The sequence below is a fragment of the Anas acuta genome, chromosome 2 (assembly GCF_963932015.1).
Source record: "Anas acuta chromosome 2, bAnaAcu1.1, whole genome shotgun sequence".
Lineage (NCBI taxonomy): Eukaryota > Metazoa > Chordata > Aves > Anseriformes > Anatidae > Anas > Anas acuta.
The window spans coordinates 136,492,112-136,743,774 of NC_088980.1; the positions used below are offsets into that span (position 1 = coordinate 136,492,112).

The following is a 251,663-nucleotide window of genomic DNA, read 5'->3' on the forward strand; positions in this document are numbered from 1 at the left end:
TGTGAATTATAACTCTCTGAAATCCTGGGAAAGCTCCAAATCAGGCCATTAGAGGTAGGCTTGAACTGTGAGTACAGATCCAGATCTAAAATTTTTGTTGAAACCTGTCTTTCCCTACATTTTTACAGCAACTACTGAATGTATTAAAACCAACGTTCCATAAGCTTAAAAAATCATAAAAAAATTAACCCCATCTTAGCTGTGATTCGCAGTGACTGACTAAATGCATTTCTATAAAAAAGCAGAGACAAAGAAAAAACATCGTTTGAATGTAATGGGACAGTTTAAACGGGTCAAATTCAAGCTGGATTGCTGCAACTACATTGGCATTGGCAGATACATGGTGATAAGATTTAACATTAGAAACATAAATTACATAAGGTTTGCCTTTTCTGAGTTTGGAACAGAACTTTGAAGTGCCTGGTTCATTTTCAATTGTTTTTACACATGCACACAGGCTAACACACACTAATTAATATATATTTTTTTAAATAAGCTCAAGTCAGTAGTTTTGACAAGTGTTGGGCAGGATTGAGGCTGCCATTTCACAAACGTACAAGTGGCAGAAGATAGAAAATTTCCCCAGGTCTGCAATACTGCATGAGGCTAAAGGCACAGACGGAGCAATGACGGGACACCTGTCATTTTTCAGTGCTCTGGAAATGTTCAGCAGGAAACCGAGGGTCCCACGTATATAAAATTACCTGATTCATAGATGCTTCATCTGTAGTCTTCACTAATGCATGCTGCTTTTTGTTTGCTTGTTCATTTGAGGTCAAACATGTTTGCAAAGTGATTCACAGTGATCCTTCTCATGTAAAGGATGTAGAAACTGTGGCAGAAACAACCTGCCCTGGGCTACCCTGTGCTATTTAATAAGAGAAACAACAGTAGAAGCTGGGACTGGCAAATCTGGTTTGCTGCTGCCTGCAAAGCATCTCTCTTCAGTGCTTATCTCAGTGCCTGATGATTAAGTCTCGATTTCCACACCTTGAAAGCAATAAATAAATCTACAGCTCACTGTCTGAGACCATTCCCATTATTAGTCATTAAAAAAATAAAATAAAAATCAGTCACTAAAAAAAAAAAAAGATTTGAAGGAGTACAGAGGGAATGGCACAGCAGCACTGTGCAGACACAACTAAGAAAACATTTTACTCCTTTTTAACTGGACTGGTGACCACCGCTACCACCGCACTTGTAAGTTATGTTAAGAATGTGTGTTAAGAACAAAATCCAGCACTACATAACTTCAGGAATTCATCCCAGTCTGATGCTTTGTGTCGTGCAGTAGCGGGAAGAAGTCAAAGCAAACTGCACTGAGGCTTGTAAGCGAGTAGTCACAGCTTGTGTTGCTATCAGGAGTATCTGAGTGATCGATTTCGGGACTGCGTCCTTTAAGCTAGGCTGCGTCTGGCATGCAAAGGTCATAAAATATTTTAATAAAAATGCCATGTCTGATGAGAGAAAAGTGAAACGCACAGTAATAGCATCTAAGTCTAAATATTTATGAATCCAAATGATGGTTTAAAAAATTTCAAAATAGTTCCAATATGTTGTATTACTTGGTAGTAAACAACAAAAGTCTGATTAGACTCTGTATTTTATTAGATTCTATATTTTGAGCTCCACCAAAGCACGGATCCATCCAGAAAAAAAAATCTACATTTCCAGGTTTCTAAGAATAGAGCTTTTTTATTGTCTGTTCCTCACGGAACTGTAGTTCTACTACCGTGCTATAGAATTCTGAAACTCCCAAAGTATACATAGTTAAGCTAAAAAAGGAATAATATTTTATTTATCTAAAGGGAGAGGAGCTAGAGGTCTTGACTGAAACTTTTCTAGTCCTTTCAAACTGCTGGGCTCACTTTGGTGGTGGCTCAGCAACCTGAGAAAATGTATCTCAAGAACAAGACAAAAAGGCAGTAGTACTGTAAGTTTCTGAAGTGACACAGTGATCATTTAGCCCAGAGAAATGTCCTATAAATGCACACACACACAACATATATGTATATTTCATGTATTAACATGGAGACAGAACTGCAGACTGGGCTGAGGGCTATCATTTGTTTGCAGAACTTCGAGTGAATAGACCCAGTTTGCAGAATTATACCCACTCATGGAAGTACATGAAGTATATCGTGTGGTTTTTGTTTTTGTTTGTCTTTAAGTGATAGATGTGTACGGTGTTAATCACAGTAAGTGTCCGGGGCAGCAGTTTCAGCAGGAGGAGGGCTGGTAAATTTTCGCAAACACTTTTGTAAGGCTGAAACATGCAAGGAAATACATCATCGGTGACAAATAGCTGGACAATCTTTTTTCATTTTATAAGTAATCCAAGTATGATTCAAGTAAAAGCTACCAGCAGAAGATAAGCATTGTCTGCATGTTATGTATCTGTCTCAAAATGCCACGAAGGCAAGAGTACGACAAAACAGAAACCGAGTGCTGTGCTGCAGCGTTTGGTTGCATGCAGTGTAGTGATCGTGGCAGTATGATGTGGCCTTTTGTATGTTTTTCAGACTGACACACAGCGCTGCATTTGTGGCGTTTCATGATGATTCTTTGCCTTTCACATTAATGAGTGGTAGGCCACACGGCACCACATGTGCTCTGCTCACTGCAAGATGCTGTGTTCCTCCCTCCTCAGATGTACTGAGCATTACAGTTCAGTGCATCTGTGAAATTTGGGATAACACGAAAAAAAGGAACAGGAACTTTGTTTTACTCCCTTGTTGTGGCGTCTACTCAAGATGTCCTTCTTGGGTAATACCTTGAGATTAAACAAGCCAGACACAGAAGGAACAGAGATAAGCATGAAGCAAACTCTGTATCTGAACTGTAGGGAAAGTAGGAACCAAAACAGTGATCTCCCATGTTCTTTCTGTGAGGTTATATGGCAGAAGAGCTATAGCCATAAACGTGCATGTGTTCCTTCCCTGCCAGGTTCTCTAAAGGAACTTCTGGTGGAAATCCCATACAATTCTGGGTCGTTGTGTTTGTGTCAGTTGTCTTCAGCTGTCACTCCACACTGAAGAGGAAAACACTCACGAATTGTCCTTGGCCAGGTGATCTAGGAGCTCCACGTGAAGGTCCTTGACTTCTGAGAACTCACAGAGGGCTGCGTAGCTCCTTCTTGTCTAGGAAGTTGGGAGGGGGAGCAGAAGACAATCCCACCCCTAGCTCAGGAATAAGTCATCAGGAACTCAGCAAGCTGGAGCTCCCTGATCTGCTTCTCTCTTACATGCGTTACACACATGTAGAGGAGAATGGAGCCAACAATGCTGTGGCTGGGGACTGGTGTTTAAAGTGGTCTGGAAAATGTGGAGAGGTCTATCATCATCCTGTCCCCTGCCCAGCAGCTAATTCTGCCCCTGCCCTTCCTTCATTCCCCACTATCAACTCTGTTCCAGCTCTTTTTACAACTTAGTTTTAAGACTCAAGTTTTAAAAGGAAGTAAGAAAGAAGGGAGAGCTACCCAAGAGCTATGAATTCCTGCAGCCTTCCAGTGAATTACACCTCAGGAAGAATGACATTTTGCAAAAGTTATCAATCAGATCGGTGTCCTGATATATGTTGAGTCTTTCATGTGGATCAAAACTGAGAAATGAGGCAGAAGGTGTACTTTGGACCAGGAATCAGACTGGACTGGGAACAAATCACAATAGGGTTTGTTTTTAGAATAGTTCAGACACTTCATGGGTTATTCTTGATGACCAGAAGCTGTGTGAATTGCAGTACTGAGACCATAGCATGCTGAGACACTCTGCTTCAGAGCTATCAGTTAACGCAGTGTTTTACTTTTTCATCAGATTAGGTGCTGAAGAACTAGGCTTGGTTATAAGATCATTAGGACCAAGATTACGTCATTGTTTGCATTGTGCATACTTCAGTGGAATCTTGCTCTAAGCTGAGCCTCCAAGGCGTACTGTTAAACTAATAAATGACACAAGAGGCAGTTTCACAATCATGTTGATAGGGAATATATTGGAAGATGTTTCTTTTCTACCCTTGACTAATGCCTCATGGTTCTTAATAATGTTCAAAGTCGTTGTCTTTGCTCTGGAAATTGAGTACAAACCTTGCACGCACATTAGTTCTGTGTCTCCTGCCCACCTGTGGTGAATGTCTCTGCATTTCCTTCCTCAGGGAGATTTTAATCTGCCTGCAAAAGGTATCAGAATGTCATTGCTGTGTGGCAGCCAGTTGAAATAGTCAGAACAAGTCTTCAAAAAGTGCATCAAAAAGTGTAAGAGAACACCTGAGAAACAAGGTGTGATGGGTTCGTCCTGCCTAGCACATCTCCCACCCACAGCTGCTCACTCTGTCCCCAGCAGGATGAGGGGAGAAAACGGGAAGAGCATGAGAGAGAAAGCTTGTGTATGAGAATTATGATAGGGAGATTGGTTATCAATTACTGTTGCAGGCAAAACAGACTGGAAGTGGGAAAATTAACTTAATTTGCTGCCATTTAGAATAAATAATTACTGATTTTGATAGTGGGAAACAAAAACAAACAAAAAGGGAGAAAGAAATGTGGATGCACTTAGGGAAAACACTTTTCCTCCTCCTTTTTCAGGCTCAGGTTCACTCCAAGCACCTCTCCTCCCCTACTTGTTATCACCGTGGGTCACACACAGCCTCTTTGGTGAGGCAATGGGCAGTGCAAGGGGGGAGGCTGCAGTCTGTACGCAACAGTTTCTCTCTGCCACTTCATCCTTCTCACTCTTTCCCTCTGCTCCAGTGTGATTCTACTTGGGCTGCAGGGAGTATCTGCTCTGCCATGGAACACCTCCTCTTTCTCTTCTTCTCCTCCTCCTCCAACCTCGGTGGAATCAGCAGAGCCCCTGCTCTCTCCTCAGAGGCCACCCCTGCAGCCCACCACTACCAAAACTTTGCCATTTATACCCAAGGCACAAGGCCTGACTTTCTCTGTAACAAAGAGAAGAGACGCTGTCCCATCAAAAGCAGCAGTGGTCTTTCAGAGGTGTTTTGCCCCACCAGCAGAGTGAGCAGATCACTATGTGGGTGAGGAGAGCCACCAGAGAGTCATGAGGGAAAAAGAGGAAACCACCCAGAGACAGCAGGAACACGAGCTATTGGGAAGAGGCAGAAATGCAAACTTCCAGTGGGCTTGGAGAATGGGTTGTAGCTGAAACTAGTGGGAGAGACCTATCAAACCTCTGAAGACCTCTCATTTCTCATTTTGTTAGCCTATTCCACAGCCTGGTGCCTGTCAGGAATGCCTTTTTCAGGTTTAGAAAATCAAGGTGGGCCAGGAACTGCTGGTCTGGTCTGCAGAAAAGACTGCAGTGACCTTGTAGGGCCCCTTTGAGCACTGGGCCCAGCTGGAGGTTTCTCAGCTACAGAGAAGAACCAAAGACCCAGCACAAGAACTCCCCATGCTGACATAATTGCACGTGAAGCAGAACTGCAGTGCAAAAAGGCATAAATGCATGAAGTATTGTAATATCTGCAGAAAGCCATAAGGTCCAACACAACAGAATGAATTTCACCTGCAGCTAGAGGTGATGAGAGGGCAGAAAGAGAACATGAGGAAAGAACAGAATGAGGAATGCTGTGGTTTTCTCCCTGAAGCCACATTCAAAAAAACGCTGCCACAGAAAGAGTGTATTCAGGCATTGGCAAGTTTAGGAGGATGAGGGAGGGCTGGACACCTATTTGCCTAAAATAGAAGTGCTGAAGTACAGAAATAGAAGATGAAGGAGAAAAAGAGAAGAAAGGGGAGCAATAATCCAAGTTCTATTATTTTTTAAGTCTATCTAATTTCAGCAAAGGCTTAAAAAACTCTCCAGGGGATTCTTTCATCTAAAAATCCAAGCTTTGAAGCAAAATCTGTTTTTCTGTTTTTAACAGATCTCTTTGCTGTCCTATTTCTTTCTCCCATTCTAATGTTTAATCTGCTTCGGCAGGGATGATCTATTGCTAGATCTGTGTCAGGTCTTTGCCAGACTCCATGGGGTCTGAGTTTACTCCAGTCATCTCATGCTCTTATTTAAAATATTTTAACTGGAAAGCCCAGATAACCACATTTCAGAGACTGCCATTTTGCAACAAAATTCCATCTGGCCAACATTAGGTCCACTTACCGTGGTTGGAGTAAAAAATAATCTTGCCTTCATGTTGAGGCTGTACAGCTTCAGTTAAACGTGATTTGGAATGGGACAGCTCACTCCTAATGAGCATCAGCACTGACAGCAGGAAAACTAGCTTTTAAGAATCCAAATTTCAAAGCACACTTGTTGGCAGTCTGGTACTCACTTTCTGTTTCTTTGGGAGGATCTGAGCCTTTCTCCAAAGTCACGCTCCTCTTTGGAGAAATGGTGGGTTTTTCAGAGTTTCTAGCCTTCATGAAGGATGTAGATGAGGTACCTGTATTTAAAAAGAACATTTAAATGATGTGAAGCTGAATGGTTTAGTATCACATAGTGCTGTTGCTAGCCCTACCGGTAAGTGGAGCTATTTTAGGAACAAAGAGGTCATAATATCTTTGAGGAAGATGGTAAGAGGACATTCACAGAAGCACGAGGTAATGCCTCGTACAAGTCCTGAAAGCATGCTGCATACTGACAAACTGGTGAAAATAAAAATGTTTAATCTCTTGGGTTGTATATAAGTTGCTGAAGCATAAGAAGCCATGAAAGTGTGTGACTCAAACAGTATTGCTGTGTCACTGTGCAGAATGAATGGCCAATATTCACCTCTGCCACAGGGCCTGTACAGTAAAGGCAATGTAGTACCTTGCAACTTTCACTTTCCCTTTTGTAGAAAACTTATCATACATCAGTGTGGTGCAGAAAGCAACCCTCCTGCAGACTGCATAAGAGAGGCAGATGTGTATGTATGCAACTCCAAAGAAGAGCGAACGAAGTCCTTATGCTGAGAGAATTTTAGCTAAGCTTGTCCTCATAAACTACAGAACTCGGATAACAACCTGTAAAGAATGATGATGAATTTTTCTCCACATCTTCTTGCGTTTTAAGGAGTACTCTCTCCTCCTCCAAGGCTTCTATGTACTTGGAATAGGACCAGGAAGTCTGCAAGAATCATTAAAAAAATCAGCCTCCTGACCACACCACTGGTTGTCCATGGTCCGTTTTGACCATGAGATAAAGAATTTGTTTATGTTATGTCCCAGTTATTGAATAATCACCGTTATTGAAAAGAGAACTTTTGTCATGACAATACTAGAATCACGTGAAAAATAATATATTGCTACAAATGAGCAAATCGCAAAACACCATGAGATGTAATGTAAGCAACTCTGACAGATATAATGTTTATCTTCATTTATTCTCTATCCCTAGTTCTGAGTCCTATTCTCTCATTTCTTCTACAAAAACTAAACACAACAGACCTTTCCCCTTCTAAAGCTGCAACATTTAGTCCTTTTGAGGGCTTCATTTTATCTCCCTGACACAGCCTTTCATGTGCCATATCTCAAATCATAGAAAATCTCATTAGCCTCACAATTCTTTCTGCTGGCCCACTCCAGCAGAATGCTGCTACCAGTAGAAGCAGGACATCCAGAGATGGTAATTCTTTCCTTTTCTAAGGAACAAATGCTGCCTTTTTACATTGCAAGAACCACAGTTCAGTTTCCTTGTAAACTTCAGGTCACTCTCTCAAATCAGAATGGAAATGGGAACTGTATGGTTATTTGGCTTTTCTTTTTTTTTTTTTCTTACAACATCAGAAGTTTGAGACCCATCTGTCATTTTGTGTACTTGTTAAGAACTTCAAGCATCTTCCCATAGAAGAAAGGGGCTTGAAGGAACCAAAAGAAAAATAAAAAAAGAAGAACGAAAAAAAAAAAAAAGTTATTGAGCCTTCTGCAATTACCTGTCCTCTTCTTGAGGGCTTAGGAATATAATATTGATATCCTGGCTCACCCATCTCAGGTTATGCTTTTTTGTTTGTTTGATTGTTTGTTTTGGTTGGTTGATCCGTTTTATTTTTGTTTGGAACAGGTATGAGTGAAGGTTAAAAGGCTTATTTAAGGGCTAAGACTGTGAGCTTCATACAGCTTGTAGTGTGGCTTCAGATTTTGAGAGTATTTCAGACTGCTTATTTCTATATTCTGTTCTCGCTAATGTAATGCCACAGGAAGAGCTCTGTGGAATTTAAGCAGTGGCCAGACTACAATTTACTCCTCTATCACATGACATAGCTGTGATTATGTGGTTGCACAGATTTCCCATTATATTATGTCAGTGTCAGGACAGCTATGAGCAATCACTTCATATGCCCAAGGTGGTGTGTCTATTATTCCATTTTCTCCAGTAAAATAACTGCTACCTTTTCACTACAGATTTGGTGCATCATGTGAGTTGTTTTCAAGAAGTGCTAGATGGCTATTATCTGTCTGAATTTCTGTCCAAGTGACTAGATTTCCAAAATGAGTTCAGCTTCGGTTTTTGATGAATGAGCAGAACAGGACTCAAGCCTAAACCAGTTTTTTTTCCAAGATATGAATTTCCCAAGTAGTGAATTATTTCTTATTCTAGATTTGAACTTCCTTTCCTTCAACTTATATTTAAATACAGATAATTTCTACATCTCCAAACCTAAAGATCGTAATGTGTTTTTAGGCATTAATACTACTCAGAACCTAAATCTAGAAGCAAGGAAGGATGGGAGAAAGGCAGGAAGGAATGAAAAGTTAATGTTGTAACAGCAAAGCTATGGTACAGGAATGAACGGTTACTGAAGAACCACATGTAAGTAGTATTCAAGACCAAACCCCACCTTCCCATTCTGCCAAGATCATCTTATCTCTCTTGAATGATGATATCTGCAGAAAAATGTTTATTATTCACCTGCCAGTCATATCCATCTGAAAATGATGTTGGTCTTCTCCCCATGCCAGTATCTCGTCCCAGAGCACTACTTGGCAGATTGATGAGGTTTGCATCCACTTCTTTACCCTGAAAATAATAAGAACTCATAATTAGCTCTAAACAGGAGCTGCTGAGCTAATGTAAAAAGCAAATCGGAGGAAGCAAAAATTGTCATTGGAAACACGACAGTGTTGTAAGCAGTGTCATTTTATATGATGGACATATTGTGGACAGAGTTTTGTAATGCCCAGTTGTATAATTCATCACTTTGGGCATACTAAAAGATGTCAGGAGGTACTGCTTTTTTAATGCTTTTCTCTGTCTTAATCAAAATTTCCTGACCCCTACACTCCTACTGACTATCTTCATTTCAGATTTAATAACTGCTTCAAGAGTGAGCTATCACTAAGTGAGAGGGAACACCTGCAAGAGAACTTATTTTAAGGACAGAGAGGCCATTGTGGTACCCTAATTGAGCCTTGGGTATAAATGTAGAACATAGGACTTCCCATGATTAATTCCAGCCTGGTCCAGAAGCTGTGAATGAACTACAGCATAACTACAGCATACATGCTAGGAAAATGGGCAATCTTGTTTAAAACATTTACAATGAAGGACAAGACATTGTAACCCTTGGTAAACTGCTCTGTTTGTCATTTTCCTGTTGTTTTAGTGTTTTATTAAGGCTGCACCTTTGCACATTCTGCCTGATGATCCCAAAACTCTTTATGTACATTAATCAATGTTCATATTTAACCTCACATAATTAACCCACAAAATCCCCATGAGGCAAGTAATATAACTCTCCTGCATGCAAATGAGAAAGTGAGGAAAAAAAAAAAAAAAAAAAAAAAAAAGGTCAAACGTTTCCCAAAGTTGCTCAGAAACTCCCTGAAAGATCTGGAAAAGGACCAGAATATCCTACTTCATTGCTCCCATGGAGCCTTTCCCTTCCCTACCATTCCCACTGACCAATGGACCCGTCCTCTGTAATGGTGATTTTGGGGCATAGAACTGCCTGGGCAGCGTGGTGTTTATATTCTCTCCACAAGCAGACTCACTACCGTCTGTGGGATGCAATTGTTGGAACAAGGAGGCCAAAGCCAATACAGAAATAGGGTGTATAGGATAGTATATTAGTACTATCATTTATGTTTGCTGTGTTTCTAAATGAGAATGGTGAATTGAGTTCTTTAATGATGTCTTCTCATAATAAATTAGCCAGGTTATGGCAATGTCATATCTCCTGATGTTACACCACTTACCAACAAATAAGCTTACTGCTTAGAAGATTAAAAAGAGATGGTGGGAAACATGGAAAAGTAAAATTAATATATATGTTTTTAACCTTTCTCTGTTAAAGGGTATGGAAAGAGCAAGAACAGATTTACAGTGGAAGTATTATTTTGTACACTTGAAATCTAACATTTCAAAATCTGTTTTGGGGATAAAGGGCAATTGCGTAGGCAATAAATTACAAATAATAGCATCAAGGCAGCCTGCAAAAAGTGACTAATGATATTTTTAAAAGTATGTGGCACGTGCAGTTACCAGAGGAACAAATCCACAGAAGGGCAAAGAAGAGCCCATAGAGCTGTGCTACACTAAGGACAAATGCGTGAAAAGGGACAAGCAAAGCGTGCTCTCCCAAGGCAATATCTTTTAAAACAATGATTTCAGCTATATACAGGAGCAATCACATGGTGTTGAATACTCCATTTTACTTCACACCATACCTATTTATTCCTGCCTTTCAGACACAAAGCTTGGAAGAGGTCTCTTGCACAGTACATGCATGGCTTCCCTCACTGTCAGCCACTCACCCCGTGCACTGAGACCATGGCAAGGAAGCCTTCAACAGCATTTGCCCCATAAATAACCAAAAGGCACCCACAAAAAATAATGAGATAGTCAGATGATACCAAGTCACGCATCACTGTCCAGTAAAAACTACCTTGTCTGCCTTGTCTGCCTGTTTTTCCTCTATGCTGCATCAAGGCCTGGCTGCCTTATCTAGTCGGTTCTGACAGTGAGGCAAACCCACACGGATCAGCCACCCTAGGGACAAATCTGGGAGAAGGGAGAAAGCAAAATTCCTCCCACAGGAGGATGGTTGTTCCATTTGACATAAAGCAAAAATGATATGGGGTGGGGGGGAAACAGCTATAAGAAAAAATATCAGTTGTAATGCTTGCCAGATTATTCCTCTCCCTCAGCACGGAGGGGCAGGGGAACAGGAACAGAACTTTGCAGGAGGTGGGAAAGGCTTTGATCCTGAACCAGGCTGATTGGCTTTAGGAGCTTCCTACACTGCTCTGTCAGTGATACTGGATCAATTGTCTGAATGGTTATGTTGTCTCTGAGGGGACAGAAGTCTCAGGTAAGAGAAAAAACAATGGCAAACTCTTAAAAATAATTGAAGAGGAAAGGGTTTCAAAGACCTATCTGTTCCACCTATTCCTTCAAGAGGAAATAACTGGTTTACTGATAATATATATATATTTTTTGTGAATAGTCTGTAAACTGTTTACTGAACTGCATTCCCTGCCTGTCACTTTCTAAAATTTCTTACCCTTTTTCCCAACTCAGATGGGTAATTCACCTTTCCCATTTGTTCCCCATAAAAGCTAGGCTTTTGCCCTCCTGGCCAAGATTTTCTCTTTACTTCCTTGATCTTAATCAGAAATCTTATAGACAGGCAACAAACAGATGGAAAAAATAAGTCTGCAAAAACACAAAAGTGCATTACTTTGAAATATTGCATTCTTGCACTGTAAGTGTTGCCAATGGCCTTGCCAGACATATCTGTATGGAGGCAATGTGCTTTGGAGAAAGCAGCATGGGTTTTTGAATTTTAGACTTCACTTGACATTGCTGTGTGGCCTTGAGTAACACTTCACTGGTCCTGAGCTTTCACATGTCTAAAAGGAGGATAGCGATGTACAGGCATATGTCTTTATCTGTTCGGATACTCATGTGGTTCTCATCATAAGCAATGTCTCAACACATGTGTACATGGCATTTAAAATATGTAAAGGTCTTTTAACGCTACTTATGATAGTTTGCAAGCCCAATCATTTTTCTGCCCTTAAAGGAATGTTCTCTCCTCAAAGCTTGCTGAACAATTACATTTCATAAAAAATAATATTTTGCAAAGCCTATAATCAATAGCAAAATATATATATTTTTTTTATTAATAAAATTCCAAGAAAAACAATTTTACAAGTGAGCATTCCACTGCAGAGGTCACAGTTGTGCTAATGCACCGACATTGTCTGGGAACTTATTGTGAACAGTCTAATAATTTCACTGTCAAAGCTGAGAAATACTCAAGTAAAGACAAAGACTATACAAAGCATTTAGCTCAGAAGTATTTTAAACAATAATGTGCAGCCTTTTCAAATGCTCCTTCTGAAAAAGAAACATGAAATCTTGTTGGTTGTTTGTTTTTTGTCAATTGTGACCCAGCAGGACTGTAAATTCTTTAAAAAGGACAGTACACATGGGAAGTGTAAACAGGTTTGCAGTTACCCATTTTACACATGAAGTATACATGAAGTTTAAAAAAAATCAGACCTCTTTTCCGCTATTCTCTTGGCACAAAAGATCGCTAAAATACATTTTCCTCTCTGCTTAATGAAAGGAGTATTCCACTGACTCATCTGCTTCAAGTTAAACATATGTATATGCATTGGCAGGATTGGGAACTAATCGCCCTAGGACTACATTGTATGTAAAGCTTGAATTCTAACAAAAAGATTTCGGTAGCTTTGGATCAGGCTGAGAAAAGGATATTTGGATTCCTATCCGTTTGCTCATGAAACAGTTTTTATTCAGTCCATCAGCTCTCACCTGAAGCTTTGCGAGCCTTTCCTCTAATGTTTTGCCTTCCTTCTTTTGCATCTTTTTTCCTTTTTTTCTCTCCAAGGCAAGCAAAATTTCATCACTATCCAAACGGCTTTGAAACTTACAAAATTTTGGCCAAAATTTAAACAGAAGAGCAAAAATAGTCATCTGTGCAGAAAGAAAAGAAAGTCAGTCTTGACTGTACTAGAAAGACGGAGTTTGCTGTAAAATAAAGTATAGTTTACCGTGAGAATGCAATAACTATTTCTTTTTGAATACACAGCCTTGTTCCTCCTACGTACTGTGTCCTGACATTTCAACCCAGCTTTGCTCGGCACATGCTTTTTTCATCAGTGTGTTTATTACTGGTGAGAAATCTTCCTAAAACATAGTTAAAAGGCACTTTCTTTTTTATATATTTCCCTAAACAATTGTTTGCATTAATGAAAACATCCATCATTTTTTACAAGTATTCTTGATAAAATATACACCAGTAGAATTGCTTTTGCACCACTGTTCTGTTCAAGTATTTCAACTATTCAGTTCATTAGGGAGAGAGGGGTTTTTTCCTCCTTAAGAGAAAGGAAATACTTTTTTGCCTCTGGAAAGCCTCTTAAACCACATTACAGATCTATGAGCAAATCTTGGATAATTTTTAAATGATATAATCTCTCACAGGGTCTTTTTTGAACTAGAATAAGAAAAACAATTTTTAAAAAGCAAACAGAAGGGCTCAGTGAATTCTGTTGCTGCATGTACTAAGGCTCACATTTTTCAGTTTATTTAGATGTTTAATTCTCATTGAGAAATTTGGCTTCTAAGTAGTCAAGTATGCTCAGCACCTGACTGCTTCTGGTTTAAAGTACTTGAAAGTGACACTTGAATCATTGTCATATTTGAGTCACAACTTTTTGGCCAAGTTCTTTCCTTGGTTTTGTGCCACATTTCTGGAGTTCACTGTCTTTTACATAGGCTGAAATGAGACTTATTTCTCTTAGGATCCATACGTACCCTTTTGTCTGACAAACCACCCATCTTTTGCAATCCAAATATTTTGCGCAGTCGCATTTGATTTTTAAAGGTATTGATGGAAATTTGATAGGAAAATAAAACAAATTAGCTTTCTTGGGTTTAGAAGATAAGTCATAGATGATAGTAATGAGGAATAAGAAAATAATAAGTCTGTAGTAAAGGTTTATAGATTACTGTTTGGTCTGATTAGTAAAAAGATCAGAGAGAGAAAATTGCCTGCAGACTTTCTGTAATGAAAAGGGAAAGATTCAGTAAGTTGAGCTTTGTGCTTCACTCACATCTGCTTTTTTTTTTATATATAAATATTTTTTTAATATTTATATGAATGAATCCTGTAACTGTAAATTGCTTCTCTGGCATTAATCAAATTATAAACAAGCAATTCAAAAAATAAACAAAGTTCATTTCAACTGACAGCACTCCTAACACAGACCTGGATACCACCTTTCCCATATCAGCTGGCTGACACAAATTGTCAGTTTATTTGGCAGCAAATATCTGAAACTTCTCTGTCATCTCCACCATACAATCTTAATTGAAATGGATGACTCTAGTGTTCTACTTCATGGTTAGGTTTATGTATGGAGTCAAAATTGCCACGTAAGCAATAAAGGATGTCCTTAAAATCAGCCACACAAACTCTCCAAATCTGTTACAGAGATTCTCCCAGCTTCTTACCTGCGCCTCTCTAAAAATGTAAGGTCCTAGTTCTTTCCTGTGCTCCAAAATCTTCTGTGCTTGTTCAGTTGGGATGTCAATCTGCAAAGCTGGGGGTACGGTGGAATTAATAAAGCGGTCGATGATAGCTGTGATCTTATTCTGGACTGTGGCATCATCACAATGAGAATGGCACAAGTCCTGAAAGATGAAAAATAGCACTTTCAGTCAGTGTAAAGAGAGATGCAAGACCCTTTCCAGGGGCCCAGTGATCAAAGAGTAACAGTCATACAAAAATAATTATACAAAGAGATTCCTTCAGTATGTAGGATGAAATTCTTATAGCAAATGTGCACGGTCACAGCAATAGTTAAAACATGAGTGGGACTTCTGGTTTGCAAATGCAGATACACAGCAGTCATTGATTTTAGGTGATAGTCTCTGCCTGCACATTCTGATGGAACAGTTTTTGTCCTGCACTCAAACTGAGTAGGTTATTGGTAAATAGAAGGCACTTCTGAAAAGACAAACACACTTGCAGGTGTGAGATGCACCAATTTTCACAATGAGCTTGCTATGACTAGTAAAGTAACTTAAAAAAAAAAAAAAAAAAGACAAAGAAATGCTTTACAAACTCCACCAAGAACAGAGGGGAATATTTGAATATTTTGAGTGGTATAAGGTATTACAACCAAGAATGTTGGCACAAGAGGAGACAATTTTAGCTACAAGTACAGTCTTCCATTCATTTCTAGTTACTCCAGTCATTAAGATTTTGTAGTTTCCCAAAACCTCAATGTCTGAAATAATTCATGCAGGATAGACAGAATACAAAACAAACCTGAACTTACAAGGGTAAGATCTCAAAGGAGCACTGAGGTTTTCTGCTCTTGGTAATGTGACCCTATCATTCTGTTAAAACCTATTATCACCGTGTTTTCACACTCTGGTGATGCTACTATTGGGCTTTGACAGGAGAGAAAAATCATTCAAAGAGCTTCCTTGAAATCCTTTGAAACGTGTACTTTCCAGCTATCTATAAATATCAAGACATTTCTATAACAAAAGGAGATTACTGCATGTATCTTCCATAGGCACAATGAGCACTCCAGAGAATTTTCAGGAAGTGTGCTCTCTAAATGAAGAATATGCATTTAGTTTTGGTAGAGGAGGCTGGATATTTACTTTGCAAAGAAATTAAAAACAGGGCTTTTAACCAGAAATGTGGTATGTGGAAGAACAGTTTTGTTTTATTATGAATACTTTTTTAGTTTTGTGAAGGAAAAAAAGAATGATAACAGCTACAATGAAGAAAGTAAGGCAATACAAAAACATATTCAATATATCCTAAGAATATATTATGGTTTTCTTTGCTCATCTAGCACAGAAGAAAATGCAGAGAGCTGTAGTAAGAAGGAAGAAAAACAAGCCATAAGATATGAAGAGGAATGAGACGTGAACATACAGAAACAGATGGAAATGATCCACAGAGTTATATTTCTTCATATTTGTTTTCAAAAAATTTTTTTGTATTTTTTGTTTGTCCCAATGTGTGCCGCCAGCCCAAATGGGTTACGAGGAGCAATGCAGACACTGACTCCCAAAGGGAGTTCTGTCTAAACTGATGGCGTGATAGGGCTCAGACAACACAAGCATGCACTATGCAAAGTACTGCCCACATCTTTGGCAATATTCCTCCAGTTCAGCCTGACCCACAACACTCCTACTGCTCCAGCCCTTTGCTTCTATAAAGAGCATCAACTGCCAACCATGACAAATCGCATGCATGTAGAAATATGGTCAGATTGTGCTTTTTCTTGATAAGAAGACAAATAAAATTAACATAAATGAAGGAGAGGGGGTGGGACATAAAACAATGAGGCCTTTCTTCAGAAAGCAGACACACAAAGAAAACAGTCTAAACTACACTCCACATTTGTAGAAAGTTTCCATGTCCTCCAAAATGTAGCAATGAAGAGTCACAAATCTGAAAAAAAAAATGTCGGATATTGTGAGAAGCATTTATATCCTGTAACTTCAGATGCCCTAATGTGATGTTTGTACTATAAGATGGTCACTCTGTAACCAAGAGAGACAGCAGCACCTCCAGAGAGGATATCGGCCTACAACTTTGGGGTCAAAGCCACTGTGGCGACAGGAGGATTGCCCTCTGGAAGCAGAGAAGCTTCAGCTTCTAAAGTAGACCCCAAATTCAAATGCCAGAACTATCCAGTGAAAGTGCACCCACATGCCTGCAGCAGGATCTCCAAGTGCTACCGCAGCATCACCTGTGTTCAGCTCCTAATTTCTGAGCATGTTAGCTAACCTCACACTACCTGCCCTCCATGTGCTATGTTCAGGAGCCCAGGAGAGTCTTTGTTTGCTCCAGCAAAATCCCAGAGGCAACGGGAATAAGGAAGAAGTGAAACATCTGCCTTTAGTCCAGGGTGTTACTAGGAGGCTGCTGTGTGATTTAAAGTCTCACTCCAGAGGTTTCTGATTGTGCTTTGCCTCACACTACAGCAGCTGCTGGAAGCGGAATGCATGTGGAAGACAGAAAACCCCTGCTGACCTTGGCCACCTCCTCAGTGGCAGTCAGATGCAACTGTGCAGGGTGTAAGGGAGATGATGTCTGCATTTTACGTGCAAGCTTTTTGGGTAGAGACCATATTTACATTTGTACATTTGATTGAATTTCAAAGTTCTTTCTGATTTTTGAAAAACTACCCAACTCAGCAATAATCCCTCTGTTTAACAGTGTTTAGCTATAAAGACAGAATGAACATTTACTGCTTGCATATTTTCTACTGCTCAACACATGTATACCAAAATCTGGGCATTTGTTAGTAAGTAGTATCCCTTCAGAGATTGAAAAGAATGGTAGAGTTTGAAGAAGCACACAAAAAACATTCAAGTCATTAAAAAACAGCTACTCTTAAGAAATCAGGACTTTCATCAAAGAAAAAGACAAATAAATGGTGAAGGAGGTTTTACTATGAACAAGAAAATGCTTAGAGATATTCTTGTTAAAATTCTCCTAATTTGCAGTAATGGATGCATTTGCTTACAAGTTGAATGATGCTCCCCTTGTGCCGTTTTACCACCGTACCTTATACTTCTGTACCTCTTGCCAGAAGAGCACTCCGTTCTCCAGGAGGTCTCCTTTCAGGGACACAAAGCGTTGAAACTGATTTGCTGTCACTGGATTCAACAGCGCTTTGCGGAAAGCAATTATTTCACTAGATGAAGAAACCCACTTATTGTCCACATGCTGTCAAGAGAAGAAATAAATGCACCAAATAAACTTTGTTTCAAAAAGCAATAACAAAGGCATTAGTTAGCGTAAACTGTCTGATTCTTATCTTTGCACTGACCCTAACTTTCAGTAGTTTATGGGTTTATGACATGGATACAATAGAATTTGGCAAGGTTTCATTTCTTTCTTTCCTTTCTTTTATTTTCTTTCTTTTTTCTTTTTTTTCCAGTTTGGTTTGGGCAACATTTTTTGGAAAACGTGATGGGAGAGGAAATGACTGACAATGATTTAGACCATATGAGTACATACTATAAAGTATGGAAACAGCTATTGTTATTGATTATGGCAACAGGCTACTTTTCTAGAGAACAGTTTGAGTTTTGTGCAAACAAACAACAAAGAAAAAGGAACAGACAAACCACATAGCTAAAAGTTGTAAAATGCTTCTGACAGGGATCTCACTAACAAAATGAGCTTTGAAATGTGTTGCCATGATCACCAACAGAAGCTGGAGAATTTGCTCTCGGTGGAATAAAACTACCAATAGTAAAATAGAATTTAAAGTCATCGAGACATTTTGGAAATCCTCCCGCTGCAATGCAGGGAGCAGTAGGCAGCCAGGAAAGGGTGGAGAAAGAAAGATGGCTTATGCAGGGACAGTTTGTTTGAAATGAAGTTCAGGCTGGCCTGCCTTCCTGAACAAACAGTTCTTGTGCTGTCACTGAGCAGCAAGCCAAACAATCCCCCTTTGTTATCAGATGGATGAATGAAAACTGTCTTGTAACAGTGGTAGAAAACTCCTGAAGTCCTGGAGAGATGGAGTGCTGTTCAATGGTCTGCATGGGACAGAAGCATTTGTAGTTGTTGCAGACAGTCCTGGCAATATAACCTGATGCTAAGCTGAAAGACTTTCTGCAGCTTTGCTTAAAGACAGGGGATACAGTTCAGATTCTGCTGTGGAGCTTGCCAGGGTTGGGCGCCTACCCTTGCAGGAGGGTGCATGGTGGTTGTCCAAAGAGTCCTCTGGTTAAAATGAAGTCAGTGCAACTTAGACAGTAAGTAAGGTGGTATCTTCTCAGCCCTCCTCCAAATTTCCAAACATGTTCCCTCCGCTGTGACCAGGGTTTAAGAAGCTATTGGGAAAAATTCTTTCTGGGGCATATTCATAAAAGGAGGAACACAACGCTGCTCCCACCCCTATCCTGATGTACGAATACTGTTTAGCTTATGGTTTAATAACCTTAAAGCAGAATATGGAAAATAATCATCTTCCTGACAAACAGACAAAAGAAAACTCAGTTAACAGAACCCACATGCACTTTGGATCCCTTCCGAGCTAATGGTTTGCATGGATAATTGGTGACCGGGTCTCCAGTTTGATTTCAACAGACAATAAAAGTTCAACTGAATAAATGTACACAACTTGTATGTTGGCAATCACCAAGAGTTCACTGCTCTTCAAGAGAAAAAACTGGCAAACATCTGATGAAATGTATTATTACAAAGGTTTAAGATGTTTAAAATTGATATTATCTCAGTGCTGTAAGATTAAAATACAATTCTAAATGAAACAGATACTGTGAGATATGATTAAACCTGCCCACTCCACTGCATACTTCACATTCCCTTTTGTGTCTGCACGTAATCCACTCGCAATAATAAATAAACTACCAGATGCTGGAATGAACAGCTTGTCCCAATAAGTCCACAGCATGCAAAATACAGATAAATGTGCATTAAAGGTACAATACCAGTTTAAGGAGGGTTAACAGTGCTCTACAGAGAAGGACGAGACATGTTTTTTTCAAGTATGACCTCTTTAGCCAGGAAGGGAGAGAAATTTACCGTGAACATCCAGCAGGGAGCTAGATTCACCAGTGATGTGAGTAATTGTCCCACTGTAGCCAATACAATCATGCCTGCTTTTGACAGCACTGCATTTGGGCTTCACGCTGTCAGCAGGGAAATGGTGAAGGATGTGCGAGGTCTGAACAGAAAAGACATCAAAACTGTAGACACATGAGACATAATAAACTTCACTTGCCTTCCACATCCTAGTTGTCTTCTCCTGCTTTTGGCTTAGGAGATCTTCGGTTTTGTCCTTTACCTACAGTTGAACAAAAGATTATCATTGTATTTTTTTTAATATATTTGTTTAATGTTCAGCTCTCTAACTATTGAGACCACAGTGGGAGAATAATTGATGCTTCAACCATCTTCATTTGGCTCTTGGTACATGAAACTTGTGGACCCACATTGAACACCATCCACGGTTAAGCTATAAATGAGCCCTTGCTCATTAACACTGAGGAGTTAAGTCAAGAGGCAATGGCAGTGAAACGGTGCTCTTCCCCTGGTTTATCCTACCCATAATGCTGATGTACCACTTACATTGGGAATAGATTTTGAGTCTAATGATGTTCTTTTTTTTTAATATGAATAGGTTTTGTTCCTTTGGACAGCTGTATCAGAAATACAGACTTGATCCTTCAGCTTCTTTGTAGCAAAAAATACACCTCAAATCAAGGGCAGATTTTCGGAATAAGGACTACATAGCATGCCCACAGTGTTTGGTCACTGTGAAATATGAAGCCAAGTGGAGAATGTCATCTGGTTTCGTTTCTTCTAAAATACATTCTTCAAAGGACCTTTTCATCCTCTGAATTTGCAGTAAGAAAGAGAAAAGAGCAGTGAGACAAAAATGAAGGGAAAGACTAGGGAAAGACTAAAAGCTGATTAAAACTACTTATTTCCTGTAAACTGTTTATTAGAGCTTAATACAGCATTTTCGAAACTGCAGGGGCTACTCTCCCTGCCAGTAGTGCAGCAGGTGCAAGAAGAGGCATGCAAAAGCTGGCTTCCAGAACTGGAAGCAGCTTAGCCTCATCCCATGGTCTTGTGCCAGGGCTCATAAGTGAAGCAGAGTGCAGCTACAAATGGCAGAGGACTAGGAAATTTTGCTTCAATTTTATCATTATTAAGATTACAGGTTTTTTTTACCAGAATCTACTGATTCCTTAATGCTCTGAATCAATTAAAAGGATCCAGTTTGTGTGCATTTCTGACACTTCTGATAACCCTTTTGATGTTAAAAAAAAATCATAGAAAGTAAGTTTTATGAATCACTGCGGTGTGCATGTCTGTCCGCATGGTGGAACCATCAAGTTTCCTTCTGCTGTGACATTCACATTTCCTAGATCTTGTGGAAGTGAAGAGAACAAGTTGTTCTGCAACTGTCATGAGCAGGATGATCTCCCTGCATAGATCCCAGCCACAGAGTTGCTCCTGTAAAAGGCAGATGTTGGCTCTGCCCTTTCCCCAGTCTTTCTAATAGCCAGCAGAGTGAAAGGCTCCTCATTCTAAGTTTTTTGGCAACTTTTTAGAGTAACCATTCGGAAGCAAGACTTGTAGCAGTTAACATCCCCACCAAGCAGAATTTCAGAAGTCCAGCAGTCATTTCTACAGGCACTGTAGCTCCAGAAGGGAAAATATGGACACTGTATGAGAGAGTGAATACAGCATGGGAAGCCCACTTGCTTGTGTTCTTGTCCCCTTGGGCAAATCCTTTACAAAGCAGCATTTCTTCTGTGTTCAGGCAGAATGGCACATGGAGATTGCAACATTATGGCAAAGATTAACTTTCTCCCTTGGCAGCAGAGCCAACACCAACTTCTTCAGATTTAGGATCTAACAATAACACTGTCAGCCAGACTCTGCCTTCAGAGGAACTGCCTTCACAATTATCAAGCTAAATGCTTCAACCTGTATGTGCTAGAGTGTCTTTTTCAATGTAAACTGAATGTGAGTTATAGGCTGTTTTCCCCCGAACCTTTTTCTCCCAATGAGCCAAACAAAAAACAATGCCCATATGTGTTGCTGTTGTTAAAAAATTACCTTTGCTTGTCCCTCCGCCCCACGTTGTTCATCTGCCAGGAACAATGGTAGCCATTGTTCTTCTAATCTCTTCTGGATGCACTGCTGAATTTCTAGCAAAACCGCTGGAGGAAGCCGATCATGAAGGATTTGTCCCCATCCTCCACCTGAATGCATTAGCTAAGCAATCCAAACACAATAACACATGAAATAAACTTTTGTGTATACCAGAAGTCCTTTATCTCTCTACATCCTTGATTTAGCAAAGCATGAGCTTAACTGTAAGCAAAGCATTTAATGCATGCTTACCCAAGGCTCACATGTACTTTTCATAAAAGGGAACAGATTACATTTGTCCTTACCTATAATAAAATACAGACTCTGGCAAATAATACCCCAACTTGACCAAGTATATTTCGTAAGTATCAAGATGTATTTGAGTACCACAGCTCAGACTTGCCGTCTGTGACTTTACTGACATACCAAAAATAGAAAGCTGAAACAAGCCACTCTGCCTGAAAAACATTTTTACACTTTTTCTGAGCTGTGCTCTGCATGCCCTGGCTGTGGCCTCAGATCAGGATTTAAGAGAAATGTTCTGTGAGGACCTGGAAGGGTGACCCTGAACAGGAAGTAAGAGACCCCGACAACCAAAGCAGAACCAGACTGGTTCTGTTCCAGAAGTACTGGCCAAAAAATGTAGATTACAGTTGCAGAGATAGCTTGGGGAAAAGTAAGAGTAAAGCTGATGACAGACTCATCTCAGTCACAGCAACTAGTTTCTTAATGAATGCTTTTGTAACCGGTACCTGTTCTTGTTGCTGTCTGGTAGCTGGGCTGTTGGGTCCAAAGAAGTATTTTTTGTTCAGGTACTTGTTTTTAATGTCCTTGGACTTTTCCTCCCTTCCTTCTTTATCCTTGTGGAGCATCCTCCTGAACTGTTCAATATCTACCCAGCACATGAGATCCATCCTACAAACAAATTTAAACAGAATGTTTTCTTCAATATTGAGTTAATTTCATAACATTCTAGAGAGTTATTAATTTAACCACAAACCACCAAAGTGTTAAGTCCTAAATACCAGGTCAGATTGGACTGAAATTTTATGTCTGTTTTTCTTTGCTTGTACCATCTGGTGAGACTGTGGCACATGCTGAACAGACAGATCAAAAAGCATCTGGGGCGGCTCATTCAGGGTTCCTTATGGAGGACCCTGAATGGAGCAACCTCCTTAGCTTGCTGCTGCTAAATCTAGCAGGGACTGCAAACTAGAGACACAGAGAAGAGCTCACAGGGTGAATGCAAAAAGAAACAGATGAGTATGAACTGGTACTATGAGAATTTGAATTGATACTACAGGCTGTGGGCCACTGGGAAATAAGTCAACATTGCCGTTCTGCCTCCTGGTCCTGCCTTCTGACAGAGGAACAGGGATGAGAGGTTGACAGCTAGGAGCAGCAGCCCCAGGAATCAACCCCCTTCCTACCCCATGTGAGGTGCTAGAGCTTTTGCATTAGTCCACAAGTCAAGCAGACAAAAAGAATTTATGGTAAATCTTACCTCTATGGCTTTTCATGCACTGCCTTTTCATAAATGACTGATTCTACTACTTATTTCATTATTTATACTAAATGACAAATAGTATCTATAGGCAATACATGGCCATTCAATACTTATTGTTCATAATGGAGTGTATACTATCTATTTGAGTTTGTTTGAATGGAACATATATTGGTTTTATTCTTTAAACCAGAGGACATAGTAGTTGACATACCCACAATTTCAGTAATAATTCACATAACTGTTTTCTGATAGTATCTTACTATCTGGACTTTTGTGAGCATTTTAATGAGGACATTCATTGTATTTGCAGCAGGAAACATGAAGCATTAAATTCAGACAAATCTGTTTCACTTTTTCATTTGTTTAATAACGGGCTTTTTTGAAGGATTAATCTTTGAGTAAAACTTTCAAAAGCATCCAACTGATTTAAGAACAGATGTCTTACTTTCAAAAGCCTTTTGAGACCCATACAGGCCTAAGTTCTATTGAGACTGAAATTCTTTCATTTGCTAGTTTGTCAAAAGGGAAATAAGTTCACCCACAGGAAAGCGATCCAAGTTACTGTGGTTTATGGAGTTATTCCTTGTCATCTACCCATGCCAACTGACCAAATATGTCCATCTTACTTAAAAAGCCAAATATATCATCTTAAAGTGTATTAGCTTAAACTGTCTACAGCAATGGCTTATCCAAGCATGCTCTACTTTTTACTTCCAACATATCAGGAGCATGTGCAGGGTCAGTTGCTCTGGCAAAATGAACAAATTAGTTATAAATAACCCATTAAACCTAAGTAACACAAATTGTCCTGCAACTGTGTGATTGTATCCTGTATATTTAACAGGGTATAAATTAATGGAAATTGATTTTGTTTCTTACCAGAATTTGTGTGCAGGTGCTTAGCAACCTGACTTCATGAAACTTGAATCGCTTACAATTGGGCCACAACAGACTTGGGTTACTAGGTCTGGACCTATCTCTAAAACAGTTTTCTGAGACTTTTTCAAATGTTTTTCTTTAGGAATTTTTACAAAAGGCAAATTGTTCATAGATTAAGCATTTCTCCGGCCGGCTCTATCACTTAACACAGGACTTGTCTGTGATTAACAGAGAGACAGGAACTCACAGAGGTGACTTAGCATACTCCATCCTAGCCAGTCCACTGGTGATTGCTACCATTACCCCAGTTAGAGAGGAAGTCTAGACTGGTGGTCTTCTAAGTGGAGTGTGAGCATGCAAGGGTTCATGAAACAACCCACTGGGAGGAAGGAAGAAAATATTAGAGCTTCAGTAGTACATGCTTCTAATTTATTAAAAAAATAAATACGTATATATTGAGTATGCATGCTCAAAAAACTTTTACTGACAGGTGTGCACAATCAAAAGAGTTTGGAGACCACTGATCTAGATAACTAACTTAGAAGAAATGTGGCATCATGCTTGCTTGAACGTGAACACCTACACCATGAAATTTTCAGTCTAAGCTTGTTACCTACACTCTTTTTGTAGTCAATGAAGAAAAATAGCCGTATTTAGAAATGATTCATCCAACTGTTTCTAGATGTTCCTTTCAGAATTACAAGAATTGAGTCCAGAAGTATTTATCTCTCTGACTACAAAGGGAACCTATGATGATAAGCAGAAGTGGTGATATTTGGTCTTGGCCAGAGGAATCCTGTGCTAGATGACCATCCTTAGGCACTTCAGAAGAAAGTGACGAACATCCAATTTAAAACCACAGCAGTGTTTAGCTATAAGCATCAGCTCATGGGAACCCAGGTTCAAGGAAGTGACAATTAAGGGATTTGCTAGCAGTTACTTAAAAAGTACAATTGCCTTTTCCTAAAACAGAATAGAGATAAGTGAGGGGCTTGGGAAGAAAAAAAGAAGGAAAAAATGAAAGTGGCAAACTCACATTTACTTCTGCTAGAACTATTGTTTAAATCTTCATTTTTAAACAAGTGGGTTGTTTTTCAAGAACCTTGCATAAACTGTATCTGTTAGGGGTGCGTAGTTAATTCTGTTCAGATCAGTACAAACAAAACTACAGTTGCTTTCACACAATAAGCATAACATGGCTGTGTTCTATTTGTACGTTTTTGTAATGTCCTACCCTAATTCTTAAAATGTACTCAATTTAAACTGTACTAAAAAAGATATTTTTTTACTCATTGCTTCACTCAGGAATTTGCCACTAATAAAAGTATAAACTGAAAGTAAAACTGGACTACAAACACGCTATGAAGAAGAATTTTTACCCTCAAAAATAGTTAAGACAATTCAGCTGTCTGGACAATGTGCATGCCTACTTCATAAATATGCAAACACACACAAAAAAAAGATTAAAATCCATGAACATTTACATAGCCAAGATTCTCAGCAGAGATTTCTTCTGAACTTTAAAATGGATAAAATAATAATAAATGAGAAACATACCCAGCAGAGTGCTCATTAAGAAAAACCCAGAACTTTTCTAACTTCTGTTTGTCGTGGATCAGATCATACAGATTAGAACCTCCCGATTCTTTGGGAACTGGACACAAGTTCTGAGCTTCTTTGAGAACATCAGGGCAGGATGGAAGACCAGTGTCAGCAACAGTACTCTGAGGGAAGAAATGATTTCACTTGCATAACTACTTTGCTCGTCTCTGTATTTGCCCAGTCTAATAATCCTGCATTAAACAACTTCTGTTTCCATAGAACAGCTTTATGATCACTAAGAAAATAGATCGAGTTAAGGCCCTAACTCTTATACAGCTTAATTTTTATGTTTGCTTTAAGCATACCATCTGCAGGTTCTTTAATCAAATATATCAATACATACCTGTAATTTACTTGAATTTGGGATATTTGTTCAAATAGTGGAAACTGTCTTGTTACGTCCAATCATATAAAGGTGTATTATTGATGTAACTGACAGAAAACTGAATTTGTAATTAACACAATAGCTATCAATCATTACACAAAACCTGCATGGTAGAAATCAGATTATTTTCTTCTCCAAACTGGCATTTAGTCAGTCTTTCATTGCTGATACTCAAAGCGTTAACCCTCTCTGATAGAAAAAGAGTTTGTTTTTGTTAGTAGGTACTTGTCTTACCTCATCCTTCTTGGAAACACTCTCTTGATGCAAAGCCTGGAGCTTTCTAAAGTACACGGAGTCCAGCTGTCGAGTTTCTTCCACCAACTCCACCTAATAAAAATAATATCTTATGTCATCCCTACAGTACACATTATAGAAAGATGGAGAACTGGACAGGCAACTTGCCAGTGACAGTGGATAGAAAAGAATACGTTTGCCAATAATGAGACAGATGTTTAGGAGACACTAGAAGTCACATCCTTGTGACAAACAATTCAATTAAAAGCTCTGGTGGAACAAAATTTTCAGGTCTATGTGGTTTCACATGTAGATTTCTACAAAACACTGCTAAATAACCTCTTTAAGGGAAGAACACCGTATTTAAAAAATTGTTGAATTATAATGTGTAAAGCACGCCAGACTTACCTGATAGCCTCCACCAGCAAATTGCATTCCAAAGTGTCACTGAGAAGCAGAAAGCCAGGTCTTAAAACTATCACTCTCAGTGGGAAATAATAAAAAGATAAAGTGACACGTTTCCAGAAAAGGAAATTCGAGACAAGGATGACATCTTACTATAATATCTAAACAATTAAGTTGAAAGCTTTCAGACTCTCAGTCCTGTTCCTTTCTTCAGTCTGATAACAGTTAGTGCCTTAAAACCGTAAATTGTACATGATTGGAACTCATTAATTGTTGGTATTTTTTAACTTAACTAGAAGCATTACATGTACATGTATAGTTAGAGTAATGCTCCATGTTATGTGCAAACAACCCGTAACTGAGTAAAGAATAGTTTGGTGTCCCTCTCGGCTGACTAAACCATTCAAATGTAGGTTTAGGATATTTAGCAAAACTGACTCAATTAATTAATTAAAGTGATTAGCACTCCTATTACAAATATTAGAAAGCTGTGGTCTAATTAAACAAGAATTTGCATGCAAGAAAAAGAAGAGTTTTTAGATTAATATTCATTACACTTTTATGTAAACATGAATACCACACTAATCACCATTTTATCTGAATGTCCTTAGGCTCAGTGTAACTCTATTCCACTGTTATAAAGTGCTTTGGGGTATTCTTTTCTTTAAAAGAAAATGTAGTTTAAAAGCAAATAAGAAAATAATTCAGAACATTTTTCACAAACTTCAAACAGAGAACAGATAGAGGCAGGATGAGAGTCAATAATAAAAAGGAACTCTCCTGTTTTCATGTTTTGCTTAAAGATAAAAATGTAGATATATACTGACTGTGTCCCAAATAAACAAATTTGAACTCACCTAATTCTTGATAAAATATCTTGTTTCATTATGGGCCAAATACATCCTGATGTATGGGAGAACAAAGGGGGAGAGTAGAGCCAGGGACTGAAGAAAATACAAAGCAGACCTTTTCTTTGTGCTCAGAAGGAGTGTGGCTAATGCAACAGCCTGCACCCAGTACAAAGAGACTCGAGTGCCTCCCAGAACAGGTTGTTTTATGTCTGTTTATAATAACTCTTCACAAACACATATATTGTGCATTCAAAAGGACTTAGTTCTATTTTTTTTTTCAATCTCTGATTAGGATGCTTGCATTATTAGGGCACTTACTTAAAAGTCTGCCTGTAACTGAACACTTGCAAAGCAAAGCATCATCTAAACCAAAAGAGGAATAGATTAATCCTCAGTTAATTCAAGGAAATATTACCTGACACGTGCATTTAATTAACATAAAGTAAGGGTTTGGTTTTGATTCTTACTTTGGACGAGTTCTTGTATCACTAGAAGCAGTGAAAATGCTGTATTCAGAATCCTCAAAAGCAGAGCCCTTTTTATACGCAAGTGGTGTATCCTAATACTCTGCTTAGCCGATCATGTGCTTCTGCAAGGCATTAGCACTAGATACTAGACATTATCATACACATGTAAAATATGCATTTGCAAATTATATTCAAATTACTTTAATATTAGTCTGATAGAAAGTAAATAAAATTTCAGATTAATGAAAGCACCAATCAATTACACGTCATTCTGCAGGTCACAAACAATTTTAGATGAATAGCTTGGAAAAAATAACACAGAAAAGCTTGACAATTAAATAGAATATTTTGCAGATGTGTTTGGATTCCCATATTTCATTTTAGAAAGTTTCAACAATGTTCAAACTTTCAAAGTTTCTTAAGGAAATTAAGTTATCACAGGATGAGATAGAAGGTCCCCTTGTGAATTAATTAGAAGGTAGAAAATCAAAAATAAAGAAGTACAGAGTTTTCATAATGGGGTGTGGTTCCTATTGGAGTCTCCTAGGGATCTGTGCTGAAGTTGTTTTTTCAAATATATTCAGAAATTATCTGGAAAAGGAGGTGAGTGAGGAGACAACAAAGTTTGCAAAACGATTCCACAAAGCAAAAAAATAAATTGACCATGAAGAGCTGCAGGATTTCAGGATACTTAATGTCTGCGTGATACAAGAACAGCTGAATTCAACAACAATAAATGTTAGGTCATTCAAATGAGCTCCAAATTAGGACTTTACATTAGCTGCTATTACTTAATAAAGAGATCTTGGAATCATTGCAGATGGCTATTAGCTTACATTTTGCACATCCACTCAAAGTTCACCAGAAATCAAAAGGCGGTTAGAATAATAGGAACAATTAGGAAAGGAAAAAAAGAACAAAACAGAAAATACCATTCTGCCACTACATAATCCTTAGCGCATACAAATCTTAAGTATTGCTTGCCTCTCGTGAAAAGAACATAAAATAGCAAAAACAGATGGGATTGACAAATTTAAGAAAGGTATGAATTGACTTCTGTAAAAGGGGAAGTTAAATAGTCACGGATTTGTGAGTTTCAAAGAGATGTAATTGAAGTGGGTTATGACAGAGACATGTAAAAGCATTAACACTAAGGATATGACAAGATAACAATTGTTCACTGTTCCTCATGCTTATAGAATTAGGGCATCCAGTGAAATTACCAGGGAGGGATTTGAAAATGAACCAAAAGAAGTATTTATATTTTATATGCATATGAAGGTTCTTGTGATTTTCTTTGATGACATAGCAAAATAAGTATTTGGGTTCGTTTTCATAACCATGGATCGTAACTGCTACAGTGAGGCTGAAGATATACAGTGACCCAAGACACGTTTACATAAAGTCATGGGGAAAAAAGGTCATCAAAGACTATTAAACACAAAAATGTGAACAAGACATCTGCTTTATGAACCTCCTCAATTGCAAAGTGCTGAAGCTGGCAATGCTTCTGTACATTTTTTCTCTGTCCTTATACTCTATTCTTAAACATGTAGTACTACCCACCACCTAGAAATGGCCTTTTAGGACTTCCTAATAGGCCTAGAAGACCATTCTCAAATTTGAATTTAGGTGTAAGTTCTGCTACTTGTCCATACGTACATGCAGGAAAGTAGTAAAAAAAAAAAAAAAAAAAAAAAAAAAAAAACACTGTACTACAAAATCACTTTATAGCATCACAGCACAAAGAGAAATTTTGCTGTAGCAAGAGGCATTCCTTCCCATTCCACCAAGTGTGGGGTCTGTTAAGCCTGCAGCACCCTTTTAAAGGGGAAGTCTGCTCTTCACAAGAAGCTCAGCCTACTCCTTGCATCTTTGTAGAAGGGAGTGTGTGAGTGAGATATCCCATAATACTTCTCCCTTCCTGGCTGTAAATGAAGCAGAATTAAGTGCAGGAGTGGGGAAAGGCTGTATATGAAGGTTCTTGTGATTTTCTTTGACGACAGAAATTTTTCACAGTGTCATCCAAGCCCATTACCTTTCCGTAAGTGTTCTTGTCTGCTTCCACCATTTTCATCCATGGTTCTAGCAGAAGAATGAGGATATATTCTTCTGCTAAGTCAAAAAGATCCTCAAAAGCTGGGTCAATTTTCTGATAAATCATGTTTTTCTTCCTCTGATGAAGTCCAATGTCCATACTGGCAGATGGGGCAATGTAAGTTGCATAAAGGAACTGCAATAAAACAGAAGAAAGCCTTACCAAAGCAAGGTTTATAATACGCTTTTTTTTATGAAACACACAGAATTTGCCATTCAACATGTAAAAATAGAGAAACACAGAGCCTGGAGAATGTTTTCTTTTCACTAGCATCACATTGTTGAAGCACAGCCTTTTTTTGTCTTTTTTTTTTTTTTTTTCCTCCCAAAAGACTTCTTTTTTTTCAAACAGACACCTAGATCAAATTCTTCTTTCATTTTAAATGTTTCACAAATTGCTGTGAAAGACAATACTGAAGAGTCGGAGAAAAGCACTTTCTTCCAGGAATATCTTGAAAGCATATATTCAAGAATATCTCTCTGATACATCACAATGCTGACTGCAGCTAAGACATCAAGTGAAAAGAGAGATTGCCATAATAAAACTCATATAAATGCTTTCTCTTATTCACATTGTCAAAGTCCAACTATTTTTAAACATATGGTTGGGGATCAGATTAGTAGAAAAAAAACAGAACTTCTCTGTAGGACGGCACTGAAGAGTCCATCTTCGGTTTTTATTTTCACACAGTTTTGACAATGAAGAATGCAGGTTTCTGATAAATCTCATTTTTCTTTATGCTGATAAAATCCAGCTGTAACTAGTAGGTGAGCAAAGCAGTAGAAGGAGGAAAATAGTACATCTACTCTGTTTTCAAGCAGTAATAGAACACTGTTGTGATTAGATTTCTAGCACAGTGAGAGTATGTTTGAGTACATTAAATAATTATATTTCTGTTTGACTTAGATCAAATTCTGACTTATTAGACTCTTTCTTTCAAACAGCAATAGTACAAGACTACATCTCTATTCTTTTGGACGTTTTAAACACACCCTTTAGATTCTCACAGTATCAGGTCATTGAGGAATACAGAGCTACAAGAGCTGACATCCTCCAATTAGAACTTGTAATTAGTATATTTGCTGTTTCTGCAGGATTCCACTCCCTTTCTGTGCAGATGTAATCACTGAAAACAAAGACTGTAGCTATTTTAGACCACCTTATCACCACCTTTTTGGGCAACCTTTTTGGTAGCTATTATGGACCACGTTATCAGTGCAGCCCACAGGTGGAAGGGTATGGCTGAGGAAATAGGAAATTCACATGTAGAGTCCTAGCCAAAGAACAAGACCACATTTATCCTAACTTATAGCCTTCTCAGCAAATCCCTGAATAAATTGAAATTTAACAGGGAGAGCATTAATTAGGTTCACAGTGATTTCAAGTCTTAGAAGTTACTTTGAAGAACCCTAAAACTACCAGAGCTTCAGTTGTTCTAGCCTGATCCAATCCATGTAACATGTAAGATAGACAAATTAGAAAGGAACAACCCAATGATAAAAAGATGTGATATCTTTAGAAATAGATTATTTAAAGAGAGGTTAACCGGTTAACCATTTTATTCATCATTAGGGATATATTGGTCCACCTGTCATGATTCATAAAACCCCACAAGCAACCTGCAAATAGGTGAAAGGGGCTAAAATAGGTCCTCAATATTTTCACACACATTTAGCCTCATTCCTTAAATGGCTGGTCATTTTCAGTAAAGTTTTAAGAATAAAATAAAAAAATGAAAAAACACAACTTACTAGGTGGTGTTCCTCTTTCCCTCATGATTTTGTACGCAATGGATTAACTTAAATATTTTTACCATTGTTCTTTCGAGATGACAAAAAATATCTACCTACAGGGTCAGAAATTGCCTAGATTTCTGAAATTTTAAATAGTCCAAAACCTATTGGCAATCTGCTCACACAAACACTGTTGTAATGTTTTGCTGTATTAGGGACTGCCTTTGAAGGCTACTCAACCTGCAAAACTTCTCTCTAACCCTGTTTAATTTCATGTGAAAAATTAGTGCATAATAAAGAAATACTTTCTTTTTTGTTTGTTTGTTTTTCCATAGACAATTGTTAGGGCTGGTAATACATGTGAAACAGAAATTTAGAGGTGGTTAGACCTCTAAACCTAGATGTGCACTTTTCCAAACATGAAGAATCAGACACTCAGAGCTGTAATCAGTACAGCCTCTTCACCTTTGAAGGATGCAGATTCACACTGTCTGACAATTTGGTGTGATGCCATCTTTTTGCTTTAATCCTTGTAAGAATCCATTGCTATGGAATTTGACCCACCAAGTAAAAACATAACATCACAAAGCAATAAATTGACTGCATGCACTTGCAAATGGGGTGTCCCCTGCTGAGGATGCAGGCACATCTGTAGGTCTGTGCTGATTTCAATGCAAGGACTGTGGGAAGACCAACTGCTAAGAGTTCTAGGCATGTCAGAAAAGAGGAAAAAACACAGCCTTCAACACTGGGCAATGAAATTAGCAAGAGGAAAAAGAAAAAAAGGAGAAAAAAAAAAAGCATTGTGTCCTTTTAAATAGAATGGTCATAGCCTTTTTAGATTCCTATGTCATGGAAACTTTATGGTTTTCTCAGTCTCAGTGGAACAGTGAAACTGTGGTATTGGCCAGTGTCCTAAAGGATCAACAGAAAAAAAAAATGACATTATATGAATTTGAAGTTTATAGAACTCTTACAAAAATCTTAGGCATGTGATATCAAGTGCACATCATGCTTCATTTACTCGATGTTTTGTTTCTTTTGTAAAATACAGAGAACTTTCCTACCTGCCAGCTATACATTTTCCTGTAAGTGCATTAGAAGTGATGGATCCAGCCCAAAACCCTGATCTGGAATTTTGATCAGAGTTTGCATCTTGACATTAATTATGATGGCACAAATCTGAAAATATGAAATGTTCAGGAAATTCAGATTAAGAGTTTGGTCTCTTCTACTAATTTTCAAATCAGGGATTGTTCAGGCCTTGGGTTTTTTTGTGAATTCACCTTATATGAGAAGACTTTGGTAAGTAATCTCAGAATGACTAGAGTAAAGCAAAAAACACACCAACAATTTAAGTCCAATGCTTCACGTTGCTGCTCTTTGGTGTGGATATTGCGCTGATCTAAATGAGGGGCTTGTGCAGCTGCTTGACAGAATTACATGATTGGAAGAATACAATGCACTGCCTGGCCTTAAATGGAAAGGCTGCACTGCCTTAACCTCCATCATCACTTTCCATTAACATAAATCTTGCATCTGACCCTAGAACTTCACAGTAATGAAAACTTCCTTTATCTAAGCTGATTCTAGTGTTAAAATATTGTACTTCCCATAGCTATATTAAACTTTCCAACTCTAAGTAACATTTTTTTTTTCAAAGGATGCATCTGTTTCTTCATTGTTTTTCTTTCCCAATTTATTTTACACTCCCGCGTGTATGGTTATAGTGAATAATGACATACGTTCCTGGGTGATTACCAGTACCCATCACTTTTCTTATGTATCAGATTTCATCCTCACTCTATGTTGGTGTTGTTTTTTTTTGTTTGTTTGTTTGTTTGTTTGTTTTTGTTTTGTTTTATTTTTTGTTTTTCTCTGAATGAATGAATATACATCCCCCTGAATGAATGTGCTTCTCTATCATAAAGCTATATAAAAATACCTAACAAATGAAACAATGAGTAGCAGACACAGCAATCCAGGTTTGCTCTTGTTCCTAACAGGAAGCAGGCAGAACACATACAGAATACTCTGGATGTCTTTTTCTGTAATAAATAATAAAATACATAGGATGATGTGTTGGTAGAATCTGATCCACATTCTCTTAGGAGTATTTGGTATGACTATCTTATTGTGCCAAAGGTGAGCACAGAATCTGGGAGAGCATCTTTTCCATAAGCAGACCCTGTAGATTGGATGCAGCTTGACTCTTAACAGTGTTCCAATGAAAACAAGAATAATTTTTGTGCAGCCTTAAAAGGCAAGCTTGAGAATGATACCAAATGTTGCAGCACATGTGTTGATTTGTTATGTTACATTTCAGCTGTTAGTTATGCTAATGGAACAGTTTCACATATTTCGTTTTGATGTATTTACTTTAATGGCTATGTGTACATAGCTCTTTGCAATTGCTTAGTAACACCGATTGTGCGATGTTCTGCTGTCACCACCAGGCCAGCACTGGAAATTTTGATAAGAAAAATAAAAAAGACCTGAGCCGTAATTTTCAACCATGCAACCATATCAAAAAGAGAGGAAGATGGTGTGCAATTAATCTGAATTAAAAACTGAATTGTAGCTCTTAACCTGAGATCATCATAGACCATAACCTAAGACTGGTCTACGAAAAATATACAGGAAGATCAAGACACAGTCTAGATACAGTAGGTTAAATAATTATTTTTTTTACTTAAAAAAAAAAAAAGAATTTTTTCATGTTTTTGACTTTACACAGACTGCCACTGCCACACTCCTAACTCTCTGATTAAACAAGCCAACTGTGCCCACAAATGGCACAGTAAATTTGGGCCAGTATATCTTTGCCTAATGGAAAGAGGGATTTATCCAACCTGTTTGTGAATCTCCAACATCTTGACTTTTCCGAGTAACAGTCCCTATCAAGTTTCCCCAAAGATTATCTAGTTAAGTATACCACAAGTTCAGAGACTCAACTACAAAGTTAAAAGGATAGGTACAAAACGTCCACACAGTCCAACTTGCTTGTGCAGCTTCTTTGATAGATGAGAGTTCTGAAGAAGGACACCAGGAGAGGCAGCCAGCTTACATGTCTGTTGTGAACTAGGTCCCTAGCCACAAACCCATGCAGCTATGGGAGATGGTCAGCCTTAGGAATGCCATCGGTAGAGTTAAAGGGGAAAAAAAAATAAACAAGGTAGTACTTCAGGTTACCCAGTATGCAAGAGGGAGAGGGAGTCCAAGTTTCAGCCTCTGCTTAGAGTTTCCATACAATTAACACCAATTCTAGTGAAAAAAATGGACAAATATGCAACATTGTGTCATTTGCCCCAGTAAAACTCCCAAGTTAGAAGAGAAGACGAATTCAAGATGCTCAATAGTGTAAGCCATACAATGAGATTATTCTCCACTGCTCCCTAGAGATATTTGCTCCAACAACCTCTGAAGTAGTTTTGCTCTATTACAGCGTATATTCAAGTATGCAGATAGAATATACTCCCACACGAGGTTTACAGAGGGAAAACAGACTGAAGTTTCACAAAATGATGTTAAAAGTTGCTTGGAATCCTTCTCACAATATCACACTGCTGTAGCATCCTTTCCTGGCAGTATCAGACTATTTTGCAGTCAGTAAGAGCTATCAGTACCCATGGCCTGGGGTGAACCAGCTTAGATTTGTTTTATTCCCTGACTTAAAGTGCATATTCTATTAAAAATACTTGTTTATAGGAAACATCCATTATGCTTGACAGTAAATAAGGGTCTAAAGATCAAATCTGGGGGTGGAGGAGATGCTTATGTAAAGAGTATGAATGCCCTGACAACCAGAAAAGGAAAATCAAGACTGACAACTGAAAGATCCATTTTCATGACTTAAGGTCAATATCTGAGGCCTGGACTACAAGACCTGCAATTTTAACCCACGTAGGAGATGGAAAGAAAGGTAAAACATGATTAGATGGTTTATAAAAAAATGTTATCACAGATGTTAACACTAAACAGGAGGTTTCCAAATACGACGTAGAGTAGCAAAGGGGAGATTAGGTAAACTGAGTATAATAGATAAAACTGGGAACAGACAACAGAGCCTAGAAATGAAACTATGCATGTTTAACATTTAAATCAAGACATTCTGTGGAAGTAAGCCAAAGAGCTTCTTTTATTGTCCAAAACCAGATATACTTTGGTGTGAGTTGTCAAGATTTGGAAACTTTTCTATCTTCTTTTCAGTCTTTACACTGAACAAAAGCATTTGTGAAGGGAATGAACAAATTTATTTGTGAAGAAAAAATACATTATTTACAACTTACTTGAGCTTGCTTGCATATTTTGAAGGGATGAAGAGTTTCTTGGTAGAAAAGCTGATGATAAGCCTGTAGGTCAGCCCAAAAGTACGCACTGTTCTTCCACAACTAGAGATGAAAAAAAATGTAAGTTATTACTACCCGAATATCAGGCATTTATAGAAGGTTGAGTTTCCAATGCAAGTAATTATTTAGCTCCTTGGGGTCATCATAAATCAAGCTCAATTTAAAATGGATTTAATCTTCTGTTGCATACTGGCAGAAGGACAACATATTTAATGGCATCGTCACTGTGATACTATATCTTTTATTGTATCCTTTATGCATAATTGGCCATTAAAATTGTTAACATTGTAGTTAACATTTGAAGAGTAACCACATTTCAGTGGCATAAAGCCAGCACTTAAGAAGAAATGCTGATAATGGACATGCAGAATTTGTGCCACGGTGAAACAGCATTTTGCAGCAATAACCAAAACAATTAAATATTGTATACTTGATATATGTTACTGTGACTATCGTTGCATTTTTGTTACATGAATTTCTGAGGCATAGTGTCTTGGAACCAGTTCATAAATTCAAACAAATGCCAAATTATCTTTTAGAAAAAGGAGTCTAAATCTTTCCCCAAATCCTCTGTTTTAATTATGGTGTTTGGATCTGAAAAATACCCTGAAACCACCATCATTGGACAATAATGAATGTGTTTCAAAAAGATAGGGGCAGGAAACTTTTTTCCACAAACTTTAGCCTATGAAACCTGGCATATAAATGAAGTAGGTTCCACAGTTTTAGACAAGCCCTTAAGGAAATAATTTTCAAAGGAGTTTGGCACCTGCACTAGAGGATATGTGGGTTGGTGCCTATCTCCCATGAAAAATGAGTTACTTTTACTTAGATTCTATCTGTACACATTTAACATTTTTAGTTGAAGGTATTCAGCTTTGAAAATGTTGACTTTTTCCTTCTGGTAGCCAAAGGCATTTCTAGCTACTGCTGCTCAATTCTGGGTTGTGTTAGCAGTGAAACAGATGTCCGTCTTGATCGTATTCAAGTCTCCCCTAAAGACTCAATGTTCCTCAAAAGCCACTAAACACTGACTCAGATCAATAAATTGTTCCAACCAATCTTCAATTTACACCCAGCAATGAATGATGACTTTACTGACTGCAGGGAAGAAACAGTGTTACGTTTCTCAGAAATTCAAAAAGCTTCATGGAAGTAGAAGAACGTTTTTAAAACATTGGAGAGTTTGGACATTGCTAACCCAACAAGCAAGAATGAGACAGATTATCATGAGTAATAGCATAGCGGATTTTCCATCTTTATAAAAAATGTTTTTGTGGGTTAAGACCTCATTTTTTCTGCCAAGTTAAAGGCCAGTTTTTAAAAACGATTAGTCTTTTTTTTTTATTCCTGATGGTACATTCAGATTTCCAATAGGTTTGAGACAGTTAGGATCTGACAGCTTGGTTAAGACCTGTCATTAGTTTGAATATACATATGAACAGTTTATTGTTGTTGAGGGATTGTAGTCTCACAAGTAATAATTCATCCAGTCATCAATCTTTCTTTCTCCAATTTTTCTTTTTTTTTTTCAGTCTGGCTGCCCTCTATAACTTGGCATTCAGTCAATTATGGACTAAATTATCACAGGGTAGGAAAATGCTCATACCTTATTCCCTGACTTCTCACAGAAGTGTGTGAAGTAGTAGCCTGCTCTGCTCTCCAAATAAAGAGACTGCAGCATGCTTTCCATTATTGATCTCCCTAAGACAGCACTGCCAGCAGCACTTTTCCCCTGGACAAAAAAAAATATATAGTTATACAACAAGCAATAACAGGCTTTCATTATTTTTAAATGTCAGTACATTGCAATGGAGGGCCATGCAGTGTGTTCAATTAGTACCTTCATCCCAAGAAACCAGACTCCATTTTCTATTACATGTGCAATTGATCATAGCTCTCCTTACCTTTTTCCTATTAAATATTCATGTTTTATGGAGTAAATCTGATGACTTAAGGTGCGTAGAGCAGCAAAATGACCATAGTATCCCATAGGTGGTTCCTTGAAATAGGAAAAGAAACTTGGCCTTAATTCTGTCATTGACTCTTTAGCACTGAATCCAGGGAATTGTAGTGATACTAAACTATATCACGTAGCTGTCAAAAGCTGTCTCAGCTCAGGCTACTGCGTTTTGTACTAACAGAAGTTACCAAGTGATATTTTTGGTCAAACCTCATAGTGGTTAATCTCCATGGAATAAAATATGTCTCTTGGAGGTATGCCACCAACATCAGTAACAAAATCATGAATATTGTAAGGGAGGAAATCCATACCCTTTACAGCAGCTAGCTCCCAGGGCATTTGAGGAGGAATACATCCATTTTGCCAATGCTCACAGAGAAGCCAGAGGAAGTTACAGTCTAGTACATTAGCTTCTGATGATCATGAAAAAGAAACTTTGGCTGGCCTGCAACCTCTGATAGAAAAGGTGAAAGTAGATGAATCTTGTGGCTGATCACCAGTTTCTTTCCAAGCAGTAACAGGGACGGAAAAGGCTTCTGAATCAGAGTAGGAAGATCCCACTCCCCGGTATGAAGTTAAATTGTGGATCCCTGCATTCCCCTTTACATTGTATTTATGATAGCGAACTGGGGGGTCCTGACTGTAGGTTCCAGCCTAGCCTTCCAAGTGTAAACAGATAGAATTTTCCTTCCTTCGGCCAGAGAGAAACCCTGCATGATGAAGGTGCATAAAAACTAATAGTTCATGATGTAAACATTTCCTGAATGTAAGTTTCTAAATATAAATGTCCCTAATTGCAAAGACAAGGCTTTTTTCTTTCTTTTTTTTTTTTTTTTTCTGTCAAAATTAACAGAGAAATAAAAAGAATGCAGTGAAGTAATAAACAAAGTATGGTTTTGGTGTGAAAAGCAAATAATCTTGTGCTCAACTGATCCAACTAATTCCATGCATGTGTAAACAGGCCCAGATTTCATAACATACTTTTTTTTAGGTATGAAGCCATGGGTATTGGTACCTCTGTGAAACAGCAATCTGCTTTGTGAACGATCCACAACCATTAAAGTTTTAGATATGTTTTAAATTGCTAAATCTGGACATCTCAAATTGCTTGATTCGCCAGCATTTTAGAAGTTATTAAGAGAAGGCTCTTCTGTGCAGCCTGTCCCTCCTGAGGCTTGCTGGACTGAGGGCTTGCTTAGGAGGCAATAATTCAACAAACAAAAGAACAAAGAACGCAAGCAATAAAGATGACTTTTACAACTGAAATATTTTCCCCTTATGAATTTTACTATTTTAATGACTTCCTATGCCAGATTCAGTTCTCAGTTACACTTTAAGTCTGATATACTTTCCTAGGTAATGATTCCACTGAAGCATTTATCCAGTGAGTTTTCCATAATAGCCTATTGAACACATGGTCACCATGGAGAAGATCAACACTTTCTAGTGAAAATAAACCTCTGTATGTGCCATGATTTCCTATCAAATAGGTGACAGATACCACACACAAAATGCTGACATTCTAATTATACCTCTGCATAAGGCATTGACATTCACATAATCAAACCCATTTCCCCCATCATTGCCTACTTCCCCTTTAATACTACAGAATAAAATATTTTAACCCATGATTCAAGACAACTAAAATTTTCAGGTACTACTTACTGGGAGCAACTCAGCATAGGTGTACTTTCTACGAGCCTGGTATTTCATTTCTGTAGAGTCATCCAAAGTTATACAAGGTATCACGTCCCTGCTCACTGACTTTGGCCTAAGTCCACCAAAAAAAGAAAATATTTAAGAATAAAACTAAAACTGTCAATGAAATAAACAACTAAGAAAGGACATCAGAAGGGTAGAAAACACAGCAAGCAGTAGGGAAAAAGTAAATGGAGTTCAAACTTACAGTGAATGTAAAAAACGTGAAGAAATATTTTTTTCATGTGACCCCATGGAAATAACTGACACAACATATCTTTAAGGCCAAATGCTTGAGGTGAGTTTAGAGAATGTAAATGTATGTAGAGAATATTAATGGTTACATGAAAGGGTAAAAAGTTTGCATTTGGAGAAATAACCCTTTTGTGTTGTGGCACAAACAAATGAATAACTAATCAGACAGGAAGAAATTCTCCATGCAAGCAATCTATACCATAAATGTGCTTCACTAAGCAGAATACTGTATTAAAGATAAGTATTCATGAAAACAGTAGGATCTAAAAGCCTTTCATAAATGTTTGAGGTGTATTGGAAAGATGTACTTTTGTGTATTTTTGAAGTACTTTTTGAAGTCCTTTTGTGCTTACCACTTTCTAATGCTAGAAAAGTCATCCTTTTGGGGGCTCTGACGTGAAGACAAAATAGGTGATAACCTTGATGAACTCTTCAAAGAGAAATCTGGTGTGGCTAGTTTCAAAAATGTTGGTGTGCTGGTTCTACTTCTCTAAAAGATACAGCAGAAAAATAGGGCAATTCGTTTTTTTTTTTCCATCTTTGCATTTTCTTAAAATGTTCTCATTAACTACTCAAAAGCATTAAAAAGGTGTTCAGGACCGTTGTTCCTTATCGATCACAATATGTAAAGCTGGTAATTGCAAAAATCTTCTCTGAGTATCTTCCAAGATTTTTCAGGACACTTTAATAACTATGATAACTTAGAAATTACATTTTTAACAGGTAGAAGTACGTTACATACACTTTGCATAGAATTACAGAGGATGGCAGGTGAAAAGCATGCTTTGTGAATCTTGAGAATCTCAAGGACACCTTGAGTAACTCTCTGTAAACCAGGGCTGTATGAGAGATACAATTGTTCAGACTAAGAGAGAAAGGGTGCATTCTGCCACACCTTCACTAACTTCTGAACAAAATCATGCTATGACTTTTTGGAGATGTCAGTTGTACTCAGAGTGCTCTCAGAAATCCAGCCTGTTCATATGAATATGAATAGATTCAGAAGTCCAGATTTCTCACAGCAAAAACAGCAGCAAGAAATCAGCTGATTCTGTAAGAGTCACGGGTGCCAGGTCATAGTTTTCTTCATGCACTGAACCCAACAGGGGCTGGAAAACCTGCAGAGTTAGGATCCTGTCTCCATGACCTACAGCTAGTCCTGGGTCATTAGCACACCTCGTGAAGCCAGAACTGGTCTCTGTAAGAAGCAGCTGCTTCTGGCCCATTCCTGCTGTGCTCAATGGGAATCTCATCCTGAACTCAGCTGCTTCTGAACAGGAAATCTCTCCCACTGTTTTTCCTCCATTATCCCTATGAATTAGCTTTTTGAAAACATGCATTATAATTGTAGTCTAAAACCATCCACTTCAAAGTAACAGAGGTGTGTGTGAACAGATCTGTGGCATAGACCATCCAGTTCTTGATACTGGAATCACACTCTAGAGTCACATTCTCCAACTGCCTCCTGTCCAGAGTCTTAACACATCATTGCTGAAGACCTGCTGCTTTCACTGCAATCACCTCTCAAACTGAGGCTTTCAGGGAAGAGGAGAGTCAAAACTGAATTGGCCATCTGCAAGCTACATGCTGTGAAAAAGACAGGTCACTGTCCTGTGGTTCATGGCCCTCTGTAGAAAACAAAAATCATGTGTTGCTAGATTATTGAAGTACTGTGGTGTTAGAAGCTGAGCAAAACTCTGCCCTTTTTACAAACATGAAAGTAGATTCAGGGTAACTGCAGTGAAGTTGTAGAAATTACTCTGGATTAAGATAAGGCTGGCTGAGGGGCAGAATCTATGCTGCTAGAACTTTAGTATTTTAATTCTGAGAATGAAAATAAAATGTGTATTCAAAAGACTTACAAAATAGCCAGGGTATAACTGAGAAGAAAGTTTGGCTCAATTTACAGTGACCTGTTGCATAAAATGCAGTAAAATTATACTTTATTTTGCTATATAACCATCTGGAAGAGACAAGCTTGCTAAATCTCGACTTCCTAACAAGCAAGTATGATATGCTTGTTACACTGAACTCAAGGAGTTTTATTGTTATTTTTGATGGGACAAGGCTTTGGTCTCAATGTCATGATGCTACCTACCTGAGGAAGCATTCTGGGCACGCAAGATTTAGGTGTCAATGGCAGCAATGATACCATTTGTGGGAAAGGATCAATGTCTACCCTCGGTCTCTCCTGGCACGTGTGCCAGAACTTCAGTTGTGCACTGGCAGTATCTATTGCTGTTGAATGAGTGACACAGAACCTGGGACCCCTAAAGAAAAAGAAAATGAAACAAAAACAAAAACAAACAAACAAAAACTAATAAGTAGAATTTTTCCAAAGCATGAAATACTAGGCTATTTGGCTTTTTTATTTATTTTTTTTTTTAAGTTATGTTTATACATTGCACTCTAACAAATTTAAAAACAATCTACACGTAAATTAACTTAGGTTTCAAATACTGCACCATTACACAGTTGCCTTTGTATGAGTCTGTAGTGGGATATGCCACATTCATCCCACAGCAAAGAATAGGAAAGAATTTTAGGTCACAAGACATAGACCACAGCTCTCATGAGGCTTCACAGCAAAGTACACAACTGCAGGTATTTGTTTCTGCCTGCAATTTGTTGATACCCCTTGGGGAAGAGAGAAGACCTTCAAAAATCTAGCTAATGTTTTGGAAACAGGCTAGAATTTGTATCCTTGCTTAAGCTGTCAATATGCAAAGGCATTTTGTATAACAGACATTGAACAGTAAAGTCTCAAGGTCAAATTCCACGTAGATGTATACACAGAGCATCCTCAGAAACTTGAGAAGGGCAGTATGGGGAATAGGTTAGGACAGAATTAACCTTCTACGCCTGCAGGGATTTCTCTACCCTGCAGCCAAAGTTTATTAGAATGGTATCCAAGGTAGCTATACACAAGGTAGCTCAGATGCTCTGGCAGTAAAATAACAAAGGTTCAGTAAGGCAGATCTACCTGTCTTCTCAACAGATTGCAGTGTAGTTTAGTCTCAACTGAAAACTTAAGAGGCAACATCTGCTAGTATTTATGTGACATTACTTCCCATAATTGCAATGGGATAAGTGAGAAGAAATAAACCTAGTAGGCTTATCAAAGAAAAGGGAAATTTGTTAAAAGTAGAATCTTAGTTCATGTTAATTTTTTCATACCAGTAAAGAAGAAGAGGTTTCACTACTTCAGGCTGAATCCGCCTTAAATGCTTTATATTCCACTGATCTCCACGTAGCAGATCAAGTCTGAATAACACTTCAGAAGTGAGGAAATAGTCTCCACTGCTCAGCAGATAGAATTTTTTCATCCTATCAAGTTGCCTTGAGTCAAACAAAAATAGTCACATAAGCATGTATCATATGCTATACAGAACTAAGTACGGTACATTCTGCTGGTTAACCTGCTGTCATGCAATGTATCTAATTGCAAGTGGCAGAAGCCAAAACAATTTTTCCACAAATTAAAGACAGGTTGTGTATAAGAAAAAATGTACAGTGCCTTAGGATAGACAACCTGAATCTAGTAGAGCCTTCCACTAAAGCAGTTTGTCATACAGAATGCCCCACTTGTGATTTTAAGTTCTTTTGTTCTTTTTGCCTCTCTATCGCTTTCTGTTTTCCAAATTTATTTCTAACAAAGCCTTAATGCTACAGTGATTCTGAGCACATGTAAGTTTTGCTTTATGAGCTTCAGCAGACTCATTTCTGACCTACCTGTCAGTATACTCATGATTAATTGTGTCCGTTCTATTCAAACATTATTTATTCTGAAATCCCAAAACCTCCATTGATCTGTGTTACAAATATAAAAAATAATAGGAATAAATGATAAATAATGGAGAATACCTTTGTTGCCTTGTAGTGTCCTTAAGAACCTTTAGTCTCTCAATATCCATCCAGAGACACCAATACCTTTCCCCAAGTGTTCCTTTAATGAATTTCTTGAATCTTTCAAACTCATTTCTGTTGCCGGCATCATACGTTTTGTGGCTAATACACCAGGCAGCCCTACTGTCAGCCCCATCACTTTCAGAACTTGATCTTAAGCTCACTTCTTCAGTATCCTGTTCTCTTACATCTCTTGTGGAGTCTAAGACTGTAAATGGAGAAGAACTTTGGGAAAAGAGTGGCTCTGCTGTACCACAGGCAACTTCATTATCTGCTAACTCGTGTGCAAACACTTCAGGCTGTTTATGGAAATCCACGTCACTCTCAATCTCGGCAGACGGCTGGTGGCTCAGTTCTGAAATTGATTCCTCCATTGCTATGGTTTCTTCTGGTGTCTGAAGAGTTGCATTCTCCTGCCCACTTTCTTCTTTTGATGCACTTTCCAGTTTCTGGTCTACATAAATTAGCTGAGTGTGAGAAGGAGTTTCAGCAATGGCCACAGAAGAATGCTCCTCAGCCTCTCTGGATTTCTCCCTAATATCATCAGCTTTTGCTGATGCAGTCCTTGAAGGGGAAAGGAAACTCCGTTGGTGATATTCCTTAGACAGGGAACCTGCTTCTGCATTAAATCAGAAAAGATCATTGAACACGCTTTTGGTTCAGGACTGCTCTCTTGCACATCAACATTTCCAATGCAATTTATTCATACTGTGCTGCAGCAGCAGAACAATGAGACCGTGTTGCACTGCAGCGCAGGTATCAGTGGAGGTGCTTCTGCTCTTGCTATCTGGCAAGAAACTCAGCCCCATGACTCAGAAACTCATTCCCTATTGCATTCCAGCAGAACAGCAGAGTTCAGGAATAACTCCCTCTGGAGTAAACTGTCCTGTTTACTCAGCTGAATATCACAGATCCTCAACATTTGTTAAACCACCTTCTTGTGCAGCAGGGCCTGGTTTCTTCCCTGAGCATTTGCTCATGGTTTGATCAAAATCACAATTCATAGCAGGGTTGTTTTCTCTTTAGGCATAAGGAAGCTAGTAAGTGATAACTCTTTGTATACTTACGTTGATTATTGCAAAGTGTCTAAAACATCGAATGGACCTTTGTTCAGCTGTCTAAAGTCCTGGCATACACAGGAGAACAACAAAGCCCTTGATTATGTCAAGGACTCTGGAAACATTTAACAACTCTGCAGTTCAGTCTGCCACCCAGAAATCACAGAATCACAGAATTGTCTAGGTTGAAAGAGACCTCAAGATCATCGAATCCAACCTCTGACCTAACACTAACAAGTCCTCCACTAAACCATATCGTTAAATGGCTCCTTTCTGTTTAGAGATGTTTTAAAACTAATAAGTCCATACCAGTGACCAGACATGTTTGTTTGGTTGTTGGTTGGTTGTGTTTTGTTTTTTTTGTGTGTGTTTTTTGTTTTGTTTTGTTTTTGTTTTGTGTTTTGTTGTTGTTGTTGCTGTTTTGTTGTTTTTGTTTTTGTTTTTTTGTCTACACTACCCCACTCCTCTTTGTGCCCATGCTATGAGGCATGCCCTGCCATCCTGGTCTGCTGAGAAAGAAACTTGATGCTTTATCTTACTCAAGAACCTTTTCTACTTCTAACAGATTTTCAACAAAACACGTACTTCTGGAACATGTTAGTGGAGATGATTTGAATATACATAATGTTTACCTAGGTTAATGCTGTTACCATTGCACAGGTCAGCCCTGTAAAATTGAGCAGAATAACTGCAGATATTTTGACCATCAACAGAATCTAAGTGAAAGGAAAAAAAAAAAAAAAGTAATATTTCAACTGTGGCTTTAGAATATCTTCATATCAATCCAGTAGTTAAAGTACTAGATAAGCTTAATCTTCTGTATTTTCCTAAATATAAGACTTAGGCATTTGCATTCTATTGTGTCAGTAAGGTAAACACCTGGGTACATTCAATCACATTGTCAAAGAGATGGATGCTATGAACTCTGAGCACATGCACTACATCAGATTGTGACAGAAAAGGGCTAAAGCCCTCTGAGCCATTAACTTCACATGTGCAGTGTTCTCAGCCTATGTAACTCTCCAGTAGGCTAGTCAATAAATGGCAATGGCAGTTAGACATTCCTTGTGTCAACCTACAAAGAAGCCAAGTGCAGACCACTGTCACAGACAGAACCTTGGATTAGCACTGTGGCATAGAAATTCTCTGCTCTGCACTTACACACTTCTATGTGTAAGTACCTATGACACAGTATGTTAACATTAATACAAAAGACAGTGTTATTTAAAATATCTTTTCTTATTACTAAACTATTTCTAATACTGTCTTTGACAAAGTAGAACTTCTCAACACAGTTCTATGAACCTGAAACAGGAAGAATGATTTCACAGGACTAGAAGGATCAGGGAGAGAGACACACAGCTTTTGAGTAATCAAAAGCCAAGTGGTAAATTTTTTTGCCCAAGACATCTGTTCATCACCCTGATCCAACTGAAGCAGAGAGCAAAGAATTCAAACTGTATTGTCAAAGCAAATACCTTCAACTATTGCACTCTTTTTAATTGTAGGTTGGTTCTGAGAAGGAAAGGGCTGATGCCCTTTATTGCTTTTAGTTCTTGATCCCTACAATAGATGAATATTGTGCCTAAAAATAGTTTTCTGACTGGAAAATAAATGCTAGTTTTCCCGTGAAAGAAGAATAAAAAGCAGTAAGTATATGTAAAATCAATGTCTATTTTATAAAACACTGCTTTCAGTGAGAAGATAAAAGATATCCAATGAGGCAAAATGCTCAGAGGACAGAGAGTTTTTCTATAGTTCTATGCCCAGTCTGCTGCACTACAGAGCCATGCTACATAATGGCACTCTGCAAGAATGCCATGTCACAAGGTGCACTTGTGACCTTTCTGCTCAAAGCACTGCAAAAATTACTGGTAGAGTCATGAGCTGCAAACAAGTGCAACTTGAATAACTTCATCAATAATCCATGAATCAGCAATATGTTTCCTGAGATAATCCACATGGGTTTAGGAAAGAAGACAGATTTCTGGAATTACCATGTCTTCCAATTTTCCATTCAGCCTTTCAACTCCAAGGTCCCAGCAGTACAAGTCTCAAGACATGGCTGTTTTTTCTCTGAGAATGGGGAGAGAGAGAACTCCTAGCAACTCTGTTCATCTTGCTAGTGCCTACAGAACAGAAGCAAAGCTATGCAATCATGTATGTTAACATGTGTGTCTGTGTGTTTTCTCCCAGTACCTTTGAACCTGCTGAATAATTTCAGTTAAGTTTGACAGACAGACAAGAATGTCACAAACAATTACATTCTCTAAGATTCATAAAAACTGGCAGCCAGAAGACCTGTAAGTGTCAAACATAAATACCCTGGGATGGCTGCAGTGCAAATCATATATTATCAAATACCCAAAGGATCTAGACAATAAAGTCTTTCAAATCATCTCAAATGAAAACCAACCAACCAACTAAACAAGCAAACAAAAAAAAAACCTCAGTTGAAACTTAAAGACATATGTGAGACACAAATATGTAAGGAAAGAGGCTTCTACTATCACAAAATTACTTGACTATTAGGTCAAATTTACATTTAATGTTGTGACTAGGGAAAGAAACAAACCCATTTTTTCCCCCATCTGAAGCCTGAGATACCATGTGATACTTTTAGAAAGTAGTAAGTGGAGTTAGTAGCAAATCCTTAGAATGCCTTCTATTTTGACTAAGTCAGACAGTTATATATACAATATCTGGGCCTCTGTTACTTACCTAGGCCAGTTTTGTCACTTAATGAATCATCTCTTTCATGCATCTCAGGCAAATGCTGAATATCGTGAATTTGACTAGAAGCTACAGGACGCGTAAATGAATCTGTAGTTTTTGTGCAATCACTTTCCTGTGCTAACGTAAACCAATCCTTTGTCTGAGAAACTGTAGCCTATGAAAAGATATGTCATAGAATAATTCAGCGTTATTTATTGCAGTGTTTCTGACAGAGGGCTTACTGTCTGTAGTCATTTTGTGCAGTCTGTTTGTATACATTTCTACACCAATACTTCCCAGAGAAAATAGATGTATGACAGTAGCTGCACATACTCATAATACAGCAGCAGTTCTGTTTAGGTTGTGTTATGACCCACCAAGCTTCTTCTTTAGCACAAAGAGCTTTAAAAAGATGGAATATTCAGAGACTCAGTTATTCAATTAAGTTGGAACCTCAATTACAATAATTTAACCCAATGCATTCAATCTAGCTCAATGTTACACCCACTAAACGTTCATTTTACCTGGCCAAGTGATACATAGAACTTCTTCATAGTGAATGAAGTCTCATCCTCTTCAGGAGAGGGAGGACTAGGAACTTCCTTCCTTATCCAGGGATAATAGTTACTGTCTATAATGAAATTAATGCCAGTCTGGCTCCATTCTACTTGTGATATCAATTTAGCTAGCCTGGAATTAAATGTTCAGACAAGAAAATGGTTAATCTTAGCTTTTAGTCAGAGAAACAATTGATTTTTCCCTAGAATAGGCAATAAAAAACATGATCACTCTGAAAATAAATTGCCACAGGGAACTTCATGTTCTACTTTATTATTTCACCGCTCGCCTGCTGTCACATATGTAAACACCAGTACTGCCATTCCGTAGTCCACCAGCTTTACAGATGGTGGCCTGCTTTACATTATAAATCTTTACCAGCAAAATTGATTTCTGTCAGGATGATCCTGCATATATCCATACAGCTCCAAACCCTGCCAAGAAACACTTGAACATATTGTTTGCTAAAATGGAACTATTTCCCCAGATTGCAGAAGCCCTGTATCAATACCAGACATTACATTTCCTGTCCCTGACACAAGCAATCTGTGAGCAGCAATGCCACAGCAGTGTTCATACTAATTGAGCTTTCAGATGATAACAAGACAGCAGGTGCTACCATGTTCAGTTGGCTGCTCTGTGTAGACATAACACACTCCAGTGCTACCTTGTGATATTGTGAACCTTGCAATGTCCAGAAAAAGGCAGTATTAGAACCACATGACCAGGAGGATCTTGAGGATGCTTTGGCCTCAAGAACTGTGGCAGAGCTTACTCGGTTAAGTCAGATAGTAGTATAAAACCAAGGTGCATGTGAAGGGAAGAAGCCTATGCCTTAGCATATGACCATGAACTGAATGCCCATTTTTGTTTGTCCCCACTACTTGGAGGCAAAAGGATTTCATTCTAGGATTGGGGTACCTTGTGGTGGTTTCACACTGAAGGGCAAATAAGTTCCACAATGCTGCTTTCTCATTCCCCTTCCTCAAAAGAGCAGGAGGAGAAAATATGATGAAGAAAGGTGCGTGGGTTGGGATAATGACAGGGAGATCACTCACCACCTACCACCATAGGCAAAACAGATTCAGCATATGGAGATTAATATAATTTATTACATATTGATAACAGAATAGAGTGGTGAGAACTAAAAGCAAACCAAAATCACCTTCTCCCCCAACTACCTTCTTCTCCCTCTTTCCCCAAGAGGCGCAGGGGAATGGGTAATGTGGGTTGTGTTCAGTCCCTAACACTTCGTCTCCACCACCCCTTGGTTCCTCTCATGGTTCCTCTCTGCCCCTGCTCCCCTTGAGGTCCCTCCCACGGGATGCCGTCCTTCCCGAACCGAGCCTGCAGGGGCTGCCCACAGGCAGCAGTTCTTCAGGAACTGCTCCCCCATGGCTCTGTCCCACGGGGTCCATCCCCCAGGAGCAAACTGCTCCAGCACGGGTCCCCCACGGGCAGCAGCTCCCCCCAGACCCCTCCTCCTGCGTGGGCTCCTCTCCACCGGCTGCAGCTCCGGTCCGGGGCCTGCTCCTGCGGGGGCTCTCCATGGGCCGCAGCCTCCTCCAGGCCACATCCACCTGCTCCACCGGGGGCTCCTCCACCCATGATGGGGCTGCAGCGTGGAGATCTGCTCCATGTGGGACCCATGGGCTGTAGAGGAACTTCTGTGCTGGCAACTGGAGTACCTGCTGCCCTCCTTCTTCACTGACCTTGGTGTCTAAAGGGTTGACTCACTCCTCTCTCCCAGCTGCTGTGGCACAGTGTTTTTTTTTTCCTTTCTTAAATCTGCTCTCACAGCGGTGCAAGCAGCAGGACCCACTGGCTCAGCTCTAGACAGCAGTGGGTCCTTCATGGAGCTGGCTGGAGCTGGCTCTGATCTGACATGGGGTGTCCTCCGGGCTCCTCTCACATAGGCCACCCCTGCAGCCCCCTCACTACCAAAACCTTGCCACATAAACCTAATACACACTTTCATCTTATCTTCATCTTTAAACACAAGCTTCCAATTTAACACCTCAGCTTATCTTGCTCCTGATTCAGGAATGTAATTTAAAGCACTGATATCTACAGAAATTAGGCACATGTATCTACAGACTGGGGGACTAGAGGATGGAGAGGTCTAGCGATGTAAACACATGAGGAGCGGCTGAGGGCCCTTGGTGTGCTCAACCCCGAGCAGAGCAGGCTGAGGAGAGGCCTCATGGCGGCCTGCAGCTCCCTCACAAGGGGAGCGGAGGGGCAGGCGTTCAGCTCTGCTCTCTGGGGACAGCGACAGGACCCGAGGGAACGGCATGGAGCTGGGACAGGGGAGGGTCAGGCAGGGGGTTAGGGAAAGGTTCTGCACCCAGAGGGTGGTCGGGCACTGGAACAAACTCCCCAGGGCAGTCTTCACGGCACTGAGCCTGCTGGAGTTCCAGAACATTTAGACAATGCTGTGAGACATGTGGTTTGATTTTTGGGTAGTCCTGTGTGGAGCCAGGAGATGGACTCAATGATCTGTGTGGGTTCCTTCCAACTCAGGATATTCTATGATTCTAAGATAGTTTTATATAATTCTCTTATGTAACTCTGCTTCATAAGTAGGTAGGTAGGTAGGTGGGTAGGTGGGTAGGTGGGTAGATAGATAGATAGATAGATAAAAACACCTTTGGTATAGCAGAAGATCAAAATTCTAGTGTTTCACAATGCCCAGATACCTGTATCATAAAGCAGGCTTCTACTAAAGGTAAAATGGAACACTCTTTGATGGTTTTCTTATTCTTTGCGGTTTCCCTCATGAAACATTCCAAGTGCAGTCTTCAGGATATTGAAAGTTAAAAATAATTTTGAATCTTTTCATGTAGAAGTCAGCACCCCAGTAACTATTCTGTCACAACAATTAACAAACGTGTTTTGTGAACCATACTGCCAGGCTGCTTCTCCTTTTTAGGAACCCTACGCATTATCAATTATCAACACAATACAGTTATCAACAGCTTTAAGGGCTGTAGAGACAGGTCCTTCCAAAACACAGACCAAACATCTTGAATATTAGAAAAGAGGCTGAAAGGACATCTGGAAAAATACAGCAAGTGTATAACTGGAAATCATCCAAACTTCGCCATGGCATCCCACAGAGAACCTTGCAAAAGGAAATCTGAAGTGGGCCCAAAGATACAAAACAGATAATTAAGATAAAAAGGACTGTCTGTCTTTTTTGAATAGATTTTATGGATTCATCTCTTTTACCCATATGGCTTATATATTGATTAGAGAGAAATGTATTGCTACCATGATATCTCTGTGAAAGAGAGATCCAAGAATCTGCAAATACTCCTCCTACTCTCTCTGTAGTGTTGTAATATAGTATGTAATTGTGGTCAAGGATAATTACAGAAAAACGACTGAAAAAGGTCACTGATTTTAACTTATCCAGGTTGCTAAAAAGCTAAAACACGAGAGGTGAGAGAAAATATATTGAGTACAGTCAAGATTAGTAAAAAATAAAAGATAAATGTAGATATAAAACTAAGAGCATAAAAGACTGCAATACCTGTATTCAAAGTAGCAATCACTTTCTAGAAAAGCTGGAAGTCTTTCTTTCTTAATCCACTGCACTGCTTGTTCTCGATCAAGGCGCTATTAAAAAAGAAATGCCAAAGATTTGCAGTATTCTTGACTTTATTATTTTGCTTGCCATATAATGGATTCTCTCCATCCCCCTTCTAAAGAAGCATTGTCTTAAAAAACTTGTATAAAATGAACATCACCTTTGTTACCCATATTAGTCTTAATTGTACCAGGAAAATTGAATTTCTTTACTCTGCTATTAACAGGTAATAAGATCTAAATATGATTTTGCCTATGAGAGTACAACTTTTTTTAACAAATCATGGCTGTTTTTTCTTCAAAAATAATGTCTACCTAGACTTCAGCAAGGCCTTTGACATGGTCTCCCCCAGTATTCTCTTGGAGAAGCTGGCAGCCCATGGCTTGGACAGGTACACACTTTGCTGGGTTAAAAACTGGGTGGACAGCCAGGCCCAAAGAGTAGTAGTGAATGGAGTGAAATCCAGCTGGTGACTGTTTACGAGTGGTGTTCCCCGGGGGTCAGTGTTGGGGGCCATCCTCTTTAATAGCTTTATTGATGATTTGGATGAGGGAATTGAGTGCACCCTCAGTAAGTCTGCAGAAAACACCAAGTTGGGGGGAAGCGTCAATCTGCCAGAGGGTAGGAAGGCCCTGCAGAGGGACCTGGAAAGGGTGGGTTGATGGGCCAGTGGGATGAGGTTCAACATGGCTCAGTACTGGGTCCTGCACTTTGGCCCCAACAACCCCATGCAGTGCTACAGGGCTGAGGGAGAGTGGCTCAAAAGCTGTGCAGAGGAAAAGGATCTGGGGGTGCTGATTGATGCTCTCCTGAACACGAGCCAGCAGTGTGCCCAGGGGGCAAAGAAGGCCAGCGGCACCCTGGCTTGTATCAGGGATAGTGTAGCCAGCAGGACCAGGGGGAGGTGATCATCCCCTTGTACTCTGCTCTGGTGAGGCTGCACCTCAAGTACTTTGTTCAGTTCTGGGTTCCTCAGTATGAGAAGGACATTGAGGCCCTGGAATGTATGCATGAGTCATGCTTTTACCGCACAATTCCAATACAAATTAAATGCTCATAAATTTTCTGCAGTAGGAAACTGATAATTTTTCTTATTCATCTTTTATAATCAGACATTATTACATTTTATCCCCAATAATTTGAGGAATAGGGAAGCTTTAGCATAAATTATGATTCCCAGATGGTGGAACTCTGGATATTAAAAATAATAATAATAATCAAAGATCAGTTATCACCTTTCCCACTTTTATGTTGCATAACTGCATTGCACACAGTAACACTTTAAATGGAAATCTAAGTGTGAATAGAATCAGACCTGTAATATATTTCCGCTCAGGTGGTCATTTAAATCTCAGTGCCTAGTCAAAGCAGAAAGCTAGGTGCCGCCAAAGAGTGATTTGGAGGGTGAAAAGGAGGTGTTAAGCGGTGAGCTACACAGAAACAGCTAACTGAAAAACTTGCCTGAGGGTCTTATAAAGAGAGCAAGTTCTCTGAGTGTGGGCCACCGTGAACCATAACTATTCAAATGACACAACACACCTTTTTTACTTTTCTTTAAAAAAAAAGAAAGCGTGTTTTTTACACTCTTAGGGGATGACTGGTTTTATTTGTCTGAGATGCACTTTTCCTTTTAGTGAAGGTGAAATTGATGATTAGTAAAAACGCAATAACTCCTCTTGTCCAGAGAAACAGGTGAATTTGGGTCAAGGATGGAAGTATCAATGTTTTTGCTACTTGCTATATCAAATAACCAGTTCATGTAAATTACATTTTAAATTTTCTTTCCATGAGCTAATATTTCATTAGGGACCAGGTTTATTTCTCCTTCATACATATCTGTAGGGGATTAAAAAAAAATCTAAATTACTCAGAAAGTGGGTGGTTTCATTTAGAGAGAAGAAAATATTTCAAAATATGGAAAGCTTATGTTGGCAGTGGCTCACACAATGTAATTTGTGGAGATGGAGACTAATTACTCCCAACCATACAGTATATACCTCCTTTTGGTAACTAACAAGCCTTTTGGAAATACAGAAGATTGTCTCTTTATTTTGGCCAGTCAGTCTGCATTTAATATTTATGTATTTACTGACTCACAGCCCAGTTTTTTATCTGAATGATTCATAACATGTTCACGTCTGTACATGGTTGGTACACAAAATTATATATACTATCAGAAGGAAAGAATCTCTACTCTTTCTCCTTCCCCAAAGACAGATGCAACATTCAATCTGGTGGGTTTTGTTACCTTGGTTAGCTTCCTTACCCAGTCAGCCTTAGGCCATGTTGGGACCCAATCCAGTAAAGCTTTTAGCACGTGTTTAAGTTTAAGCATGTGTTTAACTTCACTTGATTAAAGTTAAACACATACTTAAGTGCTTTGCTGAACTGGGGTTTCTCTGAAGTAAGGTATGTGGGATGCTAGCCAGTTTCTTTCCATAGTGGTGACTGGGTCTACCCAACTCCGCAGGTTTTTTTCTCAATATATTTCACACCGAGTTGATTTTGACTATTGATAAGAAGTTACCACCAAATCAATAACTAGCAAGCGTGCATGCACACATGCAGAAGGATCTTTCGCTTATCCATAAATTTGTGGCAGTGTGAGAGAATTAAAATAGAGAGAAAAACGCTGCCAGTACATTTCTCAGACTATACATTTGAAGTCAGGCTGTAGCCTGAAAGGTCACAACTCATTTTCACCAATAATGTGCAAGTGAGTGATGGCTGCTCAACTATCAATCAATGAGAGAAGCAAAAATAGAAGCAGTCAAAGCAACAGGGGCGGCATTGCTCTATGCTTGAAAGATCAAATTCTATTTGATTTGAACTGAACTACTTGATGCAGTGGGTCTGGGATGACTTCTGGTTCTGCCACTGTGTGGTACAATGAATGAAGTTGACATCTTTCACCTTACATAGTTGCAGTCCTGATTTTTGGCAGACTATTTTGCAGGCCACTTAGTTCCAGCTCAACCTTAAAATGCCAAGTTGAAGTGGATGAGGGTCTAAATTCTCTGGCTCAGGTTGGGATAATTTTCTTCCTAGTAGCACATATGGTGCTGTGTTTTGAACCTGCGACCAAAACAGTGTTGATAACATACTGTTTTAGCTATTGCTGAACAGGACTTACTGAGCCCCAAGGCCTCCTCTTTTCACAGCCTACCAGCAAGGAGGCTGGGGGTGAACCAGAAGATCAGAGGGGACACAGCCAGGACAGCTGACCCCAGCGGACCAAAGGGATATTCCACAACATATGCTGCCCTGCTCAGCAATAAAAGCTGAGGGGAGTGATGTTCAGAGTGATGGCATTTGTCTTCCCAAGTAACCATTACACGTGGTGAGCCTGGCTTTCCTAGAAATAGCTGAACATCTGCCTACCAATGGAAAGTAGTGAATGAATTCCTCATTTTGCTTTCCTTGCACTTGCAGGTTATTTATTTATTTATTTATTTTTATGTATTAAGATGCCTTCATCTTGATCCATGAGTTTTCTCTTACCTTTCAAATTCTCTCCCCAGTTCTACTGGGGGAAAGTGAGCAAGTGGCTGTGTAGGGCTTAGATACCCACTGAGTCATGTTGTTCCTGAAAAAGCCATAATGCTTCCCATCTTTGGAAAACTCCATGGAGAAGGAAAAATATCCTTAAATAATATAGGAGACCTGTTGCTCCAATCCATGAGAGATGTAAGTAATAGTGAAGACAAGGTGATGGCTTTGAATTTGTCAAAAAAGTCATCCACTGTCACAATAATGTGAGGTTATCCAAGAGAACAATGTTAGCCACTCTTGCACAGGCACAAAACATTTCCCCAGTTGAATCCTGACCCCGAATAAGAAATCGAGAATTGTTCTTCTGCTTTTGAGCTTTTGTCCCAAGCAAAATATTCATGAAAATAATCATTTAACATGGTGGGCATGTCTGTGAGCTTTGTCCCGTTTTAGCATTTTCCCAGTTTATATTGCAGATAGTTGCAATCTCACATTGCTATCACTTTGTTAAACATCGTTGCCTTTTGACCTCTCCCAACATTGTGTTTTCTTTTCTGAAAATCATTAAACTTATACTGAGCAAAGCAGCAGTCTGTTTTAACTCCCTGATTTTCTCTCAGCTTTCCAGCTATGACATAATTTAGAGCAGCCGCCTCTAAAAATGTAGCAAGACCTTAAACTGGCTTTGAATGAAATGAACTGAAGTCACATCAGTCACACCAATGCAAAATAAGCAAGAAAGGAATAAACCAAGTATCCCAGTGAAATATTTTTTTTGTCCTCTAAAGATATTGCTTAAAGGTAAACTCCCACAACTAATGTCTTATATTCTCACAGATGCAAATGGTACTTCGGTACTTGATTTTAACATGCCTAATCTGGTGCTGAATAAAGTCCTGAAAGTGAACACGTAACAATACCAAAATTGATGATGTCTGAACAAATCTGAAACTTTTTTTTCTCTAAAATCCAACCTATTTTTCCATTAATTTACTATTCTTGTTGCCAAAGGTTATTTTTTCTGGCCATTTCAATTGATGCTAACCATGTAAACCCTTTGGGAATTGATGGGGGAGAGACTTATGTGTTGCCAGACCACAGATGAGCTCATAGCCACATAAGGAAATTAATTAATAAGGAAAGACTGAGATGCATTAGTTTCAGTCAATTTGCACATTCCAGGGATCACTAGTAAAGTAACTGTTGTCATAATATTTTTTCTTTTAATATTAAAAAGTATTCAGACCACACAACTGAATCCTGCCCTACAGAATCTTCAAAATTCTGTGCTACAGGATGTACATGTGTAATTCCATTCAGTTGTCTGGTAGACACATGTGCATTGCAGGGCATAATTTGGCCCATCATTATGTTTTCCTAACATAAATTAACATTTTTCCCAAGCTACCAAGCCAAACACAACAATAACTACTGCCAGTATCTCTACAGTAAGATCTAAATATAAACTCAGTGGCTATAAGATGCTTACCATAGTGTTGTAATTTGGATCAATATTGAAGACTGGAGAAGCGCTGATCTTTTTGGAAAGCTGCCCATCATTCTTTGCTTTCCTTATAACATCATAAATGGGGTTTGGAGGTTTCTGATCATGTAGAACTTTTTTCAGCTGGTTTTCCAGGCGTTGTGGGGCATCATTAACTACTTCAAAAACCCCAAAGTCAGGGTTAAATTTAACTGGCTGGGCAAAAGTCTACAAAAAGAAGTTTGGAAAGTTTTTAGCACTGTAATAAGGGAAATATCTCATTTAAGAAAGTTACTTTTTATGGTATAGTTGCATCCTACAGAATACAAGCTGGTATTATGAGGCTTCTTTCTCTTGATTCTAATTCACTCTAGATCACAGACCATTCTTTTTCAGATGCAAATTATAGTTCCACTGCACAAATGCCTAGAACATATAATTCATAGTGACTTCAACAACTGTTCTGCAAGAAACTACTTTAGATACCAGATCAGATCTCCAGTATTATTTTCCCATTTACTACCACAAACAGGCAAGACTTGAAAAGATTAGCAATGAAGCTGACTTTTTAAATGTGAAAGCATTTGAGGAGGATGAATCTGAAGATTCCCAAATATTAGAAAGGCTTTTCCCCATAGTATTACTTGTAGGTCAAGCACCTGCCATAACCTATGGCCTATAGTGAATATACAGCACTACAACAGATAGATATGGTAGTATACATGAGGCAGACCAAACTTCATCTTCAACTACATAATTTTAACTTTTGTCAACACACACACACATTTAAAAAAAAAAAAAATCCCTGCTTTGTACATTTTAAAACAGATCACAGAATTCTTTCATCTTTTAGCTCTCATAATAAATATTTCCTTTTCTTCTACATACTTCTACATATCTTTCAAGTGAGGAGGGGAAAATATTGATGGATTTTACAGAAATCTTGGGAGATAACCAAGCCATTTATGAAACTGAGGCTATACACAACCAGAGCATGAGTATCTCCATATTGAGCTAGAGGACTAGCGGACATGTTGTATTTAAGAACTGAAGAAAGCAGGAGGGAAAAATCCTGGCCATATCCAGATCCAGTGCCAAGACTTTTTTTTGGCGTTGTTCCAACTAGGATCCCACCTGGTGTTTGTACAGTTGTCGTTCCCCTGCACTTAATGAGATTATTATATTTTTCAAGCACTGTATTTTTCATTTCCTTGAACTTCTTCATGTATCACAGTATGCATATAGAAGCATATATATATACACACATAGACATAATTCATACACGTACTACATATGTTGAATACATGCTACATATAATATAGAAGTATATTATAAACCATTTTTATTCTTCTTTACACCTATGTAAGTCCAAAGCAACCATGTCAGTGTCAGCTATTTTGTTGCTTCTGTTTGAAGCACCTTTGTTGATAAATGTCTTATAGAGGAATGCCCCAAATCAACCCATGTGGCTGCAACATGTGGTTACAACATTCCCTGCTTGTCCCATAATGTCTCGCTGTGGAGGCTCAGCCTGGCAAAGCACGTAGCACGTGAGAGCTTGAAGTATATGATTAGGGCCTATGACATCAGACTGTCACTGGTCAGAGCCGTGCATTGAATTGCAGTAGTCTGTTGAGTTACCTAACTTCAGTTGAAAATCAAGGCTTGTTTTTTGTTCTCTGACACCTCGTGCCTCTTTCGGCATTAATTTTCTCCAGGGTACTCTGCAGGTTTTAGTGCTTTTTCTCCAGATGTACCAAACAGCATTTAAAAGAGGCTTTTATGTGTTGTTTTATGTGTTCTCTCTACTGCATTCCGACCTGCTCCCCATTTGTTGTGCATACGTTTCACTTAGTTTCAAACCTAATTTGGGCAGCTACTAACTTTTAAGAGACTAACTGTGCAACCTTAATAATCTCCAAATGTATTCTTTCTTATTTTTTGTGTGTTTTTAAAATGGAAACAGAAGAAAATACACTAAGAAACAAGGTGCTTCAGTCTCTCAGAATTGGAAATGCACTTGCTTGCAGAAAAAAAGCAAACAAAATGCAAATTCCATAATCTAGGGTTGCATGACTAGATACGACCAGATTATTTTAGTACCATGTCATTCAAGTTGAAAACTAAGCAAAGAGGACAAAGTTTGTCACACATACCTGCTTTTACTAAATCCTGTTTAACTTACTCTAGATTTTTCAATGCACATTCTCATTCACTGAACGGAAAACATATGGCAACTTTAATATAGTGAAACAGATGCCAATGGCAAGTTTTAAATTGTAAAGTGTATTGCTATTTTGGATGTCCAGCTATGAATCATTTATAAGACATACACTAATGGAACAAAAGGACATACATGGGTAAGAGGATTAAGACTTCACACAGTACATACAGAATCACAGAATCATCTAGGTTGGAAGAGACCTCCAAGATCACCTAGTCCAACCTCTACTTCACTGAAACAGGTGGTTCTGGTCCAAAGTTTTGAGGTATGGACCAAGGTGTAGTTTACTTATCCCCAGGTATAATTATCACCAGCAAGATAGCATCTGAAGTACTATATCCAGTTTTGGGTCTCCAGTACAAGAAGAATGTGCATAAGATTTAGTAGGCCCAGCAGAAGACTTCTGAGATTTTCAAAGGCTGAAGCACTTGCCCTGTGAGGAAAAGCTGAGGAAACAGAGCTTGTTTAGTTTGAAGAGCTCTGGTGTGAGACCTAGCAGCGGCCTGACAGTACTTACAAGGAGATTACTGAGAAGACAGGCTTTTCAGAGAGGTACATGATGAAAGGACAAGAGATGATGTTCATACACTGAAATAGAAGAGGCTCCAGCTGGATATAAGAAAAAAAAATATAGTAGGATAATTGGAATTAGGACAAACTGCCCAAAGAGACTATGGAATATGTTGTTGGAGATTTGCAAGCAACCTGGTCTCAACATTAAAGCACTGACCCTGCTTTGAACAGGAGGCCAGACTACAGACCTCCCCAAAGCCCCTTCCAGCATGAAGTGCAAGTCCCAAATTCTACCAGATAGAATATCTCATCAAAGCATCATATAAAAACAAATTAGAACAGTTTAAGCCTTCCTGGGGAAGTGTATTTCACTACCTTGCTTAAGAAAACTAGAATGATAAATCAGAATGCTTTTATAGGCATAATGAAAGAAGAGGTCATGACCTTCTTAAATCATCCTCACCACAAAAATAAAAATGATAATGTTATGATAAAATCAAATAGGAACATACACACACACACACAAAAAAAAAGCTGATTTCTTTGTAGGAAGCATTTTCCAAGTTACAGGACAGGGCAAACAGTCCCTCAGTTCTCTCAGCATATGAAAAACAAAAACTTTGGAACAAAACACATAATCCAACCATTCCCACACATTACAACCACAAAAAAAAAAAAAAAAAAAAAAAAAAGGCTCAATACCCTGTAGCAAAACTAAAGCTTTTCCCACAGAAGCCAAGCGCCATAAAATCCTATAATGTTTCACAGGACAATGATGGGAGAGGTTTATGGCACCACCAATATGCTGGGTCATTGCAATAACAAGGAATTTCTTCAGTGAAGATGACTATGTTGTGTTAAGGAGTAGATGATAGCCTACACTATAAAAGAAGGGGAAAAAATTATCCATGCCAATCTAATATACTAAGAAATGCCTTTCTTACCCCAAATTTGGCAAGTGCTTTAGCTTTTTATGGACAAGTAAAATACAATAACCAAAGACTAAAAGTATCAATGCATTCTTCCCTACATTCTTTTTCTAGTTTGGGCCAGTTTTTGATCCTTTGAAGATAAAGAGGAAAAACTCCAGAGCCAAATTATACTTCAAGATGTTAAAAAATAAAATTTAAAAAAAAATCCATTTTGGCAGGAGTCTTGAAATTTGGGATTCATATATTATCAGTTTAGCACAATAGAAAGGATCAACAAGGATTTGAGAATACTAACAAATAAGCTTACTAACTCTATAATCTACAGGCCATTCCCCCCTTGGCTCCAGTATGACCAATATAACTCATCGTAGTTAGCTTCAGAAAAAATCTCCAAGCAAACAACAAAAAGATGTTTTCACACTGTGGTACAGCAATACTATTGAATAAATAAACAATTGCTTGTACATTTTTGACAGCAAAGAAATTTTGTGGCTGTCAAATACACATTGATTATGGTTTCAGCTTAAGAATAAATAAAATACATAATTCTGAAATCTGAAGTTATACACTTAACTGAAGGGAAGGCAAATTTCCCTCAGTCCTCCCAAAACAGAAACCAAAACAGCATCCATCACCATGTTGCCAGGATATCAGACATATAAATCTTACTGTTCTCTGCCTTAACAGTTTTCAGATATACTTAACTTCAGATACAGTTAACAAATGCGTAAATATGCTCACCACATCCCACCCCGAGTAATATAGTTTGATCCCAAGAGAAACAGAATGACCACAGCTTGGCTGCCTCTTAGGTTAAGGCCCTGAAAGGGTGGGAATGAATAGAGACCACATCCAGGAACTTTGCCAAAACTTCTTTAAGAAGGGTATGTGTATATCATAAATAAAAGTCAGTGAGAATCCAGACCAGAAAAGAATTTGAGCAGCTCTAGGAAGTGCCTGGAAAATTCAGGCTGCACATGGTCAATGCCAAATCTCCCATTGACTTCAGTGAGTCCAGGATTCCCCTTCCATTGATGAGTAAGATGCAAGTCACAGTCACACACCACAGTCTAACAAAGAGAGGAGCATTTTAGGTAAACCTACTACCAATAAGAAGAGAAGTCAGGAGAGCTTTTTTTGCCTCCTTGTATATCAGTGCAAGTTTTTGGCCTGGATAAAACTCAACATAATACATATGTAAGGCCTCACTGATACAAATGTGTGCTGTTGATTTTTTTTTTGTTGTTGTTTTTTTTAAAAAAAGGGGTTGTAATGGCTCCTGCAGCCTCCTTCCATACACCTGGAAAAGACAAGCAGAAACTAATAGGCCTGCATTGATATCAATGATATCAAGCAGTCTACCTGCAGTATATTGTGTCTTCTATCCTTGTGGCCCTATTAATACATCTCTGTAAGGCTCTTTTTCTTTTTTTATGAGTGGAGAGCTTTTATAGTGGGAATGAGTTCTAAAAGAAGTAGGTCTTCAAATCTGAAGTTGACAAAACTGTGGTCACTTCATAGCTTTCCAATGCAAAGGAAACCCACAGCCAGGGACTTGCCACCAAGGGTACCATCTCCCAAATGCGATTCAAATGAGGTACAGGTAGCTCAGTTGTCTATAGTGAAATTCTTCAAGCAGGCTGAACAGAGCGTGTCTTCATCAGGAGCTGGTAGTTGGAACTGGTAACTGGAAGACGAGAGGCAAGGCCCCAGTATGGACTTGGGTGTGGAACGAATAGCAGGTAGGAGAACGAGAAACAAGTTGACATGACTGCACTTTCTTACTGAGGCCTACAACACAAAGCTGGATGGAGATTTCAGACTTCTGAGTTTTCATTCCTGGGTAAGCATAATCTTGGATGTTTTAATTGAATAAAGATTCCAGTGCTAGGGATTCCTGACCTGCTCAAATTGGAAATGCATCCATACCAATGTTTCTCTTAAATTTTTCATTTTTAATTATTTACTATGGAAAGTGTAACTTGTTTGTCTGCCATGTGATTGATTTCTGCTGCTGTGAAATCACTGTACTACTGGCAGTAAGTGCCCTCATGGGATTTTTTCTATTATTTTATCTTTCAAAAGTATTTTCCTTATAAACTGTCTTCCATTACAATATGTAGTTCTTTGGAGTACATAGATATTCATGTCAGATTTTCTGATGATTATTATGTCTATATTATTGCTTAAAGGATATTTTGTAAATCAAAGGGAAAAAAATGTGCTGCTATAGCAAGTTCCCAGTGATATAATTTTCCATACACCAGAGGTGCGTTATAAATCAATACAGAGACAGGCTCTTAAAATAAGCACGTATTACCACTGATTTCTTGTATCAAGTCACACAATATTTTCAGTTTAACTTGTTGCCTAACTACTAACACACCTGGGTAATACAGTTTCTAGGCAACAGCATATAAGCACAACAAGAATAAAGCAATGGAATTTTCAAGGCGCTGTTTTAGTAGAAGTGTTCTGAGAAGGAGAGGGAAGTTGGGAATATAAAATATTCAAACCGCAGAACCCAAGGCATTAATAGAACTTAATCCTGCAGAGGGTAAATCCCCAAGAAAAGATCAAAGAGAAAATAAAACCAATTATGAGAACACGACAAATAAACATAGCTAATACATCTTCTGTTTTCATGAAAGTTCATAAATAAATAAAGAGAGACCATGTGTGGTTTTAGAAACCTACCAAGATTACCAGCATAATACAGTGTTTACTCAGGACTGTCTGTGAACTCTTTTCTGTGGGCTTCAAGAGCAGTCAGAAGTGCCTGGACAATTGCTGCATTTCAGAGCTGCTGAACTGAGCCAGGACTCTGGGCTGAGGAGCCCTGTGAGGCCAAAGAGAATTTTGGCCTCTAAAAGATGTCCTGAAATCTGTGCATATCCAAGGAGACCCAGATACTAAGCAGGCTGAAGTTTTTTTCCCACTCCATCCTCTGTGATTTTGGGAAAACCTGAAGCATAGTTTCCAAATAAGCAGGGAAGGCGTGGAGGATGGTATTTCTGTGCTAAGAAAAATCTGGCATATAGATGGAGGCCTCGCTTTAAAGGCTAGGTAGTTAGGCTTGGATTTAGGCAATTATCCTGAAGCAGCTGCAGAAAAAGAGAGAGAAACCCAACACTCTCAACATACATTTTCTTCTGGCTGTGTCTCCATAGCTTTGTAAAAATTTTTCTTAGGAATCTTGCAATGAGCTGAAAGTGTATAAAGTCTGAGATACTGTTAGAAGTTAGTACCACTTCTGTGCACAATACCCACACTCTGATATGGTAGTTTTAAGCTTCCAGATTCTATTTTCATATCAAAAATTGATATAGGCATCCCATGCACAACTCCCATTATGTGTATTTTAGACAAATGTATGATATGGATATGGTTTAGAAAGTACGTGAAAGTGTAGATCAACTTGGTAAGCCTGAATCCTAACTGACTTCATTCCAATACTGGCCAAGGAGCATCCAAGAAATACTCTGCCCCTTCCTATTGCTAGTAGTGATTCCTACCAAGCAAGTTGCAGAAATGAGTATATGCAACATGTTTGGCTGCAGTGGATTAATGTGGGGCAACTCTGGGGTAGATTGGTTGGGAGGTCCCATGGGAACTTCGAGTGATACTGTAGAAAGGTCTGTGCCAGCAGGCAGGGGACTACCTATGTGATGTGTGCCAATGGAGAAAATGGGGACCTACTAAGTAAGGAGTATTAAGATGAAGTCAGGTGAAGTTGCCACATTGAGGGAGTAGGACAGTATACGTAACTCGTATGAGATTGTGGGGAGGCAGGGTAGTTGGTGGGGAAAAGGAACAAAGTATAGGGCAAATGGTTATATATAGGGCACTGGATCTGAGTGCATTGCCAGAAGAACGTAAATGACAAACATTGGTTTTATCAGCATGTATTTATTCCATAATACTGGAATAAAAGTGGACTCCTTATATTTTTTTACGTAAGCATTTATGTGTCTTTTTCATTTACTGTTCATAATATTTTGGTGCACTGTAAGTTAGATAAGTAAATTTGGAGGAGAAAAATCCGTCCCCAGAAGTGCTATTTTCTTGACACTGATAATTACATTAAATAGTAAGAGTTACTACCATTAAAACATGACAAATTGTAAAAGCCATTTAGCTTCTTTGTGGCAAAAATGCAAAATGTTCTAAGATGGATTACCTTATTACTAATCTTAGTAAGGTGTTTCTTGTATTTTGAAAAGGATTTCTGTAAGGTACTTACTGGAAGACTCAAAAATTCATTGAAGTAGTCCACAAGCATATCATCTGTGGCTAAGCAGTCTTCCTACAGACAGACACAAAACCAGAAAACAAGGTTTATAGTAATCTATACTAACAAGTTTTGAATGCACTGTTGCCTTGAACAATGTTTTTTTCCATGAGATATTACATGCAAACTTTTGTAAAATGTTATTTCTCACTTTTGAGAATATAGTCATTGCATCATCTTTATATTCTGGCCATTGCACACCACTGAGGTACTTAACGATTTAAAAAACACACATAGAGTTAAATCCTTTGCCAAGAAATTTACAGATAAAGCCTTCGTAAACCCAGCAGATTCTGAATGCTGGACACCTGCATGTTTACTTTTGAAAAAATGCATAATCTAATAGTCTAGAAATTCCCCACATTATACCTTTCTCTTTCCCACTGAGGAATGAGAAGAGTATAAACGTTCAGCAGAGCCTGCTTTTACTCCCACAGTGCTGCTTGGAGATGGTTTAGGGAATGTTTAGGAAACAACAGTAAATTTTCTGATCTATGATTTGGCTCACAAAGCAAGCAGTATATGCCACACCTGGAATCTGACAAAACTGGGAAGCTTCCAGTTGACTTCATCAGAAGTCAAGTCTGCATCTACAGGTTTTGGTACCTGTCTGACCCCTGTTATTTAAATACTGCAAATGAGACTCATAAACTGCCAGGAAAATACAGTTGTCATCTGTTTTACTGTTGTTGAATCAATAAATATGAATCCCAACCTTACCAATACCACCACCCCTGGTTTAAATTCAACAAAAGGTAGAAGAACACTATTATATTTGTCTTCAGAAATCTGCCTTCAGTATCATGAAGACTTCTGAAAAGTTTTAACAATTCCTTGAATATTATTTCTGCCTTGCAACACAAGGAGAATGCACCCAAGTCAAATCTGTTTACCAGTATCAGCAAAGATTTTATGACCAAAATCTTTTTCACAAGTTCATAACATTCAAATATATTAGTGAGGTAGAGTGTTAAAGAGAGGTTACACACAGTGCCAGTGGTATCATTTGTAGACAGGCAACATCTTGATCCAAACTCCACAGAGTCTGAACTAATTAAGGATAGCTTATCCTCAGTAAGGAAGAAATCTCTACTAATCTACTCTTAATATGAACTCAGGAAGGTCCCTATGTGCTGCATAACAAGCCACAACCACACCGGTGGCATTTGTCCACTCTTCGCCTGCCAACATCTATTCCTGAACACTTGTGGTGACTGCTTTGACTGATACAGGAAAGGCAAGTTAGCTCATGCTCATTCCTGGAAAAAGCTGACAACACTGAAAGCAAGGCTTTCTGCTTTACAGAGATCATGCTTTTTGATTATTTGGATCACAGGCCCATAATCCAGTGCAGTTGTAGTACCATGGACCTGGAGACGTTAGGGTACTGATCATATTTAACAAATTGTCTGAACTAAAGCATTTTGAAGTCAACAGAAAATTCTCCCACTAATGTCACTAGGCAGTCAATAAGATCCATAAATCTCAATTCAGCAAGTATTAACACAATTAACAATGAAAATAATTTGAAACAAACTGCTGTTTGCCTCACATGTGGTTTGGGTAATGCACAATTAGATTTCAAACTGATAAAGAGGAATCTGAAGATTGCAATATATATAATACACCATTCACATTTCACTGTTTCAAAGGACTTATTCAAAACAATTCATTTATTACTGGCTGAAGTATAAGCTGCTGAAGAATACGCAGGTAACATGTGTTTTTAATTTGTAAGGAATATAATTCTCTGTAGTCCCATATAACAGCAAGAAATATAAACACACTGGATCACTAATCAATAAAATGTTTATGATCTTATTAATGCAAGCTTTGCTACTTACTGCATCTATTGATATACACAACATGCTTTCCTCAGGTTCTTTTTGTTTGTTTGTTTTTTGTGGTCAGTCTTATTTTCATTTGAAAGCATAGTTGCACTTTCGTATTTGCACATTATAGGTTATAGAGCTGCATATACAATATTATAACTTAGATTTTTTTTTTTTTTGTGCCAGGAAGACTTTTAATTTCTTCCCATGCTAGCTTTCCTCCTATACAGTCAAAATTATACCTAGAAAAAGCTGCTTTCCAATTGCAGTTGGAAGTCAATTTGCTAAAAATTGGTCAAAAAATATGATTTTAATGAAATAGATGACAGTTTTGCCTTCATGCAATTTTTGTGTAAAATACAGCCTGTACAAATTCTATCAGTCTTTTAACATTGAAGGGAATTTAAAACTTATTTCTGCAAAGGAATACAACTGTTTCTTAGATATTTTGAGGACAAGATTGTTAAATCTGTCATATTGAACCAAACATGTTGATTGTTTCCTTCCTTCAACCTATTTTGCCTTTCTTTTCATTTTTGTATTTATTCTCCACAGTTTCGTTTCTCCTTTCTCCTTTTTCTTTTTTCTTTTTCTTTTTCTAACTGTTTTTCAAACTAAGTATTTTCCTTTGTCTAAGAAAATTGAAAGACATTGTTTTGTCACTCCATACTTAAAAGAGGGAAGAAATAAGAAAACAAAAACCAGTTTCCAGTAACTTTTTTGTTATTGGTTTTGCTCTACTGTTGCATGATGAAATGACTGATCAAGCCTTATAAAGCATACTTACAAACACGTCTTCTGTTATACATGGAGGCTCTGAAATAGAAAAATGAATTGTTATACATTGTACAAGCAATACAATCAAGTTTGTTCAACTATGAGCACTGAACAGAAACAAGAAGTAGTGAGGCATAACAACCTTCTTGGATACTCTGCAATAAAACAATATAGCTGAAGAAATAATATAAACTCTAAGAAAATGCAGAAATGTTAGTCCATACGTAAAAAAGTCAAATATCACAAGAATGATTTAAATATAATGAAAGTATCATTTAACTAGATTTTTTTCTGATATATATCAGCTAACTTCTTGTCAACTTCCCTCTGCAAAATTGATGACTAGAAGCTTGCTGGTTTTAATGAAAATACAGATTTGCATGAGGCTCTGGGAGCCTTGAACAGCAAGTATTGTGAATCACAAGATTAAAATTTAAAAACAAATGAGTTTGGGGTGTTCGCAAATAGCCAAATCTCACTCATTCCAGGAAAAGTCTCCATCTTCTGTGATACCACTTAAGACAGTACAGCTCTCTCTTCAGATTAATTAATTTTGCTAAACAAGTTTAAACCTAACAGTTCCAAATCCTTCTCCTTTTTATCACTGTCTCTGAACTTGAGACGACCACGCCAGGAGTCAGACTTGTGTCTGACACGGAGTCAGTTCATTACCCTGTTTAGAAAGCGCTACATACCAGTGGTAAGCCTCTTCGACTGCATGCTGGAGCTACACACAAAAGGGCCGGCATCCACCCCTGCAAGCTGACAACTTCATTTGCAAAGGTGAAATCCTTCCCTGCAGGGCAGAAATAGAAATTAGAGAGTTTCTGGGCCTGGCTCTGAACTCCTGGTCTTCATCAAGGCAGCCTGGCTCTGCTGTGGCCCACAGCAAGCCCAGGTTGCTATGGCACTGCAAACAATGCATGGGACTCACACGTGAGGCATGCTGACGATACAGTCCCAAAAGAGATGCCTAGGAAACAGGAATTTGAGGATATTTGAAAGAAAAACCAAAAAACACTCTCTTCTCAACCAACCTAGGCAGTTCTTAGTCCAAAATGATATTCAACTTTTCTCCTACATTAGCAACTCTTGTCAGCCAGTTGGGATATTGCCCTAAAAAAAAATCTCAAACCATACAATTAATGATCAACAGATTTACATCATAAATCCGTATCCTTAAGTGAGGCTGGACCCCAAGTAACAAAGCAAGTCCCATCTGTGGTAAAGCCAAGTAAGAAAAGGAGAGGAGCTTGGTGTTCCTCAGGCCGAGCTGAAACCAGGCCTGAGGAACTGCTTCCAGGCCCTGACTTAGCAGAAATCCAAAGGCAGCTCCATTTTCCCTCACTTAGGGAGATTATAAACGGCCTAGGGGGAAGGAGAAAAGACGTTGAGAAGTTGAAGAAAACCGCCCAGAACGTTAGTGGGCTCAAGGAGATATGGGATATAAGAGAAAACCATGTTTCTGACACGTTTAGCTGAGGCTGCATATGAGGGAGAAATTCATGCTCCTAAAAGTGAATTTCAGTGGATTTTAGCTACTCTATAGTTGAGATATGAAAACTTCCTACTTAGTGGGTAACTGATCCTAGAACTGCTTAAATTCTTCAGTCACCTACAGGTGGTTTTTGTTTTTGTTGTTGTTGTTGTTTTTCCATAAAATCTCCCTCAGAGGTTTCACTGCTGCATCTTTGCAGAACAGCACTGATTCCAGTAGCTTGGCATAAATCCCACTGGGATCAGACGCAGTACAAAAGGTCATGTGTACAAGTTACATAAAGGTCTCCTGTAAGAAGCCTAATCCAACACCTATGTGCAAGAAGGACCCAAAATGGACAAAGAACATCCAATTTCCAGCAAACTCTTCTTGTTGTGCCCATTTTCACAGAACTATACAGTATCTCCAGACATACTCCAGGTGTGGAAAAAGGATGATTGTAATCAATACACGATTTTGGTGGAATTTATGATCAAATAAAACAGGAGAAATGCATGTGCTGAAGGACTACAACTTACAGCCCAGGAACTGACAACCACCAAAAACAAACAAGCAGCAAATCTAGTATCTCAGAGGCAGGGAAAAATTGCTTAATTTCCTGGAAAGATGTGGTATTTTGCAGCCTTTACTTCAAATGTGCGTTGCCACTCACGGGAGTGCCTGCCCAAATACCCTGATCATTGCTCTAATTACTAAATACCAGAGTAATGCCTCTAATTGTCCTGGTGGAGTGCTGTTTGCTCTCAGTTTGGCTTTTTAGTGTGTTTTGTTTTGTCTTGTTTTTTCACATAAGGGAATAACAGTATTTCCAAAAACCTAAGAAATAAGTCTGAATAATATCGTAGCCAAGATACACGTTTTGGCCAAAAGCTTGATATGTCTGAAAAGTATACTCAACAGAAGCAAAGAACAAAATATAAAGTTTCAGTCTCCCAACCTAAATAAGCTACAATTTAATTTTTGTGGTCAGTATTCTGACAAATTATTAACCACTCATAAGCAAAGCTCTCTATGTAGCTTCTTTTCAGTAAGAGGTGAGAGATTAACACCAAACAACACATTTAAACACATGATTTCTTAGTGTCATGTATCAGGACACATTCTGTTGTGATCATGAAATATTTCAGACGGGTATACCTAGCATATATGTAAGAGAAATATTCATTACCAGATAACCCATAAAATGTAAAGTGAAATCTTTCCAACAGGTAGCAGAATTTCATGGCCTTTTATATGAGTCTGAATGGTCTTATAACCAAACTACTTACCCCAATTTTAAATCTTTAAGTTAAGATTCAAGGGAGGATTTTGCCCCTTTCCCCCATCCTTCTCTTTTTCTTTCTGATTTTCTTTCTGATGTTGGTTTAGATATAATCTTTGGTGTATAACATTCTCTTAAACTTCCGTACTTGCTTGTAATTTTACAAGAACAAACAACAATAGGAACATGATGAATGAATCTTTTTTAAAATACAAAGTGGAAGCCACAAGTCAGCTTAGATAGAAATGAAGTCTGGAAACAAGTCAATAAAAAAAACAATAGTCCTTTTTCTCTCCCGTCATCTGGTGTATTTTGGTATAAAACTCTTAGGTCTTTGGTCTCTTTGTAGTATGCTTCAAAGACTGCATTTTGGAGGGAGCTCATCAGGAAATACACACTGTACTCTCATGGAGAATCTGTTCGCAGTCATCATTGCTTTCTCATTCTCTTAGTTATCAGCACACATTTAAATTGACCAGTGTGTGTATGTGTGTTTGGAGAAATAGAACCCTTCACTCTTCATTATATATTGCCAAATAAGGTTCATCATCTGATAAAATTGGAATATAAGTATTTAGCTCATTTCTCTCCTCTTCCACATTTTTCTTTCTATACTTTTCTCTTCTTTTAATTTTGATTAATATTTGTTTTAACAGAGGTGCAGACCTAAAAAGTGTTTCATAAATATAATCAAAACTATAATCCACCCCAAAGAGCATCTGATCATGTAGAAAAGATGAATGGCTGGACAGGACAGAGAACAAGTTACAAAGGTTACACTGGTAAAATCCTAAACAGAAGTAAAAAAAAAAAAAAAAAAAAAAAAAAAAAAAAAGGAGGTCTCAAGTTATTAGCATTTTAACAAAATGTTAGTCAAGCAGGAGGCCCACACAGCTTTGCAAAGGAATATAAATTAGAGGATAACATAAATGGGTCTTATCCATCCCCACTGGCGTCTCCCTCTTCTGCTCGTTACTGAAGAGCCATTTGGAGATGGCTCAGTCAAGACTTGTTATTGTCCCTTTCACCCCATTTCTCTAAAACGTGAAGTGTTCCTAGGCTATCCAACATTTCCCAGGAGCAGTGTTTTAAAGCATCACCTAGACAAATCAGAACAAAACTGCTGAGACAACTTTGCACCTGAAGAAACAAGTCTATAGGCTATGACAGCCTGCTGGGTGAACAAGTCTCCTTGTGACTTCCTCCAGTGAAGAAGAGAAACTGGATTGCTCCTTTAAATTCAGATGTCCACTTGTCCTTTTTGGTGCTAACCTGTGTTTGATTCCCATCAATGGTCACGGTAAAATCATGATCACCTCCATGATTAATGACATTCAAACCTAGTAAATAACATTTTTTAAAAAATGCAGTTAGACATCTAGCCATCAAGGGCAGCTACGAATGAATTGCCACTGATTTCAATAGGAACTTTCCATCTCAGATATACGTGGGCACTTCATCATATGTTATCCTTAATGCTTAACTACCCTTACAAAAAACCACCCTTACTTGAACATAGCCATTCTTTCTCTCTTGGATGATCGCCACATACTTTTTAGCTTTTGCATCTGTGAAAGCAGCGATCTCATGATCAGAAAACAGGTGCTAGGAAACCTGTTTAAATATTGACTACAGGGCTGCCAAAATGGGAGTCGGACCCTGAGGGGAAAGCATGAATTCATCACCAGATAGCTGGTCCTTCCATGCCTGGAATAATTATAGTAGCAAAATGGCAGAAGGCAGCTGTTGCAGTGGCATGGCCCCCATGTGTGGAGTCTGATAATACAGGTTTACAGCATGGCTTAACATGATCCTGTGGCTGTTGGAAAACATTAAGGCAGACACCAGAAGAAACAGTTATTAGGAAAACGAGCACTCTCTTCTGAAAGGAGAAAAAAAATATCCCTGAAGATAATCTAGGTGAAAAGAAAAAAAAAAAGTGCTTAACATAGGAAGAGTTAAATAGCAAAGGTGGAGATGCAAGGGAGCCCAACTTGTACAACAGTAAATATATGGATGGCCAGTGGAGAACATTCTCTGCCTTGTCTATGTCATCAATGGCTTGTGGATTCCTGTAACAAGTCTTATTCTACCAGGACAAGGCAGAGGTGTCTTATCACATCTAAAGAGTTTATTCCAAGTTTGATTCCCCTTTCCTTATTACAAACCTTAGAAAAAAATAAAGTATAGAGACCTTCCCGGAAATTGAATTAGAATTTGGTAGAACCACCTAGCAATTTATGATGCATATTTGTACTCTTGCTACCTTGTACATATCAGCTACCTTCTTCATACCTGATCTCTTCAGAAATTTCCATTATCACCTTCAGAGAAGAAGTGCTAGAATTTTAGGAGAATATTGCAGCATCTTTCCTAATTTTGGAAAGGAGCATTAATACTTGATTGGAAAAAAAAGCTATTCATCAAAATTGTTGCAGTTTGAAGAAGTGTCAGAAATAGTCATTTTCTGAAGACAACATAAAAATCAGGAAAGAACTACTGGACTCACAGCTATTAAGCCTCATAGAAGATTTAAAAAAATGGCACGTGAATAAGTTTACAGCATGGCAGACAGGTTATTGCTAGCAGCCCTATTATACTTAATATAGCCTAGCTTTCAAATGAAATGATACACAGATCAGAATAACCTATTGCAGATATTTCTCGCAGAGGTTTCAGTGTCAGGGGATGTATTAGAAATTTTGGCACTGTGTATAAGAGATTGCACTGTCACTGCCTCTTCTCTATTTCTCACATAGATAAAACGAGTCATGGTTTGTAATGCATTTTGACAATGCTAGTTCAAGCTTTACAAGTTTACCACCGCTTCTTAGTTTTAGTTGTGTGAAAAGTTTCCTGACTTTTTTTTTCCTGGTGCTACTTGTAGCTTGGTTTCAGTTGGATCAATTCCTTGATCTTGCTTTCACAGGTGTTTTATCCAAGTGTAGGGCTCACGCAAGAGACATAAGCAGTAGCTTCAGCAGGTAGAAATAATATATGCCAATAATGCTTAACATAACCTTTGACAAAATCATTGCCTGGCAGCAGGTAGCACATACCCAACAAGAAACAGTAACTAATAGGAGCTCATAAAGATCTCAAGGCTTTTCAAAAAAGTAGACAAAGTTACAGCTTCCCCCCCTCATTTATTCCTCTTTCCTGCCTATTGCTCTCCTGGACTCCAGAAGTATCTAGTAAAAGAATAACAAATTCCCAAGTTAGCACTTCAGTCTTCATCTTACAAGCTTCAGCTAAGAAGAAATGCTGTGATTCTGGTATAGATTAAAAACTTCCATGGGAATACTGGAATACTTAGCCCCATCCCAAATTTGATTTTTTAACAGTTATTATTTCCCCTTTTTTGTTCATTGAAGCCACCAGAACATCAATTAATATGAAAAAAGATACAAAACAATTTTTCCCATCATCGTTTTAAAATGTGATGGACAGTTACATTTTGCAGCCAGCACCAGGCTGGCATAGGGACTGCTGGACGATCAAGTCTGTGGCTGAGACAGAGGAATGGAGCCTGTTCAGGCCAACCTTGCCTGGTTGCCGTAGGACCTGGCAGTGTGCCCACCCTGCAAAGGAAGCTCTGGAGAAATAATACCCTCTCGATTGCTTCCCAGGATGCCACTCTTCCCATGGAGATTTGAAGACTTTGGTATGCAGCTCCTGGGGACAGGAATTACGGCCATCCTTGCTTCCAGCTATTCAAAACATTTTGCATTTGTAATGTTGAGCTGGTGTGCAAAGGTTAAAGAAAAAAAAAAACACAATTTAAAGTTTTCTTCTGAAACAAAAACCTTTGGTGCCCCCTTGTGATAAAATGCTTTCATCAGCAGAATGCATGCAGTTGAAATCCGGGTCTATTTACAGTGAGAAAAGTAGCTTGGCCCTTGAGACACATTCACATTTCAGTTAACTAACTAAGCAAAGCATCTCCTGGAATTAGTTTGTTTTCTTGTTGTCCATTCCTTGTTGTATGATGTTCTCTCTAGGCGATGATAATTATTTGAACTAAAGAAGAAACACCGAACAGGACCTAGATAAACGCTTGCTGGTGCATTCATGTTTGAAGCACAGAACAGTATCCATATCTTACCCGTCACAATGATTTAAAAAAAAAAAAAAAAGAAAGAAAGAAAGCTTATAAAAAAAGCCCATTTAGAATTCAGTCTTGAACCATTTCTTGACAGAAACACCTTCCAAACAGCAAGGCTGAAGAATAACTGTATCTCACCAATAGTTTTTGAACTCTAATAAGTACACAGTGAGGAAAGGGAAACAAGAATCAGGAAGGATGAAAGAATGAGGAATGATGAAAGAACCTGAAACTCCAACACTTTATAGGAGTGTTTTTCTTGTAGAAATTTTGAAAGGTAGGAGAATGTTCTCAACACAACAAATCCTTGTGTTTGAAAACAAAGCTGTTGTTATTTCTGCAATCTGTGTAGCATCTAATTCATCAGACCATGCACCAGAAAAATATATGGGATTCAAAGCAGAGAAAAAAATAATTTTGGATCTCAGTGACCAATATATAGACAAGTCATTGAGCCCCTTGAGTACTGTCACAATGAAGCAATTCTGTGAGGCATGTTCTTCAGGCCCTGAATAATTTCCTACACTCTAAAGACTTAAAGAACATTAGCATCTGCTCTGTGAACATGAGATTGGAGTCCTCTGTTTATGGAAGAGAAGCACTTTAGGGTGATAATCAATGTTTCTGCTGAAGTAGAAGACCACTGCACAGGTCTAATTCTGCAGTTCCAAATGATAAGCATAGCTTCTAACAAATGTTTTTATCTAGTCTACTAACACTTCTCAGTTAACTACCCACCTTTTGCCAGAAGTTACTATCCCTCTACCACAATAACTGGTTCTAGTCATGATGCAGTGTTTAAGCTTGAACAGTCATAGAAGCAGATTTTCACAATGGTTCAGGACTGAAGGGGAGCAGCTGAAGTGCACAAATTCCACATCCCATTAGCCAGAAATTGAAGGTGCCCACAGAATTAAGATAATTAATAGATAATTAAGATAATAACTCAGCAGCCCTCACACAAGTGTTTTCAGATTTAGTTCTCGGATGCACAAAAAAAATCTCTAAAGTAAAGAACCATTTTTATATGAAACATCCACTATTCAGCACCAATGCTTATGGATTCATTCAGCACTCCATGCCACTTATATCATCTGCTGAACAGTTGGTATCTCTACTGATCATCCAGTAGCACTCAGCTCAAAAATGTCTTAAAAACATTTAGGCTTCCAACAAGTTTGTACAGATTCCAACACTGTACAGAGGCTTGTAAAAATGAGTATAGAAGTGTTAACTTTTTTGTAATGAGCATTTCAAAAAAGGCAGAGCTCAGGAAGTCACAGACAGTAAAAGCAAGCTTTGCTTTTGCTTAACTAAAAATAAACAGTTCCCAAAAAGCAGTTAGGTTTTGTTGGGGCATGTGACAAGCAATAACAATCTGCTATAAGTTTTACATCAAAAAAAAAATCCATTAAGATTCACTACAAAGAATTTGCTCTTAAACATGTATTAGAAACACAGAAAACATTAAATCACGACAAGACTGAAGCAGAGAAAAAGTCTGAAGCTTAGTAGTACAAAGTACAAGGTTATATACTTAAGGTTCTGTAAGAATTTATGGAAGAAATTGGGATCTTATCTTTTCAAAATTTGAGAGAGAAGAATGTGGGAGTACTACACCTAGCGACTAAACTGCAAATGTGTTGAAGCCGTATAAAAGAAGTTCCACTCTTGGTATGTGCCAGTATTTCCAAATATTTCTGATAGATCAAGGAAAGCACTGATAATATTCAAGGTTGTGATGAGCTTTTACCTGGAATACTGGCTGTACACACTCAAAGAATAGATTCAAATGGCAACAATGAAGAGTCATTGAAACAATCCAAGGAACAGAAGATGTATCTATAAGATTATATTAAGTTCAGTGGTTTTTTTTGTTTGTTCGTTTTGTCAATGATACAAAGAGTGAGAAGATACTTGTATTACATAGTCACAACATTGGGGAAAAGAGGTGAGTAACAGATGCATCAAACAGCTGTTTTAATGGCAACGTTGAAAAAAGGCAACTGGCTAAGTGACTAGTAGAGCAATCTGGAATAGACCTCCAATATAAAGGTAATTAGATGGGATTCTATCCAGTTTTAAGACAGAGCCTCATGAGTTTACACGAGCTCAGCACTAGACTCCAGGAACCAGGAGTCCCTTTCTAATCTGTTATTCCTGCTTTTCTTCATGTGCCTATGAAAACAAGGAAAGGGAATTAGTTCTTGTATTAAAATTAACCTAAGTAGTCTAAATTACCAAAGGGTACTAATGAATAACCAATATATAGAAAAGGAAAATCTGACAGATGTTGGTGAGTTCCTTAATTTAGTAAACAACTTTTCTTACCATTTTTAGCTAGAGTTAGTGGTAAAACATACTAACGTTCTCTGTGCTATAAACAATTAGAAAAATTTATAACAATTTTCCCCAAATTCCTTGTCACCTAAGAACGAATGATCAGAGGCTTAAAGTCATTTCAATTTCCCTCTCAGAGACCGCTTGAAGTTTATAGCTGCTACTTAAAAAAAAGATTTATGATGTATGACTGTTAAGGCAAGGTCTGTCGGCAGACTAAGGCTATTTCTAAGAAATCTTGTTTAGAATTCAAACCCACAGTTTTGGCTCAAGCCATCACCTTCAGAAATCTAAGCGCATTCCTTGGACATCTTTTTGTAGGCAGTATTGCTCCTCCCACTGGAGAACATGCCTGTCCAAAGGGAAATGTCAATGAAAAAATTCAGCAGCAAATACATGAACCAATACTATATCTATATTTTATTAGGCATTAATTTTAACCTCATTATCCATGTCTTTCAGAGTGAAAGATAATTCATTCCTCCCTTTTCTACAATCTTATTACTATAACAAAAATTCTGCAACCGGAGAATAATCGTAGGCAGAATACTTTAGGAAATTCTCAACTATACTCATCCTACTGCTTCTACTCAAGGAAGAATTTTGCATTCTTTTTCTCTATACTAGAAAGCGGTGCTAGTATGTGACAAACTTTAGTCATTAAAGCTGCAGCAGTACTGAACAAGTATCAGGTCCAGGTCTTCAAAAATTAATTTAGTCAAGCAGGAAAAAAAGATGTTGAGCATGAATCCCTGGACACCCTCACACTCATGGACCATTTTATTTTATAAAGTTGGAATAACAGCCATACAGAACCAATTTGCCAGCCCTGTTCTTAGTGAATTATTCAGATTTAGTAAAACCAAACTTTTTGTATGAATTCATATCTCTTAGCAGAATTTTTCCATTAAGTTAAAACATACTTAACAACTGGTTCTTAAGCTCACATATGGCTTTCCATCCAAAGGTGGTTGCTTGAAACAGATGCACCTATTTTAGGTGCACCTAAATACTAATAATAAAATTAATAAAAATATTGATATAAATATAAAATATAAATAGTAAATAATACTAAATAAATTTCTCAAATACTTTGAGAAATATTGCTAAAGTAATTAACACGAGACTTGCTCTCTTCCCGTATTTCCAAATTAGGCTAAAATACTGCATATCAGAACAGTGAGTTAAATCATCTCAGCATCTGTGATAAACCTCCCACTAATTTCAAGGATGCATTTAAGGCTTTTTTTTTTTTTTAATGTTAGAGGCAGGGTAAATTGATATTTAGCAAAGGCAAAATGCAGCAATGGGTATAGCACACTGGCATGGTTTGATATGCTGTACTTATTCTGCAGTGCAGCTACTACCATCCCCTATTTTATTTGATAGTTTGATTTGATAACAACTATCAAACGCTAAGCCAAATGAAGTTATTGCAAAGTTACAAGTTACATGTAATCAGAATCTTGCATGATACAACTTTCTACGCAGGAAGTTCTGCTTCATCCTGTGAATGTAAACTTTCATTGAAACTACTATCTATTTTAGAAGTGTTTATTTTGTACCTAAAAATTAAAAAAGAACCAATACAATTAGCTTTCAAATTAACTTTCAACTAGACCTTGAACACAAAGTTCAAAACAAAAAATGCAAATATTAAATCAAATAACTTAGCTATTTTCCCCATTTGCCATCACCTTCTTTGTAATTATTTTAAATTCTTCCTAAATCAAAACTATGTATACAGGTAACCCTAAGTTTCCTGGCTTGCCCCAGAATCCGTCCCCTGAGTTATCCCCCTCAGAAGAGACTTTATGTAGTCTCCTCTTTCAGTCTTCCAGTTCAAGAGCCACCAATCTAACCCTAGACAAGAATAACGTAAAGGCTTAACAGAATGCAAATGAGCATGGAATTAAATTGTTGATAATTAAATTAACACAGTAAACATGATTTCCTGTCAGATGCTCGAGTTGATCCCTTCTTTAATGTTGTTATGCTTGGTTAATAAGGTTAGTACTAAAACTATGACATTTTACTTACCGTATTTTACCTCCTCCTTACAAATGCTGTGTGGAACTGCTGTCTGGAACTACTAGCAGTATCCCCAAAATCAAATATGCTACAAGGACTAACCAAATTACAACAGTTAGAAATGAGAAATAGGAAATTAGGTTGCTAGAACATCTTGAACTGAATTATCTCAGTTCATTTCTCTTAAATATCCACAGATGGTGCGGAAGGGGAAAAATCACCTGAAGTTCCAATTCATGTTTTTTAGACTATAAAAGTAACAGATATGTGAATAAATAAATATGAAGACAAGCGAACATACAGGTTATAACTTAGTTGAAAGCTCATTTTATCAAGATGCTTTTTTAATACAGCCTAGAGCTAAGGCTTACCTACAAATACACAGAGTAAAATTACAAAGTCACAAACAAAACACAAGACAAAAAAAAAAAGGGAGGCTGGGGGGCAGGGAAAACCTGACTATAAACACTCTACAAGATGTTTGTGACAAAAAAACTCCTTGAAATGGCAAGTAGAAAAATGACAATTTGAGATGTAAATTGACATTATATCTTCATGCAGTAAGTACTGTGTTGTCTGTATTTCAAGTTGTTTAAAATTACTAGGGCAAACATGAAATTCACTTAATCTGGGAGACAGATTGAGTTATTTTTCTGCAGATGGTCAGTATACTTTGCTCAAGTGCTAGATCAGTAAATTTCCTTCAAGTCTACAGATGGAGAAAGGAATATTTCTGTCCTTGAACTCAAGGAAAAAGTATGAAAATGACCCAGTATCTGGGAGCTAAATTTAAGTCTAAGTATACAGCACAAGTTCACATCAAAAGAGTAACACAACAGCTTATTTAGATACATATTATGTCACTTGAAGTTTTCAAGAGAGAAAAATGCCATGAAAACCAGTATAACCAAACAGAGCATCACCTTGATTTAAGATTCCTCTTCTATTGACTTGCACTATAGAGATTAAAAACAACAGAATCATTATTCTAATTATTCAGATATAAAACGCAGACAACGAATAATTTGCTTGTGAGGTATCACCATTTATAAAAGGTAGAAGTATCTCTTGCATGTGTACTAAAGGTCCAACTTTAACAGATTTTTTTAAAGATTTACTGTAAATTGAAGTGAACAATAAATAAATTCCCAAATTAAAAAAAAATGTTTTTCTTTAATTTGTCATTAAGACAAGAATCACATTTTTAAACACCTATGAGATGCTGTAGGCTAGATATTGAAGACTACATTTAAGATACTTTATTGAATACTTAAGATGTTAGTAAGTGCCTAACTACTACATGACAGGTAAAAGAATACATAAAATGTTTTAAAATACTCACTTTTTTCATAACCATAAAACATACTGAACAATTAAGATGCTTACATGAGAAATTATCTTGATAAATCAGCAAAAACACATCAAATTAGACTTTTCAAAATGTGCATACTTAAGAATATGAACAAGACTGGGAATTCAGGAGAAGGTAGAAAGGAATCAAGTGTAAGGACTTACATGCCTTACAAATTTAAAGTCTTTTTAAATTTCTTTTGCTTTGGGCACTTCCTGGAGGAGCATCTTCTTTGTTCTTCCGTTTTGCAGATAAACTATTACATTCTTTTGACCCATGGAAAGAATGCAGACATAAAATACAGAACTCAAATGCACAGGCCTCTCTGCTACATAGCCCCCGTTTCTTTACCAATTGATACTTCGCAGGATATTGACATCTTGGACAAGGTTTCAGAGCTTCATCGGTGAACAGAGTTTTAGCAGCCTACAGCAAGAGGAAGGAGACAAGAGATACTTAGTTCTTGTAATTTAGAGTTTTCCAAAGCCCCAAAATTAAGAGTGTGTTAGAAACCTACTTTTATGTATTCTTCCTGTCTACTAGTTAATTGGGGAACAGAATTACATCTCCTGGGAGTAACTTCAATGCGAGAAGGCGGTGTTTGTACAGGAGTTCTGGCTTGAGCCTGAACAGGCCTTAGAGCAGATCTGTTGAGAACATTAAGTCTCGTGGCAGCATCTTCAGCTTTCAATAAATATTCCTGTTATGATTGATAATTATAAGGAAAAAAAAGAAAGAAAAAGAAAAGGAGGCATATCAGGGTTTTATTTAATTTAGAATTTGCAACTGTGTTTTGCTTCATATTTTAAGTTTTCCCCTGCAACAATACATTAAATATTAAAGTGATGTATAGTGCCTGTATTTCCCATTAGAAGTTTGTATTTAGTAAGGGGACAAGATAGGAACCATTAAAAACAAAGCCCCATGAGCAGGTAAAGAAGACAGTCTTTAGCACTTGGTTACTCACTACTGATCCTCATATTTCTGAAGTAAGATACCTCTCAATATCAAGCATTAAGTGGTCAAACAGTTTTGTCACAGTTAAAGCAAGGTTACCCTGAAGTGTTTTGTGTACACGTGGAGGATCTCTTAAAAAAATACTCCTATTAATAATATGCTACTTTTTCAATAAACTCCTTAAAAACAAATGATCTATATGCCCTTCTGATGCTCAGAAGTACACCACAAAGAAGCTCAGCAACAAGCAGTACTGAAAACATTTGGTAAGTAGCCCAGAGTGGGTTCTAATGTACTACAGTGAAATGGGAAATGAGCAACAGCATGACACAAAGGTATAAACAGAGTTTAAGATCCAAAGCCAGAATCAGTTGAGGAAGAGATCCTCAGGATTTGGGGGAAGGGGAAATCACATGATTGAAAGACTGCTACTCAAACTGGGGCCAGATGAAAAAGAAGAAATAAAAGCAATGACAATCATGTCAGAATCTTTTACATACCCTAGTTAGAACTGTTGCTATCAGCTACCTTTCTATAGTTTTGCAAGATCTTTACTCTTTCCTCTGGCCTGCATTTGTTCACACATGAAAAAATATTACCTTTGAGACAAGCCTTACCCCAGCTTCTTCCTTCAGCTGCTTTATGTACAACTTTCTCCTCTTATCTGCACTTTTATCTTGTACAATGATTTCACGCCAGTTTTTGCTTACTTTCCAAATGCTGGAACAAATGAATTTAAAAAATTATCCACTTTCACAGGGTAGCACAGAAGCCATAACAGTAGAATTACCTTTTTCAGATTTTTTTTTTGCATGATTTCACATACTATTTTGGTCATTTTACAGACTATTGCTATATATTAGCAGAGTTCACTGTACTGTCATGAAACAAACTTAATGTATTCCACACCATTGTTCAGAAATACATAGACAAATCTAGTGAATGACTGCAATATAAATAACACAACATATCTTTGGCTTACAAAATCAGATGTTTCTTCTCTACACATAAGACACTTTGTTTTATTCTTGAAGTCACACTTTTATGTATTAAGTCCTCTAAAAATCTGTGCCATTATACTTCTACACATTCCCTTTGTAACTAGTAACACATGGCACTTTTGGTTCCTTTGAAGTAAGTGACAATTTCTGTTGATTTCAAGTGAATCCAGAACTTTATCCATGAGGCAATATTCTTTGAGCATTTTTGCCTTTGTGCTTAGAAGTGACTGAGGAAATCAAATACACAAGAAAAATCTAGAAGACATGTTCTGAGTTCCATGCATTATTAAGAAACCTCTAATCAGAAGAACTGACTTCCCAGATTCTAAAAGAAATGGTAATGTGTTAAAATTTACAAGTACTATAATAGTTTTAAGTTTGTCAATCCCCTCCTTTTTCCCCCCAACTCCTCCCTCAAATGTATTTTTAGAGCAACATAGAAAGAACCACTTGATTGCCCCAGTGACAAATCCCTTCTAATTTCCTTAAATTAAGGAAAAATATATTGACAATCCCAATTATTCCAAAAATTGTTCTAATTTATCATTAGAAACACATTTTCAACATTTTGAGACATGGGCGCGGGGAGTAGGAACAGCAGTAGTACCTACCTGCAGAGACTTTCCACTGTCAAAGCATCTAAAACTATAGCAAGAACATGTTTTAAGTTTCTGTATTTTAATTCTGTTAAAATATCTAATTTTTCAAGGCCCATTTTCTTGCCAATAAGTCCAGAAAGAATGTGTTCTAAGGCAAATATTTCTGTTCCATTAACATTCTTTGATACTTGATTTTGGTCTGATCTTTGTCTTTGCAAGCAAATTTCATGGACTACTTGCAGAGCTGGAGTTCTGGAGAGATCTGTATAATTCACAATTAAGTCTTCACTTGTCTGTTCTTTTAGAACTACTCCGTGGTCTTCAGTGGCATTTCTTTCTTCTGTTAGCATATATTCTGAATTAGAAGGACTGCCATAATGATCTTCTGTCTCTGACTGTGAGCCCTGTTCCCGAAGAGTGGATAACCTTCTAACTCGCTCAAGCTTTCTTGCTTTTCTTTTACTGCCTGGAATTTTGGAATCTTCTTTATGTTTTTGACATGACTCTTGGAAAGAACCCTCATAATCAGACGATAAGTCTCCTGATTTGTCTAGTTGAAGTGAATTATATCCGCTGTCCTCAGGTGTTGAAAGACTTGGGTAACTGGCCAGTTTAACAGGGGGAGTGTTTCTATTACACAGCTCAAAGTTAAAGTTCTCTACAAGCCTATCAACAGTAGTCAGTAACTTATTCTCATTGGCCTCAGGTAACGCACTGTAAGTAGGGGTCTGAAGCAACCCCTCATTAACACTCTCACCAAATTCACTAGCGTTACTAACACAAGCATCCTTACACTGAATTGGTGATAAACATTCTGTTTCTAGTGATAAGGGGTCCTTACTTTTGGTCTCATCTAGCGTAGAACTCCTTTGTTGAGAAAATGACAGTCTCCGTTTGGGGACATTAGGACTAGAGTCCTCTATTTTTGAAGTGCTAATTGTCAGGTGTTTGCAACTGTTTTCTTTTGAAGAACCTGAAGCAATTTGTGAAGGTTTTTCTTCAGAGCTTGAAACACAAGAGAGTATTTTTTTCCTACCGCTTCCTGAAGGGCTAGCTTGTCTTTCACAGGATCCTGCAGGTGTGCCAGCTGGAGCAGCCTTGGATAAAAGCAGTCTCCTGCGTAGCAAGAAGCCTTTTCTACTCGCTTTAGGAGTTTCAAAAATATCTGTACTTCTATTTGCTTCTCTTCTTTCTGATAAGGAGATTGAATTCATTTCTTTTTCAATAGATGATGACACAGACCAGAGGGTGTTTGTGCGAATATGGTCAGAATGTTCTTGTAGAGAAGATAAACTTGTTGTACTCGGTGTTTCTTTATGTTCTGCTTCAGGATCATTATCCAGAAACACTGAAGGGGAACGGGTGTCTTTAAAATCAGAGTATCTAAAACTGCTGCTGGGAGATGTTAGCCTATTTCTTTTCAGAATATTGAATGTCATTGAGTGACTGTCTGACATCTTCTGATTGGGACTTTGGCTCTGTGAATAAAGATACCAGTGTTATTTCTGAAACAAACAATAGAAGTAGTCACCAAAAGACACCTGGAACAGTGAAAAAGCCTTCAATAAATCTACCAAGATAGAGACTTTAAAATAATTTTCATTAGGCTTAATAGAAACAGTGCTTAAACATGATCACAATGGTAAAGTGCAACCAAATAGGTTGTTAGAATGAGCTAATAAGATGTATGCTATATCATAAGCAAGGGAAATTAAAATTTCTTTTCAGTTAGCTGATTAATCTGATAATGTTCACACAATGAAAAACCTTCAAATAAGCAACACAGCAATGAGAGTCCCATTTACACTGAAGTCAGAGACAGAACTCCCCCTCATACCAGTAGGGTCAGGGTACTGGTTTTTTTTGGTTGTTGTTTTTTTGTTTTAAATAATTACTTTTAAAAGAAATCGTTGTCGTGCTATTGATACATGCAATCACTAACAGTTTAGTCCTCAAGAAATAGTGGAAAGTCTGATAACAGATTAATTAACGAAAACTTGCCTTTTGTCTAAAGAAAAAAAGAGAGGATCGATCATGAAATGACAAGTCTACAGGTCTCCCTATTATTTAGATCCTACAGTCCCTGGATGTAATAAAGTTGTTCCTCCAGTTACATATCAACTACTGCATTCTCATCTTCCTTAACATGCAAATGTTACTTTGTAAATAAGGTATCTGCTTGTGCACTGTTCTGTGGATAAACTAAGTGTTCAGAAGATTTAAACTTTAAAGAAACTAATGGATTGGCCATACACCCTCTCATCACACACAAGCTTTCTACATTAAATTCAGTAAATACAAAAGCTTTAAGTTTTCCCCTCAAAACTACAAAGAGCTGATACACCCATATAAGTAAACAGACAATGATTTTTGCCATTCAAACATGCCATTTCTCCACCCTACCCCAAATGGCAATAGGTTACTTCTTTATGCACACAAAAAGTAACCAAAAAGATGTGAATAATACCAGAGTGAGGGTTGTTCTCTCAGAAACCATAATAGTTCACATCAACATCCAAGGACCCTCAAAGTCTGAATTAGCAGCTTTTAGTAAGGCACGTTGAGACCAGACAAAAATTGGAACATTTATTGGTGGCTTAAACACCAAACATTAAGACATCATTAATAACCCAACAGTACTGACCTAGACAGGCCCTGGGCTACCAGATACAAGCAATGGGAACCTGAACTGCTGGGGAGGAGATGATCTCAGGTCATTTAATTAATATTCTTTTGACCTATGATGAAGGCACGCTGTAAGATCTTTGTGATATACAAAGTTGTTTGTTTGTTTTTGTTGTTGTTTTTTTTTTTTTTTTGCTGTCTACAGCAAGCAAATCGCAATGTAGACAAATTCAGAGGAACAGGATATTCAACAGATTAGAATTCACCTTAAGGGTTTGTGGAACCATGCTGAGGTCAGTATGAAATCAAACAGATTTAAAACAGAAAATAAAGCATGTAATTGAGAAGAACTCTTCAAGGAAAGTAACCTGGCCTGCTTCCTTTCCCTCTCCCATTTACCTCTACAAGTACCTTATTTTCACATTATTATAGTAGCTTACTTCTGTAAGTGTTTTCCCTGCCTTTTTCCTCATTCACTCTTTTCGTTTGGTGAATTAAGAGGCATTGCAAATAGGACACGAGGGGTATTGCTTTAGGCTAGTTATTACATGAATTAGGGATAACTTTAGTGATAGTGCAGGACCAACTCCACGTAGTGTCTAGCATTTCATCGGCATAGCTTTTCAACATCATAAGTAATAGGCTGAAAATGCCGTAAAACAAACTGAAAGACAATATTAAAAAAAAAAGTAGAAGAGATATGAAAAGTCTCTTTTCACCACTGCTCTTCATCTGATTATTCACAAGGAAGAGCTATAAGACACCAGTACTAAAAACATGGCATGATCTTTTTGTAAAATACAAAAAGAGTAGAGGCCTCACTTTCCATGAGGAACTTTGGTGAACCACAGTTAGTTAACAAATGTGACCAAGAGATTTTCCTACCAAAAATACTGATGGACAGATTTAAGTTTTGAACATTGTTTAGAGACAGATGCTCAAGTTTTCAATGCCACCAAAAAGAAACACACCACACTTACCTTTAAAAACATTAATTATTTTCTTTAGACAATCTAACTATACATGCATTTAACAAAAAGGTATGGGCCTGCAGGTTTGCAAACTTAATGTTCAGACAGCGAGATGAAGATATAACAGAAGGGATATGCACACTTGCAGTTTTGTTCTCAGACATTCCAGGGGAGAAATTATTTAATCTTATGAACAGTTGAGAGTAGAGTATATTTTAAATATTACAACTTTAAAGTATTTATTTAAACTCGCTTGTGTTTTAAATAGCATAAAATCACCGGGGGGGGGGGGGGGGGGGGGGGGAAGTTTCTACAGTTGTAGGAGAGGTCAGAATGGCACAGTTAAAGGAAAAGCCGCGCTGCAACCTTAAGCAGCAGCCAAAAATACGCTGTCAGTATGCCAACGTCCAGCAGGAGACGCTTGTGAGCTTCCTATATTGAAGGCGTGAGACCTCTGAAAATTTTTAGGGAAGACACCGCAATACAGACCCTCAGTATGTAATTCTTTACGACAGATCCCAGTATACACCTTAGTTTTGCATAAATACTCTTTTCCAAGCATGTTACTCTTGAAAGTCAAGATTTAATTAAACACAATGTCTCATTTTACAAAAAAAAAAAAAAAAAAAAAAAAAAAGTGAAAGGGAAAGCCTTTCAGAGCTGCTGATCATACCTCATAACACAGTGAGATGCTATTCACACTCATAAGAGGTGGGTACCTAGTAAAACTTTCAGAGGCTTGTTTAGCACTTTATAAGCACTTCCTCTTCTTATCGGGAGAAACGTTTGAGCTACTTGTTTTGATACGTAATATCAAGCCCTTTTCATTTGAGGATCTTGAAATAATTTTATGAAAGTATTCTTACCCTTATTTTAGGCATCAGGAAATAGACACATCAGGAAAAAAATACTAGTAACATTTCAAGTCTGTTACAGAGAAAGGAATAAAATGCATATCTGCTAAGTGTAGTTTCTTGTTCTCCATCCATTTCTCTGGTATCTATTATTAATTCTGTAGTCCTCAAATCCAGAAGTCATCAGCAAACTTCACAGCAGTTTACAGAATAAGTTACTTCATGCTCAGAAACCCAAATTAAATTACAGACAGGATTACTTAGACCTGGAATTAAATCTGCTAAATCTAGGCTTTATAAAGCATCCTAAGGGGGGAAAAAACGTTTGTTACTAGAAGACGGTGTAAGTAATACCTATAACATAGACGTGAGTTCCAAGAGGGAATTACACCTGTTCTAGATGCTAATTTACATTCCTTAGTAATAGACGCTGAACACTTTTGTTTCTAACAAGATGCTTTCTGTCCTTATTTGTCACTGAGCGTCACGTTAACAAAAACGGATAAAAATAAAAAGTTTTGGAGGTACAAGACTGCTTTCTGAGCTTTTTAAATAAAGATAATATCTGCAAGAAAAGTGGTTTTTATCCGAAAGCTGCTCTTCGAGCTCCCAGATCTAAACCCAGAGAAGCTGTCAATACCATAGCATAGCTCAGTCCTGTGTGTGAGATGGGGGTAACTTACCCTAATTTGCGAAGCAATTTGAGCTCTTCCAAAGCAAAGGTACCGTATTCGAAGTACAATTTACCCCTACCGACAACCTAAAGCGGGGAAGGGCGTGGGTAGAAGAGAGAGTTACAAGAACAACGTTACCCAGTAGCTTGGTGACAGCTGAGAGAGTTTACATAGATGCTTTCACTGTAACGCCTAATTACCCAGCGAGGAAGACAACTGACGGCTACTTAGCGCTCGGGGGCCTCTCGGTCACCTGCAATGCCGGACACGAGCAAAGCAACAGCTTCACCCCCTCACGGGGCAAACCGCCGGGCTGAGGCCGGCGGGGCTCCCTGAGGGGAAGGCGAAGGCGACGCCCAACCTCGCCCCGGGCTTGCTGGCTGGAGAAGGCGGGGATCCTGCCGCCTCAGCGGCTCGCCGCCCGGCTCCGGAGCCCGTTGCCCTTAGCGAGGAGCCGCTGTGGGTGGAGGGAAGCCAAGCGGCTCCTCGCGTGCAGCCACCGCCGCTGCTTTCCCTCGCTTGGGTTTGAACCGCCCGCCTTTACCAACCGCCTCGGAGCGGGGGCCTGAGAAGAGCCCGCTCCGCGGCGTGAGGCTCGCCTTTCCCCTCACGTTTACACCTCAACGCCGCACCCAGCCCACCATAGGATCGCCCCAATAGTGTGGCTCTCTCCCTCAGCTCCCCCGACCCTTTCTGCCTCTCCTCAGGAGATGCTGGGGGCGAGGCGTTCCCACCTCTGCCAGAGCCCTTCGGCTTCTCCTCAGGAGAGGAGTGGGGGGGTAAGGGTGAAGAGAGCCCTTCACAGGCGCTGGTCAGTCACGGCCAGCCTTTCACAGATGCAGAACGTTATCTCCACCCTCACCTTTAAGCTTGACTTGTAAGGGTGCCAATTAGTTCACATTAATTAGCGCGTCTGTACCCGGCGGCTCGGGAACGAGATAATCACGGAGCGTTTGCCTCAGTTAAATCACCTGTCAGTCGGGTGGGAGATGACAGTGATGACGCCTAGGTTTTGTCGTGTTTTTACTGAAACTGTACAATAAAAAGCGAGTAATTGGGTGCCTGCGTTTCCTGAGCTCGGTGCGGCTGTACACACACCCACACAGCTGGGGGCTCCACAGCGGGCGGGGGGAGCCGCAGGCCTCTCAGCAGCGAGGAAAAGGAGCGGGGAAAGCCGCTGCTGGCCACACAGAGGCCGAATAAATTGTTATTGTGTCCTCCTCCTTCTGGGTATCATTCTCCCTCACCTCGTTGAGAAGAGATTTACCACAGGTTACCTCTGATTTTTCTGTTTCTTCCCCCTGTTTACGTTTTATTTCCTCCACCAGAAACGACATCAGATGAGAAAGAGATTTTATACTGTTGTGCGTGACTAAGAGTAATGCCTACATCCAAAGCAGCAAAGTAGAAGCTTTCTAAATTAACGCCGAAATTCAGCCGTGCTTGTTCGTGGGCTGGGTGGGCTCTGCCCCGCCGCTCGGAACCCGTTCAGGCGGCGGCGAAGCCTCGCAGCCAAAGGGAGCCCGAAGAAAGGCGAATTTAAAAACTGCCCATCCAAAGCGGGGGAAATGGGAATATTTCTATATAAAGAGTATGGTTTTATGTGGCTAAAAGGTAACCGTTACGGATAACAAGAGAAAGGGAGAAATATGCCAGAGGCTTCCATTTTAGAGGGAGAAATTAATAGAAACTGATTGAAGAGGAATTGATTTCCCCAAGGGTTTCGTGTAGTAGTATCTATTTCACGTGTATCAGGAGAATTTCTTTCTCTAATAGTTGTGTTTATCTATAGAAAAAAAAAAAAAATGCTTTTTTTCTGTGAAAGGGGCAGCTTGCTGTGGTGAAAAACATCCAGGGAATTTAACAAATTATAGTTACGGTGCTTAATGCGACATTCAGCAACATCACACCAAACAGCATCATTTAACAAAATGCGGCACATGCGGGCAGTAAAAGCCTGAGAACGTAAATTTTAAAACGAAATAATTACGAGAGAGCCCGTGATACCCGGGCAGGCTACGAGCGCCTTGCCTTCCCCCGAGCACTCCGCGCACCTCAACCCGCAGCCACGAACCCTTCCTCTGGGTGATATTCCCCCGGAGTTTTTTCCTCTATGGGGACAGCAGACATGTCCCATATGCTCCCAGCCCTCGGAACACCTTCGGACTGGCGTTTATCAGCCCTTCAAAGCGGGGCTCTACCGCGACAGCGCTGCTCTTGGCTTTGACAGAAACGGAGGAAGGAACCGAGGCATCTGATAAAACCTATTCTTTTTTCCGAGGGAACAGTTAAACGATAGCAACAATCAAGCAATTGCGTGATTTCTTTGAGACTTTGTTTTCACATAATTAACTTTAGTTGACTTTTTCATAGCGCTAGAATTAGTAAACCGGTTTTACAGTATCGATAAATCCGTCCAAAAAAAAAAAAAAAAAAAAAAAAAAGAGTCCAGGGAAATCGGTTGATGGTTGATTTTTATTTGTTTACTTCTGGGATGTTAATTACTTGATATGCATTACCAGGTGAAGCTATGAGGCTTTATTTTCTCCTCTGCTTAAAGCTCTTCGCACCAGCTCACGCTTAGGAAAACCGTGGCGAAGAGGACACGGGCAGTAAATTTGGGGGAGTGCTAATCAGGACGAATAGCACTGCCTTTCACCTGTCGTTCCGCTTGTATGTGTTTTATTCTAGCACCCAGAAGTTATATTTAGCTTTATTTAAACACAGCAGCATGGGAAAACAGGAGAGCTGTCTAAAATCCTGAACGTATTTTTATTACGTGTAACTTAAATACAAAATTAGGAAACCCGCATATATTTATTGTTCCTCAAGTTAATTTTAGGTAAACTACAGGGTAACATATGAAGGTGATTTGCTACTATGAGAGCATCAGTAAGTCATAACTGGTAAACTCGTGTGGTATTAACCCATTTTGTTCCTCAGGAAACTATTTTTATTCGGTATTCGGAAAGAGTCTTTACTTTTTTCAATATTGAGAAATAGCATTTTATTCATCATTCAGAAACATTTCCTTAAACAAGGGAGTCTCCTGAATGGTGAAGTCATTAAATCAGAATATTTACGAAACAGTATTTGTTAAACGATTTCCAGAGGTGAAATTCTTGTGAAATTGAGTAAAGAAAACAGTCTACAAAATGCCTACTGAACATTTGTCATTTACACCAGCATGGACTAAGAAAGTACCTGGTATTGTTTCGTATTTTGGCTGTGCTATTTTGGTTCAGTATGCTGGAATATTTCGGCTCAGGATGCTGGAATCACCGAAATTTGAACCTCTTCCATAACACGATCCTGCAATTAAAATGTATAGCATCATAAATTGTAAATTTTGTTTAAAGAAGGAATACACGCAGCAAGGTACCAAATTTCGCTTTATCCGAGGACCTTAACGTGCTTCTGAAAACAACACGGGCCGTGAGGTGAGACACCGCAGCGGCTTCAAACTCTGCGGTGGCACGACGCGAGCTGCAGCAGGATTTTTGGCTGAGTCTGCGCAGACAGAGGCCGGGGACAGACAACTAAAAAATATTTTGACCCAAAGCACTGAGGCCTCGGGACGGGCGCGGAGGAGCCCCCTCAGGTTCCCTCAGCAGGCGCCGGGCTCGCTCCGGCCACCCGGCGGCGCTCCCGGGCCGCCCGCTCTGAGGGGAGGCGGCGCCGCGCCGTCATCAGTCGGCGCCCAGAGGCCGAGAAGCGCTGCGGTTCCCTTCGTGGCTGGGGTGAGCGGGGAGGATTCCTTAAAATCCCTGTGGGGTTCAAGAGGGTGTTTACGGGGCTGCGAGGAGGGCAGCCTGCCCTCAGCGAGACACTAAGGAACGCGCTTGTTTCTCCCGCAGGTACGCCTGGAGGGCTCGGGGGCTGTGACTGGAGCTCCGCGTCCTCGTGGTGAGTTGTGGTGTGCCCCGTAATGCTCGGAGCACGCAGGTCTGTCTGTGTGCCTTCTGGCTGTGCCAGCTTGTGCTTTAGCTGCTGGGGGTGTGAGTGCTAGCGAAATGGTGATGCTACCCTGCAAAATGCAGAGCTGTAGTTCGCTGCTGTCTCCTGCAGCTCTGTTGTTGTGCTGCATGGCCAGCACTGCCTCCAGTAAGCTGTAACTGTGGCAGTTCAGCCTTCAGATGTAACTGTGGTAGTTGGGCCTCCTTAGTCTGGCTCACATTGAAGGTACTGCTCTTCTCAAGTGCCAAGGGATGACTGCCAATCCCTGACTATATATAGCTTGTGACACAATAAGACTATAATATGTGTGTTTTAAAGTGCCACTGTGATAACAGTAGAGCAAAACTGTGCTTAAAAGCTGTAGAGTTTAACTAATTCAGTTACCCGGAATGGAACAGCATAGTGTTTGTGTTTTTGTTGTTTTTTTTTAATGAGGGGGTTTGGCACCTGCTGATCAGACTCTTTTAAGCAAAAGATGAACTGTTTATGTCAAGCCTGTGCTTCTATCCTTAGGCCTCAAATGCATTTATACTGGAAGAAGCTGAAGATCAGGGAAATATACCAGGGAATTAAGTGAAAGTGTCCAGGACTCATGCTCATGAGGAAGCATTGTGAAGGTCATTTAATGACATAATAGCTAGGAGTTCCTATCCTCTATGTCAGTGGGCTCAGAAACAACAACTTCAAAAACTTACAAAGAGATATTCATCTATGTTAGTCTGGGTGGGAGAAAAAACATCTGCTATCGCTGTTGTAACAACCTTGATGCTTGCAAACATATTTATGAGGAAATACTTAAAACTTCATTAAATGTTTGTGGAGTAGATGTAACTGTTGTCCAATAACGTGAAGGAATATTTGCTTCCAAATAAGCTTGAACAACTTAAACCATCACAATAGAGCACTAAGAGGTGCTTGAAGGTATATTTGAAGGTGGAATTTATTCTATATGGCCCCTCTTTACTTATCTAAAAGCCTATTACTATCCTGCCTACAGTCTGTTTCCAGGTTTTATAATCCATAAAATTAGAATTAGGTTAGCTAGTGTTGCTGGACAGCAGAAAAATGTAACAAGATTTATCTTGTTCATGATAACGCGGTTGTTAAATTGATGATACGTGAATTGTTTTATTTTTCTATTTCCATCAAGGTTGAAGGGAGGAAATAAAATAATATTTATTTACCTTTTGTGTTTAAAATTATCTTTAATATAAAATGATGTGTAGATTACATTTTTGGAGTTTTTTTTCAACACCCAGTTGGTGAAGCTCAGTACAACCTAATCACACTATTTTGAGAAGGCAGTTGGACCTGATAAGTTTCTGAAGTCTCTTTCAATGAGTTCTTCCTATGTTGGTGTGTGTCAAATACATATGGAATTTATATTTACTTTGAGGAAGTTTTTCATATTCTGCTGACTTTTGATGGAGATGTTTCAATATTTGTGTATGCATCTTAAAAAAAACTGTGTATATTTTGTTTTTTGTTTATGTAGAACATGGATTCACAGAAGGATGTTCAGCCTCCAAAGCAGCAGCCAATGATTTACATTTGTGGAGGTAAAAAAAAAGACATTAGTGATTTTTTTTCTGTGTTACTGGAGATCTGATATTCTTATAATGAAGAATGCATCATCATAGTACTGAAGAAATGAAAATAGCATTGTCAATCCTGATGATCTTTTAAATTTTACTCACTGATGCTACCACGTATATGGTAACATAGTAATAATACATACAGACAGTGATATGGCAGTAATTCGTTAGAGCTTCTGTTGCTGCATGGAAGTCTGCATCTCCAGTGGACAATACTTCTGCATCTCCACAGGACAGACTTCTGTTTACTGCGTTTTTGGGGAAGGATTTTCTGCAAATAATTGGTCACTCAGCTTTTACTAAAGTGTAATAGTCAATTTAATAGTCAATTTTTCTTTCACCTTATAATGTAAACATTGGAGATTGAGTGCTTAAGAGTCAAAGTGTTTTGGAGACTTAAGAAAATAAACTTGGGAGGCTGGGGTGGAGGCATGGGGGAGCCTGAGGTGAAGTTTTTATGAGTAGATAGTCAACCGTACAGAACACGTACCATACCACTAATGATTTGGTGATTTCTAGCAAGGTCCTCTTTGATATTTAAAGAGTGAAGTTTGCCAATCTTTTTTTTTTTTTTTTTTTTTCTGTACAGAATCTTAGTATCATTCAGTTCTTTACACAAATTCATTACAAATTATTTTGTGAATTATGTTGTGTTTTTTTTTTTGCCACAAATAAGAAGTAAGACTTCTGAAAGTTGTCTATGCATTAACAATGCTGTTTTTTACTCACTCTCATTATCTTCCTCTGTCGCATCAGAATGCCATACAGAAAATGAAATAAAGGCAAGAGATCCTATCAGATGCCGAGAATGCGGATACAGAATAATGTACAAGAAAAGGACAAAAAGATGTATCCTTTTACAAAGGCACGTGAATGCACTTGGGGAAGCTGTGAGTGGGGATAAGGCGTCTAATGTAAACAAAACGGAAAATGTGAGTAATTGTGCAAGAATCCTTCAAAGCCAAAAAATCAATACAGTAGAGCAAACTATAGAGACATCTTTGCTGTGTAACTGTGGACCTTGTTTCCCGGTACATTGTCTCATTTTCCATTTTCTATGAAAACTGTAATAATCCACAAAAGTCTTGTGGGTGACGTACAGGGTATGGCTGGCATAAAAGGCATGCAGCCTTTTAAAGAAAGGAAAGTGTTGTGGGGTTAATTAAAAAAGAGTTCTAAATGCTTTTGTATTTTGACTTTAGATTTGGGTAGTCTTCCCTCACTGCCTGTTTTTCTCTCCCTGATCTTTCTCTTTTTTTTTTTTTTTTAATTCCCAAACAACACATTTTTCTTTAACTGCACCATTCCAGTGGTGGTTTTTGATGCCCGGTGATGTGAGCTGAAGATATATTGATTATTATGCTGCAGTTTATTATTTCTGACTTTGTTCTGTAAATCTATTAGTGTACAAATGCGTATTTTTCTTTTAAGATATTAAAATATTAAACTTCAGTCTTTTTTTGTCTGTATTACTACAGGTTTCTAAAACTGTGACTTAAATTTTAGTCATAGTATGTAGAAGTCCGTTAAATTCATTGATATTGTATTTGGTTTTGAGTTCATCTTGTTTTCATGACTCTCGTCTAAACCTTACTTGCATCGTAACTTTATTAAATGCTCTTTGGACTCCTATGAGCTGCATAAAAGTTTGGTTTGAATAAATTCCCATGGAAAAAAATTGAAAGATACACAAAGTTAGGTCTGAAACACAGATTTGGATTTCAAAAGAGCAAGTATCAACGAACTTGAGAGCATCCAATTCGGGATAAAAATTACAAAGCATGTGTAAATAAATTTCCAACCAATGTGACTTGGTTGTACTCAAGAAAAGGAGGATTATAGTTTAAGGACACCTTGGGTAAGGGTCCCAAAGCTAAAATAATACCATTTTGCTTTTCAGATGACTTTTTGTGAGTCTGTAATAAAAAGTGCTTGTTTTGTATTTATGAGCCAGAACTCTGCATCTGTTTGACTGTTCAGAAAATGTTGAGTAATACTAAAGTACCTTATTACTAAAGTGTATTTTAAAATACTGCTGGATTGTGTCTGATACTAATGTACCCTTCTTACATGGTAGGGTCAGTTATTGTTTTGATAATAGTGCCAATGATGCTTTTAATAATGACATAACGCTTAACGTTTTATCAATATAGTAAGATAAATTTGTTATGGAATACATGGTCATATACTGGTTCATAAATGAGCTATAGTGGGTTGTTCTAGGAAATGAGATTTTAAAAAAATACTTTAGAGCTGTTTTGTTTCCTTGGCTATCTTACTGGATTGTACCTTAAAATGCAGCTGGGTCTGGGACAAGGCTGGGAAGGCAATGGTGCTGTAGATAACACAGCTTTGAAGAAACTGGCGAGGGGCTAGATCAAATTGTACACCTAGGCTAGATAGAATTGTACATGGGAAGCAAACTGGTGATGTTTTATTGAAGGCCAAATCCCCGAACTGCTGAGTTGAATAGCTGAGGTGGATAAGCTCTCCAGAGTCAAATCACTTACAAAAACGAAGAGCGTTTTAATTTATAACAAGGGACGTTTTATTTAATACGTCACAACGCGGGGCATGTATTTTTAACAGCCATAGAGGGATTTCTCTGTAGTTCACCGCTTTGCCGCCTCAGGTGTGGCGCTGTGCCCCTCCGCCATAGCCCCGCTGTGCCTGCGCGGGTACACCCGGCCGGGCAGCGGCCGTCGTGGAGGCACCGCGGCACGGGGCAGGTGGGGGCCGGGGACCCTCAGGCGGCTCCGCCGAGACCCAGGGGGGCCCTGCGACAACCCTCGCGTGTGGGGCGGCCAGGGAGGGCGGCTCGGAGCCCGCCCCGGGGCCTGCCTCATCCTCCCCTGTGCCCTGCGCGCCGCCCGCCGCCATCTTGTACATAGCAACGGTTGCCGGGGTCGGCCGCCATCTTGTATATAGCAACGGTTGCCACGGCCCGCCGCCATGCCGGGGGTCGGGCGCTGCCTCCAGGCAAAAGACTCGGGTCTGCAGGAGCGGGGAGCCCCCGTTCAGCCCCATCTCCTCCTTACCGCACTGCCCGAGAGCTGGGTGAGCGAGCCCGGGGGTGAGGGCTGGTTTGGTTTGGCTTGTTTTCTATACCAAAACTGTAGATTCTAGGGGCAAAATCCTGTCTTTATGCGCAGTACCTAATTACGACCGCTTATTATTTAAATGATGCGGTATTACAAACATTTCGTACTATTACAAACTAATATGTGTAATTATGCACTACTTTAGGATAAAATTATTTTTATTAGATTTGCATCTGCACGTGGTTATCATCACATGCTGCCTGGCTGGCTACCCTCATAATACCTGTTAAAATAACATTTTAAGTGCAATGTAATGTGCTCTGTGGAGCAGAGCTTGGAAATGAAGTAGAAAAAAATGCAGTAAAGCAGTTCAAAGGTACAGAGAGACAGGAAATGTCTGCTTTGAACACCTCGCTTCATCTGTTACAGACATACTGGAAAAGATCTGTATTAGTACAATAATATAATCAGAGACCCAGAAAATGCAGTTAGTGAGGAAAGGCAAACAATCAGATTAGTTTTGGCTACAGAGAAGACAAGGGCTATCACTCCTTAAGATGCAGTGAATCATCTTCGTTCTGGGGAGAAAAAAAAAAAAAGAGAAATCACTGCACCATCACCTTCTTTATCCTGACCGCTCTTACTTAAAATAAGTAATACTATACCACGTTTAAAGAAAAGCAGGTAATGGGGTAGGCATAAATATGGTAACTTTTCTTTAAGACTTTCTGATATGTTCTGCCATGCAGAACCAGTAAAGTTGTGCATATTCTTTTCCCAAAATATATATTGCATATAACCATATATTTGTCAGTAGACCTCTGTCAACAACTGTTTGCATGATCAAGTCTTCAAATTGGAGGTTTTTACTTTTGTGACAATAGTTTTGCTTGCATAAAAAAGTAATAGCTGGGCTATTCCTTAAATTATTGTTGCTTTAAAAGATAACTAGATGTCCATAGATTTTTTTTTCCTCTTCTAAAATTTAGTTATGGGTGATGAATCAGTACCATATTTGCTGGACCAAGGAACCACAAAAACTTATCAAATACCTATTGGTCATCTGGACTACAAGTTCATTGAAAAATGCACAGATGTTAAACACCTGGAAAAGATTCTCAGGGTATTAAGGTATACATATTTTCTTAATTTTATTACTAATTTTATTCCCGTTCTGTAAAATTTTTCTTTTGTAACTTTAATATCTTCCATTTTAAAGGTCTGGTGAAGAGGGATGTTATCCCGACCTGACACTGTTTTGTGAAAAGCGTATTGAGCATTTAGACCCGGGGAGCAGAGCTCTCAGGAAAGACAGGCCTGCAGCCACAGCTTCTGATTTTACAGCTGAAGAATGGGAAACAATTAACGGTGAACTGATGGTACAGTATTACTCTAGTTTATAGTGGTCAGTAATGTAATCACTCTGATGTATCAATCTGGAGGGATTGTTCAACTTCATCTTGTGCTTAAGCAGAGCATGATTATTTGATTAAATCAGGAAGTGATAGAAGAATTCTGTTTTTTTTTATTATTATTATTTTTTTAATTTATTAACGTCACTGAATTTTTAATGCCCATTATAACTCTAGAGAACTTCTTTATGTATTATTTTTCATTAGAGCACAAAATAATTGCAAACTACATTTATGAAATCCACTTTTCTCAATCTGTATATCTAAAAACAGGAGGATATTCTATATTGTTTCTATACTGTAAGAACGGAAGAGTACTTTATCCAGCTGAAAATATTGAAGAAATCTAGATGGGCATAAGCATTTTAGATTATGGTATTTTATATGAAAAAGATTCTCTTATAGTGAAGAATGACACTAACATCTCTTACCTGTGATTTAAAAAAAAAAAAACAGATGTGTATATGAAGCAATTATTTTTCTGGCCTAGAAGCAAACATGCTATGAATTGAATTGTGCAGGAAAAAGTAAAGCAGCAAAATTAATTTTATGAGAAATTAAGCATAGTTGTTTATTTTTTAGTAGAGTCTATGAGAAGATATGCAGATGCTTTTTGTTGCTTTCTGAATCTTTAGGATAACTTAGAGGCAATTTTGTTTATAACACGTTCTAATCATATTATGCTATTTCTGTTTGAAACCATTTATTTCCAGTCCTTCAAGGAAGCTTCTGCCAGTGCTTAATAACCTCTTCAGAAGAGATAGACAGGGAAGGAGGGGAGGTGGATGTTGCCCTCTGTATTAGGGAAAGGTTTGATTGTGAAGAGATGCTTCTTAGAAACAGCTATGAACAGGTTGAGAGCTTGTGGGTGAAAGTTAAGGACCACACCAATAAAAGTCACCTTTTGGGCGGGGTCTACGACAGGCCACCTGATCAAGAGGAGCCTGTGGACGAGGCATTCTTACTTCAGGTACAATAAGCATCATGCTCGCACACTCTCATCCTGATGGGGGACTTCAGCCACCTGGATTTCTGAGGGAGAAGCTACCCAGCAGTCTGTAAGCAATCCAGGAGATTCCTGGAGTGCGCTGAGGATAACTTCCTGGTCCAGGTACTAGACAAACCAACCAGACAAGAAGATGAGATCCTCTGAAACACTGTTCTCAGGGACAAAGGTGCTGAACAGAGCTGGCAGCTCTTTAAGGATGTTTTCCTTAGAGCACAAAAACTCTCCATCCCCTTGTGTAAGAACGCGGGCAGGGAGGGCAGATGACTGGGATGGCTGAGCAAGGACCTGTTGGTCAAACTGAGGGACAAGAAAGGAAAGCACAGGCAGTGAAAGCAGGGACATGTGGCCTGGGAAAAGAATAGGGATGCAGTCCAGATGTGCAGGGATGGGACTGGGAAAGACAAAGCATGAATGGAACTGAGCTTGGCAAGGGATGCAAAGAATAACAAGAAGGGGCTCTACAGGCATGTTGGTCAAAGAAGAAAGGCCAATGAGAGTGTAGCCCCTCTGATGGACAACAGAAGATGGAGAAGTCTTAGGTACTCAACAACTTCTTTGCCTCAGTCTTCACTGACAGTTGGGCTTCCCATGTCCCTCATTTCCCTGAACCCATAGATGAGGATTGGGTCCCACTCAGTGTAAGCAAAGAGCAGGTTTGAGACCACCTGATGAAAATAAACAAGAATAAGTCTATGGGGCCTGATGCCATGCATCCCAGGGTCCTGAGGGAACTGGCTGATGGAGTTGACAGGCTTCTCTCCATCATATTTGAAAAGTCGTGGCAGTCAGGTGAAGTCCCTGGTGAGTGGTAAAGGGGAAACATCACTCCCATTTTCAAAAAGGATAGAAAGGAGGACCTGGGGAGCTACAGGCTGGTAAGCCCCACCTCTGCGCCTGGGAAAATCATGGAACAGATCCTCCTGGAAGCAATGTCAAGGCACATGCAGGACAAAGAGGTGATTTGGGACAGTCCGGAGGTTCTACAAGTCTAAGTGCAAGGTGCTGCACCTGTGCTGGGGCAGTTCCAGATGAGGACAGACTGGGAGAAAAACTCAATAGGAGCAGCCCTGCAGAGAAAGACTTGGGCCAGCAGTGCGTGCTTGCAGCCCAGAAGGGCAACTGCATCCTGGGCTGCAGCCACAGAGGAGTGGGCAGCAGGAGGAGCAGATTGTGCCCCTCTGCTCTGCCCTGGTGAGGTCCCACCTGGAGTGCTACATCCAGGTCTGGGACCCCCAGCACAAGAAGGATGTGGGGCTGTTAGAGAGGGTCCAGAGGAGGCCTGTGAAGATGACCAGAGGCCTTTCATGTGAAGAAAGACTGAGAGATCTGGGGCTGTTCAGCCTGAAGAAGAAAGGGCTCCGGGGTGATCTTATTGCTGCTTTTCAGTAATTAAAGGGGGCTTATAAAAAGATGGAGAACAACTTTTTCTTGTTCAGATAATGACAGGACAAGGATGAATGGTTTTAAACTAAAAGAGAGGAAATTTAGATTAGAGGTTAGGAGGGAATTCTTCACTCAGAGAGCAGTGAGGCACTGGCACAGGCTGCCCAGAGAACCTGTGGATGCCCCATCCCTGGAGGTATTTAAGACCAGCTTGGATGAAGCCCTGAGCAACTTGATCTAGTGGGTGGCATCTCTGCCCATGGCAGGGGAGTTGTAACAAGATGATCTTTAAAGTCCCTTCCAACCTGAGCCATTCTGTGATTCTGAATGATTAAAAGCACTTTTGCTTTTATTTTGCATATTTGTCTTTAAAATGGTTCCCCTTTCCTGACTCTAAACAACAATAAAGGCAGGTGTGGATGTAACTCCTACTGCGTTCATCATTATCTGTGCTCAATTTGGCAGTGTGACTTACAAAAATAACCCTTTTAACCAGAGTAAGGAACTTAAGTTTATGTTGTTTTGTTTTTTCGTTTTAAGCTTGATTTTAAACTTTGTTTTTAATCTTCCTCGTAATGGCTTTTCTCCATTAAGAGCAATGCATTATAATGATAATTGTTTGTGTCATTGTAGACTGTGTATCTGTTCTACTGCTTTAAGGTACAGATATATTACTTATTTTCAGAGCTGGGTGACAGAAATGCATGAAGATGATCATAAACCGCAGGTTTTGAGAACAGACATGCTGCTTGAAGGACAAGATAACTTGCCTCCTGTTCGTTGTTCCAGCAGCTGTCTTCCTGCTAATCAGGTATCTCCAGTTTTCTAAGGCTTTATTTTTACACGTGTACGTTAGTTATGTCTTTCTAAAATCAGAAAATGTCACCTGTAAGAACTTCTATTCACTGGGCCTCTTTAAATATTTTGTTAACCAGAAAATAAAAATCTTCAAGCTGTCTTGCAGGAGACCAATGCTTAAACAAAAGTGCTTCTTTCGTACTAGCATGCTTCTTGTAGTAAAGTTATAATTCTGATCAAGAACTCATTTCTGAAGGAAATCTCCTTAAACACTCTTTTATATGTTTGCTTCACATGAAGTGCGGTGTTAAAGCAGATGAACTAGGTTCCTTTTGGAGGAAGCTATGCCAGGAGCTGTATTCTGCCATTCTACTGTATCTTACATATGTAATACACAATCTTGTAATATTTTACTAATACTAAATACAGTGCTGCTGGAGGGATTGACAGAAAAGTAGGTGTGGGAATGGGATTTTTTTTGAATTGTCAGATGTTACTATGAATGGTTTCAGTCTGATCCCCACTGTTCCGTTTGTAATTCTGGGACACTGTCACAACAAATTCATTGAAGCATTTTTCTTTTTGGAAGTTAGAAATTTAAATTAGAACAGATCGTTTTGGAGCATGTGATATTTCTTAATTGTTAAAGTAACACTTTCAAATTACTGGTTTGAATTCCTATGTTTCAGTAAATGCCTGATTTGTGTTCCTATATTGTCACAAACTACTTCTTACTGTCAGTCAGTATTTAAACACCAGACCAAGATAATGGAGAATGCAAAGTTATTGCCATATATAATATACAAAGAGAAACTGGCTGCTTGGACAGGTGTATGCTTTGTTGGGCTAAATACTGGATGGTGTCCCCAGGGCTTGGTATTGGGACCCATCCTGTTTAATATCTTTATTGATGATTTGGATGAGGGAGTTGAGTGCACCCTCAGTAAGTCTGCAGACTTACTGCAATGCTACAGGCTGGGGGAAGAAGAACTGGAAAGCTGCCCAGTGGAAAGGGACCTGGGGGTATTGGTCAATAGCTGGTTGAATATGAGCCAGCAGTGTGCTCAGGTGGTCAAAAAAGCCAACAGCATCCTGGCTTGTATCAGAAATAGTGTGGCCAGCAGGGCTAGGGAAGTGATTGTCCCTCTGTACTCAGCTCTGGTGAGGCCGCACCTCGAGTACTGTGTTCAGTTTTGGGCCCCTCACTACAGGAAGGACATCGAGGTGCTGGGGCATGTCCAAAGGACAAGAAAGCTGGTGAAGGGTCTAGAAAGCAAGTCTTACAAGGAGCAGCTGAGGGAGCAGGGGTGGTTTAGCTTGGAGGCTCAGGGAGACCTTATCGCACTCTACAATTGCCTTAAAGGAGGCTATAGTGAGGTGGGTGTTGGTCTCTTCTCCCAAGCACCAGGTCATAAGACGAGGGAATGACCTCAAGTTGTGCCAGGGAAGGTTCAGGTTGGATATTAGGAAAAATTTCTTCATTGAAAGAGTTGTGAAGTAGTGGAACAGACTGCCCAGGAAAACGGTTGAGTCACCATCCCTGGAGGTCTTCAAAAAAACTTGTAAAGCTTTGTGACGTGGTTTAATGGTGGACTTGGCAGTGCTAGGTTAAAGGTTGAACTAGATGATCTTTTCCAACCTAAATGATTCAATGATTCTAAGTTTTTATTACTTTTATTCTCTATACAAGGTTTAGGTATTAGTGTTATTACCAAGGAAACACAGATACAGCTTTGTGTTATTTGTGGTATATGATTTCTTTTCCTTTTGTCAGTGAAGGCTACCTCTGAAATAATTGTAACCTTTCCTGGAAGAGAAAAGAGAGGCCTGAAATTGTGTTCTAGAATTCAATCTTTCTATGTAGCAGTGCAGTTACACCACTACTAGATCAATAACTGAATAAAAGGAGGCTTTTTCTATACTGCACACTAAGACATCTGTATAATGAAATTTCAAAAAAGCAGATTAATATTTTGAATTGTTGTTATTTGTTGTTTTTGATTGTTTTCTATTTGATAAAGCAATGGGCAAGGTAGTAATTGTTAAACATATTTTGTTAATCAATTAGGTCTGTAACTATCTTTTTCACTAGCATCACATAACTTTGTAATGTGATGTCAGGTATAAAGTTGGGATGATAAATTAATCCTCTCTGCTAGAAAGAAATCCACAAACCCTTCCATTTGATTGGAGACTGCGTATCTGATGTGGTGCATAAAAACTCCAGGAACTTCAGTGAAGCAGAATCAATGATTAGATAGAAGAAGCTTATCAATGAATAGATAAATACTTCATGTAAAACTTCCCTTTTTTACACAATATGGAAGTTTCTTAATACCCTGGTTTTCATTTCACACTGCCTAGGATTTTGAGGTTACAACTATACTGTAGAATAAAAGAGGACTGGAGAGACAGCTAGAGTATTTCTGTTTCTAACTGTCCATATTGCTTAATCAATTTTACTGCCTCCCTTTTTCCAGGACAAAAGGAAAGCATGTCCTGGAAGCATTTTTTAGAAATAGTTCCAAAATATTGTATGGATGAGATTTCAGCAGACATAGGTTTCTTTGCCAGACACAATGGGCTACAGTCCATGGCATACAACACATATTCCAAGTTCTATTTAATGAAACTGTCTGTGATGTTATCTATATAGCCCTCATTATTTTGGATGCTCCAAATTGAAAAAGAATACTGGTTAGTTGACACAGAATAATAATGTGTTAGTATGGGATCCAGAGGAGAACCAAGGCCAAATTGTTTGTCATCTGAACTAAATACAGTCTGTACTTCGTTTTTAGATGCAGAAATAACTCACTTGGCTTCAAACGCTTTGGGATCCATGCAATTTGGCAAGAAACACGACAAGGGCAGAGGGTTGTTCTTTTTTTTTGTTTGTTTTGTTTTGTTTTTGTTCTCTGCCTGTAATACCAAGTACCAATGAAAAGTTAATACAGCATGCAAATGTAGCTTTTTCATGAAAGCCTCTTGAATGAGATGCTTTGAAATATTACTGATTGAGAAATTCCTTACTCCATTGGAGCCACAATTTGGTTACAGTGGTCCCAAGAATATGAGACCTAGAATATTAAGGATTTTTGAAATTTTGAGTCAATGTTTCTGCCTTATTCCATGAAAGGATGTGTTCAAGTTTGTGTAGTTACTTTATAAATGTTCTTCTGAGAGTTTCATCTTTTTTTTTTTTTTGTGCTCATGCAAATTAAGGGCTTCTGGTTTGAAAAGACATTTGGTATTTTAAAAATTACAAAGTTTGTAATATACCCCAGGATACATACGCAATGATGTAATATTCCAATAAGCCATATTTAGGAGTTACCTCCTCCAAACATGCATTAATGTATGTCATTTTGTCTAGCTTCTTGAATGACTGAGAACATTAAGTGCAATTCTCAAGTCGAATACTACAAAAGCTTATGTAACCTAACATTATGGATAGATGTAGGTGTTTATAGGAAGGGACACATTTGCATTATGTAAATTGAGGTGTTTATATTCAACTTCAGAAGTGTTTCCTTGCAACAGTGTCACCACTGGTAAAGCTAGTTTAAGAGGTTCCTGTTTGTTTCTTTGGTTCAGTTTATCACATGCTCACTTGCACTGGTAAAAATATTTAGGGGTTGCACTGTGGTATCTATTAAATTGTTTGTTTGAACCCAGATAATTGTAAGTCTGCAATCCTACAAGAAATTACCCTGGTCTAACTTGGTGAGAGATGGATTGCAAGGTAAGAGGAGGGCTGAACGGCCAGCAAAGAGTAGAAAATAAATATTTTGAACTGGCTGTACAACTATGGAATACCTGTTTAGAACCACACCTTGCTGCTGAATATTGTTGAAGTCAACAAGCAGGGAGGGACATTATCGGAAACATAGTCTGATGACAGAGATGGAAGAGATGCCAGAGGTGGTGGCTATGGAAATACATCCCATATACATTAGGATAGGAGCTGGATTGTGATACAAATCAGTCGAGTCAGTTACTGGGACTGATTGTTGCAGGATAAATTGTCTAAAACCTAGAATGAGAGTAAATTGTCTTGGAAATTAGCCTGATTGGTGTGTCAAATAAATACAGACACTATCTAGAAGAAGCCAAACCAAATTTTTATTTTAAGTTTGTTCAAAGGGCTTCAGGGGCTGTCAGAATTGCATTCATTCAGAATTGCATTCATTCATGTCAGAAATGCATTGCATTCTCCTGGGAAGGACAAGGCTAAAATGAGGTTACTGATTCAATCTTGGTGTTAAACATCGCATTACAAGGCAGGGGTTTTCCAAAAGTAAGTAGAGTTTGTTGCTGTATTGAAAGGGTGGTTTCAAAGCAAGACAAAATACTAATTAGGAATAGCAGTGTCTTCTATCTGAAAGTTTTATCCAGCACCTCTGTGACGCATAACAGGGCAGTGGAAAGTGTGAGACTCAGGTTACAATGGTCCATCAAATACATAAAGATGTTCTTTAAAGCAAGATAAACAAAATTTTCAAGACTATGCTGAAATTAGTCATGAACAGTGTTAATTAGTGCGGATATGTATTGCAGAAATAATAAAAAAAAAAAAGACTGAATTTTCTCTTCTGAAAATTGTCTTACAGGCTGGTTGTTTCTCTTTCAGAATGAAAAATTACAAAATAAACAAAGAAACAAGAAAAACATACCACGGGATTACAGCGAATGGGACAAGTATGTTAAGCCCTTTATTTTTTTTTTTATTAACTCATTTATTTATTTTATAATGGAACACTATTGGGGGGAGGTTGCTGTTGTTGTTTAAGTATTTTTGAGAAACATAATATTAACTTTTCAGGGAATTGTAATAATTCAGTGAAACTTACGTTTTTCATAATAAACATTCTTTTAAACAGCAAATGGTGCGTTGTGGTGCTGCTAACTGAAAACAAGTTATCTTGTATTTTTTTGCTCAAGTGCTGTGAAATATAACGAGTCAACAGAAAATATAAATAATTTTTTTTTTTTTCTTTTGGCATCTAAGATACAAGTCTATGGAGGTACATTTAAAAAAAAAAAGAATTAAAAATAGCTCAGTTTATAATTTTATTTTTTTTTTTGAAATAATGTAGCGGTGGCGTATTACCCTTCCCAGCTGGATGACAAATAAATATTGACTGTGGAAGGGGCAAAATGCATTCTTCTGTTTTTTTTTTGTGCTAGTGGCTTCCCTCTAGCTCCTTAAACAATGCTGTAGAATCTGTTCTAGTGAGAATACTATTGTGAAAAGCAAAGGCTATCTTTCATTGTCGTAAGCAGAAAAGTTTAGTGTAGGAATTGGTTATTACCCTATATTTTTTATAGGATTATAGCTGCAATATGTATTCAATATAAATTCCTATACACTGTTTTCAAAAGCTGTTTCATAGTAATCTTGGAAGTGTCCTAGATTGTTTTCAAATTTCTCTCAAATTACACTATTAATCACTTCAAAGGCATTTCTTCAGTATTTCTAACAAAGGTTAATACCAGCATCTGATAGAAGTGGAATTGAACCTGAAGATACAATTCCATAAATTTCACCTGTCTTTTGTTGGAGATGGTTGAAGAGGGGAGGTAGACTCTTTTGTTTGTTTGTTTTTGAGCAGAAGGGATGAGAAAAGGAGTGGTAATATATATGCAGGAGAAATGGAAAAAATGACATGAGGAAAGGAGATAACGCTAAACTTTATTTTTTCCTAACTAGTAATGGATAATTGAACACTGCCTTTATGCCTGCTTACCTTTAGTTTAAAATGGAAATAGAAAGCATACCTTTCTATTAGTAGAGGACTTTTACTGTGCAACATTATTGTATTTGTCATTTTTATTAATTTAAGGTTTGACGTGGAAAAGGAGTGTTCTAAAATTGATGAAGGAGGTGAAGAAAATAACTCAAAATCAAGATTCTTTAATAGGCCAAGTCTACCTCTAATTGAAAAGAAAATAGATACAACTGGTAATGCCTTAGAAACATTTTTTTCTTTAACTGTAATACTGTGTTATAGAGGGTGAATCTAAATTGAAGAAGTAAATTATTGAGGTAAAATTGCCTATATATTTTGGCACCTAGAGATTAAAAAAGTTCTTACGAGGTCAACTGAGAGTGAAGCCATATTTAAAAAAATAAATCTGTTAATAAATCAGTTAAAATATTTGTTGCATTTAGGTTGAGAGAGCCAGATAAAAATACAAAGCACACTTCCACTATTATAATTTAATGGTGGAGTAACCTCTTTCATCTTGTATTCTGAACTGTGTGCATATCAAAATAATTTAGTTTTTTATTACAGAAAATGTAATAAAAATGTCTTTTAATAATGCATGTTGTTTTAAAAGTAATTTAAATAATATGACATTCAGAGTATTTTAGCTGACAATGTTGTGATTGCATCTGTGCAAGTTATTAATTGTTGTGATGTATAATTTTTTTTTTTTAGGCATGACAAAGAAAGAGAAGATCTTTATTGCTACTCGTGAAAAAGAAAAGGGCAACGAAGCTTTTGCCAGTGGAGATTACGTGGAAGCGGTGACATATTACACTCGGTGAGTAAATACTATTGTATTCTTTTATTTTAATTATTGTTACTTGTGAACGTTATTTTTAGAGCAATAGGGATAATTAGGTTATTGTTAACAGTGCAAAAAGGTTTTACAGGAGAATACTTATAGCACTGTTGCATCCTTATACTAATTTTTGTAAGGAAGGAGTGGATGCATAGTGATAGGACAATTTGCAAGTGTCACAAAGTTACTCAGATCTTTCAAAACCATTGAGATTCAAGGGCAAGTTGACAAAAATAAGAGGAGGCTCGGGGGAGACCTTATTGCTATCCACAATTATCTGAAAGGAGGTTGTGGTGAGGTGAGGGTTGGCCTCTTCTCCCAGGCACCAAGCTATAGGACAAGAGGGAATGGCCTCAAAGTTGTTCCAGGGTAGGTTCAGGTTGGATATTAGGAAAAATTTCTTCGCTGAGAATGGCTAGGCATTTGAACAGGTTGCCCAGGGAAATGGTGGAGTGGTCATCCCTGGAGGTCTTTAAGGAAAGAACAGATGTGGTGCTTAGGGACATGGTTTATTGGATGTTATTGGTGGTAGGTGGACAGTTAGTCTAGATGATCTTAGAGGTCTTTTTCAGCCTTAATGATTCTATGATTCTACATTCAGGCTTTCTAATGATGAGCACATCATGGTCATCTTTTTCAGGAGTATATCAGTACTACCCACTGCAGCTGCATACAATAACAAAGCTCAAGCAGAAATAAAACTTCAGGACTGGGACAGTGCTTTGCAGGATTGTGAGAAGGTGTTGGATATGGAACCTGGCAACATAAAAGGTGAAGTTTAACACAAATGTGCCTTTATATATTAGTTTATTTCTAGCAAATAAAATGGTTCATATTCATTCACGTTCTTGATTTCACTGAGCTTTAGATCAGTTCTGAGTATGAAGGAGGGGGAAATTAATGGCTATTCTTAAGCAGAAGCATGGAGCAACTCATTTTTTTTTATATGATGACAATAAGTGCTCTTGTGTTTGTGCAACACGTTGTTTAGATAATGACAACACTGAAGTATTAATCACCTTACAAGCAACCTGTAAACAATGAAAGTTGCTGATTTAATCCTTTCTGAAGACAAAGGCTTGAATACAGCCTGAATACAGTATTTGCATGTGAGGAGCAGACAAATCGGAAAAATATGAGGGGATACTTTTCACGAGTCATGATTGCTATCTCAGCAAGTGAAATTGCATCATTAAAAACAACCAAGAGAACAGTAATTAGTAATATAGCGTCATTATGAAGTAAACTCAGAATCTTTAAAAAAAAGATTTACACTTCGTATGTCTAGAAAAATAGCCTAGTTCTCCACTTAATGCTTTTAAAGTATATACAATACTCTGTTCCTTTGTAGCTCTGATGCGCCGTGCCACTGTTAACAATCAGCTGAAGAATTACGAGACTGCTATAGAGGATCTGAACAAAGTGTTGTGCATTGAACCAGAAAATGCTTTAGCTAAGGTAAAGACACATGACCCACAGATGACTAGAAAAAGGTTGTAAGCAGCTGTAGAATAAAGTGCATACCATTTATATTGTTTGATTTGAATGTGAGTTCTGAGGACATGATCGATCTACGGTGCCAGTGATCAGTTTCCAAAGACCACTTAGCAGCCTGTGATGGAAATTAGGTACTTGAATGTGATCAAATATTCTATTTGCTACTGTATTGTTAGAACCTGTAGGCACTGAAGTCTTCTGTATTGAAGTAATGTAGGTGCCTAAAATTTAGCTGCTGAACATGCTCACAGTATTAATTCATATTGGTCAATCATCAAAGTTACTTGGAAATTTCTGTCAAAAAGATGCATTGGGATAGGAGTATTTAAAGTTTGACATGTAATTCACAAGAAAAAATCAAAGGAGATGCCAGACTTTTATTGTTGTGCTGGTCAAGGTAACCTGAAAGGAGAAGACCTGGGTTCTGGTCTCACTTCAACGTGATGTTGTAAATACTCAGCTCTCATCTCCATGCTAGAATGAAAATCAATGGATTGAGAGCATCCCCGAGGAGCAGGCCCTGGGGGTGCTGGTTGATCAGAAGCTCAATGTGAGCTGGCAATGTGCACTTGCAGCCCAGAAAGCCAACCATATCCTGGGCTGCACCAAAAGAAGAATGACCAGCAGGAGGTGATTCTTCCTCTCTGCTCCCTTGAGACCCCACCTAGTACTGTGTTCAGCTCTGGGTTCCCCGTGAACATGGATGTATTGGAACATGTCCATAGGAGGGCCACAAAAATGATCTTCGAGCACTTCTCCCATGAAGACAGGCTGAGAAAATTGGGGTTGTTCAGCCTGGAGAAGAGAATGTGCTGGGCAGACTTCATTGTAGCCTTCCAGTACCTAAAGGGGGCCTACTGGAAAGCTGGAGAGGGTCTCTTTATCAGGGTGTGTAATGGGAGGGCAAGGCGTATTGGTTTTAAACTAAAAAAGGGTAGATTTAGATCAGATATTCAGAAGAAATTATTCACTCTGAGGGTGGCACAGGTTGCCCAGAGAAGCTGTGGATGCCCCATCCCTGGGAGTGTTTGAAGTTAGGCTGGATGGGGCTCTGGGCAACCTGCTCTAGTGGGAGGTGTCCTCACCCATGGCTGGGGTTTGAACTAGATGATCTTTAAGATCCCTCCAAGCCAAGCCATTCTATGATCCTGCGATTCTTTGAAAAACCTTGCGTACCTTCTTATGAATATGGACCCTTCTAGGTCAGTTTTGGACCTAAGAAATACAATGCTTTCTTTGAAAACTCAAGGTCAGGATGTGGTCCTTGTAGGAAAAGATTAGTTTGTATCATTTCACTGGTATTTTCTCAAGGGTGTTTTGTGGCTTAGAACCCAGTCCTTAAATTTGAACGCTACCTGTCCTGAGGATCTTCAGCACTAGGCAGTTTTGATACTAAACTGCTCTTCACCTGTTAATTAGGAGTCTATCATACTGCTACCCCCCAATTTTATAACATGTGATTCCTGGATGCTGTGCAATTGCCTCATCATGTGAATTCCATTTAGCTCTTATTGTTGGCACACTTTAAGCTGCTAGCAGCTTACTGATTAGTACTTCTTTCTGTGGAGTTACTTGATCCAATACTGCTATTGCTTGCATCAGAAAAGTTAGGGAGGTCCAAGCCTGTACATCAAGTTCACCACCTACTGCATTCATGCCCATTGGGGTGTTCTGCAGCTGAATTCCTGTCCAGAATAGTTCCAGAGTTCATGTCAACCAAGGAATCAACCTGCCTGCTTTTTTCTCTTTTTCTTTTTGAACGCATCTCTCTAGATTTGACTTCTGAAAGGGCACTTTTGTTTCTTTTCACATTTACAAGACTGATCCACTAGCTTCTGAGTCTGTGCTGACAAACTACACAAAAGTTTTTGTGCAAAGGCTATGCTGAGACTTCTTAGAATACCAGATATATGATACTCACTGTGAGTACACTCTTCCGGGAATCCAAATACATCAGTACCTTCGCTGAGTATAATGCTGCTGTTGCTGAAAGCAAAATTCTGTCCTTATGCATGTCAGCTTTTTTGCCTTGGCTGAGACATCTATAGGTAACAGTGGGTTTTTTTTGAGTTACTCTGCTTGAAGGATCCTCAAAACCCTCTTGAGCTACTTAAAAATACATGGAACACATGCAGAGTGAAGGTTTATATGCAGAGTTACTGATTTATTTGCTTGTCAGTAACTGGAGTTTTTCATTGTACTTTTCTACATGAATCTTTGCTTCTTCCTGTCTTTAACTTTTGCTTGTTGAAGTGACTACTGAAATGGCACTTCCTCATACAGCACTGAATACAAAACAGAATAGAGCATAATATTGGGTGTGTCTTACTCTGTTCTGAAAGCATGAAATGCAGTTGGAGCATTTCTTTGATTCATCCAAAAACGTTTATGGAAATGAGAGGCTGTCTGATTATCTAATTTGCAGTTCTTAGACGAGGAGCAAAGCTTTTCATTATTCAACAGTGTCCTTCTACACTGCTAAGAAATTGTTGTCTCTTTTGGTTCTAGTTCAATCATTTACATTAGTCCGTCAAATATCTATCAGATGCTGAGTTCTTGATAGCGTAAATTTTGATAAACTGTTTTTGGGCTTTTTCAGAGATTCTGGGAAGAGCCTGTTTGCCATGGGTCTCTTCTGAGTAGACCATGCTGGATATCACAATAATACAATCTACTTCTATTTATTTACCTATGCTTAAGCAAAGAAAGGAATGTATTTATTTGTGTGGTATCTTCTGATTAAGTTTCTAAGAGACAGAAATTGGGTGTTAATCTTGGTTTTGATACTCACTGTTGGAAAAGTCACATTTATTTTCTTTTTTGTATTGGTAACATTTATCTGCATGATTATGTATTCAGGACCTTATATGTATTATTTAACAGAGTGTATTTCTGGGTATAAATTACAATTTATATACCTATAAAAAAAGGCTTCTGCTATTACTGTTTGTTTCTCTATTGCAGAAAAATCTACTAGAGACTGAAAAGAAACTGATAGGTTTAAAACCTGTCTCTAAGACTGAAAGCAAAGGAAAAAGAATACTTATTGAAGAGATAGAGGATTCTGAAGGTAGTGAAGAAAGAGGAGAAAATGCAGAGGAATGTGGAAGAAGCAGTGAAGATAAAGGTAATGTCGTGTCATTTCCTGTTTAATTTTAAGCTGAAGAAAAAATTTTTGCCTTTGATATTGTAATCTTTATTCACAAAATTCATCCATACTTGCTGGCAAATAATTTCCCCTGTTTGAAGACTAAAAATACATAGTCATAGAATAACTGAGTTGGAAGGGAACCATAAGGATCATCGAGTCCAGCTCCTGGCACCACACAGGTCTACTCAAAAATTCAGACCATATGACTAAGAGCACAGTCCAAATGCTTCTTAAATTCAGACGGGCTTGGTGCCATGACTGCATCCCTGGGGAGCCTGTTCCAGTGAATGACATCCCTCTTGGTGATGAACCTCTTCCTGATATCCAGCGTGAACCCTCCCTGTTGCAGCTTGACACCATTCTCTTGGGTCCTATCGCTGGTCACTAAAGAGAATAGATAGTCAGCTGGCCCTCCACTCCCCCTCGTGAGGAAGCTGTAAACCACAATGAGGTCTCCCCTCAGCCTCCTCTTTTCCAGGCTGAACAGGCCAAGTGATCTCAGCCGCTCCTCACACGTCTTCCCCTCTAGGCCCTTCACCATCTTAGTAGCTCTTCTCTGAACACGCTCCAATAGTTTCACATCCTTTTTGTACTGTGGTGCCCAGAACTGCACACAGTGCTCAAGGTGAGGCTGCACCAGCGCAGAGCAGGACAGTCACTTCTCTCAACCGCCTAGCAATGCCATGCTTGATGCACCCCAGGATACGGTTGGCCCTCCTGGCAACTGCCCAGCTCTCGAATCTGTCCAGATCTCTCTACATTCACTACTTAAAGTAGATCTGAATAGGAAGTCTAGAATCCAATTTTGTTAGACATTTTTTTTAAATATTTCTAAGAAAGGTATAACAAATGCACACGGAAAAATGTTGCTAAAAGTCACCTTCCTCCCTGTGTTCTGTATAATTTTATACCTTTCCTTTGATGAAGGACCCCATGAATATTCTGAGATTAGAGAACATCTTGTGTTCCTTAGATTTTCCCTTGCACAACTCTCTTACCTTCCTACCATCATCTTTTTTCTTCTGCATTTTTCCTCTTAATTGGATCAAAGGGCCTAAAACTGATCAAGTATCACCTGATTTTTTGTTGTTGTTTTGTTGGAAACAGTTTCAAGGGTTGTTTTGTTTTGTTTTTTAACATGAGGTCATCTGCGTGCACTAAAAGTATATATTAGAGATAAACAACCTGTAATTCTTGTACTGTTCACAACTCACAAGCAGTTGAAGTGCAGCTCCTGTTCCTGTATTAGTGTGTGATTAACTGCAAGAGTGCTGAGACGAAACTGCTGGCTTAATCAGAATGAATGACTTCAGGAGGAAGTGGGGTAGCAGAAATTTCTGAGGCTTGCTTTTGGGTTCAGCTGCATGTCTAGACTCCAGCCTGACACAGAACAACATCGCTGGGTTGATTTCCACCCTTTCCCCCTTTCTGTTGTTTCTTTGTTTGTTTGTTTTAAGGTAATTTGGCCACAGACAGCTGTGGCTTTTGTGTTTTCTATGGTCTATGTAGTTCTTTGGAAATTAAAATCAGTCTGTTGGTTTTCCAGTAATCAAGATGTTCCACTTAATTGTGAATATTAGTCTCTAAATGTGTGATTTAGTAATGCATTGTTTGCACAAGAGTTTAGGCAAAAAATATTTTTCAAAACCAGTAGGTTTCCACTAAGTCTCCTCAGCGAAAAGTCTTCTCAGCTAATACCCTGGAGGAAAGGATGGATCGTGTCCCTAACATTACATATAGGTAATGTGGGGGTTGCTTGCCATTGGGAGCATTCAGATGACTAAGTGCCTTTTAGCTCCACAGGAAGACTCCCATTCATGTGATGAAAGGTTAGGCTTTTAAATGTAGGGAAGATTGTCAGCTGCCCTCGGTGTAAGGTGTTCATGTGATATACGTAAGTATTTTTAAGATTTAGGAGGCAAGCATCTTCATAGATTACTGTGGGTTTTAAAGTATATCAGGAAACAAATTCAGCTGTTAAATAAATGTAATATGCTCTGGGAACAGCAATAAGCAGACTAAGCATCGTAGTCTTCTAGTTTCACTTCCTGTGTGGTATTAAACTTACTTGATGCCACAAAAGTTGTTTACAGAGAATTATTTGTGATTATTTTTTTATCAGTCTGTTCTCTACTTCATAGTACCAAATTAATTACCTCTGAAGATCATCTAGTCCACCCCCTCGCCAAGCAAGGTCACCTAGAGCACATTGCACAGGATCACACTGAGGCAGGATTTGAATGTCTCCAAAGGAGAGACTCCCCAGCCTTTCTGGTCTAACTTATGCCAGTGCTCCGTCACCCTCACAGTATAGAAGGGTTTTCTCATAATCAGCTAGAACTTCTGTGTTTCAGTTTGTGCCAGTTCCCTCTCGTCCTGTCACTGGGCACCACTGAAAAGATTCTGGCTGCATCTTCACACCCTCCCTGCTCTCAGCCTCTCCTCGTATGACAGATGCTCCAGACCCCTAATCATCTTAGTATCCCTTCTCTGGACATGCTCTAGTAGCTCCATTTCCTTTGTATACTAGAAATCCCAGAGCTGGACACAATACTCCAGGTATGGCCTCACCAGGCCACCTGAGCACAGGAACAGGATCACCTCTCTCGACCTGCTGGCAATGCAACCTAGTTGCATTAGGTTTGTGTTTTCCATGGTCTACAAACCTAATGCAACCCAGGATCTCATTGCCCTTCTTGGCCTCAAGGGCATGTGGCTGGCTCATGGACAACCTACTGTCCACCAGGACCCCCAGGTCTTTCTCCACAGAGCTGCTTTCCAGCAGCCTGTAATGGTGTACAGGGTTATTCCTCTCTAGGTGCAGGACCCTGCACTTGGCTTTGTTGAGTTTCATGAGGTTCCTCTCTGTCCAGCTTTCCAGCCTGTCCAGGTCAAAGGATGCCATCCAGAAGCACCTGGGCAATTTTATTTTTTTTTATGTAATGGACTGGGTTCTTATTTTCACTTCTTCTTGAATTATTCCATGTGAAATAACACATTTGATGCTACAGATAGTTCTTCAACGTACGTGTTAATGTCATGGCTTTTCTCAGAGAACAGTGAGTAAGGTCTTAGATTTGCATTTTGAAGTTTCTGATTTGTTTAGGAACAACACATATTGGGTAGGAGATGATTAGAGCTTTCTCCTACTCAAGTGATTAGTTGTGCTTGCTGATGTATTTTTGGCATAGTTTTATGCTCTCCTCTACCACTGAGCCTCAAATATAATGGAGATGTTCTCTGTTTCTTGATACTTAGTGGCAGCAGCTCTGTATACTCTCTCACTTGGCCTTTATGCCATATATGAATATGCATCTACCCAAATCTTAATTTGTAGTAATCTGTGACCAGACTTTTACTGTAATAGAAAGTTTCTTTGACACTGTGACCATGAATAAGTCACTCTCTCTGTTCTCCTTATGGTTACAAGCCTTATTGATGGGGTCTTGTAGGAGGACATTTGGCCACCTTGTTACCCATTGCCATACTTATTCTGTATTCCTTGATCCTCCTTCCAGTGTGCTTTTTCATTTTCTATTTTTAATTTTTTAGAATTGTAAATTCTGTGAAGAAGGAGCTCTCATTTATAATTGATTGGTATAATGTCTAGCACAACAGGGCCCAACACACTGTAGCTTTTAGGCTCTATTGAAAGCTTGCAATACAAGAAATCAGATCATGTTAAAATAAACAGCATTGAAAATTAACTCTAGAATTTAATTTGTAATGAATTTCTTGAAGTTAAGAAAACCCGTCAGTTACCGTGTCAGCATTAATGTTGATCAGTAAGTCTTTTTTCATTCTTTACTACTGCACTGCAGCAGTCAGAGATTGAAATTATTTAAGAAATCTGTTCATTATATATTCTGGTTTCAAAAAATTTGGGTACAAACCAAGAACATGCAATCCAAATCAGATTTACTGGCCGTGTGTGATAGAAAAAAAAATAATGCAGAATTATTAAACATTAATCTCTGGAGATTTGGACCATTCCAGTTGCCTTCAAATATAGCTATGCCAGGGCAGTTAAAGCATTGGAACCTGACTTCATCATAGATGAATTCGTTGTGAACTGAACTTTGGGGCCAGGCTCTCCTCAGCGGTGTGCAGCTGTAGGACAAGAGGCACCAGCCAAAAACTGGAACGCAGGAGGTTCCACACACACGTGTCTAAGGACTTCTTTACAGTGAGGGTGACAGAGCACTGGAACAGGCTGCCCTGAGCGATTGTGGAGGCTCCTGCTCTGGAGATACTCAAGGCCCCCCCGACATCTTCCTGCTCAACCTGCTGTAGGGAACCTGCTTTTGGGTTGGACTTGATGAGCCCCAGATATTCCTTCCAACCCCTGTGATTCTGTGAGCTGGGAGAAGAGTGGTTAGAAAGCTGCCTGGCAGTGTGCTCAGGTGGCCAAGAAGGCCAACAGCATCCTGGCTTGTATAAGAAGCAGTGTGGCTATCAGGGCCAGGGAAGTGACTGTCCCCCTGTGCTTGGCTCTGCTGAGGCTGCACCTCGAGTACTGTGTTCAGTTTTGGGCCCCTCACCACAAGAAGGACATCGAGGTGCTTGAGTGGGTCCAGAGAAGGGTGACAAAGCTGGTGAGGGGCCTGGAGAACAAGTCCTACGAGGAGCAGCTGAGGGAGCTGGGCTTGTTCAGCCTGGAGAAGAGGAGGCTCAGGGGCGACCTTATTGCTCTTTACAGATACCTTAAAGGAGGCTGTAGGGAGGTGGGGGTTGGTCTATTCTCCCCCGTGCCTGGTGACAGGACGAGGGGGAATGGGCTAAAGTTGTGCCAGGGGAGGTTTAGGTTGGATGTTAGGAAGAACTTCTTTACTGAAAGGGTTGTTAGGCACTGGAACAGGCTGCCCAGGGAGGTGGTGGAGTCACCATCCCTGGAGGTCTTTAAAAGACGTTTAGGTGTAGAGCTTAGGGATATGGTTTAGTGGAGGACTAAGGTTAGTGTTAGGTCAGAGGTTGGACTCGGTGATCTTGGAGATCTCTTCAGCCTAGATGACTCTGTGATTTTGTGCCATGCTTCTGAAGGAGAAACACCTCAAACAGCTGAGAATTCGTTTTCAGTGAAAGATGTCACCCATTCCACAAATCCGCTTCAAATATTCCTTTCAGAGTACCCAAGATGACTGACAGCCCTTCCATTTTAACTCTGTTCCCTCATTACTAACGCGAATTAAATTTCTTTAAGTTCCCGTGTGGTGGTTTTGCCCCAAATCCTCAACTTCTCTCCCCCCCCCTCCCCCCCGTGAGGCGCGGCGTGAGGCGGGCGGGGCGGGGCGGGGCGGGGCGGGGCGGGGCCCCGCGCCTCAGCCGCCCCTTGGCTCCCCGCAGGGCGCCGGCAGGCAGCCGGCCCGGCCGCCATGGGCAGCGCGCAGAGGAAGGCGCAGGGCGCCAAGGCCGAGGGCAAGGAACGGCGCAGGGACCCCGCCGACCCCAAGGGCACGGCCGAGGAAGGCGGGCAGAGGCCGGAGCAGCAGCAAGGTGAAGGCGAAGCCGATGGCTACTCGGATGGAGAAGGGGCGAGGGGGAGCCCCGCAGCGCAGCAGCCCCCCGGGGCGCACGGGGACGGGGCCACCTCGCTGCCGCCGGCTGCAGCGGAACTGAAAAGGGAAGGAAACGAGTTGTTCAAGGGGGGACAGTTCGCAGAAGCTGTGCTCAGGTACTCCGAAGCCATTGAACACGTCGTCGGTCTAGGTGAGTGCGATACCTTCTACTTAAAGCTTATGTAGGTGGTTTAAGGGAGCTAGAGGTGAAGTCACCGAGCCTATCCCTGGATTTTTGGCAGGAGTTACTGTGCCGTATTACTTCGTCATTGGCAGTAGGAGCCAATTCATGCAATACAAAATGTAGGAAGACAAGTGAAGTAATCTTTTAACTTCCTTGAGACAGAGATGTTTGCATTTCTTTATGTCTGAATAACTCCATATTCTTAGTGACATGATAAAGGAAAGCTCCTTACAGCTTTGCATCAGCAAACTGCATCACTGCGGTACAACTTGCTCTATGCAGCTACTTGAATTCTCTAATGTTGTTTTAGAGTGGTCTTTGATTTTAATTGTAACTTCTTTTAGGGGAACAAATTCCAGATGATTTAAGTATCTTGTACTCGAACAGAGCAGCGTGTTACCTCAAAGAAGGCAACTGCAGTGACTGCATTCAGGATTGTAACAGGTAAATTGCAACCTCCTATGTAGAGCAACAACATTCCTGATGATGATTAAACACTTTAAGTGATATCTTGTTATTGCACTTGGAAGCCCTGCCTGAATGACAGATTCTTTTATTTTTCATTTATGAAAACAATCACATAAAAGCTAGGGAAAGAGTGAGTTTTAGTTTCCTTTCTTACTGTGTGAAGGCAGTTGTTAGACTTATCATATTCACAAATATGCATAAAAAGCTAAAAATCTTACGATAAAAGCAGGCTTACTTCAGTAACGCATTATGGTAACCTCTATGTAAAAATTTTTTTAAACCAAGTGCTTATCATAGCGTTGGAAATTACTTTCAAGCATCTTTGTGGTGAATATGTGTGTTCTGTGTGCTTGGTTTTTTAATATAAACTCAGCATAATTAGGAACAGTGATTACAGTTGTTAAGAAATTGAGCTAAAATCCTTCTGCTTATAGTGTCTTTTAAGGACACAGGTGTGAAAGATCGGACACCTTCAGTAACTTCCTGATACTGCCTTCAACTAAATTGCCGCTGTATTTCCAGATGTCTTTTGCTATATTTTCTTAAATAGCACTAGTAAGACTGAGGCTTAAAGGGCCAGAGATGGTCAGAAATCTTTTTTTTTTTTTTTTTTTTAATATAGTTGAATCCAACTGTTTAAAAAATAAATAAATCTAAACTAGGTATGTAACTGTATACTAACTGAATATTTGACTTATGCTATAAATTCTGCCTGACAAAAAAAATTTCTGAAAATGTCATCTGAGAAAATTGACTGGCTGTCAGTATTTCGTTAAAGTAGATGCAGGATCATGGACAGCTTGCTGATGAGACAAGCTGGCATACTTACGTGCCATAACATTCTTCAATTCAGGAGGTTTCTAGTATGTAAGGCTTCAGGCAAAGTCAGTAATACAAAGGTTTGTGTTTTTGTTGTTTTTTTTTTTTTTTTCATTCTTAGTGATTAGAAGCTTAGTTTTCGTATTACATAGTATTCTTAATCTCATGCATATTTTCTGGATCCATGAGGACCCATAATGCTTAGTGAGCACAACGGAGGTAGAAAGAATGTAGAGACTGGGAGGTAGAACCGCAAAACTTCAAACGCAGAAATTAGGCAATGTCAATTAGATTTACTCTAGACAACACAACAAAAAGGATAATCTATGAAGAGGTTACTTGATATCATCAAAGTAAAAAATGGCATAGTGCTTACATTTGTGATACAGAAAGTATAAAAATTATTGAATGTTTATTAAGTTTTAGCTACTTAGGGCTTAGAAGTTTGTCAATAAACCCTTTGTTGGACGTCTCTGACTCAAGACTGATTCGGGGTGCTTGTGTTTCTTGCTACAGAGAGTGAAATAGGGCTCCTATGTGCTAGATTTATTTTCTCCGGTGTACTGGTATTGCTTGGTTCATGACTGAATTGTCATAGAATAGAATGTTTTATGTTGGAAGAGACCTCGAAGATCATCTGGTCCAACCTTTAACCTAGCACTGCCAAGACCTGTATTAAACCTTGTCACTAAGCTCTCCCAAGATTTTTCAAAGACCTCCGGGGGTGGTGACTTGACCACTTCCCTGAGCAGCCTGTTCCAATGCTTCACAGTGAAGAAATTTTCCCTAATATCCTACCTAAACGTCCCCTGGCACAACTTAAGGCTGTTTCCTATTGTCCTATTGCTTGGTGCTTGGGAGGAGAGACCAGTCCCACCTTGCTACAGCCTCCTTTAAGCTAATTGTAGAGTGTATCTAAGTTGTATCTTCATATTCTGCCATGGAAAGGGAGTTTTCCATTCCCACTGACACTATTCTTCAAGCGGTGTCTTTAGTCCCTGAGTGTATTTGTGTGTTTTGTTTGTTTTGTTTTTTTTTTTCTTCTTCCTCAGTTTTAGGAACCTGGAAATTGTGTTAATTTTCGTCTGAGTTACACAATGTGAAGCACTTTTGCAGAGGTTTTTTAACGGCTGTGATGTCATGCTGTTGTATTTTGCAAATGCATTCAGCAAAATAAGGAGAAATGGAGTGCTGGAAATGCTTGTGAAATGGAAATATTTGTTCTAGAAATCATTGTTTCTTTATTGTTAATGGAGGAGTGATGGCAAAAAAACTAAGGTAGAGCAAAAAAGGCCAACAGCATCTTGGGCCATATAAAGAGGAGTATAGCCAGTGGATTGAGGGAAGTGATTATCCCCCTGTACTCAGTCAGCATTTGATAGATAACATCTATGATATTGTGTTGGTTTCTGGCTTTCCCAGTACAAGAAAGATACTGATCAGCTGGAGTGAGGTCAGTGAAGTGGTGCTGAGGAGGCTATGGGCTCTGGAGCACTTCCCTGGAAAAACTAAGGAAACTGGGTTTGTTCAGCTTCAAGAACGGCCTCAAGAAGTCCCAGCAGCAGCCTGCCAGAACCTGTGAGGAGATTGTCCAGGAGATGGAGGCTGGCTCTTTCTGGCAGGACATTGTGGGTGGACAAGTGGCAACAGGTGAAAACCAACCCAAGAGGTTTTGACTGCATGTTAGGGGGAAAAACAAACAAACAAACAACTTTTCCCCATGGGGGCAGTGGGGCATTGTGACAGGCTGCCCAGAGAGGCTGTGCAGAAATTTCCTTGGAGGTTTTCAAGGCCTAACCAGATAAACCTGTGAGCTACTTTCTGATCTCAGAGGTGACCTTTAGCAGAAGGTTGGGGTAGGGAGCTCTGAACCTGAATTACCTCATGATTCTTTGAAATCTTTTGTCTCGTTAGCAAGAAACATTGATTAATAAAAGGTAATCTTTAATCTATAAAGCCTTTGTGGGCTGCTTTGTCACTTTGCTGGAAAAGCACATGGTGTTTGGGAGTTCTGATTGCAGAGTATCGGGGACTGAATTCGCCGTTGAACAGGCACCAATCGACAAAACACAGGCACAAACCTAACAGCTGAAAATTGAGGTGCATTCATGTTTTATTAAATCCATTTTTTTACATGCATACTTCTGTGTAAGGAAGAAGAATTGAAAATTGTGTAGGTAAAAGCACTGTTTACTTGAAATCTGCACAGACCTTTAAGATCCCTTCCAGTCCAAGCCATTCTATGATCTAGATATGACCACATCACCAGGAAAACATTGGCTCTGCAGAAGGAAGATGTGGATTTAAGCAGAGTAAGCTGTAGTAAAAACACTAACAACTATATAACTGCATCTCATTTATTATTATTAACAGTATTAATAATAAACCACCCAAGTGTGTTTTCCAGGGTTATGTTACTGTATGACCCATCTGAAATCACAGAATTGTTCCATGTAGATGTCTATCTCAGAAAATATTCTTACTGTTGTTATTTACATTATTCTGTTTCAACACCACATACTTCTGTTTTCTCCAGAGCTCTGGAGCTTCAGGCATTTTCCCTTAAGCCTCTCCTACGACGAGCAATGGCGTACGAGTCCATGGAGCGGTATCGACAGGCATACGTTGATTATAAAACAGTTCTGCAAATAGACAGCAGCATACAAGCAGCAAATGATAGTGTTAATAGGTAAGTGCACTTCATACATTTTCTACCCATCAGTCCAAATAGAAAAATAGAATTCAGTTTTATTTGGGGCTTACTCACCCTCTGTTCTACATGCCTCAGACAGGGTCATCACAACTAGTGGACTGGTTATTTCATGTAGTTTTCCCATTGCTTCACCATTGTCATCAGCAGTAGGTCATTTTTTATTTCAAAAATGTATTATTTAAAAGGCTTTCTTCTGCACTGGTTCTTCAAATTCTTTTCTTTCTGAATTTGTTTGATGCAATGTAAAGTAATATTGTACTTCTCTCTTGATGTTCATGTGCATATTAGCACTCTTCCTGTAGCAGTTGAAGATGTATGTTGTGTTAATCCTCTATTATGCTGCAGTTGTGCAGGCACTGAAGCAGCTTGATACATTGATTGACTGCAAAGCTTAGAGGTGTAAAAAATAGAACTGAGTCTTATTTTTGACTTGATTTCTGATGCTTCCAACATTAGCTCTTGCTGCCAAGAGAGGTGTTTCAATTTCTGAAACTATATTTTAATAGTTCACAATTGTGATAGTGTTTATAAAAATTATTCTCATTAACATATAGAAAGTACTTCTATCCCCTTTTATTTCTGACCTGGTATCTGAGTGAATTACCGTACTCTTCTTTTTTTTTTCATTGGCTTATTTTAGCTGCAGATATTCTTTTCATATTTCTCCTGACAATGACTTGTAACTTGCTTAGTAATAAGCTTATTTCCTTCTTCTCCCTTAACAGTCTTCCTTTTCTCCCCTCTAGGCTTCCTTTTGTTTTTAGCTTCACTGCTCATTACTCTTTCCTCCCTGGCAACCCATCACCTTATTTCAGCTGCTTCTTCCTTCTTCTCTTCTCTTCTGCTGGTAATTCATTTTTGCTTGCAAATTCTTAGTTTCGAGAGCCTAGACCTTCTGCATAATTGAACTTTTAATATAACTTACTTTTGAATTATTCATAATTCATAAATTAAATCATTGACCAACGTATCAATTTTAATTTCCAAAGTAACACACCTTCTTAAGATCAATTTTAACCAAAAAATTGTAGTTACTCTACTGCCTTTTAACTTAATGGGACAACCTCAAAATAGCTCCATGAATTTATTTGGAATGTCAGGTCATAAAAGCATGCTTTTACTGGAGGATTTACTTGGTTTTAAGTTCCTGGAGGAAATTGGATAGTGATGTTGTAGGAAGCTGACAGATAAACTCATCTTCCTACTTCTGTCTGAAGGCAGGTTTACTAAATCTTGTTAAGGCTTGTCTTTCTGTCCTTACCTAGCTAAGAAGGCTTTCCAGAAATCTTAGAATCCAAGGGGTTTGGTATTTCAGATGATTCTCATGTAAAAGATGAGTAAAATTTTTTTAAGATCAAGCCTTTACCTGACCATTTTACAACCAAAAGAAAATAACAAAGAAAGGAATGTAAGTACGTATTTTTATGAAAATGTAACAATGTAACAGAACAAATATAAATAATTATTTCAGTGTTTCTCGTGGTTAGATTATGATCGGTCTTTTATTGGTTATTCTGAGGTGACTTTTAGTTAAATTGGAAGGGCTGTTTCTTTTAATGGTCTGTGCCAAATCACAGGAAAATGCCTTTCAAGTACACTTTTAATTAGTGTCGTTTTACTAGCTCTGTAAACATCAGTGACTTTCTTTGTATTTTAATTTCCTCTTGCGTGATTGTTTTATTATTTGCTTTTTATTGTTAGAAATGCACAAGCTCTAATGGGGGGCAGTATGGTCATGCATTTCCATTTACTAAATTGAAGTTTCATTCCAAAATTCTCTCAACCTCTTTAATATCAGTTAGCAAATTGCATTAGGCAACTTGAGAACTTTTAATAAAAGTCCTGTGTAAGTATTGTAGTGTACCAACTATGTCTTTGTGATAAATTCCAAAACTGCAAGGAGTTTGTTAGGTCAAGTTAGGGTGGTGGTGTTGGGGAATGAGTATCTGTCACAGCTGTATTTGTGAGATACCCGTGCTTTGTGAAATTAGCCATGGTACACAGGTATGTATTTTGGCCGTTCTAAGAAGAGACTGCTCTATTACAAGAAATCAATTGTAAAAGAGTGTAGCATTCTTTCTGTTGAGCTTGATGAATTATATCAGGCTTTTTGTCCAACTTTTGAAAGCCATTACGATAAGTGGAGAACTGAACAGGAAGGAAGTGGGATGCTGGTTTACAGTTGAAACTGTTACTTTCTGTGAGAAGCACCAGAACAGAAGTAAATGGCTTTTTACTATAACGTGTACAGTTTTGTTCTCTAATCAAGGAGAAAAAAAAAAGAGTAAATCTTAGAGCTGTTTAATTTATGATGGTATGCTGCGTTTTTCTTAACAATTGCATTTGTACAATGCTTTAAAAACTTTTAGGAAAATTAGAGCAAAATAGAACTTGGACAAGCTTCTCAGTTGTTTTATAAAATACTACTTATTAATCAGCCGGATAGAGGAATGCCCTGAAAGGGCATGTGCAGCTAATACATAGAAAAATAGTCTTGTTCTCTTAAAAAGAGGTGAAACAGGTATATAATACTACAAGATGTGATATTCTGCATATGAAGAACTTACTTTCAATTCAAAATGGTATGTTTTATGTGATACATAAAATTGCATGTTATCTTGCTCCACAAACAGTGTTTTTAATCTACATCACTGAAATGCGTTGGTAATTTCTATTTTAGAATAAATGTCCACTTGGACATGGTTCTGGGCAGCCTGTTCTAGTTGTCTCTGCTTGAGCAGGGGGTTGGACCATATGACCTCCAGAGTTCCCTGCCAACTTGAACCATTTCACGAGTCTGAAGTAATATTAGAACAGATGCTGCTCCTTGTATTGGTTCTTCTCTCAGACCCAAATTGGAAATGAATTTAGTCCCAATTGCTTTGACTCTATTGCCATAATCTTACACTAAGGAACTTTTATTATTATTATTTTTTAGCCATTATTCAAATACTTAAAGAGAACAAAATCAAGGAAGAAAACTTTATCTGTGTTATTAATACTCCTTTTATCTCATTCATGTCACATTCAAGGGTACAATTATTTTTTTTGGAAGAGTATTCATGTAGTATGTTTTCAAACTTGTGTTAAACGGAAACACACCTATTATGCAAATTTCAGCTTATTGACTTCCCTAATATCAATGTGACTTGCTTTACAACTGAACTGAAGATTTTTCTTTGTTAAAGCCTATTGTTAGCTCTTAAGTTCAACTGGTGATAAGTCTAAGGTTATCATAGAATCATAGAATATCCTGAGTCGGAAGGGACCCTTAAGGATCATCAAGTCCAACTCTTGACACCGCACAGGTCTACCCAAAAGTTCAGACCATGTGACTAAGTGCACAGTCCAATCTCTTCTTAAATTCAGACAGGCTCGGTGCAGTGACCACTTCCCTGGGGAGCCTGTTCCAGTGTGCAACCACCCTCTCTGTGAAGAACCCCCTCCTGATGTCAAGCCTAAATTTCCCCTGCCTCAGCTTAACCCCGTTCCCGCGGGTCCTGTCACTGGTGTTAATGGAGAAAAGGTCTCCTGCCTCTCGACACCCCCTTACGAGGATGTTGATATCAGAAGACTTGTATCATCATTATTCTCATCATAGATTAACTTGTGGTTTCTTGATTGTCTTTTAAAACACTGCAAAAATTTTAACAGAAATATTAAGACTTATATTGCTTTACTCATGTCTATATAGGTCTTGCTCCAAAACATATCCCAGCAAAGGGAAACTCCCACCTAAGTGCATTTTGAATTCAACCTCTCACATGTGGAAATAAATGTATTGGTTAAAGAAAGATTGAAAAGATCAAATATATTTTTCTTTGCATTTTAAAATGGGGATGAAGAATGATCATTTGAAAAATTTCTGATTGTTGTATAAAATGCAATTTAATATATACTTTATGACCTACTCTGGTTATCTACAAAATTGTTATGTAAGAGGTAGTTGTTGTGTAAGAGGTTTTTCTTGACACTGGCAAATTTAGGTACCGCTTGTATATCTGAGTGCATTGTATTTTTGTTATGCTTCAAATAACAACATTGAACACCTAAGAAAACTAAGCAAAAGAAATGTCTTCCCCTATTTCCTTATTGCATGTTTCAGGCAGCAGCTAGAGCTTAGTTGCAAAATAAGACATTTGCTTAAGTATTTATAGATCTGGTTTATGTCAGTTTCTTGTCTCCTACATACTAGCATAAGTATTGTAATTTTCTGTGGAAAAAAGTCTGAATCAAATAAATTAATTCAATGGAGTTGACTGCTGTGACATTTTTTTCATTAGACTTGAGGATAACTGTTCAGTTGTTTGGGGGAAAATTGGAACATCGCATTGTTTAATCTGGCTGTAGTTTATTAAAGCATTAAATTTATGAAAAGTCATGCTGAGAGGAGTTTTCTTTTTCAGAATAACAAAGACTTTAATTGACCAGGATGGCTCTAGTTGGAGGGAGAAACTGCCACCAATTCCAGTTGTCCCTGTCGCTGCTCATCTACACAGGTGGGATGGAGGATGTTTTACTTCAGAGGTTAAGCCAAGCAGTACTACAGATACCAACAGAGAAGAACAGTTGCAGATGAATCGTACGTATAGCTAATGCAAGTATATGTACATATAAGAAAATAATTTTAATTGAAAAATTGAATACAATTTAATAATGTCAAAGGAACATCTTTAGAAAATATTTATCAGATAAGATGATGGTCTTTTGTATGATTAGGGTTAATATGCTTTAAGGAACCACAGTGATGATAATTTTTTTAGTCCAGATGATTTAGTTTGTAGCAAGTAATTTCTAAAGCTATATAAAATATAGCAGAAATGCTCACTAGCAGTGTGTTGAGTCCTATCACAAATGATAATGGTTTCCCTGACCTCATGCTACAGTTATAACATAGTTCCACCCCCTGCTCACCCCTCCAAAACAAACAAACAACCCCAGACCAATACCAGAAAGCCATCCTCAGTAACATAATCCACTGCATAATCTGTAGCCATCGTTTAATTGTTCATGAAAGTATAATTCAACTCTTCAGGTAGATTGAACAGGCTACAGAATAACACTTCTGATGTTTTGTAGTACAGATTTCAACTTTGACAGTGGTAATTCAGTAGTCGCCTTTCAAAACCATTAGTTTAAGACTTTTTACACATATGCACCAAGTGCTTTATTCCTTAAGGAGACTTTGTTCCTCCTGATTTTTACACTTTTTTTTGAGTTTCTATTTTTTTCTACTCCAGTAATTCAAACGAAGGAACCCTTCTGATTCTGTTTTGTTATGTTAAAGATTCTTCTTGCGAAGTCTTTAGCTGTATCATTTTTGATTTTTACTTGACTGTTCATTGTTTCCCTTTTAAGTTTATTTCAATATAAAGAAAAGTAGCACTGAAGATAATCTCCCCTTGATTAAGAGAGGGGAGCCTGCAATGCATAGCTGCACTGTTGGCCAAGTACGTAGCATGTGGTTGTCTGTTCGTAATCCATTATTGAAATCGCATGTGTCCACAAATATTTTGCATTCTTGGGCCCTACAAGTTTAAAGACTTCAACACTGTCTGAAAGATCATCTTTAAATTTATTTATACCTGATGTAGAACAACGAACAACTTACAAATGCATGCGTTTTTGAGAATTGGACATTTTTCTCAAGAATAAAGCGTTGTTATAGAAACTTAGAATAGCATTGTGTATGTGCAATCTATATAACAGTGCAAATTGAAGTATGGTAAACAGAAAACTTACTACAGAAAGCTGTTTTTTCCCTTAAGGAATGTGAAGAATATCAATGTATAATTTAAGTTCAATTAAATACATAACAATGTTACTTTTTAAAATTTTCAGTGACTTAAGTATTTTCATTACAGTTGTTGTCAGTGCTTATCATTACTGATTTATCACTCTTTAGGATTGGAAAATAATTAGATTTAGCATTTATTTTTGAAGTACAGCAGAAAACTGATGTTTTGCACAAACGGGTTGCTATTAAACATAAATTGTTAGGTTGAAAATTGTTTTTGTTGTACTGATTGTACTCCAGACTTTCCCTGTTATTAAGGGTTGCAATTTGATGTTTTTTTTTTATTTATTTCATTGTATAACCAACCTATTTAATCTAAACCGTTTAACTAGTAAGGATTAAATTTACATCTATATAACCTTGCGTAACAAATTCAGCTATCACTGTCTCCGGGGAGTGTGGTCAGCAGGATTTTGATACAAAAAACTTGTATCAATTTATTTCAAATAGTGGTCTTTATTTAGGTTTTGTTTTTAGAAATACCAAATGGAAGCTGTGTAACAGTTTTCTTTACTGAAGGCTGACTCAAAGATCGTGGTTGCCTTCTAGGACTTGTATTAAATCAGTGAGACCTCCCAGTAATAGCTGGCACTGGAAGCGTGCCAGCAATAACATTCAGTAATTATTTAAACATTATGCGTGGCTGACATTTTTTTTGCAATGATTGTGTGTTGTTTTTTTTTTTGTGTCCTAATAACTTGAGCTATAATTTAGTTATATTTCCTGCTTAAATCTTCTTTGCTTTCAAATTGTCGTTTATGGTTTTCCCCAAGTCCGCATGTAGTTTTCTGGCATAGGAGACTGCCATATTATTTTTTTTTTTTAAAGAGCTCACTAAGCTTAATTATTGGTTAAAATGGTCTTCTTTATATGTAGTGTTTAAAACCTGAAGCTTGACAGGGGGCTCATTTTCTTTTAGCAAGGTACAGAAAATAGATTTTTCAAATATTATTTACTTGGAACTATGTTTGTTCACACTTAGACATAAAACTGCTGTCAGGATTGGTTTTCCACTACAAACATAATGAAAAAATGCAGACTAACCTAGAAGCACATGTAACAAAGGATGTGGAGTTTAGAAGGAAATAAATTTATTGAAGAGCAACACAACATTTTATTTATTTATATATATGTGTGTGTGTGTGTGTATGTGTGTGTTTTCAGGTTACTCTGAAAGCATCTTTTTTATAGAAATCATTAACAGACTGTTACTGATGTATCACTAACCCCAACTGATGTGATTTGTCATTGTCAGTTTAACATAAAAATTATGATGGATAACTTGCTCGTAGAAAGAATACTAGGTGAAATTATGGTTTTGGTATGATGGTGAAGATCTAGAAGGCCTTTAATCCTGCTTATCAAATCTCCACCACTGTAAATAAAGTTAGTATATCAGTGGAGATGCATAATCCCTCTGTACCACACAGAACAGGTTGACAGGAAGAGGTAAAGGTGTAGAGCCGCCCATTTGCATTCACATGATTTTCAGCAAAATAGTTAACCTGGTGCATTGGAAGGTATATGTCGTGCCAAATGTGTGTATGTTAGTTCATGCCTTTCTTAGAGCAGCAGGGAGATCAGGAACACAAATTGTAATGTGCAGACTGGTAAAGATCCTCCAGATGCCAGGCATTTATTCTTAGTCTGGGTAGACTGCTCAGTTACCTTTAATGAACTGACCTTCTTAGGTAACACTGTGATCCTTTTGTAACATAGGTGAGAAAGCAGAGGAAGAGTTCAAGACATTAAAAAAAGAAGGGAATGAATTTGTAATGAACGGTAAATACGAAGAAGCTGTAAAGAAATATAGCGAATGTGTGAAGTTAAATGACAAAGAATGTACAATCTACACTAACAGGTAAAGATTTAAAATTTAATGCCCCCTTTGTGGGATAACAATACACTACATTTTCTTACTGCAGATAGAGATTTCTCATCACTTCAATAGCTATTGTAAAGAAAGCTTGTTTGTTTTTTTCTGCTTGATGAGTGTTTCTAAGAAAAAGAATGATTTTTGGTTAAACAGCATTGCTTTCCAAGGGGAGCAAGTATTAACGTCACTGATATTTATATAAAGATTTTAAGGTATATGTAAAATAAGCTACAGTAGAAGCTATAATTAACATAGCGTATGCAGATTGTTTTTGAGAATGCTGGTATGATCTTAATTAAAAACTAATGTGCAGTAGTAGTATCTCAACCATGAAGAATAATAGTTCAGAGAATGGACATAGTGTGAAAGTAAAAGTAGGAACCTGGTCACACAGCAGCATTATTTTAAAAATTGACCTAATTCTGCAACATAATTCTTTATACTATAATCCTGTCGGCTTCCACGAACTAAGAAGGATTTGATTAGGCCAATACTTGAGTAGGAGACTTCCAAGTAATAACTAGGAACAGAAGGTAGTAGTGGTTATTTAATCTGGAGCACTTTTTTTACCCAGAATGGCTGCATAGGATCCATACTGTATCCATTACTGTACTATCATATTAACCTAAGATAGACTCTGCTTTTAAAACGTGTATGTACCTGCTAAACTTCAAGCATTATTCATACATAAATTTTGACTTTTTATTACAGGAATTGGCTTTCTCTAAATCCATCAAGTGATGTCATTAACACTTAGTGGTTTTGATGTAGTCTTAAAAAAAAAAAAAAAGAAAAGAAAAAAGAAAAAGATATTAAGATTGTGTGAAATATTTTAATTAACATTATGAGTCAGATACTGTTGGCACTACAGTACACTAGAATTTACTTATATTGCAGTGTATTCTGTTTTTCTGTGTTAGAGCTCTCTGTTACTTGAAACTGTATAAATATGAAGAGGCTAAGCAAGATTGTGATCATGTTCTTCAAATAGAAGATTCTAATATTAAAGCTTTTTATAGAAGAGCACTAGCGTACAAAGGATTACAGGTGAGGAAAAAGAACATGACAGGTATTCTTAAGCACTTCTAAACTTGCTTATCCTCTTCAAAGGCAATCAGGTAGTTAAAGTCAATGACTGAACACAAGCAACATATGCAGTGCTGATGATTTATTACTTTGTAAAGCATTAGGCATACATAAAATATACATATGTTTGGAAAATAAAAATCTTCATGTTGACTTCAGTAACTTGAGAAAAGACAAGAATATTGGAACAAATAAGCTTTGACTGGAGATTAGCTAAGCAAGTTTCAACTCTGTTCTAATGTTCTAATATACTTCTAGGTGTCACGGTGGTTTTTTTTCTGTCAGGGTGTTCACTATATCTTTGCTAACGACACACAGATTCTTTTCAAGTCTGTCTTCGTCTGTCCAAACTAAAATCTCAAGCTGTCTTTTGGCATCTGCTCATATATAACTGCTTGTCAATGTTGCACCAGGCCTTTAATCATCTTTATTCTCTTCCCTCTTCCTCCTCTAAACACATTACAAACCTTTGTCCGTGAGTTCCTTTCTCACTCTGTGGGCAGTATGGGGACTGAACCTTTTATTTTCCATCTTCATGTTGAAGTTGTCTGTGCCGTCCCTGTCTTATCACAGTTTCTTGAGTATCATTTTATCTGACCTTGATAAAACACAATCTTATGTTGCTCGTATCCATCCCGAGTGTGACTGCAAATGTCATGTTACATCACTTGAACCGTCGTTTTGTCCATCACTGTTGGTTCCCCCTTCTTCACTGGGTGAGTTAACTGCTTTCTGTACTTCATAATTCCTTCATAGCAATCCTTACTCTACCTGTCAACTCTCGTATTGAACAATCAGCTTCTCATTGTTGTTGTCTCACGATGTCAGCTTTCATTATCTATTTTGTATTAAATGTTATAAGTGTCTTTAAACAAAGATCTTAACTGCTTTCTCCAGTGTTTTCTGTAATTGGAGGTGATCACTCCAAATATCCACCAAGTTCTAACAGCGTTCTTCAAACGAATACTTAGATCAGAGCTCCCTTATGTTTGATGCCTTAACAAAAAATCATTGTCACTCAGCCTACAAATCACTTGAGAACAGTTTGTGCTTATCAGCATACCTGACTATTCACATTTTGTGTTACAACTCCAAATGTAGGTCTTAGTAACCATGAGAACATTTTGATGATAAATGTGTTCCTCCCTTTCAGTAGCTACAAAATCTTTAAGGTTTCCTTTGATTAATTTTCAGAGAAGGTGAAAGTGTCTTCATTTTGTGTAAAATCATTTTTTGTAGCTGTTTAATCATCTGTAACTGTATGTTGTTGGAGTTAATAACAAAAATAAATAAATAGTACAAATAGAAGCAGACAAATAGTGAATCTACTGGTCAAAAAAAATAACTACACATGAGTGAAGAATGTCAAGAATTGGAAAAACAGTTTAGCATTTTTTTTGTAGAATGACCCCCTCAAAAAAAGAAAAAACACATTTTGGTTGGATTTAGTGCCTTAATTACTTCAAGTTCTAGGGATGTGAGTGAGTGGTAATGCCAGAGGAAGCAACAAAAGTGATCTGGGGTTGACAGATGACTGTGTAACAAAAGATATTACTAACTAGAAATGTCTGTTTTGGCAAAGATGTAACTAAGCTGGAAAGTGTTATTTGTTTATAAATATCTGGGCATTTATTTGGCAAAAAGCTGCAGTGGAATTTAATGTAGTAAATTATTTTTATAGATTTACTGAGATGTAAAGGAAGATCAGAATGGAAATCATGCTTATCTGGTAAATTAGGCATATAACATGGGACGTGGGACTGGCCTGCACCTCCTACAGCTGATAGCCAATTCTCTTGCTTTTGGTACAACCATATCAAAAGAGTTTGTCACAAAATCTGGCAGGCTGCAGTTTGAAACCCAGGAGGACTGGTTAATTTCTGACTCTTGTTCTGGAACCTCAGTTCTCTGTAGTTGTGAATCTTCACATCTGTAGTTCAAATGGTTTATCTTAAACAGTAGCTTTTTTTTTTGATGCAAGCAGTCTGTCTCCTTCATGCTTCCATTTGCAGAGACTGAATAATTATGGCTTTCTTAACTCTTCGTTCAGAGTACAGCGAGCTTCGGTTCATTTACAGCCTTACTGCAATGTCTCTGCACCTTGAATACAATTAATTGGTATTAAACAGAATATTCTGGATAGAAAAGAGAATGAGTGTCTTGTAGACTGGTGCTTCAATTACAGTTAAGATGCTGAGGAAATACCTCAACTGATACATCAGAGGACTTTTTTTTAGTAGTAACATGAATGACTTATAAAACTTCGTGATACTGCTCGGGAACAGAAGAAATAGTGGGTCCCTCACTTGAAGCAATTGTGTTTCTGCATGTTTCATGTCCTTATTTTTGATACTCCAGTCCTCAAGGTATCTTTATTTTTTTCATGTGGTGTTTCAGCCTTCCTCAGAACTGATGCTGCTATTACCCTCATCTATCCAGAAAGTTTAATATAAAAATTGATAATATTTAATGCCCAAATTTGAAGTGAAAATAGTAAATAAATCACAAGACTGATCCTTGAGGAATTATTTGCTGATGTCATTCTGTCTCTTTATTTGTCCTTCTCTTGGGTATCCCAGAACTCATAATGTAATCTCAGTCTTCTCAAGTTTAACCAGAAATCTCCCATGTCAACCTGTAAGAGATTATCTATTGAAGCAATGCCCAGGAAGATTAGGCACATTTTTAACTTAAGTGACTCTCTCTTATTGTCAAAGCACGTATGCGAACTGTTGATTGTCTAGCATTATATTAATCTTGAGGAGGTGTTCCAGCTTTAAGCAATTATGCTTAAAAGCAAAAGTCTTCAATAAGCCATTCACTGATAAAAGGAAATGGTTTTCAGAGCATGAATTATTTCATAGTACATACTTAATAAGGAAGTCTTTCATCACAAAATACTCAAGTTCATCTGTGGTTTCACTTTTTTCTTCTTTAATGTAATTACACTGCATTTAGGTTATTTTTGTCTACTTAATGTCAAGACTCTAGCACTTCTATTTCTCTTAATTGGAAAGAACAATATGGTAATTTTAATTTATATTACTAATGGTGTGTTTCTGGAAAAAAATATTTTCCCTTTTACTTACAGAACTACCAAGCCAGTGTTGACGATCTCAACAAAGTCCTTCTAATAGATCCAAATGTGCTTGAAGCAAAAAATGAACTAGAGCAGGTAACCCAACTGCTTCACCTTGGCAGCAGCACTGTAACTGGCAGCCTACAAAAGCAAAGGAAGAAAATAAGCGTACAAGAGGTACATCTCTCCATTTTTAAAAGCAAGCAGTACAGAAGCCACACATTTGAAAAAATACTGTTAAAGATTTTGTTTTGTAGTCCTTAGCTATACCCTTTTTGAGGGTGGGGTTGTACTTTTAATGTTATTTTAAGGACATATTGAAAGATTCTTACATAAGATGTTTGGCATCCACTGTGTTCTTTAGTAAAGCTTGGCATGCTTTGAGGTACACTCATAACCACAGCAGAAATGAAAAAAAGTACATTTAGATGGCATTAAGCTTGAGCATATGCTCCTTGTAAACAAAAACTGCTTACTTTGGAATACCTATTTTACAGAATGCGGCTGACAAATAGCAGTTTTTCTTCTAAAGTCTGTGCTACTCAGGAAACTTCTGGCAAAGGTTCATTGTGAGCAGGCGTTCTGGCTGTTCTCGCCTTAGTAGTATAATTACTGGTCCAAAGAATAAAATCCTGCCTTAAAGAACAATGGTATGGGTGAAACATCTGTGCAATCTTACAAAATAAATGCATGATGTAATGTTACATCCAGGATCAAAACATTAGCTTTGCGGAGTTGTGTGTTGGATTAGGTGATGAAGGGATTTTCTCAGTCATCTGATGGTTTTGGATTGTTCCTTTGCTAGTCCTTTAAGAATGTTTTTCTTTTCCCTTTTCTGTTTAAAAGATGCAAGATGTACTCTACACAGCATGAAACTGAGACCGTAATTTGAATGTGTAATTTCACAATGGTGTTGTAACAGAAATTTTAATATGGAAACAACTTGTTTTATTGATACACTCACTTCACATTGTCACAAATTCATGGGATTTTCGCATAACTGGTGTAAGCTGGGAATAGTGTTAGTTAAGCTGTGAGTTGTGACAAACAAAGGGACTTGGAGAGTGTTCAGAGGAGGTCTGGGAAGTGAAGGCATTGTTCAGAGACCAGCTAACTGCATTACTGGCAGCGGTAATTTTTCCAGGGGTGGGGCAGGAAGCATTTATGTTTGCTATCATAATTATAGCTGTCCCCTTAGAGAGTGTTCCCTGTCTTACCTACTGTAATACATGGGGATTCCGTGAAAACAGACTGCAAAGATAACTGAGGGAAATTTAATTAGAAATTGATTTATTATCATTATTGCACTTTAATCAAGCTATAATTGTATATAAGACAGATACCTCTGTGGATACTAATGATTTACTGACGAACAGAGCAAAAGCTCTATAAGCCCAGTGCAGTGCTCTGTGGAAATGACTAAGCAGGCTCTCAGCACAGCACTGATACTGTACGAGGCAATATCTTCAGACTTCTGGAAAACCTTGGCATTAGCTGGAGAGATCCCCTGCAATGATTTGTTTTGGGTCAGTTTGTACTAATTCCATGACTCCTGATGGTTTTAAATGGATTTTAGCAAATGTAGTTGATCCCAAGGCAAATTTCCTTGCAACCGCTTCATGAAATTCAGTACAGGCTGCAAGCTCTGAAGACATTAAGTGGATATTCATGCAGTTACACCATGATGAGCTTTCTGCTTCCACAACAACTCAGAACAGCAGCCTGATGCCGCTGCCGTGTGCCTGTACTATTCTGAAGTCACGGCAGTAAAATGAAACACTGCTGTCTGGGGGCTAAACTTCAGTTCTGTCTGTGTTCTGCAACTTCACGTTTAATACATGCATACAGTCCTCCTTAGTTATCTCCTGCGGTGCCTCAGGTGTCTTTCTGCAGTGAAAGGAAATGTAAAATACACACTTTTGACTAGAAGCCTGTAAAGATAAATTAGAAAGGTACCATTCTGGGAGGGGGGAAGTAGGATATAGAGAAAAACAGGAGCCTTTCTTTTACGAAAAGTAAAATGTTAACTATAATGAAGTGACATTACTATTGAATATGTGCATGCAGCTTATGAAATCAATGAGTTGATGCTATTTCTTCTGTGAAGGTGACCGAATCTGATGAACAGGAGGAGAGGCAGTTTGCTGCATCAGAAGATGTTGTGACTGATGATGATACTTCTAAAGAAGAGGTTCAAAAGAGCACGCTGTTGAAGACTTCTGAAAAACTGACAATTTCCGAACCATCTAATGCTTACGACTTCAGTAAGGTTATAAATGTAGTGAATGCCAATAAGGATAAAGTTGCTTGTGCAGATCTTCTAACAGTTACTGATCCCAAAAAATTACCAGTGCTGTTAAGTAACAAACTTGAAGTAGAGACCTTTTTGATTTTTATCCAGTCATTGGAACATTATGTACTTGGAAAAGATCCCGGTCTTGTATATCAGCATCTTTTCTACTTGAGCAAAGCAGAGAGATTTAAGGTAAGAACCTAGGTTGAATGAGTACTTAAGTTGAACAGAAACTTAGAGGAAATTTTCATATTTCAGTAGGAAACAATACAGTCACTGCTTGTGCTAATTATAAAATAATCTCTTTTCTCAGGTGGTGCTGTGCCTTCTTAGCAAAAACGAAAAAGAACAGGTTCAGCAACTGTTTGACTTGCTTGCAGAAAACCAGAATCAATACTCTTCAGAAGATCTTGAGAGCCTTAAAAAGGTTTACGAACTTTAAGAAGAACTTAAGTTAAAATTTATTTGTTGCATGGATATAGTTGATGTTTATGAAATAGCTGTATAAACACTGCAGTCTTGCACAGGTTGAAATGGGTCTTTATGTGGACTGTTTAGATTCTATTTTGTTCTGATAGTACATGCGTATTTAAAACTTGCTGCTCTTTTGTAGTTGTATACATTTTTAATCTCTACAGTTTAATGCATGTCTTTATGTTCAGTAACAGAGTTCAAGTTTGGCATATTGATTTTATTTAAACTTAGATAAAATATATATTTTACATTTATATATAATGTAAAATATCATGATGGTACAATAGATAATATACTTTTAGTCATCATTTTGTGGGTTGTATGTTCTTGTGATAAAGAAGTGTCCTCAAGTTAAACGGGTCAGTTAGCAATAGCTTTGCTAAAAATGAGTTTACAAAAAGTATAAACGTTTTTCAGATAAACTACTACAGACCATCTGTTTCTTCACCATCTGATCTACACAAAACAGTTTTAAATATTTTGGTGCAGTACTGCTTAGCAGCAAAGGTGAATGAATAATACATTAGCTTGTCATGGAAAACTTTGAATCAAAATAGTTAATTATTAAATGAATGGATATGTTTTTTTTAAATGACGAACAAACGAGTAATTTTTAGTGCACAGAGAGTTATTTATTTTCTCTGTGTGTAGAAGGATTGCTGGTTTGCACAGCTTTTAGAGTAATAGTGGTGAAAAAGAGAACAAGTGGCTGCACTTAACATTAAAAAATATTTAACTCCGAGATATGTAATCAGATTTAAAACTCCGTGTATTTGTGTTTGCAGACATATCCATAAAGCTAAAACTGCTTTGTGGACCAATGTGATTTTTGTTTTATTTCAGGCAGTACTTATGTTTTATGCATAATTTAGACAAAGCTGCATTTTTTTCAAGACTAAGCTTAAAAGTTTTTCAAATACTCCAATGCCTTCTTTGCACATGAGATATAAATCTGTTGAACTCACAAGCACTGCAGCAGTATCATTAGGGTTGTTCTAATAATATATATCTCAGGTGTATATTAATTAAAGTTTTTTTTTTCTTGAAAAGTTCAGGTTATGGATTCTTCATTTCCAGTTCTACACTCTTCAGACTTGTAATTCTGACATGGTTTATGAGTTTTGTCTTGAAGTAGAATACTAAGAATGTGGCTTTTAATTCCTAAAACACTGTCAGCACAACTGATGCTTCTTGTCCTTAAATGTCCTCTATTTGTGAGCTTGTCATGTGTCCAAGAGAGCTCTCTGTAGGTGATCTAATCTGTGCATAACCAATTGTACTTATTCAAGGAAGCACCAGGCAGTTTCTTCTTCAGCTGTAGTGGCAAAGATATTCGTGTTCACTGACTTCTATTATAATGATTTCAGTCACTCCTGCTGTAGTTCAGTATGTCTGAGAAAACTTTGTATGTATGCAGCTTGCTGACATGGTTTGGGACTGAGAGCATTTTGTTTCCATTCCATTTGTAGAAATGCAATACAATTTAAATTATCAGGTTTGTAGGGATTGGCGTGGAGACATAATTCTTTAATAAAATAAAATACTGCCTTCTGCAGCAGAAATACAGCTTTACTACGTAGATTATCCACATTTTTCCATGAGTAACTTTTTTGTTTCTGCAGCTTTGTTTCAAGTGATTCAGCTTTGGGGCTTGCAGCTTTTGAATGAACAGAGCTGAGGGTGGTGGTAAATTACACATTTTAAGAATATTTTGTTGATCAATGCAGTATGTTCCTTGTAGTTCCTATTTGGCTGTCAGCATATTTTTCTCTCATAAAATCCTGCTGAAGTTTTTCTCCAGTGTTTATAGAACACTTTTCTCACTAGAAACAGATTAAATAAGTAAAATTACTGATTTTTAAAAGGTGTATTTCAACACTTTATTTCAGAATTCAGAATGGTTCAATTTCAGAACCACAGAATGGTTTGGGTTGGAAAGGACCAACCCAAACTCTGTACTACAAACTATACCCCTATTCCAGGTGGGGTATAACCAACAAAGCAATGTGCTTCAGCCATCTTCTTGGAACAGGAGAAGCATCAAATGGTCGCTATTATATGAAGTCGGGTGTTCAAAAAGATAAAAGATATTTAAAAATCCTATTTCCCTAGCATCTTCAGTGGTGGAAGGGGGAAGTGTGGTTATCTGAGGAAAACTGGTTTTGGACATAGTAAAGATCTGCTAAGTTGAGGAGATATATTAGTAATGCATGGATTAGAAAAAAGTCATTTTACTGAAAGGAACATGAAATCCAGCTAATTTTAAAATAGTTGTTTAGTAGCTGTAGTTGAGTAAAAGGTGATGTCAGAAGCCACAACACAAAACCTTTTGATGAAATTAAATCTTTCCCTGTGTCTTCAGAAAAAAATACCAAAGATCCAAGTACTAAGAGCTCTGGCTATCTTCTAAGATGTAATTTTGACTGAAAATTGACTGAAAGCCAAAATTACCTCTTGATAAGAATTGTTAGATGAAGAACCACAGCAAGTGAACCCGTTGCCCAGCTGGCAGGAGGGAGCCATCACCAGCTGCAGTCAGAGCTTTGTGTAGGTCAGTAAAAGATCAAATAACAAACATCCTGATCTGAATAACCAGCACCTTGCTCTGAAGCTTCCCATCCTCCAAAGTACCGAGCTGGTCGTTAGTTCAATAGACAGCGGCAGGACAGGCCGCAGCAGAAAACTTAAACCCAGCACTAACTAGGTAGTCAGCAACAAAGGGTTTTTGATTTCCCTTTTCAGTTTAAGGCAGGCTCTAAGGTTAGCCCAGTTTTGGTTGCTTCTCTGTCCAAAAAGCTGATTCACTACAAGGACATCATCACCATGCTTTTTTTGTTCTTCCTTCATACTGGCAAACCACACTCCTTGCTCTGATGTAGGAAGTTTTTTTTTTTCCTCTAATCAGGAATCCCATAATCCATGAGCATAAGAAAGGGGTTACTTACTCTTTGTGTCTGCCAGGCCTTGCTGAAGGGTGCAAGCTGATCTATTTAGACTTGGTTCTTAAAATACACAAACTACATATTCTGAGCAGCAGGAACAAAACTCCTTCCCCACTTGTAAATCAGGATTTATGACTTGAGTCAACAGAACGCAGAGGAACCAAAATAGCAGAGTGCTGCAGCAGCATGGGACGCGATGTGCAGGGTTTTGGAAACACCAGTGCCCTTTAAAATGCTCGATGCAAGAAAGCACAATAATACAAAACCAACAGATTGAAAATGAGCTGATGTGAATGGATTTTGTAATTGTCCGCCTCCAAAAAGAAGGGACTGTTAAACCCACACGAGGCAGGGAGGTGCTGCCTCCTGGCCTGAGTGCAGCCCTGTGGTCTAAATATTGTGCATATTAAAAATGCGTAATATGTACATCAATTCTGCCTTCTCGGGAAAAACTATATATATATACATATATATAATATATACACAGATAGATAGTTCTTAAACTATGATATCCCTGACAACTCAGCAGTTCGGGTCTTGACTCTAAAATTTTCAAGTCTCACATACAGCTATACTGCTGCTCCTAGTAGTCAAGGACACCTTGAGTGCCTCTGTTTTGATCTAATCAAGTCTGGCAGCTCAATTGCCAGGTTAAATAAGCCATTTTAGCACTAAGGCCATCTGAATTCGATGATGAGGAGGCTTAAAAGCAGCAACTCACAGAGGCTTCCTGCAGCACAGCCCCAGGGTTGCCAGGTGCCACCTGCTCTCATTCTCTTCACAGGGGACCCTTTGTACAGCCTGAAGCAGGGATGTGGCTGTGTGCTGAACTCCAGCTCATTAAAAAAAAAAAAAAAAAAGGGACTAACGTGTCCTGGTCAGGACTCGTCTCAGCACCTTTTTGTGCCCACTGCAACACCAGCTCATTGTGCCTCAGAAGATCACGTGCATGAAGCATTGGCTCCACTAAGAACCTCTGCCATTCTGGAAACGTTTAAAATGGCAACTTGAAAGCTGTAATTACAACTTAATCAGCTCCCAGCCAAGGCAGAGGTATCACAAAACGTTGCTGCCTTTAATATTGGTGTGCCATCGCTGCTCATCTGCAAGGAAACAAGGACAAAACCAGCTGAGCAGCTGCTCTCCTCCCCCTCCCCGCGCACGTTCACCTCCCAGCTCTCTCCTGTCTTTGGCATCTTCTCATTTCTTGAGACCAGAGCGATGGAGGCAAGGATGCCCGTGCCAAACACTACCAAGCTGTTATCAGAGCACGCCTGCGCACGCTTTCCAAGCACCTCCTCAGGAGTGTTCCTTATTTTCACCTCTTCTGTGTTCCTTATTTTCTGCTCCTTTTTCCCCCTTCCCAATATGATTTGGCTTAAATATTATTGCGTACATTTAAGTAGACAATTTCATAATGTGTAACGTTTTCTTTTCTCCTACTGAGGCAACTAAAAATCAATCAATCCCCTAAACACCTAGAACAACAGAATTTTTATCCAGAACTTAATTTTAAGTTCATTAACTCCGCTTAATTTTTCAACCGTCTCCTTGGTTATCCTCATAAAGCATCATTACCCATGGAAGCGATGGCAGTACTCAGTAGGCAACTATTTAAAAATGATTTTGGATTTGCACAATGAGAAATTACTGGGAAGGAAGAGACATAACGTCAAAGTCGAAAATGTTTACCAATCAGTTTTTAAAAAAAAGAAGCTTGTCCTTTCACGCACACAATTTAGTGACACTGATTCAATGAAAGGAAACCATGTACAAGCCCAGCTGCTTTACTCCAGAAAAAAAAAAAAATTTAAAAAATCTGCAGACTGGTCAGAAAGCTTACACAGCAGTTCTTAGCTACTTAAAATTGCTGCGCTATCTCGAGTACTCCCTGATATGGCAGAGGTTAAAAACAATTTCCGCGAGATTCATCATCTGTCATAGATCAGCCAAACTGTCCAGGAACCATGAGTCAGAAGGGTTTGGGTTGGAAGGGACCTCAAAGCCCACCCAGTCCCAGCCCCCCAGCCCCCTGCCATGGGCAGGGACACCTCCCACCAGCCCAGGTTGCCCAAAGCCCCATCCAGCCTGGCCTTGAGCACCTCCAGGGATGGGGCATCCACAGCTTCTCTGGGCAGCCTGTGCCAGGGCCTCACCACCCTCTGAGTGAAAAATACTGAAAAACTGGGAGAGCAGGTGGCTATTTCAAGGGAATTGACTTCTCCTGCAGTTTATTTCAGTGCAAGAACAAACCCGTTGCTTAAGTGAATTTCTATTTCAGTAACTCTATAAATGAGAGGCATCTTCTCCTCGATGCACTTGCAGCACTTCCATCAATACACTGATATAGCTTTTATTTTTTTTAATAGATTCCAAACAATTCAATGCTGCATTAAATTTAAATTTATTAGACAGTGCTGTTTGGATTGCTTCACATATGAAATATTACCTCTGAATAAAAGATGAGTCTGCACAACTGTGTTCTGCTAAAAAAAATACTTCATCTCTATTAACTACATTTTAATGTGACTATAAATTATCAAAGATGGTTTCAGAGTGACTGAAAACAACGCTATCATTTGATAAACCTTATTTACAAGAGCGAGCCATGTTTTCAATTTCCTGCACAGCACAACAGAGGCACTGAGAGATTGCTAGGTTTAAGTTCACAGAACAAAATACATCCTCCAGTTCCCTGCTGCGAGCTTTAGATTGCATTACTGTGAATTGATGTGCTCGTGTCGGTCCATAAACACACTGGACAAAGCCAGAGCAGACATCTTCAGAGCTGGAGACACCAGCGAGGACTCAGGTTAACAGCAAACGCTTCGGTTAATGCTGGACCTAATTCAACACCTTATTTTTAAAATACACGTATTTTTAAAAGCATTCAGACTGAGGGGAAAAAAAAAATCAGTCCAAAATAAAGCACTAAAAAACGTTATCCTCCACATAAAAAGCACCTGACGCCATGGCAAAAACTGCCTTTATGCCTTGCTTCCATCCTAGGGCTCACTAGGTTTCACTCAGCCCATTTTTTATTCTCTCCTGGAGTATCCGCTATTGGAGACAGTATAAAAAACTCGATGCTTTTTAATGATTTAGAGTTGACCCAGCCTAGTTATCTCCTTATTCAGTCTGTTATCAACACAGCTTACGCATGGCTTAGGGATCCATGCGTCACAGCACCCCAATCAGTTTTATTTATTTATTTATTACTTCCTGAACCTGTCAAAGTGCAGGTGAGAAAACAAACCTAATGAACACTTGAGCTCAACCAAGAAATACCATTTTTTAACCATAAATATGGGGCAATCTGCAGTGTTTCACAACAAACATCTTACAGGCTGTGTGAATTGATGAGTGTCTGTTTAGATAGAGGAGAAATCAGGGCTCAGCCTAGCCCAGCAATCCCACCACAGCCTGTCCACTTGTACCAGATGGTGCATTTTTAAACAGAATGACTTGTTTGCCAGAGCCACATCCTCTCTGAAAACCACTTACTGCCTGGACTGCCCTGCAGGCAGCTCAGACTGACCTTCAGTATGACGACAAGAAATGAGGCTGAAGTCTTGCACAAAAACGCAGCCATCTTCAGATCTTGTATTTCCAAGCATCAGAGCACAACCTCCAAAACACGCCAAACAAAACAAAAACTGAAGGGAAAAGACAACAGCGGTCAGCACCTCACAGGCAGAAGTGCCCTCTGGGAACACAGACATTTGGACAAGGCCATCAGCACGCTAAACCAAGGACCACCAGAAGTCAGTATTTAGACATTTATTTCAGATATGCAGTTTACACGCATATTATTGAGCAAAACTGAATTGCAAATATACAAATACTGTAACAAGCATTATCAAATAACATAACTGGCACTAGTGTTATAAGCATATTCATGAAACTGGTGAGGGTAAGTCATGGAAGAGGACTGCAGCTCATGGCATTTTCTTTTTATCCAACCAAACTTCCAGTAGCACCATAATGGCAATACATGAAACACAAGACAGAACATCGTTAACTGTTATTCTGATATTCACAATTTCTTTTCCCATTTTTAGTGATTTACATAGCAAAAAAAAAAACAAAAACAAAACAAAAAAAAAACATTAACAGTGCAGGCGCTTTGGCCAACTTCAGCTTGTGTTCAGCTGTACATCTTCCGTATGCAAAAGAAACAAACAAACAAAAAAGCCAGCATATTTGGAACCCATCTTTGCACGTGGGCAGTCATTGCACTGCACTCTGATTCGGGGACTGCAGGAACGCACGCCTTGCAAGGAGATGTCACGTGAACGTCATTCACGAAAGCCTGAGTGAGTCTTTGGTAGGCTAATGCTTTATCATTATTATACATTTATCTACCACAGTCATTTTATTCACTAGGATTTTCTTTTGTGATTGAAGGTGGCCAAAGAGGACATTCTGGAAAACATTACAGTAAAATCCTCAAGCGACCAGGCACTTCAAACCCAGTCTTTTCCGAAGGCACCGAGAATTGATGGGGCACCAATTTTCCCCCCTCATGAAAGGTGACTGCATCTGCTTTTCTACAATGCTTATAAATCAATGGACTGTTACTCTACAGGTTTTACACGATATATAGTAGCCTTATCTGCCGCATGGTTGGTTGCATGAATAAACAAGTGACCCCACTGCTCTTCATGGGTGATGTCTCCATTCTGCCACGCATTAAGTACCAATTTCTTCTGTTTCAAAACCATATAAAATGCCGTAACCTTGCTCAAAGTGTACACGCAAACGCTTCTGACACAGGCTACATCCACCTGAAGACACGCGAGTCGTTCTACGTGCATTCTAAATAGTGTGTCCAGTTATGAAACAAAATGATGCTCATGAATATTCACTGCTGAAAGGTGTTTGGACAGGTCTCTGCAAAACTTTTGCTTCCCTTAGAGTTCACACTAGAATGGTTTTAAGTCACTAATGCTCAGCTAACACCCATTTATCCCAAACCCCATATTTTTCAAGTGAACAGTGCAGGACATAGTATTCATTTTAGCATTTAACATTAACGATTACCCAATTTTTTAATTTTTTTTTTTTTTTTTTTTTTTACCTAAGTACACCAAGCATATGCTTTCAAGCAAAGTCGTGGCAAAAACAAAAAAAAAAACATGGATGTATTTGTACTGCTGTAATGCACTTGTTAAAGCCTTCGTGCCCCTTCACACAGGTCTAGGATCCATATGAAGTACTCTTCTTTATTAGACAGGTATATATAAAATACAGTTGTATCAAAACCTTGCTTCTGCTGGTCACCTGAAACTTAACGCAAGTCATCGCATTGTAATTCAACCAGCTTTCAGGCAGGGTTCGTTAGTGGTAAATACGTTTTTGCAGCACTTTTTGGCTTAAATTTCAGTCTGAATAGCAGTGCTCAACTCCGCAGCATGTTGCGAATGGTTGTTGTTGGTTTCTTTCAGCATTTCCCCAGCACCTGGATCTCCATCCGTGGCAGAAGCGTTGTTCACGCCTTCCTCGGCGATGTAACTCAGCTGGGGAACGTCAGTGCTCGGGGCTGCGGGGACGGGCGCAGGGATCCCACTCGCCTGGGGGGAGTTTTCCAAGCGGTCGTTTTCCACCTCTGGGAGAACACTGACCGTGGTAAAGCGCGTGTGATAGTCGCTGGAACCGTGGCTACAGGAAGTTTTCATACTCTCCATATCTGAGCAACTGAACTCAGAAAAGTGACTCGAGTGGGAATCTGCTACGGATGGAATACTATCGCTAAGAGAGGGAGAGTCAAATTCACTGGAGTTTGTGCTTTGTTGTTCCAACAGCTGGGCATCCATGTCCTCCCTTGTCTCGTTTATCTTCATGCTGCTCTTCTTTCGCAGCTTACCTTTACATTTTTTTCCTGCTGTTGTTTCTTTGGACCACTTGGTGGCACTCGATTTACTCTCTGGCACGCAGGCCGAGGAACAGCCAGCGTTACTACGACCCGCAGCACTGCCGTCGTCAACGCTGCTGCTTCCACTGTTGTGTCTGAATTTGGCTGGCTTTGATTCAATATCCACTTGTACTTCCATACTGTTGCCTTCCCTAGAACAAGAAAACCTGTCAGTATATCTGGTCATCTAAGACGAGCCAGCCAAAGCAGCCAAACAAACTCCCGCTGCTTTCCAAAATACAGACAGCAGAAGAAAGTTACAGCGATGGGACTGATTTTAGGAAAAGTATTCGACCAAACAAACAGCCCAAAGAGAAGCACACAGTCTGAAAGATCAAATGCTTTCCTGAGATGCACTAATTGTGTGTTCCTCTTTGGAAATAGCCTTGGCAAATACAAGCGATCATACATAATTCAATTTCTAACAAAAAAAAATGTAGTTTCAAAGTTTTAAGTAGATCAGATGAGGCATGCTTAGAATATGCTTTAATAAGCAAGATTTATCCATCTTCTGTTTTCAGCACATTTCTCTTACCTGTCCAAAGGGATATAGGAGTTCAGAATGGATCCTGCCATCGCTTTGGTACTGGCATTATCACTAACTGTTCCCAAGCTCACTGTGCCAGATTCTCCACTCAGACTGTATCGTTCTTTCTGCACATCTGCTTGTACTTCCAGTCTTGGAGAGAAAGAAAATAAGAGTTATGTATGCTGCTACTACAGTTAAAGCACCCTATTTGAAAATTACTGTCACCTTGTAAAATTTCTCCCCCATTCAGCAGTAAGCACAGTTTATTAGTTAAAATCCCAAAATAAATGAAATTCCCAGCAGAGTAGAACATTGCATTGTAAAAACAGTTTCTGGATGCTTTCCTCCCTGAGGTTTACAATAACAACTTTCAGACTAATCTACAATTCTTTTGCAGATAACGTATGGTCCTCTTAAAAAAAAATGGAGAAAACAATCAGAAGGGTACACAAGTTCAAGACAGTTCCCGTGTTTCCACAGCTGCGAATTATTACTGATGAAGTAACTGTCAGAGAACTGTGTTCTCCACTCTGCTTTATATTACATTTTATTTATTGCAACAATTTCCTTTTTCTATGTAGCCTGCACTTCTGAGTTACTTAAACCAGGTGCTAAATACTGCTCATTTTCTTAAGGAGCTAATTCCATCCTGATCCCTAAAAAGGAGTATCCTTTCCAGACACTCCCTGTCTCCTCAGCATACAGGACAGCCAAAACGTACAGTAAGACCCCAATTAACAGAAGGCACCGAGCACCTAGGTAACAAAAAGCTGTCACCTGGGCAAGGCTGAGGTGCTCTGAAGGGACAATTTGGTATTTGATGATTTAGTGAACATGCCAGAAGTCCTGACTTTGCCATGAGATGCACTGAGACAACACAACCGTGGCCTCTAATAGGAGAGCTAAGTGTGAGGTGCCTCCTGGGCGGGGGCTGCCCTCCTGGGAAGCAAGAAAAAACAAAAAGCAGACTCTTTGAAGACCATGATCTAGCAGGATGTTTTGGATAACAATAAGCTCGTCATAGACAAATTCTATCTCAGAAACAGTGCCTTTTAGCAGGAACCACATAAATTGAAAAAAAATATCAAGAAACCTGGTAATACAACATCCTCTGCTTACATTAAGAGCTGGATCCTCTGTGTCAGGAAGGATGTCCCTTACCTGTTAAAGCAGTTAACCATTGCACTTCCTGAGAGGCTCCCTGTTATACTGGCTCCAGCCAGGGCCATGGTGCTAGCAGTTTCGCTGAGGTTGTCTCGGATGGCTCCTATTCTGTCCATGTGGCTACCGCTTGCACTCAAGCTGCCGGTCAGTCCCCCGACGCTCCCTTCACCTATACTGGGGTTGTGGCGCGCCTCTGCTACTGAAGTGGTGTCTAGACAGAAAGGAGGAAGGCTCGTTAGTCATGGAAGCACAACTTACTTGTTTCTAGAGCATGACCATGGAAACTGCCCCTGGAGTTATGCTGAGAACAAGGATTTATAAACTAAAGTAACTTTGTTAAAGAAAACTGGACCTTTCTTGGGGTTGCTATCGTGGTTATGCCTGGTGTGACATACTAAAGACACTGAAAAGTTAACCATAGGATATGAAATATAGAGTCAAGCAACACAGGGAGACGCAATGTCAAAGGGTATTGCTACACAATTAAAAAAAAGCACCAGAACAGCAGCTACAAGCATTTAGTTCTCTATTTATGGACAAAAAGATGAAACTCAGCAAGCTTGCACAAAGCAGTATTCTGAAAAAAGAAGCTTTGATTTTATCTTAAAGCTTTTACCCATAGAATGGACATTACATGAGTCTGGCTTTGGTTAAAATGGTCAAGCAAAGCTTTAATGCATCGTTACGTTGTATTTGGATTCTGACAACTGACTTTAAAAAAAAGAAAATATATTTCCGCTTGTTTTTTTTTAAAAAAAGATCATTTAATCATTTTTAACATAAGATTAAGCTGTGGATGTGCTGTCCTCCATTTCTATACTTCTGAGATCTTGCTGACTATTAGAAAGGAAGTAAAATAGAAGTGGGATGCTCAGTTACCTTTCAGTCATACTAATGGAAGTGCAAGACTGGATTCTAGAAAATTAAAATTTCCTACTCTTACCTTACACTTAGTGCTGTGTCAGAAGCAGGACAAAAACACAAGAAGACTGTGATTGCCTTGCTCTGTGTCCAAATGGGCAGGTGCTGCATTACAGCACAGCAGAACATGAACACAGAGCAGCTACCCTCTGCATTCTGGGTATCTGAGGCCATCGAATACAAGTCACAAAGCCCCAATTTACAGAAAATGAAGCCTTTTTCTTACCTACAGCTGCATTTGTCCCACCAACGTTTATATCATTTTCATCGTCAAATTCTATCCTGACACCTTTCCCGTTGCCTGCCGAAACACCACAGCCTCCACTCCGGCAGAGGGAAATGGGAACGACTCCGTATACGTACGCCAGCATAATAGGAACACCAATACCTGCAGAGGAAAATACCATCCTTTATTAAATACAGCTTATATTTTGCACTCTCTCATACCAGTGATCTCATAGTCCACGATTACTTAAGTAATTCACACCTGAAAGAAACCAGGAGGGGGCAAAATTAAGAGGCGTTGATAAATCACTAGGCTGAAATGACAGCAAAGTACTTTCAGCAGCCAGAAGAGTCCTCTCTCAGTATCAGTAGGTAGAGAAGCATAACTAATACTTCCAGTAGGTCTGGAACATCTTTTATAAACAAAATTAAAATATTTCTTGTTTAAAGTTCATGCAAGTTCTATTGGATTTTGCATTCACTGGAGACAGACAGGGCTTGGCGATTGATTTAATAGGACTTAACATCATTATTAGCATAGGATCTTTTATAATTTTCTGAATCACACTAATTCCATTTAAGAATTATACAAATTTTCCTTCTGGAGGCCATGTGGTAACGGCAGTGGGGCAAGAGTAAAATAAAAAGAGCAGATTTGAGATCACCCTGATGAAAATAAACAAGAATAAGTCTATGGGGCCTGATGCCATGCATCCCAGGGTCCTGAGGGAACTGGCTGATGGAGTTGCCAGGCCTCTCTCCATCGTATTTGGAAAGTCCTGGCAGTCAGGTGAAGTCCCTGGTGGGGGCTTACCTGGACTAGCTAGGTAAGTGGGCCCATGTGAACCTCACGAGGTTCAACAAGTCGAAGTGCAAGGTGCTGCACCTGGGTTGGGGCAATCCCAGACATGAGCACATGCTGGGAGAAGAACCAAATCACTGAGAGCAGCCCTGTGGAGAAGGACCTGGGGGTTCTGGTGGATGAAAGGCTCAACAAGAGCCAGCAGTGTGTGCTTGCTGCCCAGAAGGCCAACTGCATCCTGGGCTGCATCAACAGAGGAGTGGCCAGCAGGTCGAGGGAGGTGATTGTCCCCCTCTGCTCTGCCCTCGTGAGGCCCCACCTGGAGTGCTGTGTCCAGGTGTGGAGCCCCCAGCACAAGAAGGATGTGGGGCTGTTAGAGCAAGTCCAGAGGAAGGTCACAAAGATGATCAAGGAGCCAGAGCACCTCTCCTATAAAGAAAGGCTGACAGAGCTGGGGATGTTCAGCCCGGAGAAGAAAAGGCTCCAGGGAGATCTCACTGCAGCTTTTCAGTACTTACGAGGACTTATTTTAAAAAAAAAAAAAAAAAAAAAAAAAAAAAAAAAAAAAAAAATGGAAAACAACTTTTTGCGTGGACAGATAATGACAGGACAAGGGGGAATGGTTTTAAACCAAAAGAGGAGAAATTTAGATTAGAGGTTAGAAGGGAATTCTTCGCTCAGAGGGTGGTGAGGCCCAGGCACAGGCTGCCCAGAGAAGCTGTGGATGGCCCCCGTCCCTGGAGGTGCTCAATACCAGATTAGACGAGGCTCTGAGCAATCCGGGTGGCATCTCTGCCCAGAGAGGCAGGGGGGTGGAACTAGATGATCTTTAAGGTCCCTTCCAACCTGAGCCATTCCATGATTCTACAATCCTAAAAAGCTCCACAAAATAAAACCAACTTCTTTCCCTAAAAAGCCAAGTTTTATCTCTACTGAAGAGTAAGGAATAAGCTTGAAATCATGAGGCAAAGCAGACCTATACAAATATCTGAGACACTGCGCCCCACTGCCTGTTTAGCAGGAATCTGATGCCACAGCTACATGAAAATTCAATGCAACGCTGAAAGTCACCACAGACACTATGTTGGCTGGCACATCTGCATTTGCACGGTGGTTACCCATTGAACAAGTGATTTAAAACCCCATCTTCACGGCCAATTTAGACCACCACGTGCTAGAAGTCAGCCTTTCTTCCCAAGGCCACTCATTTCTCTAAGCATTATTTCTAGCACAAGGGGGAACACTGCGTACACAAGGGCACAATGAATCAGACCGTGGTCTCAAAACCAGGGTTTGTGTACAGTGATCTTGGAGCTACGTGGTGAGAAGATGAATGTCACAATATAAAGCCAGATCTTCCTCAAATGCCATCCTCCACATCCTTATGAAAAAAACATGGTAAAATTCAAATCGACTCTCATTGCACAGCAAGAGGTTTATCAACCACTGTGACGTTAAATGTAACAGGCTATTTTTCTTCTGTGTTGAGAAAAGCTTGACATGAAATTATTCAAATATGAACAGACTCCACAACAGGTGTTTTTTTGGTCAATCATTTAAGAAAAAGCTTTAAATATGTCAGTTTTATGAATACGTATGTATAACCTCAGACACTTCATGGATTTTCTACCTTGGTTTCTTCACCTGCAAAAGAAAGCTATCAGGCTTATCTGGGTTTTATTTATTCACAAGTGTTTATACAACTCTGGTTGCAAGGTGCTACCAATATACAAAGCAGTAATATTTGCTTACCTACAGTTACTGCAGCTACAACTGGAGAAACAATGACAGATAGGGTTACACCACCTGCTATGGCCAAATTTCGCTTGTGCTTGGAAATGTCTTTGCCTTCGTATCGATTGTGAATCTTGAGAGAAGAAAAGAAAGGGTTTTTAGAGTATTATAATAACGAATAATACATTGTTGCAACAACAGAAGAACTGACATGGTTTGGAACCTGTATCCCCCTCTCTTCCATACAGACCATGTTCTATGTTGTGATTTATTTCTTAGCCTATCTCAAAGAACAAGAAAATTCATACTTGTCTTAATTTTACGCAGCTGTCCTTAAAGTCCTCCAATCCAGCAACTAAACATTTACTTTCAGCCTCAAGCTAAGAGAGCTAAAACACTGAACAGCTTTTTTTGTTTATTTGTTGAATCATTACTCTACCTTACATGGTTGGGAAAAGTCAACAGTTTTCTGGATCAAAGAACTGCTGCCCCTGAGCCAACTGACCCTTCTTATTCCCTGTCACCTTTCCCTTGACCAACACAGAGTGAAATTCTCACAGATCAGATCTGTGGGAACACAGCTTGAAAGAACATCACAAAAATCTTGTAGTAAGGCAGCTTTCACCAAACATAACCTGGAGGGAAGAGCAGCAAGGACTCCATTGCTCTGGCACCTTCTCACGATGAGCTGTCGAGGTAGGGAATATTTAGCAGAGCTGAGTCTTAGCACTGCTATTATTTACTGGAGGATCTGCTAACCAAAACCCTTCCTGATGGTTCAAGTCTTCCCTTCTGAAGTGTGACCATCTCAAATTTACCTGCAGCAAATGTATCTGCAACCACACAAATCTGACAGGCCTTCAAAGATCACTTTCACAGAGATTTCCTACTTTTTTTATTTTATTCAGCCCTCTAGAAACATGGCTTTTTAGCCATATGTGCTTCATTTGTCAGCATTCTTGGTTAAGAGGTAATTACAAATGAACAACAGGTCACTATCTTAATGGCTGTCCTGAGGGCTACGTTAATCCTCAGTACATCTAAGGAAGAACACAGAAGAAGAAGAAGAGGATAATCACAGTATGTTTGTACTGATATGCTACTGCAAGAAGAATGACAACGTTAAGTTGAACTGGAAGTTTTATTACACGTGCTCTCTGTAATTTCCATTTGAGGTTTGGTAGGGTAGTTCTCATTCTGGAATAAAGTAAGAATTTGTTCAGGGAAGGCAGGCAAGGAAAAAGAGAAGACATTGAATTTCTATACAATAAGAAAGTGTGTGCTTGCTCTGAGAGAACAGCATGGAATGAATGAGGGGGGCACTCAAGTGTGGAACAAACCTGGAAAGCCTGCAGGTACAGATTAAAAGGAAAAATTGAACATGAATGCTCTCACAGTATGAGTGTGTAGGAATTAGAAGATCAGGTTTTATGGGTCTCTGTGAGAAGTTCAGCAGGATCAGCTCAGGCACTGAATTTTATTGGTATGGGCAACTTTAACTACCCAAAACAAAAGAAATATGAAAAAAACACCAATGGGTTCTGGATTCCTTAAACACAAAGCAACAAAAAGGAACAGAAGGGATGGTTACAGAGGGGAAACTGATTAAAAACATGAAGACAGAGCGTTAATAATGGCAATAACAGAATTCTGAATTCTCAGGAAAGAAGAAATACCTAAATAAGAACACTGGGCCACAGAATGGATTTCTATCACAGCAGAAAACTGGTACATTACCAGATGTGTATCTATGAAAACAAGTGAGAATAAGGAGTGCTTCCTTAAGGAAACTATAGAAACACAAGCACGAACTCTCCCAGTGCAGAAGAAAATGTTGCAAAGGAACAAAGTAGCCTCCTTTACTGAAGGAACAGCAGCATTAAAAAAAAAAAGGAAAGTAGGTCAGATTACTTTCAACAAGTACAAAGGAACAGCATGAGGGTGTCAAGACAAAGTCAGAAAGGTTGAAACAGAGGAACTAAAAGAGCAAGGGCCAAAGCTAACAAGAAATTATTCTCAAAGTACACTGCTTGTAAGAGGAAGACCAAAATAGATCGCTTTGCTATTTAACAAAAATGAAGAGCTAGCAGACTAAATTGGAGGCCTTTTTTTTTTTCCCTTCAGATGTCACTGAAGATTACCTGTGAGACAGGTGATTGGTGACAAGGAGTAAGATCTGTAGGAAAACAGCACATTAGAGCATACTTGCATGAGCTGATCTGAAAAATATCTTATCAGGCCCAATGTCAAAGTCACTAAGAATAGTTTTAGAAATTTATTATTCAGAAACGTTTGAGGAAAAGAAAAGGAAAACAAAATGTTAAACTGCAGTGATAATCTTTAAAAAGGTGCAAAACAAGTACCCAGGGGGTTGAAGACCAATGAACTGAACTTCGGTTTCCTGAAAACCAGCCAACTTATAGACACCAAAGCAAAAACAGAAAATAAAAAGGCCATGTTGATACGTCTAGTAGAAAACAAATCAGTTTTGTTTTCCTCAGCAAGAGGATGACTGGCCTTGAGGACAGGGCGAAGCAGATGCCACACACAGACTTGAAAATTTTGAAGCTTTTTTATATGATGTTTTTTATAATGGGCCAGACTGAAAAAAAAAAAAAGTCTAAAGAAAAGAACTATTAGCTTCATGTAAAGCTGACAGAAAAATGTCAGATTTGTCATTAGGCTGTGGTGTTTTTGTTTTTAACTCCCCAAATTGAAACTCTTTCTCCTGTTCTTCCTAACAAGAGATGTGCTGTGAAGCCAAGAATATTTTCACCATTTTCATTGGCTTGGAAGATGGAAGGAGGGAAGAATTCCTATTGTCCTCTTTCAGGACAACACCAACCTTTCAGGGCTACAAGACTGCCAGAACTCAGACTGGTCTTGAGAAATTGAAAAAATGCCCTGGAACAGTTGGATGCAGCACAATGGGAGTAGGTACGTGTCCCTTGGGAGGAGAAAATTGCTTGAAGTACCAGTACTGTGAAAAAGGGTACAGGTTTTGGAATACAGGAACTCAGAATAGCACCCTGCTGAGAAAGAGTCAACAGGTATTTGTATGAAGAGGGTCACCCTTTCGTTTAACTGAGCAGAAGCTCAGCGTCACTGCTGTACTCTGAGTGGACAACACCAAAGTGTTGTCCCCATTTTTAAAAAGGGGAAAAAGAAAACCTGAGGAACTCCAGGCCAGTCAGTCTCACTTCTGTGCCTGGCCAGATCAGGGAGCAGATCCTCCTGGAAACTCCGCTAAGGCACATGGAAGACAAGGTAAACGACTGCTGACAGCCTTTTTTCTAGTTTTGCCTTCCTTCTCTCTAAATACTGTTTAGTTCTAGTGAACACAATGGAAACCAGAGGTTAAATATGGCAATTTTGAAAAAGCATACAAGAACTCTCATGGTAAAATACAGAAATTTTTTTTCAGCATTTTGTTCTGCCTATTGTTAAGACTAACTACATCCCTAAAAACACTTTCTCCTGTGCAACTGACATCAACCTTTTCCTAAATAATTTGTCCTCCCTCCCCCCCAGCCACCCCCCCCCAAAAAAAAAAGGCTGGTGAAGACAGCCAGCTGAACATAGTATTTTACCTTCCGTCCCACATACACGGGAATTCCAATAATCATAGCAGGAATAGCAATGCCAGCTATTAATGCAATTCCTACAGGAGCTCCAACAAGCGTCCCGAGTTGCCACAGTATTTTCTTCTTACGGCTCCATGGTTTCTTTCCCCAAAATGTGCAACCTGAGGGGCTAAGAGAAAAGTAGGAAAACTGTAAAGAAATTGCAAGTAAACTGACATAACTACGCAGTACGAAACTTTACAAAAGTTTAAGTTACAAAATTATTAAGTTTATTATTTTATTATAAAATTATTTTATTATAAAATTATTAAGTTTAAGTTCCAAAATTATTGTTCTTAGGTTAAACTTACAGACACCAAATTATTAGTTATTTCTTCAAATTTCTAGCAGTGGCTTTAGAGAACATTTTGAAATGCAGAGAAGCACATTGCATACCACCACGTGCTAATCTGTGGTTCACAGGTAACACAATATAACCAGAGTTCTTGTGTTACTTTATGTAAACATGGTTCAGCAGTATTAAGATGTCAGTAAAAACAGTGGTTATGTCCATCTAAAACACTTCATTTGTTGTACAAAGTACACGTTGCATGCATGAAAAATATTTTATACTAAAACAACAATGTACTAATTTAAGTACTTGCATTGAAAACCAACTTAATTCTCAGACATTGATGCTTCAACTTTGATTCTCTACTCCAACAGGAAGAAAGTCAGACTTATAGCACTCAGGAATCTACTTCTACATACTTTAAAAAATAAGTTACCAACCATACAGATCTTTTTTTCTTGGATGTACCTTAAATAGTGTAAATCTGAGATCTCTTTCATACATAGCCAGCAGAACTCACAGCCACAGACAGCACAAGTCATATGATTGCAGCTTCCATCATTCATTTTTATTATATAAGCAGCACAGCGTGGGCATGGCTTTATGTCATCAGCTGTTTAAAAACGAATATTAAGATTGCATCAGTTCTTTAAGCACACAGATTAAATCAAAATACAGACAGATATTTGGGAAAGTTGACTGAACCATCATCTGAAAAATGGAAAAAGTTTATTGTTAAGTTTGCAAAATCACAATTTGTAAAGCAATTACTTCTCTGATAGCTTTTTGTAAACCCATGGACGAAGTGATACTGATCAAAACAAGGTGTATTAGAACACATTCAAGTAACTGAATAGTTAATCCACACTGTTCAAGGATTTTCTAAGCTTAATGCAATATATATTGGAGTTGGACATTAAATTTGTATGTTAATACAGGACTGACAGCACACTCTCTCTAATCTTTTTTTTTTTTTTTTTGACATTTCATGCTGTTATGAATATTTTGCTTGAATACTGTCTCCCCTTCTACATTTCTTTGGCATCACCACTCTCTTCTTGATTTCTCTTCACCGAAGAGAAATACTTATTGCCTAGGGGGAAAAAAAAAACTGTTGTAGAAATAAGAAAATTCCAGAGGCTCTCCTTGTTCCTAAGACAAATATTTAAAAATTGTAGTCAAGCAGCTAGCTCTATCACTAGCAAACAAGGGGGCATTGCGCAACAGCGAAATACTTGTGTGCTGACACCATCACAGTTGTGATCTTCGTTCCTTTACATCACTGGTTAGCATGAGCACTCTGAGCCAAGCTATTTATACGCAGCAGCTGAAGTTAACTTGCAGCTCCTCGTGCAGAAGTTCCGGTCTCCTACCTTTGTGCTACTGGTGGGGATAAAAGGAAGAGAGGGATGCAGCTTATACCTGGTGTAAGGAACATCCAAAGAGGTGAGGAACTGGCAGAAATCAATTCTACTAACTCCAGTGCAGCTGGAAGGATGCACTAGCTATTCCCAGATGGGAAGAGACACAACTAAACTGAGCGTGGATGTGGCACAGCTACTGGTGTTCAAGCTAGCAGGGACTGAAAGGGAAAGGAAAGGAGATGGCATACTAATATATTTCAAGTTTAGTGTTCAAATGAATTTTAAAATAGAGCAAGATGCCAATTTAAGGCAAAACGGTGCGCCTTGTTCAAAACAAGCCAGCACAAACAAGAAATTAAAGACTCCCAAGGCTAAGGCTGGATTGGAGAATGACAGCTCTAACTATGTTCAAGTTGCAAGAAGCTCTTTCCCCAAAATATGTACTTTGTTTGGTCAGCCAGACAAAAGCTGCCAAATAGATCAGAGTGTGGTGAAACATGAGGTCAAATCTCATCCACAGCAAACTGGACTCTCACTCTGCAACATACTGCTCTAAAGAGCTTATCTCTCCCCCACCCCCCTTTTTTTCCTCTAAGTTATGAAGAAGTCAAAATTTTCAGAAGCTGGAATTGCTTTGTTTCTGATAGCCAAGAAAAATGAGCGTTTTATTGAAAACCAGAAACTAGGTAACTCCCTGTGAACAGGGAGTAGCCTTCTCACAAGGAAAAAAAACAAAAACATAGATGTCAAACAGCAGAGCTGGCCTCAGCCTAACAGTCTCTTCTGGAAGCAGAAACATAGCGTTGTGGGGTTTTATTTTAACAGCATTTATTAGTAGTAGCCTTGTGGAATTTCACCTACAGCATAGAAAATGCATGCTGCCAGAGTGCAAGGGATGGAGCTCACGGAGTCAGCCTGTCAGACGCAGAGAATGCTTTGCACCAAGCTCCTTAGAGCTCCCATTTTTCAGCTACAAAGAATTTAAAATGCTGACATGCCTCTAAGGTCAAAGTCTGGTGCTCTGGTCACAGAGCACTTCAAATATTAACATCAAAAATTTGAATCCAAACCTAAAATGGCATATTTTATGTTTCTGAAACACGAAGGAGTTAGTAGCTACCAAGCTACCATTCAGCTCTTTCCTTTTCCATGTTTATTGTGCAAACGTAGCAGAAAGGTATTTTACAGGCCCAGTATCCTGACCATAAATACCTGCCGCTCCAGATTCCTGGCTGTAGCTGATAGACGAGGAACGAATTGTTCTCAGGCGCAGACTTTGAGCTCTCTCCTGGCGAGCGGCATCGCAGGTCTGGTTCGGGTGCCAAATCTGCTTACAGTGATAGCAGAACTCAGTCCCGCAGCCTTCTCGTCCACACGTAAGTTTGGGACAGCTGGCGCATCCAAACGCGATCACGGCGTATCTTGAATTATCAAGGGGGGCACAAGAGAAAATTTTGTTAATAAAATAAAGTTTTAGTTATAGACTAAAGCTAAAAAGAGCTACCAGAGCAGGTGAAGCAGCTACGAAGGCAGCAGGGATCAGGAGGTGACATTATGTGGCCAGCACAAATTCCTTACCACCTTCATCTTCCATGTTAAAATATCAAAACAGAGAAATTATAACGTAAGGATTCGGCTTGCTAAATTAACTTCAATTCCTACCCACTGTTTTATTTTCAATTATTTTATGCAATAGCTTTATTTCCAATAGAAAACATTACTATGCCCACTGCTATGAACACTTAAAGCATGAATGAAGTTTTATTCATACGAACAGCCTCCCTGTACAGACTTCAGCAGATCTGTAAGTACAGCAGGGCTAAATTTTGGGGCTGTTCAAATCAAAAGTAGCTTTATTTTAAGAGTATATTGTTAATTTTCAATATACGCCGTGCCATTTATAGTAGTTGCATAAAATTCTTGTAAAATATTCAGTAATGATGCTAAAATATTTCCACACAGATGTTTAGCTGAAACTTAGCTATTTTAATGTTAGAGTTGATGGATCTGAAGCTCCGTAAAGCTAATGTGGTATCATTTTGTTAATGTTTTAAACCAGCACGTTGGAGGTTGCTCCTCTTTAAGAGTTGTGCAAAACGAGCAGGAGTTTTCAACCTTTCAGTTCCAGATGATGTAGCTACACCCAATTACACCTGCTTGCCTGTTTTCAAACAATTTCCTTCCCGAGCAAAAACTTGTTTCGGCAACTGCTGGAATCTTTGATACGGTTGCCAAGTTAATCAGCTCAATTTGCCTCACTTAGAGAGACCGAAGAGCTAATTACCCTGCATGTACACAAAGTGGCTCCGGTCCAAACGCTTCCTCAGCACTAAGGGGCACATCCACGATTCCTTCGTGTTGTATCAAAGCAGCTCAGGCTGCTGAGTGAAGTCCCAATTCCTCTGCTGCCTCCCACGGCTAGCAAGGGATGGGCACGTCCCTGAAATCACTCCCTGGGGGGGACTGATGTATTGGCAGACCTCTGGAAGTAAGCTTTTAGACCAAGGCAAGCGTTTGGTCAAACTGTACAAGACTACAGGTGTAGTCTGAATGCTCTGCATTGATTTTAGGCTGTGTGAATGCTCAAAGTTCTTGTTAGGCTGAGAGAAGGGACAAATAACTGAACTTAGGGTAACAGCGAGTTAAAAAAAAAAAAGGACAACTCATTGCAGAAATGATGTATGGAGGGAGCAGAACAGGAACAAAAAATGCGTACTCTTTTCCCCGATCTACGTTTTGCTTGACAGAGATAAAAATCTGAGAACTGCAGCTCTCTTCTAATAATGTCAGCAATAAAATCCCAGCGCAAAAACCCCTAAATAATTCAGGCAGAATAGAGGACGGACCACTTTCGGAATACTGATTCATCAAGGCTTATAAAAACGACATTTGACAACTCAAAATGGCGAAACAGAACCCTCAAAAAATTTGTCTGGAAGAAAGCCCAAGAGGTTTCCTTATCCCCAACTATTTGCCAATGTCCCCTAGCAAGCTATTGCAGGTAGGCTGCAGCTGGTCCAGAGATTTTTACCTAAACTAGCCTAATTTACCTAGTTTTACCCTAATCTAGCTTCCCTCCTTTCCCTCCCCACAGCCAGTATCGTGCCAGATGTTTCATCAGTGCACTGTCATATGGCATCCACTTGGTTCGTTTTCTTACCTACTTGTGCAGTAAATGATCCCTACTGAAATGCTCAGCTTTAGCAAAGGATGCTACCCTGTTCCCTGCACCTGAAGCTCTTGCACCTCTCCTGCTTTGGGATTAATCACAAATTTAGTAAACGCAAGCCCTCCAGCTTCTTCAGGAGAATTTCTGTGCATCCTAAACTCAGGTGAGCTATGACCTGCCAGTAATACACACCAAAAACTGATCAGAAAAGAAAGAAGCCCTCAATTTTCACTGGATATCGTGCAAGCTGAGTACAGCTGCCAAAGCCATTAGCAAAGTGTGGCTCCTGTTGCACCCCATCACTGGTAAAGCAGCCGTCTGCTGAAGTCTGTGCCTGCTGAATGTGGCACGGGGTCTTCAAACAACCTTTGTTAGCATAAGCTACTCTCTTCTGCTCAAGTATTGTGTGCTTTTTCCACAAAATTTAGTGGATTAAAGTGGATCTATGCACTAAAACCTGAATCCCACATCAAGCATTTCCCTGCCGTGAGGGTTTCCAAAGGTACAGACAAAAATGAGAAAACTGAGGTGCACCAAAAAAAAAAAAAAAAAGTAAAAATTGTCCATTAAACAAACCTGTGCCTTTCTTTTCCAGCACTTAGACTGAATCACTGAAACCTGGTTTAACAGAAAACGTGGCCACGTTCTCGTATACTCCTACACACCTTGAGTAACACCAGCTTGTTCAAGAACACAACTCAGGGAATCCTGAGCAAAATCCTTTCCATGGATTGCTTTCATTAGTAGTGAAGCTCTGATTTCATCCACATGACTTTGTTACAAACTCATGCAACCAATCCTTCTCTCAGGTCGTCCTTCCTCCTCTGCTCAAACTAACCACAGCAGTGCCATCCTTTTCGGACCAGAGGACCCAAGAAGCTGTCATCTTACCAGTCCCTTCTTTTGATCCACATTAGCAAATTATATTTCATTTAAAGTATGAAAGCAAAATTGTATTTCATCTAAAATGTTTCTTAATACACTGTTTAAATTTGAAAAACCTCTTAAGTATTAAATATTCTGATAGTAATGTTCGGGTTGCTTAATCTACCTAATTGCCTGTTCTATTTAACTTGTACTCTTCAAACATTGCTACTTTTTATCTCTCCTTACTGTACCCAAAAATAGAGATATTCTCCAAGAGTTTTTACCGTGCGCTGCACATCTGGATTGCAGTCATGGCTACAACCTTTAGGCATTGTAGTAATGCAAAACAAAACCTCTAAAAAAGCAGCTTGCTGAAAAAAATGGCATTATGAGCCACCAACGGGAGAAAAGCGTGATGAGCCGCGCTGTAGTATTCAGCCTACTCATGTCAGAATGATTTCAGAGCTGTTTAAATATTAAAGCAACGTTAAAACACTACGTTCTTCAGATAATAAGCAGGAACAAACTGATTATTATCTTACATCAGAACTCTGTTGACAGGCAACAGTGTGGTGTGTCAACCAGCCAGAAGATAGCTGAAACTGGAGACTTTTTGTAAGAAAATCTGCAAGCATATTTCATTGTTTATAAAAAAAAAAAAAAGGTATCTGCTTTCTCTTCCATGAGAAGTCCAAATAAATGGACTAAGCTAAAAGTATAGTAAAGTAATTTTCAACCTTTTTTATTTCTTGCTTTAACAGTGCAACATTTGAAGCTTTTCCCTGCAGTAAATACTTAGCAACCACCTACCAATACATTTCATTAATTTACTGACATTCTCTCTGTGCAGAATAAGAAAATCCTACTCGAAGAAAAATGAGGTGGAAAGGTTTTTGTGTTTGCTTCTAATGAGAATTCTCTTTGCTACCCACTCGTACAACACAGAACAAAATACTAAAGTATTCAAAATACTGAAGTAAAGCGATTAACTTCTCAAAACACGCACTGCTAGGCATGTTATCTGTTTATGCTGTCACTTCTTTTGCAGATATGGAGAAGAAAACCTACCCGCAATCTGGAGCTGGGCACCACCTACAATCGGGATCCGCAACAAGCCATCGCCTAAGCATGAACTCCTCGTATTTTTCCATCAGGATGTCATCATTTAATATCAAACGGATATCGTGAGGGTTAAATCGTTCTGAGCACTCTGGGCAGCTAATATTAACTCTACTCTCAGAGATTTCTATCCGGAGATACTGCCGCAAGCAATCCACACAGGATCTATGGTGACAAGTCATGATCTCTGGGAACCTGTCCTTGGAGTGCCGCAGAAGGCACAAGGGGCATTCCATGAAGTCTCCACTTGGTTTGCTGCTAGAGGTTGTTCCATTATCGGAAGAGGTACACGTGGAGAAAATAGAGTTCTTGTCCGTACACATTTCTGAATGAATGCTTTCGATGCTCGCAATTCCATCGACGCCCCCATTTAAATCCCTAGACTTGCGTTTTGTGTCTTTTTTCCTCCGAAAAAGAGAGCCCAAGGAGATTCTTCTTTTCTTTGGTGCCTTTTTAACCGACGGCAAACTCACAGAAGAAGCAGAAGACTGGAGGTCCCGATCAGAGCCCATTTGCCGATGTAAACTCATGTCTAGATCACTCATCAAAAATGGGTTAAATTTCACGTACTACCTTACTCATTTTTAAGGATCAAAATAAGAGAGCCAGAGGACACATGCTTAAGTCATATTATTATGTAATCCAGTTTGAGAGTCTTCACGCAGAAAATTCACACATATCTTTGCCTGCAGCCAATTCTTCACAGGAATTCCCTGCATTAGGAGAAAAGAAGAAAAAATAGATTAGAATCACATCCATCGCTTCGGGTTCTGAAACATCACAGCGCTCTAATGACCTGTTATTCCTATTACTACCATCTTCTTCTCATCCTTTTAACCCGATATTTCTTTGTCTGCTTTTTTCTATCCATTACATCCTTCTCATCTTAACAAGTTCAAAACTGCCCCGGGGGCAAGGAACGTCTTCGTTGTGCTTAAGTGGCGCTGAGAATGACGACCTCACCCCCTGCTCCTGTGCACAGGAACCACCGTAACCCAAGGTGACAAGTAAATGTATAACCAGCTCTTACACACAACACCCTAACAAGCTGAGAGCATTGGAAACTTTTGTTTCCTCTACGGTTTCCACACGTGATCGGATCACGGACCAAACCTATAGGGTTAGTTAAAAGAAACTAAGGAGTTCTCTGTGTGTTTTGAATTCATTTAGACGACCAGCAGAAATCAAGTCACTGTGGCTAAACAACTCAGAGTATTCTCATATCCTAAGGGTTTGTACAGCAGTAAACAGATGCATATTTTTATATGTAAAGCACCTGAATATTTCAGAAAGCAGAGCTGGAGAGTGAGTGACAGGCAACGCTGCTTTGCCATTCCATCTCCGCACTGCAATCCAAGCAAAGACTAGAGTTAAGATGATGACATTTGAATTTTTCATGACATTTAAAAAAGTAAAGAGCAAAAACGTCGACCAAAAAACAGATTCCCATCACATACTAAGGTTGAATTGCTCTCTTTGAGGCAGAGGGGTTCCCTGTTGTTTCAATGAGTGGCTCAGAGGAGAAAGGAAGGTGTTCTCCCATTCTCCTCCAACAGAGACAGATACAAGCAGCACACTATCTCCAACCAAAAGCACCAGGTTGCCCCAAACATGCAAATATTCCCATTTTTTGCCAGCTTAATTGTACAAGAGGAATTCGTAGTCAACCACTCCTGTAACAGAAGAAGAAGACATTTCTCACGAGACATCAGTGAAAACACCACCACAACCACCACCATCTCCTGCTTTTGTTTAAAAGACGTCTTATGTTTCATGTCAATAGATTTTTTTTTAAAGGAAAAATTAAAAAGACACTATATTCTGTTTTTTTCCTAGTGTTGAATTATTACTTTTTTTTTTCTTGTAAATGATGGAAAATCTTACCTCTGTGGAACACCATGCGAAAAGTCTTATTCCCAGGGTTTGTCTAAAATAAAGCCAATTTCAGGAACATATTCTTCCCTGCTGAGGGAACACTCTCAGCCTAAAACCTAGCCAAGCAGAATCCCAGAGTGGCTGAGGCTGGCAGAGAAATCTGGAGGCCAGATTTTCACCCGGTGCCACCCGTGCCCAAGCAGGGACACCCAGAGCAGGGTGCCCAGCACCACGTCCAGGCGGCTGCTGAAGGGCTCCAAGGAGGAGACCCCACAGCCTCTCTGGGAGGCTCCCTCCCAGAGGGAACATCTTGGATGCTTCACCTGCTTCTGTTCCCCCCAACACAATGCAGTGTTTTTACTGCCACTGTTTCTCTTTCAGTGAGGTAAAACATTCCCTTATCTTTAAAAAAAAAAAAAAAAATTGCTCATTGATGCCAGAAGTGAATGTTCTTCTGTCTAGGATCTTGACATTGAATCACAGATATTGTTTGCAGTTGGTTGATAGCGTCTGAAATATACTACAGAAACACAAATCCTATAGCCTACAGCTGATGATAAATTCAGTTTGTAGGTCTAGAAGTGCAAAAATAACCTTAAAAGCATAATTATAACTACATACTTCGTAATATTTGCATATTCACACAGATACTACCAGACTAGTGGAAAGCACCAGTCTGCTTCAGCCAGGAGAATCCACGAAGGAAGAGAAGTCAAAACATTTATTTCAAGCGTAAAGGTGTTTTTTTGTTTTAAATAAAACAAAATACGTGTAAAAAAAGAGGAAGTAAACGCAGAAACGCAGCCAAATCTATGACTATAAGCCTCCTCCTCCCTCTCTCTGGAGAGGAAAGAATGTGTATTACAACATTTCTGCCAGCTCCAGCAGATGTATGAAATCAAGAAATGGAAGCTGTGGTGATGATGAATCAGTCCTTTTTTTTTTTTTTGTTAATAAACAAAGATTCTCCCATGCTCTTCTCCAGAAGCAGACGGCTAGGTCCTATAGCTCTCTCTGCATAACACAATCTAAGAAGCAGCCTCTCAGAAGGAGCAGGCTGTCTTGAAATAACTGGCAGCTTTGCAAAGTCCTGACTGAATTTCCATCATTTTCTTTAAAAGAACAATCATCAATTACCCTCCCTAGATTTAAGTGCACGACGCTGGTTTTAAAAGCCATTCCCTTCCTTATATAGCAATTCTGGATTGCCGTTTCACTGACGTTCAGAGATGACTTTGCTGAGAAGCCTTGGCAGATGATTTATGACAGACAGAAAGGGAAGACAAACCTTATAATGCTAATTCCGAGCAGAGCCGTAGGGAACCACAAAAGCCTGACAAGCGCCGTGTGGAGCCCTGGCCGATTCTCCTCCCGTTGCCCAACCCAACGCAGCATCTGCATGCTCGTGCTGCCAGGAGAAGGGAAGGATATTTCCTTCTGTACATGGGGAGAACACAATGCCTGCATTATCCCAGGAACAATGAGCCCACACGACGGAGACACGCTGCGTGAAAAGTGAAGTGGTGAAATCAAAGGGCTTGAAAGGAGCTGCGGTACACGGTTATGAGCATCAATGGTCTGAGTTTGAGCTGCCTTTATTCCAAGCTCTGCACCACTCCTTCAGCCAGCACAACCTCTGTCAACATACAGAAGCAACTAATGCAGGCAGCAGGGAAGGGATTAAAAAAAAAAAAAAAAAAGCCACACACACAGCATCATTCCTAAAAATATAAGTTCACCGCTGTCCTCAACATTTCCTCAAAAGCACTTACAGACTACAGAAAAAAAACTTGGTTTTGGCTTCCTGCCATGCCTAAAACCCTACCACAAATCAGGATTCCTGCAGTTCCTCGCATTCTCCTCATGCCACAGGCTACCACAAGACACGAGTTACCACAGCACAAAACACCTTATAATTTGAACTTTTCCAAAAGCACAAATGACATTTATAGCCGTAGCTCCCAAAGCCCAGCACGTAATTGCTCCCTGTTCCTTTGGTAGTGTCTCCTAAACAGTTTGATGGAAAAATCTAACATCACTTACATCCAGTTCATTCCCTTTTGTAATTCTTTTTTTATCACACTCCCTTAAGTAAATGCTATTGCCGACCACATAACGCAGTGGCAGGGAAAGTAAATAAGGCTTTGGAAATCTTGGAAAGGGAGAAGTTTTCAACTTCGCGATAACAGGAAAGTATCTTCTGGTATGGCTTTTTATAACATAACATTACGATCTCACCAATTTCAAAATTTTTTAAGAAATGCTCTAGGACAGCCAAGTACAACCCTACTGGTTTTGCAAGAAAGGAGCAATGAAGTACTACTCCCATAAGCTGATTTCTACAGAAAACAGATCTGCTCGTGTTCCTAACTGTCCTTCCAACACAGAGGCACGAACGTAGCACATTGCCTGCTCTTGCACCACACATGCACTCACAGGAGCAATAAATACAAGATTCTCAGCTACCAGTGCAAGTAGTTTCACACACCTTTGCAAAATGAGGGCAGGCTTAAATATTCACGTATGCAAAAAGAAAAAACAGCCTAAATGTAGATGCAACCACATCCTCACGCTAGAACCCTTACTAGTCCCTTATGTCATTGATGCTTAATTTTGACTTTTCCTGTTGCAAATGATCACCCTTTCATCACAGGCATTTGTTCCTCCTCACAATTTAGTCAAGCATCAACTCTGCATTGCTATACTGAAAGCAATTTCTTGATTAAAACTGATTAATAACAGCTCCCTTTGACACCTGTAATTCCAAACACCTATGCTCTGTAGTTGTTTTGTGAGATGCGCTACTTCAACTTGAAGACAGCTGTAGCAAAAAAGCCCAGAGCTTGAAATTCATCCACTGACAATGCATCTACAGATCTGAAATCCACTTCTGCCTCCCCCTTCCAATGAGGATTTCTTGTTGTGATCGTACAGTAGCCTGGAATTTCTAATTCATGATGTCCTTTATGCACAGATAAACATCTATAGGAGGCATCACAAAGACATGCTGTTTTGTTTACTCCATAACGTAAGAACCGTAAAAATAAAATGGGATGATATGAAACATGCAAAAGCTTGAGATACTAAATTAAATGCCAATGAACAGGAATTTTAAACAACAATCAAGTTTATGGCTCCAATAGGCATTCTTTAAGCGTCACTTTGTTCCATAACAGTCTTTAAATTGGGGGGAAAAAAGCACTTTTGTCTGAGGATTTCTAAAGAATATACCTCTACTGCCTTTAAACTTGGTTCACCCAGAAGTCTGATATCATGAAGAGTTAAAACAATGAAGAACAGTTCAATGTGTTTCCCCTCAAAAACTGCATTTAAAAATAGCAACGTATTCACCATTTAATATTTACAAGACTAAAGGCATATTTAGGAGATCAGCCACCCTTGTCCTTGTGGGTGACTTCCACACAGCTGACAGAAACAGAGCCAGGAGATTCCTAAAACACCTTGATAGTAACTTCTTAGTACAGGTACTAAGGGAAAGGCACCCTCCTGGTACCTTTGTTCCTTCTCAACAGAGAGGATCTCATGGGGAAGTGGTGATCAGTGGGCATCTTGGCCCTAGTGACACAAAGAGTTTAAAGTCTTTGGTGATAGTAGGAAAACTGCCACCAAAAGTTCAACCCTGGATATGAGGAGAGCAGACTTCAGGCTGCTAGGGGAAATAGTTGGTAGAGCCCCGTGAAAAGTTGCTTTTAAAGACACTGAGGTCCATCAGTGCTGGTCACTTCTGAAGTACCACTTCTTAAGAGCACAGGAGAAGGCAATTCCAAAACATCAAAGTCAAGCAAACAGGGCAGAAGGCCAACTTGGCTGAGCAGGGATTTTATTCTAGAGTTTAGCTGGAAAAAAAAAAAGTATATGGCCACTGGAAGCAAGGTTGGGTGACACTGGAGGACTACAGAGATGCTGTTTGCCATTGCAGAGAGAAAATTTGTATGGCAATTTGATGATTACAGTAACGATGAACTCCCAGCCAACCCCAAGCTTGTGCAGGATTTGCTGCTCCAAGTGGCTGATAATTTATGGGCCTGATGGGACTCAACCCAGGGTACTAAAGGAGCTGGCTGATGTCATCACGAGACCTCTCTAAATTACTTTTCAATGGTCTTGGGAATCTGGAGAGGTCCCATCTGACTGGAAGCTGGCAAACACTGTTCCAAATTTCAAGAAGAAAGACCCTGGTAATTACAGGCCTGTCAGTCTCACTTCAGTGCCTGATAAAATTATGGAGAAGATTATTCTGGGAGTTAATGAGAAACACCTGAAGACAATGCAGTCATTGGTCACAGCTAACATGGGCTCACAAGGGGAAAGTCCTGTTTAACAAACTTAATTTCCTTTTACAACCAGGTCACTCTCTTAGCTGACCGAGGGAAGCCAGTTGATGCAGTCTTTTAGGATTTCAGCAAAGCTTTCAATACTGCTTCCCACAGTATTCTTCTGGACAAAATGTCCAGCACACAGCTACATAAATACGTAATATGGCGGGTGAACAATTGGCTGATGGGTTGGGCTCAAAGGGTTATAGTAAACAGGGTTACATCGTCCTGGCAGCCAGTCACCATTCTACAGGGCTCCTTTTCACAGCCAGTTCTCTTTAATGCTTTCATGAATGACTTGGATATAGGACTTAAAGGTACACTAAGTTTGTAGATAACACTAAACTGGGAGGAGCTGCTGACTCCCTTGAAGGCAGAGAGACCTTGTTAAGAGATCTTAACAAATTAGAGAGCTGTGCAATCACCAGCAATTTGAAATTTAATAAGAGCAAGTGCCAGATTCCACACCTGGGACAGGGCAACCCTGGCTTTATGTACAGATCAGGGGATGAGAGGCTGAAAAACAGCTCCACGGAAAGGGATGTGGGGGTTCTGGTCCCAGCAAGGTGCACATGAGCCAGCAGCGTGCCCTGGCAGCCCAAAGGGCTGACCCTGCCCTGGGGTGCCTCAGGGCCAGCACCGCCAGCCAGGAGAGGGAAGGGATTGTCCCACTCTGCTCTGTTTTGGGCACCACAGTGTAAGAAATATATAAAACTGTTAGGGAGTGTCCAAAGGAGGGCTACAGAGATGGTGAAGGGTCTAGAGGGGAAGATGTATGAGGAGCAGCTGAGGTCCCTCGGTGTGCTCAGCCCCGAGCAGAGCAGGCTGAGGGGAGGCCTCATGGCGGCCTGCAGCTCCCTCACGAGGGGAGGGGAGCGGAGGGGCAGGCGCTGAGCTCTGCTCTCTGGGGACAGCGACAGGACCCGAGGGAACGGCATGGAGCTGGGACAGGGGAGGGTCAGGCTGGGGGTTAGGGAAAGGGTCTGCACAAAATGGGTGATCCGGCACTGGGACAGGCTCCTCAGGGAAGTGGTTACAGCACCGAGCCTGATGGAGTTCAAGAAGCAGTTGGACAATGCCCTCACACATAGGGTCTGATTTTGGGGATGTGCTGTGAGGAGCCGGGAGATGGACACAGTGATCCTTACGGATCTTTCAACTCAGGATATTCTGTGATTCTACGAAATGCAGTTTGTGCATTTTTTTCATGCCTTCTATCTTTAATTTCCAATAAAAGGTGCATGTAATCCAAATAATATAATCTCTTTACACTAAAAAATTATAAAATCGTTAACTTCTATTGAGTATCAGAAGCTTTCTCAAGCCTTGAAGAAGTACCCAGACCTTAAGAAACTTATGTTTACCATTCACAGTGATTCATTACAGTGTGCCAGGATGCAAAAATGTGAAGTCAAAGTGACCTAAATAATTGATTCACCTCAAACTGAGCTGTGTAAAACTACTTTAAGTATATACTAAGGTCAATTGTACTTCACTATGGCTTTCTACTTTTTAAGAAAGAGGGCACCAGTATGGTAGTTCACATTTTCTAAAACTGATCTAAGCAAAAAGTCATTCTTATCTCTCAGACACTTGTGCAAGATACCTTTACGTTCACGTCCTAGGTCATTCTAACAGCCGACACATACACGAATGCCTCACTTCAAGCACACAGACCATTGGTACTCAAGTTACCAGAGAGTCCTATTACTAGCAGATCTTTTTCAAAGTGCAAATTACTTCTTCATTTGCTTAATTGGGCTCTCACTTCTCTCTATCTATGATGGACTTACTGATAGATGCACAGAAGCCATTATTTCAGAAATAGGACTCCCATATCCACATTTCAATGACAAATTCGCCAAAACCTTTAGAAATGTCATAACAGGTCTTAAACTTTACCTATCAACTTTAAAGAAACAGAAGGACATTTCCAGTGAAATAATTTCACTTTTAACTTCTGTGTGTTCAAACAACTGGGAACTGAGCTGCACCAAACATTCACTAATTTCACACTGGAGTTCGCAGTAGACTCAACAGAGGTGCTGACATGATCACAAACATGCCCATATCAGCACAAAACTAATAAGCAGAACAGAGTAGGGGCCTTATCCCAACACTGAAAGGTAGTCACAGCCTCTAGGAAGAACCAGCTTGACATGAGTAGGGCATTAAATCACTGCCAAGTGAGAAAAAAAGGGATCTCCCAGGAGCAAAAGGATTTGTGGGATTCATCATACGGGATGAATTTCTATAACACCAGGTTTGAAGTCTTTTAATAATTAGGATTGGTTTAGAAATAAGTAATACTTTGTTAGAATTAAACAAAAGAATATTTGAGATACCAAAAGCTGAAAAAAATTTAGCAAGAGTCCCTGACCATGTGCAGCCTCTTCTTTCAGCTGAGAATCTAGACTAAAGCAAGAAGACAACTGCAATTTATCTGTAAAACATCCGTCAACATTAAAGAGAAATATTATGGTTTCTCTAATCAACTTTATGCCTACATTATTACTCCATATTCCAAGTGACGTTAGAAAAAAATTTGGTTTTCACAGCTTCAATTACGTACAAGGATTTAAGAAGAAGAACATTTGTTAAGGCAGAGATATTTTAATCCTTTAAAAGTCATGAGGCTGCAAGGTTATGTCCCAGTTTATTCTATTGAACTGCATTTTTCCTTGCAGTCCTCTTGTCAATTATCTGGAAATGTTATTTTCACTTACCGAACAAAACCGTAATTGTTTGTAAGACAATAAAGCAAGCAGACAGACTATGGACCCGCTTGGGCTCAGAGCCTAAGACAGTCAGACTGACCGGTCATTAAAATCAAAAGATTGACAGTATTTAAAATATACAGAACCCTGCAGAGTAAACAACGCAGAAATGCCAGAAGTTAACTGATATACAATGTTCTGCTTCAAAATCCACAACGGTATTTAGCACGACTAACCAATCCTGACAGCTAGAAAAATCTTCATCAGTTTATAAAAAAAACAGTTATGCTTCTTCCTTAGAAATTTATGCGCAATACATCCTGTATCATGTGTCCATGACAGCTGCTATTGGGAAAGGAAGTCCTGCAAGCTGCTCAACTCATTCTGAAAGTCGCCGAGTGACTGACTGCCAGCTCCAGCAGAACTGTTCCCCTTGCTCTTGCAGAGCTGCAGGCTCTTATTTACAAGCACTCTCATGTACCTCCCAGCTCAGCTTGGTTGTTTTTTTTCCCTCTTTTTTTTTCCCTTTTTTCTTTTTTTCTTTTTTTTTTGGACACACACACACAGTCCTTTCAAATCCCAAAGGCACACTCCATCATCAAACACAAGCAGCTTAGGAGAGAAACCTCTTTTCCTCTACAATTCAGATGTCCAGTAAAAGCTTTCCTCTGCACAGACAGATTACGAGCGAGGTCAGCCACGGTAAACTGGAGGTTGACTGATATTCTTGTAAGGGCCCACGATGTATGCCCGCATTTTGCTGACAAACGGCAAATGGGCAACAATTCCTGAAATTCTAAAAACATTCATTTTCCAAACCAGCAGCATTAAATCTGGATACAGCGAGCGCAATGGTTGACCAAAACTAACAACTCAGTGGAGACAGACTTGTTCCTACTCATAAATCTCCAAGCCTACATCTGTTGCAAACGAGACGAACAGGATCAATTTTCCCTTATCTAACTGAGCAGAGCCAGTCTTGGTTTAACCATGCATTCTCTCGCTGTACAAGAAAAAAAAAATGCTTATTCTAGGCACTGTGCAAGCAAATGTACACCAAATTCTGCCAACACAAATCAGTCTTGGAAACCCTGGGAAGAAAAAAAAAAAAAGGAAGAAAAACAAAACACCAGAACTATTTTTCCTTTAATCATTAAAAGCTTCACGTTGCCAGAGTTTTTTATTGCAGAAATGATGGCAATGTTTTCTTCTTGCAGCAGTATCAAAATAATCCCAAAGCACGTTTTCTTTGCTTAAAGCAAAATCTCAAAGCAGGATTTTTTCAGCTCTGCATTTCCTTTAGTCAAGAGCAAGCATTCCCTACTTTTCTTTTTGCTCTTTAAAACAACTATTGGATGATGCCTTGGCATTTACTTCAGCTGCAATTTAATCTGAACTATACATTGCAAAATAACTGAATAAACACATACACAGGTGAAATAACACCAGAAGGTTTTGTTTCCTGCAAGTGGCACCAATACTGCAAGGGGAAAACATTGCAACGCTTCTGAACAATTAGATCATTCCTTCAGGAAAAGCTGCTCCAAAATGAAAATAACCAAGACTTTCATAAATTTCCAGAATATGCAGATGTAATTTCAGGCCTGTAATCATGCCTGATCAAACAGTAATGGCTACACAATGAGTTCTGAGCAGCTTTTGTTTCCAAACAAGCTGCATAATTTGCCCTACTATAAAAACAAAGCAAATAAAACGTACCACAATGTAAGATGGGACAAATATTGCAGCAGCGGGATATGAAACCGACAGCAGGAGTGCCAGAGACAGCACAGAGACTCTGAATAGCAGCACACCATGCTGTAGGGGCAGAAGTCTGGGGTAAAAAGAATACATAGGAGCTAACAGATCTCAGCTCCTGGCTCCTAGGAAGCTTGAAATTTAAGAGCCAGGAGTTTGTCTTGCACTGAGGCAAGACATTACCGACCAGCTGACTGACAGCATCTTCCAGCTCCCTTCCAGTTTTCCTCTGGCATAACTAACCTCTATTTTCAGGGTGGGGAAGAAAAAGAAAAAAGCACGCTGTTCTTGAAATATGTCTCAAAGAGTGCTGGAAGCTATTCATGTATTAGTTTCTAATTCTGTGGTGCTATTTTCTCAGGTTTATTAAAACGGATACATATATTTTGAATACCATTTGTGAAGTACTCAAAACTAACTTGAAAAGGGAGCAAGTTAGTACAGGTTTTGACTTCTCTCAGTGAGAGTGAGTCAGGTTGTGTTACCTTAGCCGGGCACGGGAGAGATGCTTGGTCACGGTTCCTGGAAGCCACCATTTGACAACCCACAGCAGCCTCCCTACAGACGCTGCAAACTGAGAGCGCATCTCAGGCCTGGCAGCTTACCTATAACATGTCCAATCCCACTGCCACCTGGGCTATGAATGTGTTCTGCCAACACACAAACGTTAGCTACAAAAACTCAGCCATGCGGGACTTTATTAGATGATTTCCTCATTAGACTGGTGCAATTTTAAGGACAGAGAAAGATGAAAACAGAACGAACGAGCGAAAGAAAGAGACAAAAACAAAGACGGGGAAAGGTCTAGCCAGGGAAACAAAAATAAGCCCTCCTGCCAGGAACACTGCCTCTAGCTTCCAGACAGGAAACGCTCGCTGCCTCCAGAAAAACCATTGGCGTCAGGAAACAGCAGAAGTACCACGGAACTTATCTCACAGCCCAACCTGCTGCAGAAAGAAATGGGAACAGTAAAAAAAAAAGGGCAGCAAAGACATCAGATAGCCGTAAAGCACTCAATCTTCGCCTACCAATACGCGAGGTGTGAAGTTTGATCTTCCTGATGCTTCTTTGGGGGCAAAGAGCAAGTGGAAAGGATTTTTCCAGTCCCATTGAGATTCAATAAATTAGAAGAGGCTGGGCTGAAGAGATAGAGCCCAGTCAGCAGAGACAGGGCAAGAGAAGGGGAATGATCTAGCAGCCTTTACAGACAGATTCCACCAGCAGTATAAATGGTGTAAATGCTAGGTAAAAAGCACAAAAGGAGAAAATGCTGAATGTATGCCATTAAAAGTACATCCGATGCTGTACCTATGCTGGAAATATATGCCAACAGGGGAAGTTCCTCTGCCAGCAGTGTTTCACCACCTATAACATCGTACACTACGCCAAAAAATACGCTGTGTCAGCATGCAGCAGGGTTCAGCTTGGTTGATGCGACTTTTTCCAAGCATTTTTCACCGACAGCAATGCAGTGTAACCATACAAACTCACAACACAAATTCACATCCACATGCAAGCCCACGTATTCCTTCTAGCAGCTCTTTAACTACGCTTTCTTGGACATTACATTTTTCTTCACCCAGCATCATCTCAAAGAGCTTTCTCTACACGTTTATGGCAACATCCATCAGTTAGAGCACTCCGTGCAACGCTGACACATTATCCATTTCAAGCAGTTACAAGAGGGGGAAAAAAAGCGAAGCGAGCATAACAATTCCTAGAAAAGCTCCTGTGCTTATTTTCTCCATTACTGAAAACAGCTTCGACACTTTCTCATTATGACTTCCAACCAAAGGGGGGTTATTTCAGGTTCTGAGGTAAAACCATACTTTGTGGTTTTTAAGCAGTAACACTGGGACATGCCTTCAACGGCATCCTTTTTAGTAAACCTTAAAAAACAAAGAAAAAGTCAAATTTAAAAGCTTCCTAAGATCACAGAAACATCAGATCTGGTAAACTGAATTAGCACAGAAGACGCTGCCTCAGGCAAGACTACTTGTTAACCTGAACTTGAGATAAAGTCCTCAGATGTCAGGATGAATTTTTCTTTAAAAAGCAGAGTAAACAGTTTGTAGAAGCTACAAAAGCTTCTTGTTTATTTTTTAAATCAGCTGCAATCCCCCGGCTTGACTTTGAGCTCTGTCACAGTGACACCCACGGTTCTGCTCTGATCGCCTTAAATAGGGCTCTCCTGAACTGTTCGCATCCAAATAAATCTCGGATGAAACAAGCCTCTTAAATTCACTCCAACACACACAGGCTTTCACGTTTATTTCCAAGTAAAATATACTTGTTTAATCAGCAAAAGCAGAAGTCAATCCTCCGCTCATCTTTAAAAACACAGCACCGCTTTCTCTGACAGATCCCAAGTTCACACAGCACCTTTAGCTCTCCGCTTCCTTTCTACTGCAAGGTAATCACAGGGAATTTCAAATTGCAGAATATGATCTTTTACTTTTCTTGCTTAAACAAACCTTGTATTAACACTGGAAAAAAAATCCTTGAGTGATTGTTGTTTCTGAAAAATATCTTCACTCCGAACACCAGCAAAGAACTGCTACTGCAGAGCTAACAGCAATATCCTGCAAGCCAGGCGCATCAAGCACAAACGTTTAGAAAACAATCTGAAATGTCTGTGATACATACACGTAGCTTGTCAGGTGCATTTTCTACCCAGAGAAGACAGCGTTCGTGATGGTTTCTTTCCCCTGCTAACCCCGCTGCGATCCCAACAAGGCATCACCCCCGACGAAGGAGGGGAGCGAATGCGCGCAAGGCAGCCCTCGCCCTGGCACTGCTGACGTCAGCTTTCCTTGCCTGCAGATGCTTTGGAAGCAGTTGCAGAGCACAACGGGGATTTCTCCCAACTCGGAGCTGCCTTCTCGACTCGGAAGATGAATGCAGAGCAGCAGGAAGAGGGGGAGGACAGATTCGGTTTTGCAGCTGGAGACGACAGCTCCATCAGGCACGCTCCCCACGCAGCCGGCTCCAGGCTTCAGGTGAATTCTCTGCGCCAGCCAGAGCCAGGAGGAGAACAAAGCAGTGGCAGCAAGAGCTGAAGAGGCTGGCAGAGTGAAGCTCCCTGCCATGTCCCCATCCTCCCAGCGGCTTGGTAGGGAAACAGCATGAGCCCCCCAGCCGCCTACCTCGTCCCTGCAGCCACGCAGCCTGACCCAGACGGAAGGAGGGCAGACGGCGGGGCATTTGTCTTCTTTCCCATCTTCAAAAACAAAGCAGATGCCTCAAGGAGGAAAAGAGTCATTTGAATTATTCTAAAAGCAGGAAACAGAGCCAAAGCTAACAGTTTGAAGGCACCGCGGATCACTTAAGACTCAGGGATTTCTCAAACAGCCGGCAGAGGCTGACCCCGTGACAGCGGCAGAATACCTCACACAGGATGGTTGGGAAGCAGACAGCAATACTAAAAAGTCCTCAGAAATTAACCCCAAAGCATCCTCTATTCACTCAGCATTTTACAGCTTGCAGGGGTCCCCTGTGCTGCAGCCCCACAGCAGTGACACCTCACACTCCCACTCCAAAGGTGGGCGCTCGCTCCGAACAGGCACGAAGGCAGGTTCACAAACCTCACAGCGGCTGTGACAGACCCCTGGAGCTGAGCTGCACGTGGAAGTGCCCCCTGTAAGGATGCTGAGAGCTATCCTCACACATCACTCCCAGATAGACACAGGTGTTAATAACAAACAGCCCCTTCCACTTCTGTCAGTGCTCCTGGCTCATGTGGCACCATACGTCAGGTAGAAAGACCCTAACAAAAGCCTGCAGTAGCTGGAACAGATTTAAAACGGGAATTTTACAAACCTGCACGCAAACACTCAAGGATAACGCCATTCAGCTTCCACAGCTCCTGCCAACATGCCTTGGTTCTTGGAAAAGGAAAAAAAAAAAAGCAGCTCCTAGGAGAGAAACGAGCGTCTAACAAAGAAACCAGACAAACCAGAGAGGATGCGGGCATTCAAATGAAAACCAAAGCTGAAGAGCTTCGAGTTTCGGATTCACAAAGGGCCACGTCTCCTTCCAGATAAACCGTCAACTTTATCAAACATTACCCAGTTATCTGGAGTTCACCTAAAGTTCCAGCTCAGTGGACTGTGATCTGGACAAACCTGTGTTTGCATTTGCCATCTCCCAACAAGCCCGGATCAATGCAATGCACTCAGACACGATGCCAGGAGCTCTCAGCAAACGCTGGCAGCTATCACAGCAAGAGCCCTTCCCCTCAGCTCTAAGGATTACTGCGCAGGTAGAAAACCTCGCCTCTAATCCCAACTCAGCCCTTTCCAGGGGCTGTTGAAACAAATTCAACAAACGCAGCGTGGGGCTGTGCTGGAGGATGGGAGGGTGGCGAAACAGCCAGCATAAACAACCTACAAAAACTAACTCAAATTTCAAGAACGGAGCATTATCATCAGCTCGATTCTTCATACAGTGCAGAACTGCTGCCTACAGTGAAGGCAAAGCACGTCTGTGCAAGAGATTCATTTTTTCCCAAGTCTACTTTGTACCACAGGACACAGCTTCCACGGAATAAGTAAGTATCCTCGACGGCTGGTCCGCATGCAGTTGGAAATGTACTTCTCTAACCTTGGTAGGCTGCAATACGCATGTGGTTTCCTTGCAGCAGCTAGCATGAGACAGAAATGAATCATGTGCTCTAACAGCGCCAATACTGAGAATAACACAGCCCCGATCGCTGTTGCTGAAAAATGAAAGCTGCCTGTAAAAACTCCAGCTGCACATCTGGTTCCATTGTACAAAGAAAGGAGCAATTTCACCCTGCACTGATTCTGAAATTCTGCAGCTTCACCTGGAAAAAACAGGCATATAAAATGTTGAAGAAGTTCTAATGCTCTAAAAGCGAGGCGTTTTAATCAGACCGTCTTAACTCAAGCTGTTACAATACACATTTTTATGGTTTAATACCTATTTAGAAGCTCCAGATCTGCTGACTGAAAGCATTCCAATGCCGGAGAGACAAACGGTTCCTCCCTCTTTACAACTGCACACAGCTATGGGAGCACTCTGCTGCAAACTTTCCGCCAGTATTCCAGACGAATCCTCCTTGGAAGAGCCAAGCTGCAGTTATCCAGCAGAAGACCACCTCGTAGCTATCACCGCTGCATGACTGAGAGCAGAGCGATGGAATTCAGGCGTGCAGAAAGGCCAAGGCACATTCAAAAGGCTTTTACATCAAAGCCGGTGGAGAATATGAATAATAAACACCAATAAACTGGAATAATGATCTGCCAACCCAACTCGGATATCAGGCACGATGCTGTCCGAGAAGGAATTGTTCTGCCTCGCATCACAAGACTTTCATTATTTACTTACACCAGGCAAGCTTTAACTCAAAGCGAAACGTACACAGAGCAAAGCCTTTTTATATAACTGGTCAGGCTGACATTGTTCCGTATGAGGGAGATAAGAGCTACATTCAGAAAGACAGCACTTTGCTTAAATTTAAATTTTCACCTAACTGGAGTAGTTTGTAGCTGCCCACACTTCCCCCTTAGAGTTCGCAGCCGCTCTGGCTGCATTTGTGGCTTTTCAATGGAACAGAAAAGTGTCTGTGCCAGTAAAAAAAAAATAGCGAGTTATTAGAATTTAATTAGAGCTTTCACTGCCCGGGTACAATCCCTCTCCTTTCCGTTTCATGCCCGAACGTCCACTCATGTACTCACCGCCGGAACCACAATCCTAGAGAGCTCTGCTGCTGAGACAGGGACGGGAGAGGAGGCGAAGACAGACGGAAGAAATGTGAAATGGGTGGAGTGAAAGATAAGCTAACAGAGAAGTCATAAGTCTGCACAACCAGCACATTGATGCAATACTGTTTGCTCGCCCATTTCAGCTCACCAACGATCCTGCAGCACACAAATGACAGGGCGGGGAAGAAACCTGGCAAGTTGCTCTCGGGTCAGCAAGAAGAAAGTGTAGAAGTTTTCAGAAGATGCCTTTTTTTTCATTAGGTACTCTCTCTGCCTGGTCTGAAATAATTGTGTAAGTGACATCTTCTGCTTCCTCCTTAAGTTTGGCTTGATAACGAAGAAGAAAATTAGCATACAAGTTTGGATCGAGTCCGTTTCCCAGCAGTGCCAACAGCTTTTCTAATCCCTTTACATTTCCCTATAACATCAAGATTAGACCAGCAAGATGCACCAAGAAGGCAGAGCTGCCATATGTCTTTTGCTAGCAACAAAATCATTATATTAAATAAGGGAGATTTTTTCTATTTGGAGTAAATTACTTCCCATAAGGTGTTTAACCACATATTAGAGCCCCGTGCATCCATGCCATACGGGGCAGCACAGCAAGGCTACCACAACCACATCACAAAATAAGAGAGGATCTTACTGTTCATCTGCCCTTCCCCAAAAAGCCCTCACTCGTATTACCTGCTCCTGACACATCACCATCAAATACCGTTGGGATGCAGTTTAGTGCTCCAGGAGCCACGTCCCAGATCCTGGGGACAAGGGCACCAAGCGAGGCAGGAGGATCCTAAAGGATCTTAAAGGCTGGGTCCGGCTTCTGACCTGCGGGGAGGATCACGCCCATACTGATCTTTCTGGAGCTGGCCCCATCCCACGGATGCCTATTCCCAGTTCCTTACTAGATGAGGCCCCAATACCTTATTTATCCTACATTTTTTGGTTTACAGCAACATTATACAACATAATGCCAAATAAATACTATACAAGCCTAAGATTTTTATTTTTTAAACGAGACTAATGGCTTCAAAGCCATTAACAAATCAATCTTTGGAGAACTCCTGTGAGGTCATCATAATAATTCTGCAATGAAAAATTATTTCTCCTAATTTACAGGATGGGAAACAGACGCTCAGGCCAAATCTGTCCCCTACAATAAGCTAATGCAGGCTGCAAAGTTGTGAGGCTGTTTTGTGTCTTTATAGGACTGTATAGGTTCAAAGCTTCTGTTAAGCACTGACAGTGCTGGCTACTTCTAAATCAACTCCTTAACATCTGGAGAAGGGCACAAAGGAAAAGAAACACCCAAGAAGCCCCTAATAAGGGCCTTGCCCAACACCACACACACAACTCTACAAACGAGGCTACCGCAGACCACTCACTCCAGCATTTCCTAACCTAAGCTTACACCGCAGCGCTCTCCAAAATATGTAGCTGGTTTCTATCATGATTTAAGCATCAACAATACATTTTCCTCTGGTTCGGGCATAAATATGTTCTCTTATATGAATTTTATGCCGTTCAGTAATGTGCAGACTCCACGAGAGAAGACTTAGCTAGCATTAACTAGAATTAGTTTCTCTTTGGGACTTCTATCCCCACATCACATTTGATTAACGTTCGCCGATGGGTTTCTAAAGAGGAAAACAAACCTGTAAGAACGCCTTCCCCTCAGACAGACTGCTGAAGTAGGGGCCATAGAGAAGAAAACACAAGGAACCACGAGATAAATCCACTCTCCTGCTGCAGCAGACACAGGGTTTAAGGGGTTAGATGTAAAATACACAGAAACGTAGGTGTCACAGCAACCAGTCTTTAAAGCAAATGCTCTGAACAGTTTTCTAAAAAGCTGCCATCATTTGCAAGCTCTCACAGGCACCCAACAGAGATGGAGCAAGGCTTCTGGTTAAGAAAGCGCCAGCCACCTCTGCTCCAGAACACAGACACCACAGCTCCACCAGGGCAGCTGCAAGGGATTAGATTCGTAATCATGAAGAAACCTTCCCTCTGTGTTCTCAGAGACAATGATTGGGTGGGGTTTTATGTTCGTTTTCATGTTTTGTGGCTCAACCTGGATGTAAGTTTCAGATCATTTATATTTTGAAAGAAATTGAATCAAAAGCCTGCCTTTACGGTGTCAAGTATTAAAGGATCTTAATCACAGGAGATACGGATAGTCCCAAATATTGGGACATACACTCCTAAGAAGATGAATTCCTTGTTCCTTAATTTCACGCCAGCAGCCTCAATCAATCTGGAAGGCCTACCAAGGCCACGCCGAGCATCACACACGTGTGAGCGTGGCTTTCCCCGCGCAGTTTAAATTCTAAAAATAAAGCACGGAGAGAAAAGGAAGCCTCACTCTTGTTTCACAGATAGGGGGCTGAGGCAGACAGATACCGGGACTGGCCAAGCTCTCACGCTGACTGTGGGGCAGGGGAGAACGTGACTTATCTCGCAGCCAGTTGGGGATCACATGAACTGTCAGCCTCCTGCGTCGGAGCCACCCAGCGCTAAGCATGAAGCCACAGAAACTTCACGACGTGCACTCAGCTGCCTGTACTCTGGGCGTGTAGCACAGCGCTCTGGCCTCTCATCACCATGGCTATCTTCGACAACATTTATAAATCCCGTTGCCCTTTGGAGCAGAAATAAGGCATGTTTTTTTCCTTCCTCATACTTAGCCACACCGCCTCTCTAACTATCCACAGTAGGAAGATTGTGTCTCCTTGTTTTAATCAACTGCTAATTTTACAGTATAACCTCTTCCATGTGACTGACATCACTGAAGAAAGAACCCAGAAGTTTTTCTCTGCCCAGCAGATGATGTGGTCCATACTGGTGGCCTGGAGGCATTTTGTGCCATTCAGGAGCACGCCTTCCCCATCCTTCGGGGATCCACACATCTAAAAAGGCAAATACTTGATGAAAAAGGGCAAAGCGCTTAACAAAATTTCCACTAACATCATCATACAGTGTAACAGAAAAAGGTGGATACTTCTAGATGAAATTATCTATAGTTAAGAACCTAATAAAACCTTACCAACACATGTAAATTCTTCTTCCAGTTGAGCATTTCTAAGCTTGAAGGCCTTGCTTTTGCTTACCCAAAGAGAAGCATTCTTCAACCAAGAAATAAGAACATGTACAAGACGACCACGCCTGCTATGCTATCAAACTAATTCTGAAATACAAGTTTGAAAAGGATTTAAATACTAGACGACTGTAATCCCAAATTTAATTTAAAAGGCCATTTAAACAATTACTTTATTTGATTACGTTTTCTAAAAGAAGCTGCAAACTTCCATCTGCCTCCTAATTCATAAATTTGTGAATTACAGGATGAGCTACAACATCATGAGAAATACCCTGCTGGAAGCGTTTATCTTTTCCAGGCATTTGCTTGAGAGAAATGGGATTTAGCTCTTGTGGAAGACATACTCTTTCGCTACCCCTTTAACATAAAAATTGCATTTAACAGAATCCATCTTTTATTCAGGCATTATAAATCTTATGAAAATGTGCCAACACCTTACAATTTTAATACATTTCAGGGTATCAGTAACCATGACAAAAGGTACACTGCCAGTTGAACATCCACCTGCATTCCTGCCTCAGACTCGCCAGGGACACAAGCAGTTACCCTGAGCTCACGTGGACAGGATCCTGCCTCCAGTGCACACAGGAAGGGCTCCACAGTGGAGATGAAAGGTGCAAGAAGTTTCCCACTGGGCCCATGCCCTAAACGTCAACTCTCATCAGGCTACTTTCAAATCCAAAACTCAGGCTTATCTCCCTGCCAGTAGGTTCTAGCACTTTCCATCATTAACTTGGTATATTGTTACCCGTTTACATATCAAATCTCTCTTTGCTGCGAATCCTCAGCAAGTTCTATGGTAACGAGCTCAACAGGCTCATGAAACCTGGGTTAAAGAGATTACTCCTTTAAAACCAGGCCTTAATTTGCATCTGATTTTACCGAGCATCTCCTTGCTCTCGTGTGAGAGAAGAGGAGGAGTTCTACCCTACCTTCATCTTTCCCCTACCTGAGCAGGGTCACCACCTCCATCGCATCCGGATCCTTGGGGCAGCCGGGGAAGGAAATGCATGAGCAGGGACTGAGGAAGACCTGCATCAACCTTTGCACCAGTTACAGCTACGCACAGCCACTTGTGATAGAGTAAATTACACATTTTCTCGATTTACAAACAAACAGTTGAAGGATACTTGTTTCTGCTTTTGTCAGTACATTAGCAGAAAAACAGGAAATGAATCAGACTGAAATAATAAACCTTGAGAAGAAACGCCATGAAATTTTTCGGTATTGCATCTTTTTTTTTTCTCTCTTTAAAGTGACAGAAGCTTAGACATATTGATCTGTATCACATCAAGATTTCAATAGATAATATCATAGCTATACAGAGTTCAGTTAAGGAAAATAAATTAGGGTCTTTTCCTTTGCTATGGCGTATGACAGGTATTTTCCAGTTTCAGGTGCTTCGCATTTTCAGGTGGACAGTGGATAAATGGAATTCAAGTGATCCACATCTAAGTGCACTGACTGATAAAACATTAGCCAAGATAAGAAAAAAAATGGTGTGCTGCCAAATAAACATCAGTGCCAAAGTACAGTGAACCCTCGGTTTCTTTCCAGCTTAGCCACACAGTAAGCTGATTTCTGGCTTCATTTGGAACAACTCTAGGCCTCTGTTTTATAGATACGCCATTGATACTGCATTTACGTTCCACTAAAACTTCCTCCATTTATTATATATGCAGTCAGCTTTCCCTTGGTTAAAATCTCACCATTGTGCAACAGATTAAAACATTAAGAACCAGCTATTTAGGGAGTTACTGCTCTTAAAGCCTTCATATTCTTTTAATGTATTGGATTTAAATGAATTATCACAACAGAAAGATGCTCAAGGTGTTCCTCCCCGCATCACAAGGAGAGTAAACTTGATTAATCTGATGATACAGCAGTATCTAGGATCAAATCTAGTTATCACATTGTTTTATTTTAGTCAAAGAACATTTTACTTACTGCTACAAACACTGTAAAGACAGCACCATCAAGGGATGCAAGCAAATTTTGATCCTCCCAAGGCAAACTGTTCTGTTTAAATTATAAAGCCACATCTGTACAGTGCAAAACAGAATTAAGACAACAAGTGTTGCAAAAGCAGAAAAAGTAGGAGATAATTTTGCCTGGAGAACTATTTATTACTGGCAATGCACCTGAAGGAAACCAAGAGCTGAACTCTCAGACATCAGCTGCCTTCTCAGGAGCTTCAATTAAAAAGGGGGCAGACTGCATAATTGACAAGATAAATATTACTCCTTCTGTAATTAGAGTAATAATAATTGGAATATTAATTCTAATATTACTGTCTTCTGTAATTAGTTCCAAGGAAAACACGGCTTTTCACTTTTGCACAGGCAAAATGAGAAGTTTTTAACTCTTGTTCCTTCCATGATTTCAATTTATGCAAGATTTCTTCTGGCAATTTTTTTTTTCTCACCCCCTAAGCCTAAAAGGAAGCCAGCAGCTCCCAAACACCTCCTGGATGTTCTCTCTTACACGTGCAAGCCCCATTCCTATGGTTGCTTTTATTCAATGCTGTAATGACTGTCCCCAGTAACTTCATTTCACAATTTATTTTTCTTTGGTAACGCCTGTATCTAATCCAGCTGCTCATTTCTGTTTCCAAACCACTAACCTGAATAGAGCAGCTTTGAAAATGACTAAACAAAATATTCAGGAATTAACGTAAGTGCCTTCAATGAACTTTAAGTGATAAATTACAATGACAACAAAAATTAACTTCAAGTTCTGAAATCACTTTTCCATGCAAGTACAAAGTCCTTTCAGCCTTGAGGGCCGTTTCTTCCCATTTCCCTATCTCTTGAACAAGAGCAGCAAAAATCAAGGAGATAACAAAAAAAGAGATGTTAAATGTTTCCTTCCACAAAATAAAAAAAATAAATAAAATGACAGTCAAAAGCCAAAGTATTTCAACTCAGGATGTCACAGGACATTTTGACAGCTAACTGCATATACAGAGGAAGAACAGAGCCAGGTGAGAAGCCCAGCTAGATACCAGAGCAATCACTTGAATTTCAACTTTGGACTAAAGTACTTTTCTCCCCCCAATAATCATAACTAGTTGTCAAGGAAAAAAATGAACAGAATTGTCCTGACCAGGTATGGCTTTTGTCTTATTTATAAGATTTACAGCAATCTGACACTGTATTTTTTTTTCCTTCTTTTGTTGAAGCATTATTAAGCCTGTGGTAATATCCCCTCGGAGCACAATGGATATGTTTCAGCTGAAATTAATATTTCTTTTAGCAATTTAATCTCAGGCTGCAAGGTCTTTGCTGGCCACATGGCTGATGAACCAAGCCCAATGCAGAACTTCTCTCTGGGTGAGTGGATGGAGCACATTCCCTTGGGTTTGTTTTAAAGGTGGAGGGGGAAATTGCCTTCTTGTGAAGCACCAGAGATTGGCTGCATGAAGGAGCTGGGATACAGCAGAAGTATCTTGGTACTCTGATTATTATTAATTATGAAGATTTACACAACCAGCACACATTGCCCAGGTAAGCACAGGCATACCAGTCACCACACTTGGCTCAGAGGTGAATTCCCTTTGTTTTCCTTTACACCATGGGGTGAAGCAACTCCCTGCTATTTCCATATTCCCCTCTGATTACATGTAACATCTAGAATAGCCCAAACTTTAAAAAAAAAAAAAGATCCAAGTAATCAAATTAAAGAAAAATAATTTACAATATTAAAGAAAAATATTGTAATAGCAACCCAATTACTCAAAAGAATTGTTTTTAGCCTACACCTATTTTTCCTCATTATTTTAAATGCCTCAGAAACATCTCAGTTAGCTATAAAGTACAGTTTGTTATCATAACTGGCAAGAAGTAAAGTTTTTATAAACTGATGCTTTGGTGCCAGATGCTCCAACAATTTAAAGTGTGGGCCTTTTCTGAAGAGGAGTATTTGCACACACAAATGTTTCTGTGAGGAATGCAAGCTTGTTCAGATCTAGCACAAGGTTGTTAACAACGTTCAACTAAATATATAACCTTGCAGTTACAGCTTTATGCCATATAAAGACATATTATTTCAGTTTTCTAGCAGATTTTTTTTTCTCTAAAAAAAATCCTGCCCCAAATACTAAATTTATAATACAGTATGCAAAGCAATCCTTTACTATGATGCAAGCACACTAACCTATTTGTAAACAAGCTCATGAAGAAAAGCTTCCTTCAGAAAAAGGCATTAAAGTGCCTTTATTGAAGTTGTGCTGTGCCCTTATTAAAGCAAGAGGAAGCCAGATCATCTACAGAGCTAGAGAGAGCATTTTGTACATGAAACATAGCCCTTCTATTCATATGTAATTCATACCAGGGCTGGCTTGCCAAGAAGAATAAAATATATTGCTAATCATGAACTTGGAAAATGTTTCTCTGAAGCGAACAAAAAACTGCTCTGAAGCACTGCTGAACTGGTAGAAATCTTAGAAATTGTGTTCTTTCCCGCAGGTTGGTGTAAGCGTTACATCGCATTAGAAGAGCACGCTCTTATAAATCTGGTAACAGACCAAAGCAAAAAAATAAATAAATAAACCCAAGCTTTAAAAAAAATGTTAAACATGCACTTATAAACACCACAAAAATATACATACTCCAGGTGAGAAGTAGCCCTTACAGGCTGGATTTGCTAAAGAAATGAACTAATGAAATCCTAAAACAGATTGAGGCGTATTGAGTATTTTAGCAATAAGAGTAGTGAAAACAAATGGGTGTCCAATACTTAAACTTTTGATCTGTGTTTATACAGAAGCTTATCTGAAGATTTACTATCTGCACACATCCTAATTAAGCCACCTCCACCAGTAAAATCTATTATGTTTTAATCATATTCCTCAAGTAACATCCTGGTCAAGAAGAGCATGAGAACAGATGTTACCTGGTCTATTTTTGGGACACTCCAGGTAAGCAGTCATTGAAGAAGACAAGACACTGTCCTACAGCATTACTGCAGAAATATTTAGCTGCAGACTCTTCTCAACAAGAGCCCATCTTCAAAGAGAACTTATCTTTTTACATCACCATAATAAAGATATGCAGCAGATGAGAATAAATCCAATCTTTTCCAGCACTCATTTAGACATCCCACACTACTTCTTTTCCTCCAAAAGACCCAAGATGAAAATCCCTGTAGACATGGGTAGAAAAAAAATACCAAGGTAAGGTATGTTTGGTTTTTATTCATTTAAGAAAGGAAAGTGAAGTTATTTCGCTTTTGAAGGAAGTTCTTTGAAGTCGGGAGCTTCACTGTTTATTTGAAACCATTTATTTCCTCCTTCAGTTCCAAAGAAAATAGTTACGCAAATACATTAGAGGAAGCAGGTGTATAATCTCATTTAAAAGCTATTTAAGTCTGTTACAAAGGAACCTTATTTCAGCACAGGAGATCTTTCAAACATTTCCTTAAGTTACTTGCTAGGATGTAGAATTGAATACTTGCCTTACTACTTTACAAAAGGAAAAGCAGCCATAGAGTATTCCACAGAACTAGCAAGAGCTGCTCTGTGACCCAGAACGGGAACTAAAATGGCCAAATTGCCAGGAAAACTCCAGCGTCACTTCAGGTTGCGGATATACGAAGACAATTCTGAATATCACAATTCAGTGGTAAAGTACCTAGAGACACAATAGTTAAAAAATAAATCAAACTTTACGCAAGGCTGCAGTAATTCAACAGAACTCTGGCTGATACCACACCATTTGTTTTCATTGTTCCCTCAGTTTTGGTTCAGATTTAATTGTTTCCTTCTAAGTCAGTTACTTCAAGTTACAGTAATATCTGGAGTTATTAAAGACTAATTAAGACCTGTGTAACTTTAAGAAAGGTATTTCTGCAGCGGAAAAAAGTACTTGAACAAAAAACTCTAGTAACATACAGAGTTCAGCAGCTTGCAGATTTTTATATTTTAACAGGATTTCCTCCAAAAATTAAGTTTCTTTTAATAGAAGTTCCTCCAGCAACTCAGTGTGTACAGACACAGGGCTGACAAGTGCTACAGGACTAGAGATGGGAAGTTTCTTCCTTGCACTTTAATATATCATGTACTAAAGGGCTACACCTCTTCCTAGGTCACTAGGAAGATGCTCTGGCATAGAAGGGCTGTATTCCCAGAAAGCTTCACTATGTAATTTGTGACTGCTACAGATGAAGCCCCTACTGAAGTAGCTTAAAAACTGTGAATTAGGACATGTAGTTGTCCACTCTGTCTCTGCTGTGTGTTAACCCAGCCCACAGCAGATACCCAGAACGCTAAAGACACCTCACCCCCTTCAGAGCAAAGCTCGATGTTCTGTTTAAACTGCCTAAAAGCCAGCTTTAAACTAAATTCCCAGATCTGAGCTGAAGCAGGGGTATGCATTTCATAATATTGATGGCCATAGGTAAGTAAATTCCAAGAGGAGGACAGCGATAAATAGGAAGGTGGCAACAGGTTTAACATTTTAAACCACTGAGGCTATTTGCTAAATTAATAGCGTCCTTATGACCAGCACCTAAGCTTCTAAATTATCACGCTACGCTATTTTGTGGGATTAACTCCCCCTAATCAACAGTTTCTTAGACCTTACTCGGCAGGCCAGACGCGAGCAGCACATAAAAAAAAGAGTAGAGCAGTCCTACATACACAGCAGCAGGCTTAAAGCAAGGATGGATATAGCACCTCCTGGTTAAACAGCAGATGTTCTGGGGGAGGAGAATGTAAGCAGACAGTCAGATTAAGGCAAAATGGAAAAATATAACTATGCTATTGAAAACACAAACCAAAGTAATACGAAGTTTAACGCATTGTGCCTCGCCTCGTTTTTACAGTTTGGTATGTCATTTATCTCAAAAAATGATGATTTATTGTTAGAAGAAAGGGCAGTTAGTCTATTACGACAACTGCCTGACGTTTCCCATTGTTACATCCCATTTCCAAATCTGCTTGAAGTCTTCTCAAGCAAAATGGGCTGAAAAGTTACACACCAAGATCTTCAGTGGTTGTTTAAACCAAGCTGCTTATGCCAACTCAAAAAATCCAAGACTTTAAATGAAGAAAGTCATCCTAGGAATGAAAATAAATCCAAAACTTGAAGTATTTCCTCTAGAAAGGTTTAGCACCAGCTTGCTTTGAGACTGGGATGTGGATTCTGACCTGCGTATCTAGGACGTACATTTTATCAGCCCTGTGGCAATGTCAATATTGTCATTCTTACAAGTTTTTGGGAACCAGAGAGGAATGCAGAGTTTCCAACAAACAGCATGTGTTTTGGCTGCAAAAAGATCTGTCCTGAACTTGATCCAGGCTTGAACTGGGCAGGATCTTCCTTTCATTTCCAGATGCCCAATATATAAGCCAAAGTACCCCCAAAATAAAGCTAAGAGGTTGCCTTACCCTTTCCAAGATCACACTACAAAGTAATGGCACTGCAAGACCCTATAACCGAATTTGGAGGGGACAGGATTAAATTTGTGAGAAAGGGAAGAAAAAGAGTAGATGAAAGCAAGAGTGGATGTAGTCCAAGCTTCCCTCGTCAGCCCTGAGGACTAAGAACCTGATTTAAGATTAGCCCTGCTTTGAGAAGGGGCTGGACTGGATGCACTCCAAAGCTCCCTCTCAACCCAAATCAAGCTTGGACTTGGACACAGGGCTTGGGTGACGGAATGTAAGTGTCATCAGAGCCTGCTGCAGAAAAATAAAAGAAAAATGGGAATCACAGAGTGAGGAGTTGTTCAGAGAAGTAATCTGGGAACTTGTAGCACAAGTAATTGAGACAATATATCTCCTGAAAAAAACAGCGAGGCAGGGGAACTGACTGATCACAAACACTAGAGGAAAATGAGCTAACAAGGACGGGGCCCTGATAACACAGAGACCCTACAAAGAGCAGCAGAACTGGGAGAGCTGACAGAGGGAGCGCTGCCAACCAGCAGGAAAGAAAGACATCAAATTAGGTATTGAAAGGGTATGAATTTAAATTGGCTAAGAATCGTCTTAACAAAGATCATACCTGACTAAATAAGAATAGGATTTGGATACAACACTTAAGCAGGCAGAAAGCAAAAGGTACATTGGTGGTGACAAGAAAAAAAAAAAAAGCAGCAGCAGAAGAGGCTTGTGCTGTCAAAGCATGCCTTCCTCCACAGCTTGTCCTCCAGAGCCTGAAGGGATCCATAAAACCCTCTGCATAAGCACATGGATCATACTGTCTCGGGCTGATCCCTGTAAAGCATGACAGAGTATTATTAGACACCACAAGCTCAAATAGCAGAGGTCTGCCTAGTGAGTAGGTTCCAAACCTGCTGGTAGGATTGCAATTATTATTTTTAACAGCTAGGAAACAGCACACAAACTGCATGAGAAATAATAGCAGGGATTAAATCCGCTTGCTCGGTGCAGTTTGGAAATGAATTATGAGGGCTTAAATGCATGGCTTTTACCTCTTTCATCCCTGTAAAATCTTTGCCAGATTCATTATTGCCAGGTCACTATTCAGTATTTTGCTTGTCCTTACTGATCACGCCTCTTATCTTAAAAAAAGAGAAGAATACTGAATATAATGCTGCACTGTAAAAAGGAACTGATTTCCTGCAGCCCACCAATATGTTAATATTGCTGAAATAGTAAAATACCATATTCAGCCCTCTGAAGCAGCATGGGTTTCCCTGTTAACAGATATGATATTAAAGCAGATGGAACTGTTGGCCAGCCTCGGGTGCCTGATCTGAGATACCCTAGAAGGTAATTCCTTTCAGACTGTTATACATCAAATTCTGTGTCCAAAGATCTCTGCAGTATCAAAGGGGTACACATGCAAAAAAAAAATTCCACAAAAAATACCACTAAACGTTGACCTATGAGAAAACAGATCACATCGACAGTAAAGTAGGGAAAGGATGGGATATAATATGCACAGCCATTATTCACATGCCTTAACCAGAGAAGGTGAAAATAATTTCAATCTTCTGGTTTATTTGCGTTACATCTCCCAGCTCAAGGAAAACAACTGCCCAGGAGATGAGGTTTACTGCTGCCCAACCTAGACTGACTATCCAGTAGACAGAAAGCGTCTCTGGGGGGAAAAGAGAAACCAAAAAGCCACAGCATAACTGAGAACTACAATTTAATAAGGGTAGCCATAAAAGTTGATCAAGCTATGGCTGCTTCTTCAACCTTGCTTCTGGTGAAACCTTAACATGACAAACTACATTCAATGGGCAGAATCGATTTCACTTTGCTGACATGTGCAATCCTTTACCATTACTAAAAGAGGGCAAAGAAGAGCAATCGAATCACTGCAGAAGCCGTACCCACCTGTTTCTAGTATTTCTAGTGCACTCATAATCATGGTTTCTGAGCAATGAAGTTAAACTACCTCATCCTGAAGGCACTCTCCCTGTCTTCATCACCCCAAAAATACGGGGTTTTTGCATTCTATACACTGTTAAAAGCTGAGCCATCCTGCACCCATTAAATACACTATTTTGCAGAATGCCCATTAAAGAAGTTAAAACTACACTAAGAATATACATTTAGACAATACTTAAGGTTTTATTTCATCACCAAATATTCCAAAAACACTCACGTTCTGGTTACTACCTTGTCTGCTGTAATACTGTAGAACCAAGGCACACACTTCTGCGAGTTCAACTTTAAAGGTGAGCAGTTCTAAATTCAAAGGAGCTATTTTTTTTATTTTTTTATACAGAGTACTTGGAACCTATGTCACTTAAAAAAAAAAAAAAGAGAGAGATAAAAGCATCAATCTACTTTCCATAAACTGTTGCATTTTTGTTCGCTATATTGCCAACTCCCTCCTTTTCAAGTTCTGATTTGTCCCTCTTGTGAATGATTTCTAGCACAATAAAGCCAGTCATTCTCTGCCTGCTCCTACTGCAGTGCGTTTTCCTGGACTTCAGAACAGCAATCATATCAAACTACATGTTCCCTGTTATTTACTTTCAACCACCAGAGGTGAACAAAAGCACATTTACATTAGGTTAAAGAGGATCTGCTCCACAAATGCAGCATATTGTGGCTTCACATTAATTGTGCACGTATCATTTTCGGTATTATGGCTTTGAAAAGACACAGTGCAAATATTCCCAGTTTGATAATTTCCAAGTCGCAGTTTCAATCTGAATTATTTATTACCCTTAAAAAAGAAAGGTAATATTGAGATAATATTGATACCTTTGAGATAACAAAAAGGATATGGATTAATTACACTGCCCAAAAAAAATAGATCACGCCTTAGAAACAAAACAGAGGGAAAAGCTACAACGAAAAGAAAACTGTGTCACTGCTCATACTTCACCCAAACAACACTTCTTAGTCTAGATCTAGCCACAAGATTATGTTGATTAGGGCAGAGTGTAGGAGGTGGGAAGAAACCATTTTCACTGCTTACTCTGTTTGAGAGTCGCAATACTGCTGGGCAGGACTTCACCGGGTGCTTTTATTTCTTAAACTGTGCCCCCAGTACATAACACCTCCTTGTGAAGCTTCAATTCAGCAGCAAGAGATAAGGTGTACGATGTGCCAGATAAACTTAGCTACTAACTACATTAACACTGAAAACCAGGGAGCTTGTTCTTCCTTTTCCAGACATGCAGGCAGCATGTAATCCCAATCATCTGAATTCTTGCAAGGCAGGATCGTTCTCTTTGTTTATCCTTGTTCTCTTTTCTTTAGTTAGTTAATCCATTGCCTAATTTATCGTGGAATCATCTTTAATTGTTAATAATGGAAAGACTCGGGACTCTGCTGGGCTTACACGGCTCTCTTCTATTCTTACCCTAGCTGAATTTCTGCCTGGTGTCAGGTCACAGAAAGCAAACCCTACTTTTCTGCAACTACCCACCACAGGCAAAGCCCAAACAAAAGTGTACAGCCACTTAAAGGGGAAAAAAAACACAGCAAACAGGAACGGGAAGAATGAAAGGGGAAAAGTAATTATTCAGGTAGGAACTTAAGGAGGAAAATACTTTTGGTTACTAGACACAAAAAAAAAACCTCCAAATGGAGGTGGTTTAAAACTATGGTGTTGCAAAATTAAGACAACAGAGTAAGCACGGTATCTTTGCAGATTTTTTTCTCTATGCTGTCCCACACAGACCACAGAATCTTACACAGCAGGAAAGCAACAGTCTGGCTTCACAGGCTACAAGCACTGAAGATCCCCTTGCTTAAAAAGGACCTCGAAGTTTGATACCTCCATCTCTGACCCTGAGTAAAAGGGCTCCTGGTCTCCCAAGATGTATTTTTAGCAGCGTCATATAAAAGCAAAGCTTGACACCTTTCTTTGAAGATACAGAATGAAATCAAACCAAACTATTAGATGCAGCTTTACAGGTAAAATGAAACTGAGAAGGAAACTGCTCTTCTTGTGAAACTGCAGCAAGGTCTTCAATTCAGCAAAAAGAGTAAATTTAAGACCTTAATCTGTTTATTTTTTTGACTAAAAATAGAAGAATGTAAAGTAAGAACACCATAAGGATGTGCAACAGAAATTTTTGTGAGAAAAATTGTTTTTCTAGTAACACAGCCCAAGAAGAAGCCCTTAACCTTGACTACGCTTCATTTGGAAAACATTTCTTTGCATTAATCACCTTATTAGATTGCCCGCCATGGAAACTTGAAAGGTAGGCCCGAATTAAGATACTTCCCAACCGCTGCCCAGATGGAAAAGTTTCTCAGCAGGCTTCACTCCAACTCCCTTGCTAGTTGGGTGGTCTCACTACAGCTATTACTTATTCCCATCTGACTGTTCTTCCACTGTTCAGTGTTTGAGGGACAGCTGGAAGCTCACAACATAAACGATTTTGATGTGTAGGAGAAAACATAAGTATGCTGCGTCCACCACCCTCTGTCAGCATCTTCACTTCATACACAGCCCCCTTACAGATTTTCACTTAATACTTGAATAAAACATTTACCGTCAAGGTACAATTAAATCTCAAGATGAGAAAAAGCTGCAGCACAGAATCTGGACTGAGCATATGGCGCCAATTTCCAGGTCACGAGAAGCCCAAAGCAATGGCAGAAAAGCAGTCATCAGCTATCTAACCTAGACTAGAAAAAAAGCCTTTTACTTCCTAAAATATATATATATATATATATATATAAATAAAAATAAATATTTCTTCCTGAGACTGATTTCTGAACGATGATGCTGCAGAAATTCTGCCAAAATATCCCTCTCCTTGACCAGTTTCGCTGAAATATCCAGTCAGTTCTGCGTACTATGTGCTTCCAGCAAAGGAAATGGCCAGATGACACATTCAGGCGTATCATCACCAAGTCTTTTCCTCTGGAACACAGCCACCATGGTGCCAAGACTCTTACTTGCCTAAGAGCAGACAGCTAACAAAGTGAATTTATATATATATATATGAACACATTTATATATGTATGTATAGACATGCATGTATAAATATGTATAAAATAAAAACAAGGTGCAGCAGCACTGATGCTGTGATGCCCTCACGCCAAAAATGCCAGCCAGGTAGCACCAGAAAGCCCCCACGGCTCAGGCAGGATCTTCAGCATCACCTCAGCCTCCACCATGCAGCAGATCCCCGAGGTGCAGGACCGCATAGCACTCCCTACAAACCCTTTCTGGAAAACATGCGAGGTAAATTTGTCTCAGCAGAAGCCTCTCTCCAAACAGTATAACTGGAACTCCTACAGATTAAGCGTGTTCAGATAAAAATAGAGCTTGATTAACTTGACGTGGCTTGCACAGTTTGATTTTCTATGAGAAACCCGAACGTTAAGCGACAAACTTAAAATTGATATTTTTGTTTACTGAGAATATGCAGCATCGATGAATCTCAATAAGAACAAAGCAACGTAATTCTTATGGCAGACGGCGTGTCCAGAGCCATTCCTCTTGCTGAAGCAGCTCTTTATTCAATAAATGGAAAAACTGAAGGGGACAGCCAGGGGCTCCAATTTAGAATAAGAGCTCTAATCTGCCTTATGGGAGCAGCTACAGGACCTATGGAAAAATGTTTGTTTAACAGTAATTTATCTCAACTATAAATGGAAACAGAACTGACATAGTTCCACAACGACAGTTTGTGTTGAACAATAACAGGATACTTGCATTAGCAGAGCGGTGCTTCACTTAGGAAGCACACACACACAAAAAAAGAAAAACAAGTGACTATACCAAATTAAATTGGTACAAGCATTTCTTTCAGCAAGATACCTTTCAAATGCCTTCACAGAATCACAGAATGGTTTGGGTTGGAAGGGACCTTAAAGATCATCTGATTCCATCCCCCTGCCATGGGCAGGGACACCTCCCCCCAGCCCAGGCTGCCCAAAGCCCCATCCAGCCTGGCCTTGAGCACCTCCAGGGATGGGGCATCCACAGCTTCTCTGGGCAGCCTGTGCCAGGGCCTCACCACCCTCTGGGTGAAGAATTTCTTCCTAACATCTGTTCTAAATCTACCCTCTTTTAGTTTAAAGCTTATTCCCCTTTTGCTCTAGCGTTACACTCCCCAGCTGTCCTGCAGCCCCCTTTAGGCACTGGCAGGCCGCTGTAAGCTCTGCCCGGGGCCTTCTCTCCTCCAGGCAGAACACCCCCAGCTCCCTCAGCCTGTCTGCACAGGAGAGGGGCTCCAGTGGTGCTCTACCACCTTGCTGAAGACATCATTAGAAGATATGCTGGCCTCTAAAGAAAGGAAGTTTTAATGCCTGAGGAAACACCTGTGTATATGTAACTTCTTTTTTTTTTAAAAAAAATCTCATTTCATTAGATCTTTGCTTGGTTGCTTTAGGTTAAAGCAGGTCTTAGGTCAGCTTTTCAGTCTGTTGCAATATACCTAGAAGTGCAAGGAACCTGCTAGAAACTCATCCTTCAGAAAAAAAATATTCTTCTCTAGCTATGTTCACCTCGTAAAGGCAATTGTGGTTGCAGTGCTTAGACTACCTGTTCAGCAAGATGCTAGGAGTCATCCAGCAGATGGCTGACTTCAATCCACAGTTTAAGAGTGGAAAAGCTTACCTTAATTCTTACACTGCAAAAGAGTAATATAAGCACTCCTACTTTTTTTTTTTTTTCATTCTGTGGATAAACCTCCAGGTAGGGTTAAATCTTTTTGTAGAAGAACTTCCACAAAAGTCAAGCAGAACAGAGTCAAAGCCCTCCTTGCTTGTCTTAATGAGGAAAGAGCGAGTGATACCACAAACGACTTCTTACTGCTCAGCTGTGGGGCTTCCTTCTTCTCTCAACTCCATCTTTCAAGAACTCAAACTAATATAAGTCATGCATACAATAAAAACCACGTTGTTAAGGCCTGTAATACTCAGTCCCACATAACATTTACAGTTCTTTTTAGGTATCATTGCCATGTTTTGGATCCTTGAGCCAGTACACTGAGCCCACTGCACTAAGGGAAGCGAGCCACACATGCCAGGGTAGGCCCAGCAATCAAAACCAAGGTGAAACAGCTCTGCAGTGCCTGAAAGCTGCCAGAAACATACATGAAACAAACAGAGATCACTGAAGGAAGAAGACTAAGCCTTCTTAGGACTCAGATGATGAAAGTCTCTTCCACTGATCTTATCAACTAAAGAAAATACCCTTACAAGGAAGCCTAGGATAACAAGGTGAGCGCCAATTTCTCAGAAGTTTGGAATAAATCTGTCAATTGTTAAGTATCAGCAGGAGACCTGAGACCAAATAAGTTAGAAAACACTGAGAATAAATAAGAGTGACTGAAGTAATCTTCTGAAATAACCTTTTAATGAAAAGGTACGAGGAAGAGACTGAAATTCTACTCTGAACAGAAAGAAAACACATGGAAGTCTGGTTGGGGCTGGATTCCTTAGTTCAAGCTGAAGTCATTTATTTGGAGTTTTCTTTCTTCCTGAGGTAAAGTAGAACACAGAATATCTGAAATCTAACCTATCTCCTACACAAAAAAGTTTCAGTTTTCTTTAAGATTATTTCACCAAAGATCATAGGGTAGATCATGGATAAAACTTCCACTTCAAAGAATCAAAAATGAAAGGAAGTCCCCTCTTGTGAAATCTCAGGAACATTTTAAAAAAAAACAAAAACAATTTCCTAGGAACTGACAGAGCCTCCTTCACATTCATGGGAAAAGAAAAAAAAAAAGTACATTGCTGAAATCAAAGGCCAACACTATTAAAAACAACCATTTCTCGAAGGCTCAACATAACACTTTACCTTCTTGGTAGAAGTCTACGTCCAGGTGCAATTCAGACGCATCTAGCAACGTTAGATCCAACACCATTCTCACCGTATCTTGAAGCCGAGTTACGTGCACCACTTCTTTCAGCTACACATCTTCCATCAGTTAATGCAGAGGTGACAACGGAAACTTAGGTCTAAGACAAATGCAAAAAGAGAGAAAAAAAAAAAAAAGTGACGTTAACTTTTCTTGTGGATAAGCCAGTGTTAAAATGACTATTTTTATTAGTCCTTCCTAGAGCATTTGCTGACCCTACGAATCCGACTGACTCACAACTCAGCTACATGCCAGAAATCACACTAAGAAATGGAAAACCTACAACACGTATCCATCAATTTGTTCCAGTCAGGTATTAAAATTTCTCCCACTAAGCTGGTATGCAGCGTTTAGGTACAATTCAGAAAACAAATCACAAAGCTAATTACGGATGTCTGACCATGGGCCAGAGTAAACTGACCCCATAATAGAGACCACAAGCTTGGCCACAAGCCATCAGACTGTGGCACAGAACAGCGTAGCTGCAGTTCAGAGTTCAAAGACCTTTCTTAGCACTTCCAGGATTCAGAAGTCCTTTTAAAAGATTCAGGCATCCTACTGGAAAGAAAGAAAAGGTATCCTTGTGAAGAATCTTTTTAATGAGACCACGTGAAGATCAAAAAAGCCCAAGTAAACAGGGGAAAAAATAAAAAAGGGAAGGTTAGGAAGAATCACCTACCCACCTGACAAACTGAAAGTCTAAAGTTTTTGCCATGTTAAGCAGTAAAACGCTGTTAATGAATAATTTAAAGAAGAGAAAAAGTTTGCCCATTTTCCATCGGACGGCTCTGCCCAACTGACACAAGAATTCAAGGACTTGTGCTCTTTCACAATTTGAAAATATCCACACAAAACAAGTTGTCCCAACGTGTATATTAATACTAACTTGGAATGCCAGGGCTAAGGGAGCTTTAATGATTCATTTACTAAGGCAGAGACAAGGATTTGTACACACTACGAAGGTAAACAAATACATCTATCAAGTGCCTTCCTTCCTCCTGAGCCTCAACAAGCGTAATTAAACACAATCTGATGACGGCTCTATGCAGGAACAGCATCGTTTGGCTGCTGGAACTAAGGGGAAGTGGATGGAAGAAAACCGCATATACACATTTCAATTCCCCCTCGTAGAAATTTATGATCTGATGTCCTCAAACTCAAAACGAGCTGACGGCGTGGAGACAAGAGGCAGAATTCAGCGTCTGTAAAATGCTGAATTTTATAAAGCACTGCTGAAACTCTGGCATGGTTCAAAAAGCATGCATATGGGAGAGAGGTTTCCTGTAAACCTTTTAGTGAGCTGACCTGAAGAGCAGCATTATTGCCATTACGCCCAAAACTTTCATTTTCATTTTCTGGTCCAAATGGGTCTGGGCTCACGTGCAATTAAAACAAAGTGGTTTCACAGCTTTCGGAAAGTTTTCAAGTGCAAGCAGAGCAATGTTTACAAGGGAAGTGATGCTAAAACTTCAGAAAGCAGTAAGTGCTGTTACACAACCAGTGCTTCTACGTAGGCAAGCGAATTCCCTGAAGCCGGCAGCTCCCCATGCTCTGGACGTTGAACCGAAAGCCTCCTTTTTCCACCCAGCAACCCCACCACAGCATTTCAGCAGATAGGGGAATGCAGCCCTTGAGCTGACAAAAAACGAAACTCTTTTTCTAAAAAAAAAAAAAAAGTTTGAAAAAAAAAAAAAAAAACAGCTTTGAAGTAAGAATTACGAAAGCTGGTATTTTGAAGTGAGTTTCTGAGGCTCCTCTGCAGAAGTGAACGCTGCAAGCTCCATTTCCCAACCTGCCCTTTGCCTTTCCGAAAAAAATAAAAAATAAAAAAAAAAATACTGCTGTCCTCGATGACAACCGAGATAAAGCCCTAATCGCTTCCAACGCCAGCTCCGGTATTTTTTTCTTTTTGACCAGAACCGGGATTTGCTGTGCTCCTCGCAGGGAAACCCAGGCACGTTTCCAGCGAGCTCCCCCCGGGGGCAGGGAGGCCCCTTCCCCTGCTCTGTGCCCCCCTCCCCTCAGCCTTCCTGCTCACTGTGGGGCACCAGGAGCCCCCCCACACCCTCCTGCAGCCCTTCCTAGAGTCGTTCCCCATTTTTCCCCGTTTCTCGCCGTTTTTCCCCCATCCTCCCGCAGCACGCCGCGCTGCCGCAGGGGGACGGGGGCCAGGAAAGCGCCCCCGCTGCCACCTCCCGTCCCCTCCCCGCACCTCCAGGGGGGTCGAACCGAGGTCCTGACACCCCCAACCCCCCCGTCTTCCTCCTCCTCCTCCTCTTCCTCCTCCTCGGGGCGGGACAGGCCCCTCGCCCCGCCCGGGGGGGAGACAATGGGCGCGATGACTTCACCCTCCAGCAATGCGAGGGGCAGCGCCCCCCTCTTCCAACCCTCCCCGGACCCCCACAGACCCCTCTCCTCCTCCCAGAGGCGGCTCCGCTCCACCTCCCCCCCCCCTTCCCTCATCGCCCCCCTCCGCCACGCTCAGGGCGGCGGCTGCCAGCCCCCGGCGGAGAACCGGGGGCGGAGGGAGGGGGGGGGGGGGCGCTTCCCCGCCGCCGTGTACCTGCGGGGCGGCGGCAGAAGAAGCCGACCCGGCGCAGGGAGCCTCTCCCCGGGTCCGTGTCTCTGTGTGTGAGGGAGAGGAGGCGAGAGGAGAGAACGGGGCGGCGCTGCCGGGGCCGGCGCTGCCGGGGCCGGCCCTGCCCGCTGAGGGGAGGCGGCGCCGGGGCCGTCGGTTTCCGCGACGCGCTGAGCTCACGCGTATGGCGGCGGCGGCGCCGCCTCGGGGCGGGTCCCGCTCGCCACACAGTCGGCGCCCGCCTCTCGCTGGGGTGTTTGTTCTCCCCCCCCCCCCCCCCCCCGCCATGCCTTTATTTAATAAATTATTATTTAACGCTGCGTGGACTTGGTATACACCGTGATGGGTGAAGGTGGCCGGGGGAGAGCGAGGTGTTGAGGCGTTGCGGTGGGGTCGGGCTGCTGAGGGGTGGTGCGGGTGTGGGAATGAGAGAGCAGAGGTTTTGTGCCGTGGTGTGGCACTGAATCATAGGATCATTAGGGTTGGAAGAGACCTCCAAGATCACCTGGTCCAACCATCATGCTGCTGCCAATGTCACCCACTGAACCATGTCCCCAAGCACCACGTCCAACCTCTCCTTGAGCACCCCCAGGGACGGTGACTCCACCACCTCCCTGGGCAACCCGTCCCAATGCCTGGCTGCTCTTTCTGAGGAGAAATGTCTCTTCATTTCCAACCTAAACCTCCCCTGGCACAACTTGAAGCCATTCCCTCTAGTCCTATCACTGGTTACCTGTGAGAAGAGGCTGACCCCCAGCTCCCCACAGCTTCCTTTCAGGCAGTTGTAGAGAGCAATAAGCGCCTCCCCTGCGCCTCCTCTTCCCCAGACTGAACACCTCCAGCTCCCTCAGCCGCTCCTCACAGGACTTGTGCTCCAGGCCATTCACCAGCTTCGTAGCCCTGCTCTGGACAAGCTTCAGGGCCTCAGTGTCCTTCTTGTAATGAGGGGCCCAAAACTGAGCACAGTACCCGAGGTGTGGCATCAGCAGAGCAGAAGAGAATGATCACCTCCCTGGTCCTGCTGGCTACGCTATTCCTGATACAAGCCAGGATGCCGCTGTCCTTCTTGGCCACCTGGGCATACTGCCAGCCCATGATCAGGCCAGTGGAAAGATAACCCGCCCCAAAATTTTGTCCAGGAGCCCCCTAGCTTTGATTGCATGGCCCTGTTCTCCCTTTGCACAAGTGCAGTCAGCCTCTGGCTTCTGGGTGCCAGGGCGAGAATAATCATAGATTATTATTATTATAAGGGTGCTTGCTGTGCTCGTCTGCCCCTCTCCTGGGTTCCTTTCTCCTTTTGCTGCTGACCTTCCCAACTTTTCTCACAGGACTCCCTATCTGCAATAATACCATAGCTGTCTTTTTTGTTGACCTCCATTTTGTTGACCTCCGCTTCAGGGCCAACTCCAAATCACTCTCCTCTGGCATGCTGTAAGAATTATTTGCATACGTAGTTATTACAGTGGTCTTAAATCTTGTGCCTTTTGTTTTCTCCAGTTAATCATTTATACTTTCTAATGTCAACTCTGATTTCTCCAGAACTGAAGTTTATCCCCTGGTCATAGATGAACCGTGGTGCTTCCATTAAGCTGGTTTGAAACCTAAAAGCCTAACTCTGGAAATAGTTACCAATTATCCAACCTGCATTTAATGTGCAAACATTGTAAAATGAATAAAATGTGCCATGCTTTTCCTGTGGAATTTGCTGTGTGTGGTCTGCTAAGGGGTTGCACATATACTTAGCTTCATTTGTGTGCGTAGATCTATTTAAGTCAGGAGGACTGCTTCCAGCGTGGATTAAAATTAAGTGTGGATATGAGTCTTTCCATGGTGAGATACTTAATCTGAAATAACAGAATAGGCAATTACAACAAATGTGGAGGCCAAGTGGAAAATGAGGGTAAAATTATGCTGGAATTTTGCTGTGTTGTGCACAAACAATGGCAGTATCTTCTTTGCTTGTGAAAGCCAGTAGCAAGGTGAGTTACTTGGACTCTGCTATTGCAAACACGTACATGTTGTTAAAGGCTTGTCACTAGTGCCACTGTATCAGCTGGACAAGATAAGCAGAAAAATGTTATATACAACTTTGCTGGGTAAAGTCTTGGACGCTTTTTATGTATTACATTTGGTACAGAGAAATGAAGTAGAGAAGTGACGTCCATAAAATGAGGGGAAAAAAGTAAAGACAAGATGAATGAGGGGTAGAAAATGAGGGGAATCGACAGCATACAGAATAGTATGATAAGGCAAATTTTGACTGGGACAGGAACAGCAAACCATTTTACCAACTCAAATGTGCAATTTTCAATCGCACTAAAAGGAAAAACAGCAACAACAAAAGCAAAGTAATGCAGTAATGTATTGGTTTCTAAATGTCCAGAGGGATTCAGCAATTCAGTAAAAATATTCTGAGGTCTCTTGGCTAATGCTGGAAAACAGGAGGGGAGCAGAGTCCAGGCCTTTTAAAATTCTGCACTGGGAGATAGAGTGGTCATTGTGGCGGTCAGATGGTTTCTCCTTGAAGCCGATGAGGGACAAAACAGAAACCTCCAGCCAGCTGCCCTCCTGAGAGCTATGCAGCAGAGAGCCTGCAGCTAAGTAGGTGCTTTTTGACAGAAGCATTCAAAATAGTCAATTAGCAAAATACAGAAAGCACAGGGAGGAAAGAGAGTATTTTCTGCACAAGCAATACACCCAAAAAACGACAGAGGTTTGTTTTGATTTATAGGGAGGATATATTTATGTGTTTGCTTGCTTGCTTCTTATTATTATAGAACAGGATGACAAAGAGGTACTACGGAAAAGTAGGGGCTGCCCAGACCTTTTAACAAAGAGGAAATACCTCATGCGCAGTGCATTTTCTAAAGTATACAAAATTTATGAAAACAAACACGACTGTCTTTCCAAATCACTTTCTGGAGAACATCTAGGATTGAAACATTCTGTCTAGATAGCTGGGTATTTAATACAGCTGCTGGCAGAAAAGTACAAAGTAGTATGTCAGAAGACAAAAATACTGCCCTCCAAACAAAGCAGCTGGTGCGTCCTAAAAAGATATAAGCACACACAGCACACTGTCAAATGTGGAAGGGCAGAAATCATATCAGCATGCACAGAGGAGGTGAGTGGACAGAACTGAGAAAAAAAAAAGTGTTTTTTTTCCTTGGTGGTAGGGAATGGAGAATGGGTGTGACATGGATAACCTGTTAATGTAGTATATTCTCATAATCTATGCTAGTATGGACTGCTGATCTCAGCATAGCTTCATGTCTCATCTGAAAGGGTACTGTATCCTGGGCCAGAACTTCAAGTGTTTATGTTCAGTTCTTTTAACTTATATTGGAAGAGTATCAAACATGATGGCTAAATGTTTCCATCCGTCTGATCCCACATCTGACTCTGAAATCTTTTAGTGAATATTCCGACATCTTAAACGTAAAATCTCCAAAGCCAATCTCTCTCTCTTTTTTTTTTTCTTTTTTTTTTTCTGTAGGTAAGTTTATATTTCATACAGCCTCTGCCATCATCTGGTCTCCAGTTCATTGTTTTGGGGGAGAAAGAGACATCTTCAGCCTTTCCTCTTCTGACAAACACATTTGTGTCTCTGATCTTTCATCGTGTTTGAAGACCCCCACTGTTTGAGGATCCACTACTTTTCTACATTTACCAGCTAATCTCTCTCGCCAAAAGTGTTCTTTCTGGTGAGTTTATTTTTAGCACCTCTCATTTTACCAATCTGTCTTGCCGTGTTGCCCCACAAATGGCTGTATTTGCACAAAAAGCATGGCAGAAGATTGACGTGGCAGCAGGAGCAAGCGTCATGAGAAATATGCAGTACTAATAAATGTCAATATATAACTGATAAATATATCCTATATTAGTATGGCCAAGACACAAAGTGCACAGGAACTGGAATAGGTGTTGAATTCTGTCAGTTTTCTGTTGACTCTTTGAAAAATCTTTTGCCATTGTATTGAGTGGAGCAGATTAAAAATATATACAACAAGAGAAATCCAAATTAGGATTTTCTCAAAAGGTATAATTAACCTGAAGATAAAATGAAAGGATATTTAAATACAGGAATACTATAATAAGAAGCACATTTAAAATGCCTAGGAGAACGGATTAGCATCAGATAGAGCAAGATGAGGTAGATGCTCTCACTGATCCAAGCTACAAAGTGGCAAGATACCAGTAAATAATGTGCAGGCAGAGAATTTCCAAATTCTCAGCATGTCATAAAACATTAAAGATGAAGGCTTCCATAGCCATTTCAAACATCTCATATATCATGCAGTTACATCATCTGCTTGAATCAGTTACTGTAGTAGTCAATAAAGATAAAAAAAGGGTAGAAAATTTAAGATACCTTGGACTACAGGCCCCAGAACATGCCTGCCCCAAGAACAAAAATCTCTTTAAAAGAATTAAGTACGTTAATTTCCAGCTCTTATGAAATTGAAAAAGAAGACTGCATTTTCCTGGGTCTTGATGCCACATTGTCTGCTCTTCTACTGACTTCAGCAAGCTCTGCCTGAGTAACGGGCACAAGCTGGAGCCTTGTAAATGGAGAACTCGATTGAAGGAGGAAGCCCTTGATTTTTAAAGTTTCCCATCAGTAAATTTAATTATTGTCACATTTTTGGGGCACTTTATGCTTATCTGATACAGTAACAGTGACAACTGGTCATGCAAACTTTTTTTTTCGTGGCACAACAGATTTGATTTAATTGACACTGAAGAGACTAGACAAGTAGTTACCAAACAGTTGTGCTAGCCATGTGGCAACTGAATTTGGGTGACAGGTTGTGTTTTATGCCAACTTCTGGGAACTCTTGGTCTCACAGTGTACATGGGGAAAGAAGTTAATCATCCAGTCCATCTCTCTGCACATACCAGATGTCTCTGCAAGGCACTTTCTATAATATTTAGAGAAAATTCCCATTAATTTTTTTTTTTTTTTCCCAGTACTGAAATCCCGTGGTGTATGAAATGTGCAGTGTTTGCTTGACATAAAATACTGGAAACAACATTATGTAAGGTATACCATATAGCAGGGAGCCATATTCTTCTGTGTGCTAATGCCAGCTGGTAAGTTATGATCGTAAGCAGGATGTAAGGTGGAAAGTGGGAATTACTCTTTGTTACCCTGCCAAAAAAAAAAAAAAAATCCCAAAATTCTAAAAAACACATATTTTCTAATTCTAAAATCTTAGAAATCCTTATATCATCCCAGTTCCTCCACAATCTGGGAGTCATTTTTAGAAAAGCACATTTGTTGCAGCATAACAAAGCCATCGTTAACATTTTTCAGTGTAGGTAAAATTATGTACTTGAGCTTTTTTTGTTCCTTTTTCTGTTTCAAAATTCCCTTTTTTTAAAGATATCTTTTTATAATGCACTGATTCTCCTCGTTATTTAGAACCATGCCTCCCCCTAAAAAGACCTGAAATAGAACGATTCAAAGAAATTGGTGTGCCAAAAAGTTGTTCCTAGATACAGCTCAGATATCGCTCAACTTGCAAGGCTCCAAAAGTCTGCAAAAGCATCATTAATTAGCTTAAAATTTTGTGGGCACCTAAAACTCCACCTCTGGACATAATGGTTAAGCTCTGGTGACTTCTGGAAGTCAGGTACCTATGGGTGAGGAGTGGCAAGGGGCTCATGTGATAACTACGTACTTTCTCGGAGCTAGCCCTTTTTAAAGGTCAGCTGCTATCAATCCCTGTATCACTGGGTAGCTTTAATTTGTTAAAAAAGAAAAAGAAAAAAAAAAAAAAATCCAGCAAGAGTAATATTGTGAAAAGGAGCAGACTATCGTTTCTATTGCTCAATTCTGTTTCCATTCTAGTCCTCTGGGCTTTCCTCCTCTGTTACTTAGAACAGACTGAAACTTCTGTTTTTCTGGGTTGAGAAGTTATGTGCTTAGTCTCTGCCCAAAGGTGAAATTGTTTCTGGAAAGCTTGAGCAAGACTGTTTTTGCTGTTTCAAGTATGAGGACAGTGGGATAGGGGGAAAGAATTGTATAAAGGGAAAAGTGCTTGAGGTTTTTTTTAAATAGCTTTTTCATCAGCAACACTAGATGTGAAAAGATTAAAGTCATGGCAGAAATAACCCTGCTTAGGAAAGCTTTTTTTTTTTTTTTTCATTTCTATTTGGTCTCAAATCAGCTAGAGGGCCCTTCAAGCAGCATGTACAGTCCATCTTCGGCAGAGCCAGAGATTATTTAGGTTTGCCCTTCTGAGTGGAGTTAATGTCTGTTCAGAATTAGCTGTCCTCAGAGTTACAAACAGAGCACCCATATTTTCATGGTGACACTTTAATTGCACCCCAAAGTCCTAGCCCACTAGTTGCCCTGTTGCTGCAGATCCCTTGACAGGGTGGCTCATCTGGACATGAACCCCATGTCCAACAAAGACAGCGAGGGAGGTGTCCTCCCTCAGCTGGACATGCAGTGTACAGCCTGATGCTCCTGGGTCCCAGGGGTGCTGAAATGGGGTCTTAGGCCATGGGTAGGGAGGGAGGATTGGGGAGGTCGGGGCTGTGGGTGCTCGCAGCGTCCTGACACATCGTCATGGAGAGACTCCACCTGGCTTTCACCATCCCTGATACCAGGATATCAGAGCTCAGTGTGTGCTGCCAGGTGGAAAGGGACACAAAAAGAGTTGTTGAGGAGTGGTTGCCTTTAGTCCCTGCTTAGAGGGCTGATGGTGTGTGATATGCTGACTGTGGCTCTGAGAACTGATGCAAGCAGCAGCAGGACACAGGACCTCTGTACAGGGAGAGCTTTCCAGAACTGCGTCAGCCTTCCTGGCCTCACCAGGGCAGACTCACTCTCACTCGGTGTGGGGAGGTGCATGCAGCTACACCAGGTTGTCCAGCAATTCCCACTCGCCTGCAGGATGTCTTATCCTGTAGGCCCAGCTACTGCCTGAGGGCCGGGGACATGAGTAGGGCACTCTGAGGGGGTCTGGGCCTTCCCAGTGTGCGGGGGTGAGTTCTGCTTGCCAGGCAGAGCTGTTCTCCTCTGTGTGCTCAGGCCACCAACAGGGTGGCAGTTTCACCACGAGCTTGTGGCTGTGCTTGCCTCCTTGCCAAGGCCTCTGGCGAGTTTGCTGTTCTTCAGCAGTTCCCGTGACTTCAGGTCCCTTTTGGGACAGTCATTGCACAGAGGGATGGTAGCGACTGCAATGCTGTGAGATTACCCAGGAACGGTACACAGCTAAATCTTTGACAGAGAGCTCTAAATAGTTTTGATTCATGGTGGACATCATAGCAGGACGTGCCAATGGAGCATGACTGGAAGATGGTCTCAAATGACCCTTCCATGTCCACGGAAAGTATCTGAAGCAGCCAAAGGTTTTCATGCTACTCAACACCCTGACCAGGCTACAGAGAAGGGGAAATATCAATGAAGATCAATCAAGTTACGGGTATCTTCAGGATCCGAGCTGCAGTAGGGCCCTCTAGGACATCACGGCAGAGGAGTGGCAATACAGCTACCTCCAGCAGTATTACCACCAGCTGCAGATCTACCTTCGGTGAGAATATGCTTTCACAGCTGTGCAAGAAAGGAAGCTGAGCTGGCAGATAGTCCATGAGACTTCAAAATTAGTCCCTGTGAGCTCCAGGCCTGCAGAGAGATGAAGGGAGGATGTCCCTCAGGCTTCTTCCTTCTAGTCTGTGCACTGAGAGGGCTTGTGAGGGGTGAGAACAGCACAGGAGCATTGTGGAGTCCTTTCTTTCAGTTTGCTTGAAGAGCAACTTCAAGGGTAAATGGGTAAATTTTCAATAGCTTTTTCAACCTATTAGTATTTGTTTGGGAATTTGAAGTACTTCTGCCTGCTTGCTAGCTCCTCCCTGCACTCTTGAAGCCTTTGGCAGCTCAGTTTCTTGCCTGCATAGGGATGAACAGCCCCGTCAGCCTTTACTCAGTGAAACAGCACATAGGTTGTGGGCCCGTGAAAGGCAAGAAGTGAATCCCACCGGGTTCACCGGGAAGGTCCGGATGTTTTATGTCATGCTGTTCATTAGCTCTTTAACTACATTGTTGGCCAAACATTCCTGTGAATTCCTCAGATTGGCTGCGGACCATGGTATCCGGCAGAGGATCAGCTGCGCGTGGTTGAGAATGGGCAGTGGGTCTGTGCATAAGGCTTTCCGTAACAGGGCCAGCTACAGGATAATCCCCTGGAGCACATCTAGCAGAGTTTTGTCCAGTACCAAAACCACAGGACTAGAAAACATATTGCACAGTTTATTCACAGGGGAGTTTATGTGCACTTGCAGTGATGACAAAGTGAGGAAAATGCTGTTTTGTGTCTTCACAGAATCACAGAATCACAGAATTTCTAGGTTGGAAGAGACCTCAAGATCATCAAGTCCAACCTCTAACCTAACACTAACAGTCCCCACTAAACCATATCCCTAAGCTCTACATCTAAACGTCTTTTAAAGACCTCCAGGGATGGTGACTCCACCACTTCCCTGGGCAGCCTGTTCCAATGCCTCACAACCCTTTCAGTAAAGAAGTTCTTCCTAGCATCCAACCTAAAACTCCCCTGGTGCAACTTTAGCCCATTTTCCCTCGTCCTGTCACCAGGCACGTGGGAGAACAGGCCAACCCCCACCTCACTACAGCCTCCTTTAAGGTACTTATACAGAGCGATAAGGTCTCCCCTGAGCCTCCTCTTCTTCAGGCTGAACAAGCCCAGCTCCCTCAGCTGCAGCTCTTGGGTGGAGTGCCTGCTTTGCCCGTCCTCAGAAGGAAAACTGAGTTGATTCGATGTGAAATATATCTAACATATACTTTAGGCCACGGTTGTTAATTTCTACAGCCTGGTGACTTGAATTAGCTTCTTACTTTCTTTCATGCCAGAATTTGCCTACTGTCCCAAAGTCATCAAGGCAGGAACGAGTGGATATCCTCCTCCGAGGATAGTGCCTGCAGAAGGTGCAGCGTGTGTTGGTGTTGCTTCCTTTTTTTTCCCTCTTGGCTTCTCTTCACAGGGTTTCTTTTCCCCTGATTCCTTTCTATTTTTGCATTAGATCAGCCGGACACATGACACCTAAGACTTCACTCGCTCTGCACCCTCCCCTCTGCCCCCCCCGCACTCAATTCTGACCAAGATATACAGACAGAGATTTCCTCTCACCCAAGGGTAATGACTCACAAAGTCTGGGTGATTAGAAGGAAGGGTTAGGGTTTCACCTGCTTTTTGGGAGATCACTTTCTCCCTCGGATACCATTCCTAATCCTGTGCTCGCTGCAGATGCAGTCTACCATGAGACCTGCAGAAGTGAGTCCTCTCTGGAGACTGCAGTGCTACTCATCCCTTTCTGGAAGCTGTTTCTGCACCACATTTATCCCTACAGGGGTGGAAATGACACTTAACACTGAAACCTGTTCAATGTTTTGTTTGTTTGTTTGTTTGTTTTTTGAGTTTTGATAAAGTTTGACCACAGAAATAGCCCAGGTTTCTATCTGAGGCCCCAGAAGGGCAGTCACACTGCTCAGTAGGTAGGCTGGGAGTAAGTAGGGAGTAAGTAGGTCTCTGCTCCTGTGGATGTCTCCCTGCGGTGGCAAGGAGTGTATGTTGTGAGCTTCAGGTCGCCCCTATTTAGCTGTCAGATCTGGGACCTGCAATACAGGGTCTGGTGTTCTTGGTGACTGACTTCGTAATTACACGCAGATACTGAGGGTATCTGGCTGGATAAGGTGTTATGATCAATAAAGAGGCTGGATAAGTTTATGATCAATAGAATACTCACGTAACTACAAGGATGAGGACAAGAAGCAGATGATGCAACCTGCTTACCGCAGCCCAGGGAAGAGTTTACACTTCCACAAGTGCGTTCAGGCTTCATCGCAGAGCAATTCCCCTGCAGCCTCTGACGTTGCCCGTTGCTAGAGACAGGGCTCGGTGGGGTAATTACCTCAGTCATGACAGGTACTCCAGTGCCATCAGCTGAAATCCTTTTCATGGCTTGACAGCAGAGATCTCATGACACACTCCTGCTTCTGATTCCCCACCTGCCTCGTGACAACTGTATTGCTTGGTTACATGAACAAAACAACATCGCTGCCTAACAGGGAGACAAAATGACAATAAACTTATTTTTATGAATTCTTTGAGCTCTTCCCCATCTGTCATTTGCTTTCTATATTTTTATGTTTCTCCTTTCTGCAGGATTTTACGCTTACGAGGACTGAATCTTCGCATTCCCTGCAATTCCCCACTGCTCTGATCACTTTGTAGTTTGCAATTTCCTTCTGTGTTAGGATGCGGTGTCACCACTGGCATTTTACTAGGTTACCATGTACATGGGTGAAATGCCTCCCAGCCCCCAAGGCAAGTTTAAAGTAGTCGTCAAAGGTATGGCGGGATGTTTTGCTGACGAAAACAAAGGAAAAAGGAAAAAGTCTAGGAAATTTCCAGCTCACAAACTGAGTTCCTACCACCTAGTAATCGGAATGCATGGAGAATTATTTTTATTTTATTTATTATTTTTTTTACATACCACAGTGAGACAAAACAGCTGGGGCCTGAGCACCTGGAATTAGGATATGAAAGATGTCCCGTACTGCTCTGAAGAACGGAGACGCTGAAAACACTTCATATTCTGACACTGAAGTCATGGGTTAATGTAAATATTTTACCATATAGCCAATGCGTGCCATTTTCCCATGGCATACTGTAGCCCCGTGTCAACTGGTTGTCACTGAAGAAGTTGTACAAGTCCCTTTCTGCCTGTGTCTGTCTTTCAGTGCAGAGAAAGCACAGATTATGAGCTTAGACTCATGCATACGATTTGAACAGCTAAGGTTAGGTAACGTGAGCAGATTAGTCAAATATCAGAATTAGTTAAAATATCAGAAAATACATCAAATGCTCTTTCCTTTTTTCCTCCACAGCGTTACTGAAACCTAGACGGTGATTCCTGCAGAATTATTTGGTATAATAAATGCTCATACTTTGAAGCAAAGTGCTATAATTAGTCAGAGATGATAGCTTACATCATAGTTTAATTTGCAAATAAACTCTTATCCTATTTCTAAGATCCTTAAGCCAAATTTTCCGCAGCTGGAGGATTTTGTCAGCCAGAGCACAACAGCCAACTGGAGGGATGCGCTGCACTGATGGCTCTTTGCAAGGATTTTTATTTTTATTTTTTTCTGTGCAGAGATGTGATCTAGCCAGCTTGTTAGCTTTATTCCTCTTTATTGCACAGGAAACCTTGATGAAGTGTTTGTGGGGTACCAGAGCTACGTGAGGGATGCTCCAACCAAGCAAAAGGCATTGAGAGTGCCCCAGGTGGGCACTCTAAACAGGTGGGACACTCTAAAGCGTGTCAGGACTAAAGAACAAGGAGAAGGAGAAAATATTGGATCACAGGAGCTATAAGGCTTCCGAGTGAGCGAGGGCTCCCCCAAAGGCCACTTGTGCCTCCTGCTTGGAGGCAGGGAGGGTCTGGGATTTGTGTGGGGTGGGCACCCAGACCCCACAGCTCGTAGCCTCGCAGCACCAGGCCCATGGAGGCCTGCTTGCTTTTTGTCTTACTGCGAAGCAAACTGCAGGATGCATAAATAGCAGCGCTGAATATAGACCGCAGGAGGTTATTTTAGCACAGCACGAAGACGTGATGCCAGTAAACCTGTAATTTGAATATATATTTTTGTTGCGAGGCCTGGTGTTCTGTTTCACACGTGCACCCGCACGCACATAACAGGAGCAGTGAGGCTGTCGGCGCTGGCCATCTCGGAGGTATTGCAGGAGTCCGAAGGTGACAAAACACTGCCTTCGGCTGAGAAATTAATTCAAGCAAGATGCTTGGAGAAAACAGATTTGTATCTCTAGAAAAAGGGAAATTGAGGGCAAGTGGCACTTCGCTAATGTATGCAGTGTTTTGGAGAAACCAGAAGTCCTGAAGCCACAAATGGAGTTGAGCTGAAACCAGTTGAGCAATTCAACTTGTTGAGCTAGTGCAATTGTGAGAAGAATAATCCATAATATGCAATATGATGTTTCTAGAAGCTGAAATTGGCACTAAAAGGATGTCAGGGACTCCTATACTGGCTACCAGAGAACTATTGGCAATAATTCATGCATGCAATGAAGTAGCAGGGCAACGAGAAAAGCCACAGGTGGCGTTTTGGACAGGGCTTAGTCAAGTCCTTGCCACTGTTCCCATTGCTTAAGAAAAGCACCTAAATGCACACTCTGAGTGTTTTCAGTTTCAAGGTTCCTTCATCACAGTTGCCCAAGGATCTCGTCACACCGGAATGCACCAGGAAGCAATTTGAGGCTGCTGAAGGCATTTCCTTTGGGAAACACACCGAGCTGCTCCAAGGGGCTCGGCCAGAGTCTGCCGGATCACAGCACGGCCGTGCCCCCCAGATCTCTGCAGCTCGGCCATTCCCCGGCTTGGGTGTCTCCTCCAGTCTTGACGAGACTGACAAGAAATTTAATGAGGTTATTTCCCCTTGGTGTTCTGCAGGTTCTCCCTGTCCCTTCTTGTTTCTCACATGAATGATCATGCTTGCTAACATTTTAGCCAAAAGGCCAAGACTTTGGTACAGCTTTGGAAATACTGCCTGCACAGCATGCAATCTTTCAGTTGTCTATTTATTTATTTTTTCTCCTGCCTTTAGGTCATTAATAGAACAATCCAAAAAACCATGACTTAACCCATATAATACTCGACTAAATATCCTTCCTGGCACAACTAAACACAGTGTCTCAGTGTCAGCGTGCAGAGAACGAGACCAACTCTTTTCCATCTGTCTCGAAATTTCCAACTGTGATCTATGGAGAGCTGCCTGGTGGTCCCCACAGACTTGCCCGATCACATGCTGCTGGCTCCTCATCTTTTCCAGCTGCTAGCTTCTAATAAAAGCAGGGGAAAACGGTGTTCCACAGAAATAATGAGCGTGCCTGCCCCAGGGGTATTGTGTGAATGTGTGCTGGAGAAGAGATGATCTCCACCAGCCTGAAAGGGGGGAGACAGAGTCTGCAATGCTCCCCCTTCGTTAAACTGTGATAAACCATACGAAAATAGAAAAAAAAGTTGGACAACTGAGTGGCCTTTTAAGTCCTAGTTTGATTAACCACTTGAGCGCCATTCTTTACCCTCATCTTGCTCCCTGTAGTTGCAATACACCATTAGACAACACGTTTCTTCCAAATCCAGGTTCCTGGAAACTACACAGAGCGAACGATCCTCAGGTCCCGTGGCAGGGCCATTTCTCTGCCAATGCAGGACTGTTTAATACCGTAGTAGTCTTAATCTAATTACTTGTCCAGTCTCGTTTAAAAATTTCCCAGTCAATACAGAATTCAAATAAAACTGTAGGCTGTGTGAATAAGCCTGGCCAAATGGGATTTTTTTTTTTTTTTCTGCCTAAAGACCAGGTTTGGCCTCTAAAGAACAGTCTGCGTAGTAATGAGTGTTTGGCTCCCTTGGAAATTGCAATTGTATGGAAATGTCACAAGCGTACATGCATCTTTATTTAAAGAACTGTGATTTTTTATTTCTTTTTTTTGCTCTGGGTTGCTTAAAACCACATGACTGAAGTATTTTACAGCACAGCTGTTGCAGATGACTTCACAATAACCTCCCTTACAATCAAAGGGAGGCATGGAAAGCAACAGATCTCCAGATAAGAGAAAAAGCAGTTGTAGCTGCGCTTAGGCTTCTCACTTGCTTTTTTTTTTCCAGCAGAATGTGTGGGTCAAATCCTGCCCTCACTCCCGTGGGACCATAGTGCAGGCTGCAGAGTCGCGGCACTCAGCCTGGCTCCACATGCAGCCCATCGAGGAGCTGACCTGGGGTCCAGCCCCCTGCCTCTCTTCTCGCCCCCATGCACCATCTGCTGTGACCACTGCTGGGGAAATCAGCTGGCCAGGGGGAGATGCTGGCCTCAGCTCGCATGGACAACCCCTGCAGCCCCTGTCAGAGCTGCTCAGTCAGTGCTCGGGACCAAATCCAAGGTCCTGTTAAAAATTCTCCCTTTCCTGTTTTGTGCTTTCCTCTCTAGAATAAATCCCAATCCTGGCATGTCCCTAGGACCACGAGAGATTTATTTTAGCTAAGCAGAGAAGAGGGAATCAAGTACCTACTGCTGATGAGCAAATAGCTTTTTATTCCAAAAGCAAACACAGTGTGAAAAAGTATCCTTCAGACGGAGGATTGCAGCAACATATCAGTGAATGTTCACACTCAGCATGGCACTTACTGCTACCCTTTTGACAATTATCACCTCCTGGCGTAGCTGCAGTGCTGGTACGGAGCTGGATCTCCCGTGGCAGTGGGATACGTGCACCGCAGAATCCCCAGCATCATCCCAGGTGGCCCCATAGATCCACTCACCCCAAAGGACAAGCCCCAGTTCTCTCTGATTTTGGGTACTGGATGATTGTGATGCTAACCTGAATGCTCACTGACAGCATGGGGAGGTCCTATAAAAGCATGCCAGTCCGGGACACTTGTGCCACCATTTGGATCTCCCAACGCAGTTATTTCAAGGGAGTAGTACCTAAATGCTCAATATTCAGGTCGTGTTTTGAAATGCTCTTTTAATTCCCCATTCATCAACACCGGAGGTTTTACAGGTTTGGAAATGGCCGAGTGCCGTGCAATAACTTGCAGACACACGTAATGGGTTTTTACAGGAGGTAATAGAAAATGCTCAGACTACCGTAATGGAAGTCATACAACACGCACAGGCACACACAAAAAAAAGGGACAAAGAAAACCTATTTACTTTTAAAGGCCTGTTGGTAGCTAACAGAAGATCAAAATGTTTTTAAAAACAGTAGATTTTTACCAGGCAAAATCTAATGAGGCTGATTTTTAAACAACTTAGCACAATTACATTGATTGCAAGAGTAATTTGAGTAATTACACGTGGAAATGACCATAATTAGCCAGAAACGAGCAAGAACCTTACAAATGTTCGCACATACAAGATTTTCTTCATCTTTCCATGTCATGTTCAATGCTTATTATGAGCTCCTTTGAGCCAAAGAAAAAGTGCAGATCAAAGAATTTGTACTACGTTCATAAATGATGTGTAATAATCCAGATCCCTAAAAAAAACCAAACTTTTGAGACAGTTCTGAACTGTTGCACATGACCTTCAAGATCTTTTGGGGAAGACTGGACAGCCTTTGTTACAGCAGCAGTGGCCGGTGGCGCAAGGAGCGGCATTTCGGTATGCAGATGTAGAGGGGGAGGAATTATGCATTTTGTATTGAAGTCCTGCCTGGCGTCGTGTCAAAAAGTTAATTTCAATATGGTAAGAAGAACAAAGAACAATTTTAGGAAGGGTTTGATATTTTATTCATATTTAGATTAGGTCCAGAGAGATGATGAGAATGTTAATTGGTCTCTCTGAAGAGACAGCCACTCTCGCCACCAGGACAAATCAGCTCAAGCAACTGGGTCTTTTTTTCTTCACTTTTCTTTTGTCTCTTTTAATCTTTTCTATGCAAAGCTAAAGAGAAACTGAAGAAAACCAGGCCGAATGGCAAGAAAATGAGCACAGGAACAGAAAAGACTTTAACAGCAGTCAGCTGATGACGGGAATTGTGGATAGCAAGGACAATAGTCAAAGTCAGTTCTGTTTTTCTGGGTAGGAATGAGCCAGCTAGGACCTCTCATATTTTTTATGATCTATTATAATTGTTGCTATCATTATAGATCTCTAAAGAGAGAGCTGATGGGAATTTATGGTAACTTTAGAGACAAAATGGTGACCCTACAGAAACTTTCCCTATTGAAAAGCCACATTTGGTGGTTGTAAGCATCTTCTTTGTTTGAACAAGTGGTCCTGGTGATAAAGGCTTCCCAGCAAAACGCTCAAAATAACAGTTCGAAGTGACTATCACTACAAAACTCAACAAACCACCAGCAGAGTTGTGTTTTTGGCAAAACTGACCCTTGTGTTGATAGACGCAGTGAACTTCCTCTGTAAAATTCATCCGTAGCCCAGCTGGACGTGGTTCTTAAAATAAATACAACAAAGTAGACCAGCTTTAAAGTGCTAACCAAGAGGTGGTAAAAGCAGGGGGACTGTGCTGAAGCCCTGTTGTTCAGCTCTGACAGGCTATCTCCCAGATTAATATCAATTTTCCAATACTCAGTGTTATTTCAGTTGGCTACAGTGCTGTCATTTCCTGGTGTTGTTCCATCTGTGTTATCATTTCGTATCTCTTTTGACTGCTTTTTCCACTGAGCTCTCTTGCTTCCTTAGCACTGTTACTGCATCTGACGCAGGAATATGGTAGGTGTTCCTTCTGGTTTTGCTGGGACCTGAAGCCCAGCTCCATCCCAACACATCCCAACACAGCCTAAGGAAGAAGAGCAGCCACGCCATAACCAAACATAAAATACATCCTTCTGTTGTGATAGCACAGGACAAACCAACCCCATGTGATTCATGTGAGTAGTAGCAATATCTGCTGTTGTAGCTTCTCATCTTGAGGTAATTAAATCATGGGCAAGGAGAAAAAGAGACTATTTAGCAAGCCTTCCTCCCACAGACAACACTGACCTGTTATGTCCTTTCCTACCCTATCCTGCTTCTTCTGCTGTAGTTAACACGCTACAGTTTCTGAAAAGGCAAAAAATGCAGCACTGTTGCTCGTGAGGTAGAGTAAATGCCCTAGGATGATCCACAGACCAGCATAAATTTGGGCTAAATCTGGTTTTGGCTTTTGCTGTCAGAGGTATGAGTGCAACTAAATTTTTCCACTTGGGAAGGATATACCTGATGAGCATTGTCTGTCAATTGATATCACCTAGATGTACGTACTATAACAACCTAATTTAAGTTTAAAAAAGTTAATTTAAAAGACAGTGCTTGATTTGCCATGTCGGGGAGTGAGTGGATCAGAGCTTCAGCTGGCCCATGACTGTGTTACTCCATCGAAGAGTTGTTATGGCACATACCAAGGGGCTGGCTGCGGCGCTGTGATTGCTTTTGGCCCATCTGTACTCACTTTGCAAATGAAGTGCGTCAGCTCATGAGGTAAACACACGGCATGCCCCATGACAGACTTGGGAAGCAGCAATGCCTGCCAGAGAGATGCTCCCGTGTTGCTCGGTTTCACGTGGAGGTGTTGAGGGCTCTTTTTGCTTGGGTTGCATGACATGTATATATATTTTTTCTTTTGTTAAAGTGGCACTGAGACTGGCCCGTCTGTTTAAAAGTCAGCCCTTGTGCAGGCTACGGTGATTGCTTGCACCGCTTGCGTTAGCAAACTTCCATAACCTGGAGAGGTTCAACTGCAGTTAGCTGCAGTGGTGTAAAACTAATTACTTTTGTATATTCTTGTGCTGTAAGCACTGGGTGCAGCTATTGTGCTGTAATATTAGATTAAACGGAGTACATTATTAGCTTTATCAATGATTCATTGCAATCTTAATGCCAACTGAAAGGACACAGAGTACCCATTTACCAGGGTGCCTCTAGCAAACACTGCAGCGCACACAGGTGCTTTTTTGGAAGTGCCTTTTTGGAGGGATATAAAATACTACAGGCTTCCTGGGTTGAGTACACGTGTTTCAAGTAGATTACATCAGAAAGAAGAAAAATATACTTGTGTGTTTAACTCCAGGTTTCAGGCGGGGTGCTCTGATGGTGTGACCGATCTGCATGGTCCACGCAGTCTGAGAGCGAGACCATTTCCCTGCCTTGTCATACCGATGGGCAAGCGTGCTCAGGTGAGCCCTGTGTAGGCTGCAGCAGCTGAATGCAGTCCTGAAATAAGGGTGAACATTAAAAAAAAAAGGATCTGCTGAAGTCTCTCAGAAGCTGTGGCATCTGAGTGATTGCTTCCCCTCGGCCATTCCTTCCCTGCCTTCCCCCGGCCTTTTGGAAGGAGCTGTCTCCTCGATTCATCGCCCCATCAGTTTCCTCCCCCGAAAAGTCATTCCTCTTCCACACATCCCTTCGCTGCAGGTCCTGGAGGCAGGGTGGGAACTTGGAGTGCTATTAATATGTAGAGAAATGCTAACTAATACCAGCTAGGTCAAAGAGAACAGGGGATTTTTTCTCTTCCTTTCTCTGTCAGATCAGTATCAGGAGGGGTATTCCAGAGGGCAGATTTCATCTCCTAACGATACAAGACACAGCTTCAGGGCTTCCCAGTCTCTTTGAAAGCCTAGACATCGGGCTTGTGGTATGCACACTTGTCAACAACTGTATATTCACCCCCGTGGGCTTGAATCAGATCTTACTACACCCCAGTTTGTCACCGGTATAACCACTGATTTCAGTTAAATTATTCTTTATTTACGCTGCTGAGTATGAAGAAAGGCAGGTTTGCTAAGTACAGCAGATCACACAAAACCAGTCGTTTTCTTCAAGGGAGGTTACAGCATTAGTCACCACTGAAGGCACGTCGATTTGTTAGTCTGTACACAGCACAAGCAGACTTTCGAGATGGCACAAGAATGTTTGTGTGGGTTTCCCGGGTCCTTTGGCTCCATTGCAAAGCTGGGTTTTGGTGAGGCTGGTTTTAAAATAGGTAATTGTCTGCTCCAAAAACAAGTCAATAAAATCCCAGAAACAAATCACACTGGGGGTTAGAAGCAAGGGTTGCTGTGTGCAAGGCTGAGAAGGAAAATACGTGAGTCCCAGGAATAGCCCCCAGCTGTTTACAGGGCATCTCTGGTAGGACCTGAAGGACGGAAGTAATGCCATGTGTCTCAGTACGTACGTGTAATAAATGTTACTTACTGATAGCGATTTGATTGTGCCTTAAAGATCTCAAGGTCCTTCTAAGAAAATAAAAGTTATTCGTAACAAAAAGTTACATATCTGGGGTCTTTGGAACCCTGCCTGGGGTGCTCTGACCCAGGATCAGGGGATTCAGTAAACCACGAGTGAGAAAACTAAAATTTTAACTGCAGATAGGTTTCACTTCACTGGAGAGGAATCTGCAATTCTACTGGAAAACATTTAGGGTTTAATGACTCAAAAATAACTGAAAACTACTGACTACGGCTTTTGCCATTTGCAGATGAGAGCAAATGACTTCATATAAATGAGAAATCTAAGTATTCAGGGTTAGATATTTAGCCTAAATAAGCAGAATCCCAGAGTGGCTGAGGCTGGCAGGGCCCTCTGGAGCCAGCCGGTGCCACCCGTGGCCAAGCAGGGACACCCAGAGCAGGGTGCCCAGCACCACGTCCAGGCGGCTGCTGAAGGGCTCCAAGGAGGAGACCCCACAGCCTCTGGGCAGCCTGTGCCAGGGCCCCGTCACCCTCATGGTAAAAAGTGTTTCCTGATGTTAAAACTTATGCACTGAGTCTTAATTTTCATAATTATTTTATTTAACCAAAAAAAAAAAAAAAAAGGTTTTGCTCTCCCTTCTTCAAAATGCAGGTAAAATGGAAGTTTCTAAAGAAAAAAAATCAAAATGAATAAAAAAAAATAAATCACTTCTTCAAAGCATTTTCAGACAAATCTAATTAGAAGGGTAATTTCCTAGAAGCTTTCAGCAAATTTGCCCGTTCCTTCCACTTACATTTTTGCAATATCTCTGCATTCTACCTTATGTGCGGAGCGTCTCCCCAAAGAAATCTGGAGGGCCTTGGCTTTGATATGCCTCTCACAGCTCGCTGGTGCTATGACGCCAGCAGGAAAAGCAGCCACCGTATGTTAGCTAGGCTATGAGGCAGCTGGGGAAAGGCAGTGCCTCCGTAAATACTCAGATTATATATCTAATTCTGTATGTATCTATGGATGTTTGTAGTTTAGATCCCGAGTTTTTACATCAGATGTGTAACATATAGGTATATGTGAATGCATTTGGTGTGTGTGTGTGCACAGACACACGTACACAACCACACACATTTAAGCTTGTTTTTTCTCCTTCATCCTTTTCCTTCTCTGTTCGTCTCCTTGGGTTGTAAGCCTGCTGGATCAGATGCTGTGCCTGTGCTGCACTGCCTCGGTACATCTTGTCTTGAGGGGAAAACGAGGGTATTCCTGTACTATAAATACTAGCTTATAACCCAAAATCTCAGTTCAAAGAACAGGAAGGCTGCAAGGTCAAGCAGCCAAAGATAGGAAGTACCAGGATTTGGAAGTCCCGTACCATTTTAATTCAGCCTCCTCTACATAATGATAGTTGCTTGATCATGTATTTTGCTTTTTCCCTAGTCATTGCTTTGCTCACTGTATGAAATGTGTAGTACGAACCTACAGAGCAACGAGGCTGGATTGGTTTTCCCCTGACAGTCCCACATGTGAGTTTACATCCTATTTAACGTGTGCCATTGAAACTCCACTATAGAGGAGAAACATTTTTTTTTCTCACTGCTTTATTATCAATAGTGCTCATCTCTGTCACCTGGGAGAGCCTCATGAGTTTCTGTTCATAACATCCTCTCTTTGGTGAGAGGGATGCCCATCACTGACAGCAGACTGAGCTAGATTAAGGTGAAGTAGATTTAATCTGGAAAAACAGAGATAGATTAAGGGGAAAAGATCAAAAACTGGGGGTTTGCAGTTTGAGATACACCTCGTTTCTCACAACATCCATTACCAAGCAGTATCATACTTTCAAAACTCAAAGACTTCAGCCTGGTGCTCAGCCCTCCTGATACAGGAGGCCAGGGAGAACCAAGACAGACCTTAAGCCCCAGAGCACAGCCCTGGGATGCTGAATAGTGGGGTCCCAGGTGTGTGTCTGTTGTTACGTTACATCTAAGACACCCAAGAGGCAGAAGAGGGCTCTCTGAGCTCTCTCTGTCCCGTGGCATCAGTCCCATAGGTCCTGTGGTGAGAAGCCTTGATCCTGCACTGCTCCGGCCCCGTGCATGTTGCAGGATCCACAAATGGAGTTTGGGAATAAATTAAATATGAAAATTAATAATGTACTTCGTGCATCACTCCGGGGGCGACCTAGCTGGAAACCACATTTAATTTCATGCTCCTCGTAAATGTTTAATTTTCGTTGCAGTGCAGGGTTTTAAACCAAAAACGCCGGTTTACGTCACGGGAGCTGTGGTGGTGGCCTCAAGGTTTGGGCTCTGCTGGTCCTTGGGGAGGGAGCAAGGGTGTCATGGGTTGAGGGACCCGTGAGCGGCCTGGCTGCCTCGTGAGGGTCATCCACATGGACACCGACCCTGCTGTGCAGGTTGGAGGTACTGTCATTACATTTCAGAGTCAGTATCGGGTGTATTTCTGCGGGGCTGTCTCTTCCTGTCGAGATTCTTGGGCCTTACCCAGGCTCTTACAGGCTCGCGTCCATTTGCACTGAAAAAAAAACTGAGCAAGTTGGATTGATTTCTCTAAAAGAAGAGGTGGATTTTTTGGAGCACGATTTGTTAGCACTGCAGGAAGCGTGGCTTTAAGAAATTTGTCACCAGGTGCACACAGCAAACAGAGAGCACCCTGCTGAGCCCAGAAACAGGGCTCTCTTTGCTAAAGCAGAGGAGTGTTTGAGGGAGGCAGTTTTCCTACACACATAGTTTCACTCATATGCTGAATCTCATGATAGGCATCTGCACTAGGGGTAGTTCCCTTACCAAGCAGCAACAAAACTCCTGGTGTTTTAAGAAGAGTGGGAGTGGACCGAAGACTCTCTGAAATTCTAATTCCAGGTACAAAGGACTTCTATAGCTTACCACCAATTAGAAATTCAGCCTGAAAATTAAAATATAATCAAGACAACAATAGAAGGTAAGCAAGCGTCTTGGAATTGGATTTCTTCTATACTTACAGAGGGCTTCACTTGATTTTTCTCTGAATCAGAGTAAATAGCCCCGATACTAGAATTATCTAACTCCATAGCTACTGCAGTAAGTCATTGCATTTTTTCTACCAAGTCTGGAAAGGAATTGGAAATCTGTTATCCGGGCTTCACAAACAAGCCAGCAGCATGACATTTAGCCACCTGGTTCTCCAATTTGTGTGCGTTGAATCAGCGGTGTGGACCACTGTGAATTAATGGCTATGGCCTTTTGTGTACTCTAGCTGGCTACAGCTGTTGGAGACACTTAAATATCCCAACAACTACAGCGTTGTTTGCTGACACGTTCTGAATGCCCTGCTTGGCATTTGGTTGTCCTGTTAGCGTCCACTGCTCTGTTTCACTTGGAGGCAGCCAGAGATTTGGTTAAGGACCTATCCAGGTGCTGTGGAAGTAATCAGGGGGCAATTCTAGCACCATCTAAAAGCCAGGCTGTTTGTTCTTCTGTGCACGTGGGCTGCTTATCGCGAACACGTGGAAAAATCCACAGATGCAGTTGCTCCAGAATGTGGCTTTGTGTCAGGGCAAGAAAAACGTCTTTTTCATCCAATTCACTTGCACTAGGTGAAAGCATGTTTGTTCTAGAGAAGAAAGGCAGAAAGATAAAAGAGAGGCTTGGATTAAAATGGAGGCTTTGTTGGCATAAGAGATTAACCTAAACATCTGCTGTTGAAGGCTGGTAACCTGCTTCCCTGCCATGACCAGCAAGTCAGCATCGATTTATACCTCTGTGGGGCAAAGCTGTGTGTAAATTGCAGCTACACGCATTTGTGCCAGCGTTGTGTGGCTGTACGACTCTGCTGACAGCTTAGTAGAAGCACTGATGGCTGCAAAGCACTTGCTTTCACCTCTGCTTCTTCCTCAGCTCAGCCAAGGTGGTGGCACTGGCAAAGGTCCTGGGGAGCAGGAGTGCAGGGGAGGAGGAGAGCGTTGGTGCAGGCTGAGATTGGGGTGAAGTGGCCTGAAGCATCATGTGGGGCCACTTTCTCAGAGGCTTAAGCAAGAAAGTGTGGGTCAGGAAAGGAAGAGCTCCTCTTCGTGCCTCGCTTTCTTCCAGCAACCTGCTCTTTACCCCTGCTGCATCACCCCACAGCTCTGCTGACAAGTGCTTTGGGGTGGCTGAAGGAGCACTGCAAAACCTGTCCTGCCCTTCATCTTGGTCCCTTTGATAGAGAAGTGCAGTGCTCTGTGCCCGGCCTTTCCCTTCCTCCTCCACCTCAGCCTCCAGCCTTTCCTTGTGCAAACATGTGCAGAGCTGGAAACTGTGATCTGAGTGACAGGAGCCGTATGGCTGCTCCTGGGTGACCCGGAGCATGTACACCACAGCAGCTGATGATAATAAGGAGTGGGGAAGCAGTGGACCTTACGGTTGTCCTTGTAATCCTGCAAGTGGTCTGTGCACGAGGATTTCCTCTCCGTGCTCTATCCCTGGTCTGCTGCACAATGGCAAAGAGCTAAACTCTTCAACAATGCCTCCCACCACCGCTCGGAGACGATTTAGCCAGACAGATGTCCAGGCTGAAAATCAGGATAGCAGGGAAAGTGATGCAGCACATTAATTCAATGAAATCACAGGACTGTCTGGAAGCCATCCGAAACCCATTTGCATGTTATAAAAGGACGACTTTCCTGAAGGTATTCCAAGCTTCCCCGGAGTGCTGATAGCAAAGTTTTCTGCACCAGCACACAGTCTTGACACAGACTGCTGTGCAGTGCAAATGTCTTCATTCTGGCTTGGCTCCATTGCCTCCTTTTAATATATTCTCCATTTATCCAACTGGTTTAGCAGTCTCCTCCCCATGACCTATCACATCGCTGTTATCTTCCTTATTAATCACATCTGACATTCAATTGGCATGTTTTGACAACCTTATCAGCAAGATTTGTGTTCTCATTTGACCTCAGCCTGTAAGGGAGGGGAGAAAAGGAGTCCTTGAACAAGCCCCAGCCCTACTGATAAATACTGAACAGGAGAGACATCTTTATGACCTCTTGCCACGTCCCGTACGAAATTATGGGGGAGGCTGTTATAAGGTGTCTGACTAGCGCTGGGTGCCACAGGACTCCCTGCTTTCACTGGATGCAGCAGGCACTGCCAGAACACACACAGAGCAGTGCCTAATAGCTACTTGCCTGTTTTAATGCAAGGAATCACATTCCTCTTCTTTTCCCTGCTCTATCTCCAGCCTGCTGATAGGGCCTAGAAATGTACCTGCTGTCAATACCAGCCACCACTTCAGGAACAACATGCAATTATGGCACTTTCGGAGCTCCTCACGAGCAATGTGGGCAACAGGAATGCTGAAATCTACTGGAGAGAAAATTTTGCCTAAAACAGCATGTATAAGGCCACGGTGTAGAGAACACTGAGCAGGGTCCAGACCTTCAAGGGGTCCAGAAGAGGTGACAGAGAAAAGCAAGTTTGTGGATGTTACAGAGTGGTCTGCTACCTTAGGTTTCTACAGGGATTCACAACAACATTGGACATTTTTTGTTTCAAAAAATTGAAACAAAATGTGAAAGGTCTAAAGATTAATGGAGAGTAACCCACGATGAGACTAAGAGACATCCTCATATTCATACTTCCTAGACTGTAAATTCCTGAGGACAGAGAATCCCCCTCTGTCCCATGTTTTGTAAAACAAGGCACATTTTTTGGTGATAGATGCCTGCCTAGGGAAAACAGGAAAGCTGGTCTCAAAGCATTTAGTCAGGCCAGGCTTCTACACAGCTTTCACAAGTGTTTTTCAATTTCAGAAAAAAAAATATTGAGAAAGACCCTCAGGACGTAGCCCATGAATTGTAATTCTCACAGCACAGATGGATCCTGAGGCAATTCAAACTAAAATCCTGTCAGAAAGGTCTCTCCTTCTGCTTGTGTTCCTGTTGGAGCTATAGACATTAAGACTGTAATGTTTATAGCTGCCGTGTGATTGCTACTTGCTGCACAGGAAGCAATTATGGATGAGGCCTGAGCTGCCTGGCCTCATGGCTGTCTTTTTGGGTCTCGTTAAGCATCTGTGGACAATTGGATGGATGGAATGTGCTAACCAACATGTTCCCTGCACCAGGCTTGTCCTACTGCTGACATCAGTCACATCGAAGTGCTAGGGCAAATCAGGTGAGTCAGATAAAGGTCTCAAGTGTGGGATTGTCTCAAAGGAGTGAACACGAAAGCAGGTCTGTACCTCACTCCTTCATAGGAGACCTTGGGAGAGGAAGGGTGAAATAGAAGAATCTTTCCTCTGACCATTCTTTGGAAGGCTGCTTTGCAAGGGAGACTCCTGGAAAGCTCATCTAAATCACTATGAAGACACTAGAGATGCGTGACCTGGCAGAATTGTCCAGGTACCCTAGCAGGGGGAAGCAGGCTGAAGTATCTACGATGGGATGTAGTTTAAAAATTCACAAAGGATCTTCTCTTTGGTCTTGGGCACGCTGTACCTCTCTTTCTCAAGCTTATGGTCAATTTGCCAGGTTCACAGTCTTGGTTATACAGATCTCACATGTGGTGCCTACTCCAAGCTGGTTATCCCTTACCTTCTGTTAAACTTTCCTGAAGGAGGTTCCCCCCCCTCCCCCCCCTTTTTTTTTCCCTTCCTTTGATGACACATTTTCTAAACCACAAAGCTGCTTTGATCTGGACAATGTCAACGCAGTCATGCTGGGCTGTGGGTTTTCTCTTTAAAACCCGAGGTGACTATGCACACAGGCAGCTCTGCCTCCCTGGTGGCCACTGCTCAGAGGTCCTCCAAGTGGGCCTGGTGCTTTCTTACTGCTCTGGACCCTCTGTCTTCCTGTGACCTTAATCCACAGAAGATGTGCTTGTCCTTGAGGCCTGGCTGCCTTGGACGGTGATAGCATACTTTAAGCTTGCCATGTATGCAGAATTGCCTGCCACGAGACTTGCACCACTGACTGCCTCCTCGCAGTCTTCCTCTGCAGCTAGGCTGACACATGGAGCTTTTGCAGATTTTGCTTCTGTTTCATGACCCCTGTGGATCAGACTCATTTGGACAGACCAATCCGTGATTCATTCATAGGTTGCCTCTGACTTCAGGTTCACGGCAGGAGAAAGGCTAGTTTCATCTTGTATGCGACGATCCTACGTGTGTCAGAGCAGCAATACTCAGAGGTCTGTTTACATAAAAGGAGAATTTGGTTTCAGCTGACCTGGGGTTAGTCATACTGCTGACTGAAGGGCTGCTGCTTTGGGTTTTGATTGCAGTTTTTGTCGCAGAGGTTGTGTGTTAGCTTCCTGCCGATGACTGGATGTGGTCCTGGAATATTGTTTTGCTGATAATCAGGCGCAACAGAGAGCCCAGACCATCCTGCCTGAGCGTCTGCCTGGGAAGGCCATTCCAGCCATCCAGCAAGGACTTTGAAGCAGCTGAGTAAAGACAGCACAAATAACCTGTTCCAGGCTGCCTGTGGGATATCATAGCAGGAGCCAAAGTGGATTTCAGGCACAGAAAGCAGAGCTTTTAATGGTTTTGTCCTTGACCTTGCTGGGAAGGAGGGAAAGTGCCCAGCTGCTCCTGGCTGCCTGATGCTTTGCGGGAGCATAATTGGCGGTGTCCATCCACTTCCCCATGAGCCAGCACCCATGTAAAAGCCACCAGCCACCACCAAGCAGCCTACGTGACAGCAGGCCTGGGTCTCCTGGTGGCAGGAGGCTGCCACAGGGTGTGGTGTGCATCAGCACCTCTTTTGTGGGCACACCAGAGTCCTCTGTGCTTATTAGAGGTCTCCGTGCCAGCTCCCTGCCTTGGTCGGTGGCCAAGAAACGTGCCAGACCTTTAGCACAGGCCATCATGTGTCAAAGGACACTACTACCAAGGACTTGAACAGAGCACGATGTTGCTTCATGCGTTGCTAATCCCGCAGGATTTTCCACCTGTGCTTCTCCGCTCTTCACCTGCTCTTTCCCTTTGTTTCGGCACAATGTAGAGGCAACGAAAGCGAGTTTTCCTTCTCCCACCTGTTGGATGCCTGCTCACAGTCCAAAACTTCTCCCCCTTCTCTCTCTCTCTTTTATTTTCCTGATGTTTAAGGTTTCCAAGCTCAGTTTCTCGCCCACCTCCTCCTCCTCACTGCCTTCCTCTCGCAGCCAAGGGGCAGAGCTCCACCACCACAGGTGCGAGCTGTGCCAAAGGCTCGGTGTCCCGTCAGGTACAGCAGATATTGCTGTCATTTCTGCCCAGCTCCTCTGCCAGTAATAAGGGCGTAAATAATGCATGAGGTGGTGCTAGATGAGGATCAAATATGCACAGCTGTTGAGTTATTATGTGGTGCCGTGCTTTCAGGTGGGTGAAAAGAGCCACTTTGCAGCTACTTAGGATTTTTGTATTCTCTTCCCAGGAACCTCCATTTGAATCTGCTCACAAGATAGCATCTTAATTAGTCACAGTCCTTCATGGCAGTTTCTGCCTTGCTGGCCTTTGTTGGTTAAACAGCTGAGGGCTTTCTGGGCCAGGGGCAGAGCAAAGCCAGCAGGAGGTGGGCGATAATGGCCGTGGAGATTTCTCACTGCGGGAGGGCAAGCAAAAAAGGCTTCAGGTAAAAGGGGAGGATTTTTCCCTTCTTTTTGTCTCTCCCCTTGCTCGGAAATACCTGCATAACACAGCCTAAAACATCCCTTCCCCCCTTGAGGCCTATGGTTATCCCCCTCATTTAAGTGCGGAGGGAGGACAGTTCCTCGGAGGCGGGATGGCGGCGCTGAGGGGACGCAGCCGCCATTTTCCCCTCCAGGCCACTTGGGCTGTGCTTTATGTGCAAGTTGTCAAATTATATCAAATGGCAGGCACAACACGAAGCAAATCGCTTCCAAAGCTCCATCCAAACTGTCACTTTAGTGCACTTTTGTGTTCATCTGTTACAGGGAGGCTTTTAAAAATCCTTTTCTGTATTTGTTGGTGTCGCTGGTTGAGACGCACCAAAAGGCTGGCGACCTGCCTTCTTCCTCTCGCTCCACACACGTCTGTCTCCAGCGCAACTGGCACACACAGCTCAAAGACTTCTCCAGCTTCTGAGGCTGGGCATCATGAACAAAACTCTATGCCCAGGAACGGCTGGAAAACACTGAGCTCGGGCTGGGAAGGCTTTGCTTTGCTTTGCAAATCAACTCAGCAGGGCTGGCTCAACCTGAAGGCAGGCATGTGCTTAAGTGGAGGGCGCTGTCAGGAAATTTCCATCCTTCCCAGGCTGGAAACCCGACAGGTAGTCGGACAGAATGCCAAAGGATCAGAGACCATGGAGACGCCAAGTTCCCAGACTCTTTAGAGAGAGCAGATTTGGCAGATTTTCCTCTGCATCCCTGAGGGGACCCCTCTGTTACACCACCCCGGCATCAAGAAGTATTACCTAGATCCTATTTACCTGTGAAAATCCCTTTTTTTGCTGAGGAAAAACAAAGGTCTGTCCAACCTCCTGCAGATAGGTCCCATTTAGTGGCATGCTTCCTTTGACAGAAGGATTTTTAAAGGTGTTTAAAAGCATTAAATATCCGACACTCAGCTTTCCAGAGTAATGTGCACCTGATTATTGCATTGAGAGTATTTGGAAATGCCAGCTGGGATTCCTTCCAGGTTTCCTCTGCTGTGTTGTGCTGTGGAGTTATACTGTGCCATAATCCTTCCCATCCACACCCACAGATGTGGTCACATCCATCCCATGCTTACTGGCGTACAGAATGAATAGCTATGAGTTTTATTGACATTTTTCTACAGGGTGCAACTCATAACAAAAAGATGTCCAGACATCTGATTTAGTTGCAAATTTACCTCCGTCACACAGACCCTAGGCCTGCAATTATGAAATGTACTTACAAATACCAAATTTCTCCAGTACAGATACTAGGAACAATGGATCTTCCTTTTCTGTTAGAGCATTTTTTGAGCCCAAAGCAATAGAACTAGTCAGTAGCAAAACATTTGGATGGGAAACTGGGAATGAAGAAGAGGACAAAGGGAGGAGGCTTTTAATTTCATTTAATGAGGTCTACAAATACTTGCAGTGTCAGAACATGAAGCAACATCATCTACATCTGGAGGAGAAAAGGAAATGGTTGTAGTTCCATTTTCAAATCCTAAAGCTTATGAAGTGACAAATGGTGTTTATCCTATCCGGAAAAAATGTTATTCTTAATTGTAATACTGTCACTGCTGCCAGCGCTCACAGCTTCAGTGTATGTCTCTTTTGTCTCTTGACAAATGGTGTCTTTTCAAGCCCTGATTTGATTATATAGGAATCTCAACAATGCTTTTTTTTTTCTTCTTTTCCTTAAGTTTGAAAGTACATACCAGAGCAGAACCTGAAGGTTGAAAAAGTGGAAGACCAAGAATTCACTACATATTGGCTTTTTTAAATCTCATATTTTTAAGAAAGTGTGATGATTTCTTGTTTCTCTTTGCCCAGTTAATAATACCACACTCTGAAACAGGAAGGTACAATATACATGGACACAAACATACCTGTCGCTTCATTTGTCACCAGTTTCTTTCTGCAAAGAATATCACTTGGTTTTGCACTTATCATTTTAGTGTGTGCAGTCCTTGAATTTTTTACATATCTGCCGGACCGTTACATATACACAAGGTATAGGAATATGTAAGTGTGCTTTTGTTTGTTCATCTAGTTACATTTCCGGACTAGCCTGGGAAAATATGGGCCGTGATACCCCAAAGAGCTTTCATACCATAAGATTACGAGGAGAAACTTTATAAGAGATATCTAACAACGTTTTTAAAAAAGCTGAAGGAAACTAAAAACAAACCAATAACAACAAAAATTATATCTTGTCAGACACTATGCTTTCACATCAAGATACAGAAAAACTAGAAATGAAGAGAGCTTCCAGGAGATATTTTTCCAGTATTAAAGATTGATGGGAACATCCAGGTGAATCCAGTGCCTAGCTGGAAGCAGTTGGGGCATGTATATTGTCATGCATATTGTCACTGGACATCAGAGAGCACTAAAGTGAGCAGCTGCCCATCTCCCTAGTGTACTGAATATGCTGGGCACTCAGCCACGTCCACAGCAGCAGTGCTTAGGTACTGAGGTTTTCCTTTTCAGAAGCAAGAGGACAGTGCATGAGCAGAAGCAGACCTTTCTGTCCCTGGGACAGCAACAGCCAGCTTTGTCCTGCCACGGTTGGCTTGAGGGAAAGCTGTTGTAGGATGCAGGAGTGTCTGACTGTGGAGTTTTTGCTTGAAATAGACCTCGGTCCAGTCTGCATAAACACTTTAATGCTTAACCGCAAAAAGGAGTTGTCAAAACAATGGTTTAACACGCTGGAATTGGAGTATTTCTTGTAAACATTAGGCTGACTTTGTTCCTTTGCATATGGAGGAGCCTTGCCACGGAGGAATGCAGGGCTCGTGGTCAAACTCTGGGAAAATAAGGGCAGGCAGAGAGGGGTATGCTATGGGAGCAGGTTAATACCACCTGAGCCCCTGCTGGGGGGGGTTAAGGGGGCTGGCAGGTGTCTGCAGGTGCTGAGGTCTGTCTGGGGGCTCCTCTGCAGGAATACAAAAACCCGTGGGATGCTTTTGACAGGTTTACTGTAATTTCTGCCCTTCGTTTCCTCCCTGCCGGGCTGGGAACTATTGCTTGGTTTGAGGATCGACGGGACACCCCACGCCCTGCTTAAGCAGCCATGCGCTGTGTAGGGGATGGGGCAGCCAGCTCCCTGCTGGGATTTCAAAAAAAGGCTTGGAGGTGGCTGTGTTCGACCAGCAGCTACTCACTGTGAACTAGGTGAGGTCAGCCTTACAGCTACCACCAGAGCACAAGGGGTGTGGTACGCTGATGTGTGGGATTCAGACATCCAGTGGTGTTGGCAGGCCCTCAGTGCACACCAAAAATACCGAGACCAGGTAGGTATCCCCTGTCAAGTCACCTAGCTCTTGTTAGCCCTCTTCCCTGCCAGTGCTGGCAAGTGTAGAAGCGTGTGGGGCACGGCTGGGTCACCCAGGGACTGCAAGGGACATTGTGCAAGGCATGGCCCCACTGCACGAGGCACCGTGTTCCCATCAGCAGGGATTTTTCTCCACACATTTGGGATATCAGCGTGGAAGAAGCAGCAGTTTCGTACAGATCAGGTTTCCTTCACTTTTACACCAGAATAGCAAAGCAAAAGCTCCCGAGAAGCTCCTGTTCCCACAAGAGATCCGTAGTTCAGCACAACGCACACCCACCCTTCTCTCTGGCCTCTCTCTTTGGGATGACTCACGCAGATCTCTGCCTGCAGTCGCCTTCGATCCCTGCAGTGAGTCTGCTGTGATTCAGCCCTTCTCGTTTTGAACTCCCTGAGAGCATTCAGTCAATCCCAGCTTACCGAGCTCGGAAACTAATGAAAATAACACCATGCAGTTTCCAGAGATGCTTGATACGCTTGATCCTCAGCCACCTCTCTGCTCTGAGCCGTGGTGCAGCTCCTCTGCAGGGACACCATTAACTCTCACGCTTGGTGGGACAGCAGGCGTGGGGCTGTCTGCCGCTGTCTCCAGTGAATGGTTCACAGTCTGGCCGTGTGTGTTTTACCACATGCTGGGATGAAGTGGGGGACAAAAACCTGAATGTGACCTTGAAACATGTGCTTGCAGCCCAGAAAGCCAGCCGTAGCCTGGGCTGCACCAAAAGCGGCGTGGCCAGCAGGGCAAGGGAGAAGATTGTCCCCCTCTGCTCTGCTCTCGTGAGGCCCCACCTGGAGCCCTGCGTTCAGCTCTGGGGCCCCCAACACAAGGAAGACATGAACTTGTTGGAGTGAGCCCAGAGGAGGGCTATGGGGCTGCTCAGGGGGCTGGAGCCCCTCTCCTACACAGACAGGCTGAGGGAGCTGGGGGTGTTCGGCCTGGAGAGGAGAAGGCCCCAGGCAGAGCTTACAGCGGCCTGCCAGTGCCTAAAGGGGGCTGCAGGAAAGCTGGGGAGGGACTCTGTGTCAGGGGGTGTAGGGATAGGGCAAGGGGAATGGCTTTAAACTAAAAGAAAGTAGATCTAGGTTACATATTAAGAATAAATTCTTCACTGTGAGGGTGGTGAGGCCCTGGCACAGGCTGCCCAGAGAAGCTGTGGATGCCCCATCCCTGGAGGTGCTCAAGGCCAGGCTGGATGGGGCTTTGGGCAGCCTGGGCTGGTGAAAGACAGTGGGGTTGGAATTGGAACTAGATGGTCCTAAAGGTCCCTTCCGCCCCAAACCATTCCATGGTTCTTTGATACTATGAAAATACATGACATGGTACCTACTTGTAGAAATAGTTGGGAATATGACTTAAGTGGTCAGATGGCGTGGGGCTGTCACTGTTGGCCCAGAGAATCGTGGCTTTCCACCAAAGCAGGGTGCCCTGTCTGAAGCAGAAAGCTACAAAATTAGGAAAGATAAAGGCTCAGCATTTCCAAAGATGCTCTGTCTGTGGAGCAGGTGTGGCAGAAACTCCTCTGCTTAGACCTGGAAATTTGAGAGAGGGCCGGGGATCCTGAGAAGGGCAATGGACTAGGGAATGACCAGGGGAATGTCTCTGTAGGCAGAAAAGACCTGGTTCTTTGCAGCAAACAACAAAACCAGAAACTTGAACAAGGCAATAAGCTGCTGTAAATGGGAAATGAAGGAAAAGGAAAAAAAAAAAACAAACAAAAACAAACACAGCAACACCACCAGGTTGTGTCGATTAGGAAGTTCCCCTGGGTTTAGCAAAAGGTTGGAGAAAATAGGGGATGAGGAAAGACTTGTTGTGGGGAAGCCTGCCAACTGAGCCGTGATGTTATGGTAAAAATCCTGTGCAGGGGCTTGCGCAAGTATCGGGAGGCAGTTTTAAAAATTCCAGGGAAAAGGGAAACCAAAGCAGCAAGATCCAGTGAAATCTCTCCTCCGTCTTCCTGTGTTAGCAGTAAGCTAACTCGAGTCACAAACGAAGGCTGTTTGTGTGCAGGATTCAGCAGGCTACCTTTTAATTTCCAGGGAGAGGCTTTCCAGCGCACATCTGTGAACCATCTCCGAAGTCCTACAGTGAAAACAGGAAAGATGAATGATGACACTAACCAGTGAAACAAAACAAAAGGCAAAAATACCCAAAGACAACCAAAAAAAAGCCCCGTTTGGAAGGAAACTCAACACAAAGGTTTCCCCCAACCTCCTTGTTGTTGTTTTTTTTCCTCTTTAATACACTACGAAGAGCACAAAGGGCATACGTAGGATTTCTTTCCCTTTGGGACCCGACTGCAAACCACATAATGGCAAAAGACGCTCAAATAAGTTGGCCAGGAGGCTGGAGCAAATGCCTGGCCCTAATGGAAATGCCTCAGCCCCGTTGTTGATCCCAGGACCTCTGTTTCTTCTCAAGGAAAGCTCCAGCTCTCCAGCACACCCAGGGAACTGCTGCTTTAAATTTTACCAGCCTTTCCTTTCCACTTTCGAATTACAAAGGACACTTTCTGAGGTCTGTGGTGGTTTAGGATCCTCAGAGCCTAAGGAAGCTTTCTGAAAATCCAAATCCTTTATGTTCAACTTATCTCCATCCTTGTTACTGCCCTCAAGGAGCTGTGGCAGGCTGATGAGGCAGGATTGCCCCTTGTGGACACAGAGGTGACTCTTTTCCCTTGACATCCCATTTGTCCGTGTGTCCTTACGGCTCTGCTGCCACCGGGGGGATGGAAATCAGGCTCACCAGCCTGGTGCCTGGTTACCTATTTATTTTAAGTTACCTATTTATTTATTTTAAATATCTCGTGTTGATAAGACCATTGTGAAACTCTGTATCCACGTGCGGGATTCACTTGGGGCGTTCTCTCCCATTGCAACACCGACCTAACCCTAACGGTGCTGTGGTCTCTATCACCGATCTGCTCGCCCATTAACGCCTCCTGAGGTGGGTTCCCTGCACCGCTCCAGACCAAATGCGGAGCAGCTTTCTGTGGCTTCTATGGGTAGGTTTGTGTTGGTGTTGTTTGGTTTTGAAGAAGCAGTCATAAAATCGTCGAATCATAAAATGGTTTGGGTTGGAAGGGACCTTAAAGATCATCCAATTCCACCCCCTGCCATGGGCAGGGACACCTCCCACCAGCCCAGGCTGCCCAAAGCCCCATCCAGCCTGGCCTTGAGCACCTCCAGGGATGGGGCATCCACAGCTTCTCTGGGCAGCCTGTGCCAGGGCCTCACAGCCCCTCTGGTGAACTCTACCAGCGTTGGATCACCCTCGCATTAAGACTTTTTTTTTCTAATGTTTAAATGGACTTTCCTGTATTTCAGATTGTGCCCATTGCCTCTCATCCTTTTGCTAAATATCACTGAGAAGAATTTGGCTCTGGCTTCTTTCCCTTGGCTTGCTCAGGAGGCGTTCAAGTAAGGGATGGTTTTATAGATGCTAACTGTGGTGATGGAGTTTTCGGAGAACTCAGCACAGCCTGATAGGTTTTTAATTCATGACAGTCCTGTTCCTTGTAAGAAACCCTTCTATTTAGCATAAATAAGACTGCTTTTGAGCTAGTGTGCCCAATCTGGGCTCCTGGTAAAAGAAAGACACTGACAAATTGGAGAGAGGCCAGAAGAAGGTCACCGAGATGGTCAAAGTGCTGCAGCACGTGAGGCACGAGGAAGGGATGAGAGAACTGGGTTTGTTTAAGCCCGGAGAAGGCTGAGGGAGCATCTTTTCTCCATCTACACCTACCCAATAGGGTTTTACGTGGTTGTTGCAAAAGGACAGTAGATGTGGTTACAAGTTGCAAGAGAAATTCCATGTGGACGTAAGTAAAAGATCCAAGCAGAGCATTTAATAGTGGCTCAGGTTGCCCACAAATCAGCTGGAGTTACTAAAAACCCAGCTGATCCAGGCCCTGGGAACATGAGGTAACTTTGAAATTAGTCATGCTTTGAGCAGTTCTTCCTCCACCCCTAGCTTCTGGCGTACCTTTCCCTGGAAGCTCACCCGTAACTCGTGGCAAGGTAATTGCCTTCTCTGGGCATCAGCATTTGCGAACGCCTCGTTTCATGACCGGCCAGTGCACAGAACACCTTTAATGATGCAGCTCTCTGCTAATTGAACGAGTTTGGGATCTCCTGGTGCCTCGCAGCATCTGGAAACAAAGCGGAGTGCCCTTCAGGGCAAGAATATGTCCAGGACAAATAACTCTTCCACTACAAGGCAGGATGGAAAAGACTCCAGAACAAGCACCAAGACATTGCTCCTTCGCAGGCGAGCTAATCCCTGCTTTTCCATCCTTTCATGTAATCCGCCCACCACAGAAAGTTGCTAACAAGGACTTGGAAAGTAAAATGTGCATTAAATGAATGGGTTTGGCAGAAGGAACATCTGTTTGTGAGTAACTTCTTGTTCCCTACATATGATAATGGTTATGGATTAGCGTACAGAGTGCTGAACTTGTTTACAACGCCTCGGAACTGTATGTTTTGAATCATTAATAAGGAATGTTTTTAAATGCAGGATTTCTCATCAATATGAGCGTTGCTGTTTTTTTTTGTTTTTTTTCCCCTCCCTAAATAGGTGCAATTCAGTTTGCAAATTAAATATCAGCCAGCTTTACATAATGTCGCTCTTTCCACAGCCAGAGAAATCAACGTTTTTATCATCATCACAGCCTGTTCTGGTTAATATTCGGGACAGCCAACAGGTGAAAGCAGAACCATTTTAAGGTGAGCTCTCAAAGACATTCCAGGTTTAATCTGCCATGATCCCGAAGGGAGTCGGGAATGTTTGCTGGGAGGGGGTGGGTCTGTTTGCATAAAACAATCCTGGGGAACAAAGGAATGAAATGAGATTACCAATAGCTCAGAAAATATAGATTTACACTTCTTTCTCCTTGCTTTCCACCGTACTCCTCAGGCAGGCCAAACCTTTCCACTGTGGGGTTTTGCCTTTTAAAGAACTAAAGAGAACTTTTTTAGTGAAGCATGCCTGTGTAAATCCTGGCTAATCACTGCACTCACTTCAGCTCTGGCCAGCATTAAAGGCAGATTTGCAGCGGTGCGGATTTGCTGCGCTCCCTGCACACTGCACATGGCATTTGCTCGTTTCCTTCTGTCAGCTCCGCGCGGCGTTGGCCCTGCCTTTGGGCTCGTTTTCTCTCGCTTGTAATGTGAGCCCCCCAAACGCGGCCACTCCTGCGTGTGGCTGGGAGGTCTGCATTCCAGCTCCCCGTTGGAAACCCGTCAGAGCTGGGAGCGAGAATAGTCCATGACATATTCCAGTCGGAATGCCTGTTTTAAAGAGCCTTTGGACACGCTCCAAACACAGCAAGTGCGGGACGGGGGAATCTGATTTCACCCCTAATGCAAGAAATATTCATGTGAAAACTTCCCTTCCACAGAGGAGATTGCAACAGCAGTTAAAAGGCGTAATTAGCTTTTTTTCTGCTGCTATCTGATTTTGATAAAGACACGCAGAACACCACACCCACCTCTAACCACGTTCACGCCCTACCAGGGCTCAGCTAACCTGGAGGGAGCTGGTGGTGTGGGGCTGTGTGGCAGAGAAGATACTCAGGCTTGGGGATAGCCGGACAGGTTTGTCAGACAAGACAAAACAAGACAAGGCAAGGAAAAAAAAATCCACATGGCTGTGTTTTGGATTTCTTTTTGTTACTTTTCCCACTGCAGACCTGGTGTGCATGACCCTAGCTGAGATCCCTGAGGAGGAGAGCCCCGGACGGCTGCCCGCCAGGATGGCCTCTCTGAAACAAGCCTTCGGCCACCTTCCCACGAGAGGACGTTGCTCACCAAGCAACCACCCCATCTCTACCTTCAGTTCTCAAGGAAGACCTACAGGAAGTAAGCCTGGGGGATAATATTCACCTCTGCTGGCTACTGAAGTTCAGCAGCTCAGCGGAGATGTTTGTCATCCTGCAACGTTTCACATTTCATTCACTTTCTAATCCCTCTCTGGCCTCAGGTGCTCCATACCTGGTGTTGTCCCCACCAAGGACATCACCTCTCCCCTTGCACCACCCTCTGTGGTCCGCAGGCATCCTTAGCTTTCTTTTAAAGTGATTTTTATTAAAAGTTAGGTGAATCCAAAGCAATTGCTCCATCTGTTGCTTCTACATTTGCTGCCTCTGTCTCAGACCTGTAAAAAAGAACCTGTTTGGCCAGAGATTTACATGCAGCTTGTGAGTCTAATGAAAAATGAGAGCTGCAGTCCTCTCCTTGCCTGTGTCCTTAGAGCTATTACCACATAAATGAGTGGTTGGACATCGCCACTTCCCATCATTACAGAAGGGCTCAGGCTCCCTTCTGGAACCAAGCAACTCACAACAAAGGCAGAGCGATTCCAGTGCTATCTCTGGTGGTTTGTGCGAATCGCAAAGACACGCAGACACAGCAGAGAGAGAGGAGATAGCAAGGAAGGACAGACAAACAGAGAGCTCTTCACAGCAGGAAAAATCCCCACCCCCCACCCCCCGCCCTAGTGCAGACTTTTGGCTGAAAGATAATGCCTTTGTTCCCAGCTCCAAGATGCTGTCACTCCTATTTCATTTCTTCTCCTCTAAAAGAAACAGACTTCTCGCATACTTGGGAAATGAAAGGGATTGCATTAAAAACCTGTTTATTGTTATTTTTTTCTTAGCAGAAACTGCCTGCGGGGTCCCTCCCTTTGGCCAACACTTTGACAGAAAGCAGTAACAGTCCTGTGAACCAGGCTGATGTGTTACATGCAGCCTCCTCAGCCATTATCCACCCAAGGGAAGGAGAAACAAGTTGCACTGGGTGGATGCTGGGGCGTTTGAGGAGAGGCTGTCAATATTGGAACTGAGCAGATGGTCGAGTTTCGGTGAGTTTGCAGATCAATGCCTCCAGGCACCTTCAAAGGGTGTCCCTATAGGTCAGAGCCTGCCTTGGTTATAAGCCTGAAAGGGCCTCTTGCAAAGATTAGATCTTGTCTAGGGGTATTTGCACAGTAAGAAAAATTGCAAACTGAAAGATAAAAACATTCCAGCCTGTCTTCCAAAAGCAGGGCTGCGTATCAAAACGTTACACGCTATCCATGAAGAACATTTTTAAAAGCTCAAGAAGATTTCCACGCAACAGCTCGAGAAGAACAGCTCATCCAGATGGTCCTCAAATTGTCCTGCATCTGTAACTACCCACAGGAACAAAACACAAAATAATAAGGTTGTTTTGCAGAAGACTGGGAGTTTGAAAGTTAAACACTTTGAGTAAGACCATCTCTTCCAAGGCTGACTGCTCAATAATCTAGACCTGTACGTAAGAAATTCAAATGTCTTCAGCTCTGCCTCACTGCAAGGTGTTGGCTTTTTCTCAGGTGAAGACCCCAGCGTTACAGACGTGAAATTAGGCCACAGGAGAGAATAACTGCACCTAAACCAAGCCCGATGACAGCCACCGCAGCGGCAGAGCTGGCTGTGCAAACGTTGGGTACTTTGTCTCTCTTGCTGGAGCTGCAGGCAGGTCTAAGTGTTGTTGTGGGACTTCCCGTGTCATCGCCACGGGTTTATCAGAAATGCTGCTCTTATCTCCGTGAGATAAAACCATTTATTAAGGCCTACAGTGTAACGACTAGCACCCACAAACTGTGTAGGATCTCTTGCGTGTGATTCCTTTTGAAGCCTAATGATTTATTAAGAGGAAATGCCGAGGCTGAGGGGACAGAAAGCTGTGACTGAGCCAAGGAGACCCCTTTGTCTGCGTCCAGGCAGAGGCAGGAGCAGGCTCCTTCAGAGGCTGTGCACCTGGAATGCAAACACAGATAAGAGCAGCTCCAAAACCCGGTGAAGGATGGGAGCCTGCTGGTTGCCAGCACCACGCGACCAGGACGGGCCAGCCGTGAACTCCAGGAGCCAAAAAGGCTTTCCTGTACACGGAGAGCATTTTAAAGGCTCCCTCTCATGGTCTGAGAGCTCGCAGGCTTTGCTAGAGCGATTTCCAAATTTCCCTTGCCTGGTTTGAGTACAGTGGCCCTGTTCAGGAAAGCAGTGCTGTTTTTTTTTCTGGAGCACTTTCTGAGGAAAGATGTTTTTAGCAGCCTGGCAGGGACATCCTCCCCTCTCAGCACCGAGAGGATGCCCTGGGGGCACTGATGGCTGGGGACAGGATGTGAGAAACCAGAGAGGGCAGTGGGATCCAGAGAGCACAGCAGGGATCCAGGCAGGGATCTCGAGCAGTGGGATTGTTACTGAGGACCTCCAGGAAGGCTTTTGCTCCCTTGGTTGAAGGCAGCTGTGCAGCAGGGTGTGTTTTTAACCCTGTGTTACTCCTAACCCTTTCTCTGTGGGTTTTGGTGGGGTTACACGGCTGCTCTGCCGTGTAACTCCATGCAGAGTAACAAAGGGCAGTGAAGAAACGTGATGGAGTCCCAAGGAAGGGCTGTAAGGAGACACATCCAGAGCCACATCCAGAGAATTTGCAACGTGGTTGTGGGAAGCCAAGTGCTCTGAGGCTCTTTGGAAATTCCCAAATGCCCCTGTGATGGCAAGGAACAGCTTCAGGCCTTCTTGAGCCTCTCCCAGATGCCAACCAGCTAAAGTCAGCCCATTTCTCCTTCCAGTGACATTTTAACACTGGAGATTTTGTAGAAGGCACTTTGTCAGTTTTGTGCTAGTTCTTTCTGCAGCTGGTCACTAGAGAAAGCGATGGTTCCAACCCTCCGACCCACCCAGCATAACCTCTCTGGCATTCACCAAGCAATTTGGGAACTAGATGAAAAGTCTTAGCAATGTTCAAGACAACGTAGCCTAACAGTGAAAGCTAACACACAGCAAGGTAGCGTGGCTCTGGCTGTTCCACATCCTCTCCCTAAATACTCTGCAGTTACTCCCAGCATAAGAATCCTTTTTCCTCTTGGTTCCCATTTTGCTGTCACCGTTACTCGCAGCACAGCTGTGCCCACACCTGGATGGCTGGTGGCACGGGTTGCTCTCTGGCAGCAGTGGCCAAAACCTGCTGGGGCTGCTCACGACTGCAAGGAAAGATTAAAATGGGAAGATAAAACATTAAATTCTCAGCTGAATGCAGTCTGGATTCAGGTGAAGGAGAGGCAGTAAGAATGACAAGGGCCATTTTTTTTAACCCACCTCTTCAGACTTGGCTGGCAGGGTGATGTCCTCGGCACCTTTATGCAGCTGAGAGCATTTTTTTAGCTGTAACTGGCAAAAGGGGTGGTGAAGAACCAGCCAACAAGGATTTGATGGGATACTTCAGACAGATTTACACCCCTTTGCTCTCTTTGAATGATACAAAGAAGGTAAGGGCCACAATTTTTTACCACTGAACTAATTTGTTCCTGTTAGTTGCTCACAGTCTGCTCCAGAATTGAAGTTAACACCATCTCTCCTGCCACACATTAAAACACCGCAGTCACAGGATGGACCACATGAGCTGAAAGCCTGAACTCTTCTTGCTTTTTAATGTGGGAAGTCACTGGTCAGCTCAAGGGCAATCATTACTGCAGGAGACACAAAAGCTGATCTCCCTAGGGATGCATTTCACATTTCAGAGGTGTTAATCTCAAGATACCGCTCAGCTTCCAGCCCCAGTAACTCGCCGTGTCTTCACAACTTCCTTCTCTTTCAGAAATTCAGCAGTTGTAATTTGAGTGAGATTTTTCTTTTTGTTCTAAATGTGCCGTGTGGTTCCACACTGTGGGGACCATGTAGACCTGGTCAGACAATTCCAACTGCATTATTTTCCTCACAAAAATGTCTCATTTTCCCTTTTTGGAGATATTTGTCTCCTGATAAATATACACTGTGCCAGGGAAAGTGGGGGGAGGCCAGCACCTACTGGTCTGAAGATCAGGCCCCTCTTAGATGAAAGAATTCCAAGTTCATGTTCAATTAATAGTTGATCACCAGACAAGCAGCTCATCTTTTCTCACATCCTTTTAGAAAAAACAAAACCCAAACCAGACAAAACCCAGAAAGGCCTCGGTGTTGACCTACAAGAAGAATGCAAAAATTCTAAAATCTCAACTGTGTTCATGGGATGGCACAGAAAGCATTTTACGTCCCTCTCAATCAGCGGGTTTCATGTGAGAAGTGACAGCTTCCAGTGGGGCTGACCCTCCCCTTAGCACCCCTTCCCCTTAGGATCGGGGTCTTTTATTTCCCAACTGATCCATTCCTAACAGAGCCGGACAGAGGGAGGGCGATGGAAAAATTGCACTCAAAGAGAGAAAGCTTTTTGCAAAGACACTGAGGAAAACTTACTGAGAAGGCTCCGCTGAGCTTAGTGACAGCTTTCCAACACCCCAACTCGGGGAACTACTTGAGGTCTGAGGAGGCAGGAAAAGGCCACAGCAAACAAGTTCACAGAAGAGCTATTTTGAGCCCAAAGAAGTCTGTATCTTCCCACACAGCAACTGCAAGTGTCGAAGCTACTGAGTAGCCTGCTAAGTTGCTTTGGCTATCTGAATGAAGACGGGCGTTATCTGAAGAAGGGAAGTTTGAGGAAAAATGGCAGGAAACACTGCCTAGAAAGCCTTCTTTTTTTTTGAATAGCTCAATTGTAAAGCATGGCAACAGGGGGAGAACAAACCCTACTGGACAGACGCTAGACACAGCGCCCGAGGCGTTACTAGAATGCACTCGGGGATGATGGGGATGTGGCTGGTCATAAAAGCCCGCACAGAATGAAAGCTTTGTAAAATGCAGCTTTGCAGTACGCACCAGGGGGTGTATCTTAGGGTGGAAAATAGTTCCTTGCTTTTGCCATTGGGACAGAAAGACCTGAGAGGGTCATGGCATACTGTGTGGTGACAATCCTCACAGCAAACCTTGTGCTTGAGGGCTGGATAGTACAAGTGATAGCTGTTATTTAATACTATTGCTAACATTTTGGTGATGTTTTAAAATATAAATCAAAAATGAAGGGCATGCTTCGGAAGAAATCGCCAAGTTGGTTGTAAGTTAATGCCACAAACAGGTCAAAGTAACTTTTGGGGCAGAAAATGAAAATTGTCCATACAGCACAGTGCTTTTAAAAGAACGAGGAATACTGAGGTCAGCTTTGTTGTCTGAGCTTTTCATTCTGTGTAGCATGAGGAGCGTCATGTCTCGTTAGGCCCAGTGCTCTCTACAGCAAATACCTTGCTGCCTTCTGCAAACTGTGGCTTGGGCACCTGGTGTCAGCTGGTATCTCTCCGGAAACAATTCACTTCCTGGTGCAGCTCCTATCAAAGACACACAACATTTATCACTGTTATTATTACCAAGCCTTGCCATCACCAATCTCATCTCTAGTGTCCTGCAGGGATTAACACTTGGTGATGTCTGAACGACACAAACTGGTCCGGCTCGTAGCTGGGGATCGCTGAGCTGCAGGTGATTTGAGAAATGGTGAATCAGACACGTTACAGTGCTGGGAAGATGTTGTACAAAGGAAAGAACCAGGAGAACACAGAGAAGTGTGGAGTCACTGCTTTCAGTTAAACAGGTATTTAAATCCGGAGTAACCCCATCACCTCCGAGTCTGTTTGCTTCCTGTTTGCCTAATCTGACTTTGACAGAATTGGCCCGATTTTCCATGCTTTACTTCCTTTTTCCTGGCTTCCTTTCTCAGCACACACCAGCCAGGTTTAGTCTATTCACGTCCATGTTTACATCCTTTCTGTATTTGACTCGTATTTCTCTCGAACATACAGTCATGCACGTGAATACCACCTCCTCACAAAATCTTGTTTTCACACACCCCGCTGTCTCGGTGTTACAAAGCTCCCTTCATACCTGCTACATCTTTGTTTTCACAGTAACTATAAAGATCCCCAAAAAAGGGGGATGGGAGAAGTTCTTAAAGAAAGAAAAAAGGTCAAACCTCAAGCTCTATTGCCACTAGCTAGAATGGGAGCCATTTCCTCTCAAGAACCCAGTACTTGCAAGGGCTCTGGAAGACTGTTGTGATGATAATCTCATGCACATCAGCCTTTCTGAAACTCCTCTGTGATTTACAGAGTCTGCGCTGGCCTTTGTGCTCTGTGGAGAAAAGATACCTGGCAGGTAAATTAAGCAAACAGCTCCGAATTTATGTTTTCCCCGTTTAATACCCATGAAGCACACTTTCAGGATAAGATCATTTTCTCACAGAAGGGCCTTCAGAGTAATATAAATGATCAATGAGCACAGAAAGTAGAGACAAAGTCACTGAAAACACATGAGGCAGGGTGCCGTTAGAGTGGGGTGAGGGAACTACAGAACTGAATTTTTATTTTATTTTTCACAGAATCTGAATTCATTGTTCCCAGTGAGGCAGTTATTAATCCTTCCCTGAATCGTATGGCCTTCTACTTCGTGTAAATACAGAAGGATGCATCTGGTCTAGTTCATTTAGACTTTCTGATTTCTGCTCTGCAGAGATGGCTGACCCACCCTCCCAGCCCTAAGGAGAGCTGCCTTTACCTTCATTTGCTTTCCAACACGCTACTCAGAAGAATTTTCCTCCTTCCAGGACTTGTTCCTTAAACCAGCCCATTATTAAAACTCCGGGACACCTTAATTTTTGCAATACAAATGAAACACATGCAGTGTTTAAAGCTAAAGGTGTTGCAACCAGAGCGTTTTAATCAATATTTAATTTAGCCATCCTCACCAAGCAGCCAAGCTCCGTGCATTAAGAATGATCTTGCACTTTTTTTGCAGGCAGTTTTTAGCAACACAGGCACTGCTGCTGAATTCCAGCACATCAGTGCCTGTGTCTGCAAGGGCTGAGGGAACAGGCTGTAGACCTGCACCGTGCACTTGTTATGGCAATTTTTCTTAAAATTGCTTAGAAAAGGATCAAGACTAGTAAACTTTAGATTCATCACTTCTAAAACCTAAATTTGTTTTGCAGTTGCAGAGCTGAGTGACCTAAACTGAAAGAACTTTTGGAATGGCTCAGTCTGTTCATCAGTATTGTTCAACCAAAGCAGTGTCTCTATCATCTAGGCTTGCAAAAGCAGGCAATTACCTCATTTTAGAACTGGCTCATTAAAAATAATAATAAAAAAAAATCAAACCCAGCAACCTAGTTTTGGCAGAGCGCAGGACTTGGTCTTTGACATGGGCTGTGCAGCTGGGTGGCTCTGATAAAAATCTGCTGGAGCTTGTGATCTGTGACTGCACAGAAATTTGTTGGTTTACAGCTTGTACAAAGTCCTGGAAGAGAATTTGGTGATAAAAAAAAAAAAAATGTTTATCTTGTATTTAGAAGAGGAATCTACACTTTCAATGGGTTTTAAGAAGCTATGGCCTGCCATGGACAGGATTTGAGCAATGTAAGTTTACCAATCTCTTCCCCATTCAGAGTAACCATCATTCAGGATTCCCAGCCTTTTGTGTTTCTATCATTAATTACACCCAGATATTTATATTCATGGAACAGCAAAGACAAAACCCCCTGAATAAGTTACTTGTTCTGAGTTAGCTGCCCAGCTAAAGCATGGAAATCTCTCCGATGAACTAATGAGCAGCTCATATCCCAAAATATTTTTCTGGACTGTGGATCGCTGGAGAATTGCCCGCAATTCATACAGCTGGAAAGGAATGGATTTGTTTATTGGACAGCACTGTCAATCTGTGCCGGATATCTGGGTGCACCATGGGCCTCATGACGATGAGGAGTGGCAATTTCAGAGCCAAAAGCTGGAGTCATGTCAAAGCTGCAGTGGAGGTACTCTGGATTTACGGTGGGGAAAGGGAGGTTGGAATCTGGACAACTAAGGGGCCGGTGAATCCTCTTCTCAGCCTTCTTCTCCTCCCAAGAAAGACAATGAAGCTAATTAAAAAGGATACTGGCCTGAAAGCAAAGTGAAGTGGCTGTTGCAGACATCGCACACAGCGTTCTCATAAAGAACAGGGAGTTTCCACCTGGGAAATTCCCTCAAACTCTATGTTTATCCTCATGAAAGACGAGCAGGCGGCCAAGTAAGGGAATGCAAAGGACTCAACTGCTCTAAATGAAGATGAACCTTTGACTGGAGAGAGAAAAATTTCTCTATTTTTAAATTTAACAATCAAGAAGTGACATCACTGAGTGGTCCATGGGGCCAGTGGAGGCTAAGACATAAACACCCAATGAGAGATGTCCAGGTTGTTCACACTTGACCTTTCCCCAAGCCAGTGCAATAAAATCTGTGGTAAAAGACATTTTATAGAGCACAACACAAAAGAAAACAGAAACAACAAAGCTTACGCAGGAGCTCCAAGACTGGCTGCTTACACCTCTTGTAGCTCTGAGAACACTCTTCAGCCTGCTTCCATGCGAGACTCGTCCCTCATGTTGCATGAAAAGCTCCACCAAAATCAAGGCAATCTCCCTAACAATCACAGCATGTTTTCTTTTAGAGGGAAGGAATGTTCTTTTAGCTAGCATAAATTTCTTAGTCAGACATCCCGAATCATAAATATTAATAATTTTACCACCACACAGAGAGGACTTGTCCAACCGCAATAAAGCCTCATCAAGCACTACCTGCCATCAGGACCTTGCGTTCCCTTTTCTCTTTTGTGTTCCCTTTACTCTTCCTCCCTCCTGTCTTGGGAGTTGTTTCTTCATTGCTTTTGCTCCCCCTGCCTCCCAAATTCCCCTGCTCTCTTCTTTCTGGATAACCACAAACTATTGCTTCCACCATGGCTGTGAGGATGTTTGGCACCAACCCGTATTGCGCAGGACCTGGTGCAGGCAAGGGCCAGGTGAGAACTGAACGGGACCTTTGAGACATGATCCTGGGTGAGTGCCTGGATCAGCAATCCAGGGAGCAGAGAAAGTAAGACTTGGAAATGCTGCAGTAAATAAAGCAGCCCCCTTTTAGAAGTTAATCATCACCCTGGGGAAGTTTGAATAGCTGGGGGATCGGAGCACTCTGAGCAAAGTAAATCCACAGCTCGTCCAGGACATGGCTGGAGAGCTCTCCCCTCGCTTCATGCACACACAGGTGCAACATCTGGCCTGACTTCTGCGACTGGGTGCTGGATTTAGGACCCGGCCATCAAGCGCTGTCGTTAAATGATGTGCTAGGGGTAGTGAAATGTCACTGAAGACTTTCCAAAGCTCTGAGGCTGTAGCTCTTACATCCTGTTGCTGCCAGACTTGTTTCCAGAATGAAAACTGATTCCCTGCTCAGCAGGGAAATGTGAGAGCCCCTACATCCACCAGAAAGAAGAAAGGGAAGTGCCGTGGTCATAATCCTTCCTACTCTGCCTACTCTGAAGCCAAGCCAGAGGCACTGACCTCAAGAATGTGTTTCTTAAAAACGTCAGGAAACTCCAGACACCTGGCTCGGCTTCTGTATTTTTGTCTTCTTCCATTTCCATTACATCTTGATGAAAACAGGGAGGTCTTCAGTACTTCACCATGATAACGAATCTCAATCATCTCTGGGCATCAGCTGCTCTTGCCCACAGCCACTGAACCCAATGGGACTTCATGCACGGGTGCAGGAGTCTCAGCTGGTGAGTGATGACAGATCAAAGCTTTTGTCTGCAATTCATGCATGCCTGAGGGTGCCGAGGAAATAACAGGAAGCAACAATTAGGTTAATAAATGACATATCAAGGAATATACATTCCTTTGTCATTAGATTACGCATAGCACATATTGGGTGCAATTAACACAATTCACGTAAAAAAGCCTGCAAGCGACCAGTTTCGGAGCTTTGCACATATTAATGACAACATCACTCAAAGATTTATAAGTTATGCTGATTTTATTGGTGGGGAAGCAGAGGTTAAGCAGGTTTTCTAAGGCCACACAGCAAGCAATTGCTTGGCTTTATAACTCCCCAATCTGCCTCCTGCTCCATCCAGCAGGCCGTGCTGACTCACTGTGGAACGCGTATTTCCAGCAAACTCTTCAGGGACAAGAGGAATCTAAAGAACAAAAGGTACAGATAAAGAAACAAACGTTTTCTGCCATTCAAAAACCTCGAGCCATCATCTGTTTAAGTTGTCACACTCACCAGCAGGTTAGCTAGGAGTTAGGCAGGAGTGCAAGAATAACACAAGGGAGATTTTGCTGACAGTGCTTCTAGCAAAACTGCAAGTCAGACATAACAGCTTTATGTCGTGAGATCGCCAGAACAAAGAAAATGGAATATATCTGCGATTTCAAATGAAGCTTATTGAGATTTATCACAAGATAGCTTCAATATTCATAGAATCCAGGATTGTTCTCTTCCATAGAGATCCTGGCAACCACAAGACTGTAAGAAACCAGCAGTGACGCTGCTATTCCACCTTCTGGGAGACTATTTCTACGCTACTCTGCTACGTTACATATGGCTGCTCCTCAGTTTTGGAGCAATTTGTAGGTACAAATCATCAATTTAAATGTTAACTTCTCCTAAAGGTGACATATTTTCAGAAACCTGAGAAAATTAAATGGAACAACTGACCCCCTGGTTTCAAAGACCTTTTGAGTCAGACAGTGACCAAGATGAGTGTGAAATAAAGTGCTGATTACGTGACAATACTATAACCAGACTGCCTGGCATCTGGCTTTGTAGTGGGAATAGAGTTCATTTCCATTCTGTAAGGGGTTTCCAGCCATAAAAAGTCCGTTTCCTTTTCTAGGTGAAGAGAAGAGACCTGTCCCACCCGACACAATGCTCTGCACAACCAGAATGGGATTGCAGAGGCCCTAACACACAGAGATTAAGCTGCGAAAAGCCTGCTCCACATCCCCTCCCCTGGCTGTATCCAATTCACGCTTGCATAACTGAAGTCATGGAATAAATCCCGACCTGGGATTGCTGGCAGATTCTAATTTAAGTACTGACAACAATCCTTCTTGTGCATCGAGAGAGGCTGAGATTCAAGTGACAAAAAAGTATCAGCAAGCAAAAAACAGAAAGCAGGGAATAAAGAATTGAACGGCCTCATTTGAACTTGGCTTTGGGTAAAGTCAAGCAGCTGAAAAAGCGCCCGATCCAATACCCAAATATAAAAAATAGATGCAGAAATCACATATTCTGATACTTAATTTAGAACCTGACATTCTAAACTTACTCCGTGCGTCAAGTCAGAACCAGACACTGCTTGTGCTACACAGCAGCATTGCAGAAACACAGACTTCCAAGCCCCAGTACAAATAAACATCTTAAATGATGTTACAAATAATGTTCCCAATAAAAATCTTATCAGTTTTAGTCAAGAGGAAAAGCTCCAGCTCTGCGTATGCTTCTTGTTACAAAACTGGGAATGTTTTTCTCATTTCAAGAGCTCTGGTAAAATGACACTTAGATATCTGTGTCTGGAAGAATGAAAATGAAAACATTTTTCCCAAAACTGTTCTTCTTGCCTGGAGTATGTCCACGTCTGCCCAGTTTTCCTCAGAAATATCTGCAGTTTCTAAGGAAGTTGCTAATCTCTCTCTCCGATTCTTTCCCCTTACTTTTTTTTTGATCCATTACTTTCAGCATTCTGCCTTCACGTGCCACAAAGCTGCATCGAACCTCAGATCCTGAGTTAGCAAACTTTTGGAGAATGCTTCTTAAATAGAACAGAACATCTTGAGTTGCAAGGAACAAGGATCACTGAGCACAACTCCCAGCTCCACACAAGATGACCTAAAAATTAAAGTAAATGTCTAAGAGCACTGTCCAATGCTTCTAATTCTCGTGGGCTTGGTGCTGTGACCACTACCCCAGGGAGCTTGTTCCAGTGCCCGCACGACTTAGTTTAGTTTAGCGAAGGTACCAAAAGAATCAAATATATCACCAGAGAAAGGAAGTAAAACTGAAACCAAGGCTCATACAGCAAGGTTGACTTCTTGCAGTATTATTACAGGAAAGTGTAAGTGAAAAACATGAGTGCTAGTGCCAGCTGTGAACTGGTGACCTGGAGCTGACCGATAACCCGCTCTTCAAAATGGGAAATCTTCCCCACCACAGCACAGACAAATGGGGACACCTGGTAGAGTACCGTGGTTCCAGTAAGATGGAAGAGAGTACTGTAAGCAACGGGCACGGCAAGACGTTTTGGGGAGGAAATGTGTTTTACGAACAGAATTCCTGGCAAAAAAAAGAAATGGGGTGATCTCCAGCCTCGGTGAAACACCACAGAAGCATGGAGTGGAGGGCAGGAGATGAAACAACGGGGAGGAGCAGAATTGGGAAGAATGCTGGGGGAGTGGGAGTAACTTTCTGGTAGGGCTGGCTGGCACAGCTCCTGAGCCAGGACCCTGGGGTCAGATGCGTGCTAGCACTAGTGCAGGGGCAGGAGAGCACACCAGGAACAAAGCTGGAGGTGGCTGGGTGTAGGCGAGAAACAAAGTCTGTGGCCTCGTACCTTGACTTGAGCTAAGCCTTAAATCTGAATAGTTGTTAGATTGCTTTTCTAGCTTAAAAATACATGTAAAGGATGGGCATAACTTATTCCTAACTGCTCTACTGAAGCACAGCTTGCTGCCTGGAGGAAGAAAAGAGCTTTTCTAAACTTTTTACCTTTGAATTTCAGAACATACATAAAGGCCAAGATCTTCTACGAAGATACTGTCCTTCTGGCAGAGTGACGCCAAATGCCATTCCCAGGATCCTGGAAAGCCTGAAAATTTAAGGAACAGACACCCCTCCAGCATTATTGCCAGATCTCCTTTTAAACTTAAGGCTGTTTGCTCCACCCACAGAGGCGATTCTGGAATCCAGGGATTCTGGAGGACCAGTTAAACCCAACGCCAACAGATCCCCAACCATTCCTGCATTTCATGTCAAATCTGGACAAGCAAACCGAGTCCTTAGCTAAACAAATTGTACCATACCAACAAGAGTTGATCACTTTGTAAATCAGACACTAAAAAAAAAACAAGGAGAACTGATTCATGTTGTGAAACTGAGGGATTCACTTACTGTCAAACTAATGGAGCTCGGTCAGTGAAGCACCGCTTTGTGAGGCAGGTAACAGGACCTACACTTCCCAAAACTGTACGTGGGGACCAAGAAAATAGGTTAGGAAGTCAGTGCAATGAATAAAAAGTGAGCTGATGTTTGATTAAACAGCAATCTGATGAGAGATGACAAAAACCAGAATTCCTTAAATTCGACTTATTCCAAGCTGATCTCACTGGAGGCCTCGCTCGCTGTTCTGAAACCTCATTTTGGCACAGGAGCGCACAGAGCATGAACACACACATGCTCATTATCTGAGTACATTTGCAGGCTATAATTCTAGCAAACATTAGATTAAATAAAAGTTCCTTGAACTTTGAAACAAAGAAAAAAGCCCGGACTTCTACTGTAATTAAAAATTTTTGGAAACAGCCTTCAGTTCAAGCCCCACGTTAGCCACTGGTGTTCATCAGCTGCCACAAGGCCTCGAACCAGCACCATAAATGGGAAAACCTCCAGTTCTGTAACAAAACGTCTGGCAGGATGGAGTAGTCCTCACACAGGCTGACGTGATTTTTAGTAAGATATTTCATTTTTATTTGTGCTCACTACAGAAGCTGTTCTTGACAGCTTAGACCTATGGGTGTCTCCATACCTCAGTGTCTCTACCAAACAGGCAAGGCCAGCACTCAGCCTGCAAGGAGACAACGATATGGGGAAGAGCACACAGCATTTCACACGGCCTCCCAGAAGTCAGCTATCTTTATTATTCAGTTTTCTTTCAATGTGTATGCTTCATTAAGCCGCTACAGCTGCCTTCATGCCTGTTTAAGCATTTTTAGCAACCTTTAGGCATTACTGCCTTCACACTGCGCCACTTTCAACGAGAAAACTTACCTGCCAGAGGTTATAATGTTACCTGAAAAACTCCTCTTACTAGGGAAGGTGGCTTAATGAGAATTTCACCTTCTGCAGGTCATAACAAATTAACTACGATTTTCTTCTTGCTTTGCATTAAGAGAATGTCATCTATTCTTTTTTTTCTTTGGCAACGGAAAATGAGATATATTTGCATGTACTTGATCCTTCACCAGCATTCCTGCCTTCTGATATTTAGATAATCATAATTTAATAGAGCAGAAATAGTGTTTTACAAGGAGCTTCTGCCCACAGTTGGTTAAATGTCTGATAACCTACGTGCAGCAGGATTCTTCTATAAGAGGAACCAGCACGGCTTCCCCACGAGCAGCTGTTAATGCAGGCACACATTCAAACATGCAGTTGTCCGAAATAGCAGCGCTGCAGACACTGAAAGTCAAGAAGGGCCAGCTCGGGTTGCAGGACTATGAAACGGGGCAATCACAAGCCGGTGAAATCCTTCTCCCTGCTAAGAGGCTATTGCTGCTCCTTCCTTGCACTTCTTACAGGCACTGGGATTGGCTTCTAAGCCGTGATTCATAACGGTATCACCCTGCTCTGCCTCCCCTGCTGCTGTCCTGGCTCATTGCATTTCCCTCCTATTTTCTGCAAACCATGCCACCCAACAAATTCTGCTCTGAATGTCTCTTCATTTTTACCCAGAAGGTAGCTTAAAATCGCAAACTGAAAGAACACAGCACTGGCAGACACAGGAGTGACTTGCTCACGCTTTGACTTCAGCAGAAATTCTGATTTTTCCTTTTCAGTTATGGCAATTTCCAATAGATTTCCGATATCCTTGGCACTAATGAAGAACAATAATTGTCTCATCACAGCCATTAGGTAATATTGGTTGTTTAATGCTTAGCTTAGTGGTTTACAAACTCTGAATACCTACAGTAGAGATTTTTCAGGGTTCTGCACACAAACTGCCTCAGCTGCAACATCAGAGCACCAGTTCTGCTTTGCGTAAGAGCACAGACCGCACCAGGTAATCTCACTGTCAATCTGAGACTTCGAGTTTTCATCTCGGATTTCACTGGCAGCATGACCCTGGGAACACTTCGCTCAGCAACAAACAGTAAAGAACTACCAAGAAGTTGCATTTGTTTCCAACTAATGTATATGTGAAGTGTCTGTCTTTGAAGTATTTTTCATCTCTGCACAAAAGATGCCAGGAAGCACTAATTCAGCTGAAATACTCAAATACTTTTAAGACAATACATGTATCATACCACCTGCAAGTGTTTGTACAGAATTATCTCTCCTGTCACCATAAACAATTTTTATAATATTAAGAGTTTTGAGATTTATGATGATTCAAGAGTATTTCGGCACTTACCATGTTTACGGAGAACTCGGGGTTATTAAACTGTGCAGTGCTTGAATTCTTCTAGACAGTCCCAACATAAGGAACGAGAAATGTAGTAACAACTGGCAACGATTTCTGCAAGATTATGGATTGCTTACCGAATTTCACGAAGTGTTTCCCAAGTAACCAATTAACAAAGATTAATGTTGAAATGGAAGAAAACAGAACGACGGAAAAGCTTTCTAACGTAAGAATTCTCAGATAAGTTAAGACTTATTTTAATCACCAATTCAAATGTGAATCAAGTGACAATTTAACAAAGAGCTGGCTTCAGAAACAGGAACAATGTCAGAAGCAACTGGCTTCAGAAATTACCTTGTGTGTCAGCTGAGGAAGAAATCAGTTCTGTTAAAAGGCAACTTTGGGTATCATGAGGCAATTGCATCTAAGCAGATCCAGTCACAGCCTTTAAGATACTTGATCTCACTTTATTTCCAGGTTAAAGTGCATGTTAATTTAAGTATTTGCTAGACTTGGAAATTCTGAATATAAGAGGAAGCATTACACAACGATGTTACTGAATTTCTGAGCAAATAACTTAATTTGCATTTCTCTGACATCTTATGACCAAAAATATTCTGGTTAGAAAAAGATCTACCTAGCTAACGAGCCCCTCTACAATACACTGGTGAGTTGATCATTTCTCCTTACTCAAGAAATGAAAAGCAGGTTGAGAGATTAGCTGACCAATGCAAAACTCAATCTCCAGATCAGCTGCAGACCCAGGAACTTCGTAGGTCTTCTGTTTCGATACTTCAAACTGAAACTATGTTCCTCCTCTGAGCTTTTTGTGCTGATACACCTCACAGTGCCAGAGCATGTCTAGTATGAAATACTGTGCAGTAGTCATACTGCCTCCACTTTGCACTCCAGTTGACTTTATCTTGCTCACCAACTTGTCTTGCAACACTGTAAAAAAAATCACTTAATCACTCCATAATTGTTTTTTTTTTCTTACTTCCTTCTGCTGTTTTAGTGTGAGAATACCTTGAGCGAAAAAAACTGTCTTGGATCTGGAAAGTGCCCACCAAAATGGGCTTCCTTGATCGAGGTACCTGGATATAATAACAAACAATAAAGGAAATCTTACTGACCTGCAGACAATCTAAACTGATTCTTGTCGTTATGCAGAAACTGTGAAACTCCCTATGACAACTTCAAGAGGAAGTAACTTAAGGTCCTCTTTTGGTCCTGTGAGAAAGAGAGGTTGCATTCCTTGAAACCTAGTGTACAGGAAGCAAATTCGTTCTTCAGTATCAACCTGTGAAAAGGAAGTTGTTATAGACATTAAAAGGTATGGCTGTCCTTTTTTTCAGTAACAGAGGTATATACAGAGCAAAATTCTCTTTTAGCCAGATGTTTATCACATCGGTGTTTCAGAGTAGCAGTCATTACAATCAAGATTGCTTCTCTTGGT

The 251,663-nt window shown here is 40.8% G+C and overlaps 5 protein-coding genes and 1 long non-coding RNA gene across 11 annotated transcripts; 3 read left to right on the forward strand and 3 right to left on the reverse strand.

Annotated features, from left to right (window-relative positions):
- Positions 1–1,602: 1,602 nt before the first annotated feature.
- RGS22 (regulator of G protein signaling 22) lies at positions 1,603–68,178 on the reverse strand. The gene is made up of 27 exons (XM_068672358.1): positions 68,077–68,178; positions 67,392–67,420; positions 64,725–64,787; positions 56,819–57,040; positions 51,781–51,866; positions 48,212–48,377; positions 47,694–47,862; positions 43,873–44,533; positions 43,186–43,347; positions 42,107–42,278; positions 40,362–40,498; positions 39,721–39,826; positions 37,702–37,827; positions 36,033–36,134; positions 29,951–30,145; positions 26,190–26,282; positions 25,526–25,692; positions 22,335–22,497; positions 21,547–21,705; positions 19,697–19,759; positions 17,506–17,667; positions 14,418–14,597; positions 12,714–12,875; positions 8,841–8,948; positions 6,956–7,058; positions 6,283–6,393; positions 1,603–4,165 (listed from the first exon to the last, which is right to left on the reverse strand). The coding sequence occupies exons 1-27, from the start codon at positions 68,099–68,101 to the stop codon at positions 4,146–4,148; spliced, it is 3,912 nt and encodes a 1,303-aa protein (XP_068528459.1). The 5' UTR covers positions 68,102–68,178; the 3' UTR covers positions 1,603–4,145.
- A 10,749-nt stretch (positions 68,179–78,927) lies between these two features.
- FBXO43 (F-box protein 43) lies at positions 78,928–88,584 on the reverse strand. 2 transcript variants are annotated; one of them, XM_068672357.1, is made up of 6 exons: positions 88,511–88,584; positions 87,658–87,734; positions 82,537–84,002; positions 81,542–81,644; positions 80,485–80,667; positions 78,928–80,393 (listed from the first exon to the last, which is right to left on the reverse strand). In XM_068672357.1, the coding sequence occupies exons 3-6, from the start codon at positions 83,979–83,981 to the stop codon at positions 80,145–80,147; spliced, it is 1,980 nt and encodes a 659-aa protein (XP_068528458.1). In that variant the 5' UTR covers positions 83,982–84,002; positions 87,658–87,734; positions 88,511–88,584; the 3' UTR covers positions 78,928–80,144. The 2 variants fall into 2 exon arrangements, with proteins under 2 accessions (XP_068528458.1, XP_068528457.1); XM_068672356.1 differs by lacking the exon at positions 88,511–88,584 and adding an exon at positions 87,849–88,499.
- Positions 88,585–91,278: 2,694 nt separating this feature from the next.
- POLR2K (RNA polymerase II, I and III subunit K) lies at positions 91,279–94,652 on the forward strand. The gene is made up of 5 exons (XM_068672363.1): positions 91,279–91,388; positions 91,506–91,554; positions 93,101–93,164; positions 93,957–94,049; positions 94,511–94,652. Exons 3-5 carry the CDS (start codon positions 93,104–93,106, stop codon positions 94,531–94,533), a joined length of 177 nt encoding a protein of 58 aa, XP_068528464.1. The 5' UTR covers positions 91,279–91,388; positions 91,506–91,554; positions 93,101–93,103; the 3' UTR covers positions 94,534–94,652.
- Positions 94,653–94,789: 137 nt separating this feature from the next.
- SPAG1 (sperm associated antigen 1) lies at positions 94,790–137,449 on the forward strand. Of its 2 annotated transcripts, none has more exons than XM_068672359.1 (19): positions 94,790–96,273; positions 97,231–97,372; positions 97,461–97,620; positions 100,731–100,856; positions 105,477–105,544; positions 106,690–106,808; positions 107,290–107,395; positions 108,057–108,187; positions 108,768–108,874; positions 111,878–112,040; positions 117,408–117,770; positions 118,148–118,247; positions 121,627–121,779; positions 126,210–126,385; positions 129,320–129,461; positions 130,397–130,523; positions 133,654–133,818; positions 135,749–136,126; positions 136,248–137,449. In XM_068672359.1, the coding sequence occupies exons 1-19, from the start codon at positions 96,153–96,155 to the stop codon at positions 136,374–136,376; spliced, it is 2,976 nt and encodes a 991-aa protein (XP_068528460.1). In that variant the 5' UTR covers positions 94,790–96,152; the 3' UTR covers positions 136,377–137,449. The 2 variants fall into 2 exon arrangements, with proteins under 2 accessions (XP_068528460.1, XP_068528461.1); XM_068672360.1 differs by having other exon boundaries at positions 96,129–96,257.
- Positions 137,450–143,115: 5,666 nt separating this feature from the next.
- On the reverse strand, positions 143,116–198,587 carry RNF19A (ring finger protein 19A, RBR E3 ubiquitin protein ligase). Of its 3 annotated transcripts, none has more exons than XM_068672366.1 (11): positions 198,408–198,587; positions 195,857–195,944; positions 161,023–161,786; positions 157,131–157,339; positions 155,023–155,167; positions 154,230–154,392; positions 150,658–150,772; positions 148,105–148,266; positions 146,955–147,168; positions 145,800–145,943; positions 143,116–145,416 (listed from the first exon to the last, which is right to left on the reverse strand). In XM_068672366.1, the coding sequence occupies exons 3-11, from the start codon at positions 161,616–161,618 to the stop codon at positions 144,726–144,728; spliced, it is 2,439 nt and encodes an 812-aa protein (XP_068528467.1). In that variant the 5' UTR covers positions 161,619–161,786; positions 195,857–195,944; positions 198,408–198,587; the 3' UTR covers positions 143,116–144,725. The 3 variants fall into 3 exon arrangements, with proteins under 3 accessions (XP_068528467.1, XP_068528465.1, XP_068528466.1); XM_068672364.1 differs by having other exon boundaries at positions 195,784–195,944; XM_068672365.1 differs by lacking the exon at positions 198,408–198,587 and adding an exon at positions 198,057–198,078 and having other exon boundaries at positions 195,784–195,944.
- A 32,603-nt stretch (positions 198,588–231,190) lies between these two features.
- On the forward strand, positions 231,191–247,712 carry LOC137851353 (uncharacterized). 2 transcript variants are annotated; one of them, XR_011093128.1, is made up of 7 exons: positions 231,191–232,059; positions 232,440–232,532; positions 233,753–233,840; positions 234,804–234,974; positions 235,771–235,974; positions 240,401–240,593; positions 247,589–247,712. It is a non-coding gene; the product is annotated as an uncharacterized lncRNA (long non-coding RNA). The 2 variants fall into 2 exon arrangements; XR_011093129.1 differs by having other exon boundaries at positions 235,774–235,974.
- Positions 247,713–251,663: the final 3,951 nt, after the last annotated feature.

Coding starts and splice junctions, on each gene's coding strand:
- RGS22 (XM_068672358.1), bottom strand. CDS start 68,101: ATGCAGTCGAAGAGGCTTACCACTG. Junction 47,863..48,211: donor TCTATGTATCACTTGGCCAG/GTAAAATGAACG, acceptor ATCTTTTCATAG/GCTACAGTTTCTCAGACAAA. Junction 26,283..29,950: donor ACAAGAACACTTACGGAAAG/GTAATGGGCTTG, acceptor TATTTTTATTAG/GTGGAGTTGGTGGAAGAAAC.
- FBXO43 (XM_068672357.1), bottom strand. CDS start 83,981: ATGTCAGACAGTCACTCAATGACATTCAATATTCTGAAAAGAAATAGG. Junction 81,645..82,536: donor ACAGTGGAAAGTCTCTGCAG/GTAGGTACTACT, acceptor CATTTGTTCCAG/CATTTGGAAAGTAAGCAAAA. Junction 80,394..80,484: donor GACAGGAAGAATACATAAAA/GTAGGTTTCTAA, acceptor CTCTTGCTGTAG/GCTGCTAAAACTCTGTTCAC.
- POLR2K (XM_068672363.1), top strand. CDS start 93,104: ATGGATTCACAGAAGGATGTTCAGCCTCCAAAGCAGCAGCCAATGATT. Junction 93,165..93,956: donor AATGATTTACATTTGTGGAG/GTAAAAAAAAAG, acceptor CTGTCGCATCAG/AATGCCATACAGAAAATGAA. Junction 94,050..94,510: donor CAAGAAAAGGACAAAAAGAT/GTATCCTTTTAC, acceptor GCACCATTCCAG/TGGTGGTTTTTGATGCCCGG.
- SPAG1 (XM_068672359.1), top strand. CDS start 96,153: ATGCCGGGGGTCGGGCGCTGCCTCCAGGCAAAAGACTCGGGTCTGCAG. Junction 106,809..107,289: donor AAAGAAAATAGATACAACTG/GTAATGCCTTAG, acceptor TTTTTTTTTTAG/GCATGACAAAGAAAGAGAAG. Junction 108,188..108,767: donor GGAACCTGGCAACATAAAAG/GTGAAGTTTAAC, acceptor GTTCCTTTGTAG/CTCTGATGCGCCGTGCCACT.
- RNF19A (XM_068672366.1), bottom strand. CDS start 161,618: ATGAGTGATCTAGACATGAGTTTACATCGGCAAATGGGCTCTGATCGG. Junction 148,267..150,657: donor TGTAGCTGCAGTAACTGTAG/GTAAGCAAATAT, acceptor TTTCCTCTGCAG/GTATTGGTGTTCCTATTATG. Junction 145,417..145,799: donor TCCTATATCCCTTTGGACAG/GTAAGAGAAATG, acceptor TTCTTGTTCTAG/GGAAGGCAACAGTATGGAAG.